We start from the raw sequence: 231,866 nt of genomic DNA, 5'->3' as shown, positions 1-231,866 counted from the left end.
TTGGGAGCACAAAGTTCATCCCACCTTCTGGCAATAGAAAAATTAAAATGATGAGTTGAGGGTATTTTCTGGAGCTGAAAGCCATCCCATGTCCTTGAGTCAATAAAAATTCAACCTTATACTGATTTGTATTTTTCTTGTGTTTAAGCATTTAACAATTCCTTTCACCTTGGTTTCTTCTTTGTGAAAGCAACAAGAAATAGGTGAAGGCAGGAGTCAGGTGAGACACTGAGGCCCCCCTAGGAGCACCAGCTCCATCTTCCCTCGGGCCACTCCAGTCTCCTCCAAGTTTTCTTGTAGAGCATAGGAGCTGCTGTGTTTGCCTAGTGGTATCTGAGCTCTTGAATGAACAGTAAGTATTTAAGGAATGACAGCTCTGGGAGTGATGGACACCGGTTTGCACTAATGAGAGATCTGGGAGCTTTTCCAAGGATGACTGCATCGCTTAATTGAACAGTTCTATATTTCATCTGCTACTTGCATCAGATGTGTGTTTAACCCCATACATTCTGAAAAGCTTGTCAAATCTTGTCCCAGGTTCATGCTGTCAAGTAATGTGTACGAATTGCCTGGGGTATGAGGTATTGCTGAATTATAAAGGAAGACCAAAGAGCTAAGAACATTCAGCATGGAGGAAAATGAGTGATAGGCACTGACCAGGCTGGTGTTGGTGGCAGTTCTAAAAAGTGATGTTGGAATTAAAAAATGATTCTGTTGAGCAGTTCTATCTTCCTCCTCCCATGGCTTATTTCAATCAAGTGATAGCATCAGACGTGGTGACAGGAAATGGAGCAATTACAGATAGACTTCAAGGAACAGCTTATCAGAATTGAAGGTTAAACTTTCATAAGCAAAAAGATCATTCTTGTTCTTTGAAGCTTGTCGCAGTTCCATATGCAAAGAGTGACTTAACCAGAAATACCAGATGGGAGCCAGGCAGTCTTTGGACCTCAGCTCTGATCCTGGTAAAAGTGAAAGTTCCTCACCAAGTTGTAGAGCTTAAATTAACAGGGCTAGCTTCTCATTCTCTACTAAAAACATAAATTAAAACTCTTGGGCCTGTTTTACAGTGTATCCTTCTCACCCTCAGATTCCAAATTATTCTGTCAGTTCTTTGCACTTCAACCAGCGTCATCAAAATAAAATTTGTGGTGCACACTGGATGGAAAATGTGCAGTTAAGGTTAGCAGTACAATTGCTAAAAACGTAAAAACCTTTCTGTCCTCGTGTTGGTTCTGAATAATTTAACTTATTAATATACTGTTTCTAATGCTTTACTGTTTACATTTGGAATGGCAATCACCAGCACTAGCAATAGGGAGTTTAGCTTTCTTGCAGCTATATTGCAGTAGCATAATGTTTGCAAAGAAGTCTCTTTATCTGAACCGTTTTCAGGATTTTTCTCTAAGAAATCAAGTAAGAAATCCCTTGCCAAACCTGCATATGCCCTTTTGAACTACTTTGTCAGCTTGATAATGCAATGCCTGCATACGTCTCCAGCTGAAAAGGCAAAATCCTCCCAGCAGATTTCATCACACTCCTGTGAGGAAAGAGTTTACTCCATTTTGTATACAGGGAGTCTGTGGCATGGAGATGCTTGTGATTTACCCTTGTCATGTAATGGCCGAGTTGGAACACAGATTGGCTCCCTGACCTGCAGTTCTGCGTTCAGCGAGAAGAGTATTCCTTTGCATTTGCTCTTCCTGTCTGACATCCGCTGGCTCAGGCTGATGAATCTTGGCAGTTGCCATCATTTTCCGCCATGCAGAATCACTCTAGTGAGCAGCAAAAGATGATGGCAGCAAGGATCAGGGTGGGATTAGCATGACATTCTCGTATTGTTGGAGGAAACGTCAACTGTAATACATTTGGGTGTAAGCCAGATAAAGCACAAATATTCTTAATTTTACAGTTTATTCTAGTAGAGAGAGATAATCTTAGGAGTTGTGTTTGGCTGAGTTCTTCACAGGACATCCTCTGCAATTATATCAAGGGGATTTATGAGCCTATTCCTCCTACTCAGATGATACCCCTGTTTTTCTTGGTATTGTTTGAGAGGCTTTAATGTTTTGCAGTATGGAAATTCAGCTCTGTGGAGGAAGACCAGACCATAAAATAATTGTCTGGGCTCTTTGAAAAGTTATATAACTGGGCAGCTGCATCACATCTGAAAGTTACTTGGATCTTTCCTTCCCCCCTCTGCCCCACCTTTTCCATGTCACAAAGCCAGCAGCTTTCATCACTAGCCCAGGGCTATTTAGGATCCATTGGTGAAACAGTCTGCAAGGAATTCTAATTTGCATCCTACCCTTTTCAGAATGGCTACCTGCACTATTGCTGACTGAAATCAAAAGACTGGTGATCCTGATGGAAAGCATGTGCATTAAGAACTAATTCATAGTAGTGCCATGCATTATTTAGGAGCTTTGTTTGCATTGAGTGGTCAGGTACAGATTCTTCAGCTGCTGGGAACTGAAGATTATGCCATATGTGAATATCAAATACCACTTTTCCTAGGCTTGTATGACATTTCGGGTCTGACTTCTGACCTTGTAGTCATAACTGTATAATTAACTATCATGTTAATTATATCTAAGTAGTTTGATTTCTGGTCACTTATGCTGAAATTTGAAATTCTGGTTTCAATGTGATGTTTGACAGAATGTGCATGAATTTCCTGATGTATTTTATGAAAGGAAACAAATATAAGACATGTAAGCGAACAAGACCCTAAAGTTCACTAGAAGCTTTTTAGCTATGAATTTTGATTTCTATTACTTTGTAGGCAGAACCCAGTACAATTAAATCTTGATCTCCCTGCAGCTTCACACTGCTAATGTAACTGCCAAAGTAGGGAGCATTTATACATGCTGCCTTGCCATAGGTCAAGGTTAGTGGGGGATATTTCTTAATTTTATGGACATGTATTAAAATAGAGCTGAAACTTAAACACTTATCTACAAAAAAGATTATGCTCTTGTGATTTAATATCATGTAATTGACCATGGCAGGAGAATGTATTTAAAATGTGCAGAAAGTAGCAGTTTGGATATGAGTAACACAGGGCTCTCAATTCTGCAAGTTTCTCGGTGAGGTGTAAGGTATTCCTGTAGAGAGCCACGCACTGGCACGCTTCTGTGCACACACAGAATACAGTAGGGCACGATCTTGCAAGCTGATAGAACTGACGTATTTGCCTCCATATGATATTTCGCAAGATATCGTCCCACGATGAGCATGAAAACCATGCTAAGCCCGCTGTGGCTGGGGTGCTGTACAATGGAACGGAATTTGGCTTTGCACTGAATCGAATGTGTCTGCTGGCCTGAAAGTACCAGGCTGCAGCTTCTGCTGCCACCTCGTGTCGATGCAAGAGTAAGGGTCTTTTTCAATGTCAAGGTGTGGCCTAAGGACAAATGAAGTACCAAAAGATAGGAATGGCAACTGCCCCTCACTTGCAATGGCTGGCTGCGCTGCTGTAGTTTGGGCATACCAGCTCTGGATGATTCTGGGGACCACAACGTGGTCTTCCTTGTTGCATTAACCCTGTGAGAACACTTGTCGTATCTTTTAATGATCTGTGAAGATAAATCTTCACAATGAGGTAAGCTCAGGAGTAGGAAATGTTTTACATGCCCTAGCCCTGCTGTGATGAACTCCTTGGAAATGCATCTAATACAGCACTGAAGAGATGCAGCGTAAGGTATCTGGGAATTTTTTTGTACCTGTTACGGTGGTTCATCCCTGGAGAAAGCCTAACTTTTTTCTCCTGCTCCACTTTACAGATTATAAGAACGTTGTTCCAAAGGGGGGGTATGATGCGTTCTCCTCAAAACCTATCCTTCAGACCTGTCAATCTGAGAGACGAAAGCTCAACAGGGTGAAGTTCTCTGAAACTTGGGGCATCTTCCATTCTCTCATCTACTTATCCAGTAGGGCAAAGCTTGTCTAGAGACCAGCTGTTAACTTCATAAGCCTTTCATGGACTCATTAATATTGTCTGAACCTCCTGCATTGCCCTTTCTTACTGTTCTAGCCTTGATCCGCTGTCCTTGTCAGCTTTTTTTCCTCTTATTTTTCCTGCTAGCGTCTGACTTACGTAGATCCATACCTCCCTGGAGAGAGGCGGACCCTCTTTTTCCACAACAGGCTCTTCCCACCAATTCTAAGGATCAGAGGGGCTGACAGCTTCCAAGAGGGTCACACAAAAACATTGCAAACATGACTGACTACTAACACACAGAAAGGTAAACAGACTTACTTTTAAGTTTAGTATGCTGTTAAGGGTCTTCATGTTGTCAAAGATCACCTGTATTTTTTGTGACATTAATGCAATGGGTCATATGATTATATTATGAGTAGAGAAATAAAACATGTAACAAAACCCTATGAAAAAAGTCTTAAATTGTGGGACAGATTTTTACTACAAAATTGGAGTGCCAGCAATTATACAAAACATACTAGGAATTTACTGGTTGCTAGTGACTTTATGGTGCGTGTAGAAGGTTCAAGCACATGGTAAGATCCCCCTTTTTATGAAAGATAGTAAGCAAACACTCTGGCCAGCATAATTCTTCCAAGATATGATTTATACCAGGAAATATGCCCCACTGCATGTTTCCAGAGACTCTTGTATTTCATAGTGGTTTGGGGATCTACAACTGCTATTGTTAGGGAATACTGTTACAGACAATACTCTTTTGTAAAACCTACAATAGAAACTCTTACTGCGTCCTTCTGTCTCTCTTAGATGCCATGGCAAAACATGCTGTTTTCCTGAACCTTCTGCATTCTTTATAGACATGAAGTATGATGAGGAGATACTATTTCTTCTGTACTCTCAATCTTTGCAGCCAGTTGTAAAAGAATAGCAAAGCCGACCTTTTGCGTGTTCCAGCCTGGGCTGACCTAAAATTTACTTGCAGGAAACTGTCTGGGAAAGACCCAGAAATGAGTTGCATCTGGCTGATGACCAGTCTGCTGTCACAGAGGTTGTGTAAGTAGCATTGCCGAGCTTAGTTAAAAAGTTCACCTTTTGTGCTTGAGCCCGTGAACGTTTTGAGCTTAATTAAAAGGTTCAATTAAGAACCTTGCACCCGCTCATAAGCGCTAGAGGGCACTGCTGCAATTGTCACAGCCGCTGTTCCCTGCTTTCCAGGATTCGGTGCTCCCTGCCCACCTTGCGCAGGTTTCGGAGCAGGGTGTAGTGGTGCGACAGGAGCCGCAGCAATTGCACCTTCTGCCACTACCTGTGTCACAGACTTGTGTGGGTACCCCTGCCCTGGACGCAGACACACACCTTCTCCTGTCCTGAAGTCACGGAGTCCCACATCCCAAAGAACAGTGCGTACCATTGCTTGAGCCTGCGAAGTATCGGACAAGCGCCGAGGGGTGATTGCAGACTGTAGGAATTCCAATACTAGAAGCCACAGGGAAACTCCAGAACAAGTAAAGAATGAGAACTGGTACCAAGCAAACGTGTGCAGGGTTACATATATGATCGTAGTGTTCTGCATTCATTCGCACACACGAGCTCAGCGTAAGGGGAAGCAGTTCCTGCCATATTAATAGGCTGATAGCGCTGCATTTACTCTGCCAACACGTCCGTGTTCTGCTGCGGGCACTGTAACTGACCCAGTCTGTGTACCAAAGAAAGTTCGATGTGATGAGTCAAACTGGCTGAAAACTGTTGCTCCAAGCGTTTGAAAAGGGAACTACTGACTTCAGAATTTCTCATGTATTTCAAATACTTTCACATTTTAAGTCTTCTAGCAAATAAATGTTTTTAAAAATCAGTTGCTTTAAAACTAAACTTGCAAAAGATGTGAGGAACACCTTTATCATTTACTCCGCTTTGAGTAGATAATGTGAGATTGAATGGGACTGTAAATGTGTTGGAGGACACTGAAATCTGTAATGATTAGGACAATTAGAGAAATAGTCCAGAAAAAATAGATGACAATCAGTAGGAAAAGGTACTGCCTCGCTTAGGAGAAATAATAAAATGCAAAAATACAAACAGGGGAAGACAAAGATAAGTAGCAGTGCTTCAAACAAGTATCACAGAATTAAAACAGATCCCCAGCTAAATAGGAGTCAACAACGCCATGCCACTGCAGTAATGGCTAACATCACACTAGGTTCTACAAATGGAATTACCCCTGCAAGCCTTGTAAAGTAATTTGGGTTTTCTGATGCAGTGGTAGTTCCTCAGACAGTGTAATGGTAATTTCAGGTGCTGTTCTGCAAGAAAACACAGATAAAGGAAAATGTCCAGAAGACAGCAATGAGAATATCAGAGATTGAGATATCATTGGCCCAGGTGGCCAAGAAGGCCAACAGCATCCTGGCTTGTATCAGGAATGCTGTGGCCAGCAGGAGCAGGGAGGTGATTGTCCCCCTGTACTCGGCGCTGGTGAGGCCGCACCTGGAATACTGTGTCCAGTTTTGGGCCCCTCACTACAAGAAAGACATTGAGGTGCTGGAGCGTGTTCAGAGGCGGGCAACGAAGCTGGTGAAGGGTCTGGAGAACAAGTCTTATGAGGAGCGGCTGAGGGAACTGGGGTTGTTTAGCCTGGAAAAGAGGAGGCTGAGGGGAGACCTTATCGCTCTCTACAACTACCTGAAAGGAGGTTGTAGTGAGGTGGGTGTTGGTCTCTTCTCCCAAGTAGCTAGCGATAGGACAAGAGGAAATGGGCTTAAGCTGCGCCAGGGGAGGTTTAGACTGGAAATTAGGAAGAATTTCTTTACGGAAAGGGTGGTCAGGCATTGGAACAGGCTGCCCAGAGAGGTGGTGGAGTCACCATCCCTGGAGGCGTTTAAAAAACGGGTAGATGTGGCACTTCGGAATATGGTTTAGTCTGGTCTACCCTTGATTAGTCTAGAGTGGGCTTGGTAGTGTAGGTTAATGGTTGGACTGGATGATCTTAAAGGTCTTTTCCAACCTAGATGATTCTATGATTCTACTATGTAAGCACTGTTTAAACAGTAGAGGTGTTTCAATCTAAAGAAAAGAAGACTGAGAAGAAACGTAACTTTCTGTGTAAAAGGCTGCTGGAATTAATAGAATATGGTGGTTTTTTTTTTTTTTCCTGTGTCCCTAGTGAATAGAGCAAAAAGTAATGGGAGTTCAGAATCTATCAAGGAAGTTTTGCACTAGAAAAAGCTTATTAATATAATAATTACAAGTAACACTGAATTAAATGGCCTTAAGTTGCTGTAGTGTTTCTACCATTTGCGAACCTTAAGAACACTTTTGGTAGATGTCTGCTAGACATGACATGGATAAAATTGATCCCGCCTTGGGGCAGAGGAACGCATGACCTCTTGAGGTATCACCAAGCCCTATTTTCCTATGATTAGGAGTTGTTCGGTAATAGACTTATAAACATTACTTTGCTGACCTGGTTACTGACATGTTTTCTGAATAACTACCCTGCTGTCTCACAACAGGTGAATACTTAGAGACAAAACAGGAAGCAAAAGCATGATTCAGGATCAGCCATGCTTACTGGAAATCTTTGAAGGTTAGTAGGGAACACTGCCAGAACTGGAAATGCTGGAAAGTTTGTTCTCCAGCAGTAGAGGAATAAATCAGCAAACACCGGAAATTAAAATCTGTTAGGTTTAAAAAGTCTTTTAAGGAAGAGAGAGTTATTTGGGGGAATGAGGTGGAGACATAGGTCAGGTGGGAGATGGCAATATGCATGGATGTTATTTTGGATGGTATTTTGATTTTTTTTTCTTTTTCTTTTTTTTTTAAATAGCTTCGTGACTGCTGGATTAGGAAAATCATCTGTGAATGAAGAGGGAAGGTAAATGGGTGCCTAAGTGTAGCTAGTTAGTAATCATGAGAACAAGTCAGGCCTACAAGAACAGACCAGTGCTGCTTTCTTGTACTTTTTCTAGTGGAAATGTCTTAGGGAAAGGATAGGTTTCACCAGGTCCACAGTCACTCTAAGTCTTCTGTCTGAGGCAGTAGGACCAGTAATTGTACCCAAGCTATTATAAATGCAGGTGCAGATCTCTTGAATGTGTCATTCTTTTATCTGAAAAATTACCTTGCTCTTTTCTATGAAGGAAAGCATCATTTAACTATAGAGCAGGCTGTTCTTTTAATATGGGGCATTTGGTAGGTGTATTTCCTTTTGTGCAAAGGAAAAGGATATCTTCATCACCTTTCTGTGGCTTTCTGAGAACTAGAACAAAGGTTTTGAATGGGAAGGTTTTCAAATGCATCTGTGATCTGAGCATCTGCAAAATACAAGGGAGTTGAATACATGAAAAGAAGAATGTTAATAATGCTGGGGTATAGAGAATTCTAATGCAAATGAACCAGTAGTTGGCAGAGACTAGTCTCTTTTCATTTCTGTTTTTGACAGTTAGAAGGGTGTGATGTAAGGCTTATATTCAGAATTAATCCTATCCTACATTGAAGCTTTTGGATTCCAAGCTGGTTTCCTCTGCATTTGCATTGTACTGATCACATCAACTGTTTTTATATGCTTCTGTTTTCAGAATTATATTTAAGTTTTCCCTTTGCATAGATTTTTTTCCAAGCATTAATTCCATCTCTTCAAGTCCATGTTGTGTGGGCATTGGCCTTAGTTTGGCTCACCTCTTGGTGAAAAGCAAGCTGGCTCCATATGACCCTCATCAGCAAATCAGGATCCAGACACTTACTTTTGAAGTTCTTCCATCAAGATTTTAGGTTTATAGGGAGGGAAAGAAAAAAAAAAAAAAAAGAACCAAAAACCCAAACCAACCAAACAAAAAACCCAACCAGTCCCTGGATCGAAAAAGTTACTCTTCCTCTGTTATTTTTTCTTGTAATTGAGGTTCTTTGTTCCTTTGACCTTTAGGTTTGTGCTGTCCTATGATTTATCTGATAGCACAAGAAAGAATTCTAACCAGTGACCTGGTATTACCGTGACAGGTTTTTTTGTTTGGTTGGGTTTTTTTAACAGTGTTTAATACAAGAGTTCACTCTGTAACTGTCTGATAAGCCAACCACTGCAAAGGAGCACTTACTTCCAATGACTTTAGAGCCATATAGTAAGAAGATAGCAATAACTTTGCTGATTGTGGACAACAAAGTTCTTGGACTTAGAACTGTAATGCCTTAGGGCTGCAAGGAAATTTTTGTTAATGACTAAGCTGCAGATTGGATCCCTACGGACTTTCAGAGCAGAAATGTAAGTGTTAACTCATAATGAGTTAACAAGCATCAGCTCCATTGCGGTAATGAATGTGCATGTTTGCAGGCCATTGTATGACTGCTTGGTACTTACTGTAGTCACCTAGTATGTGACAAGATTTTGTTGTGCTAACCTAGACGTGAGTCTTCTATCTACGTTCTCTTTGGAACAAGAACATAGTATTTCATACAGCAAGAAAAGCCTGCAGTGATAATTCTTCCACTTGCTAACCCTCGCTAGTGACAAGAACAAGGTTTGGCCATTTTACTTTTCGTGTCGCTCGTTGAACTTGTGCCTCTTGCTATTTAAAATCATTCCATGGCTGTATAATGGTCTCCAGATGTCAATGTGTCTGATAACACATGACAACAAAGAGGAATCGAATGTAAAGGAACCATCTTACTCTGTTCCTTTGCTGCTGTTTATCAGGCTGTTTTCAAAGTTTGGGCAGTTATGAAAGCTTGTGACCCAACTTCCTCCATTATTACAATAAGGTATTTATCTTACTCGTTTGACTTGGGTGGCTTCTGGCAAGTAAAGGACCCAGAACAACCAGCTCCCTCTGCTATCAAGAGCAACTAGAAGCTTTTGAATTTTCCAATTAGTCAAGCTGCTTTCCTAAAAAGAATCAAGGTCTCCTGTGAATCGAGATCTTTCCTAAAAAGAATTACTAGGTTTCCTGTGAACAGTAAAATGGTATAATAAGTAGACCTGTTTTTTAATTCTTATTTGTATTAGGGTAGCAACTGGAAATCTATAAAATATGGACTGCATGCTTCTCAGGTGCATGTAAAGAGGCATTTCCTGTATCAGTGAGATTACAGTCTTGACAAGATTGCTGAAGGGGGAAGTAATTGTTTTTATCTGTTTTGAAGGCAGAAAAACAGACTCCATTAGTCACGCAGGGAGAGACAGGAACACCTCCCAAAACACCCCAAGCTGTATCCCAAGCCATTCGTCGTAGGTCTGTCGCTTCTCTGTATCCTGCTGTGAGATAGCAGGTAAGTCCTGGGTGCCTATTTTGATACTACTCTTCACATGTTAGATTTCTCCAAAATCTCTCCACTCCCTATTACCTAAGTTTTCCTTACTGCTTGCCAACAGCTCTCAATCCTATCCTGACATTATCAAAGATGATCTGTATTGTCAAGTGGATTGAGTGTGGGGCTACACGCCAACATTCCTGATTGCTTCGCTGTGCCACAGATTCGTTAACCCTTGTGCAAGGCAATTAATCTAGTTCAGTCTTTAAAATTGGGATAATGACATTTACGTAACAATTGGAGGTGTTTGTAATCAGCCTGAATAATGAATGCAATGCTGCCACATACATTGCTCTATCTTTATGTCAGTGGCTTTGTAGTTTGGGACTATTGATAAATAGCTTTTGTCACTCATGTGCCACCATTTTCATTGGAATTTAAACTTTGTGGCACATTTTTGCTTCTTATGATTCCTCAGGAATTCTGAGTCATCAGAGACTGTTTGACATGAAGTTTGAGGGGTAAGAACTATGTTCTTCAACCCTGTTAGGCGTTAATAGAGACAATTTGTTAATTGTTTCCTGTTCAGTGGAAATACCTGCTGAAGGTAAGTTTGGGTTGTAGATGGAGACTGAACAGAGCCTCTCTGTACCTCAGGTACCCATCTTCTGTGCAATTAGCCAAACAAGCAACAGCATTTTTGTTAACTTTTTTGTTAATCTAAAGCCAGTCAAATCATATTTCATAGAACTGAGAGCCTTAGTGGAAAAAAGCAGTAGGCTTTTATGCTTATTTCTCAATGTTGCTGCCAATGTTTCTCTTTGTATTTTCACCAGCGTCTTCCCTGGGAGAAAGGAAGCACAACCTGGGTTACAGTGGTGTTAGGGAGGATGTGCTCAAAAGTCACGTAAGACTCTCCTATTTCTCATGGCACTTCAGTGTGTAGAGGAGGGGAGAGGCGTTACCAGTCTGTCTGTTCCATTCGTTCATCCAGACCAGCAAGCAGAGCTTCCAAGGTCGCTGCTGAACCTGGGCTGCTCAGAGCTGCTCTTTTATAAATAGGATAGGCTCAGCTGATTAGCAGTCTTATCTCCAGCAATTAATGAGGGTAAGTGTTCATCATGTCGCAGAGTTCATGCCTCTTGCAGGGTGTTGAGCAACTGCATGAAGTTACTGTGCATGGGGAAAAAAACCTGCCACTTCGAAATGTTTATTTTCTAACAGCCAATATATATTCTTGTGGAAAATGGTTCTAGTGGTGATTTATCTCTTTCATCTTAATGGATTTGGACAAATCCATCCCAAGAGCCAACTCAAATGAAAATTTACTTCTTGGTTAGCTTTCGTAGTCAGTAATTGGGTATGGACAGGCATGGTTAACAAAGGCACTGCGTCTGAGCATGGTTTGTTTCTGCTGGAATGTGTTGTTTTACTGCAGTTTTTAAGATGCATGCTTTGACTCTGCAAAACAGAGCTCTATTCCTTCCTAGTGTCATGCTCTGTTGTCCCTTTACAGTTTGAATAGCTCTTTCTGTACCTGAAAGACATTTGAGTCTCCAAGATACCATCAACTTCATAGAACTGTGTATTGTTTCCTTAATTCCTTCCAGACTGGTCTTTTAACATTGTCTGGAAGGAGGATTAAAGAGAAGTTGTGACTCAAAATACTGCACTTTCTAAAAAGTGGTGTAACATTGCCTATGGTATTTCCCTACATGTAGCAACTGCTTCCTCTTTTTCGGGTTTGTCTTGTCATTTATTGACTGTCACTTCTTTGCAGCTCCTCAGTTTCCCGAAAACATAAATTTCTGCATAAAAGAAGGGGAAAAAAAAAAATCCCAAATTGCCACATTCTCAAATGGTGTAACTTGTTCTCACTCTGTGGATGTATCCTGATACACAATCCAGTGAGCTACATATATGAGTCTGTGAGCTCTTTAAAGAAGTATTGGTTGAAAATGCAATTTAGAAATTAGAAAACCTGATTGGTTTTGGTAGCTGTGAAGAATTGTATTCTTGTTGGCATCTCTATAGGGGCCTGATCCTACCTCTGATGAAGTTTGTGACAAAGTTTGTGATGATTTCAAGATAGCATGCACACCGAAACCAAATGCCTTTTTGGTTTGTTTCACCCATGCTCAAAATTTGGTTTTGGATCAAGGACAGACTGGAAAATGGTTTCCTGTATTTCAGGAGCTTCTGTTTGTTATCGAGGTTAAGAGTGATTCCAGCGTAGTAAGGTGGCGTGTGTTCTCAAACAGGATTTTTATATCATAGGGAGTATTTAATCGATGATCTAAGGGAAGATGAAGGTAAAAGTTCATGGCGGTTATTGCAGGGTAGGTGGGTGCGAGTGTAGTGTGTCCAAACAACTACAGCCATAAGAACGGGATTAAAAGGTGTGGCCTGAGGTAAAGGGTAGAAAGCAGACGAAGCCAGTTCAACGTACAAATCTGTGCCTGTCCTGGCACCTTGTAAAATGTGCCGTAATTTAAGTGTCCAGTCCTGTACTTGCGACTGGCCACCTAAGAGGTGACTGCAGAAGTCATAGTATCACGAGCCGACCAAAACCACCGCCATGTAACACTTGGCCTTGAGAAGCCTGCAGCTCCTCTGGTTGGAGGAGGGTGCGACTGCTTCTCCTCAGCTGGACCATCACTTGGGCAAGGCTGTTACCACCGATTCTGCAGCGGTTGTGGAGGGCTGTGCCCCTTTCAAAACATTTGGTCTGTGCTTTTCTTTTTTTTTTTTCTTTTTCTTCTTTTTTCTTTTTCCTTTTTTCTTTCTTTTTCTTTCCTTTTTTCTTTTTTCTTCCCCTTTTCATTTTTCTTTTATTTTTCTTTCTTTTTTTCTTTTTTCTTTTTTTTCCTTTTTCTTTCTTTTCTTTCTTTCTTCTTTCCTTCTTTTCTTTCTTTCTTCTTTCCTTCCTTTCTTTCTTCTTTCTTTCCTTCCTTTCTTTCTTCTTTCTTTCCTTCCTTTCTTTCTTCTTTCTTTTCTTTCTTTCTCTTCTTTTCTTTCTTTTATTTAAAAACCCCTCTGCTGCACTCCCATTCCAGCTCCGGGTAATTTCCAACTGAAGCGAGAAAGCGACCGCAGCACCGCTCGCCCCGCCCCGCGCAGGCGCAAGGCCGCCCGCCGGCCCCACCGCGCATGCGCTGCCGGCGGTGTCCGCGCAGGCGCCCGGGCGGCGCAGGGCGGGGCGGCGGGCCCGGGGGTGGTGCTGTGGCGCATGCGCGCTCCCGCCCCGGGGCCGCGGCCGCTGGGGAGGCGGGGAGAGGACGATGGAGGCGCGCAGGGTCCGCCGGCCCCGCTCACTGCCCGGGAGCAGCCGCGGCCGCCGCCACCACCACCACCGCCGGGGCCGACGGGCCGGCCTCTGAAGGGGCAGGGGGCGGGACGCTCCGCCGGGCGCGGCGAGCGGCCGGGTGAGTCGGGGCGCTGGGGCGGGCGGGGGGCGGTTGCGCTGAGGGGAGCCCCCAGAGAAGCTCGGCCGGGCCGAGCGGCCTCCCGCAGCGGGGGGCGGTGCGTGTCCCTGCGGGGGTGCGCGGCGGCCCCGCCGGGGCCCCTTGGGCTCCCTTGGGTCCCGTGCCCTGGCGCCAGCGCGGGGCGGGCGGCAGCCGCAGCCCCTGCGGCCGGTCCCGCGGGCCGGCCCGGCCCGGAGGCGCTGCTTTCCCGCGGCGGCAGCCGCGTCGGGCGGCGCTCGGGAAGCCGCGGGCAAAGCCGGGCGGGCTGGTGAGCGGTGAGGAGCCCGGAGGTGCGATAGTTTCCCGAAGGGGTAACGAGTACAGCCGCTTCGTCTGGCCCGCGGTCCGCCGGTCGCACATCGAGGGTGTGCCATCCACCTCCGCCTCCCTGTGCTTCAACATCCACGCTTCCGACCGAAGGGACGGCGACGAGTTTTAGGTCGTTACTGTCCGCTCCTCGCTGTCGGGTGAGCGTGGTGGTGGTTCTGAAGCGGCGGGGTTAACGCACGGGCTTGTTCCCTGGCTCTTTCACGCCTGATGGGCAAACCGGCTGGCTTTTAGGAGAAACAGCCCTGGAGTGTGTGATCAAAAAACACGCTACTACATTTCAACTGCTGTGAGACCGCTAAATTCAATATAGAACATTACTTTGTTTGGTTTTTTTTTTTTCTTCAGGCTCGCTAGAATAAGAACTTCTAAACTAAACCAAAAAGGAAGTTTTGTCTACTCGATACAGTTGTTCCTGCTTTTTTGGCTGAGGGGAGGTTTAGTGGCTGAGGGGAGGTTTAGTGCCTTAAGGATGGAGTCACATGCATGTAACCTCTATTGGAGTGCTTTCTTCGGCAAAATATGATAATAAAATCCCTTCTCCACAGAAAGAAGCGATTAAGCAAACAGGGGTCTGTAGCAATGGGGCAAGTGGTACCGTTTTTGGATATAACGTTGTTCACTCATGCCCTAATGCCAGGCTGATAATAAGGTGCAAAATGAGTAGTTTTGAATGGCTGATGCGATTTCTAAGAAATTAGTGGGAATGCTGCAGTCTCGAAGGCACATTGAAAGTAGTGTGAGTATTTGGTCAGGGTGGGACCCTGCAGTAGTCCTCTAATGGTGACGATTTAGGGCAATGCATTTGACAGGAAAAGCTTGTTACCAAATAACAGCTTACAAGCACACTCGTTAAAAAAAGCTAAATCGCTTGATGATTTGCAGCCTTATGCTCCTTGCGGAACTGCTTGCATGGACAGATCGTGTTTCTCAGTGCTGTTCAGTGGGATCAAACAGCGGGGAAGGTGGCTTTTGAAGATGTGAGCACACATAACTCTCACCTGGCCGGCAGACTACATATATACAAAAGCTTAGTAAAATCGTTCCGGGCTTTCTTTGTAACTAGAACTCTTACGGTCGACCTGGAGCGTTCGTTAGTAATAGTCTGAACAGCGTAGTAAAGCTTTGGGGATTTTATGGTATTGTATCCTTCTGTGTGAAGATGGTTTGATGAAATCTCTGTGAAGTTCTGGTTCATGGGAGCGTTCATTTATAATGACAGAGAAGTTGAAGATGGGAAGCTACAGTGAAAGGTTGGATACATATGAGAGGTGACTCAGCTGGCTACTTTGTCTATCACTATCACAGAAATTTAATATTAAATGTTAACATTTTCTCAATTATCTTTCATTCTGTAGTGCTGAACATCTAAATACTTTTTTTGTTTTGTTTTATTTTTTAGTTTGGACATGACTTAGACCAGAGCAGCCTTTTCACTAGTTTGTTGACATGTACTTAAAGCTTTTGGATCTAATCCTGGAAGCTGTTCAGTGATAGTTTTGTCCTTATGTCAAGTCTGCTTATTTAATAAAGGTCTTGTGGGGGAATGTTAATTAAACAGTACATGGTGCAAGCTGTAGTTAAAACATCCTGAATTGGAAAGTATTACATTGAAGGAATATCAAGTTCTTAGGCTGTATTTAGTAGGTCTGTACACCGTCTTACTTCCAGTTTTGTGCTAATCTGATTTTCTTTACTGGGAGCATCTGTCAGATGAAGATACTTCAAACAAAGTCACTTGGAAACGCACCTATTTATTGCTTGCTATATAAGTTACTGTTCTCTGCACCTCTTAGTTAAGGGTCATGCTGTGGAATAGGATGCGTATGTATCAACTGTTAAGTTGCTGAGAAAACTAATTCTCCATAAACTACTTTCACAGGTGTTGCATTTCCATACACTTTAACTGTGTTGTAACTTCTATTTTCCTAGGCCCAGATCAAGCTCTCGGTGTCTGGATAAAAAGGAATAAGGGGTTGATAACCTATGTAATGGGAAAGCAAAGGAAAACTATGTACCGTTAACTACCTGGGCTTGCCAAATTTGTGTGTGTGCCCATTTTGCAGTGCAGATTTTTAAAGAAATAATTACTTAGAATTCTGACTTTTGAAACTGGGTGCATAGTGCAGATATGTGTGTGTGGATATATGAAAATCTTTGAGAAATATGCCGTTGGGGATGGGTAAGAGCCGAGGAGAGACTGCTCACTACTGATTTTCCCTCTTAATAACTTCTGAAATAGTTTAGCAGCAGTCCATATTGAGAACTAACTAATGATACAGATAAAACTAACTATTTTGTATAATTTCCTAGGGTAACTCTGTGAGGACAGGGTTTTTTGGAAATACCTGGTTTCTAAATTTGATAATAAATCACAGGTGCAGTGGTTGTTGGTATCTGCTTTTTTTCTACCAGTTCCAGTGTATTTTTTTCTTGTCTGGATTATTTTTGAGGAGCTGATCTCCTCCATTGATGAATAATCATCTCCAGCATTTTTATTGGCTAATTCTACATAATGGAATGTATTGGTGTATACTAAGCGTTAACTTTGACTCACTATAATAATTGTGGTTAATATTAGCTAAGAGCATAGTACTTCGTTAAAGATATAGTCAGATCTGTAATCCCTTAAAAATCAGAAAGATGCTAAAGTATGTGGAAGTCTGGGTATATAAAGATGCTGGAGAAGACTGTTTGGACCCTGTGAAATAGATATACCAAACACAAGAATGATTTCAGGTTATAGAGAATAATCCTTAGATTTAGAAGTAAAAATTAAGGTATTAGGTTTTTTGTTTGTTGGGGTTTTTTTGGTTTTTTTAAGATATGCTGATAAATAGGCCTTTAATAAGTGCATTACAAGTGTGAGTAGATACAAACAGATGGTAAATGAATGTCTAGTTTTCTAACTTCCTTTATGGCTTTTTTAAAAATTATTTTTAAATCTATTGGATAAAGCCCTCTGTTAAAATTCAAAACTTAAAATGTTGAGTTCTTTCTGTATTTGATGAGGAAGACTGTTAATTCAGAAACTAGTTTGCATGGGGAGGGCGGGGGTGAATCCATCAGAAATGCTTGTTCAAATCTATCTGGAATCTCTGAAGTAAAGACGGTGGGCTAGTTTAGATTCTGATTTAAAGAACAAGCAATGTAAGAACTTTCCTCATGCACACACAGTACTCAAAGACCCTTTCCAGTCAGAGATACTGAACGTCTTATTTTGAAGTCACTTCTTTTCTGAAACTCAGATATCTAAATGACTTGTTTTCTGTAGCTGGTTCAGAAACAACCAGCCAGAGATGTATTCCTGAAGCTTGATGAGGTTATGATAAAAGGTAATACAAATTAAAATCTATTGAAAATAATTTGTTGCTTGAGTCAGATTTTACAGTCTGTTTTACATATGTGCTTACATGATCAGAGTAATTATGTGCATAAATCAACTAACCAGCACAAAATTTATATTGAGCTTAAAGTTGTCTAAAAACAGTTACATTTTCTAATTTTAGCTGTAAAAAATTATAAATGTGTTGAAATGAGTATTTCCCAATTCATGGTCACAGGTGGTACTAAGCAATGAGTAACCAACAACTAAACATTGATATCTTTACCAGTGCAGGATCTTATAAATTATTAATGGATGACAGTAATGGTACTTCTTTGTAGGGGTGTTCTCTTGGGGTAAGTCTAATCTACAGGAGGAGCAAAAGTATTTTCTGATTTGGTTAGGTGGTGGTTTTGCCTAATTCAGTAATGAGCCAGTGCTCATTCTAAAATTACAACTTCATTTTATTGACGCTTTTGTTATCTAAAAGTTGGGATGCTGTGAAACGCAGTACTTGTAAAATTGTGGAGATTGTCATCCTCTGGTAACTTTACAGCCAAATACTGTTATTGTATGAGCATTTTCCAGGGCCATAGTCCATTTTAATGGTTACAGTAATGGTATGGTCCGTTCTCTAGAGGATACAGTGCGAAGCGCATCTGAAGTGATGAAACTTTTAAAAACACCTGCAAACTTTTAATGAACCAACTTTATCCCCAGGTTGAAATCAACTGACTTGAGGAATGTACTGTTCCTCTAGACTGCATTATCTTAGATACTATTTGTTTATAGTGTTTATTCCTACACTGAAAGTTGCTTTCTATTAATATTCTGATAAGGCTGCTTCTATGTGGTTCAAATAATGATGAGAACTTACATACAGGATTTCTAGTACTTTTGGGGAAGGATGGTTATTTAAAGTTTGGGGTTTGGTTTATTTTACTTCTGCAAAACTGCTGTCTAGCCAGTTGTTTGTCTTTTATTTGTGCTCATTATTTGTGGAAGTTGAATACTTCACGTTTGTCCTTATTTCATATTGTTTATTTTGGATCATCTCCCCAGTTTGTCACAAATGATTTAAGAACTTCAGTATCGTCCTCCAACTTGTTTTTGTCTCTTCTCAGCTTGGTATTAATCTCATTTTTGTGAAGAACTGAAGTTTATTAAGGTTATCTCTATTGCATTATGATTTTGCTTACTTTGACAGGGTTGGGTTTTTTTTTTTTTCCTATTATAGCTTAGAGTATTCTAGTTTTATTTGTTCAATATATGTATCACCTAATAGACTTTGTAGTTTTTCCCGCGTCTTGATTCTTTGGCAAATATTTAAAGCTTTTCTTCCTCTTCTGTATCTAAAACAAATTTATTTTATCCCATATATAAGTGGAGATGTGAATCTGTGCTGGTCTTGAAACAACTCTGTATTGAGCCTTTTCTAAATCTGGGAACACGTGTGGTTGAATTCTGGTTGTTTTTCTTTCCAGTGTCTTCTGATTACCTTGAAGAACTTCGCAGTTGCCCAGATCCCTTCAAGAAGTATTTATCGAAGTGTGTAAACTCAGTGTTTAATACTTTATTAGCTTTGCTAATACTGAGATTTTTCTTCTCTCTCCTCCCTATCCCCTTTTTCCTGGTGTTTTTCCACAGGAATTGAATTTCTGTCTCACTGAGGTTCCTTCACTTCCAGTATGGAGATGAATCAAGAAAAACTGTGTACCAGTAAGGCTGACGTGAGCTCAGATTCTGCGTATCATTGCTCAACATGTCATGATGATGAGGAGTGGAGCAATACTAGCCGGGGACGAGCTAAGTCACGAAGTTTGTCTGCTTCACCAGCCCTAGGAAGCACCAAAGAATTCCGGTATGGCTCTTGGTTCTTCCTACTGTTGCTGCCTTTAGGAAAAAAGACAAAAATATTAAAAAAAAAAAACCCTAAGTTGTCTGGATTTTAATTTTCACTCCTCTTCTTATATAACCATAGTCTTGCGGCTGTGACAAGTGACAATGAACAGAAAGAAAAATAGTGTTTTGTGGTAATAAATAGAGAGGGAGATGATTAGTGAACCACCCTGTTGTGGTCCGTGTTGTGACAAGAACTTGATTTTTCTGAAGTAGTCATCTCTAAACTGACATTCATGTAAATATGTTCTGGCTGGTTGTGAGGCCTGCCTTCTGTTTCAGTATTTCTTGGGAGATCTTAAACTGCTTTTTGTAGATAATTTCAGCAACACTTTATGTGCATATACAGCTTCAACAAGACAACACACTACTCATTTGCTTTGTATATGGCATTTAAATGCTGTCTGAAGTGAGTGTGTCAGAGTCTGGATTCAAAAAAGTGTTTGCATTTAGAAATGGCTGTGTGAAATGTAGTAGATTCTTTTTTTGAAGGCAAACTGCTCATAAAACTCCTATCTGTAGCATCATATATTGAAATGACTTCTTAGTAAGAAAGTTACTTAAGAAAGTATGGGTGTATTTCCAGCTAGGAGAAGTTCTTAAATTGTAAAAGCTTAGAAGGTTATTGTTTATAAGCAGATAAACACAAAATACTAATTTTAAAATTTGAGGAACCCGTTGTGTCTAAGTACTTCCAGGGTTTGGGGTAGATTTGAACTTTGAACACTATGATATTTGTCATATTTCAACCTAGCTTCAGAAGTTTTAAGTACCTTCCAGAAATAAAACACAAATGCATCTGTACTGAGCTGTGTTAATTCATAGCTTGATAGTCGCTAAGGTCACAAGAAAGGAACCGTTTTGTGGTTGGTTCCAGTTCTTTAGTTAGTAGGCAGAACTTTACCTCTTACTCAACAAGTTGCTTTTAAGGGATTCCTAAAATGCACTTCAAAAGGCTGTTAGTCGGAAATGAATGCAGGAAGTTAAAGGTGGGGGCTAGACTAAGAGCAGACCTGTAATCAAAATAGCATGGCTGTCAAAACAGGTATCTGCAGAGTTTGTAGTCTCAAAAAAGAATCGATCAACAGTAGAGACACTTCTGCAAATTTTCACAAATGCTCTGGCTAGGGGTCTAGTGCTGTGTATTAAAAAAACTGGATGAGTATTTAGGTTATATGGTAATGCGAGGCAGCACAAAGTAAGCTTGTGCTTGCAGATTGTTTCACAGCAGTGAGAAACGCCCATTTTTTTTCTTTGAGCCAAATTTCTAATCTAGTTGCAAGGCTCCTGTCATGTGGACAGCCTGGACAGAACTTCTGATTTTGCGATCTTTGGACCCATTGTAAATACTGAATAGCATGCTGTGGTAGCAGTGTGTCTTGAACTTGTGGGAAGCATAGCAGAACTTTACCTCACATTGTGACCCTCTATAAAAGCACGGACAGAATCACGGAGGAGTTTCTCAACAGCTGAAATTCTCGTCCAGAGTTACTGCTTTGCTGGTAGGAATGCTCTTGCAAGGTAGAGCGTATGTGGGTGAGGCTGAAGATCACAGGGGGAAGCTTTGTGGTGAAGGGAGGCATGATAAAAGCCTTTATCTGAAGAGGCTAAAACGTTAGGAAAATACTTGCTATGCATATGTAGTTCAGAAAGTCATGTACTTTAATGCTTTTGGAAAATGTTCACAAAGGACTGTGCTCTGTGTACTGTTCTAGCTGCTATGTTGTGTGTCATAGTCAATACGTAAGACTTTACAGTAAAAGCCTGCTGTAAAACTGGTATGTTTTCCCTTCTCTGCTTAAACCTTTTAAGAATGTAGACTTCAGTCAACCTGTGTAAAAGACCATACGGTCTAACTTTTTGCGTATTATTATCTTCTAGCTCAACAACTACTTTTTCTTTTTTAAACTAGAAGTGATCTTTGTAGACCCTAGCCATTGTGAATTTGAATTAGGGTTTATGAGAATCTATTGTTTATGAGAATTTTTTCATTAAGGTTCTCTGCATTCATTCACCATCTGTCTTCAATTTATTGCAAAATTGTCACAGGGCATTTTGCAGAATGTCAGAAAGTGATCTCAGGCTTGCTGTATGGTATTCAGATTGAAGTAGTTGCCTGTCTGCTTTGAACTGGCAAGTATATTTCCCTAAAAGATGTATAATTTCCAGTGCATTGCTTCTCATTCTTAGCAGAGACAGTCTTACTACAAACAACTTTACATTCCATTCACTCAAACATTTTACGTTCTGTTGATTGTATAGTGCATAGATTGAGTACTAATAAAACCAGGTAAAATCTCAACCAAAATGAATACCAATTATTAATTAGAGCTTGCAGAAAAAACTTTGTTTGAATGTCATGAAGGTCAGATGTGGATATTTAATGCCTCTTGTAGGAACAGAGTTTAGCCAATTATTGGGAGTGGCATGGAATAACGATGTGTGTGGAAAGAAGGAAAAAAGACAGTTATGTGGGAGAGGCTTGAGTGGAGCAAGAAGTGGGAGGTGATGTTGCCAGGGATTTAACTATCCCAATTTCAAGTGTAATCGTTCCCAAGTAGATAGAGACTTACCACTCCTTTACACACGTTGGTACACACATTAATCTCTATGTCAGTCAGTCCTTGCTCATTTTTCTGTTTTAATATAAATAAGGTAAATTTTAGAAAACATTTAGTAATAATCTTATCTGACTGGATTAGTCATCCCTGGACTTATAAATGGAAAAAAAATACTTGAAAAACAAATATAACTTCTGTGTGGTCAATGTAGGAAATTAAGTACTCATTTGGATTCCCAGTAATGAAAATCTTACACACGCATATCTTCTTAGACATGGAATAAATAAGATGCTGCTGTTATTCCTTAATTGTATCTTTTTAACCCATCATCTGGTTTTGATTTTTATTAGATGTCTGAGCGGTTTTTTTAGTATTAAGAGTGAATCATCAGGCTGGTCTGAGCTACTTTATATTATACACAATAGAAGGCAGTGCGGTAATGATTCGTTACTGCCAAGCAATAGATGAATTACCAGTTCCTGTGTTAATTCAATTAAGCACAGGAAAGGCATATTTCACGTTCTTTTTAATGGAATAATTCTAATAGCATTTACATAATGTTTGAAGAGTTACATGACTTGAGTAAGTTTTACTGCCATTTACAGATTTGCTGAAGGAGGTGGGAGGCAAGTAAGGCAGAACAGTTCCGACTTGGTCCAGATAATCTCATCCTAGAGCTAGGAGTGATCCTGTGTTCTAGGTGGGATTTAAGTTTGAAGATAAATTACATTTCAGAGCTCCTGTTTGTTTGAAGACAAAGATTATATTAGCTCTTATTAGATAAATAAATGGAAAAAAATAACTTCTTTTTCTACCTATTCAAATAGCATTTTTTTTCTACCTCTTGGTTGTCTTTACCTGCCTTAATCTCAGCCCAGGATGTCTTCTATGCTTCTTCCAAGAGATTCAATTAACCTAATAGGTGGTACTCAGCTTAAGTGACTGAATTATTACTCCCGTCTTTCTCAGCAGTAAAAACACAGAAATTTTAAGTCTTCAGTAGTTTCTGTCAATACAGATTGATCTCTTGTTTGTAAATTTCTGTATTACCTTAATACCTGGAAAAAATGTTTTTGGTTAGTAAAAGCTCTGCTTAAATAGTCTATTTTAGCAAAGTCAAAATCCTAGATTCTGTTTGTTTGTGTGCGATGGATAGAAAAGGGAACTGTTTTGAATGTAATCTGAAAAAGGCAAATGTGGGTAATGGGGGCGGGACAAAACAAAAAACTAAGGAGATCTAACCTAGGATGTAATAAAATGAACTAAGGCCTGGTACTGCAGATATGTATCTCCGTACGCCTTAGAGTTGCAGGATTTGCGTTTTATTAATATATTAAGTGCAAAGATTTAAAAACAAAAAAAAAGTGTTTAAATGATTGGGACACTATTACTGTGACTTGACCATGGCAAAAAAATCTGAAGGTATTGCCTTGGTGTTGGAGATTTCATTGTAAATGCTTGTTAAGACTTACACTGGGAAACCCAATTTTTATATGTTACTGTACCCTATTGAGATAAAGAGCAGTCATTAAGCTATTTTATGCGTTTGTACCAGATTTATTCATTCTGAATGTCCTGTTCTAAAATTGTGTACTCTTAGATAAGATGTAGTGCTTCAAGAAATACAGAAAAGAAAGTATTGTGGTTATTGTGTCTGCAGCAGTGAGGCTGATGTCACTTAGGAACTGATGCAGACTAATCCTTTACATGTGTTAATGACACAAAAATAACGATCATTGTAGGGTGTGTGGTTTTTTGTTTTGGGTTTTTTTTTTTTCCTGATAACATGGCCTGAAAACAAGAGTCTTGGGCTTATTTTTTTTGTCTGTATGCTTAGTTGTGTGCTTGCTCGTTGTCAACAGAAATTAATGTATGCCAAAATACGATGGAAGAGAAAGTGCTTACGCTATATAAACAAAAGTCTTGGTTTATGATTTGTATTTTAATGAATTGATAAGGCACGCTGGTTAAGTGAAGGTTGTGAGACTACTGAATTACCTAACAAAAACTGAACCTGCTGCTCTTTTGCTCAGCTAGTGTTATTACAGAGATATTTTGAGTTTCTTGAATGTTGCCACAAGTGTCTCATTTGATAATTTCTTGGTGTTATGTAGTAACATCCTACAAAATCTGAAATGTTCAGTCAACTACTACTCAAGTACCTGGTCAAGTACTCAGTGTTAAATACTTGTTTATGCTATCATGTTGGCTGTTACTTGGGATTACAACAAATTGAGGAGTTGAAAATGTGTCCTTTGATTATTTAAATTCCTTCTTATTCTAGCTAAAAAAAAATTAGTGTGTTTTTTAATATGTAAGAATTACATAGCTTATTCTGAAACAGGAATTATCTGTGCTTTGTTACTTAAACATAGGTTTTCTGCTTTTCACAGTAGTGAGACCTTGAAAATGGATTACATTTTTATAATTTGGGATTTATCTACACATTTTTTTTGGTGTCTCTGAGACACACATCTACTGTTCTGTATTGTAGTGTCCAGAAGAGTTGAGAATAAATAGAATCTTTGCAGGCTTGATGTGAATTCACAGAACAAACTTGAGAAAACATGACCATATCTTCTTTGAGGCTGTGATGCTTCCTTTGTGCAAAATGAAGATGAAATGAATACAAGAAGACTGTGTGGCTGGTACTAAAATTTAGGAAGTGATTACTCAGTATGTGGAGGGGATGAACTGTGAGCGAGGCTTCAATTAAATCGCTTTCAAGGAGTAGGTACAGGAGTTAAGTTTTAGATTTGAAATGTGAGAGTTAATACATGTAAAATTACATCGGCTGGTCAACCATGAATGTAGGTTTAAGAAATGTACTTTGTCCTGTGTTATGTAGTGCAAATTTTTCAAAGAACGGGTTTTGGTGGTTGGGGAGCTAATTATACCCAGTTTGTCATCACATTTCTTTTACTTATTGATTATTTTTCTATATATATTTAGGAGAACACGCTCCTTGCATGGACCATGCCCAGTGACCACATTTGGACCAAAGGCCTGCATGCTGCAAAATCCTAAAACGATTATGTAAGTACTTGTCAAACGAATGGTATTATTCTGTGTGAAAGAAGATAAGATTGCTTTTCCACTATTCACCCCCTAATCAGCATTGTTTGTATTTTACCTGATATTTAGAGATTTTCATGTTGCTAGATTGCCAGCTCGGGGTCTGCATTGCCAAAATTGGTCTGCCATTTTTATCACACATTGACCATTTAAAAAGTCAGTCTGAGAGAAGAATGGATAGTACTGCTCAACTGTACTCTCAAGGAAAACCCCATTAGATGTGCGTTAGCTTGATCTGCATGTTGAAGAGTATAATATAATATCTACTACCTAAACTAATGGGATTTTTCTCACAGCTCAGTATATCTGTTTTGGAAAAAAAAACCCTAATCATTTCACAGAAAGATATGGCAGGGCATGTCAGTCGTATTAAGTACTGAAGTTTTGTTTAGACATGCTTTGCATCATCTGCAGTCCATAGTTTGATGTCAACAGTGGCAACTAAATAAACACTTTCCAACATAATTGGCAGTAAACTCACCATTTGTATTAAACACCCTTAGAGCAATCTAATTATGATACGGAGAAGCTATTGGTAGCATTTTGTTTATTCTGTCAACTTGAGGTACGTAAAGAGCAGTGTTTCTGAATGATAGAGGAACAAAAATTTTTATGGACAGCACAAGGAAAGGAGGAGAAGTTGTTCTGTGTACCGTGAAATCTGAGGGAAGCCTTCTCCCTCTCTTGGTATTACGTGTTTGAGCTAGTGGTTTGAATTTTTGTATTTGACCTACGGCACTTTCAGTGTGTGAATATCACTAAGGCAAGTTGGCTTTTAGCCTCTGCTGATTAAATTTACGTGGAAAAAAAGGGTTGGTTTCTGCTTAGCAGGCATCTAAACATTTTAATTTTGTAGGTTGGGTGGTAGAGAAGTGTTGCTTTTTACAGCATGCGTTATATACTTACTAAGTGGTGGTTTGACTTGGTCAAATGAGGAATGTCAGGGTTCTACAGATTAACGAAGTTAGTGGTCCCTGTTTTTGTCCGTTTAAAAAGTTTTATTTCACTGTTCTTTCAGTTAAAGGTAAGGTATTTGAATTAAGTATTTACTTGCCTAAATCTTTATCTAAATAGTAGTAGTCTTCCTCAAAACAGGTTGGTGGCATCCTAACTTTTCCTACAAAGGTGTGGCGGAAATCGGGCAGTGTACCGTAACTCAGCTTCCTCGTGGTTTCTGTCTGTTGTAAAGTCGGTGGCTCGGAGCGCTGCCGTTCGTCTGAAAACCCGGCGTACTCACCTGACTGTGGTGAACGTGCTCCTCCCAATGGGCTGGGCCAGCGTGGTACAATATAATGACAGTGTCAAGATCAGTTGAGTACAGAGGCTGCAGGCAATACTAAATGCACACTCCTTGCCAGGGAAAAGACTGCTTACGCAGTGTTGAGAATAGCTGGGGAGAAAAAGGTGCTCTCCGGTGCTTGAAGGAAAGGACTATTTGAAGACCAAATTGTAAATTATTGTTCTTACTATACGTAAGGTTTTTGTTGTGGCTTCTAAAAAGAAGCAAAACCTTTTTGCTCAGGTTTTTCTTCTCTACAGACAGTAATATTGTTAAACTCTCTTCACTGGTGAGAATTTTTTAAAAGAAAATTTCAGTTTTTATGTACGGGCGTAAGTTAGTGAAGGTCTTGGTGTCTCTTTAAGTGCTAGTGTTGGTGATTGTATTGAAGAACCTGCTTTCTGAAGACTTGTGTAAGATGACCAGATGACTTGAGTGACTATCCAGTGAAAGAAGAATCAGGTGCTTGTGTTGTTGAGGAGAAGGGAGGTCAAATACCTGTTTTTAAACTTTCTTGAAATGGGATTTTTCTTATGAAATCTTGCCTCTGAAGATCTGTAATAAACATTTTATGCAGGATTTTTCTGTAAAGCCTCACAGCTTTTTATTGGGACTGATTGAAATACTTAACTGGGGAGAAAAATTTTCAGAGAAAAATGTTTTCTTTTGAGGTAGCAGTTTATAAATAAGCGATAAAAGCCTCAGCTTTTTTTTTTTTTTTTGGAGCTGTTGCATTTGTCTGACTCCTGGAAAGAAACATGAAGATCTTAAAGCATGTTATGAATAATTTTTCATTTAGTAGAACTACGTGGAATTGGTGAGTACAGTTGAAATAGGCAGTCTTTCATTTGAATGAAGTCCGTAATAGTTCTAGGTTTATTAATTGAAAAGCAGTGCCACAATCTTTAGTTCTTTGCCAGCTTTAGAAGATAGCCTCATCATCTTGAAATGATTTTGGGGGTGGTTTCTCTATGTGTATTTTTTACTTTTTAACAGTATTGAGATTTGAGGAATTTAATTTTATGAAATGAACTTTAGTGTAGAAAAGGCTTCCTTAGTCACCATTTGTATGGGAAATAGCATATAAAACTTCAGCTTCAGTTCCTTTGCTACTGTTCGGCAGCCATAAACACATTAATGCAACTCTTCCTGTTTTGTTTTATTTGACTTTATTTTACTTTGTTTTCAGTTTAGCTATTGGTTGGTTAGTCAAGTCAGAGGAAGCCTTCCAAGTTCGTAGTCATCTCAGATTCGTGGCGATATTTGAGACCGAGCATGGTATCTTCCAAACGCCCTTACACTGAGCCAGGGGATTGGACTAGACTATCTCCAGAGGTGCCTGCCACTATTCTATGATTCCGTGACTGTAAAATACAGTGAGGTGAAACATAATGTAATGTTGAAAGCCTGTATGTGATACTGAGTGTAACTGCAGATTTGTATTCTTCTGTGTTATGTAGTAATATTTAGAGAAAGAGAGATGGCACTGTTTCTTAGTAAAGGTTATTGGTATTAGACTAAATCATTAATCTATAGTTCCTGCTGTATTTATATGTAGAATATAGGCATTTGGGAAAGTAAAATGAGCAGGTTATTCCACTCCAGCATTATAATCTGTTTTATTTTAACCCTTGAAGCGCTAAATCCAAATCTCTTTGTAAATTTGGCTTGTTCAGCATTTATACTAATCTGCTTTGCTTTATGGATTATATCTGCACCATATGGAAAAGGATAGGATGCCTGTAATATGTGAAATACAACCATGAAATTATGTAGCTTAGACGTAGATATAAATGAAGAAGGAAAATACAGCTGGGTATTCCTAAATCAACTAAATGTATTATAGAGTAACATGAGAGTTCTGTTACTGAACCCTCTTGAAAGTCGCAAAATTGTTCGTATGCATATACTTAGTTCTTGAGGTTCTCAGGTCTTAGAGTGCTGTCCTGACAATAGGCAGACAGTAGTTTTAAAATAGTTTTTAAAGTTAATTTTTTTTTTTTTTTTTAAATTTAAAGTAGTGGTTGAGCTACTTCAAGCAGATAAACTTGTTTTGGGATCAACACTAAAATAAAATTAATATCTAGATTAGAGTTTTAAAGAAATTTTGTGCAAAAATTACGGATATCCGTAATGTTTGCCAGGAATAGAAGTATACAGGCATCTGTTCCTGTTTAAGCCCTTTATGATAGGCTTTGTGATAGGAAGTATAAGAGTTGCAAATGCAGACTTCCCAGAATACAGTTTATGTACTATAGTTTTTTCATAGTTGTTAAGGCTTATCTTGAGGATTTGGTACAGATGACCATGCGAATCTTGATTATTTGCCTTTCTCTTGTGATGGTGTTGTTTAGTATTAGTAAAAAAACTGTAGAATTTCTCTGCATCTACAGGCTTCAAACTGTATTGAGAAAACTGTGACTGTATACTGGTATCAGTAAGAAAGTGCTGAAGGAAACATTGCTAAAAAGAAAAAAAGAATATTTGGGTTGGAACTATTGTACTATTTTTTAAATTTACATTGACTTAAGCTGTTTGACTTACAGTATTGGATGGGAAAAAAGTTTATGCTGTAGCTTTTTCTGATTCTCTAATTGGATGTTTCTCCTTATTTTGAGTCAGCTTAAGAGGAGAGAGCACCAAGACAAGATAGAGGAAAGCATTATGGCTTGAAGCATCAGGGAAGATGTCAGTTAGTTCAACAACTTGATCCAAGAGCTTTTGTAGTGCTTTTGTTAAAGTAGCTGTTTGCACGTGTTAGTAGCATGGTAGCGGTTACAAGAATGGACACCTTAACACTGTGTTACCATCTTAATATAATAAAGCATTGATTGGTTTCATGGGGGAAAAAGCATCGTTACAATATGAACTATGGCATCCTTCTTGCTGTTGTTCAAGGACTGCGTGCAACTGTAATTGAGGATATATTCCTAACAGACCAGAATGTTGTCAAAGCAAGATGTATCAACATTCGCTTTTTTTCTATTCTCTAGGCACATTCAGGATCCAGCAAGCCAGCGGTTGACATGGAACAAACCTCCCAAGAGTGTCCTTGTTATTAAAAAGATACGTGATGCCAGTCTGCTGCAGCCTTTTAAAGAGCTTTGTGTGTATCTTACTGAGGTAATGAAATGTAAAGTCCATTTTTTACCATAATTAAAAATTTTACAACTAAACCATTTTCAATTACTGATTCTGTTGAATGTGGAATGTGCAGAATTGTGTAGTGCAAACAAATCGTTTTACCCATTGCCACTGGAAGTAGTAAAGCTTGTTTCAGAGCTTAAGATCAGTACTTAAGTACTTTAAGTACAGAGCTTAAAAAAAAAAAGTAAAGTCAAAACTTTCCTTCATTTTGTTTGCAATTCTAAGTTACAGGGAATGGTATATAAGAAGCTTTAATTGAGCCTTGAACAAACAGCAATGTTACTGTATCATGTAGTCTATATTCCAAAGTTTAGTTTAATTTATTAGATGGTCTGTGCATGCTGCAAAATTCTCATTAGAATTAGACCACAATTAAAAATAAACCCCACAACCAACAGATGCAGACCACTTCTGTAAAATATTATTTATATATTTAAAATTAATGCAAATTGTGGGGAGAGTCAAATGTTTTGTCATTTTAAAAGGTTATTAACAAGCTTATCTTACCTCTCTTAAGGAGAACAATATGATAGTGTATGTAGAAAAAAAAGTTTTGGAAGACCCCGCTATAGCCAATGATGATAATTTTGGACCAGTGAAGAAGAAATTTTGCACCTTCAGAGAAGGTATGGTAATAATTTCTTGAAAGTAAAGTTGAAGTATATTGCTTATTTGTCTTGGTGTTTCCTTAGTCATTTGGTCAAGTTTGTAACACTAACATGTCTTTTGCAAACAGCTGTTGTTACATCTTAGTTGTGGGTTTTTTATGTTTGTGGGTGAATGTTGGCATGCTGCACTTAATTTATGTTAGGAAATTAAGACTGTTGATAAAACTTAATTCAAAACTTCTGTTTCAATGTTGCTTCTAGATTATGATGATATCTCCAATCAGATAGACTTTATCATATGCCTGGGAGGAGATGGGACCTTACTTTATGCTTCTTCACTTTTCCAGGTTGGTCTTTATTGGAAATAGACTTAAAGACCTCTTTTCTTTTTGAAGTATTTGAAGGTCGTTTTTTTTTGTTTTTCCTTTGTTATTCAGGACAGCATCTGTCCTTTGCTGTCCATTCCTTTTTTTATCATGCCTGTTTTACCCTGTACCTTCTGAAAATAATGTATGTAATGTATTGGTTTTATTATGTATAGATGAAGTTACATCAATAGTCAAAATACTTACAGGCAATTAGTTGAAGTATGAATTGCTTTTATTCAGTAGCTTTTAAATTCTTTTCTTTATTGATAGGGTAGTGTACCTCCAGTTATGGCTTTTCATCTGGGATCCCTTGGATTTCTTACACCATTTAATTTTGAGAATTTTCAGTCCCAAGTCACTCAGGTTATAGAAGGTAAATTTAAGGGGACAAGGTGTGGTGTTTCTTTTTGTTACATTTTCTGTAGCTTTTTCCAGGACTAGTAAATTTTCTTAATGAACTAATTGACGTTGTCCCATAAGATTGAGTCACAAGTAATGTATACTAAGCTAACAAAAGTATTGCATTACATTGATGCGTTCAGTGCTACTTTCTGTAATATTCTGTAAAGGAAAATGGCAAAGACATAACTTGGTCCTGTGTGGCATAAACAAGTAAAAGATGATGCAGAATTTGTGTTAAATGACAGATAAACATACAGATAGAGTGTAGCGCTGTGGTAGTCTATTTCTCTAAGCAGTGCAGTGCTTAAATACGGAGAAGTCAGGCAAATAAATGTTTGAGGAAAGAAATACTTTGTTTCTTCAATATGAGGTTATTTAAGTTGCATCTGAAGTAGATTCCTGAAAAGATGTATAAAATCCTCACATTACTAGAATGTTGTCTTTTAATAGGTGTTTCTAATGCACTGATTTTCTTTAAGCTTAGCTTTTGTCATAGTGAAGATTACATGACCCTAACAGTGTTTTCTAGTCTTGTCCATATAAAATCATGTCCATATAAAACTTAAATTTTCTTTCTACATCATGAGGAAAGGAAGGAAGGACTGGGTTCAAATTTGACTTTAATTTTGCTCATTGCTACTAAAAATGAGGTTTTTGAGCTTTAACCAAACGTAGACAATTACCTTGTGAATGAAATTGGGAACGTTGAAAGCAGGGGCAGTAGACGGATGGCATTTCATACAGTTTGCTAGTCATTACAGGGGTTTATTTACTATACTAGCATATGATTTTTTGCATACTTTCTCGTATATTTCACTTCTAGGCAATGCGGCGCTTGTTCTACGAAGCAGGCTGAAAGTGAAAGTAGTAAAAGAGCACAGAGAGAAAATGGCAGTACAAAATGGTATAGAAGAAAATGGAGTAGTGTCTACAAATATAGAGAAAGAAGTGGGCAAGCAAATTATGCAATATCAGGTCAGAGGGCAAAATAAGCAAAGGAACTAATATGCTGTTTGTAAATTGCTTTGTGCTTGTTTTATTATAACTTTTATTCCCCTTATATATATAATAATTATAATTATTCCCCTTTTCATTAGTTTACTTATATTAGCCCAGTAGTGTGGGACAGATCTATATTGCTCTGATTCACAAAATGTGCACTAAATAACGAGGAGGTGGCGTACCTTGTTACTTTCTGCAATCATAACTGATAATATTGTACTTTCCTGTAGTAATGTTTTCCTTCTGTTTTGAAAACAAAGTAGTAGTTCTAAAATGGGATATCCCAAAGATTTTTATAAGTGAAAAGAAAACCCCTGCACATTGTTAGTAACCAGCTTCTGGAAATAATTGTTAACATCTAAAAACTTCAGCTGGTACTTGGTAAGACAGAAGTGTAAAGAGAGTCTAATTTGGCAGGCACTAAATCAGCATGAATTTTTCAAATATCTGGAAAGCATGTTTCGGTTGGTCATTTCATTGCCAAGTCAGCAATAGCAGACTTCGTGTAATATTTGATGTCATGGCAGGTCCTGAATGAAGTTGTAGTGGATCGTGGTCCTTCTTCTTACCTTTCCAATGTAGATGTCTTTCTAGATGGACACCTGATAACAACAGTGCAAGGAGATGGTGAGTCTGCTTCTTGAGTTAAATTGCTTATCAGTTCATGTGTAGACTGTTGCCATTTTACTGGAGGATTTTCTCACATGGAAGCAGAGTCTCAAGCTTCAGTTTGCTGGTGACAGAAAACATTTGTGTGCAAAGAATAGGTATGCTTATTCATTGGCGACTAATGCGTTCCACAACGAAGCATTAAAGTGTTGTAAGCTTTGTTTATGGACTTGTGAAGGCAGGTGGCTGTTTCTTTGCATGTGATGCGTTAGGACTAAGGGCAAGAAATAGCTCAGAAAACGTTTGCTTGGATATCTGGAATTTGCTGGATGCCTAAGATCTCAAGTCATGAAATACAGAAGTTCATCTTTAAAGCTCTTACCCTTAAAAAAATGCATGTCACTGTTAAAAAGTTGTGTAACCTGAGATCTAGAAGTTTATGCAACTTGCATGAAGCCATAGGACAAACGTGCTGTGCCAGGATTAGAACAGAGTTTCTGACTTTTTGTGTGTTAGACTGCAATTCTCCTGTGAAATACAAGTTGATACATTCTCTGCTTCATTTTGATAACAGAGCTATTTCTTAGTCGTCTTCCAGAATAATACATTGATTGTGATGCTAATGTAAGTGAAATTTTTGCTCCTTTCACAGGAGTCATTGTCTCCACGCCGACTGGTAGCACTGCATACGCAGCTGCAGCAGGAGCTTCTATGATTCATCCAAATGTTCCTGCAATAATGATCACCCCAATCTGCCCTCACTCATTGTCTTTCAGACCTATTGTTGTTCCTGCTGGAGTGGAACTCAAGGTTAGCTTCTGTTAACGTTATTTCTCTTTCTAAGTTAAAAACTTGTGTAATAACCATGTGAACCTGACCACAGCAGAAGATGCTAGGAAATGCTGTGCATCTCCTGCATTCTTTCATTTGTAGGAAATTTCATGTCAGTGGGTTTTACTGGCCAATGGTAGTGAATTGTTTTCCCTTAATAGAATTGTATGTTAAATATGAGCAAAACTTCCTAAATTTGACAGCTTTAGATTCATTGTGTATTAAAATCTATTTTTCTGGTTTAACTTTTTATTTTCTTGAAAGAGATGCTAAGTCAACTCATGTAACTGAATTAAAGCATGCACTGGCTGTAACTGAAAGGTCTTTCTGGTTTATGACCTTGTACTTAGAAAAGAGGGGGTTGACTGCATGTAGAAAAACATATGTGTATATATACCAAACATGAAATGAAGGTTTGGAACTTGTGCGGTATGTTACTGCACTGTTATTATGGACAGGTTATGAATTTCAGTGCAACTGTAAAGTTGCAAAGAGTCAATTCTGTACTCAGAGGGAGGATGGAGGAGGTGTTTCTTCCTTGCTCTTGAAAAATAGGTTTTGGACCTGAAGTTTAGTTCTTTTCTCTTTTTCAGATTATGCTCTCCCCGGATGCCAGGAATACAGCATGGGTTTCATTTGATGGAAGGAAGAGGCAGGAAATATGCCATGGAGACAGGTCAAGCCTTTTTTTTATTGTAGCATCTCTCTATAAGTATAGAAAATATTCATCCATGTACTTCTCTCATTCTCTAATATCTGTCAAAAGGGTTGCTGGCAGTGAAGAAACAAGCTTTTATAAACCCTAACACCTCTTACTTTTAGCGCAGTGTGTGCTGTATTTAATTTCTAACTTGAGTTTTTTAGATCTTCCTATGAAAGTAAGTGAAATGTTAAGACAAAAGCATGTAAACGTTGCATGCTTGGCAAGGAAGATGGGCATGTCTTTAGAAAATTCTGTAAATTTAACTTAAAGATATATCTTAGGAGTTTGAGAAGATGTAAACCAACAGGAGTTGCATGTAAGCAGCGACTCTGAATAATGCCATATGGTTTCAGCTGTGTTAACTTAGTGAATGATTGTGGTCACTTGCAATGCTGTTGCTTTGAGTGAGCAGAATGCAGTGTGTGAAGTTTCCTTGGTTTTTCTGTGCAAAATGTGGTGGCTTATGCTAATGGGAGGTGATTTAAGGCAACTGTGTGATACGTGACTGGTAGACTTGCTATTCAGGATGGCTTTTTTTTTTTTTTTTCCCTTGGTCCATACAAGTTGCTAGGAAGGAAAATGTGTGGCTGGCATGACACTCCATCTTGAACTGTTTGCATTTCCTCTGAGGTTGAAAGATCTATAGAATAGATCAGGAGACTAGTAAGGATTCAAACATGAGATTTGGGCCTTTGTTAGATGCTAGACTTAGTGCTGTGGCTTACAGTGAAAACTTGAAACTTAAAAGCCAAGGTGTGGTGACTTCTCCCTTGTCCCTGTGCTGTTGATGTGAAGACCAGCAAAAGACTGCAGGATGTCATGGAGTGGGTTCAATATTCTCACTGTGTCGAAGAACGCTGTCCACAGTGCATCTCTTAACAATTTTAAGCCCTGTGTTCACTCAGTTTAGATAAGCCTGCAGACTTGGTTATTGCTTGATTATGGAAACTTGTTCTTCTACCAGACTGGCTGAACATAGCACTATGTTAGCTAGTGACTAGAAGATTTTTTTTTTAATTGCTGTTCATTGCCCTTGACTGACTGGGGTATTCCTGTGTTGTTGCAGTATTAGCATCACTACCTCTTGCTATCCCCTTCCTTCGATCTGTTTCCGAGATCCTGTGAGCGACTGGTTTGAAAGCTTGGCTGAGTGTTTACACTGGAATGTTCGGAAGAAGCAAAATAACTTTGCTGTTGAAGAAGAAGAATTTTGAGTGTCTACATCTAACAAGACTCATGGGAATGGAAGTTGGCAGTATCCCTTCTGTGTGCTTGGATTTTTAAGTTTTTGGCTAACAAGTGCGGTCACCATCTCAGACATATATAGTGATTATAGTTTATATGTGTCTGGTCTGCTGATGGCTGGAAATTATTGTGCTACTTCCTGTCCACCAAGAGTATGAATGGAAGACATTTAGGCTCTGATTTGTAATCCAGTGTGAATTTCCTTCAAATGAGCAATCTGAAAATGGATTGTTTCTGATCTGTAGATTTTATTGTAACCTATAACTTACCAATAACATGGTAGGCTGCTGAATGTAGATACATAATAGAAAAGTGGCAGTAGAAAAGTGGCATTAAAATATTCTGTTTAATTTGGTATATTTGTAATTCCATTTAAGACTGCTATGCATATAAAGGCTCTAAGAAATTTTCTTTAAAAAAAAAAAAGCTCTTTTTTGTTAGCTTAAATATGTCTTGCCCAGAACAGCTCCCCATCAAGACTGCACTTAAAATACTTTCTCCTTACTCGTGAATGTGACACACTGTGAAGAAACACACATGAAGAATGTCTTCTATTAATAGATGGAACTAGTAAAAAAAGGGTTTATATATATATATATATATATATAAAAAAAAGTATATGTATCTTATGCCCATTTGAACAGTGGTTGACCCTTGGCTGTCATCACTGTGTAATCACTGTGTAATATCCACAAATAGCGTGGACGAGTATTAGCATGGACTTAGTTGGTTATTGCAGTGATCTCCGTTTTTGTAGCTGAGCTAGTTTATAGTTCTGCAGTTCCTGTTGGTGGAAATCATTAATGTTTTGGTTTTTCTTATTATTTTTGGTTGATTCTCTGGAATAAATGGTAGCATTAGAGACTATAAAGTTAGAAATTCTCCACATGTTCAAGAAGAATCTGGACTTCAATTACTACTATATTGTCTAGTTCCACTATTGTCTTGAAGAAAAACATATCATATACTAGGCCCTGAATGCCCTCAACTTCCATAGGTACCTTCCAGCTCTTGGTGCTGAGTAATAAAGCAAGGGATACTGCATTGGCAGGCTGATAAATGAGAGGACACATTCCCAGTAGAGTAGCAATGGTGCCTTCAGCACACTCAAGATATTCTAAGTCTCGTATTTACTTTTTTAAGATGCTTTCAAATGTTTCTAACTTCTCTATGTACATATTTTATTGTATGTGCTTTTATGAAAGAAAAAAAAACAAAACCCAACAAAAAACTAGTTGGGAAAAAAGGGTTTGTACTGTACTTTAACTGAGAAATATCAAGCCCAAGTATAATGTTTACATTTATGTTCTCTGTGGTGCAGTCTCATGATCATAACTATCCAAACTTTAGCATTTTCCAAGTTTTTGCTGCATTGGTCGTTAAAGGAATGGACATTATCTGTTAAATTTAAGCCTATGGCATAATACTGTGGAGGAATTAATTTACTGATTAAGATGGGATTTCCTTGAAAGTTGAGTGAGAAGCTCTGTTGAACTTTTCATGATTGTCTTATGTTGTTTATGTGGTCCAAAGTGGTAATGGGAAATATAATAATTTCTGAACTCTGCCTAACCTGCTGTCCTCTGATGGTTTAAATAATGCCTATTTTGGATGCTGCCCTAGTCTGTCTAATCTTATTAAATCCAGGTGAGAGCACTTTTCCATAAAAGAGAAGCAAACTCTTGGTTAATTATACAAATCACAATGAAAATGTGTTAATATAAATTAATACTCAGTTTGTAAATCTTGTAAAATAGAATATTGGTTTGATTTGGTCTAAATAGACACATTTTGTGATGGAGAATATCCAGATAACTTTTGGGATTATCTTTCACTTGAATCTGCAGTAATTGTTTTATCACTGTTTTGAAGCTGCTTACGGGTTTCCTAGGTGGAGTATTCAGTTATTTAATAGCTGTTTACTTTTTGAACTATAGAAGTGTCAGACTTTTTGCTTTGAAAATATTTTATTTAAACCTGCAATAATTGAGAAAAGGAACAGGGTATAGTGGCTACATAAATGTATTGTTAAGTAAGTGGAAAACAAGCAGAATACTAGGCACACTAGGAAGTGGAAATCATTTTGCGGAGGTGAGGTGAAATGATTTATGAGCCTTATCTAGTATTTTTTTAAAGATAAAACTATATTCAGCACTTTTTATTTATGCTTTTTATAATAGTAAAGCTATTATTGACTAAATTGCCGAACTTTAATTTTCAGAGTGCACAGTTCATGAAATCTGTAATCAAAACTTACCTAACTACTTTCTCTAGATTAGATCTAGATCTAGATTAGGAGTTGTCTTTAAATTTATCATGTACCACAGTTGCATTACTGGCTTTGAGGCTTCTGCAGTTTTGCTTGTACAACTATTTCTGCTTGATAACGATCTTATTTGGATCACTGATCAGCCAAGTAGAGAGCTACAGTCACTGACTAAAGGAGAGAAAGTCATATGATGACTTTAGTCTTTGCTTCAAAAAACTGCGTTCATTATATTTGTACTAGCTGCTTTATATCAACCCAAATTGTGTTAATACTTTACAAATTTATGTAACTGTACAAAGTCCCTTTTCAAGGCCTTTAATCCGCAAACCAGCAATTCACAAGCAGGCTAGTGAGGTTTAAATAGCATTCAAGTTTTGCATATTTAACTACTTAAAGTGTGGGTAACTTCTGTTCAAACCACAGCTACACCAGAAAAAAGCTGTAATGCAGACTTGGTTATATTGGCAATAAAAGCTCATTTTGCTGATGGAACTTACTCAACTGTACTAGTAAAATAAGTTTTTGCTGATTAAGAGCAGTGTTTCTAATACGAGGGTTTGTAAATGTCACTGTACCTACAAATCCTTTCCAGTCTACAAAGGGCCAAAATGGAAGCTTGGACATTAATTTGTTGTTTTTAAAGTTATTCTCTAGTAGAGAGTTTAAGAAGTTATTAACAGCTGATGTAGTATGGAATAAAGCAGTGTACTGAATTTTTAAAAGAGGAAACATTGTTAATGCTTTGAAAACTTGTTTTAAATATTGTTGAAAACAAATATTTTTCAATCCTTTCAATAAAATCTTTTTGTAAAGTTGAATTTGTAAAGCAGCATTTTGACTATCGAGAATATAAAATCAGGTACACACAATTACTTGTTTGGAAGGCAAATGTCCAGTGTGGGTTTTTGGTACATTGTCTCATGGGACAGTAGCATCTGTTTTCTAGAAATATACCTCAGGCTTTTTTGAATGTCTATGTCTGACACCAGTCTTTTCTCCAAAGTTTCAAAATAAAAGCTGGATTTGCTGTGCAAGTTGAAATAAATCTTCTGTACAACTAGTTGGGCTACATTAACTACTTTTTTTGAAGGCCCAAGAGTAGCAAAATGAGGAAAGAAATTGATAAGGGCCATGATCTGAGATAATCTTGGATAATTTGGATACCTAGTAAGTTTAAGATTGAAAATGTAGTTTAAATGCCCATTCTATCCTTGCCTTTGCACGTCGTGACCCAGTTCTAGACACTTCTTCCATGAAATTTGTGGCTAATGATTATGATTAAGAGTCTCTCTGTGATTTCATAATTAATCTGTAACCTATTCCAACAGTTCATGGATGTCAAATGATTGATAGATGTGAGGAAATACCTTATGCAGGTAATACAGCTGCTTTTAAATGGAGTTCATCTGCTTTACAAAGTACCTTGGAGTATTCCATCTTCTCACGCCTGGCTAGTGACAAACTCTTGCTGTCCATGGCCCAGACGATAACCCACCGTTTCTGCGACAGCAGCGCTCTATTGCCTATGCATCAGGCAGGGAAATAGCGCTGCCAAAGACTGGACCCTCATTTTGCAGATGATTCTTTTGAGATAGTTCATATGCGATTTGCTAGTCCTGTCTTGCCAGAATGAAGGCTTCTTACTGTTTTCAGTTTAAACAGTTAAAGTTCTAGCACTGAGAGCTGTAATCACCAGTTTGTTGAACCAGCAAAAAGTACTCTCCACCTTGCCACAGTCTTTCCAAGCTGAGGTATCAAAAATTTTGGCACGAAATCAATTCAGCTGGGCTGGTTAAAAAATGGCCGTATCGATTTACCCTGGATTTTTAAGCGTTAGGAGAACTTGAAGTAGCCCAAAATAGGAAGATTTGGCCATAAACCTGTGTGAAGCTTGAGGCCATCTTTTTCTAGCTTTACCCTGCCCTGCAGTGTGTCTGCGTGATAAACTGAAACGGATGTTGGTACCAACGTGTAGTTTAATCCAGAATGTTCACATAGGCATTGGGCGGCAGTATGGATTACAGCCATCTCGGGAAGTATCAAAAAAAATCTCTTGTACTGGATGTGAAGGTCAACACAGCTTGTACGTGTTACTGCTGTTCCCTGAAATACTAAATTGAATTTATTCTGGGTCTCCCTTTCTGTGCAGCAGTCCTACCTCTCGATGACAGTGTCGTGCTCCTTGTGCAACTGTGAGATGACTTACTGCCTTGCTAATGGAAGGAGTGGCAGAGAAGCATACAGCATTTACGGCAGTATTAGGGTTTGTTTCGTAACAACAGGATTATGTTCTAAAGGCAATTTGAACTAGCCGTACCAATTAATGACTTGTTACTGTGGGGCACAGGATTGCAAGGCCTAAGTGCTCTTCCTTACTTTGTCAAATTGTCTGTGTTGTGTTCTCCTAACTTCTCTGGAATCCAAGTTAGTATCAGCTGTTGCGCCTGTGCGCAGCAGCAGCTTGAAGCTTTTTTGAAGGGGAGTCATGAGCACAAAGGGGAAAAAGAGTTTGGTTTCATGTATTGTCCTCAAACAGAAAAGCAGGAAACTATACCCAGAGAAACACAGTTACAGCTACCGATACTTTATAGTGATGGGAAAGTAGCAAGTTGATTGATTTTTTTCAGTAATGCATGATGAAAAATAGAACTCAAAGGCTTGAACAAAGAACAGGTAGAAGATAATAATGCAAAAATGAAGCGTATGAGTGGTTTGGACTTTTTCTTCCCGTTGGGTGCACTTATTTTACTGCACATGAAAAAGCAGCCTCTCTACGTGCTGTTTTTCAGAGATATCTCATACAGCAAGGAAAAGAAGATTGATCAAAGAAGGGGAAATATTTGCATATTTATCAGGCATTGTGTAAAGAATTTGCGCAAATTACCTAGAACTGCAATCTCCTTTTACGTATCGTTCTGGGTAAAACTTGCTAAATGCTTTTGACAGGGGAAGTTCTTGATGACATGTAGGGCAGTAGCTTCCATTTGTTTGGTACGGTGTGAGTTGTTCCTCTTCTATTGGCAAATACCAATAAAAAATGTGATGAGTAACTTTGGATTTATGCAAAGTTACCTTTGGATTTAGCTGGATTAATCTCCTGCTTTAGTAATAGAAAATGTGATGTTGGTTGTCTGAACCAGTTGGTTTAATGATTGTCTACATCCAGGATTAGAATGGCTGGGCAAAAAATCAAGTGCTTCAGTTTGGAGTAGGCCAAAGATATTGTCTGCAGATTATGACAGGATTGTGTAGCAGGGAACTTTCGCAGATGCAGCCTAGTAGCTCTTATCTACACAAGTATTAACTTCAAGACCTTGTGAAAAAGAACAGGCAGATTTCCACAGGAACTTAGCAAGACCTTAGTCAGGAGTAAGAACGTTTTTCTGTGAAAATGTGAAGGTTATTTCCCCAAGGCATAACAATACATTTCTGCTTTGGGAGAGGTAAATGTTTGAATGTAATCACAGCCTTTTTCCTTCTAATGCTACAATTGTTTCTGCCATCTCCTTGGTATGAAGATAAAAGGAACATAGCACAAGCATACTTTCTTCAGGTAACTTTGACCAAATACAGGCCTCCTGCAAGATCGAAGTCTTCCCTAACTGGTCCTGCTCTGATTGCTTGTTCTAGAAAAGGATCGAATATGCTTAATTGTGTTCCTCCATTTCGGCAACAATTCATAGTCACATTTTGACTTGTGGGATGAAGTCAGAGTCATCAGCTGGTACTCTCGTGCTTTCTCTTGATATTGTCAGCTGTATGCAGTCTGACCATAGACATTTAACCTCTTCCTGCCTCCACTGTGCTGTCTACAAAGTAGATTTGTTTCAGGTCTAGAAGACTAGGATGAGATTGATTTTTTTTTTTAATAGAAATTTTGATATCATCCTCGTAAATTTCCCTAATAAGCTGCAATAAACTATTTTAACTACTTTTTGCAGTGTACAGGTACCTGCAAGTTAAAGATGTAGCTGAAGAGGAATGATACGGCAATGCTCACTGCACATGTGAACAGCCTCTTCCGTACTCAGTTTGTAAACGGGCTTCCCATGGAACTCATGCTGCTGATATGAGAAATAACAATCCGTGCGCAAACTGTGTTTATACTTTATTAAAAAATAGACGACCAGTAGCTAAAGGTTCTAATTGATAAAATACCAAACTTCTAAGTTACAATATTGAAGGCTGATTTTAACAGTCACCCTTGTGTATGAAATGGCACATCAGTTAGATATGCTATAGGAAAGTATGAGATTACATTGCGTAGTTTTCATATGTAGCTGGGATTTAAAAAAAAAAAAAAAAAACAAACCAAACAAAACTTGAAATACTCTGAAGTCAGAGGAGGAACAAGAGCCCTAGCTGTTCTGCTGGAGTTAAGCTATCACGCAGCTGTAGTGGAGATCAGGGGATACAGCTGTCATCAAAACAACTTTGGGGCTTGCCCTCTGTTTAGCAACAGATCTGAGTTGCAAAATGATGGTAGGGCAATCCACTTCTAGACTCAGTAATAAAAGACTGGTGTGCAAATTATTTTCATTATATTTGTGTATATCCAGAAAATTTATATTTTTAATATAATTAATAATAATAAATAACAGCATTTATATTAACAACATTCTCACATGCATGTTGTGAACCTCCTGCAGTTACAAAGCAACATCAGGAAAATAAGGAGTGAAAGGTGCATTGTTCTGCCAGCAAAACTCATTGAATTGAGAGGATTACTGTTAATTTCTCGAGCGCACTTTGCTTTTTAGCCTAAGTTACCAGCTGCACTGCTATAGTTCACTACCACAATACAAACCAAGAAATGTATAGACGTTTTTCTGAGCAACTTCCCCTGCCTCCGTGAAACTGGCCCATTATCTTGCACCCTGAATGCAAGTACTTGATCAGAACTTCCCCAGCTACGATTTGACTCTCTAAGAGCTGCAGGTAGAACACAAGGGGAGTCTCAGGAGTCGATCCTTCCATAGGAAGAAAACACTGTGGGGAGAAAGGAAGATCAGTCAACACCAATGCCTAGCAGCATTTATGTCCTTCATGTAAAAGGAGGTCTGGGCAGTTTAAGACTAGTGGCTCTCTAGTTCCCCTTATTCTGTCTCTCTTGGTTAATACAAGGCAGTTATACAGCATGATAAAGAAGAAAAATTACATGCGTCTTGTATAGAGGAGATTTTTCCACCCAGGTCTGTTTTTCTGGATAGCAGCAATTCTTGCATAGGTTGGAAGCAACTTTGACCAATGTCAGTTTTCTTCAGGCAGAGATCACATATGGTCCATCCAAGCTTCTGAGCTTTGTCAGGCCAGTAAATTCGGAGGCTGCGGTAGTGCTTGATGTCATTAGGGATCTGCTTTTTATTGTGACTCTCCCTAACTATTTTCCTGGCTCGACAAGCTCCCTACTTAATTGTGACTGGGATACAATAGGCTACAACCTTCATAGTTAAGTTAATCTTTTCAAGTACTTACTTCTTTCTCTCAGCCCCTGCCCAAAGCTGCGGTAGACATGAATCAGTGCCCAAAACAGAACAGATTTTATTGCAACAGAAATGCAAGAGCCGATAATGAAAGCAGCTTCCAGAGTGTAAGAATTCCCTTTGCCCCACTCCCTTATCACCTGCAGGAAAATAAAGACATACAACAATCAACACCTAGTGCCACAAAACCCTGCAGCCATAAAATGCAATCAACTGCTAAATTTCTGAACGAAGTCACTAGATAGTAATTTGGGGGAAAAAAACTGGTCACTTTTAAAGCGTCTTACCTTCCGGATTACATGATTCCCTGGCTGCACACTGACTCTAGTTCAATGCATTCTACATTCTGATCTCTGCATCATTAAAGGCGTATGAAAACAGTATTGTGCCCAGATTGAAGAAATAATTAAGCTGGAGATAAGGAAACCAGACTTCATCTTACATCTCAGTCTCTTCCCACTGTAAACTGTAGAAAGAAGTTATGTTGCCTGGCTGTCCCTCTACTGTGACTGTCTCACGTGTCTGGGGGCCGGCTTCATCCTCCCATTTTCATTCATGGCGAGCCCGATTACTGGGCTTATGACATTAGTAACTGCCTAACCTGTGCTTTTTTGAGGGTTCTGACACAGGGCAAATGGTAACTTTTAATTAAAAGCAACAATTTATAATCTGCAGCTATCTACTGCATTGAAGAAGGATCGCTGCTCCCACGAACAAAGTACAATCAGGCATGTTAATACTAAGATGAGAGACCTCTGCAAAGATCCAGTACTGGAGGAAAGACACGAAGATCTCGCAGTATTCTCTTCCCTGTTCCTGCAGGAGTGAGTCACTGCCCCAGCAGACCTAGCCATTGTCAGGATGAGATTAAAAAAAGCACAGTTCTGACTGCTTTGATTTGTTAGCAAACCCAATGGTGTGTATCTGAAACGAAGGCAGGTTATGGATGTCCTGGCCAATTTTGGTACAGTTAGTTTGTTTGTCTATTAAGTTCTATCAGTTTTCCTGTTTACACTGCAGAGGGTTGTTAAGCAGCTGCTATATAGAATCAATCTGGCAGCTTTTCAGAGCCAAAGTAATTAATGGTAAGTACAGTTTACTTTTCCTTTTTTTTTTTTTTTTTTTTTTTTTTTTTAATTTTGCTTTTCAGGTAGTCAGATAAAAGATGCTAAAAAGAATTTGTTTGGAGAAGTGACTATATTAGAGATCTGTCTAGCACAGAGGAGTATTGCATTGCATGTCCATGCCCTCATTTGCTGGGCACTCTTGTGTGCTTGTTGTTGCCAGGCCAAAATGTGAGGAGACCTACCTATTTTCAGGTTGTTATGTTACTCTTCTGTCAGAAGCCACCACCCATACTTGTCTTCCTAACTGCAATACAAGTAAAGTACAGCCACCAAAGACAGTGTGTGGTCCTTCTGTGCTTTGCCAGCAAATAACTGGAAGAGCCTGATTTGACTGCATACTTTAATAAATAGAACCCCAAGGACTGGAGTTTTATCATTATCTGGAGACTATTTATGTGAAGTATGAGAAACACTGGCTGCTATCGGCATCTGAGCCCTTCCCCCGACGAACAATCTGCTTTGCCCTTCTTCCTTACCTCCTTTCACACGTGTTGTGGGAGGTGCTGGGGTGCCCCGGTGGTAAGTGCTGTATCACTCTTATAGTGCCAAAAAAATGCCTAACGCTGGAGTTTGTTGGGCTTGTGCTGTCTCTTGTTTTGGCTACATCAGGATCGAAAGCTGGGGGTGCTGCCTAAGAAATTCTTTGAAATATAATGACTTGAGGCCCTGCAGATGGTCAAATACTCTGGCACCACTTGAGACTTCTTGTGAAGGAGGGGAGGCATTTTTGAGGAGCTGTGTATCTTGTACTGGAAGATTTTGCTGCATCTTTCCCTAATCATTCTGGACACTTTGCCAGTTGCAGAGACTTCCGGGGCCTCTCCCTCTAAGTAATCAGTTCAACAGCAATTTGACATGGTTCCTGTCTTGAAAAGTTGATCCTGGAGAGGCAGGACGTGCCTGCTGCTCTCATTGACTCTAACAGGAGCTGCACCAAAGCAGTATGCTCAGGAATGAGGCACCATGTTTTGGGCCCAAGGATCCAGTAATGAAGAGGAGGCCTCCAGCCTTGCTCCCCGTTATCGAGCAAGTAAGTTTGATGAATTACCGTGTAAAGCAGGTAGATGAGATAAGCTACTTCAGGTATGTTCTGACTCAGAAAAATCCACACTAGAGGTTTCAGTTCTTTTAAAATCTGTAAAATAAGATCAGATATATACAGCTTTGTAACTCGTCACTATGTACTCTATAAAGGCTATATATAGTTGATTTTTCAGTAGCATTTCAAGTGTTGGTCTAGCTGAGTTCTCAGTTTTAACTTTGCTCCCACTTGCCTTCTCTACCTATGTTTTTTCGGCAGGAAATACGGTCTCTGTTTTCCACTGAGCTGAGCCAGGAGTGATGTTGGTGGAATCAGCATTGGTTGTTTCATGGGCACATCCTGACCGCTGTGTGTGATTTGAGCCATCCTCTTGAGCTCTGCCTTCTAATACTTATGGTACAACTCCCAGCTAGCATAAATGGAGAAGCAGCTGATTCTGAGTTGCATCTAAGCTGATGTACTTTTTCTTTGGGTATGCTCAGATTTTTCTCTAACAAATCAAAGTTTTCATAGCTAACAGCTGAGAGCACTTTGTGACTTTTTTTCCCACCTTTGTTTCTCCTACAGAGAATTAATGTCACCGAGAATTAAAATGTGGGAGGAGCAAGAGGATTTAACTGTCAGAAGAACTTTGTTTCACAATTAACCTTGGGACTTGGGAAAGAAGAAAGGATGGACTGCTTTCCAGCAGGTAGCAACTTCCAGCAGTCCTGAACTGGAAAGGTAGGTCTGAGCAAACGAAAGAAAAACAGCTGAGTCTCTGGGAATGAAAGCAGTGACTGCGCCAATGCCATTATATGATTTGATGCATCTGAGCCACCAGATTCCACCCAAACCCAATACTGATCCTTCTGCAATGGTCAATATATGAACGTCCACAAAAGCATTCAGGGAACTGCCCTTCCCTTGAGGGAGTTTGCTTGTTCTCTGCCACAGCTACTATTGTCTCTGTTTTCAGTGGTACTGCATAGTGCTCCTCCTAGGGTAAGACCAAAAAGGAAAGGAAAGCAAAGGCTGAGAAACAAGAGGGGCAAAGAGAGAATTAGTAATTAACGGGAGAAAATAAATAATGGAGATAGGAAAAATAAATCCACTAAGTAGATGGGAGAGCACGTATTTAAATAGAAGAAAAATAACGAATAATCCCGTAGTGAAATGGCATGTGCATCAACCCAGAAATAAGGGAGCATGAGGTATAGCTGTGCTTTCAGGTACTGCAGCTACCAGAAAGGACTGTGTATGAGGGGTTTCCAAGTTTTCCCTTCTATTGTGCTTATACTTTCTGGTGGATTATGTATGTCTCCATACCATTCTTACGTAACAACCTCGCAGCAGGTGCAGTTTCCGAGAGCACCAAACAAGACAGTGATACGTGTTTCTCTACTGCTGCATCATCTGCCAGCAGCTGATTGTGAAAAACTTGTCTGAACAAGGTAAGGAAAAGGAGTTCCTATTGGGACCCCTCTGTCAAACTGTCTACATGCTCTAGCCTAAGACAGAATCATTTTTACCTTGGATGCAAAGCTGCCAGACTCTCATGATCATGAAATGTATCCACCTTTTGTAAGTTGCTGCTGCCCTGCAGTGCTGCCAGTTACTGAAATACAGCACTAAATGTTTTTTCATTAATTTTACATTTGCTATTTCTTAGTTAGAAAAGAAGCTGTTAACTTCTTCCAGTAGAGAAGTCGGTAATGTAGCCACCATACTCCAAAGTGCAGGAGAAAGATGATTCTATGCAACTGTTCACCTAAAGTTACTGAAGTAATTTAGAAGCACAGTGCTTGGTGCTAGCTCCATTTTTCACAAGGAAAGCAATCCAAACACTTGGGAAGCTGTATTTCAGCTGCCAGAAATTTGTCTGAATGGCTAAAGCAAACACCTAAGGAGCCTAAAAAACCAACAAACCCTAAATCCCCTGAACTCCTTCCTGGTAATAAAAGACTCACCTATCTGATGTACTTTGGCCCTGATTCTGCAATCATTCTTGGAATAGAGCTCTCAAGATTTCAGAGGAAGTTCCGTCTGACCGACATGAAAAACTACATTTCAAGTTCACAAAGCCTTATGTTAACCTGAAAACTGTCACTCACCTTTAAAGCAGCTGCCCAAATAAAGGACCACTTATCTTTTTGGTGTGGTTTCTTAAGGATATAAGGCCTATGCAGTCTCACTGTGGCTGTATATCCATCTTCGTAATAATCTGGAGGACTGTTGCCAGTTTTGCCTTTTTAACTTTGTCAGAGAGGTAGAAATATTGAAGATATTGTGATCCTATAGGTTTCATTAAAGTAGGTGATCGAGGACTGAGAATAAAACAATGTCCCTCGGAAAGGAATGATGATAGTGTGACATTGTTTCATCCTGTATGCTCAGTTGAGAGACACAGATTTACAAGAAACCTGACTTCATTATTGTTGGTGCTCTTGTTTTCTGCTGGGATCCATTCTGGCTCCCTTCCACTTAGCAGTATTACATAGAATGGGATGGCTGTGACTTCCCAGCCTGTGATAATTGCTCAGGGTGAGAACTTGTAGTCTCAGAAGTTGACTATTCTCGCTAGTGTCGCTGTTAGCTTAACACTTACTGCGATGATGCTAATGGTCACCTTCAGGCAGGCCCAAAGAATCCCTGTTGCTGAGATGATGTTATGTAGAAGGGTGATCTCATGCAGGCTTATCAGCAGAATACACAAGCAGAGCTGGGAAAGAAGAGGCAAAGATCTGATAAAATTATTAGTTTGACACCATACGGCCCACCAAAACAAACACAAACTCCCACCAACAGTAAGTTGGACACAGCTCTAGATGCTAAAATTTTTCCTCAGAACCTGACAGACAGTACGAAATGGGACACGAGGACAGACGTACTTCCCTGTATGCCATATTAGCAACAACAAAGAACAGGGAAGACAGTTAAGACGTGCTCCAGATAAAGCACAAGGTAATACAGGGTAATACAGTAGTAAAGAAAGAACGAAGGGCAGCATATGGACGTACAAACTCTTATCTGTAACTGCAGGTTGCTATCTCACCCCCAGTGCCCTGCCAGGTCAGGCTCCCCTCTCCCATCCCAGTATCATTTTCTCAAATGTAAGAGACAGCTAGGACGGCAGGAAAGCAAGAGACGGAAGGCTGAGATGTTGTGCAGTGATAATCTTTCTTATTTTAGGAGGCCACGTTGGGTTGGAACTTCTGGATGCAATTGTTTTTATGGACATACTTCCCAAAAATAAGATTTGGTTTTCCTTTTGGGCAGGACAATGGTAAAATACATGTCAAGTCTTCTTTTTTTTTTTTTTTTATGGATTCTAACTAAGCTTCCCTATAGCAAACACCTGGAGAGATGACCGTTATTAAGCTAATCTTATCTAAAAGGTAAGATACAGGCAGGATTGCTCTAGGAAGTTAATAGTTCAGCTCAGCTAGTCAAAATTAAGATATTGTCAATAGGAGGGAAAAAAGGGAACCCAGGGGGAGAGAGTTCTATACCTGTGCCTGAAGATCAAAGGTCAACATAGAAAAACATAGATTCAGCATGAAGTATTGTGACTGTAGGCTTTCTAGAGCACCACCCACTCGAAAGGCCATCATGCTTTGACTCTGAATGAGGATGATGGCACAGATCACATCAAAGGAGCCAACCAAGAGGATCAGAATGAAGCGGGCCTGATGGGAAAGAGAAATAAGGATGTGACCCACGCCACAACAGGGACATTCTTTAACCTTAAATCTTCTAACTGGTAATAAAAGAATAGAGGAGTAAGGAGAACCAGGCTGCCTGTTAATACCATTTTAAATAGACAACAATTAAAGATGACAGTTTGCCACAGTGTTAAGTGGCAAAGATCAGGCCACGATTTTTGCCATTTGTTGCAGCCACTTGGTAATAACTGTAAACTCACATTGACTATTTTGGTTTACATTACCCTCACTGTATTAGTTTTACAACTGGTAAGAGAAACATCACCTTTGCACTCTTTGTAATATCATGACGACTTTTAGCAAGGTTTTCCTTGAGGTTTTATCATAGAGTTTGAAGAAGCAGCTTGCTTTGACAGAGACTGGCTCTAAGCTTCCTGTATGGCATAAACCAACTGGTAAGAATCTTCCCCGCTGACTTCAGTGGGGACAGTGGGTTATTCCGAACGCTGTACTTATTAAATTTTGGTAAAACATTTGTTTTGTCTGGGTTGTATCCACAACTTTGCTGGCATTCACACTAAATGTCTGCTGCTTTAAAGATGGCTGAAGTGGCAAAATGTCCTTCAAAATTACATTGATAGGAGACTATTTATTCCAGTATGCCTTATTCTGGCTCAGAAATTTTGCTCAGGAAGTAGGAGTTACAGTAATCCAAGTTACTTTTATAGTAGTAAAAATAACTCCTTAATAGTACATCTTCTACAGCAGGCTTTACTTTGAGGTTCTTGTTTAATATATAAACTGACAAGTGGGATGCATATGTTAAAGTAATTTGCATCTCTTTGATGCCTGTTCCTTATTGACCCTAAGAACCCAGTTTGCTGTAGATAAGTATGTTTAACTGAATGTACAATTGATACGTAAATTGAATAGGCAAATTCTGCTTTGCTGTATCTTCCTAGCTTGGTCACCATCTCTTCTATCGAAGAATAATTTTTGGATGACTTTACAGCAAGGAACCTCCTTCTCACATTTGTGATAAACGTGTGACCACAAAAGGGAAGGACTTCTGACAAGCTTGACAAACAGAAGTTTAACTACAAATCTTAGTATCACATAGAATACAATCCTCATATTATATTTTATTGTTAGAAATGCAAACAAGATAATCTGGAATGGCAGTACCTCCCCTAGCACATTGTATCCTTTTGTTTCCTTGCAGCGGGTTACCGTAACTCTGTGAAAAACACATTGCCGCCTTTATGGAGCGGTGGGGCTAATGGCTATGTGCTTGCATATAGACTTGAGATTCCAGTTCCGTTTGTAGGCTAGATTTACCTAACTTTAGGCCAGTTGTTTTATAGATGGAAATCTGAAGCAGAGTAGGTGAAGTGAAAGGGTATCTTCTGTAGTAATCCTATGCGAGTAGAATACCTTGATATTTATGTTACTTTCAGATACAGCCATAAAGAAACCCATAAAATAGCTCAGAGAAACAGATTTGCAATTGTGGAGGTGCACATTTTGTTATTCAATGGCAGGAAAAACTCAGCCTGTGCCCTTATCACAGATATCCTGCCTTTCTAAGATTTTCAAATCCAAGATGTGGAGAAAAGCAAAGTTAATTAAAGCCAGGAGACTAACCAGGAGTTTCGGCTTTTGCTCAGCAGAGAGAACTGTGAAGTTGACAATGGAACGAAACATCACTAGCAAGATGGAAAGAACAAAGACGATGAGCTCCTGGCGATTCTCCTGCAGGATTCCTCTAGTCACATAGTATACACAGAACACTGGGAAGGAGAAGGAAAGGTCAGTTACCAGGTGAACACAGATTGCATGTAGGGCAATTTTTCAATATGTTTGATCCAGATGACAAAATGGAAGTATCAAGACCGTGTAGCTTAGGCTCCTCAGTAAAGAGCGTATCTTTATTCATACCAAGGAGCCTGAATCAGATACTTAAAGTGAGTACTCTCCCCTGTGTTTAGCATACAAGAAATGAAATAATTTGTTAGATTTTTAAATTACTTGTGAAGTAACTTTGAAAATGGCAACATATTAGCTATCCAAATGAACTGGCAGCTGTGGTATGTTATTCTATTAATACTACATTGAACACTACACTGAATAGCGTATTTGCATTAAATGAAGCAACACCATTTTTATTAAAGAACTGAAATGACATAATCTTCCCAGTGAGAGTAATTCAAGTGACTAACAAGGAATTTACTACTCTTACACATACCTCTGCAGTATTGTTTGTGTGGTTCTGACCACTGCAAATGACTCGTGTTGAACTGAACTTAGACAGACTGGATTCCTAATGGTTTATTTTTGTTGTGTAAATTTTGAAACGCTCCATCCCGCAAACTGTAGTCTAGAAAAGAACTGGTTCAGGAAATGTCCTGGTTTCGGCTGGGATAGAGTTAATTTTCTTCCTAGTAGCAGGCACAGTGCTGTGTTTTGGATTTAGGAGAAGAATGTTGATAACACACTGATGTTTTTAGTTGTTGCTGAGTACTGCTTATGCTAGTCAAGGACTTTTCAGCTTCCCATGCTCTGCCAGGTGCCCAAGAAACTGGGAGGGGGCACAGCCAGAATAGTTGATCCAAACTGGCCCAAGGGCTATTCCATACCATGTGACGTCATGGGCAGTATAGAAACTGGGGGGGTTGGCCAGGGAGCAGCGATTGCTGCTCGAGAGCTGTCTGGGTATCGGTCGGCGGGTGGTGAGCAATTGCGTTGGGCATCACTTGCTTTGTGTATCATTATTATTATTATCATTATTATACAGTTACTATTAGCATTACTATTTTACTTTATTTCAATTATTAAACTGTTCTTATCTCACCCCAGGAGTGTTTCTCACTCTTACTCCTCCGATTCTCTCCCCCATCCCATCGGGGTAGGGGGAGTGAGCGAGTGGCTGCGTGGTGCTGAGTTGCTGGCTGGGGCTGAACCACGACAGGAAAGTTCTGAGTTATGTTTTTATAAAATACGTCAAAACCCACCACCCCTAACACCACAGTTAGCTGTCACTGTTGAACTCTATGCATCTGTTTTGACAAAGCTTAAATAAGGAAAAAGCTTTCTTTTCATGAAAATAGGAATCGGTGCTTTGTTCTTATATAGGACGCTCCTGCAAACACTAGTTGATTCTTACCATAGACAAAGTAACAATAGATTGGTTTTTCCAGAGGGCTACTTCCTGATTCCGCACATCAAATAGTCTAGTTTTGCTAGGGTGGGACATGGGGACAAAGCGCAGCAGAAGTTTTCAATGTAACATAGTAACTTCAGTCTCTAAACAAACCTTGTAGCTCAGGAACTTCCTTTTTCACTTTTAGTAACAGTGATTGAGAAAACTGAAAATGACTGGCAAATTACAAAGTGAATCATGGGATTTTTTTGCATGCTTATGACCTCAGAAAGACCTGAAAGATTTAAGACAGCATTTCCTTGTTTTGCAAATTCTGCCGCTAAATCAGAAGTCTGTACAAATAATTTGAAAACAAACTTTTTTCTGAGCATTAGGATTTTTGCAGAGATAGCATATGCACGTTTCTGAAATAAAGGACACCCCCTTGGTTTTGGTGAGTTTTTCAACAAATTAAATCCCAAACCCTCTTTAATCTCTCTAGTGGTAAGTCCAAGAGATTGTTACACCTGGGGCATCTATTTATCTTTACAGAACTATTATCAGTTGTCAGTCTTTGTATACCCTATGGAAAACATATGGTTTTGGCAGGTTTATGGAGGTTAGCTTACACATCTTAAAATCTCAAGGTAAGCCAATAATGGTCTTAACATGTTCCTTCAATGATGTTATCTTTACTGACTAATACATTGAAACAACTTTTGTTTACATTGAAACTTTGAAATCTGAAGTAATGTGTTAAAAATACACTGTTTTTCCTGATTCAAACCAGAGGTTTGTGAGAGGCGTGCACTTCCCATGTGTGTGTTGCAGCACTGAATACTAATTAGTATCAACAGAAGGTAGGAGGGGGAAAAATAGATTAACAAGCATGCTTTCAACTTCCCCATTTATAACATCATGTGATTCATCTGGTTTATTATGAAGGTTCTTCATCTTTCTCTGAAGCACAAAACAGTGGTTGTAACAAAAACAGCGTGACAGATTGGAGGCACCAGTGGTCTGTTCTAACATTGCATTTTTTGTTGGTATGCTGAGTCTTGTGTGAAAAGCTGCTAATCAGACCGGAGTTATGTAATAAAAGTATTGTTTGTCTGTGTCTAATTATAGAATCTGGAACAAATCTATTGTCTTTGTTCCCTCTGGGTGAAAGCCCGAAAGCTGGAAACCAGTGACTGCTTATGATTAGCGTGTCCCTTGCGGACACAAGGTGTTACACCCACAGAGTCTGTTCTTTTCTACACTGTTTTGGCCAGCGAGCCAACAGCCAAAGCCTGCTAAAGCTGCTGAAGAGGACTTCCTAAAATACTCAAGAGTTGTATTTATTTTCATGTTAAGTTTCATTTCTATTTAATACAAATGGCCCCAGGAACATGAACATGGTTGTATTGAAGCTCTAATTGGAAATATCCGAGGAAGTTTGGATTTTGCTTCCAGTGGGACAAAAATTATTAGGAAAAAAAAAAAAGAGCGCTTTTAAAAAAAAAAGAGGTCCTTATTTTTTCTTTTCTTAAAATACTTCAGGTGAAGCAACATCCTTGCAGGAACTCAACACAGAGAGATGACTTTACATTGTCTTGTTTCAGATCAAACTGTATGTTTGGTTTCTTGCAATGTAAGGAGGCGCCTTGAAACCAACTACAGCTCAGGTGTAAGCACGGCTCGTGTCAGGAGACGTACATTCTCTGAGAAGCCTTGGAGTGTGGACACCTCTGAATTCTCCAGCGTATTACAGCACAGCCATTAAAACGGGCAATGGTAAGCTCTTTCTGGCATAGCTGAACACTCAGTATATCTCACATAAAGTGACAGCTGTCTGAAAGCAAAATGATTGCCACATCTGCCTACTAAAACACCAGTAAGAGAGCAAATTATAGCAAAACTGCCTAAAATCTGAATATTTTTTCATACTATTCACACATGAATGTATTCTGGATGACACTGTAGCTATTGCTGATCCTTTCCCTAAAATACTACTGGAAAAAGCAACAATGGCAAAAGCATCTAGCTTGTTAGTGCTAAACTAGCAGAAGATTCTATGTGTAACATATCAGGCCAAATGGAGTGAAATAAGAACCTTAAGTTGCTGCTTAATTGCCACCTTGGGGAAAAACCTGATTTGTTTTAAAATACAAACAGTACGTTTCTTACCAACTCCAACTAACTGAATAAGAGAAATGGTGAAATCTTCCTCAGTTTGTTGGACGAGTGTCTCTATGGTTAGCCCTATGACACTTAGTAGAGACAAAATAGTGACACAGAAGTAGATCTTCACAGGAAATGATAGCTCTGAACAAGGTTTTATCTGTAAAGGAAGAAAATTTTTAAACACGTAACGCCATATAAACTAGTCACTGTTCCTAAGAAACGCGTTAAAGCAAGCTGGCTAAATGGCACAAGTGCAGGGTTTTCCTTGGAAAAAGGAAGAGAAACTCATTACAGCTGAATTGAAACTCTGAAACTGCTAAGGAAGGGAGAACTCTTAACTGTATTTTGTAATTAATCTCAGTCTAGATTTTTCAGGTTTGTACCTACAGACTACATTCTACTTTTCTCAGTGCCTCCCAAGGGCCACGGTGTTACAATTTCATTCCCTGAAACTGAGATTGCCAATGCCTCCGTGTACGCCTACCCGAACACCGCGATGTTCAGCCAGTAACTTTCTCCCAGTTACCCCTACCAAGATTTTTCGTTGTGGAAAATCGTAAAGGAAGGTTCACACTTCTCACACTTTTTTTTTTTCAGGATTTGAGTTTTTCCCATTCGTCCCAGGCAGTCTACATCATGCAGAGAGATAAAGTGCAGCACGCTCGCACCAAGTCCCTTCCCTGTGCTTCACCCAGAGGCCGGTGGAACCGGGGAGTCACCTGCAGGCAGGGCCGAGCTCGGGCGCTGCTGCTGCGCTTTTCATGCATTTTGGCAACGTACACGCGGTTTCGCGAGGAATTACATCTGCGCTATTTGCAAACACAAGTTTTATTGAAGCGAAATCAGCTATGTGCAGCCAGCGGAGCGCGGGGGCGGCAGTGCTGTCCCCGGGAGGGGACAGGGTTTCCAAGGGGCACCGCGGGCCCCAACCCGCTTCGCTTTTGCCCCCGCCCGGCTTCTCTGGGAGCGGCGGCCCGGCGCTGAGCGGGGAAAGCAAACGCAGCCCCTCTGCCGGGGCAGCGGGGCGGGGGGGGCCGCGGGCGGTGTGTACTCACGGGGCCGCAGGGCGTGGGGATGAGCTGCCGGTGCCGGGGGACGAGGTTCGGCGGGGGGGGGGGCTGCGGCGCCGCTGGAGGGGAGAGAAGGGGGGGGGGGGGGGGGGGGGAGCGTCACCGCCACCGCCCGGCCCGCCGGGGGCGCGAGCGGAGCCGCGCGCGGCCGGCAGTGACGACTTCCTGCCCTCCCGCCTGGGCCGTACCAAGCCGTGGCGGGCGGGGGGGGGGGGGGGGGGGGGGCCGGCCAGGCCGCTCCACTCCCCGGCCCGCGCACCCCCCGGGGAACGAGGCGGGGGAGGGCGGAGAGCCTCCCCCGCTCAGCGCTTGGCTTCGCCCGGCCTCCCCTCCCTCCCCGGTGGCGCGAAGCGCGGCGGCTTCCCGCCGCTACCTGTCCTCGGCGCCCTCCATGGCCGCTCCGGCGCCGTCCCCCTCCGGTAACGGTACCTACATGGCTGCGGCGGCCCCGCGCGGCTTCCGGGCGGCGCCCGCACTTCCGGGGCAGGCCGTGACGTCACTTCCGCGTCGCGGGAAGCGCCGCCGGAGGGCGGTGGGGCCACGGCGCTGCCTCCCACCCGCCCCCCCGCACTTGCGGCCTGCGCCTTCCCCTTCCCCCCGGCGGCTCCCCCGCGCCCCGCCGAGCGGCCGCTCCTCTCCCCGGGCGCAGGGGCCGTGTCAGGCGCTGCGACAGAGGGGGGCGGCCCGGTGGTGGCGCCATGGCGGCGCCGGCCTCGAGCGAAACGCCTGGCGGGGCTTAGGCCGGCTGTTCCCCGGAGCTGCGTCCCCTGTAATCCCCTTTTCCCTTGTTTTTCTCCCCCTCCCCCTTTTTTTTTTTTGCTAAAGTGACCTCCCGTTGTCCGCCCGCGGTGACAGGGAAGCAAACGGCTGCTGTGACAAAGCGGCGCGGGCCCAGCCCCCTCTCCGCCGAGGCAGCTCCGGCCCCGGGGCAGGGCCGCCGCGGGCCAGGCCGCTCCGCCCGCCCCGGGGCTGTCGCCGGCTCCCGCGGGCGGAGGGAAGGCGCCCGGCCCCCACAGCCGCTCCGAGCAGCGGCCGCTCGGCCGGCGGGGGCGGTGCGCGGCGTGGTCCCGCCTCCCCCGGCCGAGGCGGCGGCGGCGGCCCCGGGCGGCTGATCCGCTCCGCTCCGCTGCGGGGGCGGGTACGGCCGCCGCCCTGAGGGCCGCAGCCCGGGGAGTCCCGGGAGCGCCTCGGCTTTGGCAGCTCGGGAGCCGCGGGTGCTGGCCGTGCTGCGCTGAGCGGCTCCCGGGAGGGAAGACCAGCGGCCGGGCGGTGCTGATGGAGAGGAAGGTCCGCAGCCCCGCTGCCTGAAGGCGCGTAGCGCCCGGGGCTGGCCCCGCCGCGGCGTGCCCCGGGGAGGGGGATGCCCTGGCCTCCTCCCGCCGCGCCTCGCCTCGCCGCGGCGGTGGTGCTCCCCGAAAAGTCCTTGAGCCGGAAAGCCGGGTCACAGAGGACGCGGTACCGCAGGGCTCCCGGGAAGGTCTCTGAGTCTCGCCGGGGAAGGCAGCGCTCCTGCCGCTCCTCTGTGCTTGGCACGCTCGCTCAGCTCCCAGATGCTGGGGGGCTGCGAAAACACCTGCGGGATTTGCCTGCGTGGTAGCTGGTTCCGAGGGAGAGGAGGGAAGACTTTAGGCGACTAGAAAAAGAGCTGAAGTGCAAGAAAGTACCAAGCTATTCCAGTCTTTTAGCATCTTCTCCGTCTGGGAGATGTTAATAGTTTTGTGATTGTATTTGCGGTCTGTGTTTATAAGCATCTTGGATGCTCTGATCGTTTAGTGAAGCAGCGTTAGTGTTTACAGCTTGCCTGGGATGCTGAGTTCTGCGCGTTCCTTGCATTGGAAGCGATGTTTGGGTCACCTGTGTTGCATGATAGTAGGCTAAGAGATACGCGCGCCAAGCCTCTGGTTTTTCACTGTCAGATTAGCCTTAGTTAACAGTTGCAACATTTTTGAGCTTTTATTTTTTTGTGCGAGGTGTAAAGCTGACTATATAGAGTTCTTTGTGGATGTCGCCAAAAGAAAGTATCTGCCTTTATATATAGGGACTAACAAGTGGTCAGAAAAGCTGTAGCGGTGGCTTTTTGCCTTCGCTGTTAGATGGCGGTCGTTCCAAAGTCCAGAGCACTTCAGTCTTAGACAAACGAATGCAATAATAAACTGTTGGTGCCATCCGCGTAGTGGTGATTGTCAGAATCTGCTTAGCTCTTTAAGAAATAATGTGAGCTTCTGACCAAAAGGTAGCAGTTTTGGGGTGAGCTGCATCACAGAAGAATTTTGTATTGAATTTGTTGGAGTGTACCTGATAAGATGCTTGCTAATGAATAGATTTCAATCATAAAAAATATTCAGTACGCTCTGTGGAAGAATCATGAAGGACTCTGTGCATAACCAAGGTTGCAATAGATAGTTAAAAAACACAGAATCTGTAGTGCTGGAAATGCTATGCTTTATTTTCAAGATAAATCGTGTCTTGGTATAACATATGTAATTTTTAAAAGACACTATATTTCCTCTTTCATGTGACTCCCTTGTCTCTTGTTGCTGTATGTGTTATCTTTAAATAATTTTATTCTTTCAGTTCTAGGGAAAGACTCTGGTTATACTGAACTCTGGCTGTATTGTTGGCTTTTTTTATTTTTGACAATTTCTTAAAAATTAGGGTTAAAACTGCAGTTTCTCATGAAAAGAAAGTTTAAGTGAATGCTGTTATGCGGATTGTTGACACGTGTCAGCGATAATCTCATCAACGATTTAATATCTGAGTTGGCTTTATCTCTTGCCATTTGGTTTGGTTTTTAATCAAATATGGCTCTGTAAGAACTCTTAATTTTCTCACTTTATGCTTACTTTTGAAGACGATGACTGGCTGGTGTTCGCGGTGGGTGAAGACAGCTCGGCCGGCTGCTCTTACCCAGTCTGCAGCCGAGAACCTCAGTGAGGGCCAGGTGTGGGGAATGTGTCAGGGCCCTGCTCCAACCTTGCTGCGCGCTTGCAACTGGATTTTCACTAGCTGCTTCACCCCTCGTATCCCCTGAAGGGAGGGGGGTGTGACACAGACCTCCCCTGCGCCAGAGAAGGAAACCTGATCCGTCTCGCTTTTAAATTGTGTTAGAAAATTGTGCTGCTGTAAAACTTTACATGAGGCCTATTTCTTGTTTCTTTTCCTCTCTTTTATTCACTTGACTTCAGTGTGGAACTTCAGTGTGGAACGTTATAGTTTCTTTGGAAAATATTTTTTATGAAAGAATATATTAGAGAAATATATTCATAATAACTTATGAAAGAACTAAAGCAAAGATGTGGGGTGTGTGTTCTTGTTAACTTGTGTTGCTTCTGCATTTTATTATTTGCAAAACTTAGTGTTTCTTGTCTTCTGACACCTGTAGAAAACAATCCATGTAGACATACCGCTTTTACAGCGATGAGGTTAAACCGTACTGGTGTGAATTAAGTGTAGATGACCTGTACGCATCATCTACTCTTAATCCATACTACTCCTGGTGTGGATTAAGAGTGACCTTTTCCCTGCAGCCTTAAATTCCAGGGGGGAACAGTTTCCCTGTTTTGATCTATCGCGTGTCCATAAAAGCATTTGTTGTAGTTGGAGTGAGCGAAGGGGGTGCTGGTTTTTTTCAGAAGCTGTGCGCTGGTGCTAATTCAAAATGTTTGTTAACTGTGACACCTTTTCCACAAAAGCACTGTACAGATAGCTGTCATTTCTATATATTCCTGCAAGCTGCCTGGCAGCAAAACGAGATTTATTCCCATGGAGGCCACTTGCACACAATAGAAAATAGTGTAAGCGATTTAGTAATCGAACCAAGTGTGACTACTCTGTTAAAAACTGAGGGCAGAGTAATATTTTTTTATTAAAACCAGATGCTTAACAGCAGAAGCAGATAATGTCTTCATTTATTTTCTTCAGTCTTAAAAGTCTTCTGAGAAAAGGTTTTTCTTTGCTCCTGTTTTAAGTTTGAAATGAAAGCATTTCTGCTTAAATTTGGAAGTGCTCTGAGTAGAAAGGGAAAAGGAGTTCGAATGCAGGTACTCTTACGATGTCTTAAAGCCTAAGAAATTGGGGAGTCGTTGAATTGGTAATTAGCTGCTTTTTCTAAGTCAGAATTTGTTTGAGACTCTCAAAGCTTATACTTCGTATTTTTTTCCACCTTTAATACAACATTTTTATTGCCAACGTAGTTCAAAGTTGGAGAAGATACGAGGAAGAGTGTAAAATGCGCTGCATGCTATTTATTCTTGTGAGCTGGAAGATTGAACGTTTGTGTGTAATCCAAGAGAAACAGGCTACCAACCACTGCCACGTTTTCATCTATTGGTAAACATTAGCTGTGGGTTGGCCTTAAGGGAGGAAGACTGAATTAGTTCCAGATGGAGAACTCTTTCAGCCCATTTAAGGCTTTCCAGTTGATTTAAGACAGCAGGTCAGTAATTTAGGGGAGATATTTTGTTCTTATTTGCTGTTCTGCTTCTTGCCATGTGTGGAATCAGTGATATCAAAGATGATACCGCGGTGCTGCTGAGGGTGGGAGTTTCGTTGTGCTTAATCGCTTTTGGTTTTAATGAATAGTAGAAGAAGTATTAACAAAGTTGTGATAACTAACTGTTTTGAATGTAGAAGGGTTGGGTTTTTTTTAAGACCTGAAAAAGGAGTCGTCTTAAGAATCCATTTTTCTTAACAGGTTCTCTTAAGGAATACATATCTTCCTTCAAATTGGCTAGTTTTGTCTTAAACGGGGTTAACACAAGTACGTGGTTTAACGCGAGTGTGTCGGAGGCTCTTGTACCCCAGTGTGCTGCTAGCATGATTTCCTGGTAAAATGGAAAGAGATAAGGGGATAGGGATGGAAACCTTCTCTGCGTGGCTGTAAGAACAGAAATAGAGAACAAGAGGAGTGGAAAATTTCAGTGTAAAGTAGCTGCTGCTTAGGATATGGGAACTGACAGGATATATTAACTCTTTAGTACCTCTTTAGGATTTATTTTGAGATGCCACACTGGACATGAGAAAGGCATAAAGAAAATAGTCTCCTATTCACCTGTTCACATGCTAACAAAATCGGGGCGGGTGCAGTAGCTCTTGTTACATCTCTTGTATTTTTGCTTGCCATTGATTATTTCTTGTGCTGCCATTGTTTGATGCACTGTAGTCTTACGATCTCATTTCAGACAGGTTTTCCAAAATGTCCAGTGATTGACTTCCCTGCGAAGAATTACTTTTTAACTGTGTAAGGTCCACCATCTTGTCTGTCTAGCACATGTCCTTCTGGAGAAAAGTATTTCCAATTTAATTTCCCCTGTTGTTTGTTTGTTGAGGAGCAAAGGAGGTCTCGTCCATTATCTCATTCTCATCTGTTTAATCCTTTTTTTTTTTCCACTTGTAAAACACAGACTGCAAAATAGATAGCAATAAATCAGATAGTGTGTTTTAACATTGCAGATAACCTGCTCAGGTGCAATTTCTTTCTTGATACAGACTTTGAATCTGTTAGCGTTGTGGTGCTAACATTACGTGGCATGAGAAGAATAAAGGTCACAGCGTGTTTTTGCTATTCTCTGTACTCCTCTACTGTAACTTGCCACATTTCATGTAACTTGTAAAAGGAGAAAGCTCTAGTTGCAAACAATTTAATGCCTTTTTCTGTCAGATCTTTTAAAAAGACTTTTAAGATTATTGCAAGTACTAATAGTGAATTGCAAGCTATAACAGTACTGCAGTGGCAAAATAAGTCATGTTGCATTATTTACAAGTAATTAAATAGAGAACAAGTCTGTTTGGAAAGCTCTTGGACATATTTTCCTACGTTGTTCACCTAGATCTCATAGTTACCAGGATAACTGTGTTTGTGATTACTGGAAGTCATAGTCCTTGATTATAGATTGCTCACTTTGACTCGAGATGATAACAGGTTAATTAGTACTAAGGCTACAGGCTCCTGCCCAGATTTTCTGGGTTGTGAAGATTTTTCTGGTGAGTGGTTATAAGGAGACCTCAGGCTGAGATCAAAGAAACTGTAGAATCTTGAAGAGGAGTTAATTATAATGGAAAAGGTTGTGTTGACGTGCTTTAGAAGAGAAAGAACTTAAAAATGCATGAAGTCTTTTGTGTGTGTGTGCGTGCTATTTTAGGATAATAAAAAAAAAATCTCCCTTCGATAAGTTCTTAGTGCTTAATCTTGGTATCATGATATTAGGAGTGCAAAATCCAGTTTGAAAGACAAACTGCAGAAGTCTTTTTATCTTTCATAAACTGCAGGTGAAATGTGGTATCTTTGCTGCGTTAGGGATTTAAAATGTCTTTGTGTTCAGAGCTACATGCTTTTTTCCTTCTTTTTCTTTTTTTTTTCCATTCTTAGGCAGAAAAACTGCAATAGACTACATGAAGAAGCATGTGAAGTTCATTTTTATGCAAGATGTTATTTGGAGGACCAAGTACGCTTTTTCAGGCCATGGGATATGAAAGACTAATCGCATGATATTTTTGTTCCGTCGAAGTGCTGTTCTGTGCTAAGTCAATGTTGGTTTGTATTAAGGACAAACATTAATTTCTTAATGTCAGCATGTCGACTGTGACAAGTGCTCAGACACCGGAGGAACCTAATACTCCCCCCCTTGAAGAAAAGCCAAAGGGAAAATCACTGTTTCATTTGGGTTTGCTCTTTGCTAACAGGAGTGAAAAATTTGTAATTGCTAGGAGTGATAGTGTACCAGAGGAGAACGTTCTGAAAATAACTATCACAGAGACTACAGTCATTGAGTCGGACTTGGGCATCTGGAATTCTCATGCTCTCATCTACCTCACTTTGTGGTTTTTCTTCAGCTTTTGCACTCTTTTTCTTAACAAATACATTCTTTCATTACTGGAAGGAGAGCCCAGCATGCTAGGTAACCCTACCTTTCTTTTACACTTTAATTCCAGTAGGATATTTGACAATACCAGATCCTCCTATATAAAGGTTGAGGGACAAAATGGTTCAACTGAAGTGACAAAGACCTAGTTAGGAGATGTGGGGGTGGATCATGGGGCTGGGACCTCACGAGTTGTGCTCTCGGCCTGTAAAGAGGCTTCTGACACTGTCCTTTCCTCCACGTGCTGAAGGATGGTACAAAACTTTGCTCACAGAGGAGCTGTAAGATGGTATTTGAGAACGAAGAGCTGGAAAGAAAAATGTAATTTTTTGTTCTCTGTGTTGGAGGGTAGTGTGGGTTTTTTTAAAAAAAAAAAAGTTGAGTCAGTTGTTGATAGTGTTCAGAGCTGTTAATCTTGTTTGTCTGTAGAAGTGCAAAAGTTGCCTTTGTGTGACCTCTATTATCTAATGGGCTGCTTGTTCCTTTTTTTTTTTTAAGGCAGAAACAAAGGGCATTTCATCTGTGAGCCAGATTTTATAGGTGTATGCCACCTTTGTTTTATTCTATTCTGCTGCCTTGCTGGTAGATGTAGATGTAAAGGGCTTTTGTGAGAATTCATAAAATCTAGACAGTAATTGCCATGTCTCTTAACTGCTAAAAGTACTACACATAAGTTTGTCTAAGAAATTTTCTTATGTTGCTTGGTTCGTCATGTTCCCATCATCTTCTGATTTTATTTTTTTCCTCTCATCTTTCTTTAGGTGCTGTTCAAATGCTTTCAACCACCTTCATTGGCTGTATAAAAATGTTTGTTCCATGTTGCTTGTATCAACACAAAACACGCATCTCTTATCCACCCAATTTCATCATGATAATGCTGTTTGTTGGATTAATGAGGTAAATGGTTAGATTAATGAGGTAAATGGTTAAATACTTCCTAGAGATCTATCTGGTTGCTTCGTTGCGTTCTTCTGAACGGAAGCTGGATTTTCATGGCTCTCTTCCTTTTCATTCTTGATTGCAAAGTGTTTGGAGTATTCACCTTTCCCCCAAAAAAAACCCACAGGATAATTTTATTTTTAGTTCCTATTGCTAAATGCTATGCTCCTTTTTCCAGATGTCAGTTTTTTGGCTAACTTGGCTTCCCATCACATTTAGCTTCTTTCAGGACATACTTCTCTCTCCATTTATACTTCCTGTTCTCTTTTGAGGCTGATGCTTGTTTAGTGTTCTAGTATTTATCATGTTGCTTTGTTCCCTCACCTTTGCCAGCAATTTGCCTCAAAAGTGATACAGGCTATTAACATTTATCTTTTAAAAAGTATTTGTTGTGTGCTGGATTAGTATCAGTTTGTGGTCAAGGAGAGAATAAGAATATATGATTTGGTTTCCCCTACGCTGCAGAAGTGATAAAGATAACAGGATTCAGATTAATTCAGAGTAGCTTTATTGTAATAACTCTGCCACCCTGTTGTTTAATTTCATGGTTTAAAGTATGGTAAATATGTAGTGTATCTAATTTACACTAAAGATGGATAACTGCAAATGATAACATTTCCTTGGTGAATTACTGTTTATCAGCGGGATTGTACTAACTTTGTCAACTGAGCCTATTAAAAACTTTAGCTTAAAACAGTCATCTGAAGCTTGGTTAGAGTGCATTAAGAAGTAAACTTTGATGTTTTTTGGAAGTCCACTGTACCTCCATAGAAATGGCACAGTTGCCCCAGGGTGCCTTCATTTGTGCTAAATAAATAACAATGTTTAAGCCAAAGCAGAAAGAAACAGATGTGACACAATGCACCTTGCAGGTGCTGTGGAGTAAAGGTGTGCAACCGATCAGTTACTGCAGTTCCATCACGCTACTGTGAATTGATAACTTCATTGCCACCTACACCTGTCCCTATTCTTAGTTACTGCAGCTCAAATTTATAAACCTAGAGAAATTATAATGCAATTCTTTTTTATGCTAGATGTCTAGGGGTAGCTTTTAAAGCATTATTTTATTTTCTGTTTAATTTCATGTGTTCTTCTATTACAGATTTGCAACAGTAGTCTTGGGTCTTGTCAGCTTGAAAAACGTGGCAGTTTCATTTGCAGAAACTGTTAAAAGCTCTGCACCTATTTTTACTGTTATCATGTCTCGGATGATATTAGGAGAATACACTGGTAAGTACTTCAGTGTTGAAATGTGATTTCTCCCCCCCCAATATATATTTTTTTTTTTTTTTAAATAGTACTGTCACTTAGTTGGCCATGGATGAGGTGATTCCACTGAAATACAGTAAAAGCAGCTGGAAGAATCATTCTGTTTGAATGCAATAAGTAGAGTATATATAAAGTAAAAAAGGATTTATTTTAATGCAGCTGTGTAAGGGCATTGTAGCTCTGAAGTTATTTTTCTGTCAAGAAAATATTATTGCAGCCTTAAGTAACTGAAGTTCAGTGTGTTCCTCCTTATAAGGACAGCTTGCTGCTCAGAATTTAAAATTCTTGAATTTCTTCACTGTGTTCACTCTGTGATTTTAAAAAAAACAACAAACCCAAAACAACAAAACCCCAAACAACTGGTTACAACAATAGAATTTCTTCCAGTCCACAATATAATTTCTTTGTGATTCCACTTGCAATTGCATGCTATTTGCTTGAAGGATTTTACTTGTTACCAGCTGTAAGTCATAGGAGTAATACAGAAGCCATGTGTAGATTGCTTTGTCATGCAAAATGGCAAAAGGCTGAAATAAGCCAGAGGAAGAAGAGTAATTCAATCTCAGAGTAAACGGGGAAGAGTGTCATTTTCTTCTGTCATTTGGTGAGAAAGATGAAACGAAGACAGTCGTCAGTCCATTTTCCTTCTCCAAGGGAGATACTTTTATCAATGAGTATATGTCTGTGGTGTTTTCAAGAGCACCCTGCTATTGGCTGAGATCTCGTACCTCAAAATCCATTCAAATAAGTTGCTCTTTCTTTCAACTAAAGAAGTGAAGGTGGAAGTTAAACTTTCAAAAACTGTATTATCTGATACATGTGATTGGAAGTACAGTAATTAAACTCAGATGTAAATTTTTCTTTTCATTTGCAGGATTGCTGGTTAATCTCTCTCTCATTCCTGTTATGGGTGGGCTAGCTCTGTGTACAGCTACTGAAATCAGTTTCAACATTCTGGGTTTCTCGGCAGCTTTATCTACTAATATCATGGACTGGTAAGGCATAACGGTAGTTGCATATGTGGAATAAAAGAATTTTATTTATTGGTACATTGAAGAAAATTGTTGCCTGTAGTTGTTTCTCTATCATATCTGCTAGCATTCATGAGATTAAAAAATAGTACAACTCTGTTAGTCTGAAGGAGTTAAACTAAACTCCTTTCTGTAGTTCCATAATGTGTAGAATGTGAAATGTTTAGAAAAGGTATCTACCCATCGAAGGGAAACAACTGTCTTTCTCATGGATTGATTTATTTGTCATAAGTAAAATACAGATAAATGGTGTTGTGGTTTGTTTTTTTTCTTTTTCCAGTTTGCAAAATGTCTTTTCCAAGAAACTACTCAGTGGAGATAAATACAGATTTTCGTAAGTATTAAAAATATTTCAGGTTTGATTATAGATGGACTTTGGGCTACATAAGGAAACTATGTGATTATATTGCACCAAGATATTTTGTTCTCTGATGGTTCACAGACAGCTCTAACCTAAATAATTTTATCAGGGAAAGAAAACTCCTGTGTGCTCAGATCCCACTGCAGTCGGTCAGAGTCTCATAATCGGCTAAAACTCTCAGCGTATGCAGAAATAAGTCCTTATTCTGCAATCGTAAAACATCCCTTAATGTTATTAGGCGTGCAGAACTCACTCGATGTTGTAACTGCAAAACACGAGCCAGGAGCAAAATCTTGTGGTAAAGTATACCTGTATATATATGTATAGCTATATGTATGTATTTTACCACAAGATAAAATGCTAGTTTTGGTCTTGAAAACTCGTACCTTTTATCTTCCGTCTATCTCGGACAACACAAAAAGCAAAACGCTATCTTTGCAGGAGATTGCTGAATTTGTTGTCCCCAGAGCTTGGTAGATGGCTTTTATTACTTTTTGATATCTGTAAATACAATAATGATGCAGCTTTCTTCAGCTCTAAGGAAGAGGAAGCTTTTAATCATTTTAATGATTGTTTTTTCTCCTTTGTAGAGCCCCAGAGCTTCAGTTCTATACAAGTGCTGCTGCAGTGGTTATGCTTATTCCAGCTTGGATATTTTTCATGGTAATTTGAATTCACTAACAGTGATTTACGTTTTCTTTTTGACTTGTGAGCAGAATGTGCAACTAAGGTTAATCTTTTCATTCTTCCCAGTTTTTTTTTAAATCACCCTGAAATGCATTTCATCTTATGTTTGGAAGAGACTGGGGGGAGGTAAAGAGAAATTTTTCAAAGAAATAATTTAATATAGACATGAGTTGACAAGTGACCCAGAAAGCCTGAGTTGATTTCAGGATTTTTGCGATCAAATCATGTTTTTGTCTAAATGCATTTAAAGTTTTAGATAAAGACTTGAAAACCAAATCTTAAATTTTTGTTGACTTTTTGCCAATACTCACATGGGATGCAGGAATATTAACTGTCTGAAAGCAAAATTGGGCTGAAGTAAGTGTGATGTATCAGGTTAAATATATATTCTTTATATTCTGGCATTTCATTGCCATGCATCAGTGTTCAGAAAAGAAAATATCTCGCAGGCTGAACACACTGGAAAGTTCAGTCAGATGAGAGCTGTTTTTCTAATACATTCTTTTGGGGGGAAAAATTGTAGGATCTAAATGTCCTGTATATTTTAGGTTTTGTTTTGCTGAAGTTTAAATGTGAAACTATATCTGCTTATAATAAGAATGAGTTGGGTGGCAAATCACTTTTAGATTTGCTTATACGCTCTTCAAGTCCTCTTTTTTTGTTGTTTAGGATGTGCCTGTGATTGGGAAAAGTGGGAGGAGCTTCAGCTACAACCAAGATGTCGTCATACTTCTCTTAATAGATGGAGTCTTGTTCCACCTACAAAGTGTTACAGCCTATGCCTTGATGGGAAAAATTTCTCCTGTGACTTTCAGGTAAAACTGTATTTTCATGTCAAGAACACTATTTTCTTTTTTTCTTGCTCAGCGTTTCTGCTTGAGAACTAGGTAGTAAAGGTATTGTGCAAAGACATAAATAATGTAGATGTGTAAATGCATCAAATTGAGAAGAAAACTTTTCACGTCTAGATCACCAAAACTTTGTGGTTTTCTCCCGCACTGTGTGAGGAGAGCAGCATTTGACCCATGCTGTTGAGCTTATAGAACAAGTGCTCACATTTACTAGGAGTGGTATTGTATTCAGGTTTAACAGCCATTCCTAATGCTGGTTAATGAGACTAAAGAGATTCACCAAAACCCTAGATCCACTGTTGAAGCTGCCATTTGCTTCAGCAGTAAGGCAATACCTACGTAATCTCGGTGCAGGACAGAGTATGAGCAGTCAGCTCTGTATTCCTTTTTTCTGAAGCGTGACACCAGCATGTCAAGCTGTATTTGTTGAATTATATGTGTTCTCTAAAGACAGCTTCCACCTACGTTGTCAGTTATCGTCAGCTTTGTTAGGCTGTTACGCAATTCTAATTCAATAATTGGTCATTTGTATGAATAGCCCCCGCGCCTGTGGGGTAATCCTGGTCCTAAACTCTTACAGCTTCTGCTGTCTTAGACTTTCAGGTGCCCGTGCTACAGTCTTGTGACAATTGACTCTTACACACATGCTTATTCTGAAGTTAGTCTTTTCTACATAACAGGATGTAAAAGCATATGTTCGTATTTACATGTATACAAAATTTCTTAACTACTTGTTATGAGGTATGATTTAGATATTGATTCTTTCCAGGTTATAACACTGTATTATTACCTGAACAGTAGCAGCGGACTCACAAATGATAGTTATGTTGCTAGTGGTCTGTTAGCATTTTCTAGATGTCTGTGTTAGCTAGAAATGAATTGCTAATGCTGTACTGCATACTTAAAAGCAATGAAAACAAAAACCTGAGGTCACTTACTCGTACTAGCTCTAAAATTAAGATGAGTATAAAGATACCGAGTGCTGATACGCAAGCAATTTGGTTATGGTATTAGCTTCAGGAGGAAAAGTGGAATCTGACTTGGTGTTTAAAAGCAAAACAAAGAGAGGTCCTGCTATGTTAAAGCATGGTTGTGTGTGTTTTTATATTCCTTTTCAGTGTTGCTAGTACTGTGAAGCATGCGCTGTCAATCTGGCTAAGTATTATTGTGTTTGGTAACAAAATCACAAGCCTCTCGGCCATTGGGACTGTTCTAGTGACAATTGGAGTTCTACTGTATAACAAGGCAAAGCAGCATCAGCAAGAGACTATACACAGCCTGGCAGCTGCAGCCCCGCAATCCGCACAAAGTACAGCTGAAGATACTGAGCCACTAATTTCCAAGGACTTGGAACCGTATGATTAATATGGCCATTTATTCTTCCAACCTAGTGTAACTCAAAGGAACTCTTCCTGAAAGTGGTTGTTTCTTCAACTGTTGATGCCGATTTGGTTCCTTTGAGTTCATGGCAGGTCAAGCCTGGGACTTGAAGCAGAGAGAAAAGAATCCAGTAAGCCTTGATTTACTGAGAAACTGATACACCAGAGGGCCTAGTATCATATAATGTGGTAAACGTGGGCTTTATTGTCTTTCCTTGACTGCAAATACCATACAAGCCTATATTAGAGAAGGGACTTCAGCGTCTGTGGGAAAACAGTTTCTTTTTCCCTACCCATCAAAATAATGTGAAAACATGGACCCATCACTGTATTCCACTTGCTTGCGGTGGAATGAAATTGGTGCATAACTGAAATTCCTAGTTGGTGTTACTCTACGCTGCCTGCATCTTCCATCATTTGTGTGCGCTGTAGAGCTGGAAGAAGGAACCCCCTCCTCTCCCAACAAATGACTTATTTTGGTATACGTTTAGTTGAAGTAAACTATGGAAATGAGCCCATGCCCCAAAGCAGTGATGAGCAGCTACTTCTGACTACAAAGCTAGCAATGAAAAGTGATTTTTCTACTGAAATGTATCATGGAAATATTGCATCCTGGTTGCGTATTGACAATATTGAAATGCAAGTATACACACATATACATACACTGTATAAATGGAGTGTTGAATTAAATATTTGCAGTTGCTTAGAGGCAAAAACCACTGAAAAATTTTGGTGATAAAGGAAGCAGGATCTCTATATTTCTATAAGAAACCATTTTAATATTTTAATTTCTTGCATTTTATTATATATTTCTGTTACGAGGAAATAAATTGATTTTTTTTTTAATTATTATTTCTAAGAGTGCAACAAAATACTGCCTTTTAGAAACTCAGGGTTATAATTCTGACCTGTGTGCAAAGTGTTTCTATCACTTCTGATTATGTAAAGAATCTCAGTGGTATCTGTGACAGAAATGGAAGAGCGGTCACTAAAGGGAGGAATATTAACCATAAGGTGAGGCTAATCTTTCTTTCTACTGCTTTTAAGAAGTTTTCTTTTTTAAGGAAATTGTTTTGTGGTAGATCAAAGATTAAAAGTTAACTTTCAAAAATGAAAAAAAAATCTTAAGTCTTAATAATTAGTTGTGGCAAAAAAGCACATGTAGCTACAAAAACATTCAAATGGACTTTTTGGTAACAAAATTAAATTAACAATTAAAATGAGCTGATTTTTAGTAATTGCCACTGTTCTGAAAGATTGTAGCGTGGCATTAGAAGAATGGATAAAGTGGTCTTTATGGTAAAATTTCTGACAGGACGTTACCAGTGGAGTTCCTGCAAAATTTAAGCTCATGCTTACGTTTCCTCTTGTATTCTTTTAGCTGTAGCAAACTCTTCCTGCAGAGAGCGGAAATGTGTTCCCAAGGCAGTCTCTCTGTAGGAGCCTGTCTTCTGTTTAAATAGTGTGTGCTTGCTTTGTCTAATGCTTACTTCAGGTGACATTCCTGTACATGACTGGTTGCCTGGGGCATATTCCCTGAAGATTTGAGTGGGAGGGAAATGTCAGGTTTTCTTCATCATTGTATATGTGATGTCTGTGGGTTTTTGTTTCTTTGTACTCCTATCACTTTTACAAAAAGCTGTGGACTATGTGGTGGAGCTCTGGGGTTTTTCTGTTGTTGGGGTTGTTTTCTGGTAGTCATGCTTTTAAAAATATCAGTATATTTGTCAGAAAACATTTCATTTCTTCTTGTCGGAAGACAGAAATATAAGTGGCTTTTTGGTTACCTAGCTCCATTCTAATGTAAACCCCTTCATCAACTAAAATTGAGCTTCATTTTTAAAGTTAGCAGGCTTTTAGCCTTTCCTATTGCTGGAAAAGTCTGTGAACAGCTGGGGGGATTTTGGAACTTGTAATTTCTAATGTGTCTAAGCTGATTAGTGGCTCGTTTAGCCCCACCTGTTCTGTGGCAGCATGATAATCCTGTTTTGGTAGGGGTTTGTTTTCACAGTGCTGATCTTATGTACTTTTTATGTGGTCTTCTTGGCCTTCATTTTTATTAGATTAAACAAACCAACTTCTTTACTGTCCACTTGTAAGACCTTTTCTTCCTCCAGTCACACCAGTAGTTCTCCTTTGCTGCTCTTCCTGTTGGAAACAAGGACCACATTGTTCTCTGTTCAGAATTCTCTACAGGATTACACCCCAGCTATCTGCCTTTTGATTGCTCTGTGTGACGGCGGCAGTACTGCCTGGTTTCTTCTGGAATCCGCTCTTGAAATGCTAGGGTTTCGCCGGCGTTTCCCACAGCCGCACCCAACACTCGTGCACTGATCAAGACAAGCTCTGTGAGCTACAGCTGGGCGAATTGGTTTACGCTTGTCAAGTACGTTCTCATATAAACAGCACGTCTTCCTTAAAATGCGAATTCCTGAAATAAGGCGAGGCCTTGCTGAAGAACGCAGGCTTGCAAACGTAAGGGGTTGCTTGCAGCGGGTCTCGTTCCTGAAGTGGCATTATTTCCCAGCTGCGACGACGGGCGGGCAATAAAGCCTGTGCACGATGATCTCTCCCGGCGTGTGCTGCGCTGTGACCTGCAGTCACTGCTTCACCCATGGCGCGTTAAGTTCTACCTGGGTAGTCTCAAGGAATTTTCCTTCTGAGGAATTGCCCTCCTCCCACGGAACTGATGTAAATTCTCCTTGGTCGTGCGTCAGTTCTCTTGCCGTTGTGTGACCTGTTTAAACGACCGTTAGAATCATGCCTTGTCCACACGAATACTAATAAAATTCCCCTGTTTTACCTAATTACGAGGACGGTGCTAAGGGCCGAGGCGCGGCGAGTTTCTCCTCGTTTGCTGTGGGCTGGGTTTGGAACTGAGCGGAGCCGGGGCGCCGGGCGCTTATCTTCCTGCCGGCAGCGTGGGAGCGGCCACTCTGGCGATAATTTGGCCGTTTTGGCGATAATTTGGCCGGTTCTGTCGCTTTCCCGGCCCCGGCAGGGCTCGGCCGCGGAGCTGCCGCCTTCTCGAGGCCGCGCGGCCCTGCTCGTGCCGGCCGCCTCCCGTGCGCCTGCGCCGCCGGGCGTGCGTGTCACGTCATCAGCCGGCTGCGGTGGGCGGAAGTAGCGCGTTTGTCCCGCGCTGCTCGTCCCAGTCTCCGGTAGCGGCGGCGGTGAGTGGGCCCGGCTCCCGCGGGGGGCGGCGGGCGGGAGCCCGGCCGGTCCGTGCGCCGCATCGGTGTCGTCCCGGCCGCGGCGCGGGGCCGAACGGGGCCGAGCCGCCAGCGCGGGCGGAGGTGGGGCCCCCGGCGAAACCGCTCTCTGAGGCGAAAACGGGCGTCGGGACCGCGCCGGCTGCGGGCCGCCCGGCTGCCTTACCCCCCCCGCGGCCGCGAGGTCCGGGCCAGCCCCAGGGGGTGCTGGTGGACGGGGCCGGGTTGGGTCTGTCCGGTGGGAGCGAGCGGCGGCGGGGCAGAGGCCGCGGTGGGCCGGTGCCTGCGGCCGCTGCGCCTTCCTCGGTGGTGAAACTCCAGACCTTGTTTGTAGACGGTGTTCCCGTTTTACTCGGGCGGGTCCCCAAGTGCGTAGCAAAGGCCGCGTGTGCTTCTCGGTTTGAAACGGGGTTTCCTGGTTTCAAGTCAAGCCCGACTTGACTTTACTCGAAGGTGATACTCGAAGCCTTTGCCTGCTTATAAAAAGTCAATGCCAAATAGACAGAACTGTGTTGGACCGTGTAGTTAACCTAGGTTTCATTAATGTCGTGGTCTTTTTCAGTTTTTTTTTTTTTTTAACTCAAATGGGTGATGAAAAGGATTCTTGGAAAGTGAAAACTTTAGATGAAATTCTTCAGGAAAAAAAGCGAAGGAAGGAGCAAGAAGAGAAGGCAGAGATAAAACGTATGAAAAATGTAAGCTACCCTTTGATACGCAAACATTTCTAATGAAACCTGAGGAGCTTCGGTGCCTGTATCCTCATTTTCTGATGAGAACAAGGCTTCTTGCCCTGTCAGTGGAATTCCTCTGTGCTTTTATGCATGTTTTGTGTGTGATCTCTAATTCTGAAGTTTGATAAAAATACAGTGCTTTGCTAAGACCTCATTGGCCTTACGTTGTATACTGTGCTTTGTTTCATAGTTGTTGGTTAGAAAAGGTAGAGAAATCAATATAATTAACTGGAAGTTGCAGTTCAAGTAAAAACCTTTCAAAGAGTTTATAGAAGAATGGGTTTAAATAATTGTTCTTGAATAACTCTTATGTTACTATTTGGCTTCATACAATTACATACAAAATTCTTTTGGAAAAAAAGTCACAATGGTTAATGCAATCCTCCTTAATCGTTGTTTAATTTTGTCTAATTATATTGAATTTGCAGAGGTACAGTATAATTGCAATCAAACCGCATTTGGCTGCTTACAACTGTGAAAACTCTGCTTCCTAAGTTAGCATACTTTACTGGTGCGACCAGTTGAGGATGGCTTTTGAGCCAGGAATGGAAGAGTTGAGTACTGTTTAATTTTTTTCATTTTGTGACACAAAAATTAATTGCATTTTGGTTTTGCCCTTTCTTGTGTTTCTACCACAGTCAGATGATAGGGATTCAAAGCGGGATTCTCTTGAAGAGGGGGAGTTGAGAGATCATCGCATGGAAATAACAATCAGAAATTCACCTTACAGGAGGGAAGACTCTATGGAAGACAGGTAAGAATAAGAGAATAACCTTGTTACCTTAGGAAGAGTTGCTGAAATTAACCTTTAGAAGTACTGAGAAGAGGGTTCAAAAATATCTGAAGGGGAAGAGTTTAACTTCTTTAGCACGCAGATGTGCCATCTTGCTTTCTGTTCGTAGAACATGCCAGGGTATCATTTTGAAGTACTGATTAAGGCTTAACAAAATTGTGGGCCAATTTTGGCCACTACCCAGTAATAAAATATTTCGCTCAAGATGCAGTTAAAGCAGGCCTGCTGAGTTCTCTTCAGTGCTTAATTCATCCTCAGTTTGCTTGTGTTTGAAAAGTGCACATCTAATAATAGCTTAACTTCTCATCCATGTGACTATGATTTTCTGTAAGGTACTGTTAATGCCTTGGTTCAGGGATATTATGGAAATGAACTTTAATATAAATAAAATAGGAAAAAATGCATTATTTTCAAAATGGAGAGAAGAGGAAATAACACACAGTCTGTTTGATAGTACATGTAACCTTCCTGAGTTTATTAATTTGTCTTGCATTTTAGAGGAGAAGAAGATGATTCCTTGGCTATAAAACCACCACAGCAGATGTCACGGAAAGAAAAAACCCATCATAGAAAAGATGAGAAGAGGAAAGAGAAACGTCGACATCGTAGTCATTCAGCAGAAGGTGGTTGTTACTGCATTTGGATAACATTTCTGGTAGCTTCCCAAGGGGAAGCCAAACAGGCACTATGTAGAAAGTAAATAACAATAACTAAACTAAAGAAGACACGTCAGGTGGATAAGACAAAGGAATTTATATTATTTCTTTGATTATATTTAATGCCCTTATGGGAATGACAGGAGTATATAAGTGTTTGAGAGGACAGTAGTCACTTTGGGACAGGGACATAGAGTCTACTTTTACTCTTTGAAGTCTGTTAAGCTTCTTTTTGGCTTCACTGAGTGAGTGCGCTGAGCTATGATCTTTGTACCTGACTGTAAAGGAAAAAATATCCTTTCTAGAAACTTTCATGTTGTATTCATATTACTAACAGCCTTTTTCTGGTTTTAATGCAAGTATTTGTGCAAGATCTTATAATCTTTTAATTTTCCAACACCCTTTCAGTCAGGATTTTTACATTAAGAAAATAACAGAGAACATGAAAATAGGTTACCGTAAGTATCATCCTTCCTAGTTTTGCGTTTTAAAAATAGGAACGCTAAATATTTTGAATAGTAACACTCCAAAATTCATTTTTGTTTGTTTAGGGAAACATGCCAGAGTGAAAGAGAAAGAACGGGAACATGAGCGTAGGAAGAGACACAGAGAAGAGCAGGATAAAGCCCGTCGTGAGTGGGAAAGACAGAAACGGAGAGAAATGGCAAGGGAGCATTCCAGGAGGGAGAGGTACACCCATCCCTCCCTCCCCTGTGAGAGATGAAGAGCTTCCTCCTCTAAATCTATCTCTAACTTTTTCATTGTTTCATTGACAAAAAAATTCAGAGCAAAAACTTGTAAGATCCGATGCCAGTGCCATGTTCCTGTGAATGTGTTGTCTGATGAAAATGTGTTCTTGACTTTAATTACCTTTGTAAGTGACTTAATTACAACAAATATTTCTAGGTGAATTCGTTGCCAATGTTTTGCTATAAAAAAAAAGCGCAAACTAGTTTTGCATAGTGTCAAGGGATTTATTAACTGAACTTGCTTAATTTCTGCTTAAATCCTGATAAGGGTGCAGAAGCTCACGTGTTTGGGAGCACATGGTCTTTGTCTTTGAAACAGTGTTTTTAAAGGATCAGCTGAAAAGCTACGTCTGTTTTTGACTGATGCACAATCAGTGGTATTGTTGCTTAGGACATTGAATGGCCCTGTAGTTTGTTATAGAAAAACAGTTTTCCTTTACTTCGTAAGCTGAATTTGTAGGGAACTGTAATGTAACAAAAAATTAATTCTTTTTTTAGAGATCGTCTGGAGCAACTTGAGCGAGAACGAGAGAGAAAAATCAGAGAGCAGCAAAAAGAACAAAGGGAGCAAAAAGAACGTGAAAGGCGAGCTGAAGAAAGACGTAAGGAGCGGGAAGCCAGAAGAGAAGGTAACTGTCTCTGTATAAATGTTGTTTGTGCTTACCATCTGCTGACACAATGGTGGAATGGAGGTATAGGAAGCATTTTTTACTCAGGTCAATGCCAGAATGTAAAAAAAAAAAAGAAGAAAAATTGGGGGGGAGGGTGGGGAGAGGCTCGTACATAGTCGGGGAGGGAATCTATTAAGTTCTACACGGGGAAATAAAACAATGTCATATGCCTTAGATATCACGGCGTATTGCTTAGTCAGTAAGTGTTCCTTTGCCTCTCTCTGTTAGCTTGGTTTCTTAGAAAAACAAAATCCATGTACTTCACATTGTCTGTGTGTGTGTACCTGTCATGATCCCAGTCACTTCTGAACTCTTTGGCTGAGTCTAACCCAATTGGATAGAGGTTGAAGTCTCAAAATTAAGTGTTTTAAGGATTTGGGGAAATAAATTGCAAAGGGAGGGAGAGGGATCATGTAAGTACTTCAGCCATGAAAAAGGCTGTAGTGGGAGTCAAGTGGGGAAGATCTGATAACTGAGCTATTGAAATTAACTGCTACGCATGAACCCTCACTTTGCATAGCGTATCAGATACTTGCAATCTAAGTTCAGATCACTTTTGGTTAAAGGATCTCCATTTGTCCCAGCTTTCAGAGGTAAAAATCAGAGCCCATTCCTGTGATCAAATGACAGATTGTTCAAGAGTAGCAGAAGCAGCCATATTTATTGCCATTCTTTCTCTTTTGGCTCATACCGAACAGCTCCTTTTTGTGCTTGGTATTTACACTGATATTGTTCAACCTATCTAGCCTTTCATTGTAGTTATTTTCATTGCTCTAAGTGTTCTGTCAGCTCCTTCTAACCCTTAGCTGTTTTTATTCTTCTATGTATCTTCCTGGTCTGTCCACTTCTATCTCTGGCATTAATGCCTTAGTTTCAGGGCGTTCACTGTGTAGTATATAGGGCATCTTGCTTCTGTTTCCCAAGTACGGCAGCACCTTTCTCTGCGTAGTACAAACCCATATTTTATTGTGCATGAGGTAAATCCTAGTCCTTTATTGTCCTAGATACCGTTAGGTTCCACTTCCACTCCTCCCCATTACCCTTCAGTTCATAAGGAAAAATGAAAAGTATGCAAAGCAGGTGGTTGTGGCAGGCAGAATTATTCTAATTAGGGCAGGGAGGTGTAACAATTTTTTCCGGTTTTGTTTTCCCTAGTTTCCGCACACCATAGAACAGTGAGGGAAGAATATGGAGACAAAGTAAAAATGAGACCCTGGAGTCGCAGCCCATTACGACAGCAAAGAGACAAGCTTGAGCAAGGAGATAGCAGGAAACCAGGTAGCATGTGCCACTTTATAACGTCTTTGCCTGGGGCTAGGAGGAGCTGTTCTGGGGTAGTGTTTAATTTTTAGTAGTAAATGTGTATCCCTGGTACTCTATTGAAAGTATTGTCCACTTCAGCCACGCCTGCGTAACTCTGGAATATTGATGAATGTGTACATACGTACTGTTTTCTAAAGCAACGCTGGGTTTGCAGGTAATTGAGCAAGTGACAAATTGGATGAATCTTTCCTTCTTAGTAGTAGGAGTATATATTTGTAGAATTGTAGTATGAAGTAAAATGACTTGATTCAATGATGAAAGAAGCAGCTGACTGAATTTTTAAAATTTTGTAGTTTAATTCCCTTGCAGATTAAAAAGGGACTGTTTACACTAGCTCCAGTTGGATTTGTTGTTAGGAACTCAGCTACCTTAAAAAGTTACTTTACAGGGATCAATATAGTTTAAACATCACTGATACTGTCATCTTGTAGAGGAAAATAAATGCTTAAGGCAGTATTCTGGTTAGATGGTGAAATTTGTTTTCTAAGCCAGAAAATGATCCTTCCCGTGCCTAGAAGGTCCTGACTGTGAGTGGAGAACTTGCGCAATTGCCATAAAAGTATCTTTGGTTAAAAAAGCTCAGCTCTGTGTCTGCTTTGCTAACGTGTGCAGCTGTAAAAATAAGCGTAACTATTTAAAGTAAGCCGATTGCAGAATGTAATCGGCTGAAATTCCAGGTGGAGGCAGGCAGTAAGTCCTTTGAAGCTACTGTCTGACTGATCAAAAGTTATTTGCATCTGCTATTTCATGATGGTCCAGAGGGGCTGCATTAGAACCACGAGTGCTGGTAGTGAGAGCTGTACGTACACACCTTAGCGAGACTGTGTTGTGCTGATACTTGTTACCATGTTACCTTTATTTTTTTTTTTAATTGCACCTAAAGGGATTTAGGCATATATCATGTTTAAAAAACCAAAAGGTGGATATTCCACATTTTTGGCTGTTGACCCTGCACCACTGCAATTCAGAAAAGCTGTTTGTCTTTTGAGCAGAGTGTGAATTTTCTTTTGTGTGTTCTGTATTTCCAATACAGAATGTTCAGCAAAAATGTAATGGCCAAAGTAAAGCAGTTATCTGGGTATTCAGAGTCTTACAAGTAGAAGTGACATTCAGTCAGTACCCTGTTTTTAATTTTTATGGTCTCAACAGTAAAAGAAGAGAAACCGGAAGAGAGAGATCCTCTTTCAGACTTGCAAGACATCAGTGACAGTGAGAGAAAAACCAGCTCAGCAGAGTCTTCATCAGGTGATAAGATGCAATTTAGTAGATGTAACTAATTGTACAGTTGTCTGTTGAGGAAACACTGCTCTTAGAGTGTGTGCCTACTTAAGTTATGTGTTTGATTATTCCTGAACAGAATCTGGATCAGGCTCGGAAGAAGAGGAAGAAGAGTCTAGCAGTGAAGGTTCTGAGGAAGAAGGAGAAGAGGAGGAGGAGGAGGAGGAGACAGGAAGCAATTCTGAGGAAGTATCTGAGCAGTCAGCTGGTGAGTAACATAAAGCAGGTCCTAGAATGGTGTGTTATGATTTTCTTTGTGTCTCATTCTGTATTGTTTTATTTGAACATTTTCCTTTTCTCTTAGTCTAGGATAGGCTGAGACCTCACAGGTCAAGATAACTAAAAAGAAAAAAAACAAGTACAAGTCATATTCTATCCTTTTATATAGAGGTAATACCAATTATTCGTCTAAGAAGCCAGATTAGAAAACTGAAAGCCGTTTTTGTCTTCCTAAGTGGTGTAAGGCTAACAGTTCGAGTAGTTTTGTAACATAACAAATATTCTGTAGAGAACAATTCTGCACTTATTTGGGGGGTGGTGAAATACAAATGTCTGTGTCATTTTGAATTATTTTCAGTTGCAAATTTCAGATTTTTTTTCATGCCAGTGCAAATAAATGAACATAATAAAAAAAGGTTTAGTACAAAAGTACTTACAGCCATTCTTGTCATTAATTAGTAAAGAAAAGGCACAAAAGCGTGCTCTGATGGCTGGGTGTTTTTCCTTAAACTCGATTACAGTTAATAAGCAAATATTCATAAGTTCCCTGACTTAATTTATTCACCTGCCCCCATCCCCTAATTCCCAGATAACTGGTAAGAATTGTGTTCCCTGTTGGAAGCTGAAAGGTGCAGTTCTTTTGAGTTAGGGGAAGCATTTGCTTTCCAAGTGAAACAGAAGTACAAGGTCACTAACCAGATGTGGTGAAGAAGGCCTGGCGAATCAGAAAAGCATTTCAATAGCGATCTGCCTTACGAGGAACTACACAAGTGTTGAGTTTATTCAGCTGCATTTGATTCTGTTTTGCAGAAGAGGTGAGCGAGGAAGAAATGAGTGAAGAGGAGGAACGGGAGAATGGAAACCACATCCCAGTTGGTACAATGCAAATACTGAATTTTTAAAGAAGTGTTTGGCTGAATTTTTGCAGCCAAATAAATCTATTTCTACAAATATTTTTAAATATTTTAAATGTATTTCTTATTGCAGTTTTGACATCATTCTAAAGCACCATATATTTGGCATTTTGGGGCCATTCTCATGTCAGAATCAGAAATTCCTTGAAATCAGTTCCAAGATCTGTGTTTAGAGGAAATCAGATCCTAGTCTGATGAGCTGATGTTTCCTTCTTTTTTCATTTTGGGTCTCTTGTCCTGTCCTATCATCAAAAAAGCTTTGTAGTCAGAATGAGATATACTGGGTCAGTTTTCTCTCATTCTGTTAGTGTAAAGATTTATTTTTCTGACATTGCTGTATTCAACGCTGGAAATTGTATGCACATGACTGTAAAGGAGTTCTTGAAAGCATCATCTCTGCAAAGAGGAGAAATCAGGCTTCTCGTTAATCTTTATTGTTGCAGTAACTTAAGCTGCATAAGTGGCACACTATCTCACGTATAGCGATCGGTGTTTCGCTACCCTTATTTGTCTAAAGCTGAACTTAATTGTTCCAAAGAGCTCCCTCTTTCCATGACTGATTCTGACTTTTAAAGTTACAGAGTCGAGGTTTGACCGAGATTCAGCAGGAAGTGATGTAGAAGAGGAGGAAGTAGGGGAGGGTACCCCTCATTCCAATGCAATGACAGAAGGAGACTATATTCCTGACTCACCGGCTTCCTCCCCCATTGAACTGAAACAAGAGCTTCCTAAGTATCTTCCTGCGCTTCAGGTAGAGGATCACTTAAAGGATGCTTGAGAATATCATAGGCAAATGGATTTCCCTAGCTGCTTTGTTAACAGCATAGACACGTATTTGTGCATGAGTTTATGGGCAGAATATGCCTTGCTGACTCAACATCACAAAATACACATTTCAGTGTGAAATATTGCTGTCTTTTTTTGACGAGGAAAACATGTGCATGGAGCAAAAATGAGATTACTCTTTTAGATATAGAAAAGAATGTAGTGATACATTTGATACTCTGATATCTTGGTATTGCTATCTGAAAATAGATACTTGTGAGAGAAGAGTTTCGTTAACGTAAATGGAAACTGATGGTGGTGGTTCTTTTTTTTGTAGCCAACAGCAAAGTGTAGAAATAGGAAGAGAAAGCATATTTTTATTAACTGAACTATGTGAAAGGTATCGGTCTAAGGTGCTGAGTTCTCGCCTTTGCCATTGTGGCAGAAATTTCAGTTTTTTCTGTGCAAAGGTGAATGAGAGATGAGCTAATGAAATAATTTAGTTAATCTACTAAAACACAGATTCCGTCCAGGATTCCTTCAGAGATCCAAGTAAAAATAAACCCCAAAGATACCTTTCTCACATGGCGAGCCATATCGTTGAATTCTCTTGGTAAATTTTAACTCTTCCTTAAAGTTGCTGAAGTTTACCTTATGTCTTCTTGAAAAACCAAGCAAAACCCTCCCCCAGATGGTGGAGGAGTAAGTGCTGTCCGTCTGGTTTTTTTCAGGGATGTCGTAGCGTGGAGGAATTTCAGTGTTTGAACAGGATTGAAGAAGGAACATATGGTGTAGTGTACAGAGCAAAAGACAAGAAGACTGGTTAGTACAAGTGGTCTCCAGTTATTATCTTCATGGTATTTAGGGCTGCAGTTGTATGCAAATTACGGTTCTGCATTTTTCACTGATGAACAAAATCTGTCTAAAATACTTTCTTCAGTATCAATAATAATCTGTGCTTTTTAATAGGATGTGGACTTTGATATAAGGGCTTCACTTGCAGCTCTTTGAGTTCAGAAGTAATCTCTGTATTAGCCGTGATGGTGTAGAACAAGTAACATTGCAGTTTCTGGCTCGAGAGGCAGTTATTTCTGGCTTGCGATCTGCTGTAGTTACCAGGTTGGAAGTTTGCAGAATTTTCTATAAATGTTCCACCAGGCGTCACTGTAAGCACAGCTACCAGTTAGAGAATTCATGAAGCAGCGGTTGGTGTGCAGTGAGTATATACTGCAGTATTTTGTTGTAGAAAGAAATGTCGCTCTTTTTAAGCTCCCTCTCAAAAAAACAGTTCTTGTGTATGCAAGTGGATGTATATTTTTAAACCTCAATCTCTTTGCTTATCTGGTTTGTAAGGGCAAGTGTCTTGAAGAAACTATTGCATTTCCTATGAATGGTACAAGAGCCAACCATCAAGTCATTTATATGTTCCTCTTCCATGGTGATTCTTCAAGTGAAAGAAATATTGGCTTTGATAGTTTAACAAAAATAGTGATACTAGTGCACCACTTACTTTTTCCTGGAAAAAGATAATGCATAGCAGGATGTGATCTGTTCTTTTGGCTCTGACCTCGGTTTCCCTGTAGGGTTGCCATCACCAGCGATACTTTACTTTCTAGCAAGCTGGTCATTTTCAAGGGCAACTGTAGCACCATAAATTCAATATCTGCAGTTTTAAATAGAGTTGGCCGATGGTGAAGAGCTTGTGAAAAGCACTATGTTCTGAAGCAGGCCTAGACAGAAATGAGGGTTATTCTCAGGTTCCAACTGACGAGCTGTGATTTTGGTGACAGATTCAAATTCTGGATGCCTTGGTTCCTCTGCTTATTTTAGAATAAGAAGACCATTTGGCCTCCTGTGAGGAGCAGTGGTATACAGCTGGCATCGTGGTTTCTCTGAGTTCACTTGTCTGCTGGACAACTACCATGAGCTTGTTTTTCTCTTCCTTCTCTGTCTTGAGGCCCCCTCTGAGACTGACATAACCATTATTCTCCACAATATCATGCAAAACCCACATGTATTTAATAGTTCGCCTCAGTAACATTTTGAGTAGCACCTTCGTTTCAAGTTGGGTCTTTAAACAGTGGTAAACTGCATTTGAGGCATTTCTGTTTGCTGTCTTATCTTTCTGACTATGGCGAGGAGTTCAGAGTTAGATACACTTTTTCTTTACTTTCTGGGTGAGTTATATTGGAATACACTAAAATCCATGATGCAGCTTTTGGATTGTTTTGGATTTTATTCTTTAAACTTGGGAATCTTCTGTGGTTGGTGGTGGGGTTTTTTGTTTTTACTTTGCTAATGTGAGACTGACTCTTCTTGGTTCAACAGTGTGTCTTGAGTAACGGTTTGCATTCAAATAAATTAAGTCAGTGACAGAACACTGGGGGACCTCTTAACGTGTATTTTATTAGCTATGTGGTGGGAAATGTGCAGTTAATTCCGTTTTCTTTGCAGATGAAATTGTGGCTCTGAAGCGACTGAAAATGGAAAAGGAAAAGGAAGGCTTTCCCATTACTTCTCTGAGAGAAATAAATACTATTCTGAAAGCTCAACATCTAAATATTGTCACTGTCAGAGTAAGGCCACAATCTTCTGTTTCAAAAGCGTTTTTGTTCTTGAAATATTGCCTCTTGGCTTTTAAAATGCCTTATAAAAATGTTAGCATTAGTTGCAGAGCTTGTTTCTGTAAACAGTGGTATACTACCCATAAAACTATATAGACATTACTTGTCTCTGCATAATCTGATATTTTGCAAAAGTGAGCTGGGTTGGTGTTTTTCCATAGAAAAATACATTTGCTGTGGATTTTAACCATGGCAGGCTCCATTTATCCTCTTGCCAGTAAATTTCTAAAGTTTGGTTTTGCATACTTTTTAAATACTATGTGCTTGTTTTGATAATTTGTTTCTGTGTTTTAGGAAATTGTTGTAGGTAGTAATATGGATAAAATCTATATTGTAATGAACTATGTAGAACACGATCTCAAGAGCCTGATGGAAACAATGAAGCAACCATTTCTACCAGGTACTGTTTGCCATAGTCTCCTACAGCTCTCAAAACTGGAAAACCAGCCAACACAAACCTCAGTGTCTTTGGGCTGTACTGACACCAGAGAGCTAGCTTTGTACGGCGACGTGTATTGCCTTGGAACGTCCCGTGAGTGTTCTTTGGAACAGAGGCTTCGTTGCCTTTTCCCTGTTCGGTCTGATTTTACTGATGCAAGTTAAGATAGGATCGTAGGCTGGGAGCACTGCTATTCAAGTGACATTTGGCTGATGAGTCCAGTTTGCATGCTTAGGGTGAAGTGGACGTTCAGATGTGAAATGGAGGGAGTTTCCCCTGTGCTAAACTGGAAAAGAACGCTGGGTTTTAATTTTGGCCGCTTCCCATGTTTTTGAGAGGCATTAATTTCTGAGTGTTATTTGGATGCGTTCCAGCTATCCAAATTAACTTTGCTTTATCGGCAGCTCTGTGGGTTTAACTGCTCTTGTTCTGTGACATGTTTTTTATGGTGCAGTCCATACTGTACTTTAAACTTGACATCCCTTTCTTCCCCCTGCCCCCTTTCCTGTTCTCCAAACAAAAAAAATTTAAAGATAGATTTCTCCTCTTAAATGTATTTGGCTATTTTTTATCATTTCAGGTGAAGTGAAAACCTTGATGATTCAGTTACTGCGAGGAGTCAAGCATCTTCACGACAACTGGATACTTCACCGAGACCTGAAAACTTCCAACCTCTTGCTCAGTCATTCAGGCATTTTAAAAGTAAGAATTACATGAAATACACCACACTTATGAAAAAGCTTGTATTGCAGAATTGCACGGCATTATAGCTATGTCACGAGCTGGACAGAATGTTTTGCGTTAATCTTTAAGAGGTATGAGGCGTGGCTTGTAAAACATACAGTTGTGAAAGAGTGAACCGGGGTTGCTCTTTCAACTTGAGAGACTGTGAGGCTTAATAAAGAATATAAATCCCTGTAGTAGTGCTGAACTGTGCAGTTACTGGTGGAGATGGAGATTTTCTTTACGAAGAAAAAGTCTAAAAAAAAGTTGCGCACTTTAAAAATCTATCTAACCCTTCACTGACTTCTTACAAAAATCTAAGAGAAAAGCAGTACTAATAAGATCAGGACATAACATTTAAATTTTTACTTCTAAATTTTAGACACACAGCACTATGCCTGCTGCTAGGAAGAAAATTAACTCTATCCCAGCCGAAACCAGGAAATTGTACTTATATTCTATTGTATTTACATTGCCATTATTTACATCTTACAGCTGTTACTGTTGTTAAGCCTTTCCCTTTCTCAGGAAAATTGGACTTTGAATTTTTTTCTTGCTTGCCAAGTTGAAGTCAGCATCTGTTGTTGTTGTTTGGCGGCGTTTTTCCCCCTGCCATATGAGCTTTCTGTCAAGGTGATCAATAACAGGAACTCTTACTTGGCCTGAGGAAGGGGAAGAATGTTTTTTCCCTTCAGTGGAAAAAGACAAGGCAGGCCCATGAGAAACAGTGTATTCTGTGTGGCTGGTTTTGAAGGCTGGAAGCCATGCAACAGCCAACATGGCCCACACGTATTGGCACTGTTAGTAAATGGTGTGGTCGATGCTGGAAATGCTGCTAATTACCAATTTTCATTTAGGTGGGAGATTTTGGACTAGCCCGAGAATACGGATCTCCACTGAAGCCTTACACACCAGTGGTTGTGACGCTTTGGTACCGGGCTCCAGAGTTGCTGCTTGGAGCCAAGGTATGGTTCTCCTTGTTCCTCTGGCTGCCAGAGGAATGACTCTTCAGACTAACTTTATTTTATAATTTATGAACAAAGTATGAGTGTGCTTGATTCTTTATATTGAGTTAGAGGTGGAAATTCTGACTGTTCGGTATTATTTTTCCTAATAACACAGCTAGAAAGGTTCCGTCTTCCACAGACAGAAGGTGGGTGGGTGACAGATTTGAGTTTTTCTCCTTTAGAATGCTGATGTGGTAGTGCTGCTGGACTTCTCCTGGATTGGTGCAAAAGGTCATTGGCATCTTAGGCAGCTGGATTTTTTTTTTTTTTTTTTAACTGAGTCTAAAATTTGTGACACCTGAGAGCAGAACAAGGTACTGGCAACATTCTGGCGATGTTCCCTACTGATGACCCGTTTCGTAAGTGAAATCTGGATGAAATCAGTAGGGTTCTGTAGGGCTTCAGTGGCAAGAGCCATGCCAGGAAAAAATACTGCACTACCACCCCCAAAAATGGGTGCAAAAGTGAAAGAAGCCCTATGCTACCTTTCAAAGATGTTCTTGTAATCAGAGAAATGGCTACACTCAAGAGAAGAGGCGGACAATGGAGGCCAGGGTTTGTCCCCGTAACCCGAGATTGCTGTTGTGGCAAAATAAGCGTTAAGGATCTCTGTGAAAGAGAGTGCAAGTTAGAATGCTTTGCTAGTTGTGATGCTCTGTTTGTGAGGGAAAAAGAAAGACAACACTGAAGATTTTTCACATTCATCCTGAAGTAGTGGTGTATATGGGTATGACTTGTAATTCACAGTAATTTTAACTTTTAAATACAGTTGAGACCCGTGCCTTGGGTATTGGAATGACTGTATGTGTTCTGTTCAGATCTTTGAGGGGAAAAAAAACCCCAAATCCCAAATAAAACCCCAAACCAAAACAACAACAAAACCCCAAACAAGTCAGTGAAAGTATCTTACTGATTTCAGAAGGTGTAATATATTCCTTCTTTTCAGGAATACTCGACGGCGATAGACATGTGGTCGGTAGGATGTATATTTGGAGAGCTGTTAACGCAGAAACCACTGTTTCCAGGGAAATCAGAAATTGACCAGATTAACAAAGTTTTTAAGGTAACATTTTTAACAACTTTGGATCCGGACTGGTTTTAGAGGCTGGTACATTAGAGTAGTAGGAAACTAAAAGTGCTTGTTGCTCTTTGATGGCGATTCAGCCTTAATAAAAGGCTCATTTCTCTGATTCTTGTTTTACAACGCTTACAGGAGGCTAAGATCATGATTTGTCTTTTGTCTGTTTTCCCTGGATACTTACCAACTCCTATAGCTGCATAATGAATAAGCAGAAGGGTTGCACTCTAGAATGAGTTTATTAAGGAGATATTTTAATTTACAGGATCTAGGTACTCCAAGCGAAAAAATCTGGCCTGGTTACAATGAGCTGCCAGCAGTAAAAAAGATGACATTCACAGAATATCCCTACAACAATCTACGCAAGAGATTTGGAGCACTCCTCTCTGATCAGGGGTTCGATCTGATGAACAAGTAAGTCCTAGCTTCTAGGGTATCCTTGGGAAAACGTGTTCAGGTGCTGTGCCAGTGGTGGAAGATGGCTTGTGGTGAAACATGGTGTTTCAGTGCGTTTAACCTTGTCAAAAAGTGCCGGTGTATTTGAAGTTTGTCTGTGACGTTCCTTGCAACAGCTTTATTCAGTGTACCGTGCTCTTAACACCTGCTGTTAAACCTCAGTCCAAGATTATTCTTGCACACCTATATCCTAGAAGAATAAAAACATGTTTTAGTAGTAGTTTTAGCTCATTCACGTCATGTTTAATTATGTGGCGAGTCACCTATCATGCAGTCTGCTGATGGGTCCTGTTAAAACAATTAAATTACAGTTGAGAAAAGGAAAAAAAGCAGTACGTTCTAGAGATCATATTAAAGAATTAGGAAAAGAGCAATCTTGGGGTTTTTTTTCCTAGATTTTCAATGTTTATGAGTTCTGTCACATCTGATGTTCTGGCAGTCCTTTTAGCTAACTCTGGTGGTGCATTCTGATTGCCTTCCAGTTCATTTTTCTTTAAAATGTTGACAGTGGCTTGAGAGAGTTTTGTTCCGTCCCCTAATATTCCCATTAACTTTCATGACATGAAGTAGTGGAAATGATTGCATTTCAGATCTAACTTAGAACTTGTCTCTATTTTAAAAAACTAAATTTAAAAAAAAATACTTTTAAAAAAAGGGGGGGAGGATTTCAGTCTTTTCCATTTTTAAGAATTATGCTGCTCCAGGTTTTTGAATGAGTTGTGAATAATTCATTGGACGTTAGATCACCTTTCAGAAGGTCCAAGCACAACTCGTCTTAATAAAGATGGATATCGCATCAGTGTCACCTACTTCTTAATTGATCTGGCTATGCCAGGGCTATGTCTTCATTATTTTGGATAAGAATGACAACGCTGTCGTATTCATGTGAGTCTGGAACTTAGAGAAACACATGAGTAAGTGCACATAAGTCAGTGGAACTCATTACATGTACAAATCGAGGGTATATAAGCGTTTACTTAGTCAGGGCCAAATACTGTTTGGTGAAATGAATAGTACAGTAAAACATGTTTCTGTATTGCAAAAAGTTTAAAATAATCAATCACAAGCTGTACAGTTAAGTTACACTATATTACAGTATTTTGTGGTGTATCAATATAATCTCAGTCATCTTCTGTAAAAAGCAAAGCAGCATTGTGAAATATTTTAACTGAACCATCCTGGATCCCTTTTGAGCTATATGTGACTACCCACAGGTTCTGAGGTGTCGGACGATTTATACCTCCGTACACAGATCCCTTCAAAAGCTGCTTTTGATATGCAGTTCCATTAATTGTAGGTTCATGTAGGAAGCATGCTTTTAGAATCAGCTAGCTATGGTAGATCACCCATATGTCAGCAATCGTACCCATTAATAGAATTCTTTGTTAAAAATCAGAAACCTCTAAACGGCGTTTCTGAAGGATTTATAATTTGGGGGCTAAATTTCTTCTTTTTTCTGTGCCTCTGTCTCTCTTCTTCCCTATTTCATTGTCTTCCTAAATACTTCTCAGCTTTTTGACGTACTACCCAGCCAGAAGAATTACTGCTGAAGACGGTTTGAAGCATGAGTATTTCCGAGAGACTCCCCTTCCCATCGACCCCTCCATGTTTCCCACCTGGCCGGCAAAGAGCGAACAGCAAAGGGTGAAACGCGGCACCAGCCCCCGGCCGCCGGAGGGAGGCCTGGGCTACAGTCAGTTGGTAAGCGCAGCGGGGCGAGGCAGCCGACAGAGACTTGGGATGTCCTCGGAGATGTGCAAAGCCTGGTTTTTGGAAAAGTTCATGTGGACTGCGTTTTGTTAGCTTTCTGGGGCTTGGGAGCCTGAGACTCACCTGTACGTGCACGAGAGGCACTACAGGAGTCCAGCTTTCCCTCTGTCCCTTTTCGAAGCGCAGGCCCAATTATTGTTGTATTCACAAATCGTAATTTCAGTACATAATCTGAGAAACAAATGATGCCTGGTTTTATCACAGTATTTCCTTTGAAAGCGTACCTCGTTTTACACTTTCAACTAAGCTTTCAAAGCTGCAAATTTATTTTGGAAAAAAGAATCCAAAGCCTGCTAAGTTATGCACATCTTGTGGATGGAAGCAGTCTCCTTTTTCCAATATTTGGAGTAGAATTCAAAAAAGGCAAGGCTGGTGTTCTGTCTGTGGGGATTGTGCTGCCATTTTGAAAAAAAGCTGGCTGAAGAAGATGCCCTTGTAAGTACAGCATGGTACGGCCCCAGGTGCCTATCATATCAACTCCTTATTACTATTTCCATGTCTCAGCAGAGATGAAATGGCACTGTACAGTTATTGTCCCCAATTTAACAGACGAAATAGCCTAAAAGTTTGTTTAGCCTTGATTTTTGAGGGTATAAAAATTGACATGGAGGGTATGCAGAGTGTGTTTCATCAGCTGCTGAATAAGTGTAGTTTACATTTTTTTTTTTTTTTTTGTACAGTGTGCTCACAAATTTTTTTCATCTTTCACATTTGCAGTCAAAATTAGGTATACGAACTAGGAATACACTTGAGATGCCTTTAGAAAAGGTAACTTTTGAAATACCAATGTTTAAAGATCATGAGTAACGCTCTGCATTGACCTTAGCTATGATGCCACTAAATGAAGCATTTGTTTTGCATCTCCTAAAGATACTTTTTTTTGTTGCTGTTTAGATTTTTGTGTTGGAGAGGTAAATACACCTGTCGAGACACTTACTGATAAAGGAATTGTGATTGGTTTTCGCAGGGTGATGATGATCTGAAAGACACAGGTTTTCATCTGACCACCACAAATCAAGGAGCATCTGCTGCAGGACCTGGTTTCAGCCTCAAGTTTTAAACTCAACATGAAAGGGGTAAAAAAAAAAAACCAACCAAAAAAAAAAAAAACCCAGAGAACTGTTCATGTGAGTGGATTTCTGAGTGCCCCAGTTCTGTTCTTCGTGTCAGGGAGACTAGATGTTTTTCACAGGGAAAAAAAGTCAAATGTCATCACAGATTCAAAGGCTCTTGCTGGGTGTGGAGTATAACTAACTGCTGCATTCCGTTAGAGGACTGGAATTAACCCCAGAAGCCAAGGATCATTACAGAATTTGACAAAGGAAAACTTGAAGTACAATCCTGGAACAGTTTCTGTTTTATTTTTAGGGTTTTTTTTTTTGTTGTTGTTGGGTTTGTTTTGGTTTGGTTTTTTTTCCTTGTAAATTTGTAGAATTAAAGTACATTTTAAATTGTTTAACAGTGTGAAGGATTTAATTTCTTCACATGCAGCAAACTTGGATGTTGGTGGCGTTGTCATGTTCTAGAGTGAGTGGAAAGTTATTCCCCCCCGCTGCCCCAAATCTGTGCTGACGCTATTACAGCATAGCGTCAGCCTGGGCAAACAACTTTTTTTTTATTTGAAGTAAATTGTATGTGTCTGAATATAGTTAGGGCAAAAAACCGTAACAGTTCTGCGATTTCTTTCCTGTTGGTGCCTTGGAGAGAGCCAGGCGGGCTTGGGCTTGGTGCTCACTGACTATTTTTGGGTGCACTCCTGAGCTGAACACGGGTGTGTTGTGTATATGTATTCACAATAGCACTGGTGCAAATGAAGTACTCCATTGGTTTATAAAGCAAAAAGATTTAATATGGAGACTTGAAACTTTATTTTCTATAGAAAGCTCTTTTAAATATGCCCTTTTTCCATTAAAAAAACCCACAAACTTAGCTTTACTGATTGTATAATGCTATAGTCCAGTCCTTTCTCATAAGATGAAGGACCAGAGGAATCATGTTGAAATATCACAGCCTCCTGCGTCTCTAATTTATAATGCTATCATTCTTTTCAGGGAACAGGAACATTTGGAAAATACTGGGGTATTCATGCAGTCAGAACTGGGCACCAGTCCAGTAAAACGATTAACTTTTAAATTATAAACACTCCATCAATTCTGGTGCGTTTTAAGAGTGTTTCTGGATAAAGGCCTTGGACCTGGAATTGGGATGTACTAACAGTGTGGTACATTTTGCAAACAGTAGGGTGTTGCTTTTTTTTTTTTTTTTTTTTCCTGTGGAGGAATGCAGAACTATTTTCTCTTTAGACCTGATTGATTGCCTAGGACTGAAGGAGTAACAGTTCTGTTACTCTTCTTGCAACTGAAGTACGCATGGCTTTAGCAAGATCCCTCATAGGTGGAGAACAATACCCCATTGTGAAGCAGGGGTTTTTGCTACATCCCACAGCGTACAGGAAAGGTCATTTTGCCATGGCCTGTGCTAAGCTCTAAAGGATTAGCCCATGACTGCACATTTTGTATTTCAAGCTGTGCTGTGCATCTTGCACTCCGTGAATTATTTCCTTCCGAGCTTCCTCAGCGTTGCTGCAGTCAGCGTGGGCATCACTGGAAGATCTGTGTTCCTGACAAAAAGGATTATTCATCTAAGCTGGGGTAGTTTTAGTAAAACAAAGAAAACCTAATACCAGATTGCAGTGGAAATTTAGTATGGTTATGAGAGATATGTGTAACTCCAGGGTTGTTTTTGTGGAAGGGAAAGAGCAGCGGCTCCCCAAATAGTGCAATGTTGTTCGGTTACTGCATCTCAGCTTTTATTTTTGTCTCAATTGTCTATTTTTGCATAGCATGCTTGCCTTTTATAATCCCGAGCCTAACTGTCCGTGCAAAGACATATTTTTACGTTTTATACAATGCTGTACTCTCAGCTGTGATAGTAAAACTGAATCCTAAGCTTGCTTATTCATGCAAAATAAATGTGAGAAGTGAAAGGGCACAGTAATACTGAATGCTAACTGTGCTTTACCAGCTAAGGTCATTGGTATTTAACTTTTAGACAGGTGCTTTGTGTACAGTTGGAAGGCAAAGTTGGGCTAACAAAGCTGGAGTTTTGGCACTGACAGGCAGTTGTTTGCTTTTAATTGTACATAAGCTTTGCAGAGGCAAGTAAGGAGAGGCGGGGGCGGGGGGGGGGAAAGGTTAAGGTCTCTTTCACCAGGAACAGTATCATATTATCATGTAGTTTGAAATTAGGTCTTTTTAAACAACTGATGCCAGCGTGGAAAATTTGCAGAAATAGATCATTGGAAACAAAACAGAAGTTCCAATGCATGAGTGTGTGGTGGAATCACAGGATTGTGGTAGTTTAGGTACTTATTGTGGTGTTGGTATATTTTTTTTTTTATAAATTCAAATTGTAATCTAAGAGAAAGTAAGTTTTGTTGCTTACCTTGAAGATATCACCAAATCTGTGCACTGTTTTCCATACCAGCAAATCTGCATTTCAGCAAGTGGAAGCTGTGTCAGGTAGTGTGCCTGGGCAGGGGGATGGAAGGAGCTTAATTTTTTTCTTGGCTTCTTTACAGAAACTCATTTTGTTGCCTGAGTTTCTTGACGGTTCTGTTGGGTGACCGGATAGCCTTGAAATGGCAGACAGACGGGATCTGCAGGCTGGAGTGCTGTGCCGTGCCGTTCGTGTCACTGGCCTACTGGACGAGTGGCAGAGCTGGGTGCTGGCCTGGTGTCTTGAGCTTGCAACTTGTTTCCTTGGTTTCTTTTTCCACTGGCCTTCAGGTCAACATCCACTTTCTGAGGGTGGCTCACTTCTCACAGGTAGCTGTGGCAAAGCAGATCCCTGGCTACCGGTGCTTACCCGGCCTCTGCCACCACTTTTGCCTGTGCATTCGCTTATTCCCCAGACTCCAGCGTGGACACTGCCTGCCGGAAGCATCAGACACTTGGATAGCGCCACAGAGATAGCGGTAGGTTACTTGGTTGTAAATAAATGGTATTCAGAGAAATTGTATGAAACTCGGTAATCATAAATGTTTAAATGTTTAAAAGACAGTGTTACACTGTAGCAATAAGTGAGATGAAGGGCTTTGGATCTACCCAAAGATTAAGCCTCCTTGCAGCTGAAGGGTTGACCTCCCCTTGCGACAGTTACTGAAGAGTAGGATGGTCAGCTTGTTCTGCTTTTTCTTCTCCAAATCCCAAAGACAGAGCTGCCTTGAGAAGCTGCTGAGATCTGCATGGTGCAGCTCTGGTCTGCTAAGCGAAGATGTGCAGAGTTCATGCTAAATGTCTGCCAGTAAAATCAGAGTCATTGCACTTGTACCAGACAAACAGTAATGAGTCATTTCTTTCTTTTCCCTTGCACTTTTGCTGTTCTAGAACAGAGGCGAATTGTGCTGATAGAGCCTTTCTGCTCTAATACAGAGGTCTTCCTAGAGTGTTGACCTGTACCGCAGTGCGTGAGATGCTTTGCAGTTTCGTTGGTGCTTTTAAGTAGGAAGAAAGTTCTTTCAAGAGGTTAAGAGGACAATTAAAAAAGGATGAACCTAAGCAAAGAGCAGTGCAGGATGCTTTAATACTGGATAAGGATCTTGCTAAATGTAGTGACTGTCAGGGATTCCTAACTGTGCAATGAATGCTCCGCCGCTGTAGGCATTTGAGTGCCCGAGGCGCTGCCTGCCCGTACGCGTGCTGTTGTCCCGTTGGATGGGGCACGTTTACCTCATCGCTTGGGCGACTGGGGGAGGACAGTGACGGGAATTACCTCATCTCTGCTGAAGGACTCGAGAGGCTTGCTGCTCGGACACCTAAAGGACGAGTTACGAGGAGCTGCTGATGGAGGTAAATAGTCTGCTGGGATACGATTACACGAGTAATACACACACCCCCCGCAGGAAAGCGGTTGGCGGGGAAAAAAGATGTTCTGCGCGTACACTTGAACTGAACATGTGGAATGGAGTAATTAGAAAGGGTTTGTTGTGACCCTACATCCTCCCGACAAGTAAAAGAAAAAGTAATATTAGGTCTTACACTCTTGTATAAGTTCTTCTAGCGCTGTGCACCTGGATCTAAAAAAATTACAGCAAAACACAGAGTATAACCGGTCATTTGCCTTCTACAGTACCTCTGCCTCCATTGCAACATAGCTGAGCCATCAACCTGTTCATCCGGCTGTTTGGTTGAAGTTATGGTTTTGTTTTTCAGCAGTCCGCAGTGATCCACATAGTGTAACTGCAAAATCTGACGCTTTGCTTTTTTTAAAAAAAGTTTTTTAATTCTCTGTACAGCACATACTAGATAAATTCATTAAAACTAATTTGGAAAAGTTTTATGTTCCAGTAATCAAGTCTCAGAGCCTCTTTTGCCCAAGGTGTGGAAGCAGCTGATTCAGAACTTCAGTTGCACTACTGGAGATTAAATATAAAATGCCAAAGAAACATCTTGAATTTGAAACAGAACTAGCAGTAATTGAAGTGCTTATTCCAGGGCCCTCGTTAGTGCTTCAGTCTGATTCTCCAGGAATAAGTAGTCAAGATTCTTTCTTTTTTCTTCACTATACAAGTGTAAGTTCCTTCATTAATTGCATTTGCAATGATGCTCATGTGATCTTCATTTAAGGATAAGTAACCTGGATAGGAGTATTCCAGAAGCTCCTTATCTTTATACCAGCTGTCATAAGAAAAATAATAGAAATTAAACTACAACATGTCCAGTACAATGCAATATGTATTAGTGGTTCTTCTTTCTCCTAGTAAGTTTTTCCTGAGTAAGTGTACAGCACAGATGGGGCTTTAACAAAAGAAGTGTAACTATGTATTTCAGGTAGATGATGGCAAATATAACGGGGCACTATCCTGAGTAATTTAGGAGCCTGAATCTTACTGAAAGTTGATGGGAATGTGGGTCCTCAGATATGCCCATGGACTTGGCCATCTCTCAATTTTAGATACATCCAGAAATAACATGCTCGGACCTTAGTGAGAGCCATCAAACTATTAATTGAAAGGGTAAATTTAAGACTGTAGGTTTTTGCAGAATATGGGCCAGAGAATTTGACTTGGTGGTAAGAATTATGTTTGTGCTACATCTGCAAATGGGATTTTATCCTTTTTCAACTCAGCTTGCTCATTTCTGATAGCTCTGCTTTCAGAGTAAGTGCTTTGCAATGTTATGACCAGTATTTGCACGCTCCCCTCTCCCAGTTAACCAGCCGCCCCTCTTTCTATCTGGGTGCCAGATGAGACAGTGACACGCTCCAGAAGATAAACTGCATTCTTATTTACGCTGTTTTGTCATGCGTCCTCATCCTTCTTGGTATGTAAGCTGCAACGTTGCCTAAAGGACTGGAATAAATGATAGAACACTTACTAAACTTTGCCTTTTTTATGAATTATCTTCTGTCCACAGCGGAAGGTGACATTCCTGCCTTCAGAAACAGTCTTGGTTTTTGTCCTTGGCGGGGGCAGAGTAGGGGGGACTGTTGGAAATGGGAATTCTGTGCACCAGAGGGGAGAGAAAGAAATGGCAAAAGTTAGCGTAGCTCATTGTCAAGCTTTAGTCATTCCAAAACACTTTCACGGAATTATGTTATCACCTAAGGAACCTTAAAAGTATTAATTTAAAAATGCCTCCTACTGAGCAATTCTTGGATGGACATGTAACATTATTCATATGCAAAGATAACAATTTTGTGGCATGTAGACTGACAGAGATGGATAAAATCACTGTGCCTGTTTCATATATATGGAAAAGTATACGTTCAGTATATGAACAGTCCCTTAGAACACATGGGTTTTTAGTTATCTGACTGCATCTTTGCATTAATCTGGTCAAAAAAACCCCCTCTGTACTGGAGAAAGAGGTACTAGTTACACGGTACATCTTCTTAAGGTCAGTAGGTATTATCTGAAGCTCAGTTCCCCAGCTGCAGTAACTGGACCTGATCCTGCATTAGTCCCTTATCTGGAGTCATAAACAGAGACCAGATTAAGGTGATGGATTAACATACTTTATCGCTTTTTCTGCAGAGCAGCTCAAGTCCAGCTGTGCTCGAGATGTCATTTGTCTTGTCATTTATGTCCCATCACTGCATCAGGAACTGTACTGCAGCTCTTATCTCTGAATTTAACACATCAGCATCTCACTTCCCCAGCTGGGCCCAAAAGGGAAGCAGTCTGAGGCACACGGAGCAGTCGTGTTTTCAGAAACTCCCTATCATTGGTGCAGTTAAACCAGAGAAGAATGGGACAGTTTAATGTTCTAGTCCACAAATGTTCAAACACAAAAAAGCTGCTTCCTATTTCCAAGCCTTGTGTAAGAGGCCGGCTCTGCTGCGCTGCTCACTAGAGCTGGGTGGAGCTAGGCACTTGCATCCACTGATCTTAGCATGGAGTTAAGATCCTGCCTATCCCTGCAGCAAACACCGCGTGACTTTCACCTCCTCCCTCTGGGAACCCCACCAAGAATCCCAGAAGAAAAGTTAGGTACCGTAGCAGAAGTCACAGGTAGACGGACAGTGCTTCTTCATCAGCTTCCTGCGTTTCTCGCAGAAACCTTTTTGTGCCCATGATGGGCACATAAATAATCTGTCTTTACATCCTGAAACAGAAGGAGACAAGGCATTAGAGGCACTGGGGTAGATAGTTCCTTCTGAGAAACAAAGTGACGCTTCACTTGGTAGTGTGGTAGGGTTAGGTTAATGGTTGGACTGGATGATCTTAAACATCTTTTCCAACCTAAATGATTCTATGATTCACCTAAATCAGATTGTTCAGGGCAAATGGTAGAGCCGAGACAGGAAGGAATCTAAACCAGGAGTAAAATAAATAGAGCAGGGTGCCATTATTATATGAGCCGTGGGCTAGATAGCAAGCTCCTTTCACGCCGTAGCATCAGTGATTCAAGAGAGCTGCTATTTCCAAGTCCTACACTAGGGAATGTTTGAAGAGCAGCAGGCAAACGTGTCAGAGCTCGAGAGAATCTCGCCGCAGCTTGTTTGGTTTGCGGTGGGTTTTGTCACGTTGTATTCCTACATCTGAGTCCAGCCGAGCGCAATTAATGACTGTTTGCCTTCCCCCTTCCTTTGCATGTGAGCTTTCCCTCCGAGCACCTGATGCTTGCAAATGTACAAATGCAAGCCAGGGCTCTCCGTGGCTAAAATGAGCCTTTTATTCTATCAGCCACAGCACGAAAGGCCTGAAGAGTCCATGCCCAGAGCTGGCTGCTGGGCCGGGGCGTAACGAGCCAGGCAGATGAGAACACGGACAGTGCCCACGCCTCTGCCACAGCAGCGCAGAGCCGTCCGAGGACGCGGAGCGGACTGACCCCTCTGAAACCTTTCTTCCGAGCTGCCGTCTGGGGAGGTGGAAGCGTGAAGTCTGTGAGACTTCCAGCCTCCTGGCTATCACAGTGGAAGCTAGCAGTGCTGGAAACGGACAATGCTACATCTCCTTTTAGCTGTACTGCGCATAAAAAGGAGGAAGATTCCTCCTGCCTGCTGCTCACTGGCTTACAGCCTAGTCCTGCCAAATGATGAGGGTCTAACACCACGAGAGCTCCGCAGGATCCAACTCTCACACTTCAGGCGAGTGTTCTTTATACAGGGGAGCCCAGAGCACACCCCTGCCTTCCTTACCGTAAAGTCTGTGAATTCCCCAGACTTCGTCTTGAGAGATGGTCTTTTTCCCAGTCAAAGTGGCGTTGATGTGCATGAGGGCATTGGGGTTCAGGGAGTGCATGAGTCCTAAGGCATGTCCGATTTCGTGAGCGGCTACGTGTACCAGATCTGTAAGCCAAACACCTGGAAGAGAAACAGAAAAACAGCTGGCATTGTGTGGAGAAATACATTTACTAATCCTGGTGTAAAACCAGAGGAAATATTTTAGCACTCGGACTGTATGGTCTTATCAAAGGTTGCCCCAGTTTCATCTTCTCTGTAGCTGCTTGGGTGCAAACAGACGAGCCAATTCTTTCCACAGGCTTCTAATTTCAAACAGCAGGACGCACAGCTGCTCTGCCAGACTACACGAAGACTGCTCTGAAAGAGCAACGTTGGAAGTGAAGGCCAGTGCCCTGTGTAATGCTTACTCACCCTCGTCAGCTTACTGCTAACTCTGTTCCCGCAGCCCAGAGCTGTAACTGGAAATGGCTGTTTGGGCACGAGATTGCTCGCTGGAATATTCCAGTCTGAAAGAGCCTCCGTTGACCTCTGCATCCCCCATAGCCTATAGGTCAAAGTCAAGTTTCTCGGTAGCATCCAAGCATCCAAGCCTGCTTCCAGCAGAGATGGATTTTAACTGAAGGATGACTCACAAGAGGTGTTACTACTGACACCTATCTTGATATCTTGCATAATAAATTAACACACGCTGACATTCTTGCTTTAAAAATCACCTCTCCTAGGTCTTTGTCCCTAGATCTTACCTGTTGCTGTGCTTTGGAAAGCAAGAAGGAGAGAAGTCCTTCTGTGTCACCTAAAATCTCCCCTCCTCCCTTTTTCTTTGGTGAAAAGCAAAATACCTTACTTTCATAAAAAGTACTGAGTCAGTCATATAATATGAACCAAATTTGCTAGTTAGTCAGGGACCGTCTGCTTTTAATTTAAAGTTAGTTTTGACACTGCTTAAAAAAATCAAGAAGAAAAAAAAAAAAACCGCCAAGCTATAACACAGACATTTTTAGGTGCCCACAAACCCAAGTGACTACAGACCCAGGAAAATGCAAGCAGCCATGCCTTGGCCAACCCCAGCAAGTTGAAGTAATGCGACGTGGCCCTTCTCGGAGAGGCACCTGCCTGGGCAGAAGCCAGAGGTAATTACTGAGCACGTGTCTGAACTATCGAGTAAGTCCGCTGAACTGTTCAGAAGGAAATGGCACTGCCACCAGCCAGGGTCCCTTACAGCAGTTCAGTCCCATGACAGCAGGACCACCAACGTCCAAAACTACAGAAAATCACAACCGTTTCTGTTGCCCCTTTCCCATGCTAGGTGCACCCCAGAACAAGGACTAAAATCCAACCCTATGGGCATTAAATGTGCTCCCCGAGACGCGTGTTACCTTTTTTCCAGCTGAACCGTGTATTTCCCAATATCCAATATTCATGGTCATCAAAATGGATTTCTCCGTTGGGTGGGAAGAAGGCGTGGGCAAGTTCCCCTGTTGTCCCATCAAAGCAGTGGTGAATGAGAGACTCCAGGCAGTCTGTGTGATTGATAGAGTAGAAGCCTGTGAAAAAAGCAGCAGACTCAATGCATCTAGCAGGGTGAGCCCAGTCAGGACACAGGCATCTGTAAACTTGTGGTTTACTAAAACAATCTCTTACGGCATCCCACATGTTTTCCAACCTTCAGAGCCACAAAAGGAAAAATAAATGCAAAGCGATTGTCAGGAATGATGGCTCTGTGATGCGAACTATAGTCAGCCCTGTGATGAACCTGGATTTACAGCTGTTTCCAATGGACACAAATGAGTCTACTTTTCAGAAAGGAATGCTGAGCTCTTTGCAACATCACATGGAAACTTTTTTTTTTGGGGGGTAGAGAAGTTGGACGGTGAGATGATAACGCCAGGATGTAACTGTTCCATTTTAAATGTCAATAAACAGATAGCTTTAGAGTCCTAGCTGCTTGCTGTCTTTTTGGTAGCATCACAGCAACATCGCAGCGCACCCTGCATCCGCTGGCGTTCGGCCACCCGGAGCTCCCGTGTGGCAGCAGGACAGGCCCCTGGGAAGGCATGTCGTGTGCTCGTAACACACGCCACGCAACACGAGAGCGAAGAGTGTGTTGCGAAACAATGGTAAATCTGCTGGTTATCTCAACATTGCTGCCATCTGCACAGGAAATAATTATTTCACGCAGAACATAAATCCCAGGAAGAATTTACATCTGGAGTTGAGACTGAGCAGATAACGCCTCAGCACTAACATTTTTCTAGGCTTGAGAAACCGAGGAAGTAACTACCGCCTAGTGATACAGGGGCAGAAGGAAGGGGAGGATAGAGAGGACAGGGAAAAGATGGTGCTCCAGCAGGATCAGCAGGAGGGACACTAAAACCACAAACAAGCTGGCACCTGCTCTTCGGCTCTGTGTGACCTTGGATATGTCACTTCACCTTTCAATGTTCAGTCTCCCCATCTGTGGAATAGATAATCCTGTCCCAGTGGCGGATTTTGAGGGTTAATTCTTGTCAAATACCTAAAGCTTCCTGACTGCAAGATTCAGAGGAAGCGTTAATTATATATATATTATATATATTAACATCTCCTTAGAGCAACTACTAGTAGTTTCTCTACCTGACTAAAGGCAAACGATGCCCCAGGGGCCCTGCTGAGTCCGCACAGCAACGGAGAGCTATCTCCTGCCTCCAGCTCCTGGTTTACGTACTGAAACTCTGCAAGTCCCTCGTGCAGTTAACATACACAAGAGCGTCCCGTCAGCACCGTTCCTGCAGTCTTACCTATTTTCAAGTCACTAGCTACGTGGCGCGGCACTTCTCTGAAGCTGAACGGCGAAACTTCACTCCACATTCGGAACGCAGCCGCTAGTCCCTTGCGCGTGTCCCTGGCGTTTATGAGGTTTCTTGGGAAGGACAGGATTCTGTAGGAACACAGAAAGACTTCAGGAAAATGCTGTTCCCTTCTCAAACATCAGCTGAAGGCTCTCAAGGCTGCAGCAGACAACAGAGTCTTTCCATTCACTCTCACAGGTTCAAAACAGGAGTAGCTCGAACTGGTTATTCAGAGTATTTAATAAAACCTCTGCAGGGACTAATATATTACTGATATTCTTTACAATCACATGTTCTGGACTACAGCTTTTGTGCCTCCTCGAGCACATCATTTTAGACAAGGTTCTTGTGGAAAACCATTTTTACCCTAACATCTCCCAGTCTGTTATGCAGTGTTGCTAAAAGAGAAAACAACTGCATTTCAGCAGCAGACCAGGTAACTCCTATTCATAACACTTAGGCTACAGGGTATGTGCACACGCTGAGTTATAATACTCTCAGGCAGAACTTTTGAAAGAGGGTTCCAAAGGATATCAGAGGTTTGACAGTAAAACAAATTATTTCCTTTGAAAAAAATCTCATTACTTGGGAGAGAGACTCGAGAGAGGTTTTTGCTTAGGCCACAGGTATAGATACAGCTGAACTGTAAGAAAACTACTGGTGCAGGATGGCAGAACCATGGAAATGTACAGATGGCTCCTAGAAACTTACCTTGTCCCAAAAGAAGATCTGCATTCAGGGAATTGCCTGAAGTGTAGCAATTGGGAAAAGTTGTGTATATTCTGCTATCCCCTCTGGTTGTATTTTAGCTATGCTGTTTATGTTCTCCCTTCGTCCCAGCACATCCTAAAGGGAGCAGAAGGTTTCGTATCAAGCCAGGCTGTTAATGAGTGTAAACCTGGACAATTAAGACTATCATGAGGCTTAGCCTGTTTGGGATGAGTATAAAGGGAGATACATGTTCTCTGCTCAGCGTGAAGGGGTCAGGCTCATGCCACCCTCTCATTCTTTGTCTGGGCTTACAGGCAGAACCAACCCCTGCTGTCCACCGGGAAGTCACCACGTACTGGCCAGAGCTGCTCCAAGGCTAAACACCAAACAGGATGGACGTTGCCTTCTGCCAGGAGTAGCAGCAGAGCCAGACAGCAATGAGAAACAGTTCAGTGTGAAAAATCCATAGGACTCCATCAACTTTGGCTCTGAACAGCCTGCTCGTTGGAAGCAGTACTAGCATTGCACGTTTACATAGCTCCGTCATATCAAAACCAGACGCTCTGTGGCTGTATGGTACTGCTGAAATGCTGCTGGTTCTGAGCAGCGGTAAACCCAGCTGGAAATCAGTAATCAGGACAGCCACTTTCCTTGGCACAAATGTCTGAAAATATTAGGGTTAACATTCACTCACCCTAGCATTGCCAAGGGCCTTTTATTGTTTACTTGTTAGTAATCTAAGAGCTGGCATCCTTTCCCAAAGACGACAGGGAGAAAGAGATTCCTAAATGCACTCAGCACTAAAACAGCTCTGTCGTCCTGAAATCAAGAACCTTTCAACAGCAGTTTCCCTCAGTGATGATTTAGGTTCATACAGAGCTCTTAAAAATACCAGCACGACAGAGTTAGTATTCAATTCACTGCCTTCTGAGGGAAGCCCCTAGCTCTGGGAAGCCTACCTGTCTGAAGCCTGGATCTGCCCCTGAACGGTTAGTTTTACTGTAAGTAGCCTCAGCGTGCAGCCGTATGTGCTACTAGCTTCTAGTGCAGCGACGATGCTTCACATGAGCCACAGCTGAGGGGAGAGGCTTAGCATTTGTAGAAATACTTCCTACTTTAGAGTGGCTTTAGCAGCTCTCCATTCACTAGCAAATGGATTAGCAGTAGTCGCATGTTAGTATCTATACCCATGGCAGGAAAAAACTCAGACCCCAGTGTGACTTAGAAAATGCTAACTCTTAGGGCTAACGCAAGTCCGTACTTGTATGTCAAGTTGAAGTGGTCCCATTTCAAGTGCCCTGGTGTGATCGTGTATCGTTTTCTCCGTGCTGGAGGCCGAGGTGGGAAAGCTGGACTGTGCAAAGCAGAGGCACTCACTCCGTGAAGACCAGGTGATGTGGCATCTTCCTTAAAAGACAAAACAGGAGGTTGAAAGAGATGGGAGAGACTGCAGGACTGAACAGCGTAAAAGAAAAACCACCAGGTACGGGGCATTTGGAGGCTGGGGAGCACAACTGCTACTCCCTTATGGGTGTCAAGGAGACAAGAGCAGTGCATCAGCTGGCCAGTGCTTTGCAAAGCACGTCTGTTCCGAGTGTGCTGAACAAAACCCAGACAAAGCAAAAGAGGGGCTATACTCTGAGGAGGTCTTAGATCAGACATGCAAGGAAAGGTAGGGAGCAGCACTCCTCAACCCAGGCTCGGCACTGTAGGCTCCCTTGAGCTGCTGCATAATTCCAGAACAGGGCACTGCAGCCACTCTGCTCTCCTCTTGGAGCACAGCAGATGGAGCAGAAATCAGGCCTCAGTAGGCTTCTGGCCACAGTGAGTCTGCAGCTCTTCCTGGAAAGTTTTCTGTTCCTTTTTACTTTGCTCTCCAGCCTCACCACAGAAGAAATGAAATACTGGACAAATGAGTAAAACAGGCAACCCTTTGCGCAGAGAGCCCTTTATAAAGCTGCACTGTGGATCTGAAATGCCTTCAAAGTAAATAGGAGCCCTGGAAACCCTGGAATGCATTTAAAGCCATCATACAGTAAAAGACATCAAATTTGGTGACAGGTCTGACTCAAACTATAAAAGCCTTTTAGTCCTGAGTAGTGGAGGTAAAAGAACGGGACCCAACACGGTTCTCTGGAAGTCTATCGGCTCTGCCTCCCCTTTTCAGGACTAAGACACTGAGTATCGCTGGGTCATCTTTGCTCCTGTGGCACCAAGGCACTTACTAAGCGATACATCTAGCGGCAATGTTACAAAAGCTGCACCAGTACGAGTTTGTTCAGCCTCACAGCACGTTCTACAGAAAGCAAGAGCTGTCTTCATTTTACTCAGGGAAGAGCTGAGGCTCTGAGAGTCAAAACAGCATATCCGTGGTCTCACAGCAAGGCAACGGCAAGAGAAGACGAAGCTCGAAGCAACAGCTGCCAGATACTGCCCAAATCACTAGCATCCCTCCATGACTACAGCTAGCCATGGCTGGTAAAAGGCTGAGGGACTCTATTCTACCAGGAAACCAGTCTCTTTTGTTCATGTCTGTGAGCCATACTAGCTTCTATCTTGTTCTAACCTCACTAGCCTTCCTTCCTAGAAGCACAGTCTTTTAGTCTTTCTTCCAGCTCAGCTGTGGGTCTGACTCACAATTTGAAATCAGCAGAGTCTTTGAACGTAAGGAATGCAAGGGCCATAGGACATCACCATAGAGACAGAGAGATGTTAACTAATACCTTGCCTTCTGAGCTGCAAGCTTTTGGCAGGGTATTTGATCACATTTCTGGGAGCCTTCAGATGCCAACTTGCTCCTGAAAGAACACGCAGGGTCACTTTTCCCTTTTATCCTTTGTCACTTCGTTTCCTGTGTTAAGGGATCTTGCTGAGGAGCCCATACTTTTTGGTTCGCACAGCTCAGGGCCTAGCCCCTTCTTCACCAAGGCACGTGTGATGTGAGTACACTGGATGCTGTCCCTCCCCCTTCACCTCCAGTGGCTTTTACTTCTGATTCTACTCTGAGAATGCCATCTTCCCTTGATATGAAAGGAAAATTCTGCATCTTTTGAGCAGCACAGAGAAGGTGGAGGATGAGCTAGCCTGCGGATCAATGATCTGTTGGAGCTGTAAGAGAAGCCTGGAGCAGCTCAGCTGGTAATTACAGCATAATAAGACATTTTCCCTTTTTTCGCAGTTCTTTCAAGTAGGGTAGAATTAGGCGAATCCTTTCTGCCTTTGCTGTTTTCTCTACGATCCCTTGCTAGTATTGGGGCTGATTACGCATTCATGCTGGCATCAGTCAGGAATAGCCCAGCATTGCTAGTACTGTAAATTCTGTCAGTCGATGGGCTCTGACTCAGGAGACCTGATAACTTATGATGGGATGAGGTAAGGTGTTAACACTCTTCAGTAGCTGTCTATCCTTGTGATAGATGTTCCTGCTCCTTAGCAAAGCCAGCCGAACACGCAGAGCATTTGCTTTCTAGCCTCTAGAATTCACAGCCCAGCTGGCACCATTTCCAGTTTATGAGACACACTGAGCTGTACGCTGCATAGGCTGAGTAATGGACACTGCCCACTCTGCCACTGGGCTATTAAATTACACCAGCACAGGGTGAAATCCTGAGGCTCTTCTTAAAGCCCCCTGGGTATCAGCAGAGGAAAATTAGATAGTCAGAAACAGCCTGCTGGCCTCTCCTTCTACAAGGAAAACTCCTGCAGCCCCAAGGAAGAAAAATCATTGTCTTTTCTACAGCCATTGAGCTTAAAACGCTAAGGCCATGAGTGCTGAACAAGCAAGGGAGGGGAGAAAAAAATACCCCACAAACACCAAAACCAAAAAAATCTGTGTCCCTAGTGAGCTTATCCTCAAAATACAAACCAAAGGTGACTCAGGCCCAACAGCGATCATGGAAACCTGTATCTGACCCAGTCACTAGATCAAGAAAGGAGCGGAGGGTTGAGTTCTCTCGCCCAAACATTCTGCTCAGTCTCTGTTCTACTCTAGTCTTTGTTCTACCTACCACTGGTGCAACAGGATGCTTTTAATTAAGAATATGTTGCAAAATGCATTGGGAAGGGTGGGGTACCACACATACGCTGTAGCTCAGATGTAGGATTCTGACAGAAATGGAGTGACTTAAAAATTTCACAGTATAATTGGGATCAAAGGATCTGTCTGGATGCAAAGGAACCAAGACTATGGGAATACTCGGAACTGGAGAAGAGGTCAGCTGCACCCAGGAAGAAACCCACTGGACTGTGGGTTAAGATCTCAAACATTCAAAAAGCTTGGGAGGCACTAGAAGGACAGGTGCTTCAGCTCTCTCCCAACAACCACCACAGACACCAACATACATAAAGGCAGAAACCGGGCAACATCTCTGCTCTACATTATTCACCCTGTGCAGTCAGACCTCCGTTAATTTACTTCACTGAGTTGTAACGAATGTAATTCATTCCCCTCTCTTTCTCCTCGTCATGCAGTTCCCGTTTCATAAACCAAACGGTAACAGAACTCTGTGACTTAGTATCAATTAATAAAAGCCCTGAGCATGTGATGCAAGCAAGGGGTGCTGCTATTGCCCGCATCTTCATCAACACAAACAGCAGGAGAGGATGCAAGCACTTAGAGAAGATTGCTTTTTTATAAAATTAAAAGCCAATATAAAGCTACAATCAAAAATTAAGATCAGCTTCTGAGAGTCCCAGAGCCTTGCTACAGTTCCCCTGACCAGTCTGTCCCAGCTTATCTTGCTAATGGACGAACCTTGAAAGAGAGTTAATATCAGCTAATAGTTTCTGTGAGTCCAGCATTAAGTCCCAATTTAGCTCTCTCACACCATGAGCCCTGCCTCTAGAGTTCCTAGGAAAGCTCAACTGCTATGGAAATCAGACTATATGCATGCCACATCATACTTAGGCTGGGGAAGCAGAGGTACTCGGAAGCATAGCCAAAGCTCTCAGGAAAAACAACCCAAATCTTTTGCGCGTTCACCGTTTCGCTGTCTGCAAGCTGCACACACACCTCTCGTAATCTGATTCTACTTGGATGCATAATTACCTTTTAGGATCCTCTGCAAAAAGGGACTCAAACAGCCATAAACAGATCTTGTTGCCTTAACAGTTATTTACATATCATTCAGATTGCTTCCTAAATTTATCTGTCTTGTGAAAAGAATACACATGCACATATATTTGGTGGCCCCACTCCCCTTTCAAGCATTTGAGAATTAGATCCTTTCCCCTACCTGACTTGTCTGAACTGCAGCTCCAGCTGGATCTCCCACAATAGCCAGCAAAGCCACCACAGGGAATATACATAAAAATCCCACAATGGTTCTACAGCCACTGCTCTTTTTCTTGTCAACCGAGAGGAAGCTCTTCCTTTTGTCTGCAGAAAGTTGTTCTGCTCGATCCATGTCGTTCTTTAACGCTTTTTAGAGGGAGATGCGACAGATACTAAGACATTCTCCTCACAGAATGCATTGGTAATCCTTTTGCTCACAGTTGCATTTGGAGCATTTGCGAGTAACCCTGCAGTTACTGCCAAAGTTGTGCAGAACCACTGGAGTTTCAAAAAGCTCTAAAAAAATAATAAAAAATAAAAAAAAAGCAGACTTTACATTAAGCCTCTTTTCAATGTGCCAAAGATTCTCTTAGCCTCTGCCAAGTGGTATCATATTACTGCAGCTGAAAGTTGGGCTGGCGGAGGAAAAGCAGCAAAGTGAAACAAGCTGGGGTGGACATGAACTCTCTTCTTTAACTGACTGTATAATCAACAGAGGACAGATCTGCAGTTGTCAGCTTTATGTAATGAAAAAATTGGGGGAAGGGGCAGAAAAGGAATCCAGAAGCCAGCATCATGCCCTTGGAATGTTTCATTAGGGATGCTGAACGCTAGAAGAGCTGTCATTTGTCAGGGGCTGTCTTCAGGAGCAGAATGAAAAATGAGATGCTGTGAGGGAGCAGGCAGGGCTTCTCTGCTTCGGAAATTCTGGTCAGGGAGTTTACAAACTCAGATAAAAGTAAACATCAGCTCCCTCTTGAATGAAACTTGGCAAGTGACCTGCAAATTTCTTGTGCACTTGGGAGCTACCAGGTAAGGGGTAATCATGCCGGGAAAGACAAGCGTTTTCAGAATCGTACCGATTTTGGGTACCTCAGCTTGAGCACATCAGAAAGACAGACCTGCAGAATTGGTCAGTTTGTCTTAAGCTGTTAGGTTCTTTAAGGCATCTCTAGGCTGCAGACATTAAGTCAATTCAGGACTTTGTAAAAAGGTCACTCAGAAATTCTCCGGTTTTCAGAAAGAGCTGCACTTTTCTGTCACTGAGTGCTGGATACTCAGCGCTCCTGATTTGGGGTGTCCTTAGGTCAACAGTTCTGACCAGAGGACAAGGACCTGTGCAATCTCCTAGTTTCACAAGCAAATGGCAGGGAGGGGGTAGTTCTGTTGCCAGCCAGTATAAAACATTCCTGAAGCATTTGAAAGGTTTCAGAAACTTCCTGCACTTTTAATAAGGAAAAATGGTTTCATTTGATTTTTTTTTTCCCTAGTTCATAATCAAGCTTGTGACATTTTGTGTCATATATTTTCAGACTAAAGCTGGCCTAGAGCTTTTAAACAACTCAGAATAAATACGACCAATAAGTCTGCGTACAATGTAATGAAAATTTTCTTTTTCGATTTTCACCAAGCTCCCCCCTAGACAAAAAACATGCTTTCTGCAGAGAAAGTGCAGCAGTTGTTCAGATACCAGGAGAAGGATAAAATAAGGAGTAACATGGAAGGAAGTTATGGATAGAATTGCAAAGGAAAGCTGGAACTAGGAGGAAGAGAAAGAGCAGAAAGCAAGGGTACAGGGCTCTAACTCCTGTGGACCAAAGCAGTCAACTGCAGCAGTCTGAGAGATTGGCTCACCTCAGCTGTTAGCTACAACTTTCTAGGGATAGTCACACCTCTTCCCCAGCAGCATAGTTGGCAGAATGAAACATCCTCGTGTGTGAGCACTCTGAAAAAGTGCTTTGTTCAGAGCTCCCAAGAGTGGTACAAACGCACCTCCATTTGTGGTTTAAGCTGTAGACCCAGTATGAAGTGAGAAACTGGTAACAACACCTTCCTAAACTTACCAGTGTCTCAAGTCCCCTGAACAAGTTTCTGTCAGTCTGTAGACAAGAACACATGTGCAGAAAGACCGATTGAGAAGGGAGCCTTGGAATGGGGCTCATCAACTTCAGCCAAGAGCTCTTCTCCAGTAAAGCAGTAATGGCTTGAAAGAAAAATACTGCTAGCAAACACAGTGCTGGAAGAACATTAAGTCTCAGTCATGGAACTGCATAACAGCATGAAGTGCATCCGCCTTTCATACAGCTAGGAAGAGTCAGCAGTGTTTGAAAAAGATTGTAACTTAGGCACTGTTACATATGCCCTCTCCTCTTGCCAGAGTATCTGAGCATCTCATAGTCACTCAGAGCGTTTAATCTCACATCAGTCTTGAAGGTAGGGCAGTGCTATTACCTGCACCTTACAGGTTAAGGCTGTACTGTGCCCAAGGAAAGAGTTGCCTGAGGTCAAGCATGGAACCTTGCAGAGCAGGAACCTGAAATCTTCCAAGCACCCAGTTAGTGCCTTCCTGTTCCTGAAGATGACTAAATGAACCCGAGTTTTAAGGCATAGATTGAGAACTCACACAACCATGTAGCCTGAGGAAACTAAGAATTTCCTTTGTCCCAATGTAAAGAAAGTAAAAGTTTTTGTAAAATACATCTCGGCTCAGACACACCCCCCCCCAATTACTAGAGCTTTAGTAAAAGTGCATTCTTGAGGACCTCATTGCTTCCAAATACTTATTCATGCAGCTACTAAAGGTTAGCACAGCCAAGGCTTTTTCCATGAGTTACTGAAGTATTCTGAATGGGGAAAGAGACCATACTGAATATTGGCCATTTACCTTCTTGCGCCGCATGTGGTGGGTGAATGGGAATCTTTGGCTGCAGACATGATTCATGAACTCTGTGACATTTAGGATCCTGTTTCCCTGTCAAGGTAGCAAGCAGGTTATACCTTGATGGATCAGAAGTGAGAGCAGGGTTTCTTGGAAAGCACATAATTCGCTCCCCGCCACGTTGGGAATGCGCTGTGCCCATCCACATAGAAATTCAGTGCCTGTGCGTCCAACTTTACCAAACCACTGACTGCAGAATGCTCTCAAAACTTATAAAAGCTAAGCCAAATATTTGCTCCGAAACCAGCTCAGCAGTAAGGCCAAGACAAACCTCAGTTATTACAGCAATGAGAGTCAGATGAGGAAAGCTCTTATGCTGAGGTCTTCAGAACTTAGAGATGCAACTTGTGGAGCTAAGGGAGACACAGCAACTTAATGCTGTGCACACTAACAATGCTTCTGATAAAGTCACTGTGCATCCTGATTCTTTGGTGCGCAAGCTCTGGCCAGAATCCTCAGTACCGCTGCTGGCAAAAAGTGACATTTCAGGTTTATACTTAGTTCATTAATAGTGTGGTGGTTAAATTTCAAGCACAGCTCTCTTCTGTAGATATTTTAAGGATTATTACGACCAGAGTGCACATCTGTTGACATTTCACCCGTATTCCCTGCCCTGGGTTAAGAATATCATGTCTTTGCCAAGAGATACTTGTGCTTAAGAGGACTCTCAAATGCAGCCGTCAGTGGCCTCAAATCTACAGCACTTGTCAAAATTTAAGCCTCTTTCAGATGCTTCAGACAACTCCCCAAACTCCCTTCTGGGAGGCAGTGTTGCCCTGTACCAAGGGCAAGAAGTTAGTCAGAACTCTATATTATCTCTGTCTTTTCCAATAGCTGAAAATATTCTCCATGCTTTATCAGGCAGCCTAAGCCCCTGAAAAGACTGCTTTTATACAAGCGCAGAGAACTGCTGCTGCGACTCCTGAGTTCCGATGAATTTTAGAGGTCTCAGGTTCTCAAGTACGGATATTTGGTTTGGACTACAGGCAAAAACTGTCATCCTGACTATATTTGGACAGAAAAACATTCCTGGCTTTGGTTTCTGCACAGTCTAAAAGCAATGGAACACATTACACTTTGAGGGAATCCATATGCTGTAATGGGGAATAGGAAAGGAAGGCAGAGGACAGAACTGACTTTGCTTTGTCTTCTTATCTTCAGCAGCAGTGACCAGGACCAGGATATCATTTGTATGGAGCTGTGGTTTTCCAAGCAAACAGTCAGGGATGTATATCCCAAGATCTCTGCATGCAATTAATGTCATATGAAAAAGCAGGCTCTAAACAGCTGTCAGAAGGGAATGAATGTTGCATAAGACCTACAATGGTCAACTAGAGACTATGGAGAACATAAAAGACTGGATCATGTGCACAATGCAATACCCTTTCCTTGTTAAATCACCTCAGCCTTGCTTTGCTCTTTTCAGCCTTAATTGCTGAAATGCTTCATTTAAAGCGGGGCCGCTGTATAACGCACAACATATGGCTACATTCCCAAGGGCAAGTTTCAGCTCAAAAATAAATACTTTCTCACTTCCATGGATCATTCTTATCATTTCTCTCCTCCCCTTTATTCAGCATTGTTAACATTAAATGTTACTTTCAGCACTATTTCTAATTGGTTCTCTCTGCTACATGTGCCACATTTCAGAGGAAAGTTAGCCCTGGTGCAGCAGGCCGGGAAGCACACTGGCACCGCTTCATCCATGCCGCTGAGATGACGCAAGAACAATCCATTACAGCCTATCTACACTCGTGCTAAGACACGCTACACAGAGAACAACTATTCGTGCTAGAACTGCAGCTGTCCAAGTATCCAAAATGAATCTCACTTCTCATGAAACCTCTTATTTATTCACGGATTAAGTGCGTTATTATTCAGCATTGGAACAAACTGCTCTCATTAGCTTCCCCCGTCATGAACTGGGAGTTCTACACGGAGGTGGGGAAGACAGGGAAAGAAGGAGGACCTAACATCTGATCGTGCCTGACAGCTCAAGGCATGAGCATCAGCATTTCATCTCTAGGGCACCAGTCCAAATCCAGGCCACAGGGGAGGGGGGTGCACGCAGCTGAATGTGATTTAGCACATATTGGCTCCTTGGTGGCCCACGTGAAAAGAATTAGCAAATCCTCATATAGCTCTTATTTTAAAATAAGTACTTACATATTTATCCCTTCATCTTCTCACAACTTGGGGGGAAAAAAAAAAACAACCCAACATTCTTGTATGGTTCCTGTGGGAACGGCAGTTAAAACTCGTACTTTTTCAGTGGGTCATGGACTAAAAAGGATTCTATCTGCTGTAGCAGGGAGCAACACTCCCCAGGGAGGAGGAGAATAAGAATGTTCTTTAGTCCCCAAGCATTCTCCCACTTTCTATCGTGCAACCCCTCGTGATCAGCATCTGCTGATGTTCCTAGAAAAATCCATGGTCTGCTGAATAGCAAATGAGCTGAAAACAAGGGCTTGCTCCAGCTGGCAAAGAAAACGGAATATTTTGCTTAACTGTCAATTTGGAGCTGCAGCTCACAGAAGTGCCTGTACTGGCCTGACCTTGCGTTACCAAAGAGACATGGTCTTGACCCTGCTCAGAAGCTCAGCAGTCCAGTCATGGCCACGTAGCGAGTAGAATTTCAGGAATGAAATGAGGGAGAAATTTTTCTCAATACACGGATAATAAAGTGTGTCCATAATGGAATAAGAATTGCTTCCCTGGGTGGGGATATTTTTGTTGTTGCTCTTTGGTGGGCTGTACTAATAATCTGTAATCCATCTGTGGATGGACCAATCTTCCTGAAATCCTAGGAGCAGCATGGACTAGTGGGAACATAATCAAAGGAGAGACGGGTTCTTCTCCTGACTCTGCCTTTTGACAAGCGATCTCCCTCTCTCTACTCCCTCAGTCTCCTGCTGTCTGTAAAATGCAGAGTTTTGGCCACACTTCCAAAGGAAATGCTTTGGAAACCCTGGTTCTGAGTATGAGATAAGCTGCTGCCTTGTATTTCAAGTTTTACACCAGAAAGACTCAGCAAGATCTTTCCCTTTCAAAACTATTGCTGTACATTGCTGCAAGGTACAGAGCTGCATTTCAGGAGACAGCAGAAGCCCCAGCGAAAACAAGGAGCTCCCCAGCTCATTTGCAGAAGACCTGTCAGTCTCATTTGTGGGAGGCCAACTGGTAATAAACATCAAGCAGAAAGTTACTATCCACACTGATTAACTAATGACAATATTTGTCTTTCATCTACTTTGCCTACTGCTCTGACATCTCCTTGCCTCTCTTCAGCCCCTTGCTGTTCCTCTAACCAGCAAGAATACCAACTGGTAGCAAAAGGAGAAAGGGGAGGAACATTCTCCCCCACCTTGCCCCCTCCTTTCCTATCTCATAATCTCCAGCTAAATTTAAGCAGCTCCTAATCTCCGTCTAGGCTCTTGGCTCTTTTCCTGCTTACTACAGGTATCATCTTCTTCTCATACTTCAGATTCAAGCCCGGATTGGAGCAGAGAAACTATTTTGCAGGCTGAGAGTACAGGCCAGAACACACGAACTAGACGAACTAGCAAGTACACAAAGCAAACCATTTCACCCAGCGCGGCACTCAATCGGCCACAAGTCACTGATCCTGGCTCGCCATGTAAGCAGGCTTATCAGGAAAAGTGAAACAGCGGAACCTCCTTCACTTCTCTAAAGCCTTAGAATCCCACGAAGCTGAGCCTGTCACAGTGGGCAAAGCTTGCCCCGAACGTACCTGGCACATGCGGGCATCTGCCTGCCTTCTGTTATCTCTTGTTCCTGTGGCTCCGCCAACCATCTTGTTTCTTCTCTCTTGCGGTGCAGCAATTCCCTTCTTCTTACTAGGAAAATGAAAGGGTCAAAAAGGTGCTTAACAGCTCAACTCTTGCTCCTCAGAAGCAATCACAGCAGGAACAGGGAAATGAAAGAATATACTCCCAAACTGAACGCTATGTTTACGAACCGTTTCTGTAGTTCTTAAGCAGGTATACTATGCTGTGCAAAATTCCATCTCTAATTTGGCCATACAATGAATTTCAGATATGAAAACAAGATCAGGAGATCTTGAAATGGAACTTGCATTTTAAAAAAATTAAAACATAAAATTGAGGGGAGCTCTTCTTCCCCTACACAATCTCTTTTCATTAGCCAGAAAAAAAACCAAACAACCCACCACATCTCCATTTTCTGCAACAGCTGCACAGCTTGGAAGTCGAAGGCTGCAGTCTTCCTACAATTGTTTTTCCTTTAGGGAGAATAATCACTTGGAAGCCTCTCTTCATTTAGTATCCAAAGAAATTATTAAAAAAATGAAGCAGATGCTCCCTATTGTTTTTCCCTGAATAAAGTGACACCTTAGGCGTAAGAGATGAGAATAACAGAACAGATATTGGATAATTTGCCACCTCTGTCCCTTCTTCCCCAAGTGCCAGCATACATATACATTTAACACGCATGATGAAGTATCGACCCGTTTTACCTTCAGTAAACTGGTTTTGGATTTATGTAGAGGCTTGTGAAAGAACTGTATTTCAAAAAACACTCAGCATGGGTTTGGGCTAATATATAGTGGTTAAAGCAGTTCTTTACATTATAAAGATGGCTCAGCCTTGTACTTTTTGAAAATAGCCTTTTCACAGTACTTTTCTATTGCTGCCCTACCACAACACAGCAAGTATCAGCTTTAGGTTATTCGGGTGTTAAATCTAACCCAAACTAATAATTTAGGGGTTAAATCTGATCCATCTTCATAGCTCAAGAAAAATCCACTGAAACTATAACAGCCTCAAGTGAATATTTTGACAAAGATTACCCATAGGAGTCAGAGGTTGTGACACAAGGCTTTCTCACAACACCAAGGGATTACAAAGAAGTAATAAATATTCCTGGAACTACCTTATATTCCACAAAGTTAAAAAGGTCTTTAAAAGATTTGCCACCTCTTTGCTAATGAACAAAGATAGTAGAGGAACACAATATTTTTGTTTGTTTTAAATATTGCTTGCAATATGTAACAAACAGTATGCTTGTGTATAATTGTGTCATTAAAGATATACACCACACACGCAAACACGTAGGTATACATACACACACGCACGGCACACTAGCCCTACAGGTTGCCATTTCCACCAACAGTTATTTTACAGGATGGACTCAGCAGATAATATTTCTTCAGTCAGACAGTTGGAAAACACAATACAGTTGAATCCATATTTCAGCTACTGTTTGTACATTCATTTTAATGCTCAGGAAAATATATATTTTATTTTATTAAGTTTTTCTGCAAAACAAAGAAACAAAAATGAAATCCCTTTTTTTCATATCTTAATTATTACTATTTATTTTCTTTACACTTTGATTGGCGTATTTAACACCTGCCTTTGGCATTATGGATAGAAAGCTCAGAAGTCTCTGAAACACACGGTTTGTGCCAAAAAAAAAAAAAAAAAAAAAAAAAAGGAAGAAGAGTGTCACTTAGAGGTTAGAAATATTTGTCATAACAACATGTTTTCTCCAATCAGTGTTCACTACTTTATCTCTAAGGCACACACTCTGTCTTTAGGATCTCATTACATCCAGATTTGCCTTTGTCAGTCCAAGTTCTTGTTGAACCCACAAGTACTTGTTCAGAGAGCATGCTGTCTTAGGACATCACCTCCCTACCACTGACAGGCATCTGGGAGAACTGACGCCATGACTGGTCTCCTCTGTTATCTCCTCACGTGAAGCGCAAGCATATGCTTTCCTATCGCCTGCCAAGGTATAAGGTATATCCTCCTACAGCATCTCCTTTCAGAGCAGTGCAAAGCCACAAATCCGACACTGCAGGGCACCAGACATGATGCAGTCGCTGGAGTTGGATGCCGTTGAAAACATCTGCACATGGAAGTCTATTCGCCTCTGGTCTGAAAGTCTCTTCTGCCTTCAGTAGACAGGTCAGTGTTCTTTACTTCAGGTTGTTTCTGATGGATCAGCAGCACAGGGTGAGGGGGCTGCCTGCCCTCCAGCACTGCTCCTTGGCCTTATGACATTGTAAGGAGAGGGGACTCCCCTCCACCTCCACCCAAGTCACATCACTTATTTGCTTCCCTCTCTTTCAGGATGGCTTTGCAGGTAGCCAAACACATCAGCCTGACTAGCGCTTCTCATCTAAAATGCAAACAAAAAGGAAGTAAAGGAGGGAGGTGGGAATGGGAAGGGAAGCAAGCATATCCTTAGACAAAGATCTGAATCCTCTCCCGGATAGCCTGCCGGCAGATGGGGCAGACAGTAAGGGCTGTGCTGCAGTCTGGGCAAGAGCCATGTCCACATTGGAAGACCAGTTTGATTTGGTCATCGATGCAAATAGGGCAGGTGATGCGCTCTTCCATCTGCCGGTAGCGGTTCTGCAGCTCCTCCATGAGCTTCCTCTGATCTGTGGATTCAGAGCTTGGGCTGCACTCCACCTCGGTGCTGTCTGCAGGGGTGGAGAGCAGGAAGAGAGTTAGTCACTAGTGTGCTCTGCCTCACGCAGTGTCTCTTTAATTAGACTCTGCCCCTCAAGAGTCGCAATTAGTTCAGACTAAACTCTCTTCACTGAGCCTTATCCAGGGATTCCTCAAATAAAAAGCCTGAGATGATGCTTTTTACAGACTGGCCAGTGTTGCCTTCCTCCATTTAGTTGCTCAGCTGGTTTGTGCGTGCGTGTGTTTTTGTTTGCGGTGGTTTGGTATTTTTTAAAGGAAACAAAACGTTGTCTAAAATATCCTGCCTTGGTGTTCTGCAATATGCTGCTGCTACCTTCAAGTAAACATTCAAAGCTGGTCGTGATGTTCTGCCATACTAGTCCAGGAGTCCTTACAGTGCTGTCAGTACTATGTTCTCTCAACCTCCTGTTCATATTTGGGATTCAAATTTCTGGTTAAGTCTTTCAGGACACGCATGGTAAAACAAGAATAAACCATTTGATGTCGCTTACGTCGACTTTTGCACACATGAAGCTAGACAAATAGAGTCATTTGGCCAACTCTAGGAAATCGAAAGAACCCCAAATCCTGGACAACTGCCAGCTTAGATAAATAGATGACTCCTGGTTTCAGCTTAATAGAGCCACTGTTCATCTTCTGCTCCTCAATCTTTGATTAGGTAGTGTTACACTTCAGTATAGATGTCCCTCTCCCCAACATTCTGGAATTAGTTGCACTTCAGTGGTGCAAGAAGTGATTTCAAATCCATAAAGGTGAAGCAAGTTTGGGGACGGGGAGCTTGCTAAAGACAAACACTGAAGACATCACTGATAGGGAAGGCCTGCTGATATTCTCAAGAGACCTTGGTTTTCTTTCTCCAGTGGAAATCTGCAAGCAAATGTCTCATTTGGAATTCTCATCACTATTTTGTTGCCAGTTTGTAGCAAAGACAAATGTGCCTGCCTACTGACAGGTAAGCTTGCTATTTTTTGCATTATGGAGTTCCAAAGAGGATTTCTGTCTTTGCCAGCTGTGTATGTCCAATGCCACGTGACAGATTCTTGGCTCCCCTATGCTTTTGTCCAGGCATCAAGTCACAAGACTATAGCCTGACTCCAACAAAGGAGTCCACAATGCTAAGCCATGAGCAGTAGGACATGGAATTCATTTTCATGTGCACTTGCCATAAGAGTTATCTCAGCTAGAAAGACATCAACTCTCACAACCGCTGTGGAAAAAGCTTCAGTGGGGAACCTGCATTAATTCTAGGGCATGTGCAAACCTGCTACTAGCTTGCTGATATGCGTAACGTTGCCCATTCTGGACGCTAACATGGACAGAAGACAATCTGTTTGAAACTGGGCTAAAGAGCTTTATCAAAAGAATCCAGCTCAGTGATTCCTGGATAGCTGGCTAATGCCAGCCCTGCATAGGCACTGTAATTTCAGCCAAGGGAGAAGCAAGGCTTTCACAACACGTAATTTTTCCTTTCTTGCAAATTTTCACTGTTAAATCACTGCCTATGAAAATGGTTAGACTGACACATGGAGAACCTGATACTTGCTTTTAATACACAAAATAAGCCAGGCACAGGACAAGCTTCCTCAAATGTCCTGTCTATGCAGCTTGAGCTTGGCCCATGACACCTGAGAGAATCTACCTTTTCCTCTCTAAAGGTGGTCAATGCAACAGGCAATCCTCCCCCCTCAAAAAAAACGCACCCCAACAACAACAACAAAAATCAACTCCCTTTCTTATGCTTATTTCACTGAAAATCATTGATGCTGCTCAAACTAATGCTGTGCAGGACCCTTCCCACAGCACTTAATGGTAGGAACAGCAAACATACCTTGTTTCAGTTTTTTGGTTATTGTCACTTGACATTTGATGCACTTCTTCATTCTCCTGGAGCATTCTACCATGAATGATACAAGAAGAGATTACAATTAAGCCCACTGATGCCAAAATCAAGAGGAAGACAACAGACTCAAAAACATCAGCTTTGAACAACCTGAGATCTGCCTGGATGATTAAGAGATTGTTTCTGCACGGAAATGAGGACACTACCTTCTCTTTGAGCTACGTCCTAGTCTCTTGGTTTAGTCTTTCCTACGCCAGTAGCAAATACAACACCTTTATGTTCTCAGTGCTCTGTGCTACTGGACCTGCTGCACTGTGGATCATAACAGCCCTTTGCTCTGAGGGGAAAGGATGTGGCTCAGGCACACATTCCTTACAAACTCCCAGCGGTCAGACTGTGAGTGCCTTGTGAGATAACAAACTTGCTGACATGGTTGAGCAGGCTGCCATTAAAACAATTGAAATGCAAGCCAGTAACAAAAGCCAGAGAAGAGGGAAATCCTTCTCAGGAGGTTTTCGACAGAAAAAGTGCTGCCAGCTAGAACTGAAACGTCTGGCTTTCCTTCTGAATTATCCAGGGCATCTACAAGCACAAGCAAAGCTGCCTGGGGTCCCAGTCAGCAGGTGGTCAGAACACTCTGTGCTTTTCGCAGATAGCTTTGGATATCTTATCTAAGATGGTGATGCTGAAATCACACTGGGATTGTTTTAGGACACAACCAGCACAATAGCTTTGTGTCTAAACAGAGCTTGATTTATGACAGTCCAGCTAGGGAAGCTATGTGGCAGAACAGGAAAGAAAGACTAAAAAAAAGGAAAAAAAACCCAGAATGGACTTACCTTCACACACAATACTGTGCTGGCATGGGAAGAAATGGATGAGCAAGGCCAGCTCCGAGCAGACCAGGCACTCTGTGGGGACCGCCACACTCGAGACACTAAGGTTGGTCATTGTGTTGGGGGTGGTGTGCACACGGCGAAGGCTGCAGGTGATGGCTGAGCTGTCTGAAGAAACCTGCTGTTCCCTGCAACCATGAACATGTAATAACATTTGAGCTGCATACTCCAGAGGTCCTCCTTCAGCAACCAGGTAACATTGGACTGATCCCTGGCAAACACTCCACATGGAGGCAGAGCCACAAATGCTCAGGCAGCATAAACCTGTGAACCCCCACTGCCCTAGCAGGACCAGCTCAGCCTCTGCTGGGATTCTGACTGGATCTATCTAAACAGAAAGGCAAAGAGCAGGGATGACTAATACTTACACAAGTTGAAACTGCTCTTTTGGAGGGCAACAGTAAGATACTGACAGTACAATCATCTGCTGGGAGGAGTCAGCTTTTAGGAGCTATTTAAAAAGTGCAGCCCTAAGGATCCTCCGTATTTCCAAGTTCCTGAAAAATGCTTGGGGTGGTTGTTTGTGAGTTTGCCTCTTACATAAGGACAAGAGGAAATAGGCTCAAGCTGCGCCAGGGGAGGTTTAGGTTGGATATTAGGAAAAATTTCTTCACGGAAAGGGTAGTCAAGCATTGGAACAGGCTGCCCAGAGAGGTGGTGGAGTCACCATCCCTGGAAGCGTTCAAAAAATGGGTAGATGTGGCACTTTGGGACATGGCTTAGTCTAGTCTACCCTTGATTGGTTTAGTGAGGACTTGGTAATGTTAGGTTAATGGTTGGACTGGATGATCTTAAAGGTCTTTTCCAACCTAAATGATTCTATGATAATACAGACTCAGATTCAGTCTTCTGTCCTGGCATCATGAGCCGCAAATCCAAAGCCCTCGGCATCACCCATCCATTACTTCTCCTGCCAGCTGGTCATCTGCTAGCTAGACCTACTACCTAAACTGCAAGAATGATTAATGAGTGAACAGAAGGGACAAGGGTGGTCGTTCACTAGCAAATGTCTTCAGTACTGCCAAGAAATCACTGGCCCACTGGGAGTATTGCAAAAGGGTGCTTTTTGGTCTTTTGATACAGTCAGTAAGTTTCTGGGAGGAAACTGCTCTCTAGCTTCCTACCGAAGTGGCAATAGCTTCATTATAAATGCATATAAACCCCAGATACTCTTCTTCTTCTAGACCTATTAACTTCAGTCAGACTAACCAAGCAGCTTAAGAAGGTATAAATAACTATCCTGTCCTGACAGCTCCTGCGTGCGATGCTGGGACACACCATGGTATGCTTAGGCCTGTGATCTAGCACGCAGCACTCGCGCTGCAGTGGTTGCCTTAACTCTGCAGACACCGCCCCAAATCCTCCAGCCAAACCTCAGCACAGGAGCTGAAACCAGTACACTGTTATGAGAAATGTCGGTCTGAAAGAACTGGCATTCTTTAAGAAAAAAAAAAAAACTTAATCCAACATATACTCCACTAACAAAATTCCTACGGAAGATGTTTAATGGGACACTTTTCACCTCTTCTTTACAGTGGACCAGCAGCATGGCCAATTACAGCGGCTGCTGCATGGTTCCTCCTCCAGCGGTAACGTGACTGTGGGTCTGTGCCCTCAGATCAAACAGAACTCTGCTTTCATGTTTGCAGAGTCAAAATCCAAACAAGTGCTTCTTAGAACCTGAGATAAAGCCATCTTTGACTTGCTACTCTCCCTTTGGTGTTTTCTCAGCTATTTCTCTTATCAGCTGAAAAACAAGCATTTACCTAGCTGCAGAATAAATTCTGCAGATTCTGATGCCCACTCTTTTGTTGCACTTCCTCTCTTTTCAGACTTTAAATATCTGTAACTGCAGAATCTAATGAAAGCAAAAACTACTCTCCGAGGAGTTGCTCTTGGCTTCAGTGTCCAGGCTTCTCAGACTACCTCAGGGCTCTCTGTAAGTCAAGAGGCCGAGTTTGCACTGAGCAGTATTAATCCGCTTTTCTCAACTCTGTCAAATGGCAGTATGCACCCTTAAATAACCCCTCCAGAAACACAGGGTCAGCAACCAGCTCCAGATGAAACAGGAGGTGCTCAGACTAACATCCAAAGTGTTTCAAAGATGCTTCAGCCCTCCTGGAACAAAAGCTGCATGCAGTTGACACTACAGTGCTGTGGGGAGCACTCTGCATTTTGCAAGGAAGTATACTATAGCTAGTTTCCAGAGGACATGGCTTACCTGAATTTCTGTGAGAAGTCTTTGATGATCTGGATGATCCTTCCATCTGTAATGAGGTCTAAAGGTGTCTTTCCCCGATGGTTTGCATAATTAATATCAGCTCCTTCTTGCGCTAAGTAACATGCAATAGCAGTTCCAACATTCAGCTCTACATTTCCAAGAAAGCCAGAAGCCTGCAGCTAAAAGATGTTGAGAAACACTCTCCGTTAATAGAAAAAGCTTCTGTAATGTGGCTTTGATCTGTATCAAGTTCTAAACAAACTCTTAATTCTGGTACTTATAATTTGAAAGTGTAGTTTGGCATTCTTTTTTGAAAACACAAAAAAGATTCTTCAGCATGTAAATAGTAGATTAAAATCTTGCATTCCAAGAACAAGAGTGCATAAGCCTGGTCCTAACTGGTGCTAATCATTACTAATCATAGTAACAGGCATTCATGTCTTCAGGCAGTGAAAAGGAAGCACACTGAAGACACCAGAGTATGTAGCAATTGATGAACAGCTGGTGCATGGAGCCGTAAGCGACAGCTATTTAAAAACCCAAGTTTTTGTGTACATTATCCAAACTAATTTGAAGTCAACAAACATTTTCCACTGACTTAAAATACAAGGGCATGTAGATCAGAGCAAGTAAAATTAGATGTGAAGGAGTCTACAGCATCTAGATATAATGTTACTGTAAATAGTATCAGGAATGACATGCACAGATCCCTCATGTTGCTTTAAGACTTTCTGCGTCCAGGACTAGCTATTGGCTGTCCCTAGCACAAGCAGCTAGCAAAGCTGTTCTGCAGACTTTCAGTAAGATGATAAAACCACCCTTGCTGCTGGCCCCTCTGCTTGACTTTGCAGGCAGAGAAATTCAGAAGAAAGAAGCGATTGCTGAGCTGGTGTGGAGTGTCTCTGTGGAATGTCAGTGGCTCGAAAAGCCTGAGGACCTGAGGCTACAGCATCTTTGGCCACGCACTTGAGCCATCAACTCATTCTATCCACACTGGCAGCTTCGTAACGAGCAGAACAGAAGAGCAGCAATGCACTAGGCTTTTTCAAGCACCAACAGGTAGAAAGGAGGAATGGGTGGTTTGGCACACAGCATGCAGCCTTTCAGAACGTCGGTTTAATTTATTCTGAACATTTCAAATTACAATAAAAAAACCTACGCCAGATTTTCCAGTGTATTAAGTTATCCCTACAATTGAATCATTCTCACTCCATCCATAAAGTATAACCAATGTTTGCACTCTTGGCTTGCACTGTAAATCTGGTGTGTGCACATGTTGGTATTTACACGGATGGCAGAACACTTTGAAGGGGTAATTTAGTATCTTTGCCAAAAAGCCAGACTAAGCTTCCAGTCCTTGGCATATCAGGCACTGATTTCTAGATCAAAGGCCTTTCCTGAAAGGTCTTAAATATCCATGAATATGGAGCAACACAGTGAAATCCAGCTCAGGCTTTGTAACAACATAGCCTTTATCCTTCAGCCTGATATGTCTCACCTCTCACGTTCTGCTCTACATCTGCAGATAACTGGGGTGTTTGCGGTTAGCTATCCTCATATTTTCCAGGCCATCAGACAGAAATGAATTGCTGTGGTTCTGGGGCATGAATTAAACCCAGGACTCTTGGCTCTGTGACTGGATTCATGACCTTTCCCATGTCAAGAAAGAAATGCACAATGCTAATAAAAATATCACGGGAGACAGTATGAATTGTTGTCTGACTATGTGAAGTTTCATGCTATAAATTCAAGCATACCCTCGGAGGCCTCAGAGGATCTATTCTTGCTTTCCCACAAGCAAGAAGGTTTGTTTCCACACTCCCCATCTGGACTGGCTTTATGCAGTTTCCCTCCTTTCCTTTGCACCCTTAGGTCCCACTATCTGCTGTCATTCTAACATCAAGCATTTTCCTGCCCTTGGTGCTGGAATTTCTCCTACTCCCAGCTCACCTTGGAAAGAAGGGACAATCCCATCTCCCCTTCGTGCTTCTCCATCATGAGGGACATTAGCTGCTGCCGTTCCAAGGCAATGTGCATGGCTGTGTCCCCATCCTCATCTTCAGCATTGACATCACTGCCTTCACTGACCAGCAGTTGCACCATCCCTACGTGTCCCTGGATGACAGCCAGGTGCAGTGGTGTCTGGTTACGGTTGTTCTTGAGGTTGACATCACAGCGACCCTTGAAGAGAAGAATTGCATCAGAGTGAGTTGTTACTGCTGAGTTTGGCTGAAGGAGAGTGCTGCAGCTGTGGTGCTTGTTGAGGCCCCAGGTCTCAAGTCCATCTTTGTCAGGACAGCAGTATAGAGGTCTCCAAGAGAGCTACGTGATCCAGCCCTCTGTATCTTAGCCATATGGCCCACACACCTCAAACATCACAAAAGGGAGGATCGGAAGCCAAGTGGCCAACTGACACACAGATAACATTTTTCTGGTGAAGACTTGGATATGACAATTTGTCACTTTCCTGACACAAACAAATCCTGGAATTACTCCAAGCAAACAGTCATGGACTAACTCCTCCAAAGCAGTATTGATTCCTTGCTGCCTGTTCTGTTTTGATTTCCCCTCTTCAGAGCAAAGAGGAGAAAAAACTGTTCCCATCTGATTCATTCTGCCCCTCTGCCAAACCTGCAGGGGAAGGCAGCAGCAAGGGTTAGAGACAGAGAGCCTTTAAAGATATGGCTGCGCTAATGCAGCGATTATGCCAGAAATAAAGCAATCATAGCACTAAGGAGTTGGTGCTCACAGATATCGCTCCTCTACAGCACTCATTTGGAAATCCATTAAAGCCTTGTTGTAGTGGTTTGGATCCACTTGTAAAGATGGAGAAACTCAGGCAACAAACCACTGAGAAGAAGAAACAAAACCCGGGAGTGCTGACATGTAGTTGTCACCCTCATTGCCACTATCACCTGAAAGCCGAGACAGAGGCTAGCTTTGACTCCACAAAAATCAACAGCAAAATGCCAGTTAGATTGCCATCCTTCAGTTTGTTATTTTCATGGCTAAAGGATGCTGCTCACCACGGGCAGGTCTAGTACTCACTCAAGACAGAAGAAAGATAAATAACCTGGAGTAAACATGTCAAAATATTTTGTTCGGCATTCAAATGAAATGCATGCCTTCAGATATTCTTTCATGAAAATGAAGAGTGAGAAACCCACCATAGAAAACCAGTAGCTGGGGAGCTTCAGTGTACACCCGGAGTGAGGGAAACTGAGCTCTGACCTATACCTAATGAGGCAGGCAAGGTTCTGAACACAGATCTACACGCTCCTTAATGAGCAGGTTACCAGCTATTCTGAAGTCTTTGCCCTTCATACCCATCACTTCACTGAACATTTCCCAGCAGGCTCCAGTTCCAACCCACTTTGTTCTAGCCTGCAAGATACCCTTCTCCTGCCAAAGGAAAATACTCCCAGGAATGCCGACCACTGTTCTTCAAAGTCTGGCAAACAATGCCAGCTCTTCAAAGAGACAGAGACATCCTTGTGAGTCCCAGCATTAACTCAATAGCGCTTAGGAAATGTAGGGGTTTGGGAGCGGGACAGATGGGAGTTTTTGTTGCTGGTGGTTTTGTTTTGTTTCTTACCTCTTTGATAAGAATTTCTGCCACTTCTTTGTGATTATTGAGAGCAGCGAGGTGCAGGGCAGTGAAGCCATCTTCCTTTTTGGAGTCAACCAGCTGCCGAGCTCTTGCTAGAATCTTCTTTATGGCTCTAGAGTGTTGGAGGTTAACAGAGAGAGAAGAGTTACTTTATCAGGAAGGAAAACAATGCAGAAGAGAGAGGCCTGCCTCTTCTGGTCAGTAGTTCATAGAATCATAGAATCGTTTAGGTTGGAAAAGACCTTTAAGATCATCCAGTCCAACTATTAAGTTGTTAGTTATGAATGTTCATGTTCTAATAGGCAGCACTAAGAGCTGGCACCTGTGATGCAGAGCACTCCCTCTATCTCACAGATTGAATTACAAGAATAAAACAAAAGCCCTCAGTTATCATTTAATGAAGTATAGTAAACTCACACTGCTATGAAAATAATGAGCAGATTTATCCTTGGAAGAATTCCAGAGGCTCTCAGTTAGACACAGTCTTTTCAAGTACTGTTTACTACAGACCTTCTCCTGTCCTTTCCTGTGCGAACCCAAACATCTAAGGAGACTATCCTTAGCAGACAGATTTCCTAGCCAAGCTAGGGAGGTATGAGAAAAATGGGATGGGGAAAGCAGGCAGCAGTTTCCTGTGAATGCATGAAGGAGGGAAGGAGGGCAACAGCTCTACCTAGCCATATCTAAACCCAAGGAATGTATAACCAACCACTTCCTTCCTAGCTAGAACTTCTCCTTCCTTCTAGAACTACCTCTGCTACCTTCTTACTGTTAAGACAGCAAGTACAAGTTAACATCTGTAAAAGCAGTAAAAATGAAAAAGGGTCACTTACAGCTCGTTGCCTTTTAGAGCAGAATAGTGGAGCAGGTTGAAGCCTTGACAATTCTGGACAGTGAAGTCTATGTTGGGTACTTCGGTGAGAATCTCAATAACGACTTTGTAATCTGCAGTGATAGCATAATGCAGAGGGGTGTCTCCCTGGGAATCCTATACAAGGATACCAAAGCAGAATACAGGTTACCTACCTCAGAGTGTCGAATGAAACAGCTCACCCTGAGGGCAAGGTTCAAGACAAGAAGATATATTGTGTCACCAGTCACATCAGCTCCAGGCCAAACATCCAAACATCACTGGCATCCACAGCAGTTTCGTAGCCTTTGTGAAATCATTTCCCCAGGACTTGAAACCAGCTCCTGAGTAGACAGGTGCTAACATTCCTAACTAGCTTTGAGAGACTGACCCAGCACAGTCCAGGCCCACCATCATACAAGCACACCCTAAAAATGGGCTGGGTCCAATTTACCAATTTACCTTGAAGTTCCTAAATGCCAGTCTTAAATATCTCACCACTCCTTATTGCTGGGAACAGGAGTGTTTCAACAACGCACATTAGCAGCAGGTCAGCTTTCACTGGAAGCCCGTGTCCAGCACAGCAGAGAGAGTGCCACTGCCTTGAGCTGAGCAAACCCACAATGAGGAAGGGGCAGACCCAAACCTGGAATTTTAGACTACTGAAATTAGAGGAATACTGCCTCGGTGCAATGCACAGTAGTGCATTTTAAGAGAATGACCTTAAAAACTTACAAAGCAACAAATGGTGTAATACATAAAGAAGCACCCCCCCGCCTCCAAAAAACAAAAACCAAAAATCTCAAACACCCTCCCCCACAAACCCACAACTTACTGGGAGGTTGACATCACAGTTGAGCTCACAGAGGGTCTGCACCACCTCTGTGAATCCTTGACTGACAGCAACATACAATGCTGTGCACTTTGCATTGTTTAACAGGTCTGCACTGGCTCCTTTAGCGATAAGCACACGGGCAACCTCAGCTTGGTTTCTGATTTAAAAGCAAGGAGTAAGACAGATTAGATTCAATCCTCTGCAGACAGTAAATTCCTCCTCCTTGCAAGGCAACAGAACTTCTCGTTTTGCATCCTCTCGACCTCACCCCACCTCCTCTTAGTATTAAAAAACCACAACAAAACCTTCCTAATTTGTAGTCTAGAATCTGCTCTCTCTTTGCTTTTAAATCAACAGGAATCTCCCACTCTTAATGATGAATTCTTCCCTGGCAACTGACACCACAACTCAACATTTCATCTTGCTCTGGAAAACATATGCACTTACAGAAACCAACCAACCAAACTAATCCCAACCAAACCACCCACCCCTCACCCTGAAAAAAATCTAATCACCAAAACCTCCTTACCACTTGTTCTGATTCCCCCCAAAAGGTCTGGCACGCAAACTGACCTAGCTGTGGAGGTTAAATTAGTGCACTAAGAAATACACCTGGGGCCCTGAAGCTCAAAGGCCCATTTCTAACATAAGGTAAAATCAGAGAAAAGCCTCCATCAGCCACACCCCCTTCACACAGACTGCCCATTTATTTCTAGAAACGTCCTTTTGCAGCCCTTTAGGTCCTGTATCAGCAATAGCATGAAGAAAGATATCGTACCCAAAAGCTGCGTAGTGCAGTGCTGTATCCCCCTCTTCATCCCTTAGGTTGACAGTGGCATGTGCCTGCAGCAAAATCTTCACAACATCCAGATGCCCCTGATAAGAGGCAATCTGCAGGGCAGTTCTGCCCTGGTTCTTTGCATCGACCTACAGGAAGGGCAGAGACACAGCAAACAGCTTGATTAGGAAAGACCTTGCCTTGTGTTCAGGCCTTAGCTCTGCTCTAGAGCAGGCCTAGCAGGATGGAAGTCATTAGCTGTGCAGCAGTTGCAGGCTCAGAAATGCTAATCAGAATCCGTGTCCCATTGGCTCCGCTTTACGTACATCAGCCACAAGGCTGACCTTGTCCCAGAATATTTCTAAAGGGGAAGGGGACAGCACATTTAGTCAAGAAGGGAGAAGCGAGTGAACAGAGCTGGAAGCCAGGGCTCTAATTGCAGCTCTGATGCCAAATCCCTGTATGCTTGCAAGCAGAACACTTCTTGACATCTCTGCCAACAATTCCTTTCCCAATAGGAAAATGTGTGAGGAGATCAAATTAGCCTTGCATAAGGCTTTGAAGGTGCCAAGTCCCCATTGTTCTATGTTACTCCAGGTACTTTGCTGGAGGGTATATCACAGTGTTGAAGTGCTGCAATGAGATTTTTTGAGAATTAGAAGGACTGAAGAACAAAGAGAGGCTGTATGAAAGGCAAGGGAAAAAAAAAAAAGGAAAAGAAGCTACTGAAATCAGTGGGAGGCTAAGGAGAAGAGATGAAGGAGCTAGCAAAACCTCAGCAGACTGGCAAGGAGAACAAAGGTTTTTTTCCCTGCAGTTGGTTCTATGCAGCAGTCAGGACAGCAGGACAGGCAAGACTTCCCTTGATTCACTCAAAACGATGGGCCAGTCAGTTAGGCAAGGAGGCATTAGAGGCCACTGTGTTATTCTTCCATTTACACGAGACAGACCATGCTGATAAGCTGGAAAGGCCTTGGCAAGCAATTCCAGCTTGCACTACTAAGTGAGCCTCAAATCCAGCCTCCTCTTGTATATAACGCTCTAATAGAAATAACTAATTTATTAATACAAATACTAGAATAGGAATAGAAATCTAATAAGGATGATAACTTAATGGATTCCTGACTCTTAGCACTTTCTTATCTGGGATAAATTAGACAATTGCAGGTATTTGTCTATTCCTCCCATCTCCAGAGGCCCCATTAAATTTGTACATAAAGAACTGTAATAAATACCAGACAACTAACCACTAAATCAGCTTCACCCATTTAGAATTGATCCTAGTTTTTCTGGTTCGTGCATCCAGCTGCTCCTGCCAGCCATGCAGACACAGCCTCAACAAAACTTATGTTTTGTTACCAATGGTTTCCAAGGACGCTGCTGAAATACTTTGTTCTGTGGTTCTCCTTTTTTAACCTGTTTATAAACCCTGCACCCCTCACTGAAGGAGCTTGAACCTTCAAACAGGCAGCTTGAAAGAGCAGTGATTTGAGTAGACGTGATCCTTCCTAACAGTTTAGCACTCTGCAAGCACATAAATTGTTCAGCAACAAGTCAGGCCCAGTTCCTTGCTCCAGTCAGACATGAGATAAGGCGCTGCACAGACATGCACAGCGTCAGGATCTGGGCACCCTTTCTCCTTTCTGATTCCAACAACACCATTTTGCAAGGTCATCTAAGGACAGACACATCCAGCCAGACACATCCTGTGGCCTTCTTTTCAAACAGGGGCTAGGTACTTGGACCTCTTGCTACTGTTTTCGTAGCGATAAATACCTCTCCCCCTACTTCTACAGGTGCAGTACCCATACAGGAAACCTGGGAAAAGCCAGCTTTGGGAAAGTGCTTTAAGTCCTTAACTCTAGTTCAGATTTAATGCCACAAACTGGAGCCATAAAATATGCACATTCAACATACAAATTTAATCCTAAATTGCAGCAAAATAATTTTCCAGCTGCTAGGAGCTAATACCACATCTGAAAAATCTATTCTTTTTCTCCCATCCTTTTCCCCACTTGACTACAAAATTTTATGACAGTATTTTAAAGAGGAGCAACAAAAAAATAACCATTCAGGATGTCTTCAAAACTTGCCTTGTCTGGGTACTTCTGAAGGAGCTCCCGAACTTTAGCTGCATTGTTCAGTGCTGCACAAATGACCAGGCAGCCTGCATGCTCTGCCTCTGTCTTCTGGGAGAGCAGTTTCTCCAGTACAGTAATCAAAGTACCTGGTAGGAATGAGAAACAGCCACAGGTTAAGAGGGCCTAAGAGCATGTGTATACATGCATACAGATGGCATAGTACAGCTGTATAACCACAGTATGGGCCTGCTGTACCTCTAATACTTAGCTCACACAGAGAGCTTTACAAATTTATGGCTTACACAGAACTTTTGCTTTACAAGTCTGAGGTTTTGAGAACCCAAAAGACATGAGACCATGCTACAGAAGACCAAAACAGAAAAATCGCTACTAAAAGGCAAATAATCTGAAGAGGAATGCATAGTTTTGGAAAAGATACTGTAGGGAAGAAATACAGGTCCTTTCAGATGGGCCCTCTAATTACAGACTTTTGAGTGCCTGAGAGGACAGAGGTGCTACAGCTCTCCAGACAGAGCAAAGTTAAAAAGCTTGGGCTCATATGCAAGTACCCCCTGAAGTCTAACTTGAACAAACAGTTTAGGACCCATCTACATAGCAAAACAAAAAAAAAAGGTGAGGTCTGTCCTCTCTCCCTCATGATCCTGACATCTAAAGGAAATAAGTATAGTGAGGCTACAAAAAAATTTATAAGCAGATGTGCAAAATGGACAAACTTCCCTCTACACATCATGTGATTCCAAATTCAATTTGCTCATTCCACCCCAAAAATAATCGTTGATTTGACAACACCTCCACACAAGGACCTGGGAATATTTCACAAGCACTCAAGAATTAGTATCCCCCTACAGGAAATGCAGCAGGACGGAACAGGAAATTGAGACAGATCAAGGCAGAAGCAAATACTGAACCTAGGGCAGTGCTATGGTTAGAATTCCCAAGTCCTAAATTCTGTATTTTCCTGTTAAGGCCAGCTTTGCTTCCCCAGCAAGGCCCAGCTTGGTTTTGGAGCTCTGTCCAAGGGAAGAACAGGCAGCTGGAGTTTAACACTGTCCAAAAAGTGTTGCTGTTGTTACACCAGAGCAACCATTTCACAATCCCTGACAGATCAGACCAGCTCTGTTCTCACTATCTCACTTTTTGATTCCTTTGCATTCTCCGTTGTCATGAGGTTTGCTTCCTCCTCTCTCTGATAGGCTGTCAGGCAAGCTGGGTTAAACGTCCAGGACTGCCCTTCAACCAACACTCGCAAATCTCCGTTCCCATAGACTTTGGTCACCTTGCCGATGTGCCCTAGGGCCTGCAATGGAAAGAGAGAAATGATTTTTAAAAGGTAAGATGCAGTATGCTTTGCATCTCAGAGCCAGTGCAATGCTTTTAAGAGTGGTTTCGCAGGCGGCACTCCTGCTGTGTGAAAAGAAGCACCGAACAGTGACACACTCGCAGACAGCTCCCACTTCAAGGACACCAGAGGGTTCTCAGCAGTTTCTCTATTACTGGTTTTACCTAAGAAGGGTTTCCCAGATGCATTACAAATGTCTGGAGAGGAAGGTGGTGAAAAAACAAAACACAGTCCAAAGAACCCTGAGAGAACTGATAAAATTGGGACTAGGAAAGGTTTCCTCTGTGCATTTAATTGCTCCTGGAGGACACCTGTATTCTGCTTTTTAGCCATACTGGTCTGACCAGACCATTTTTGTACTTGGACACTTTCCTGCCTCATTCCAGAGAATTAGGAAGGGAATAAGAGGACTTGTTTACTTTGGCTAGTGAAACCTCTTATCTGACTTACTGGTAGCCAAATCCTTTGTCAGATTCCCCATCTACCCACTTTGCTTTGGGTGCTGCAATAGGATTGTAATACCAATAGCACCAGGCACATTTATTTTGCAAGGCCTCAGCAGTCCCAGAAAGGTCTGTGCGCTCACTGACCAGCAGGAATACTGGAGGGCAATGCAAGCTCAGTCACTATTACTAATTGCTTGGGAAAACTCAGGAAGTTACTGGACTGTCCTGGAACTGGCGCGCACTCACAGGTGCCATTTCATCTGTCCACTCCCCATGACCAGGTTGGAATCGCTTCACTGTTTCCATATCATCTATCACCCGGACAACATCACCAACCCAAAAGGTGTTGAGCTACAAGAAAAAGAAAGTCATAAGCTTTTGGGGGATGAAGCCAGAAAAAAAAAAAAAAATAGCGATCAACCCCTCCATCCCACCCCCACCCTCTGAAAACCCAACCAAACAAGTCCATTGACTCAAAAACCCAGGCATTCCAAAACATAAGTACGACTACCAAGAAATCTGTAATGACTGCACTGCAAAAGAAACATAGTCCAAGGGCTGGGGTAATTCTGTTTTAAGCCAAGTGCACATTTAAGTAGTGAAATAATCTGCGACAGAACATTTTTCTTTTCTTTCTTTCTTCTTTAAACCATTTATAATTAATACCAGTATAAAGCACATATGGAACTTTCCTTGGTCCATCTCACTATACCTGACTTGGCACTGGAGATTGTAATTCACTTTAATAAGGAAGTAAAATCTGTTTGTATTTAAAACAGAAAAGGGAAAACAGAATTTATCTGTACTGGTAATTTGCCAGGTGCTCCCCTCTGCTCACTGAGCTGAGAAGGGAGCACTGTCAAAACACACTTTTCAAAGCAGACTAATTCTGTGCAAAACAGTCTGACACTGCATTTTTCATTCGTATTGGAGTTTTTAGCATTGTGACCTTGTTCAGGTCTTTCAGAATTGTGTAGTCTTTCAGCAGCTCCTTCTATACCTATTAGCCCTGTTTCTAATCATCCACACTTCAAGTCATCAAACCTCTGGGGAAGGCCAGAGCTATGAGCTTTAGAAATGCAGACACAAAATTAGAAGAGACAGATTAAAGACTCAGGTCATCCAGAAGAATCAGAGAAAGATGAGACAAAGAAAGATGCAAAAAGTAGAATAGCATGAAGACACACGAATAAGGAAGAAAGCAAAATCAAATGGAAATTATGTGGAAGAAGGTTCATCACAGATGAAAGGCAGCTGCAGAAGGATGAGCTACTGTAGGTCTACTGTTACCACTCTTATCAAAGAAGCTGAAATTAAGAAATGGAATTTACCTTAAGAACTTACAACATTTGAAATGCAAATGTTCATAAAACTGCACAGCCTAGTAGCCCAACTCCCACTGTCTGCAACTGTCTGTGTTAGTTCTGATGGCTTGCAGGAAATTCTGCCTAGAACTACTGCTTTTAGAATAGCAGTATATTTCTTCAGCACTTGCTTGAGACACATTGTGTCCTAACAGCAGGTTAAATTGACAGCCGTTCCCTGCAACGTTTCTAGTTCTGGCCAAGCTCACCTATCAGCACCTACCTTAGTCAGAGCTCCAGGATGGAAAGTCCAGCGGGTTTCACTGTTGAACTGGACCCTCACGTCCCCTCTGTCCGTGATTCTGTGCACAGTCCCTGTCTGGCCAATGAACTTTTGATAGGGGGAAAAAAAAAGTAGGGGAAACCCCCTAAATAAATCACATTGCTTAATAGTCTGGAAAGCAGGCATCCATGGCATAGACGGCTAAATTATGCACCTTTTCCAATTCATAGACTAACAGTGCTCCCAAACCTGCTTTAAATGAGATGCAATCATTGTTTTTCTGCAAAAGGAGGGGAAGGCTGCTTAAGAGGCTCCTCTAAAGTAGCAGCATATTGGGGGAGGAGGGTCATAGGAATAGTGAGTCTGAAAATCCTTGAAAATGCAGCACAAATTGTCCTCCTCTTTCCAAATTACAAAGGTGGGCAGAGATTACAACATTGTTCTGCAGTATAATACCAGCAAGGCATGCTCTGAGAGAAGGAAAAAAAAAAAAAAAAAAAAAAAAAAAAAGGGGGCACGGTAGAGGAGACTACACAAAACAAAGTATAGTTGAGTAGTGCAGTATTCTGATCTGTTGATTCTGGCAGGTCCTGAGCAGCTGATAGTTTTGAAGGAGACAAAAAGTACCAATTTCTGAGATGAGAGGAAGTTACTGTTTCTCTAATATCCCTCTCTACACCTGCATTCACCAACAACAGGAACTCAGAAGTGCAGAGGTTTAACAACCTAGCAGACTATGTTAGCTACACAGCAACATTCAAAAACTATAGCTTTGGGGATGAAGGCCTTAGCTGGAATAAAAAATTCATGGCTTCGCTGACAGCATTCTTAAAGTTCATGCCAGAAGACCGTAAGTCCCCCCTGCCAGGCTAAAAAGAGACCGATGCCCAGTTAATAGATTTCCACACTGAAACTGGGTTGGCATAGTTGTCTTGACATTTTAAAGCCTGATTTCAAAAAGACCACTCACCGACAGGACAGGTTGGGCTAGGATACATATATAACATATCTTTATAATTTTATAGCAGTGCTTCATATACCAAGGCTTCAGACAGCTGTCATAGAATCAGACCTGCAGGTTATTCAGTTTACTGACTCGAGCAGCAGGCATCTGCGTCACTTGTGGCTATACACTTCCCTCCCTCTCCAAAAAGCCACTTTTATACAAGTTACTAACACAGACTCAGAGGCAGGTCTTATTACTGTAATGGTGAGTATCAAAATGTGATTCTGTCTTGCAGTAAATCTACTGCACAATAGCAGTACTGCCTTCTTCAATATGTGAAGGTAATTTAATCTATTTTGGGCAATATCTGTAGACTATTAAAAGCCAAAAAAGTTGACCTGGAGGTCAACTAAGGAGACTAAGGAGAAACAAAAAGCACAGACCTTTTAATTTAAATGGCAAATTTCTTCATTTCACTGTTATCATTTCATCTGAATGTAAGCCCACACTGAATGTTCACAACCCCCCAGAGACTCACTTCCATGATGGCCCCCTGAGATGCCATACTGCATTAACAGGTGTCATTTCTATCTTTACTTCCTCTACTATCTGAGGGTTTTTTTAGACAACAGACTGATAGCTCTTCAAACTAAAGACAAGAACAACAGGCTGAGCTGCAAGAACATCATATGGGCCGAGAAATTTTAGCCCTGGCCAGGGATAGAGCCCACTGTTGACAAAACACATAACTTTCATTTGTAGTAATGCACAATACAAAAGAAGCCAAACGGGGAATGGATCCAGAACCCCAAGGAAAAGATCCATGGTTCATTTAAAAACAAACAAACCAGCCATTAGTTTTTTGCACTGGCTTCCAAGACTTTTGAGCAACTCTTTTGACCCATCGTAGGCTCTCAGAAATTATGCAGGGCTCTACAAGGCAATTCTCATACAACACAGATTTATCTGAGCCTAAAAATAAATCTGACTCCAGTGTCCTATCATTAAAGAATATGTATTTGTGATTCAGTCGACACAATATAAATATAGAAGATAACACCTTAAACAAAGATGTTCTGGTAACTTCTTACCCAGTGCCTACTTATATAGTCTGAGATAGTGACTGATACATTACTAAGAGAATAGGAGCAAGCAGAGCATACCTCAGCCATTTTAGGATTCCAGCCCCCATGGCCCTCCTGCATTTCCCGCAAGATGTCAATGTCCAGCAGGCATTTAACCTTGTCCCCATGCTGGAATGGATGCCTGTCCGTGCTTTCTTTCCTCTGCAGTTCAGCTGGTTTTCCTAAAGAGAAGAATGACACCACCCACATACATGCAAGATGCAATAATAGCCTTTGTGTCGCATTTGGCTTTGTAACAAGGGTTGCAAATTAACATAGGCTTAATTGGGGCAGAACAGTGTAAAACCCTTTTTCTAGTGGCATACGCCCTGCACACACTATGGGGCAGCACTATGTAGAGACATCAAGGGGATTTAGCTCTAACTGGATACTGATATGAGTTAAACATGAGGTAGTTCTAACAAGTCACAATTTCGTCCCTTCCCAGAGAGGGGAGAAGTGCCTTTGAACGATGCCTCTCATGTCATGTCAGACATCAGTAGCTGTTCTTAGCAATTCAGTCACCCACAACTGTTGTTCAGCAGACACACCCACACAGTACTCAAGCTCTCTTCCATAGGCAGCCACATAACTTGCTTTGTGGAGTGCTATACCCTCCCAGAGTTCCTGTGTAGTGAGAGGCTGTACCTCTGGAAATAAGCTCCCCATCCAACCCTTCCCTTCCCTCACGCTCTTGCCAAGCCGCTCAGGGAGACAAAAGAATGAGAAAGACCTGATTCTGCTGCTGCTGCAAACTCAAGAACAGACCTCTCTGTTTTCCTTCAGGGGAGCAAAAGATGGCCCCTGCACCTCATTAAAAAAATACAACTAAATTACACCTTAGTAAAAAATGCTGCAAGTCCAAAACCACAAGTAGTTTCCTTGGTTTCATCAAAGTTCAGAGGAAAGGTGGACTGCAGCAAGTTGCCAATATAGACATCACCTTTTCCCATGACTTTTTCTAATCTCCCTGCCGGGCAAGTATTTGGTAGCTCCATTCTCAGAAATGTCCCTTTTGTCACATTCCCCTTCAACACACTTTTGGGTTGACCAGAACAATAATATTTGCTCTCTAAAAGCACAGTGAACACCAGTTGAACCACTGCTTGCCTGAAGAATGAAAAACTTTGGATTAACAAAACTGACACTGGGTTGAATTCTCTGCTGACAGATGCAGGCACTCCCAAGGCAGTTTCATGCATTTGCAGCAGCAAGAAGTTGCCTTGGCAGAAGATCCCTCCTTGGGATACAGATATGGGCATCTGATGGTCTTACACAATCTTACCACTGAAAGGCCAAACTACTTTACTAGCCACTCTGAAATAAAGCGGTAAGTTCACACAATGACCACTTTTTTTAAAATGGTACATATTATGTGGGAACTTTATAAAACCACCTGCTGATTTTCTGTCTTCCAAGCAAAATGGCTTCAGTGTCAGGAAATGGCAGCACGAGTCAGGATTTCCCAGCAGAAGAGGTCTCTACGCACCTAATTTTGGGAGATGCTCTTTGTAGTAAAAGCCACCAGATGCCTCCACAGTACATTTCAGGTCCACTTTTCCCTTGTGACCAACTCTGTAGACATTTGTGGTACCATCAGACCACGTGACGCTGGCCACACTGCGTCCGGTCTCTACATCCCAGCCACGAATATCAACCACACGTCCAGTTTTACCTTCACCACCTGATGGAAAAAGAGGGGAAAAAAGTGTCCGGCTTGCGTTTTCACTGAGACCAACATACAGAAACTCACCTCACACTGGGATGTTTACCGAGATACAATTTAATGACATTTTTATCTTAACTAAGTAAAAAAACAAGGAATAAACTTGTCAGTTCTCCAACTATTCACCACAGAGGAGTAGGCACAGAGCTAAAAGACAGTAGTTGGGGCAGATGAAATTCTGACAGAGAAGTCACCACCAGGAAGGATTTCCGTGGGGCCTTATCATAGGCCAGCTTTACATGTTGAACAGAAGCACACAGGTCTCCTTCACTGCCAACATAGTTCTGCCTAAAGCAGTGCCCTCCAGTCAAGTGTTCTTCATATACATGAAAGAAGGAAATCACACACACAAAAAAATTATTTGGCAGCTCATACAACTTCCTCACAGCTTGTATGATTCATCTTGATCTGCAGAAGGCACAAGAGATCTCAGTCACCTTTTTAATTAGGGAAATTAAACCACGAGACAACTCAGTTTGACCAACTAGGAGAGAACCTTTGCATGAAACACACTGGAAGCCAGCCAGCCATTTATTTTGGAATACAGATACGGAAAAGCTGAATTGTGTGTAGAAGCATCCATTCCTCCTGGTGTACAGAAACACTGCCTAGCTAGGCAACACACGGCGTCACGGCACCACACTGTGGCAAGATGAAAACACAGCAGCGCTGTAAAATCTACCCAAGATCTTTAATCTCTCCCCAGAACATCAAGTAAAGTTTGTTCTGGTACTTCTCTTCACCTGCCCAAGCAAGGAGGAGTACTACTGAAACAAACCAGAACAGGAGGGTATACTTGTGAGAAGGTAAATCTGGCTGGGCAGATGGGACATACTTTCATCTAAGAGACAACAGTCTATCAACACCGAACCTAGTGACAGGCAGTCAGAATTTGCAGATTCCCTGCCTCACTCTGCTGCCAAGTGTGAACCTCGGCAAGTCCCAGCACTGGTCTAGCGCTTTCCCAAACGGGGACAGCAACATCTGTCTGTCTCACCAGGTGGACAGTGAGCTTCTAATTGCCTGCAAAATCTTGGAATTTAACAGCTGAAAGGAGTTAATGTCCTCATCTAACTGCATATCTATCTAAAAAGCATAATACAGATAAGCCAGTGGGCTTTATTGTCAGTTCTATCAAGAACACACCTTTAGAGGGCTGGTCTGAGAATCAGAAAGTCCCAGTATCTCTTGATTTTTACTGGAAGAAAAATATTTTTCTCTCCCTAGAAATGGCAGGTGGATCCCAATTCTGTACACAATTCACACTGCAGCCAGTTACCAGACCAGCACTCCAGATATCCACTCACATGAATGTTATCCATGAAAATACAATTTAAGTTACCAAAAGCATTTCTGTGATGTAACCTGCACAGCTATGCCTAAAAAAGCGTCCCAGGTTAGAACCCAGACCCTAGCAATAGGGCAGCTAACAGTAATTTTCATCTTCCTTTCTGCAGATAACCATAAACAACTGTCCAGTCTGAAATGAATCCGGATGACAGCTCTTAGAAAAGGCGGTTACATCCAATATGCAGTTACTGACCATGGGAAGGGAAAGGAGAGCCTCTGCATGGTCCCAATGTTCAAGTATGGGAAAACAGTGATCTTGCAGCAACACTGTGGTCCTTTGGCTGTATTATTAACGTGGACAGGTTGTAGCAGATCGCTGTCCTTTCCCTGTTCTTTCAGTCTGTAAGAAACCTGGTAGGTATCACTGGCCTCGAATTAGTGCCGACAGAAACTTAGCACCAGCAACAAAAGAACTTAATGTTTGTCTGTTGCAGCAGGGATTCACATTGAACAACAAAAAGTAATCTCCCCCCTCAGCCTGTTCAGATGCTTTTCTCTGAGGAGGGCACTAGCTTCCACTTCCATGGCGTTTGGACTCTAAGACATGGTAGTGAGGAAAAATATGCATTCAATGAAAAGATTGAAGTGACTGAGGAGCTGCCAGGGTCCACCCTGACCACAGCAGAGAAAAAAGTTTGGTCAATTGGCAAATTTTGCAGTCAATGCTAATTTCTGCAAAGGGCTCAGGCGGCAGGAATACTAAGAAGACACAGGCAAATAAAAGCAAGATCATTTGATCAGATTTCTCAACTAGCTGCTATTGCCCTTATTGCTATTGCCCACGCTGGACCACACAATCAATACATAAACTTAGCAGGACCCTGTTATAGAGTTTGCAATGTTATTTATTAGCACTACTTATATGTCACCTCCTTAAATGGAAACAGAGTTGATGTGTTAGTGCTAGCAGGAAGCTAAGTTCAGAAGAGCAAAAGGCTGTGGATGGCAAAAGGCGGTCCTCATTAAAGATCAGCTGAGTGTCTGCCCTTATGTTTCTTCTCACTTGTCTTGCACATATAACTGCCTTCAGGTCACAATCATCGTGTGACACAATGCAAGTCTCAGACATGTAAATGTTGATCTGATCTCAAAAGTATGGATAAGCTGTACTGAGCATAAGCTGCTTTTGCTCTCAGACCTTGCAAGTATCCATGTCCTCCACTGAACCCAGAGCCACAATAAATGGTGGATTCAACATTGGAAACCTTTAGACTTACAACTTAATTATTAAGGGAAAAAAGAAGCTGTAAACATTACAGTGTGTACAAGGGCTCTGGAATACAAACAGACAGTAAAGTTGCCTTAACTCTGTAGCACTACACAGAAATTGGTATCAGTGAATCAGACACAGTCATTATACCCCAAGAGCAGCTCTAGAAAAGGCATTTTTGTCTCTTTGCATTTTCAGCCTGAAGTTACAGTTCATACAGAAAGCAGAAACCATTCTCCAGCAACCACAGCAAACAGTTCTTCATTAATGCTCCATGTGAAACACTCCTTACAGATCATTTCTCTTCACTGTTCTTAAAAGCATCCAAATAATGATATTCCAAAGAACTCCAAAGGAAAAAGGAGTACTGTACACAAAGTCAGACAAACCTTATTCCCACTGTGAATGGATGCTTTTTCAGGAGAAGATAGGTCTCTACTTTCTTGTAACATGGTATACATTTATAGTTCTATACAAGATCTTTCAGGATGGTTCCCATGAGTTTTTCACATCTATGAAATAGGAGCAGCAAACCTTCCCTCCCACACCCTGAATGAATGCATACAGTTTATGTCACAGATATGTTTTTAAACAAATACAAGAAAACAAATAATATTTCATACTCTAAAGAACAGCAACCTGCAATATCTGAACAGCTCCCCTAGAAGCTACTACTCAGCACATGCCTTTTCAATTAGCAATTTGGTAAAAAGAAAAGAAAAAAAAAAGAAAGAGAAAATGGAATAGTGTTTTACAGGACATCTCAAAAGAAGCTTACCATCCTGGTTACCCCACTCCCAGTCGGGGCCACGGACTACTTTAGCCCCCTGGAAAGTCCCTTTTAATGTGATGCGAGTCAAATTCTGGCGAGGACTCACTAGGACTCTGGAAAAACAAAATAAGAGATAACAAATTAATTTATCGTTACTATTCACACTTTATAAAGCTCTGTTCCAACCGAGGTCTGTCAAATGAGGACCAAGTGTACCACACTTACACAGAAAAACATGGCTTGAGTTCTGAAGGGCATGTAAGAAGTGAGAGAAAACAATAAAATAGCTGATCGGGGTCTTTGATCCTAAAAGCTGGGCTCCCCAGGAAGGTCAGAATACTCATGCACTGTTCCACTGACGGCAGAAAGACAACTAGTGAATAATGCACTGGGCGAAAGAAGACCCAGGTTTATCTTCAAACATTAGCAAAAATTGTGAGATCTATGGTGAGCTGTAAAAAAGTTCTGTGTTTCTCTCAACTGTGGGATGCAGACAATTGGGAATAGAGGCTGCTAAGCAAGCATGAGGAACAGGCACACTTCAGTGACTGCCTGTGGAGACAAACACGTATCTACACACAAGCAGCAGGACTGGTGGGGTCTCTCTCTCATGTTGTTAGGTACCAGAATGGCATCTTGCTGACTCAGGAAGTTGAACATACCTAAACACAAAGATTCGAAATGATTACATTCACTCACTTGCACACAGCATGCTTAGCCATGAAGGAAAAGAAATCATCCTTCTTTCAGAACTTCAAGAGCCTTTGCTGTGCAGAGCAAAAATAAAATCTAGCAGCTCCAAAGAAGAAAAAATTCCCCACACACTCTCTGAGAAGCGCAATCCACAAATTCTATTAGGGCAAGGCAGCTCACTAAGGGCCAAGTACGATTACTGTGAATACATGCAAAGTAATATTTTTGTGAACTATTTACCAGCATTCTACAGCATAAGGTTCAACATCTGCAAACTAAAGTAATCAAAATCTGCATTTAGCAACTTCAGCCCATTGCCTACACAGAGCAGGGGAAGCCCTGCTACAAATATCATCAAGCAATCCTAAACATCACAGCAGGAGGGCATGTGAGTTTTCATTGCCATCTGTGCCAGTTATAATCCACACATGCTTCCCAAAGGAGAACACCCAAGTCAATTAATATAAGTCTCATACAATCAAAACATATCTTTAAAACAGAGCCTCTGAGAGGAGGGGGGGGGGGGGAAAAAAAAAAAGAGAGGAGTAAGGAGGAAGTTAGTAACTTCTCCAGAAAGTCTGACATCTCTTCAAAGGGAGAGTGAAGCTGACTTTCAGCTGCCCTTGTATCCCATCGCTAAGGTTAAGGCAATGCTTATGGGCATTACCAGGGTATATGCTGCATGAAAGCAGTAACAGCTCAGGCAGTCTCTTAGCTCCAAGTCATAAGGAGTTCAGCACACTTCGTAACGTAAGCTGCAGACCGCACCACCTAGTTCACTTGCTGAAAAGCAGAGCAGATTAGATCAGCAGTGTTGTGGACAGACTGTTTGCAGGATAACACAGATCTTTCTATCTGCCCTGCAATCCGCATCACAGGCATACACACTGATCCATCTTAAGAAAAAAGAAAAAAAAAATACCTACGTGATAGTAAATAGGGGATCTGATGTCCTGTTAAAGCAGCTTCCAATTCCCATAATGTTACAGCAGCTTCTCTGCTGTTTTTGTGCGTGCTGTTCCTAGTCTCTGTTCCCTAGCAGAAAGCTTTCTCATGAGATACCAAGCCACCAAAGTCCTTATGGACCTGTTTGTGTTGCTCACCCAGGGTACAATCCACTTTTCTAGGTGACTACAAAGGTGCCACAATCCATAGCCGTAACTGCTCACCTCCTCCTGACAGGCTCTATGGCAACTCCCAGACCAGACAGAGCAAAACCAAGCTCAGCAGCTGTTCCGCAGGGGAAGGGGAGAGGAAGCCTACCAGGGGTAGGGCTGACCTCAGAATGCTGTATTTATTTTCCATCTAATACCTAGAGAGAGAAGGTGGAGACTCAGAAGGATAAAAAGCTTACGCTTGAACTTACTGTTTACTTATCCATCAGAAGCCTAAGTCTTTTACCTTTCTTAACTTGTTAACAGATCTCCCACCTGTGCTTTGCAACCTAATGTGTTTAAAAAGAGGGAGAGATCATTTACACATGTTCTTATCATTGTTGAATGTTCATTATTCAGATTGTAGCTCAACAGGAGGAAGATGAAGACCATTTTTGGAATGATTGAGATTTTGGCCGTTTCAAACACCATCAAGGCTGGCAGTTGTTATGAAAGAAAAGATAATGAAAGATGGCTAGGAAAAAGCTCAGCTAAAAAGAAACACTGATCAGCATTCATTTTATTGCACTGTGTCATGCACTATAGACTGGCTTCAAAAACCAGCATGGATTTGTGTACTACATCTGAAACAGCTTAGTTACAACATGCTGTTTTCACTGTATTTTGCTGAATGCTTTTCTAACAATTTATCAAAGATGTCTTAGTCAAGCCCTGAGACAAAGTGATAAAAATATACTTCTCTCCTCCAAACTCTGCTCTCACAAGGGAGTGGTTTCAATGCAAAGATTCTCAGTGATAGTAAAAGTAAAGCACGATGCTAAGCTTAAGCAAGATGTTTAAACAGCAAAATAACCACCACTCGTTATATTCCTAGCATAATTTCCCTTTTTGTATAATCATATAACAGCAGCCATTTCCCATCTCAACAGCTCTCACGTTAACCTGTCACTTTCAGTGCCATTAGTGGCTAGAGACCAGGAAAACAAAGCTGACCAGTTCAGAACGCTGAGCTTCCTTAAAGAAGAAAGAAGGGTAAGAAACTCCATCTCCTATTCTACTTAAATGCTGGACACAACCCACCATAACTGCCTTCTTTCCCTGGCCTCACAAAAATTTTGACCTTGTCTTGAACCACACTGCTGACCAGCAACACTGAAGAATGATGCGAGAACCAGATGTCCTGAGCCAGTACATCTTAGGTTTTAATCTAATTCAACATGTTTTGCTCCAAATACTGGATAACAACCCAAGTTATTAGCGTGTTGCAAAAACACCCTAGGGATAAATTTAATCACTGCGATATTGCCTTTAATAACAACTTTAATTACGGCAGCCAAAGTCTGCAGCCATTTCTGCCCTACAAATTCCAATGATATTAAATTACTGTAGAGTCCAGAAAACACTTGGGAGCGTGTACTGTACAGGACGACGCTGTGTCTCTCTTCAGCATGCCTGGAGCCACCCCCCTGTGGATATTCTGCCTGTGCTCAAATTTCCCCAAGGTGCTTACATAGCCTTTCACATCACGGAGAGCTATGCTCCAGACAGCTAGAAAAATTGCATCATCCATGCTTTACAGATAGAGATTTGAGACCCAAAACAACTGACTTGGAGATGTTTAAATAGAGACTGCTTTTAATTTGCAGTAGCGATCCGAGGCCCTGCGGAACTCAGAACTCCTTCATACCCGGCACAGCTGACATATTTTGCAAGACAGAGACTTCTCCACTGCAGAAGATTCTTACTCGAAGAAACAAACACAATGCACGGGACTGGAAAGTAGAAGGGATGGTCACCCTGCAAGGTAGCAGGCCATAAATGTTGTGTTAATCTCTTCAGAAAGGCATGGCTGTAAACTAGAATCTCAGGTCATGGTGGGTACAAACCCACACTCCTAGGATGTAGAAAGATCTACACAGGCTACCTCAAGAAAAGCCAACACAAAGATCTTACAGAAACTACAGGTAAAACCGACCTCAACGATGCAAGAAATTCTAGATTCTCTAATCCTCCCTAGCAAAGCTTTTACTGAAGCACTTCCAGCAAAGGATAAAGGAAGGAAATTCTGACAGATGGCAGGCGGATGCTGACTGCTCAAGCATGAACCAGACTAAGACAAGGACGCTAGTAAGTGAGGGATCAGGATCACAGAAACCTATTTCAGGAACTGTCTTTACCAAGAATTTCCATTGTCAATCCTATCCTTCTTTGCCAAGGCACAGTTCTTCACAAAACCGGCTGCATGTTTATAACTCAGACCGCAAGGTCTGAGTCGGGCTAAATGTTTGCTGTCTTTTTTTGCTAACCTCCGCAGCTAACATATCAGACTCAGTTTTGGAAAGCCACAGCGGGCAAGATTTCAGACCAACGCTATCAAATGTGAACTAAAATGTGTGTGTGCACCTAAGACTTGACACTGTACTGCAGACAGAAGGTTTTCTCAACTGTGCTCTCAGAGACGTCTATACGCAGCCTTTAATGGCAGAATACTGTAGTGACAATGATACAGAAGCACTGGTGAGCATACAAAGTGAAATGTCTTGTTATCATCCTTTAATCATGACTATTAGTTCAAAACACAAGCTAAGGATGTTTTAGTGACGATTTTTCTTGCTTACCGTTTTGATCATGTAATTCCACAAAAGCTAAAGATAAAATACATCACTGAAATATAATCTCTATTCCACAAATCAAACAGAATATTCCAAACTAAATAAGGGAAGCCCCAGTGTGGGGATAGGCCCTGGCATTCTGCAATGTAAATATTTTTTAAGGAGGTACAGTTAGGTAGCTTACCTGGTAAATCATGAGGTTTTTTAAAAGTAAAATTACACTCAGTCATTAACAGAATAAATTAATAAATAAATTCATATTAATAAAATCATTAATACTTAATGAGCATTTTAAAAAGTTAGGAAACAAGCATCATCACACAAGACTCAGATTTGATTCAAAATGTTACTCACCAAAATTTCTTAAGTCTAGCAGCTTAAACTGACGTTGCATAAATAGCACATGTTGAAGAGGTTACTACAGTAAATAAACCTGTATCCCCTTTATTGCCTAATAATCAAACACCCAGCAGTTGTCACTCAGCTGCTATATTAGTTCAAGCTTACAGTATAAGCAGTCACAGACAGAAGGCTGGATTATTAAAGCCGCCTTGAATGGGTCTGCATTGCACATGCATACCTAAATGATAACATGCACTTGTTCTTGTAATCTATCTGGTTTAGAAATCCAACTGGTAGCTAGACCAGACAGAGCTGGTTTAAGAACTATGGCTGAAAATAACTGCAAAGTCTGTTTTGACTACAGTGTAAAACACAAGGTGAGAAAATATTTGTATTTCTTATGCTTGATTACACAAAACATTTCCCTGTGTAGTTTGCTGGCTCCTCCAACTCCACTGTTCTCCAGAAAAAAAATAGGACTTCTGAAAATTTGTTAAGGTTGTGATTTATTGGTGAGTGAAGTCTAGAAAATAGCCTGGGTAAAACGCACCACATCCCCTACTGAAATTCAACATAGCATCATCCCTGAGAAGGTGATGCATGCAAAATGCCATTGCTGCCTTTGCACTTGAATATAATAATACTAATATTTGTGTAAGAGGAAGATTATCTCGGACTTGATTATTTGCAGAACTCACCAGAGCTTGCCTGCCTATTCCAGCCCTAACATAAACCTGATGAGTTTTGCTTTGCTGTCCTGCTTACAGACACTGATTCATCTTCCAATTACTAAGCATATATCCAGCAAATGGATACGAGATTGCAAAAAAAGGTCTTCAGTGAAACTGAGCTGTCCATCCTTTTAAACTAAGGATGAGAGCCTCTCCCAAACAGCCATAAAATTCAAACCAAACAAAACCAATAAAAAAACACCAGTGATTGGCAGACGTCAGGAAGAGGTTACTTCAAATGGCAAAATGTAACAAAAATCAGTACTTCCTGCCACCAGAAGTTCAAACTCAGGTCATTTAAGACCTGAAGTAGCCTTCAGGTAAAGGTGTCTTCAAAGCCTCTTTAGAAAACCGATTGGGAACCCTCTACAGTGTCTGTCTGGGCTTAAGGCCTCTTAAATCCTAGGATTAGCGAGCTGCTACGAAGAGTTACGCATCAGCCTTGCCCAGGGTAGCTGCACAGGCGCCACGTGGTGGGTCCGGCAACAGCAGTGCAGGTGGTAGCAATTTGCTGTGCAAGGACATCACGCTGCCATCTCGCAAATTGTCCTACTAGGGGCCTTAGCTTCCTCTGTCAAAGGATCAGCAATGGTAGCAGTTGCAAGACTGGATGCGTGGCAATGTTCTCTCACAACAGACTAAGAATAGAGACCAGGGAGGGACTGGAAACTCCCAGCTCTTGATCTTTGGTTAAAAATCACAGTTGATGTGACAGCTCTGTAATACACATGCATTCCACTGTTCTACATATGATCTCACTGATGGCAAGCCAAGGACTACAGTCATATAAGTAGCCCCCCCCCACTTCATTATGCAAAACCAAGATTATGGGATTATGTCAAATTTGGTGGGCTGTCTCCCCATCCGCTCCCTTTATAAGCTTTCTGACTAATTAACACTCCACGGGGCTCATCACAGCACTTTGCCTGGGTCTTGAAAGCAACACACTGCTGTGCTGGAGGCTCATTGTAAAGAACCAAAAGATACCCATTCCCCACCAGAGAAAGGAAGTGAGAGAATCTTGATCTCTAAAGGAGACTCATCCTGTGTTTCACAGCCATTCAAACAACAGCAGATAGCAACAAAATCTCAAGAAAACCCAAACCCATACAGCAGTTACCATGTCTTTTTAAATACACAGCTTTTTTTGGTCCTTGTGGAACTGCCAAAGCTTTTCTCTTCTATTTTATTAAGCAAGAAAATTGAGATGAGTGATCTAAGTGATAGTCCTAGTGAGTCATAAGTATGCAATTTTTGTTCTTTGAAAAGGATGCTGCATTGCCTAAGGCAATGTGTCTTTACAGCTCAGACCTCAGTTATTCCAAAGAAATCCTCTCTGGGGAACCGTTCAAAGGTGATCTCCCTCTCTGCCCCTTGTTTCACTTTTTTTTTTTTTTAATCAGAACATTCCATTCTTAATGCAGAGCAATCTACAGAACACTAGACCAACAAATCATAGGATCACATCTGCATTAAAGCAAAGGCGTTCCTACTTCTTCCTGCTCCTGCACTACAAGACGTTTCTGAGTGAAACTGTTTCAGTTTGCCAGCTCCCTGTATGAAAGCTCTTGCATAAAACACATATGCATTGCAGTTATAGTACAGTATTCTACCATCCAAATCAGTCAAATGACTGAGACAAAAAGCATTTCTGACAGCCTGCTTTCTCCAGAAGCTTAGTGACTTCTAAGAATCACAATATGCACCTTTCATTCATCTTTAAAATTGCGGCTTTCCACAACTGGAAGCTTCTTCATTGCAGATTTCTAATTTCTCTCTTCATCCCTCGTCACAGCTACACTCAATACCTGCCACGTAGGAACAGCAGGAAAGATGTTACACAACTGGATATACAATATGCAATTACAACTACTGCTGCTTCTTCCTTTACCCCTTATTGAGGCTCCCAGAAACCATTGCCACATCTGACAGGCTCTTGCTGTGTCCCTGATGTCAGACACACAACCCCCGCCCCGTACCACCTTTTTTTTTTTTTTTTTTTAATTAGCTGCCTGGTATTAGGAAGATCATTGCTCCTGCTAACACATAGTAATGTAAATCAGAATACTGCTACTTTAACAAAAGACTTGGTATCATAGACTCTGGCCTACATCTAGACTTCTTTTTATCAACTCAAAAAAAGTTCAGTTATATCAGATCCTCTCTAACCACTGAATGAACCACACTGACAGCAAAAAGCAAAGGAGTTTAGGAAAAAAAAAATCAAATCAAACAAACCAAAAAGCCACCAAGAGGCAAGCATCATCAGACACCAAGTGCTGCGCTAGTGAACATCTACCTCCGAAGAGCCCTCCAGCGCCTCAGTGACGTTCCAGAGTGGTGCTGCAGCGTTTTGTGAAAGTCAAACAACGCGGACAGGACGGTGCTAGGTCTGGCAAGGTTACTGGCAGTCTTCCAAGCTCTCTTTTCACACTGACAGCAAGCACTCTACTGCCTAATTCAAATGGCAGCCTGGACACAGGTCAGATGCAAGCCTCGAAAGGGAAAACTGCTCTATTTACATCTTCCGCCATTCAGATTCCTCAGAAAAGGAAAGAAGTTCTGCAGAAGATGAGAGTCCTGGGGAGAAACTGCCTAGCAATCTGCCTTTTGATAAATGACAGCATTCTGGGATGTTCCTGGTGAGGGTCAGGAAAGGCAAGAGCTGGCCTGCTGCCCAAGACAACGCAGCGCTGTGCAGCACCCTGAAGAACCCATGCAAAGGCCAGAAAATTTGGACTGCTCTGCAACAGTGCAGCCTCTTACAGTAATTGTTGCCTACTTTTTTTTCTTTTTTCTTTAAATGTGAGGAAGATTATGTACCTTAACAGCAGAGCGTACCTAGAACTCAAATAAAAGACACAAGCAGGCACCTCTGAGTAACTACTTGGAGCTAACTATAATATTCATAGAAAGAGGGAGAGGAAAAAAAAAAGTCTATTTTTATATATACATATATTTATATATATATATGAAATCACAAAGCTCATTTCACAATAGGATCTGGCTGGCTTGTCATATTAACACAAGCCCAAGAAACATCCTAATCTGGTGGATAAACACAAGCCTCAAAGCTCAGAGGGGACATCTTTGGACAGCAATATCTAATCCCTTTGCTAGCACTCAGAGTTCTGGCTCAGCCACCGTGGCAAAACTATGGTAATCAACTCCAGAAAGAGCTTCCCATGGGGAAGGAAAAACAGCTGCAAATCCAACACTACTGTCTTTAGCAAAATAATTACACTTTTCATTCTACAGACAGATGCAATGCACAGTGACACTTTCAAAGGGAGAAAATAAAAAAAATTAAAAAAAAATCAATGACAGAGACAAGAGTTGATGTCCTATTACTTTTCCTAAAGGCAAGAGGATTACAAAATTCATCTTCATGCCCACCTTAGGAGGCACAAAAGAAACTATTGTTGAGACTATTTTTCAGTTCTTCCTCAGGACAGGAGAACAGACCTCCACGTTTTGGCACATCAGGAAGGAGCATAAAATTATGGATACTGTTCCACAGGCATCACTGTAGCAGTCACTTCCAATAATGCTAATGTGCAGAGGCACGAGCACAGAGTAAATGGGAAGGTGCTGTTCTTCAGTGAACAGTATAGACCCTGAGAAGGAATCAACAATTTGGGAGTGCAAGATTCCCGTCAGCCTCCCTGTGAGCACTCGGTTATCTGAGAACAGCAAATAGCAAAGCACATCTAAGAAATTATTGGGGGGGGGGGGGGGGGGGAACCAGGGCAGACAACCATTTTTCACCTTAATTTAATTTTTCAGAAAAATTCTGCAGATTTCTGTTTGCTGTCTTTTGCCAATCAGCTCCATAAAAGTGCCAGACCCAGCCTTACACTATTCTATACAACAGTGGTCCCCAAACACTTTTGGTAGCGCAACCCTATCAGTAAAAAAATTTTGAGCACCCCCCAATATATGTACATTTATTTCTTTATAAATTATACAGACTTGTACTACTGAAGTTCTATTATTTTATTCCTGCACCTCAATAGATCATCTTGCACACCTCCTGGGGCACAGAAACCCCATTTTGGAGACCGCTGCTATAGAATAGTGACCTATAAATCTCAACATGGTTCACCGGACTTCCCCTATAGCACCACTTACGGTTGCGAGTGCGCTGTCTCATAGCGCTCGAAGGAGTGAGACAGATCATGCTTGTTGTTCATGTAACACTGTGTGCACAAGTCGTAGTCAAAACACGTTTTGCATTTCCACCGCATTCCCCGTATACCATGCTTCTTGCAACAGTCACAGATGATGTTAGGGTGACGGACACCTAAGAGAACAAAAGCAAAGGAATATAAAATCCACACAGAAATCAGAGCAATCAGGCTGAACAAGCTCTTACAACTACATCAGCATGTTTTAAAGAGAAAAATCATGTACTGTGCGTGTATTGAAGATGATGCAATAATATAACACGAAGTGACGTGTAATACGAAGTATCCATTTCCCGGCTTAAGGGACTCTCATCCTAAAAGTCATGCCAGAATCCAGCCGAGTGACAAAGTCAGCAAAACTGCTAGACCCACAGATAAAAAAGAAAGAGGAAATAAAAGCCTTTGCATAGATGCAAACAGAAATTTCATTGCCATGAACTGGCTGAGCGCACACTGCTGCTCAGCATCAGTCCACAGGCAGTTGCAAAAGGCTTAACGTGCCAGCTAGCAGGTGAGGCAGGTGTTACATATACTAAAGAAGATGGGTTTCCAGCGCTAGTGTTTGTGCTTCTTGCTCATACTGTACTTACCTATTTGTGCGTTATCATACAGAAGAAGGTCGTAAGCTCCTTGGAATCCAGTCCGATAATTGGTTCTGTTGCCTTGATCCCACTGCACGACCACAGTCTTATCTGGAGTGGTTGGGCTGCCTGTACGACCAATCTCAACCACAGTCCCAACATTCCCTTCACCGTTGTCCTGGCTGCCCCACTTCCAGTCCACTCCACGAACGACTCGCATCCCAACCTGCATGCTGGCATAGGGGTCCACGTCCATTGACCTGCACAGCAACCCCTAAAATTCTTCCACGTAAGGGGTCTTGGAGACAGGCAGTATCATCAGCAACACGTTCGGCAGCAGCAGCAGCATGTTCAGCACACCTAATAAGACCACAGACAATTAAGTGATGCCACTTAACACGTCACAGCAATAACTTTCATAGCAAGCTGAGTGGATGCCATTTCAGCTCCTACCCTTGGTACACAAACTCACGCTCAATAAGCAGGGCCAGTAGGTTTTCTAGATTCCACTTCTGCAATGAAAAGAACTCAAACCCCAACTTGAAGTACTTACTCCACCCTGCTGTAAACACCATCATAAGACATTCTGTGCAAAGAGATATTACTGAGGAACATCCTGACTACCTTCTATTTAGCTTATATCTTAATTACAGTCCAGCTGGTGTTTTAAAAATGACAGCTGCCTTTAGCAAGCAAATTGGAAGCCCCTTTTCTTCATAGTATTTATTATAGGTAAATTTAACTCCAACCCCACTAAAAAAAGAAAAAAAGACAATTAGAAATAAAGGCAAGAAAGGTAATTTTTTTTCCCCAGAATGACCTGGCTACAGAAGAGCGCTGACCTGCTGAGTAGATAAATCTGTACTTTATTTAAAACAGGGATCCTCACAGCTTTAGCACAGATGGGAAGGACGCACAAACTAGCCAGACTTCCAAGGCACAGAAACATCTGCATAATATCCAAAAGACTTACTCCAGAGCACTGGGTACGAGGAAAGGGAACTGGGCAAGAAGTCTTTACAAAACTCCAGTACCAGCCCTTGATTTTCAAATTCAGGAGTATGTGCAACAGCTACCAGGGACACAATGGCAACAAAAACAAAAAAAAGCACAGAAAACAGAGTTGAAAGAAATGACCAGGAAAACACCAGCAGCATAATTTTAGCAACAAAAAAGTCAGTACCAGTCTATTTTTGAGGAAGACTCTTCATATCTATCTTAACCATATAATACCGCAGTGTTGCATTTCACTTGCCCAGAAAGTTAGTTTTGGTTTTGATTTTGGGATACAGGAAGTTTTAAAGATGCATATGAAAGAAATGTTTGCCTGTTTTCCAAAAGTAATAGCAGTTTTTAAAAAAGTGCCAACATCAGAGAAATGTCAATCTTTGCTGCTATTTCTCAATGCTAGCTACAGCAGGAACATGGAAGGGTTATTGCCTACCTGCAATAAGCACTGCAGATTTTGTACTGGCGTTAGTAAAAGCTTGGGGTAGCCTTTCCAGCTATTGCCATGACAATTGGTAAATGAGGTGAACGCCACATGGATGCAGCACATTCACAACTTTGAGTTAAATCAAACAGATTGTCAAAGCCTGGTTTGCCTCTTTACCAGAACAACAAGACAGAGGAGCGTGGCTTTCAACGTTTAGGGCCAAGATGCTGCCTCAACTCTGGAAAAACCTGCTGTAGCATCCTTTTATCTTTGGGCATCCCTGGGTCTCCCTCTTCCTCTCAAGCTATCCATAACATCCAAAATTTTATCAGAATTTTAAAAAAACCAAAACAACAGGATGTTAAGGGCCAGATTGTGCAGATTCCAAAAATACAGCAGATCTTACCAACTGCCATGACGCAGAGCCAGTTCAACCCAGGCTGACAAACTAGCTGAAAAGCTAATAGGACGTGTACTCAGACACGGCAATAGGAGCAGCTTTGCGCCACGTGACATGCTGTTAACACTGCTGTCTACCCATACAGTAACTGAAACCACCGAGGCCTAGAAACAAACTCTTCCTCCAGCCAAACATCCCCTTTTAAATGTACGGAGGAGTAGTTTGATGCAAAATCAAGTTTCAAGCATGCAGAAAGAGCCTGATTTCTGTTCAGCTGTAGCACCTCTCTCGCTTCAGCCTTCTCCTGCTAACGCATCACTGTGCCATGCAAACACCTGTCACATGGCAGCAACATCAAGAACAAATGTCCTTGTGAACTTCATGTCACCTTTCGTTCTATCATCACTAAAAGATGCCTTGGGCAACACTTTCATTCAGACTTCCTTTGTGGAAGTGGATGTAACATTGCCGAGTTTAAGGTGCACCAGTGTTCATTGCCTTTATGAAAACAGAAATTATCAAAAAGAAAGAATAGCTTTTTCAGAAAGCATTGCAGAGCCTAATGAGATTTGTATGATCCCCTCTTCCTCCCGATCAAAGATGAATAAAATGGACACTTTATTGCTTTAACTAAGAGGCAGAACTGCTTTTTTAAAAGGCTGCTATCAACCAGTCAAGACAGTCAAACCCACTGCAGAGAAAACAAATGGAAACATCCAACAACACAAAGGTACAAGAGAAGCACAGTTCAATTATGGCTACATGGCTTTTCCTTAACAACCACCACCCTTCCTGTCCGATCCAAGTGAACTGGTGGAAGGTGGGGGTAGGTAATAACAGTGGGAAAAGGAATTGCATGCTTAGAGAAGGAAACAACGAATACCATAGGGTTTTTTAGATGAGGATGGAGTGCCACTCCCCAACCTTAAGAGTTTTATGCTATTTCAGTGGACCTTTTCCTTCTCCGCAGGAACAAATGAAACATCACAGGCTTCAGAACTCTCAGCATTTCAAGGAAGGCAATGCCAGTTCCAAAAATTACTCATCATATAAGAACATTCCAGGCTGTGCCACAAACCCATAGAATTTAAGCCACTGCAGTGTAAAGGAGGATGATCCCTTGGTACCTGAAAACAGACAGCAGGCTAGCACACGACGTATTGTGACCCATGCTCAACAGAGCACTCAAACAGCAGAGTACCAGCCTCAGGTCAGAACTGCCTTGGGCCTAGAAATGCATGACCCACATACAGGCAGCGCCACGCTTTCTCTGTGCACCTTCCCACTACTTTTCTCACATGGATGCTAGAGAGCTCTTCTTCAAACTGCCAGTGAAATACACAAGCTACATGAAGACACTTTGTACAAAGAGTCCTGGAGAAACGCGTCATTTCACCGCACTGTGAATTTACTTATGGATGCGATATGACATGCCAGCATCAGGTGTCTTGTCACAGAACTGCCAACAGACAGCAATCTCTGTCAGCATCACAGGTACCGAGTTGCAAGGACAAAAATCCATCTAACCGGTAGGCCATAATAAGCTGGATCCAGATGGGAACAGACTTTTAGTGTTGCCACAGGCATCAAGCTTCCCTTGGCTCTGCAGGTCCCTACAACTCGCAAAGGAGCTGCACGTGTACTCACCCCACAGCTCTAGGAAGCTACCGTAGTGCAGCCATACGCTTGTGATGCTGAACACTAGTTAACGGAGTCGTCTGTGCTGCAATGACCTTCACGCAATCCCTTGCTCACTGCTCTGAAGGCTGCCGTCTTAACGTGAACACTCCATTTTCCACACAAGAAGGCACCAAATGCATTCCGCATTCCCATCTAATCCGCAGGGGTGATGCATAACAAGAGTAAAGAACAATTCAAAATCTTTACAAGATGAATTACAATGCTCATGCAGTCTGAACCTTGCCAGAGATCAGCATTATTTACTTCCTAAGTGGAAACACTTCACTCATTCAAGCAAGTAACTCCTCCCTTGATGCTGTCTGGGTCATAATTATTCCAGGGAAGGATAGGTGTAGCTGCCAGAAATGATTCACAGAGAAAACATCAGTTTCCCATGGGAGTTTAAAGTAACTATGAACAAACGTTGTAAGACCAAGCATATTTCTGAATCCTGACCTAAGATTCTGACTTCATGCACTGTGACATAGGAAAAACCAGCCCAGGTGTAATGTATGAGTCCATTCTTAGGAAATCTCAGTGATACTGAACTGGAACAAAGGGAAAATAATTTGGCGCCTTCAGTCTGCAACATTTTAGTTGCAGTAATTGTTACAACTTTCTGCCAATATTCAAATTCCACTGTTGGTAGAAGGTGCTCTAGAAGCAACCTAATATCCGTCTAGTAAGAGGCAAAGGTTGCTGCTGTACTGTATACGCTGTAAACAGAACCGAACAGATTCGGTTCCCCAGAGAGGATTTCTTTGGAATAACTGAGGTCTGAGCTGTAAAGACACATTGCCTTAGGCAATGCAGCATCCTTTTCAAAGAACGAAGCAGATTGACAAAATCAGCGCACGTAACTTGGTTATTAAGTTATTTGGACAGTATGGCAAACAGAGGAAGATGCAGGTGATTTTGTTTCCTTTTTTTTTTTTTAAAGCAGCTTTTTTTTTTTTCTTTACACATATTTTGTGGTTCGAATGGCCTTCTTGGGTGAATTACTCCACCTTACAGAGCTTTGTCTATCCTAAGGATGCCTCCTTAAGTGCTCTGGCTATGGCATATGCAAACCATACGCTTTTTCAAATGATCAGCACAAGGCTGTGAAGCCGAGACTTTGATATTCCTCTAGTTTCTGAACATCCTTTGTGAACTCACACGGAGATGGCTGCAGCGGAACTTTTAGTACGGGGTCTTTTCCACAGCAGCTCACTTGAGCCTGAAACGCCCAGCTTTCCCAACTGTTAAATCACAAGTCCCACAAGGAGTCATTATTACGCTAAGCACTTTGGAAAATAACATCATCCCCCAGCTCTTCCTGTTTTCATCCTCTTTGACTCTTCCTTCTCAGGTACAGCCTGTTACTTTGGATATTGCCTCGCCGGTAACTGGAGACCTGCAGCATCCAACACCTCCCGAAGAGCTCACGCCGCCCACCTGCTCTCATCCTCCTGCTCCTAGGGGATTCTCCAAGGAATACAAAGCGCACCTGGGCTAGAAACGCCTAAAACGGGCCCCACACGGCAACCGGCTGGACCCAGCGCGGCCGCGCTACAGCAGCGCTGCTCGCCCAGAGCCGCCGCTCGGGCGGGAGGAGCCCAAACGGGCCCGAGCTCCCTCCCGGCCCGAGCCCGAGCTCCCTCCCGGCCCCGCCGGCGACGCGCGGCCGCCGCGGTGAGTGAGGGGCGGCCCGGCCCGGCCCCCCGCCCCGCCTTACCTGAGGGCGGGGGCGGCTGCGGCTGCGGCCCGGCGCCGGGGGCTTCCTCGGGCCGGGGCCGGAGGCGAGGCAGGGGCCGCCGGGGCCGGAGGCGAGGCGCCGGCCGGCGATTTCGTTTCCCGGCAGGAACCCTCGGCCCGGCCCCCGCTCTGCGGCGCGGTCACGGCCACCACACGCGGGGCGGCTCCCGGGCGGAGCCAGCCGCTGGCCGCCCCGTCCCCGCTCCGGGCGGCCCCGTCCCCCGCCAGCCGCGGCCCAGAGACCCCCGGTGCCGTCGCGGGGGGGACGCTCAGGGCATCCCGAGGACTGACCCCTCCCCGGGGGAGCTGCCGCGCCCGAGCCCCACGGCTGCCGGCCTGCGAGGGCTGAGGCTGCGGGCGGGGGCGGAGCCGCCCCAGCTGAGGGCGAGCCTCCCCCTTCCCCACTCGGCCCCGCAGCGGCAGCTGGGGCTTGGCCCGGCCCTGAGGCGCCGGCCCGGCCTGCTTCCCCGGCCCTGAGCGGAGATAAAAGCCGTGTTTCCTTCCGAGGGCCCGGGCAGTCACCCAGGGCCAGAACCTGCCCTCTCGCAGCCAGCTGCGCCAGGCTGATAGCGAGCAGCCGCCTTGCTCCCTCCGGAGCCTCCGAGCTCTGCTCTCCAGCCAGCTGCAGACAGACACGGCTGTGGGTCAGGCTCCCTACGGACCGGCACAGCATCTCTCTTCTTATGCTTTAAAAGCCACAAATCCTGACCAAATCCACAGCACCCCATCACGTGTGATTCCCTCGCAGTGAAGTTTTGCATCCTCTTCGATTCGTGTACGTGCTCCGAGTGCCAGTGCCGGGCCTCCGGCACAAACGTGACTCTGCAACAGGGTACACGGCTGGAGCCTGGCAACCGAGGGCGAAACCTTCGCCTCCGGGAATCCTCAGCGGTCTGGGCAGCCCTCACAGGAGTCAAGGTCTCCTCCACAAATTCCCACTCGGGGACAGAAAATACATAATACTCCTAAGAGGAAAAAACACTCTGTCCTCTGCCTTACAAAAATGGGCAGATCAACAGTTCCTGAAACTCAGTATTTGTTTATTCAACATGTACTGTGTTCATGCTGCCCCCCTGACACTACTATGGAGCTATGAACCCGTTCTTCCACATGGCCTTTTGCACATGGTATACAATGCAGTGAGTAAGAGAATTAAGCTTTGGCATCCTCAGCACAACTGCTGAGAGGTGAGTAAAGCAGCTTATTTTAATTAGAAGAGGATCTAAGGAGTTTTACAGCCTGTCTTCCAAGATGTCGTCCATCCCCCCGTCCCCCCCCAGTAGTGAATAGGCAGCACAGGAAGAACTACACACAGGCTTGAGTTAATTTAATAAACTTGCAGCAGACTGGGAGTTAGCTTACATCTCAGCTACCTCTATAGTCTTTCATTCTCTGTGAAACAGCGAAGGCAGAAGCAGCAATAGCAGCATAGTAAATTAATGTTGATGAGATTCTTCCATTGAAAAGCAACAGAGAGCATTGAAAGGATTAGGAAAACAGAGTGTAACTAAGAGAGCCATAACAATGAATAGTGCAAGTGGCAGTAACCAGATGAAATGAATGCAAACATTTACAGGGATCACTGAAATGAACAATGATCCTTTTGGATAAGTGCTGATTAGATCAGCGCTCATAAGGACTTAACAAGCAGAAAAAAGGTATGCCAGGCACATTCCAGCTGTGAATTTTATTAGCAAACGAGTGGAATTATGCTTCGGTATTTGATCCTCAACTCATCTCTCAAGGAAGAGGTGAATATACCAAGCAGAGCCAGAGCACTGTGCATAAAGCCGCTATTAGCTTGACATCAGCAAAATAACTGCAAGCCAATGAGCTCTGTCAAGACAAACGTCACTTGCTTTATCCTTCCTTGATCCCAATGCAGACTGGGCAAACCTCATAAAATGTTTACAGACACCTAGCACAGACAGCCGGGAACAGAGCACGTCACCAACGCTGCCTGCAACAGCAGAAATACAGAACAGTTTCACTGCAGCACAAGCAAGCAGTCAGAATGATGCCGTTCCTTCTTCAGGAGATAGTTCAACAACAAGATGCCAAAAGGACACTGGTAGTGTTCCTGCTGGCCTCGTTGCTCATTGCAGTGGGATTTCCACACAAGAGCAAAGGTCTGCAGTTCAAATCAGAGGTCAAAAGGATCTGTTCCCCACTAAAACAGGCAGCAGAGACGCACCTGACGCAGTCAGGAGCAGTTTCTTCAACTATTCTGTATTATTAAGCTGCCAAAGTGGTTCCTAGTTACTCCAAATATTTTATTTTAAGCCCTCACCATGCACACACACCCCCCCATTTTAACTGCTTGCTTCCAAGGGAACTTCAGGGACACAGTTCTATTAAAAAAGTTATATCAAGCAATTAAAAATTTAGATTGATCAGCTACCACTACTGTAAAGTTTCAAGATTTACTTTTGTATATCCTCACACTAGGAACATGAACAGAGATCCAAACAAGCTAGGTGTAATGGCTAAATTAAGCCGGCTCACATTGGCTTAAGAACTCCTGTTGTGGCTATGCAGCTGGTTTTGGCAGGACTGCTTTCTACACCGCTCCTATGGGCATTCACCCTACAGAAATAAGGCTCGACAGGGTTTTCCAGCTTTCCTGACACAAGCAGTGTTTTTGTGAAACCAACACAAGTTGGATAGCTAAATGCCTGGCCGATGCTTATCTACACAATTAAGTATTGTTCCCTACCCCAGTTTCCCTACCTGCAAAACAGAAATAAATACTTCTGTATTCTTTAATAAGAGACAACAACTAAGATCAAATACCTCTGACCAAGGCTCAAAGCTGCTAAGTCAATAACCAAAGCTAGTATCCATGCCAATAAGCTCAAATTCAGACTTACCCTTCACTTCTCTGCAGCAAACAGTAAGACCCCGGGACAGCACAGTGGCAGACACATGTGTGTGCCCTCACTAACAGGATGCAGTGTGATTTCTCTCAAGGATACACACGATTCCCACAAATATATTCACTATTAAATGAAAGCAGACCAGAGAAGCAGCAAAACACACAGTAAATAATCCTTTTTGACTTACCACCATACAAGGAGCACCTTGTAGCTGTTGTCCCCTCCTGGCTCCCAGGTGAGGCTAGGAGCCATTAGCCCTCCATGCTGCCAGCTGTGGTGCCCAGCTGTGCTGCCTTGTGCAGCTTCAAACACAGAGGAGACCCTCCCTGGCTCCCTGCACACCTGAGCTCTGGGCACTCAAGCACCAGTTTCTAGCAGGGGCCCTGTCTGGAGACTTCTGCCAATCCCATGGCATTTTATTATCTGAATTCCAATTCACACCACTTCAATACCCAGGTCTACCACTTGCAAATCTCCCTCCTTGTCTGCTCTGAACTTTGGCTTTCCATTTGTATTGGGCCCAAAAGTCCTCCCATGGAAATACATATTCTAATTCTCTTCCATTTCCTCAGAAAAGAGTTTATCATTACTCCTCAACTCAGGCAGTCTCTTACTTTCAACTGGCTTCCCCACTGCTCAAGCAAAACCCTTGCCTTCTTAGCAGGCCTCTTCTAAGAAGCTCCTTAATTGTGCCTTCTATTACCTACACATAAAATCCTACTAAACAAGATAAATAACTCTAGTATAAGGGCTAATATTGAATTTCATCACATGATAAAGATTTTTTGCTTTCAGAATAGTTGTTTCAATAAATCATTCATTTACAAACACCAGGCTTTAATACTACCTCATAACACAGCACTAGTACAAGTCCCACTTTTTGATGTGGAAAACCATGCAGTCAGGCCCATTTAGTTGTTTATTGTTTTCCAGATCTCATTCCACAGCCCTTGCTCATACAAAGAGCAGCACTGTCAGATCAGGTCCTGTTTAGCCACTGAGACTAAAAGTCTAGTAAGGCCCCACTCTCCATTTCGGAGAAGGCGGTTTCCAGGGCTTGATCTTCTGTGGCTAACACAAAGATGGCTAGAGAGCCCAGCTGCATTGCAAATCCACAGTGCCTAATTACAGCACAGCAGATACAAACTCTTAGCTCCCAGCACTAGCAGATCTTCTAAGGCAGAAGAGTGACACTATCTCAGCCACTACCTGACAAACTTAACCAGTAGAAATTAGACTAAACCCATGAAATTCCTCCCCTCAGCCTGCCAACAGGATTTGCAGAATTGGCTGAAGTGAACAGTTCAATATTCCACTGCAAAGACACAAGGTCTCAATGACACTTTGCTTCACTTTTCCTTGTGCGGTCAGGATTTCTGTTTAGTCTAAATTTTGCAAAATGGCATCACTGGCACAGAGGGGGGAAAGAAGAACAGATGATGTTTCTGTGGCTTAAAGATCAATAGCAGATAAATGAAGCCATTCTACTGACAAATTACTCTCAGCAGAAAAAAAATTAGAAATGGGGCAGCTGCCACTACTAAAACCAATCAATCAAGAAAAAGCCTACATGAGGTTAAACCATTTGCATGCCCCATACCTCATCCACTCTCAAAGTATATTTAACTGTATTACATAAACAGAATAAAGCAGGTGATTAATATGCCTTTGCTCAGGGATTAATATCTTGTCATTCCAGCTTCACTGTATAACAGCAGGCACACATCCTCAAATACTGGGGTGAGGAATAGAGTGAGGAAATGCTAAAAATAACTAGCCAGGCGCTATGCCTAAAGACGGTCCCATTGAGTGCATTTTATCTCTACAATCAACACTTGTCCTTTACAAATGCCAGCCCATTGATCTGTTTTGCCTCAACTGAATTTTACATTCAGTTTACACTGATTGTATTCTAGCATCGAGTTGTTATGGTGAGAGGGGAACGCTGCCTTCCCGTTCAAGCTGTAGGAGTGATACTTTCCGTGGTTATCATGCTGACTTACTATCTATTCTTTCACCTTGTTAAAGGATGCAGGCCTAAAAGAAGCACCAGCAAATTTATTAATATTCAATAACAGTAGTTTTGTGCAAACCCTTCCGAGAAGCTTGACCCCAGCGTTCTGCTTTCCTAAAAAGTGGCAAACAATCTCAGAATAGATGCTAAAGATGGAAGAAGTTATAGAGAAGTTACACATCTTACATTTTCGGGTTCATTATGTGCAAGTGTGACAGTACCTAACAGCTTCAGTGGACACAAAAGCCAACTGAGCCAGCTGCTGCATGAAACGCAGTCAAAGGTGGGCTCTGCTTAGCTAGGGAAGAGCACAAGAGATAACTGGACAAAAGCCAAGATCCTCATTCAGAATTGCGGCAGAGGAACACTCAGTGATTCTTCTGAGACTGTCCATGGCAGAGCCAGAAGCACCAGATTGCAATAATCCCAGTGGAGTGACTCAGCCTCAAAGCCATGCTGTCTTCATACTGTAAAAGACTCCACCAGAAGAAGAAAATGCATCATAGCAAACAAGAAAATGAAATGCACAGGCACCACTTCTCCCTTAGGGGAAAAGGCAGTACCTCTATGTTTAACAGTTTGCATATACCGGCCTATCATCTGGACTGCAAGGAGGATGTACTAGGAAAAAACTAGCTCCACAGCCCAGAAAAGTCAGCATCCCATATGCTTCCAAAGGGTGAGACGGTATTTTAAAAACCCCACAGGGCTACCTTCTATTTTCCTTGTTACAAGATTTAAATTTCTTGGTTTTAAGTACAAACATTGTGGCCAAGAGTTCTTTGTTGTTATACCTGAATGCTGTGAAGTCCTCTGTACTTTTGAGGCTAAACAGACAAAAAGTACTGCCTACTTTCAGATCCAGGACCACCACAACTGAAGTCTCAGATAAAAGACACCTCTCCTTCATTTTGACCACAGATGGGATTCAAAAAAAACACAGCTTCAACATGGCTGAAGTCTCAAGAAATACACTAATCAAAGAACTGCTTCCAGTTGGGTGTGAAGGCATGCACAAAAAACTTGTAGTCTTCTAGAGCTATCAAATCAGAACTGAGCTGGCCTTGAACCTTCAGTTCTCACTTTACTTAAACTTCAACCCACTCTGTGATGACAACAGACACAGGAAAGTGAACCTGCTTCAAAAACCAAGCACTCATCTGCACAGCCTCAATTCACACTGGTTTTGTCACCAAGTTCTATGGACCAAAAAGGGATTCTTGTCAGCAACAAGTAACAAAATAAGTTAAACAGAAAGTGACAGTAGCAGCCTTACAATCTACCAGGAGCAAAGATATAGCACAGTATTTTTAATGAATCAGCTCCGTGCTAACTAATGGGCTAGACCCATGAAACAAACTGGATTGCACAGTAGGTCAGGTCAATATTTGCTTTAAACCATACAAATGCAAACACAACCTTTGGGAAACACCACCAGTAAGCCAAAAATACACAGCCGTCACGGGCTTCCAACAACAGAAGCTGTGGTATACCATAGTGTACTGGTTTTGGCTGGGACAGAGTTAATTTTCTTCACAGTGCCTTATACAGTGCTCTGTTTTGGATTTGTGACCAAAACAGTGTTGGTAACACACTGATGTTTTAGCTATTGCTGAACAGTGCTTAGAGAGTATCAAAGCCTTTTCTCTTTCTCACACTTCCCTGCCAGCGAGTAGGCTCGGGGTGCACAAGAATTTGGGAGGGAACACAGCCAAGACAGCTGACCCCAACTGACCAAAGGGATATCAGATATGGCATCATGCTCAGCAATAAAAGCTAGGGGCAAGGAATAGGAAAGGGGGATGTCTGCAGTAATGGTGTTTGCCTTCTGTTATACCTGACAAAGTCCTGCTTTCTCAATTTTACTCTTCCAGTTCTCTTCCCCATCCCACTGGGGTTAAAGTGAGCAAGCAGCTGTGTATAACCCACAACACACAGAAAGGTAGAATATCTTTTGCCAGGTCAGGGACGTTCAAAATTCAGATTTACAAGTCAACATCAGTCAAACCCTACAAAAGAAAGGACAAGTTCTCTCTACCAGCTTCTACACAAAAAGTTCAGGCTTTAAATTGGTGAGATCAGTGCTCATCTGCCCACTGGAGAATTAAGAGTGATTATAAGTAAAAGTTCACACTGGGCATCTAGTGGATCTCTCTTATTACATCCCACAAGATAATTGCTCATGAGCCCGATAAAATTTCCTTCTGGCTTTTGATGAACTGTGTTCTCTCCGGGAGGGAGAAAAACAGCTCCAGCCATTTGCTTTAATTGGACCTGACAGTTTGCAGATTGCTGCCTCAAGCCTTGAAAAGCTCAGTAGCTGGAGCTGATGAGAATACACTTTTTCCTCAATAGCAGATTTCAGAGTTAAATTTACATTGCATTACAGTAAAAACAACAAACACATACCACCCCTGCCCAAAACCACACACAACCAGGTGATGTTGTTTAAAAAAAAATAAAAAGCAATTATTTGCTAAGTTTGAATTAAGGTCTTTTTCACTTTACATAGAAAAAATGGGAGAACGGTATTTTAACTTTCCCATACCCTCCATGGAAGATCCCTGTGGTGCAAGTAAAACAAACAAAAATTCACAAGCATTGCATTGAGTGACTCCCCCTCCCCTCTCCGGCCAAGAATCACCATCACTTTTCTGGCCATTGGCATTAAGAGGTCAGTGGTCAGCCACCTGGCATCCCTTGCACTGGCTAGCAGGTCTTTTTGTGCCCATTCAGAACACTGACAAAAGTCACAATAAAAAAACCAACCCAAAATAGTTTAATGAAGCCAAATACAATCCATCCAGGGAAGCTAGAAAATCTCCATTACTTAAAGAACAAGCTCCACATATCTATCAGGAATGGTTGCGGTGTATTTTATCATGCCTTGTGGAAAAGGATGGACTAGGTGGCCTCATCAAAATCCCTTCCAGACCTATTTTCAATCACCTAAAAATGGAGGACCACACAGAAACAAAATCTGTCTTGGCAGCAGATTTCAACTGTGCTCTTACTTGGACATTGTTCTAATATATTTCTCAAAGGCAAGACCATCTGGCCCAGAGCTGATGGCATTCAGCCCTAGGTAAAGCTCTGGTCCTCATCTCTCACACCAGCTATCAACTCCTATTTACCATGAAAATCTGGGTTAAATCACTTAGAAGTTGATAATCCTCCAATCTATTTACACAATTGCCTTGTCTGACCAGAAAGGCAGTAATTTTCCCCACAAGTCATTCAAAATCGGAAGACTAACATTACTGCAGGAATGAAAAAATCAAGAGGAATTAACGCTGAAGTCCTTCTGGCAGACACGTGGTTGAATAGTGGGTTGGAGAAAACACAGCACTGTGGTTCTGCGATAAGGCTGTTCATAGGTATTTAGACTCTGGTACCCTCAGCAGCGGTGATACAATAGGATAACAGATCATCTGAGCTAGGAACGCAACTTCCCCCAACTTTTCAAAATGAAAAGTAGCTACTTCAGACTCTGGCATAGAGCAGGCTGGAGCATAAAACCTGCTGAATCTCTGATGAGCCTCAATAGCCCATGCTACCAAGTTTCAGATTCCCCTTCAGTCTTTCAGAACGGTCAACATTGCACTCCTGTCAGTTTTCAGCCTGGAACTTGCCCTTTCTGTGCTCTGAAAGCAGATCAAAAGGTGTAAGTCTAATCTTTCCTGACATGCCTTTGGCTAGAGAGGCATCAGCTGTGTGGGAGCAGAATGAATTGAGTTAGCTGTTGCTTTCCTCTCTGGTACTTAACGAGGGTTTGAGGGTCAGCACATACACGAGTTCACTGACAAGTTTGGTCATTTTAGAAGTACAGATGTTATCTTTCAGCTCTGGGTAGCTGAGTACTTTAAAGAATGCAAGAACACTTTACAGATGGGAAATGGAGCCATAGTTATATATGCAATTGATGGCAGAGCCAGGAACAAAGCTCACATATCCTAGCTCCAAGTTCTGTTCTCCACAGCCTGGCCCATACTAGTCACGGGGGGGGGGGGGGGGGGGGAAGAAAGCATCGCCCCTTGATCCAGCATGCATCCTTATATTCCTTGGGGTCACGTCAAGGAATGTGGGTTGAGGTCTAAGATCAGGCCATTTACTGTCCTGCTAGCATACACGTAACTTCACTGATGCCATTTTCCACATACAGACAGTCTAAATGCAGCAGACTTGTTTTGTATTTTTCGAAATTTCAAACACCACTACAGCTCTCATTACTGAGGGAGCAGAAATATTTAAATTCTGTAAGTCTCCCAAGAAACAAAAGACTCCACTTTCTCACTCTTTGCTTAAGGAGAGAAGCGTATCCAATGATCTCTCTCCAATCAGAGCTTCCAGGGAGAGTGTACTGAAAGTTGCACGGGTCTCCCTCCAAGCACACTATTACAACACCCTGGCCCCTCCATAAATGCCCTTGATAAGCCATGAATCAGAATCCTTGAAAGACAACTAGGACTTAGTCTGCTCACAGGACTTTGCATTCTATTCCTGGATCCCCGGAAAACAGCAGCTTGAAAGGGCATGATCAGTACTGTCGCAAGTGGTATGGTCACATTCAACATGACCCTGAACTCTGCCAGAGCCCAGGAGCAGTTCTGTATGAGAGATGACGAGCAAGGCAAACAGATTTGATGGGAACGGGCAGGCAGGCGCAACATGACCTAGGATAGCTTAATTATCAAGCTGGAGAAAGCCTTCAACTTCAGCAAAACCATAGGCAACCAAGACCCGTCTCTGCGAGCAACCTATACTAATGCTACATGTATGCAAGGCAAGAGATGAGCTTGTTTCGGAGAGAACTGCCACAGCTCTGAATGGCCCGTGGTGGTCATGTAGCCACAAACTTGTTGATCAAGGTAGCTTAGAAAACCATGAACATACCCATTTCCAAGTAAAAGTGGAAGGAGACAATTGCAACCACCATACTTGTAGTACTTCCACAGTTTTTGCAACTTGCAAGACATTTGTCAAAGTTTTAGCGCAAAGAGGCTATGCATGGACTCCCAATTCTTCCAAACCCATCAGTGGATTAGCAGCCATTACAGACCAAAACAGGAAAACAACAGATTCTTTATACACTAATTTGGCACAGGATTTTCACAGTCACAGAGCTTCAAACACGCATTCCAAATAAATGTCAAAACATATGAAGCTATACAGCAATATCATAAGGAGAAAATTAAGCCAACCCAAATATCATGCAATTAGGAAGATTATTCTCACATCAGTGACTCAGAGAGGTATGCAGTGCAAAGAGAAAGGGATGGGAAACATATTTACTTTTTTTTACCTAAAAAGAAAATAATTATTCAAGAAAACAGAACCGGTGGTGATGCTGTTAAATGACAACTAGGGAACTGTTTGTTAATGTGTTGCAGGCACACTTGCTAGTCCTAAATGAACTCGTGTCCTTCCACCACAGAAACAGACAAGATTAGTATGGAAAATAGGCGTCAGATACTGAAGATACATCAGTGCTAAAGCTGGGACTACAGTGTGAGTCACCTGACACCCAATCTACTGCCCTGTTAGTTGGCTGCCTTAAGGAAGAACTTCTTGAAGGGAACCATCATCCACCCAATGGAAGTTAGCTACTCCAGACACAAATACGGCAAGAACTTCTCCAGCTCTACCAAGGCTATTGAAGCTTTCTCCTTCTGATTTCTGTTATCAACATGACACACATCATCATTCCAATCATAACAACGTGGGTAATGTGGGTTATTTACAGTAACCACATCCCTTGACAATTCACTCATCTGTATCCTGAAACCATGGATGAAAAATTCAACAGGTAATCAAGTATGGAGGAAGGACCTTGAAGGATTAACAACGGCATTGTTCTTCATAGGAAGTAGTTTTAGGAAACCAAGGAGCTGTTAAACAGAGGAGAAATAAGAATGGTATCCCATTTGAGCCAAACAAACTCCTCCTATAGCAACAGAGAAGTGCAGAATATGTAATGAGGCTCTTAGCCAAAAAGAGAGAAGGTTGAATAGTAGAGCCAAGCTCAAGTGACCTCCATGAAGGTGAGCCAGAGCTCCCTTGTTTCTACGTGAGGTAAAAATTAGAATTTGTTACATTCAGAGAGTAAGTTCTGGAGTTGAGTGTCTGCAGGGAAATCGGAACAGACATATGTAGTGCTGCCAATGCAGCTGTACCATCTTCTCTAGGTTTAAGTTTGGTCCTTGTTTTCATGACTCCTTCTCAGTTCAAGAAGATTGCAAATATCATAGAAACACAGGAGAGAAAAAGCCACATGTGCTTCAGTTCTGAGTTATATTCAGCATACGGCACATGCTCCAGGGATACAAAATGCCCAGTAGGAATCACTGCCAGTGTTTCAGCACTCAGCTCTCACCTTAGCAAGGACTTACCTGCAATACCTGTTTCAGAACAGGAAAACAGGATGTATGTTTACATGCTCCAGGGCAGCCAGCATCCAGAAAAAGATTTAAAAAAATGGAGCAGGAGCAAGCAGACGCACCCCACTCACTACAGGCTCAACCCTGGCTAAACGTGGCAGAAGGAAAACTGGCCACTTTGAGCAGACCTATTCCCAGCTCAGCCCATGGAAGAAAAAGGGAAAAAAACAGGCACGTACCTGACGGAGCCGAGAGAGCACAAAATTCAGACAACCCTTCAGAAAGCCACTGTCCTTAGCCAAGGGCTGCGTTTGCTTCCTTCCCTCATTCATTGTCGGCGCAGGAGTCGGAGCGGCGGAGCTACCACAGCGGCCTAGGGAGAGAGGAGAAAACACGAGAAGCGGCTCAGGTGGGCGCCGTCGCTGCAGCCAGCGGCCGCCGGCTCCTTTCCCACCCGAGACCTGCGCCCTACGAGACACGAGGCCCGCACCGGCACAGGCGGGCTCAAGCCCGGCCGCAGACCCCCACCGCCGCCAGCACCAGCCGCCCCGTCCCGCCCCGCCCTCCCCCGGGGCCCCGCCGGGAACCGCCCGCCCCAGGCCCTGCTCGGCAGCAACACCCAGAGACCCCCCCCTCCGCCCGCGGGGCGCCCAGGCCGTGAGGCGGCCCTGAGGCGGCCCTGCCCGCTGAGGCGGCCCTGCCCGCTGCCCCGGCCCCGCTCACCCCCGGGGAAGCGGCCGAGGAGCCAGGCCGCGCCCGGCCGCCCCGCCGGTGCTGCTGCTGCTGCTGCAGCGGCGCCGCTCGACTCCGCTCCCCGCCGGGGCCGCCCGCACGCCCCGCCCAGGCCTCTCGCCGCCGGTGACAGCGGGCGGGGCACGCTGGGAGAGGTAGTTCGCTCCCCGCCCCCCGCTCCCCGCCCGCGGGGCGCCGACGACTACAACTCCCAGGAGGCCCCGCGGCCCGGCCCTCGCCCTGCGGCGGGGCCTGCGGGCCGGGCTGGTTCGCGTCGGCCGCCCCGGGCTGGCGGTGGGCTTCCCGGCGGTGGGCCCGGGGCAAGGCCCGGCTGGGCCGCGGCGCCTCGGCCGCGCGTTTCGGCCGGGCACGGCTCCCGCTGCCCCGGCGCGGCCCCGCCGCCTGGGCTGGCGAAGGCCCCGCCGCTGCTTGAGGCGGGACGGGGCGGCGGGTCCGAGCCGCCCGTGCTCCATGTGTGCGCTTCGCCTGACGCCTGTGTGGTGGCGAGGGTAATAAATATTTGGGATCGCTCCCTGTTTGCGCCGGCAGAACGGGCATTGAAACCCGCGGGAATGGCTGACCGGGAAAGGGTGCGGGGTCCACGCCAGGATGCTCTTTTTTAAGCATCTGAGTGTTCGATTTTGGGGGGTCATTTTAGGATAATTTTAGGATAATTCAGTCAACGGTAAGGGAGATTTGGGGATTCAGGCTCCGAAAGCCTCTACCGGCTGTCTGTCGGACAGCCTTCTGCCAGGGATGTCTTTTTGGCAAGATCGCAGCTCAGATATTGGCCGCGTGGGATCATCGGTGGCTTAAGTGCCACCACGCGTGAATCGGAATGCGTGAGTCTAAAAGCATATGGTATTACTACATTTATAATGACTTTCTTTTCAAAGAGGCAGGGGCAACGTGTGAGTTTGCATCGTCTCGCTGGTGATGCCCATGACGGTGTTCACGTGGATCTCGCGCCTCGGTAGGACACGCTCCGCTGACTTTACCCCTGCTGAGGGAGACAGGTAGGAGGAGTCGGTGTCCCTCGTCCTCTGTGTTGTGTAAAGGTGATGTTGGCCAGAGCACTTAAACACGCACGTTGGAGCGATTGTGAAAATGTGAAGGTGAAAATGAGCGAATTGAACCCGACTTGGTTCTGACCAGAACTGCAGTGCGTTTTACCCTTTGGCCAGAAGATGGAGAATGAGTACTGTGAAGTGCTTGGGAGCGTGGTAAGTGCATCTGAGCATGCACTGAGCCTCTCTCCCTCAGCTTGCTTTTTACCAGAGATTTATATGTTAGGATAAACAGATTTATATGTTAGTATAAACATAGAAACACATTAGAGACAAGTGAGTACACCCACATCAATTGTCTGAAAAGATCCATTCACATTTAGAGTAGCTTCTTTTGTGCTCAGTCGATAAATATCAAGATAACTTAGGCTTTACTTTTGCCAGTGCTTGTTGTAAACATGTGAACTTGCACTCCCAGACTCTAAGTTATGTCAGGCTTTTTCTTCCAGCTCATCTCTCTTTTCCAAAACTGGAAAACTGTTTTAGACTGTCTGTGAAGTTACCTTCTCAGGCAAACACGAAGTCGTACAGCATCAGCGGCTTAGTCCATGGCCAAGATAAAAACTTTACTGTGATTATTTTGATGAGATTTTGCCTTTGTTTGTATATAACCACTTTGGACAGCTGGTATTTTGGTTGTGCTTAACACCAAAGATACTGCAAATGGCAAACCTCTCTAGCGTGTAAAAAAGTGTGAGCTCCAATGAATCTTTTCTAGTGGGGCACCATTTGTGAAAAGCAGTGAGCCAGCCTGGCATGTATAACCCAGAGGCAGTCTGCAGGATATAAGGAGTTCTCCTTTTGAGGTTTACAACTGCAAGACAGACGTAGGAAGTGCTGTATCTAAGAGAAGGAAGGACTTGAGAGAACAAGGTAACTGTCCTCATGCACAAGGCTGATACTGAGAAGAAAGAAATAACCTGGTTTGTGTGCTTAGGGGGTAAGCCAAAAAGTAATGGGTCAAAATGCAGCAATGAAAACTCAGGTTGGATGTTAGGGAAAACTTTCTAAGGCTAATGAAATGCTGCAGAAGACTGGCAAGGGTCCATGAAATCTCTGCCTGAACAGGCATTAGGAACTGGTTAGGCAAACACTCCTGAAGTGACAGGGTAGAACTGATACTGTTTGGTACAGGGCATGGTTTAGAGGGCCTCTTGAGACCTTCTGATCTGTGTTGCTATGATTCTTTGATCCTACATTTCTACAACATGCGTCCTCTGGCATCTAGTAAACTGGAGTTCATCTCAGTTTCTTGCTTGGTGAGGACGTTATAATGCTTACTGCAATGGGCTGGAGTGGCACAGCTCTGGATATGGGAGAGAAACCTCTGCTCTTACATGGCCCTATGCTGGCTTTCCAAATACATTACTATTTCTTTGCCCACTGGATGCCGCTGTTACACAGAAATATTCACATACTATTTCTGTAGGCTTCTGCTCTAGGCACCTTCTCTATCAGACATGGAAGGCCACTTCAGGGTCAGCCAAGCTGTACAGATCTAGCCCTATTAACCAGCCTTTTTTTACAAAAGAAGTCACCTTAACATTTTGCAGCTTACTGACGTGGCACATGTGAACCCTGGGCCGCGAAGGTAGGTGCCTATGTGATGGCAACATCAGCAGCAGAAATCTAGTGATGTTCTTTCAAGGTGATTGAACTGTACATGGAAAAAAAAAAATATTGGCTGCTGAGGGGAAAACAGGTTGTTCAAAACGTGTCTTCAGGTCACATATAGAAGGCCACTTTCCCCAACAACTATGTCCTGCCGTGCCTATTTTGCATGCTCAATACAGGAATTTGTATGTGGAAAGACTGGTTCTGAGAATTCTCTCCTTAAAAGCAAAGCCTGGAAATGGCAGCTTTCCCTGGCTCACACATTGCAAATGTGCACTGATGTTACGATTACACCTTGTGGCACTGCCTTCAGAGGCAATGACCTGGATAAAACAGAAAGGATATGCATGGCTTCCACTTTTTAGAGAAAAATGAACAGTATTTCTAGCTCAGTTGAGTCTCAGAATGAGCCAGAAAGTGACCTACATCCAATACCCAGCTTTGGGAATTAACTTTGAGGAAGTTCAGTTCCACATCTGGGTCTCTCCTCTGAAACAAATGGAACTGCAGTCTAATAGAATCCAAACCCAAGGGGAATTCCTCTTTATTCCTTTCCAACAATCCTTAGCACTGAAAAACAACTATCCTGATTTTTTAATCCACATTTCTTACTGGAAAAAAAATATGACTCCAAGTTAATGCAAACCTTAGGGTTTGAATCCTTCAGATTCTAACAACTGAACTGTTTCCTGATGTCTTGAGCCATTGGCCTTTCCGGCGCTGGTCTAAACAACAGGATATTTAAAATAAGCCAGGAGTTGTGGCAAAGCTACTGCGACAATTATATAACAGAGGTATATGTTAAAGGCCTGTGTCTATCTGGGGACACCATCTGCATTCATAAACATAAAAGCAAATAAGATAACTGATAAATAATAGGCAAAGCGTGGTCCACCTTTGTGTAACCTACAGTGCTGTAAATTGGCTAACTTTTGAATTTGGTGGAGTTTTTCCTCTGAGCCATCTTATGTGTGTTTGCACAGTCTACTGAGTCACTTAGCTGACAATCCTTTGCTTTTTGCAGTCCAGTTGGTGTGGTAAGAAGTACTAGAGACTGCTTGGATCTTCATACATCAATTTGAAATCTCAGGGGGAACTTCAAAACACTTGCTAACAAATTTCTGCAAAGCGTATGCTGAATGGAGCCTGCCAACAATAAGGCAAATGGCAAATAAATACAATGGTGTCATGTATTCAGCCATAAATATAATGTATTCAGGCTGGGGGCTGCAGCTGCGTGATCGGGCTGCCAGTGGTGTCCGGAGAAGCACTGTTCTCTGCTTCTGAATTTCACCCAGTTCCCTGGAGTCCTATAAGAAGCAGCCTCTGTCTCAGTTTCATCTGTAAAATGAGATGAGGGGCATCTACCCTCTTACCCCATACACTTCACTGCACCAACTTTGCATCAGGATCTGATCCCACTACACCGCTATGAATGACTGTGTAAGCAGCGGTCCACTGGATCACTGCGTTCCCACTGGAAGCGTACCAGCAATGTCAGTAAACAAGCCAGAATGCTGCATAGCCCTCCCGAAATCCTGGATAGACGTGAAGCTTATTGTAGTAATGGTCAGATAAATTCTCAACATTTTTGTCATGTAATCCTGAGACCTGTTACCATATGGATTCATAAAGCGAGTGCATGGCAGCAATGACAAAGCGCACTGTCCTTGGAAGCTGCAGAAAATAGCAGCGCTGAGCTGTGCCAAACTGTAGGCTTCCTGCATTTGTGTCCTGAGTGCGGTGTTAATGGCCATAGACAAAGAGCAGCAACCAGCTAGTCACAGATGTGTATAAGGAAAACTGAGTTTGGTGTTGTAGAATAGCAGTCTAGTGACAAGGCTGAGGTTGACTTGTGCAAATCCAGCCTTGCTGTGTGGACAATCAGCTATTTTAGGGAAAGGTAAAGTCATTTTTACCCGGGTCACCTCCATCCATTCCTATCTAATGAAATATAGTGAAAGATGGATTCAGACTAGGATCTCGTTACTAGTTACTGCTCATTTGAGGTCTTTTAATCCACTGTGGCTTCCTAAGAGAAGCAGAGATGCCGCTACTACTTGCTGTCTTGGAAGTTCCTCAGCCTGCTTCACTGCTTTAGTTTAATCTGGTTTTGGTTCTAAGTTTGCAGCCTATTTCAGCTACTTGTTTGGCTACTCACAGATTCATAAAATTACTACAGATGGATGGCTAAATACGTCTTAGTTGTGAACTGAAACCTTCCCAACCCTTGCCAATCCAAGTACAGTCTGCATTTCTAGGTCTGGGATCTCCTTGATTCACGAATCTGTCTCCTGACGGAGTGACCTCTTGGTCCTACAGAAATCCTGGTAGGAGAGGGGTGTTGTGGAGGTACTGCGCATCTCACCCTGGGCTGCACGCTCTTGTTTCTTCTGAACATGCGTATCTGAGAAGCCCAGCTTCACTGGTGTGCTAGAGCATAGGGCAGCAGACTGGAAACTCCTTCAGTGTCGCTCCTTCCAAAAAGTAAACCAGCTGATCTGGTACATCTTGCACCAGCTGAACGTCTCTTGTTTGATGGTGTTATCACACATACAAATTCTTTCCTTTTTTCCTTCTTTTCTCCTTCAATGTAGTCTAGCCTTATTTCAATTCCCAACTATCACACACACCCATTTTAATGCAATGACTATTTGCACAGGCAACATTTGAACAAGTATTTTACTGCCCTGTGTGACTCAAATAGCTAATGGATCAGGAAAATATTAGCAACCATTTGCTTCTAATTTTTTTTCTGAGCAGCCAGAGCTGTGATCAGCAGAGATATATATGGCACTGCACAGCGTGGCGTTGGTTGAGCTTTAGGAACCACATCTGGAGGCTTGATGCCAAAGCACCCTGTAAAGGGTCTGCAAATGCCAGCGCTGACTAGAAACTGAGGCCAAGCAATTCTATCCGATGTGTAGTGCACGAGTTGAGAGTCTTACTGTTTGCAACAACTGGCTCGTATAGTCATGATTCATTGGGTGGTGGAGGCACTTATTAATCCTTGCATGGTTTATTATGGGAGGCTTTAGCAGGATTTAGTATATTGGAGGACCAGGGCAGACTAATCCCCAAAACTACATCAGGTCTCATGCTGCTACCTGCACTTGTTCTTTATTTAGAAATTAATGGAGCATTAGTTCTTGAACCTGAAGTAACACTGAGGCCTTACTGCAGCCGGTACTAACCAGACTTGGTACCCCAAGAAGCTCAGTGTGGAAAAAAAGAGAAGAGCATGAAAAGAGGGGAAGCGACTCTTTGAGAACCGCTGAGTACGTCGGCCACCAGAATGATGACGTCTTGACAAAGCACGTCCTCTCCGCTCCCCATGTTCAAGCAACAACGTTGTCTTGGCAACTTCAGAGTTAACGGTGGTGGTATTGCCTGACCAATTCAAGCAGCAGCAAAATAGGCTTGCTTGGTAACTGGGGACTAATTTCGCACCTTTCTAAAAAAGGTGATACATACCAAGCATAATTAATAGTAGTTGTACAGGCAGGTGACAGACCGGAGACATCTCCCTGTGTGAGAGGTGAGTATCAGCCCCTGTGGTGCCCTCATTGCAAAATTCCTCTACCTCTGGAGAGGACACAGGCTGGGTGGCCTGGTTGCTTTCATGGAAACAGCTGTAGTTAGTCTCAACAGTGCTCCGGCTTCTGGCTAGCCAACAAAAACCTGTCTGCCAGCTGGGTTGCAGTGACGCCATTTGGAGACGCATGACCTGAAGCTGGCCCTACAGAACTCGTGTGCAAGTGTTTGAGAGCAGCAGTGCTGCCTTCTTGGACACTCCCCACCCCTTTCTAGGTGGGGGTTCTCCAGAGCCCCTGGCAGCCGTGGATTCTGTAGTGCAGAGATACAAGCTCCCGTGACCTGGGTGCTGGATGCTCAGCCTCAGCAGTGGCCAGTTCCCTGCTCTTTAGGACTGATTCCTTATCTGCAAGTGTTCATTGCCTGTGCCAGCAATTCTGCTGTTTGAAGTCGATCTGAAGTCCCCTCTCCCTACCGTGGCTGCTCTAGACAATATCTAAGACAGGCTGCCTCTGATGCTGAGCATCACTGAAAAATAAGGAAGACTGGATCAATCTGTTTCATCTGGCCTTTGCTAAGTGTCCAAGGAGTGCCAGGTGGAAGACTGGTGGAGTTCTGGGATGGCTGTGCCTAAAGCCCAGGGTTGAGTGGAGGACTCTAATAGGGAAACTCTTAATGAATTTCCAAATAGTGAATTCTTCCCCTGCCCTCTTTCCCACCCACTTCCACAGAAGCACGTCTAGAGGTATGACGAAAAGCTGTACGAAACAAAAAAAAGGCAAATTGCCATTCAATTATTTCATCTATTTCTAACTTTACAATTAAAGTATTTCAAAATCAGGAATGTCTTCTCAGCCTTCCCTCTTTAATATGGTTTATTTATTGTGCCGGACGAATACAGCATATGGAATTCTGCAAGGGAAGTCTGTCTATGCTGCTGTAATTAGCTAGCAATGGTGACAGCAGGCATCTTTGCTTCTTTATTATTTTAAAATTCTCAGTGCTGTATTATGGGATGAATTTCTACCACATCAGAATGCTAATGCTTGGGAAAGCCTGTAAGGGCAGCATCCTCCTGCATTAATGTAGCCTTCAAAAATCTCAAAGTGATCCTAAGTGTGACTGCAGTGAAATCAGTGGGATTACACCAGTGATGAATCTGCTCCTAGCCACAGAGTAGACAAGGAAAATAATCTTTCTTTTTTCTGCTGCTGCAATTATTTAAGCAACTTACTCGTGTACCTGAGGTCAAGTTCGGTGTGGCTGTAAACGAATGTTTGGCATTGTACCTCCCTGCACCAAGGGGGAATTAGGTCCTTATGCCTCTCTGGCTGTACTTAGTATGCTGTATACACAATCTTTTTAGGAAATAGTTCTCTTGCTGTAAATGTTGCCAGATTCTTTCTTAAAACTGTGTTAATTTTTAGAAGTAAACACGCACAAAGCACTCCCACCCTTCTGGTCCTTAACGAAGGCTGGGAGCACCTTGCCAAGTCCAGTTTTAGAGATCTTTGGAAACATCGTCTCATGAAGCAGCTGAAAACCCAGGCCATGAAATCTTAGTGCCAGTGCAGACCCTGGGAGATGCATCAGAAGAGGCATTACATCTTTGCTGTAGGACCATCTGAGTTTTCTAGGCTGTTGAGGAAGGAGGCATTGTAATGCTGAACATTTGCCACTTCCCTCTTTCTCCTACCAGAAGAGTCCATTCTCCACTCCTGACTGTCCTTGTGGGGCAGCTGATGCCCAGGGAGATTCGGTGGGCTGCCCACTTACAGGTATCCCTCTTTCCTATCCATATGCCAGGTAGGAAGCCTGGTGGGAGCAAACTGCAACAAGGAGTGGGAGATATTCCAGCGTGCCTTTGTGCTGAATTGGAGGTAGGGAGGACGTGCCACGGGTAACTGCAGAGCAGGCAAATAAACAAGGAGCAGGGAAAGAGGGGAGTAACTGGCAGAGTTACAGAGAGAAACAGCTTGAGTATCAGCACAATTGTCCTGTGCTGTGTTCCCCAGGCTATTTGACAGTGCGCTGCAGCACTAAGTCCAACAGGCAGTGTACTAACCATCAACAGTCCCTCATCATCTGGAGAAAAGGGGCTTGAATTAGTTTGCCCTAAAGGGGTGTATTTCTTGTCTAAATCATATAAACAGGAACAGGAGAGTCACTTTCCATGAGGCTTGTTATTTAGTGTTATGTAAGAAACAGAGTTTATGTGACTATAACTGCTCCTTGAGGTTGAGTTTGCAGGCAGTGCTGGCTAGAACATGCATTTTTGTGCAAGAGCTGAGTGCCTGCGTGCCAAATTGGCTGTTTGTGTGTACAGCCAGAGGATCTATGAGAGTAACAGGCACTTCTGCGGATTTTATCTCCAAATACAGCCTCTGGTATTTGTGCAGGGAGGCAAATGAGCAATAATACTTTAAGACTTCTGGGCTGGTCAGACATGGAGAGCTGGAAATACAGGCAGGTAACAATTTTTTGTATTTAGAGGTCTTTCTGTAATTAGCTTAGTGTCAACTTGATAGTTGGCCATGGAGAGAATTTTTGACAGGTTAATACAGAACAGGAGCTGATTTCCATTTTTATAGCTGCATGTTGTTCTCCCTATTGAGTTCTTACTATTAAACATATCCATTCCATGCCAGCTGGAGATGTATACCTGGAAGGAGGCTGCTGAAGACAACCACCTTAGAGGGATTCCCAGGTAGTCAGTTTGAGTGGTAGATGAGATCCTCTTGTCACTGTTCTGCAAACAGATGTGAACCTCAGAATCAACAAAGCATCCTTCTGGCAAAAATATTTAGACTATGTTCCCATTATCTCTGTGCAGGAAAAGTGGGACACTGGATGAAATTTGAAAAAACAAATACGTGATTCAGAAAAGTCTATTCTATTTAAAATCAGTAATGATTAAGCAATTTAGAAAATCTCACCCTAAATGCGTACCCTATCTGCTGATGGCCACAGTTAAGAGACAACGGCAAAGCAGAGATGACTTAAACTCTTGGCTTATCAGGGTATTAAAAAAAGATTGAGATCTCTCTGGCTGACTTCCAACATGCAGGGATGCCAGCTTAAGTTGCTCATAAGTGATCTTTCCAGCTTGATGCTCAAAATGTATCATGGACATCTGGATGCCATAAACCCAAACTTAAAGTAAAATGAAAAAGCCCTGTGTCCAACTGATTAGGCTGGGTGATTCCAAGAGAATGCTTGTGCAGGCATGAAGCTTCCCCTGGAAAAACAGTGGACTGACATCATGAAGTAGAAGAATTCACATCTCTGTCATCCCAAGATGCTGCGTGATGCAGTGGAAAGTCCTGGAGGAGTAACTGGAGGTCTACATGTAGATCTGCTGCTGAGTGTGCTGTCCTAGCTCCACGCTGCTGGCTTCTCCTCTCACCGTTATCTGTTTATCTGAGGAGTGGACTGCCTCATTAGGCTCCCGTCTTGGCTAAGCCCAACCAGCCATATGGGAATACAATTTAAAAGTCTTCTCTATTTTTCCTAGCAGTTCCTCCACAAGAGTACAGTGACAAATGGCACATCACACACAGCAAAGAAGATGGCTGTACCTACAGAATCCTGCCTCCCAACAGTGTGACAAACTGTTGCACAATCCAGAATGGCGTGGCTGACGCAGACTTTATACTACAACGTTAAGTCCAGGGAGCAATGTTTTGTTGTAGTTTGTAGAATAGCGCCTTGCTGGGTTACTTTAAGAAAGGAAGAAATAAACCCCAGCATCACAAAGGTGCTGTAAAGAATTGCAAAATGCTTGCTATCTTGGGCATACTAATATCTAGCATCCTTCACCAGGCCGTGTTACAGCATGTGAATACGAACACAGTGAGACTGAAACTCTGCTCTACAGATGCTATTCAGCAATGGTTAACACTGGACTTCATAAAACTCAGTGGTCATGTAGGAAGAAAAATTGTTGTGGTAGTGCCAGTATTCTCTCTCCCTATGGCACGATTTCTCCCTAGCTAGGACAGAGCCCATGTGGAATAGAAGGAAACTGAAATCCTGGAGATAAATTCCTTCACTCTTAAGATGAGGAGGCTCGTATCTGTGGCTGAGCCCAGCAGGCTGTGATTAGTCCTGCCAAGCTCTTCTCCCTCTGCTCAACAAGAGTCCTCCCTCCTCTCCCCCCTGCCTCGCCTTCCCACTGCCTCATGGGTGGGCAGGGCTTCGCTCACTGGCGTTACTCCAGTTCAACCATCTTTTTCCACTAATGCTTCTTTGGAATGGACAGTGAAGGCTTTATCCATGTTAGCCACGTGCAAAGACTTCTGGCATCTCTGCTTGTAACCTGATACAGAGACAAAAGGATGCAGTGAAAGAAGAGGAGCCTCCACTACCACGGGCTTGGCCGCCTGATGCCCCGGGGCTGAGCAGAGCATGGAATCAGAATCCGCAGGTCCTTCAGTTTATGAGCGGAGGCTCACAAGCCCTGGGGGACAGGCGACAGGCTAGTTTCGCCCTCAGCTGAGTCCCAAAGGCATGAAGCTGTGGAGGCTTGGGCCAGGCGCAGCAGCCCTGGGAGAGTTTAGGAATACAAGGTGTCTTTGTCCAAAAGGGGAAAGGGGGGGTTGATGCTGGCACCCCGCTGAGAGAGGCAGTAGCAGCAAGTTTAGCAGCACCCAAACAAACCCAAACCCCCTTTGCTATTTTGCTATTGTTTTCTGGCAAACCGCCTTTTTATTACCTTTGGGAGCTGGAATGTTCCCTGGCTCTAATAAAAATGTCTGTACCTTGGTAAGACAGTAAAGGCTGCGCGTATTTAAAGGGCACTAGCTTCCTTTGAAACAGCTTCGTGCGTGTTGCAGACACTGAAAACAAACGGGCAATGGAGTCACAGGGCTCTAACTGTACTGTGATTCATTTCCTATGGAGAATATGCTCTTTGCCCCTTCTTGTTTTGTTTCGTCCCTTGGAAACCAATTCTCATTGCTTTTGATTAAAAAGGAACCCAAATGACAGACTGGTTCAGAACAGCTTCTTCTCACTCAAGGCAAGGTATCCTCTTTGCAGGAAGACTACCAGTCCAAACTGTGAAAGATGAGGTGGAATTAAAAAGTAGATATGCTTTCTTTTTCCAGAGGAATTAAGATGCAATACTTCACATTGCGGAGCTTTTTTGTCACTATAGGTGCTTGGAATATAGATTGTTTTTTGAAAGAATAATGAGTTTCTCTCGTAATGCTTTGACCCTGGGAGCTGAAGTTTTAAGGAAAGTACCAAGTAACGTGCCAAAATATCCAGACATCAACCCCTTTCTGCTGGAATTTGGATGGGTGCTTTTCAATAGGAATAGCTGAGTCTGGGTTGTGTTGGAGGGTCTTACATGAAGTTGTTGAGGGGTGCCTGCCATTATCAAATACAGTTAGACTTGCATATGTGCCATTGATTTGAGATCTCAGCTGCAGAGAGGACAGGTTCCTTCCAGCCTGGATCCTGTACTAAAGTCAAAATCATCAGTGTGGATTTCAATAAGACGGGTTCAAAATTATCTGAGCTCCCTGAATGCATTTTGGAGCATCTCTGACAGTGTTGGTGCAAGATGCTTCTCTGGCCTTTCTACTGGACAGCCATGCTCTCATGGAAGGACTGGGAACACTGCTGTACACTAAACTGGGGTAAGGTATGATTCTTCAGGGCCTCAAGGAGGTAGCTTATCTGCTCTGTACCTTGATTGCCCTATACTTAAAATATGTTCTGTGAACTTGAAGTTACCAGCGGTCTTTATAGATGGACAGTGGCTTTCTACTGGTGTCAGCCTGCAGGCTGTGTTGACACATCTTCTAGGAGTTGTGGATATAAGCACAGATCTCCTTGAGCTCCAGTTTCTATGGAACACTCTTCTAGATGATGAGTTTGACCCTACAACCTTGTACTTCAAAAAGTCGGAGTTTATGTTCATTATGTTCCGCCCATTCACATTCTCTTATATCATGGCCATGCCCACACTTTGCTCAGCGCTTGTCCCTAAGGTCTGACAGGGCTGTGAAAGCACCAAGATTTTGTGAGATCTCATATCCTTGCTTTTAGGTATGGCACAGCAGTGAGATGACTCAAAGTATGTATGTAGGCTTGGGGAAGATAACCGAGATAGCTGAGCCAACATGCCATTCTAAGACAAAAATAATTTCAACAATGCATTCTGAAAAATGGTCCCATCGGTTCCCTGGGGCACCCTCTAATGGATCCTAATTAGAAGCTGTCACTTCTTGTTATGGGAAGGAAGGAATGGTTCAGCTTTCACTTAACCTTGCGGAGACTGAGATGAGAGGTGCCCCTAGGAATTGTTTAATTTAGGGCACTTCCACTCCTGCAAGAAATTAATTGGGAATTTTTGTGTGTGGTAGGGCAGGCACCTCCAGGAGGTGCGCGACATGCAGACACTTCGAACACTGAAAATTCATGCACGTACATGCACAGATGCCTACTTGAGAAAACTTTATTCTTTAAACATTTGTGCCTGTCATTTCCCATACACTAGGCTCCTGCCTCAAGCTCCTCTCCCGCTCAGCCTATATCCTCCAACATTTATGGACTGGATTTCTAGAGTGAGTCTCCCTGGAAGGGACTTGCAAGACCCATAAAGCCTGTAGGGCTACAGCGTTCTGCTTAGCCAATTTCAATGGGTTGCGGATGTTGCCAATTCGATGAGTAGGTTTTTAAAAAACTGTTGTGAAACTGCAACCCCTAAACAATAAAGCCTCCCCTCTGTCTCCTACTAGCACATTCCTTACATGCATCTTCTTCAGACACTTGGTTTCTTGACAGCATTTACATAACCTGGCTGAAAACACTCCCACAGCCGATTAAATGCCTGCTATGAAATCCAAAGCTCTGATTAAAAGGACGGAGCTTTCCAGGACTGGAATATTTGCGCAGATGGTTAATACTCATGGCTTGCTCTGCAGGGGAAAAAGTGGCATTTTCTTCATAAGTACATACAGTCTGAGCTTTCCCATGGGAACTGCTTGTTTTGTTCAGATTATTATTTTAAAGCTATCATCAGATGTGATCACCCATTGGATTAGAGGAAGCAAAAAGAGATGATCAGATAATCCCTGAGGCACAAAGCATTTTGAGTTGGATTTGAAGAGAGCTGTCACCTATGGTCAGTTTGTTTAGCTCAGGGTGCTTCTCTCCTCCTCTGTATCTTCCTGAAAATACTCGTGCCTAGTGGCTGTAGACCTTTAGAGATGTGGGATGTTGTAGTAATTTGCTGCAGGAAGTACCCCCTGAGCTGGCTGATGTGACAACCCCTTTTCAGAAAAAATGCATGGTTAAAAGAGAAAAGTGTAAAAGTGACTAGCAGGTAAATATCCAAATGAGACCTTGCAAAGTCATCAAGATGTCCCCTTTTCATCTGGGGCATAGAAATCTTTGGCAAAGAGAACTTTTGATCTATCCCGGTAGATGAGCATAAGAATCTAGTGAGACTAAAATATTAAATACAAATTAGGCACAATAAAAATGAACTCGCTGAAGATGGGGGTTTGTACTGTGGGTCTTAGAAGAGAGACTTCAATTATGGGGGAACGTTCCCTAGAATAAGGCGGTCCAATCTCAGTGCTGTTATTTTCCCACCTTTGTGAACAAGCTTGCTCCGATTTTGGCTGTTTATTATGAGTGCTCTACTGAGACCCCCTGATCTCTTTGGAGTCCTGCACTTGCGTAGCTTTTCCTGAAAACTGGAAAACATAGAGTAGCTAAAGCCACGGGCCCTTATTTTTTTTTGATGGGGAAGAACCGGACCAAAGTGGAGGATTTTCTGACTGACTGCAGGGGAAGTGGGATCAGCTCTCAGCTTACTGGACTAGCAGGCCACATAACAAATACTGGCAAAGCACGAGCAAGAAGCAAAGCCTTTGGCTCTTTGCTGGGGCTGTACTATTCATCTGGCCCTAGATCTGGTGCAGAAATATGGAGCTAAATCTACAACTGAGTTTATTACAGTGTAGAAGAGTAAAGTGCTAGATTGCAGAAATGTTGTCAGTCAAATCTTTCTCAGGCATTCCCTAATTCAGGATTTTAACCTTTTCCAGAGTCCTCTCTGTCAAAACCTCAGAAATTCCCAGTGTTTCTTAGGCAGGAACCAGCACATGAGGAAGTAATTAATGAGAGCAGGAGGGAAAAAAAAAAAAAAAAAGAATGTGCTGAATAGGGGCAAAACTGAGACTCAAATCCCTCATCCCACAGGCTGCCTCCTCAGTCCTCAAGATGCAGACAAAAGACATTCCAGGTCCTGACAAACAGCCTGAAGAGATGCTGAAGCATGCAACACCCCCCCGGGACATTTATGTAAAGAAACAGTGGGACAGTAAGGCCGTCTGATGCATATGTCTGTGTCGTGTAGGTGGAGTTTCTCTTGAACTGAGGATATGTGAATCAGCAACAAGATTATCCCTGGTCCTACATGCAAATGATCCATGGCAGACATAGGCTGCATGAAGCATCACATTAATGCTGTTCTGGTTTTCAGAAAGAGCTAAGCAGTAAGTCTGGAATAATCAGTTAATTCATTAAGGAAAGTATAGAATTTTTTCTGGAAGCTGTACTCAGGGCCAGGACTGTTAGCCAAATCACCCGATTTCCAGTAGGCTGAGTCTTACCCTTGTTCTGGCAGACACCTCAAGCAACATACCAACAAATCCACTTAAAATGCTTGGAAAAAACCACTTCAGTTACTTTGGATAAATCATAACCTTACAGGGATGCTGTGCCTCAGTTTTCCCATCTGCAAATTAGGGAGACAAGAACGCCATTCAACTATTTCCCAGCAGTACTGTAAAACTCATTTGATTAACATTTATAAAACCACGCATGATTCTTGGAGGGGAATTGCTGCTGAAGAATTAATTGTTATGATTGTTGCTTATTCCCCAGATGCCTGAAATACAGAACTTGGCCGAATTCCGAAGGAAGTATCCTTGTGAGCTCAGATAAGGGATGAACCAACCTGACAGTCAGGCTGTTGGTGCAGGCAAGATCAGTTATAAACCTGGGGTGGGGTCTTAAATAGTAGATCCAAGCTCGGAACGTGGGCAAGGCTCCAGAACGCTTTGTCTGTCCCATGATTTATAGAATCATCTGCATAGATGTATAGAATCATCAAACCCAATAGTTTGGGTTTGAAGGGACCATTAAGAGTCATCTAGTCCAACCCGCCTGCAGCGAGCAGGGACATCTTCAAGATCAAGTTGCTCAGAGCCCGTCCAACCTCACCTTGAATATTTCCAGGGATAGGGAAGTACGCCCGTTCTCTCCTGTTCCTGCCTGTTGCCTGCTAACAACATGGCTGTGCATCACATAGCTGTGCATCACATACCTGGATGAAACAAGCTGGGCTCTGCCAGAAGGGAACAGCTCACATTATGTTATGATTGTTGCTTACTGTGTCCAGTTTTGGGCCCCTCAATACAAGAAAGACATTGAGGTGCTGGAGCGTGTTCAGAGAAGGGCAATAAGGCTGGTGAAGGGTCTGGGGCACAGGGCTGATGGGGAGCGGCTGAGGGAACTGGGGGTGTTCAGCCTGGAGAAGAGGAGGCTGAGGGGAGACCTGATCGCTCTCTACAACTCCCTGACAGGAGGGGGTAGTGAGGTGGGTGTTAGTCTCTTCTCCCACGTAGTTAGCGATAGGACGAGAGGAAATGGGCTCAAGCTGCACCAGGGGAGGTTTAGGTTGGAAATTAGGAAAAATTTCTTTACGGAAAGGGTGGTCAAGCATTGGAACAGGCTGCCCAGAGAGGTGGTGGAGTCCCCATCCCTGGAAGTGTTCAAAAAATGGGCAGAGGTGGCACTTGGGGACATGGTTCAGTCTAGTCTACCCTTGATTGGCTTACAGTAGACTTGGTAGTGTAGGTTAATGGTTGGACTGGATGATCTTAAAGGGCTTTTCCAACCTAAACGATTCTATGATTCTATGATTCTATGATTAAGGGCAGCTGCTTAGGAGAGGCTAAGCTGCCTCGAACACCTGGAAAAAGCCCAACTCATCTTACACCCTTGTACCATCCTCTTGCCTTTATCAGCTCACATTTTCCCCAAGGAAAAAGACACTGCTTTTAAAAACCGTAAGGTTTTAAAGAAATCATTTGAAGGTGTCCTCCTTGTTGATCCATGCAGGTGTCCCTCATCTGCCTCCTGTTAGCAACAGGTGCCAGCAGCAGAGGCTGTGCCTTCGTCCGCCACTTTGGAAAAGGGAGGGGAAAACAAACACGTGGGAGAGGTTGGTGGCTTAAGAGGGGGCGGGGGGGGGGTCGGACGGATGGTGATGCTGCCTCTGCCCGGCCCCAGCCAGCGCCCTGCGGGGGTCCGCAGGCAGCCCGGGAAGGTGGCGGGGCGAGGGGCACCCCCGGGCGATGCGGGCAGGGCTGGGTGCCCCGGGGGCGGGCATGCCGGTTCCCCGCGGAGCCCCCGGTCCCCCGGGGGCGGGCAGCCCGGTCCCCGCGGAGCCCCCGGTCCCCGGGGGGGGCTCCGGGTCGCTGCGGTTGCCCCGGGCCGGCCCTGCCCGCTGCCCCCCCGGCGCGGAGGGCGGACTCGCCGCCGCCGCAGCCCGGATGCCGCCGCCGGTTTCCTGGCCCGGCTCCCGGCCCCGCTGCCGCCGCTTCCTCCCGGAGCGCCGCGGGCTGCGGGCGGGGGAAGCCGCGGGGAGGGGGCAGAAGGGCTTCTCGTCCTCACCGGCTTATTTTTTCCGGTCGGTGCTTCCAGAGGGGGAGGTGGGAACCGCCAAACGCGGCGGTACCCCCTTCCCGCCCCCCACCCCCCTTCCACTGCAGCACATGGGAAGCAAAAGTTTTCCTCCTCCTCCTCTTCCTCCTCCTCCTCCTCTCTCCCGCCGCCGGTTCCCCTCGCCCTCCGCCCAGGCAGCCCCGGGCCGGTCCCCCGGAGCGGTTCGCAGCCGGAGGATGCTCCCGGCGCCTCGGCTGCAGCTCCCGGGCGCCGGGGTTGTGCTGCGCTCCTCTCCCACGGGCGATGAGGAATAAAACGTCGCCGGAGAGTCCTCCGCTCCTCTGAGGGCTGGGAAGGAGGGAAGGCGAGACTTCGATCGCGTCTTGCAGAGGGATCTGCGAATTTGCAGGGGAAAGGCGCCGTTGGGCACAAATCACCAGATGCTTTAGCAACGCCGGAGAGGCAGTGCTACATCGTTTTGCTTCGGCCCCATCATGGGCACTGGCATGTGTTCGAGGAGGCAGAAGGGGCTTCTGCAGACCGGCTTTTGCCTGGTGACCGTGGCGTGTTTGGGCTCGGGAGTTTTCATGTACAACCACTTGCAGCAAAAGGTGCGGAACGCTGAAGCCCTGGCCCAGAAATACAAACAGCAGCAGGAGGCTCTGTCTGCCCAGCTCCAAGGTGAGTGACCCCGCTCCGCCCGTGCTCGCATGCTGGCTGGACTCCTAACGGCAACCTGCTGGCGCTTTGCTGCGCAGCCCAGCGACAAGTGGGGTGCCTTTGAGGAGCAAGGCTCAGCTTTTGGCTTAAAGGAGCTCTAAGGAGACGTTGCTTCTTATTTCCTTCCCCCCTTTGCTGCCTAGAATTAGAATAGCCTCAGATCTGAATCGCTGCTCGCAGCAGCAAGGGGAACGGAGTGTGCTGGATTGGGGAGTTCAGCTGCATCGGCTCTATTCCATTTCTTCTCCCTCTAGTTCCCTTTGGCTGTAGAGACTAGTCCTGTGTCGTTCGCAACGTGAAGCAGTCACAGTGCCCACAGGACTTCCAGGGGCTGCTTAGGCAGGCTCCCAGGTGCGGCTCCACTCTGGCCTCCGCGAGCGTCTGTCCAGAAAGCGGCCAGGGAGGCAGGGGCTCCGTTACTGAAGTTGGTCGTCATGCTCTCCACTGCCCGTTGCCTTTGCAAGGAGGCAAACCTGTCTCCTCAAGAGACTGCTCTGTGCCTAGAAAGTCTTGCCAGCTTGTTTGGGGCTGGTAGGTGCTGCAGCACAGAGCTCCTTAAAAAGCAGGGAGGAGGAGGAGGAGGAAGAATTGGCTTTTCTGAGCCCGCTGACCAGCAGTTGGTTCCTCTGGCAAGAGCTGCCAGAAGATGGGAAGGCAAGCATCGTATGTGTACTCCCCCTCCCCTTCTCTCCCTCATTTGTCCTCCTTCCATAAATGTCGAACTGTGGGAGAATGACATTTTAGCCCCTGGAGAGATCGCAGTAAGGAAGGCTGAGGACACATGTTACTCCATTGCCGAACTCTTATCTTCTTTGTCCGGTCTGTCCTTCCAGCCTTACCGTGTCCGCCAAAGCTGTGTTTCCAGCACCTGTCGCTAGATCTGGAGTCTCTGGGGGGATTTGCTGAGCTCCCTGTAGAGAGGTTTGGTGAGGATCCACTCTTTGGTAGCCAGCAGTTGTGTGTCTGATGCTGGAGTTGGGCTTGGTTCTGGAGTGCCCGCAGAAAGAATTTTATTTGGACAAAATATTTTTTTTGCCTGTGGATCTAGTGACTCAAGGTCAAGAGATTCATTTTGCACTTTTTCTCCTAACAAGTGGGTTTAGATCATAGTGTTTAAATCCAGAGCTCTTCCTCAGGCTAAAATCAAATATGGGGTATGCGTTACGACCTCTGTTGACATAGCCAGCGACATCATTTCTATAGCCTGTATTGCTGGGGAATTCTGCGGATCTGTGACTCAACTTATGTACCTTTTAGGGTTAAATCTCTTCAATGGTTTTATGTGTAGCATTGGGATGCAAATGGAACGTTGTGTATGTGTGTCTTGTGCCCTGGGCTGTGTGTTTCTACCTGTAAACTGGGAAAGCGGAGCGTGGTGTGTTTTGTTTGTCCCAAGGAAAACATGCTTTAAAAAACCCAATCAATCTTGTGAATTGACCTAGTGTGTGTATAGGTTTAGTGCTATTATCTTATGTTTTGTTTCCACTTCTTACTCTAGCACAAGGCAGTCAAACAGCTACAGCTCCTAATGTGTTGCACAAACCCAGCCACAGCGATTTCCACCTGCATCCTGTGTTTTGGAAAGCAAACAGCAGCAGGGCAGAAGTTAGCCCACATTCCTTTCTGGTGTGTCAGCATCTCTTGCTTCTCTTGGAGAGAGGGGCTGGTTCTTCAGAGAATAAGATGACAGTGGTAACCTCAGGGAACCCCAGTTTTGGGAACAGCAGGCTCAAGCTGAGACAGGCTCATAATATTTTTTTTCCACCCAAATATGTTTGAATGGCAGAGCTGTAGCCTGTTGCTGGGGTTTCTAACCCTCTGTCAGTCCTGCTATTCCTAAATACAGTTGTTGCCATGGAGACCTTTTTTATTTTGAGAAGACACTTACTTGTCCAACAATTTTAACGCAGGCAAAGCTGCTTTTTGGATTTGGCTGGTGGGAGAAGCCTAGCAATTGGCAGATAGAAGCCGTGTTCATGGAAGTCTTAAAGCGCAGTGGCGTCTTGCGCGTACGTCCGTGGCTCTTGTGCCGTCGCCTTGCAGCGCTGCTCCCTGCGGTGCTTTGGTGCTGAACGCAGGAGCGTGGGCAGCCGGGGCTCTGGGCTCTGGGCTCTGTCCCTGCCCCTGTGCTGACTTGTTGCATGACTTCAATTGCCGTGTCTTCTGCATCCGATTTCTGTCTTTCCAGCTCTGCAAGAGGAGGATGTGTTGTTCTGAGTACTGGAATTCGGTACTGTTTAGTGCTTCAGGTGTCTCCTTTCAGCTATCGAGTGTTTCCTACCCTTCATGTATCCAAGTACAATATATGGTTAATGCTTCTGGTAGCCTCTGTAAATAAAGCTTGAATGTGTGGTGCTGGGCCAAGAGTTGAGTGAAAGGGAAAAGGAAAGCAAGCGGAGGAGGGAGCGAAGCTGTCGTGAAACCAGCACTGCCTGTCCTGTGTGCTGTCTTCTGGCTGCACGTAGGGCAATGGTTCTCATCTACTCTTCTAAAATAACAGCAAAGCAGCTGCTGACTTTGCTGTTGGGTAAAACACGTTGTGTGAGAAGAAAGGGAGGGATTGTTGTGTGTGTGGCCCTGCCCCCCGATTGTCTGGTGGTTGGTGCCCCTTGTCCTGGCCAGCTCTTGGCTGCGTGCAGAGGTAGCATTTGCTGTGACCCTGTACCCTCCTCTCGCATTGCGGTCCAGATGGTCCAGGAGGAAAATCTGCTTGGCTCTTCTGTCCCTCTGCATCTTCTGTTTCTGCTGGGTGGGGTTGGAGGGATGTCTGAAAGTGCATGGAGACACCTTGCCAAATGCTGGGCTCTCCCTCGTGGGCTGTGGTTCGGGGGGCTTTGGTGTTGTGTCACGGGGCTCAGAGGGGATTAGAGACACAGCCTGGCAAGCTGTGACCTGGTGCGCACTTCAGATGAATCTGTTCTGTCTCGGCCCCCACCCCAAACTCATGCCGCGCTGAGTTACGTAGCAGGTGGCTTTAAGTGAAGTGTTGCTTTGCCACCTCCCACTCTCCGTAGGTGTGCGCGCGTACGTATGAGCACACTGCTGGCTGGAGGTTCTGAGTGAAACCGGGGAGAGTTTATTTCAGTCAGTTCGCTAACAAATGGCACTCTTTGAGCAGATGGGGAGGAAGGGTGCATTTATAGTGCCATCCGCTTCTGTCTGACGTTCCTGATCTGGCCTGACAATGGCACATCAAACTGCTGTCTGGGGTGGAGGAATTTTCCCTCTCGCAGCAGGCTGCCGTTGCGCAGCGGCTGAGCATAAGGGTGCAGCGCTCCTGTCCTCACCGTTGGGTGTCTCTTGCCCAATCTGTCTTTCCTTTCCCACCCCCCTGGACCGGCGAGGGAGGCATGATAAGCCTGGCTGTTGTTCTGCTCCCCTTGTCCCTTGCTCCGGATGATTCCTGAGCCTGAGCGACTGGTGCCATGGGTGATTAGTTGTGATGTGACTGGATGAAGACTGGCAGGAGTCTCCGATGCCTCTAACAAGGAGAGCAGAAGAGAAGAAAGCTTTTTCTGGGTGATTAGCTATGAGGGGGGAAGGAGCACAGTGCAGTCTGGAAATTAGTGTTGATCTCTTGGAGCTGCGAGCCACGGGCAGGGTGACGACTCTTTCCACAGCACGTGCTGTTGGCACAGAGATGGCTTCATGAACTGTGCACCGTGCATGGCTTTAGCAGAACCAGAGCAGCAAATCTGCCTTGCTGCATGAAAGCAGGGAGCTAGCATGCCCTCCTGGCTTTCCCAGGCAGGGGGAAAATGAAAACACTTGAACAGAAGAGGAGTAAAACCTGGGGCTGTTGGCAAGACTGGAATCACTCTCCTCTTGTGGATCTCTTAAATTCTGCCTGCCAGATGTTTATCTTGGTACTCTGTGGTACATGAAGCAACCCCTTCACACAATTGCTGTGTTTTCTGTGGTCTTTTAAAATGAGAATGAGTCTGTGGAAGGCCTGACCTGTTCTTCGTTCCCAAAGGCAAGGCACTGCAAGGGATTTCATTGTTTCAGCAGTTCGAGTTCTGCATTTTAGCTCATTTGGCAGCAGGTGACAGTGTTTTAGTGCTGACTTCTGGCTGAATTCCAGCCTGGAGTTAGACACTGACCACCCTCCATTCTCTCCTGTAATTGCAAATTGTTAAAGACTTCCTGGCTTCCTGTCCACTGAAGCTGTACAGTGCCATTTTGGTCTGCTAAGTTGTTGCTGTATTCCACCACAAAGATGAGTAGAAAGACTACTTTATGCAGTACTTACTCGCTGCTTTGTGTAAAGCTGAACCCACCTTTTCTGGGCTCTGGAGACCTGAAGGAATGGCAGGAGAGATTATAACTTTTTTTTTTCTCTAAACACTGGAGGTTACTTCAGCTTATCTTACTTTTTAAAAAAAAAAAAAAAAAGTGTCAGGAGAGCCAGATTTTGTGTCCTAAACTTCTGAATAAACAGCCTACGATATAGAAATGTTCCTGAAGACTCATCTGCTTTGTGGTGCTTGCATTAGGATTTGTGGTTATGGGTGTTAGCACAAGCCTACTGCTATAGATGCTTTCCTGGGCTTTGGTTCCCCATTTACTAGGTGAGATCAATAGCACTTGGTAGCTTGGGGTCATCTAAGCAGACTTTTTCCGTACAAAATATTTATTTGCCTGCTCCTGTGCTGAGAGTGCATGGCTGTTTTGAGTGAGGCTGTAGCTGTTCAACTTGCCTTCTGTGGTACCCTGTGCACTTTGCCATTCTGGCTGGTGGAGCACAATTCCAGTTGTGTCAGAGGTTGGTCGCTGCCTCAGTAGCCCTGGGTCCTTCAGCTGCAGGGACCTGGCGAGGTGGGTACCCTTGGGGTGAGTTTCTGACCCTGGTCACAGGCTCTGTTTTCTTTCAGTATACTCAGGTTAGTAGAAAATGAAATGAACTGCCTGCAGGAGAAACTCCAACATGGGGTATTCCTCTAAAACCAGAACCCCTGAGGCAAATGCAGACTGGAAGCTCAGAGTATGTGAAAGGGCTTGGTAAAGCCTGTGAATTGCTGGGCATCCCTAACAGTCCCAGCAGCCACGACTTTTCATTGCTGGTGTGAGGTTCCCATCACATCAAAGGCTTGTCCTCAGGTGCTCTGCTACATAAGACTGCAAGAAAGTGAGATGCTTGTCACAGAAACATGAGTGCCCAGAGCTCACAAATCTTTGGGAAGTGGCTGACGTTCTTAAGATGACAATTTCTTTGAACAAGGCTTTTTAGCATGTAGTGACGAAGCACCCACGGTCTCTTGTGTGCTTGGTTGGGCTGGGGAAGCCCTCAGGGTGATGTCTGAGTAGTCTGTTGGGAAAAGTGTTTCTAAAAATAAAGCTGTCATGAAGTAGACACTTGGACAGCTGCAGTGATGGGCTTGCTGCTTAGTGATGTGCTCAGCAGGGAAAAAAATCCTTCCAGATTGAAACCAAATATTTCTGTGGTAGTGGTTTGGACAATCATCGAATCGTTTAGGTTGGAAAAGACCTTTAAGATCATCCAGTCCAACCATTAACCTAACATTACCAAGTCCACACTAAACCAATAATATGGTATTTTTCTCATTTCAGAGGAAAATATTAATGAAGTGGCCCAGCCCAGGGGAAGCATCTTCACCTTTGGGATGTCTGTCTTTGTTAACTAGGGAAGGTAACAAAGAGAAGGAGATAGCGTGGCTGGCGGCAATAGGAATTCCTGACCCAGGACACTGGCCCTTCCCGCTCCATGAGGGAGGTCAAAAGTGACAGTGGGAATTAGGGGGGTCAGGGGAGACGGCTGGGATGTGAATGTGGGAATGGGGAATGGCTCCTCAATCTGGGGTGGGACTGAGCTTGGCACATGGTGATCCCAGAGCTGGCAGAGCCTAAAACATAGTCCTTGTCCCTGCAGTGCCTAAAACCAGTGTAGTCCAAAAAAGCCAACTTGTCTGTCTTGTCCTGCTGAAGCCTTGATTTCAGTACAGGAAAAGTCACTGCCTGGAGGCAGTTGCTCCCCAGGGGACAACGGGATATGGAGACGTTTGGATCCAGTTTGTATCTTGAAGCTTGAGCCTGGGCTCCAGCTGCCCTCAGTATCTAGGCTGCTTGCCTACCTGGCTAGCTGGGGCAGTGCCCCCAGAAGGCTTAGGAAGCAGCTGTACTACAGTCGGCAAAATCCTTAGGATTCAACACTTTACCACGCCTGGCTTAATTTAGCCCTTCTTTTTCCCCCGATTTGCTCAGGTACTCAGCTGTTGCTGGAGATCACTGTAAATATTAACAGATCCACTGCTGGTAAAAGTATTACAAAAATCCCAAGCTTGGACCTAGCCAAAGTCACGAGCTTAGCTTAAAAATCATGGAGTTGAATCATGTGGAAGCTCTTTTTCTGTGCAGAAAAGGCATTTCCAAGTGGGGAAAAAAACCACCAGCCATTGTCAGGGTCCTGGTAAAGCCACCAGACTTGGATTTGTTGTGATCCAACAGAAGTATGCAATAGCGAACCAGGCTTTTAAAGAAGCTGGATAAAATAATTCAACTGTACTGTCAGGTCTGCCCTGCGTGAAGTTGCAGGGGGATGTGGCTCATAAAGGTGAGGAATGCTTCCCTTGAATGCCCAGCTTTGATTAAAAAGCTCTTGGAGAATGGTCATGGCAGCAGTGCTTTGCTGCCTGGTGAAATTAGTCTTCCATGCACTTAGTGTAATTAGGAGACCTGCTGCAAGGAAGACACAGTCTAAAAATGCAAGGAACAGTTGCCATTTTGCAATGCAGAAGGAAGAGGTGAGGCATAGGGAGGCTGTGAGTTCTGTGGGGTTCTGAAGAACCGGGTGGCTTGAATTCCCTGCCTGGGGAGAAGTGGGTGGGCCAGCAGAAAGTGGTTTTTTTGGGGTGGTTTTTTTGTTTGTTTTCCTTCAGGGGCTACAGAGGTGTCAGGCTTGGAGATGGTAGAAGGAAGGACTATTCTGGTCAGAAAGTCTGATTCTTTGTAGTCCCTACCTCAGCCTTGCAGTTCCTGGCTGATCTTTAGCATTGTTTAGAAAAGTGTCCTAGCCTGATTTTTAGGATGCTAGAACTGCCTAGAGCTCTTCTCTACGTATATATTGAGAGAGACACCTGCACTATCATAGGCTTGGTGCCACTGATGGTCAACACTGTAAAATACTAGATATGCATATGGATGTTTTGTGTCTCTTATTTCCCCAGATTGGAGTGCGCGCTCTCGGGCAGCAAACCACCTGTTAACGCAGGACATACACAGCCTTCGCTGCTCCCGTATGACCTGAGTGGAGCTGGTGGTCTCTGTAGATTCGCTTGCAGTGAGAGCCTGAATCACTCGAGGCTCTTGGCTTGGCAGGATTTCAACAAGGAATGGGTTAGCACTTGTTTTATGCGTGCAGATATCATCCCACTTTGTTCGTTTTCCTGGAGACTGCGCATCATGGCACGACTTGCCACCAAAGGTCTTGGCTCCAGCGGCAAATTTCTTGTATTGCCCCTGCCCTCTGAATTGCCGCCCGCTGCCATTCTGGCGTGGTGGCGGTCTCTGTGCAGGGGGGATGGAGGAGCCTAGTGCAGCCGAGTGCTGTGACTCGGGGGAAAGCTCTTGGTTAGCACTCAGACATCAGAGTGGATTAAAATCACCATGCATCAGGAAGCTTCTCTGGCACTTTCATCTGTCATGTGGCTGCAGTACGAAGCAGCCTCATCCCTCTCCCTTCTCGGCTCCTGTGCAGAGTACAGATGCTCTTTTGTGCGTAATGGGAGAGGGAGCTGCTTGGCTCACTTTTCCTTAGGTGCCTGAGGGCCAGTTAATGGTTGGGTTGTGCAAGGGGAGAAAATGTCTCCGCTGCGTGCTGCTGATGCCTTTACAGAACAGATGACCTGGGAGGCTCTGGCTATCTTGAGCCTGGGAGTGGATTTAGCCGGCAAATACACAGTTTAGCCACTGGCCACTAAAGCCAGATCTTGGGCTTTGCAGCTTGGACTCCAAAGCAAAACCCAAATGCAAATATTCACAGGATGTCAGACTGGTGTGTTATATCAGGAATATCCATTATCTGTAGTCCAACTGTCCCCACCCTGCTCCAGACCTTATCTGTTCATAGTTAGTAAAAAAAAATCATAGAATTGCTGAGGTTGGAAAAGACCTTTAAGATCATCAAGTCCAGCTGTTAACCTAGCACTGCCAAGTCCACTGCTAAACCATGTCCTGAAGCGCCACATCTATATGTCTTTTAAATACCTCCAGGGATAGGGACTCAACCACTTCCCCGGGCAGCCTGTTCTAATACTTGACTACCCTCTGGGTGAAGAAATTTTTCCTAATGTCCAATCTAAACCTCCCCTGGCGCAACTTGAGCCCATTTCCTCTCACCCTATCGCTTGTTACTTGGGAGAAGAGACCAACACCCACTTCACTGCAACCTCCTTTCAGGCAGTTGTAGGGAGTGATAAGGTCTCCCCTCAGGCTCCTTCTCAACTGCAAAAAAAAAAAAGTGAGTCTCCTTTTCAAGAAGTGCAAATAGCGTGTAGCTGGACCTGACCCTTTCACTGTTTAGGACATCGGGCATCTGCATGTATTTCAGGACTGTTGATTTGCTTGGTCTGGATTTTATGTGTGAACTACTGTGTGCTTGACAACAAGCTAACTTAGAAACCAAGTGATGCAGGCCATTCAAAATGGGAAAGGCTCTTTTGCACAAGTCATCTTTCTTGGGCATTTGCTGGCCCGGTCCACAGCAGCATTTGAGGTCCTCATATGCCCTGGTCACATGACCTGCAAGAGGCTTGTTTTGGGGAAAAGAATGCATGGGAAGAAATTTCGGGGTTTATCTCACGCTGTGCCTCTTTCTGCTTCCCTAGTTGTGTATGAGCACAGATCCCGGCTAGAACGATCCTTGCAGAAGGAGCGAGGGGAACACAAGAAGACGAAGGAAGGTGAGTCTCTTGCATGGGTGGCCAGCTAACCCTCCAGCTGCCCTGTGGGGAGACGTGTGTGTCGTACCCAAAGCGTTTTCTGCCTTCAGGGCCATGTGTGGATGTACTGAATGCCCCCGCAGCGAGATTCGTCCCTGGCTTGTACTTAGAGAATAGCTAACTGACTTGTCCATTGCCCATGAGCAAAAAGGTGCGGGGAGGTGGGTTCTGTTCTCTCATATTCCTACACATGTCCTCAGCCTAATCTGTGAGTAACAGCACCCACGTTGTGGTGTTTGAGCACTTCCAGTGACAGATAAACCTGGCACCAGAGCCTGCTTTTTTTTCTTGGAAATATGTAAACTTTCTTAAAGTGATCTGAAGATGCTGAGTTCTACAAGTGCTTAATAATATTAGCATCCTTGCGCTCCATAATACATGGGCAATACAGACTGTCAGAGCCTTTAAAGCTGACGTACAAAAGTAGACAGACACATGCAGGATATTTTAAGACCACGAAATACAACAGAAAGTAGAAAGCTAATAGATTAGCTCATGTAATTTTCAGTGGAGTAGTGTGCTTGGATGTCAGACCCCTTTGCACCTGATTGTTGGCAACTTAATAGCTTGGCTTTTGTCTTCAGAACTGGTGTGTGGAGTAACATCACTACTCCTTACTCCTACATGCGCTGTGTTTCTGGCAATGCTGACAGACAGTATCCAGGTTTGGCTGTAGCTATGTGGCTATATAGCTAAGGGAGAAGCTGCATTTCTGCCTCTTCTTTTGGTTATTTGGTGGGGACTGACTGAGAAAATGAAGCATCCTAACAAATATTATCTTGTCACGGGACCTTCCCATTTTAAGAAGGGGGTGCAGATGAGATCAGCAGATGAGTTCCTTTTGGTCTCACAGAAGCTTTGATTTCTAGTCATCTCCCATTTCAGAGCACCCTAAATCCTTACACAGCTTCAGTGACATCAAAATGTAGCCGTGGGTGCTGAAGTAGGAAGTCACCAATGCACTTGCCTATAGAATGGGAAAGGAAGGACATTTGGGCCAGACTAGATGGGTGGACAGCTCTCGTGGAAAACACTGCCGCCTTTCTGAGGGCATTGAGCGGAGTATCTTAGCAGCATCTGCATTCCAGCTTGTCGAGCTGCAGCCTTTTGCTCAGCAAGGGGCTGATTTCCTCCTTCCCTCCCTCCCCCCAACAGAATATAAACCAGATCCTTGTTAAATTCCAGCTCATTAAATTGTCTTCTCTTCTTCCATGTCTAGATTTTTTAGTGTATAAGTTAGAAGCTCAGGAAGCTCTCAACAAGGAGAAGGTAGGTATGGTTTATTCCTCAGAGTGCATGTGTGCAATAATGGTAAAGGTTTTTCTAGTACCACCACAGCCATGAGGCCGGTGCTGCTGTCTGGAAGGCGTGAAAGACTGAGTGTGTATGGTACAAGATGAACTTTGGCTGACTTCACCTTGCAAGGCTGTTGGTGTGTGAGGATTTACTTCATCTTAGGGAAAGACTAAGATGTGCTAGAGCTATTCTCCCATGTGCGATAGCAGAGTAGATGACTTGATTATCAGCTCCCGGTGTGGCAGCGAGTCCTGTGCTGCAGTCTGAGGAGAGAATTGCTGTTTCACGGTATAGAAGAGTCCTGGGGAAGTTGAATGCAAGGCACGCCACAGGGAACATGGAGAAGAAAGGCCATGGTGGTGTTGGGGAAAGCACATCCATTGTTTTCTGTCTCCAGGGATTGTCAAATGATTTCCAGTAGCCTGTGGACTTCTCATTTGGCAGGGAAAGGAAGGACTCTTCAGTGAAGGTTAGGAAGAAACGCATCCCTGGGTTACAGTCTGTCCCATTCACTTGAAGTTGTAAGGCTGGTGTTATTCCTTTCTCAGAGCATCTGTTGATGAGATGCTGGAGAGGAGGAATTGCTTTTAGCCTGCTCATCTGTGGGTGAATGTCATCCTGTTACAGAAAGAAACTCATGGATGAATATCTGAATACTCTAAATGTCTGGGCAGCTCCCTTGCAATCCGTGCTCATTTGCTGGTAATATTTAATACCGTATTGAGTATGTATCAGATAAGTTAAATTGTGGGTTGTAGTGGAACTCTCTGCATGGTGGTTAGTGTGCACTTCCGTGGTGCTGCTTAGTGTCTCAGCCATGTTGCTTTAAGCACCCCAAAGGTAGATCCCAGCAGATGTTTGGAAAACTGCATATAATGGGGAAAGCTGCAGCATGTCCCCTCTCACATGCCACTACTGCTGTTGGGACTCAGCCTTCGAGCGCAGATGGCTGAAGGCTTTCGCACCCGCTGCATTGAGATGCTGGTGCTACAGTGAAGAACGGTACCCTGGGGACAAAGAGGAAGAACGTGACCCTTAGCAAGGCATGAGCAGATCTGTTAAACTGGCACAGACCCCTCTGTGGGCACATGTAAATCCCTCTCCACTGCCGGTTTGTGTCATTTGAGCTTAGTTTGATAGCTGTACTTAGTTACAGGAGTTTGCTTTAGGCTTACTCACTTGCTTAGTGATCAATTTTTTTTGTTAAATGGTGCAATTTTTGTGTGTAGGCGAAAGCCTTAGCTCCGGTGCTGTCTGCCTCCCCCTCAGCTGCTGCGAAGAGCGCTCAGCCTGCTTTGGGGGGATTTTACTGTGCAAAGCTCTTTCAGCGCTGGGCCTGTCCTAGATAAAGAACTGAAGACTGGCGAAAATGACTCTGCGAATCAAAAGAGCGCAGTTAATTAGCTGGTAGCTAGGTTGTTTTAAAAGGGCTCTTCCCCAGCCGTGCTTGGGCTGCGTGCTCTGCCGGTCCCCGTGGCAGGCTGGTTCCCAGTCGCCGTGTGCGCGTGAAGGGGCGGCGAGAACTTGCTGGTGGTGCAGTGGCTGGGCGGGCGCTCGTGTGTGTTTCTCCCTGCCTTAGGTTTTTCTGGGATCTAACGGCACTGTTGAATCTCTTTCTTTCCAGCAAGATTCTATGAACAGATACGGGGCCCTCAGTTCCCAGCACAAGATACTGAAGGTAAGGGAGGAGTCTGGCTTCGCGTACTCACCATCTGCTGCGTGTTAAAGAATGCTCCCTGGAAGGAGAGTCAGTGCTTTCGCTTGCCAGAGATGCCTGGGAGAGACCAAGGGCTTCGTGCAGCCAGTGCCAGCACAGAGGGAGGAGAGCACATGGTGGTGTTGATCTGCATTCCTTCCTGACTATTCAGGTTTCCTATTTATTCTGTTGGGCTTTGTAGGAGACTGCAGCCTTCACCTATGCCTCGTTTCAACGGTAGCCTTTGTGCACTTTATCGCACAGGAGTTCTGTTGTTCAGTGTCGTCTTTTCTGGGTCTCTGAGTGTGAAAATGGGTCTGTTCATTGTAGCTTGCCCTTTGGGCTACTACGCTGTATTCCAGTCCAAGGAAGAGGCTCAGAGGGGTGCGGCTTATAGCGTTTTATAGCTCACTGCATGCTCTACCTGAAGCATATCTTGATGTTAAAGTTTGCTTTTGTTAGAGCAATCCAGCTGTGGCTGGTGATGGTGGGTTTTAAATGTTTTTAGTTAGAGCACTGGCAGTAAAATGGTAATTTAATTCTGGGATGTAGAAAGAGGGCTAGGTTCCAGCAACCCTTAGCACCGCTGGGTTGTATTTCCTGAGCGGACTTGGACCTCCAGCTGCCTGGCTTTTGGATTCAAACTTTGGGAAAAGGGAAGTACAGTTCTGTCTCTTGGGTATTATCCAGCACTGCGGATTCTGGGAACACTTCGCAATAGTAACGTTCCTCTTCATAGCAACTGCAGTCTGAGCAGAATGCTCTGGTTTGCTTGTCTCAAGGGGACAGTGAGAGCATTTCGTCCTGGCTCCCTTTCTCTTGCTTCCTTTTATTGGGAGGAAAAAAAAAATCTCTTTTTTTTTTTTTTTAAACTACATTTATAGCTGCTGAAAGACAGGCCAGCCCTGGGACTGCAGTGTGGTAGATTTCAGCTCCCCCACCCTGAAAAAGCAGTATTTGGCTCAACTTCTAGCTAGTTATGAGACTGAGCAACGCTTCTGTTACTGGAGCACAGGCAAAAAATGCGTCCCACTGGTACCAGCTTCCTCGGGAGGAAGGTGGCTGCCAGCAATACCATCGCCTAGGCAGTAGGCATGTAATGCTGACCAGAAGCACTAACTGTTAAGTTGGAGGTCCCAAATATGACCAAAGACTTCCATGAAGCCACGTCGGCATATCTGGCTTTGGTGTTTCTGGCCACTGCCGTCATTCTGATCTGTATTGAAGTCATCTATGTCTGATTAACATCTGCAGCTGGCACACCAGGCTCAAAGGGGCAAGGGGCTTGACTTTGTCCAAAAATAGCAGCTGCAGTAGTTGCCTGTGGATTGCCTGGATTCCCGCTGGGGCCAGACTTTGTCTTGCAATTCCTTTCATCCTCTTGAGTGGAGATTAAAATTTTTTATCATCATCATTCTGCAGGATGCATCCTAGCATCCACTGGAATAGGCAGGCAAGGAGGCAGGTGGCTTTAAACAAAAGATATTTTTGACACGGACTTCCTGAAACTGCTGGAACATGGAAACTTGCAAGGAGGTGTGCCCTTCCTTTGCTTGTGGACGAAGCATCCAGTTACTGATTCCATTTTCTACAATGCTGTCTGCAAAGCTGCTTTCTAAATCATGGCAGAAATACATGTTTCTGAGGTACTTTTATTTTCTTCTTTCCCTTTGCCAGCTCCCCCACCCAGCCATTTCCCCAGAGATCTCAGTGAGATAGAGCTACTGCATAGCTGATGCATCTTGGACATTACACGTTGTCTGAAGAGCAAAGGGAAGGTGGGATGAGAGGACTTGCTGGTCTGAATTAGTACAGCTGAGTTGAAGGACTCTGGATTTTTTGAAAGATTAGCTGACTTCTTGAATGATATGATTGCCCTGTGCTGGTTTTGGCTGGGATAGCGCTAATGTTTTCCATAGTAGCTAGTATGGCGCTATGTTTTGGATTTGTGCTGAAAACAGTGTCGATAGTGCAGAGATGTTTTAGTTACTGCTGAGCAGTGATTACGCAGAGTCAAGGCCTTTGGCTCTTTGAGTCTGGAATGCAGAAAGAGGGCTAGGTTCCAGCAACCCTTAGCACTGCTGGGTTGCGTTTCCTGAGCGGAGTGGGACCTCCAGCTGCCTGGCTCTGGATCCTCTCCCCCATCCCTCTTGGGGTAGTGAGCTGGCTGGGGTTAGACCGTGACACGCCATATTGCAGCGTTGGCGTGACGGGTAAGGGCACAGTGAAATGGCATGGCAGCATGGTCTCTCTGTGTTCTGTCACCTCCAGCCGCACTTGTACATGATTTGCACAACGCTCATGTCCTGGGTCTTGCAATTTCTGCTTGACTGAGTAAAACAGCGTATCTGTAAGGTAGAGAAGGGAATGACATTACAGTCAGGTGGGCAGCTCTGGCCATGAGAGGTTCCTGGCTTCCTCGGCGCTGTCAGCATACCTGGCTTTGGTAGAACTGACTGGGGCAAGAATGCTCTGCTTAGAGTTAAGTTGCTTCTCTGAAAAATAATCACACGTAGCATGTTCCAGACCTCCTGTCCTGCAACTACAGTAAAACAGCACCTTTAGGTTCTTCCTAAAGTTTGCATACATTGGTCACAGCCATCCTCAGAAACCAGCTGGGAATGAGGATGCTCTGTGTGCTTAATGGGCTGGGCCAGGCCTCAGGTGCTTTGTGTGACCTTGGTCAAGGCACTTATCTCTCTCCAGCCTCTTGCTGCTGTCAAAGGATGAACACTCCCTCCCTTCTTCCTGGCTGTGAGCAGGCTGGGGACAGGCATTATGCACATCACCTGCCAGACAGAATATGGGCTAGAAATGAATTGACCTGAGCTGATGAGGACTTAAAATTCCTTGAATTGCTTGAAGTTTCTTCTTAAAATCAATTCTTACTTGTTAATGTTAGTGGCTTCTGAGGTGTTTAGTATCAAAATGATTTTAGGGATGTGGTTCCTCTGCAGTGCTTTCTGCCGGTGGCTCTGATGAGAGCTGTAAGTACCTAATGTCTTTGAAAGCCAAAGCAGGAATCTTTTACTCTCTTTATTTTCCTTCCTGACCTTGTGATCTGATTAACCTGACATTCTTGTGTCTCCTCTTTGTTCTGTCCCTGGGACCCCTCCATACTGATAGCTTTTTTTCCTCTGCATTGCATGTGTTTTTGGAGCACAGTTATTTCTCTCCTTTTAGTGGAGGATAATTGCTTCAGGGGAGAATGCCTGGGCCATAGATGCTTTGTTTTACTAGGGATAAATGCAATCACTGATAGCACTTAGAAGTTCGGGTTTTTTTTTTTTTTAAAAAGAAGATTATTTTTTAACAGGAAGGCGGATTGAAATTGCTGCCTGAGTCCTGAGGAGCTAATTGTGTGGAAGGGCCAGGGTTCACCTGTGAGCCAATCAATCTGCATACGTAATTGGTGTTGACAAACTGAATGTGGAAGGACTCTCTAGGTTACCATGGGAACAAAAAAGGAGGTGAATTCTGGTTCAGTGGGTCTGAGCAAAAGGATGTCTCAGCATGTTTGTTCTTGGGCTCTACGAGAGGAGGGGAGAAGGGAACAGCTCTTCAACCCGCTTCTATCTGATGGATTCTTGGCCTGCTTGGAATAGTCTGTGGTCTTGTAGAGTCTTGTTATCCTGGCATTCTATGCCTGTGAGCTCATGTTAGTATGGGGAATGTGGGCTCTCTCTAGTCTCTCCATGTGAGGGGACGTGGTATCCTCGCAAAAGCTCTCCCTCCTGTTCTAGCAGCTTGGAGTGGGGGGTGGGAGAACTGCCAGGCTATTGGGAAGCGAACGAAGCAGAGAACAACCTGAGTGTTGAGGTGTCTGTGTGTCCGAAGTGACTAGCAATACCTGCACACAGAAGGGCAACGGGAATTAGACTTTAGCCCTATCTAAAGGTGAACCACGCCTGTAATGCAGCGTGCAGACTGATGCTACGTGCACCGTGGAGACTGTCCTTGTAGGTAATGTTGTCCTTCAGCATGTCTGGGACTCTGGAAAGGACCTTGCATTTGTGCGGTGTTGCACAGGCGTTTGGTTTGATATCAGCAAATATTATAGCCTGCAGTGCTCTCACAAAGCAGGGTGTGCAGGGGGAGTTGGGAAGGAATAGGAATAGTTCTTGGCTGTGTCCCAGAGTCTCCATCTCTTTCAGGCAGGAGTGGACTGGCCATCACATTCTTTCCAGTTTAGTGGCTTCCAAGGAGAGCTCCCAAACTGTGTCACAAAGCAGGGTTTAATTGGCATTTCACATCCCTCCTGAACCACTGAACACAAAGAATATTTTGTTGTATCTGGGATTTCTAGCTACCTTATTGGAGGAACGAACATCTCTTCTGCCTCCCCAAGCAACTTATTAAACAGAGGCACTCGAGTAGTACTTGGCAATAGCTAAATTACTCTTCTCCTTGTACTGACTTTGTCACTTCTCTTCACATTCAGAACCAGCATGAAGATGTCAAGAAGCAGCTGCTTGACCTGCAGCTGCAGCACAACAGCTTGAAACTGGAACATCGTAAGACACTGGAGGCCCATAGCCAGAAATATGCCCAGCTGCAGCAGGAGAAGGACAGTGAAGTCACAAACTTGCAGGGTAAGTGTCACGGAGAGCTGAGAAAACACCAGGCAGAGAAAGGACTGAAGAGCTGAGTTCGGGAGAGGACAGTGTTTCTTCTACAGGCCCCCAAGAGGTCTGCAAATACTGTAGGAACACTTCTGTATGACTGAGTGTGCAGTGCCTTAGCCCTTCTGTACCTCAGCTGGAGCATTGTCCTACCCGGGGGTGGTGGTGCAGGAACAACGGCAGTGTTTAAACTGGCCGGGTGTCCTGAGGTTGCATTGAGGGGAGGAGAGAGATGCAGAGCAGGCTGTCGAGCAGCTTCCCCGTGCGAGGGAAGCTACTGGGGTTCACAGCTGGTGTTTTTGTGTAGGAATACACACCACAAGCCTCTGGCTGCTTGGGCTGGCAAAGGCATTGATCAGGCTGCAATTGCACGGTCAGCGTAGGGTCACAGAGGAGAGGAGCTTCCTTTTTTTAGCCCCATGGGAGACTGCGTGACCTTGGGTTTAACCATACTTTGCGTTCTCTGGGGTTCAGAGACCCTTGCGCTGTTATACGGTGTGGGGCATCCCTGGCTTCTGTCAACACCAGCACTTTCATGGTGTTATTTTAAAAGCCTCGTTGACTTTTGCAGGCTGCTTTCTCTTACTGCAGCTGCTGCTCACCTTATTTGTGTAGAGCCAGGTAAGAGAACAAATTATTGTGCCAGATGCTGATCGCATTCAGATTGTGAAACAGTCCATGTCCCGAGGAGGTCACCACTCAAAACAGATAAGATAATCCAAAAGTAAAAGGCATGAGGCTACGGCAGAGGTACCTGCCTGTGGTTCCACAGTAGGCTGGGGCAGAAGCAACAGGTCCATCCATCAGATAATACTGCCTTACCCTAGCCTTTCTCCGGCAGTTGGGTGTAAATAAGTCAGCAGAGATGCTTTTTGTGGCAGAGATAAAACACTGTCGCGTTTAGGTATCCCATCTATTTCAATACGCGTTTTCCACTTCTCTGTACACTTTTGACAATGGAAACCAGTTTTTTATACTAGTAGAATCCTGTAAATTCTAACATTTAAGCTTGGGAGCAAATTAAATGTACTTTTTGTAATTAATGGTGTAGGTCTATAAAATGCATTTAATAGTGCAAGTATTGAAGAGAATGTTGATCCCTTTAATTCCCAAAGCGTAGTTTCTATTTAGTCTGCTGTTTAATTAGATTGTGGGGTTTTTAAGGTTCACATCTGTTCTTACTTAGATTAGGTCTGGGAGAGCGAAATCTGCTGATGTTTTGTTTGGGCTTTCTTCTCTGATTGACAAAGCTCTGGTACCTGATGTGCACTCCTGGGTTAGGAGGAGGGAATTGAGCACAAGCAAGCGAAACCTAAATATCTGATTGTCTCTTTTCTTGAAGTATGCAGCCCCCAATGAAGTAAGAATGCAAATTCTGCCAGAGGAAGAAGAGTAATGATCAAAAACAATTCAAAGAGGGAAGCTGGTCAGGAAGGTCAGCTTAAGGCTGAGATATCAATATTCTCTGTCCATCTTCCCAGGTTACTTGGTACCATCGCTCTCCTGTGCTTTAAGCTCAAAGCTGGCTCATAAATCTTCCCTTAAGTATTGGTAACCATGCCATACAAAAGAACAAGACAGTCTCATGAGAGGTGGCAAAGACAGAGAGCTAGTAGCATTGCTAATGCCTCATTTTCTTTCCTTATGTTCCGCCAGTAATTTCTATATATAATGTGCCCTCAGGAGACGTGTGTTGGAAGATGTGCCTCTGTCGGTGAGGATAACGGCAAACAGAAGAGGTATCTGAGCAATGCCCATTGCTCAGGGCTGTTAGAATGGAACTGAGGGATTTTTGCTAGATTCAATTGCAAAAATGAAACCCTCGCCCCAGGGATGCTGGGGGAAAGCAGAAGCCCACGGGGAAGTCTGAGGGGTTGCTTTCACAGGTGGAGCTGGGTTGGCTAGCTCCTCGTGGTGGTCCTGGTGGCTTTACAGCTGCGGGGCAGCTCTCAGGGTGCTGACATAGCTATCTACGTGCCGAAGGTGCTGGGATGTGGGGACGATGCAGCTGTGCTGCGTGACCCAGTGGCTGCAGTGTATCTGTGCCCTGTTCCTTGAAAGTCCCTGCTTCTGGAAGTGGTTTTTGAATGCCGGTTAATGGGCTATGAGTATATGCTCAGGTAGCTGAAGCCTCCTAGTCTTGTTAACCGGGGCCTGTTTAACCCTGTTTGCCTCCTCCCTCTACTCCAGGCCCTCTCCTGCTGCATTATGAACTATTTTCTCCTCTGCTTTACAGGAACTGCCGTCTATTTATGCTGCATTTCACACCCCCAGCACAGCCTGTCCTCTGCTGTGCTCCACCATGCTAATTCTGTGCTTTCCACTTTTTTTTTCCTCATCATACATTGGTACAGTCTGCTCTGAAGGCAGAGGGATAGTGTTGATCTTTGAGCTTCTGTTGGAGATAAGAACCCTGTAGTTATAGCTGAAATTTTCTTCCCGTTGACAGCAGTGGTAAAACTCCTGATGAGGTCGTTGGGACCAGGATTTCATGTCTGCCGTGCCGGTGGTAGAGGAAGGACGTACAATGGCATGAAGGTTTTCCAGAATATGCTTTGAAGACCTAGGTGTTACTGATGTATTGGCTCAGCGAAACTGCAGGATTCTTTTGGACCTCTCTCCCACACTTGAGGTGCCTTTGTGTCTCTTGAAGGCCTGGGAGAAAGTCTGTATTTTAGTCTGTGGTCTTAGCAGTAGCAGCCTTGTGTTAGCTGTCCTCTAGCCTGGACTAGCTGCCTAAAAACATATCCCTTATTCACTGCTCCAGGCCAACAGCCACAGCTGTGTGCGCTTTCAGCACTGTGTGTACACAAGGTAAGTCAGTTACAGCCGTTCTAGCTGTAGTCCCCTAGAACATATTTCCATATTCTGTCTGGCTGCAGGAAAGACAGAGCCTGCTTTTCTCAGTTTGATGTTAACCTTCACCGCAAGGCAAGAACACAGCACCCAACCTCAATGGCAAAATGTCCTGTCCTAGGGATGAATGTTATAAAGAAAGATACCACTGTAATCAGAAATGTCTATAATCTTGGGCTGAAATCTTGCATGCAATTCCACCTACAGCAAAGCGACCATCCTGTTACAGGAAAAATTCCCATCCTTGTCCTGGCAGGCGCAACTATGTTTGCAGAGAAATCCCAGTGCATACAGTTCTAGTGATATTTTAAGAGAGCTTGAGGATCCAAAATAAGGCTGACATTTTTTGACACAGTCTTCCTTTTTACTGGAGGATACACAATTATATTCAAGGCAGTGAAATGCAAATGCATTGTGTGTCTTGTCACTGAAGTACTTAGGAGTGTGCAAAGAGCTTGAAAGGAGCCCAGCCTGGGGGCTGCCAGGAACAAGCTTGCTGCTTAGCAGCATAGGAATAAATGTGCCTGAGGACCAGGTTGTCCTGTGATCGCTTTCTGTAAGTGGGTTGTGGGGTTTTGTTTGTACCATCCTTTCAAGAGGCAGTTTTTCTGTGCAGCAGGAGGGAACCTCTTTATTGGATCTGCTGTGGGTTCGGGAGACCTGACAGACCTCTTGTAGTTGTTCCTCAACCTTCCAGTTACCACAGGTAGGGGCAGTGACCACTGCTCGCTGCTCTCCCTGCTATTTGGCTGCAACGGGTAAGGGAAAGGAAACAAATACCCTGCTCCTGATAGGAAGCACAGCAAGAGCCTGATCCTGATAGCAATAGATGCTTTGAAGACTCTCTGGAGAGGAGGAAGGTCCTTGGAGGGGCAGGGCTCCTGAGTGCTGAGAGGAATGATGATTCAGGTTTGTCAGTGTGTTTGGCTGGTCCCTAGCGAGTGCTTCACTGTAATTCCTGGGCTTGGAGAGATCTATAAGGTCAAGAGGAATTTACGGTAAGGAAGAGAGATACTACACTTGTGAAAATAGCTCTCAAGCAAATTTCTTTTTCTCTTGCAGATACAGTCTTTAAACTCAGAGAAGAGAGCAAGCTTCTGCGGAAAGCCCACCAGGAAGTTCACTCCCAGCTCCTTAGCGCCCAGGTAATCAACAGGGGGGATGTTTGTGGCCACGTGGGACAATCTTTCGCTGGGGTCTGGGTGCACCATCAAGTAGTCTCTAAATAATAAATCTAGTTATCAACTGTATTCCAGTGTGGTGAGTTGCCTAAAACAGTGCTGGTAGGTGCTAGTAGTATAGATGCATTCTGTACAAGTAAAATTCTCCAGCCTGGAATCTGTCCCGGTAGCTGAAAATACAGGTATGCTACACAAGTCACTGTGGTTCAAGTAAGCATGAACCAGCATATTCCCAACCCTGGAATGTCTCCTGTCACTTACCCATGTCTCAAATACTTCCCCTCTAAATGATGATGAATTGCCTCTGTTTATGCCTACAAAATTAATTGCAGAGAGAAAAATAATGTAGAGGTGCCTTGCCTGGCTTGCTGAGACTACAAATAGATGCTCAACAACCCTGCAGAAAAGGTCCTCTTCTGCATCTCCCTGTGAAGCCTTAGTAGAGAGGGAGACCTATAAAAAAAATTGGAAAGAGCTATGTAAAAAAGAAGTTAGTGTTTGGTAATAAAAGTGTTGGAGCAATGCCTTTGGAGGCTGGGGCAGATATGCAAGTGGTGTTGGCGTAAGACCAGAGAGGTAGAAGAGCATTTTTCTGCAGGGAAAAAACCCAAAAGTTTTGTTGATATGGTGTTGTGCTCATGCTATGGAGATGGTGTGAGCCTCGTCAGCGCACTGGAAGTCCTGACCTCACAGAATTCTGCTCACCCAGCTGAAGCTGGGAGCTCCCAGATGACTTGGGAGAAGGGAGAAAGAAGGGTGTGCTGGGAGAAGTGGGAGGACTTAATGTCTCTACAGCGTCTGTCTGAGGCTCTTGTACTGAGCCAAGACACAAGCAGCTTTGTAAATACACTTTAAAAGTCACGTCGCAGTCTGAATTAGCCTTTTCTGTTGTTAATTAACAGCCTTCTGTCAAGCACTCTCTTGGATTATAGGATAAGCCCAGAAGCAAGGAGCTAGTTGTGGTTAGATGCTGTTGACAACTGATTCTTCCCCTGAACTGGATGCTGAACTTGAACTAGAGGTGTGTGGGGCAGTGGGTTTTGACTTCTACAAGATTGCTTTTGAGTTCTGGCCTGATCTGCCCTGCAAAATAGCAGGGAGTAAGTGGCTCTAGGGCATTGCAAACTTCACAGATAACCAATTGCTCCAGGCAGGAAGCCCAGGTTACTGACATTGCAGGCAGCTGTCATTCGATAGCTCTTTGGCTCATGTCAGATGTGGTTTGAGGGGTCTCAGGCGGACTGTCAGTGTATTTGACTTGCCTGCCTTCGTAATTGTGACTTACTACCGAATTGCCTTTTTACCATCCTCTTCCATGGGGCTAAGGCAGACTGAAAGGATCCTCTGCAGCGATACTGCCTGCAGTGTGCTTGTTGGAAACTAAGCAAAGACTTCTAGTCTCCATAGGGGTCACTCCAGCAAGCCCGTACCAGGAATTGAAACAGCATGTGATTACAAGCTTCTCCAGTGCTCCTGGCAAGTCTACATTCACACCACCTGCTATCAAAATGCATCTCAGCCGTCATTTTTAGGCCTCCTGACCAAACTTTCAAAGTAGCTGCTGATGTTACTGCTCTGGAGCTCGTTCTCAAGCAACATTGAGACCCAGTCAGCTCCCATCATACAGGCCCCTGCCGTTGACGCCTTGGGTCAGTATCCGTTGATCAAAGGCCCTCTGTTTGCCATTACGAATTTCTACTTTTGTCTTGCTGGGTCAATGCTAAGTGCATTTGCATCTGGCACACCGTGTAGGACCAGTCCTGAGTTACTCTTCAGCAGACTGCTCTTAAAATGCTGTTTGACTAACTGTGCTGCATTAGAGAAAGCGATCGTCACTTCGAGCGCACAAACGAGCACATACTCTGAACATCATTAAAAAACCTTGGCTCGAGATGGCTGAGGCTACAAAGTCAAGCGCTTGTATGCTGGAAAACATGGTGGCAGCTTTTGTGCTGCAAGTCTTAACTTTTGGCCCCTTCAGTGTTGTGACCAATGGGAAAACTAGTTTGCAAGAAATAGCTCACTGTCATTTCTCGCCAAAATTAAGAGTGAGCAAGAGTAAAAGGATTTGCCCTGGGTGTGGGAGACAGGGCTCGGCTCGCTGCTCTAAATGTACTAGACAGTCATGTAATAGAGTTGTGCTCCAACCATCTGTCTGACTGCTATTTCTGGCTCTTATGGGTTGGTCCCAGTGGTTTCAGAAAATACTTTGGATCTTTTTGACAATGAGCCTAATGTTAAAGTTTTCTGTTCAGTTTTCTGATGAGTCCTTTATAGCGTCTAATCAGAGTTTCATAACAAAGGTGAATGGAATTGCATTTGCTTACAGTGGGGCAAGATGCCATGTGTCAGAGCAGGCACCCGCAAAGACTCCCAGCTTCTTTCAGCACTGCAGTTCTTCATTGCAGTGTCGATTTGTGCCGAGTATCCTGTTGTTGATCTTGCTTCCTTCTGGCAGGTGAAAGTTTAGGGGAGTAATTTGCATTCTAGATGACACGTTCATTTTCCAAGGATTCAGACATGTTTCATCAGCCCTAGCCAGATCACTGAGCCTGCAGTAGCTGTCATACCAGTTGGTCTGCCAGGTAGAATGAGGCACGGAGGCGTCAAGTGATGTAGGCGCAGCCTGCTGTGACGGGGCACAAACAGCATGTGGGCGTCTGTGTGTTAAGGCTGGTCTAAAGCTCCTTTCCCTCTGGGCTGACCCCCTTAACAGGCTTGTGATGGATACAGGTTTTGCCTTCATCTAGCTTGTTCTGACTGGAAGCCGTCTCCTACTAGCTAGGGCTATATCCCATGAACTGTTCTTGGCTTCCTTTTCCTTTCCTCATTCCTTTTATGTTAGCTTTGCTGAGCTGTTTTGTTGGGCTTTGTTTTGGGTTTTTTTTTAAGGTTAATTTTAAGGTCAAATTTCAGGGGGAAGAAGTGAAATCAGCAGAGCCTGCTCAGGAATTAATTTCCTTCTAAACTTTCCTTGCTGCTTGGAAGCTTTCCTACTCTGTTTAGTCCCTAATACGGTCCATTTCCACGTACCCTGGCAAGCATATGAAAAGCTCTCTCCCCTCACTTTCCTATAAATAACTGGGTAAGAGTGGGGAGCTTTTCCTGAATAGCTTTTTCAAGCCTTACTTTTCAGGGTTGGAGTTTGAAGAAATAAGCAGCGGTAGAGAGAAAAGTGTTGCATTTGCTTAACAGTCCAGGAGAATCAATTTTCATTTGACTTGCAAAGTAAATTGAATTGTCGAGTAGGATTATGCCAATTATTGTCAGCCCCACTGAGATGAGCATATCCATGGAGAAATGCTTCCGCAGGAAGGAAAAAAGCTGACCTTGAAGGTACATATGTGTAAGCCTTGGAGAGGGAGCCCCACCTAACAAGAGCCAGTTTACAATTCATGTGCAAAGGCAGGAGTTATGTCAATGGCTCATGCACTAAATAGCGTTGGTCAAAGAATCGGCGTCATGGGTCAGCACTTCCAGGGTAAAAGTATGCAATAAAATAAGATGCAAGACTGGCAAAGGGGGAATGCAGAATATCCATGAAATCTGGAGGGAAAGCTGAAGGCTAGCTTGGGCTTGTCATTAATGGTTGTGGATTATCTCCAGCCTTTCATGTATATAAAATGTATATCTTCTCTAGCAGTGTATCTGTGCTGAACAACTGGCCATAAAAGAGTGGCTGTTCTCAGCAAGGAGTTGTTGAACCCTGTTACTGTGTGAGGTTTCTCTGTACCCTTCTCATCCCCTCAGGCCCAGATGGAAGAGTTCAGGCAGCTCAAGGAAGCTCTACAGAGGATGCCCAGCTTCAAAGGAGGAGGAGCTGGGAAGGGGCAGCAGCAGTTTCAGGTGCTGAAGGAGCAGCCCGTGGCACCAGCCAACAGCCAGTTGCAGCTCATGAGGCAGAAGGTGTGGTACTCCCAGGAGACCCCAGGGAGGAGAGTTCTGCAGGGCTTCTGTGGGTTTTCGGCATGGGGCTTTGGACTGGAGGGAACTGAGCTTGTTCCTCAAGTTTCCTCTTGTCCTTTCTTCCTTGCAGTCTCTTCCAGTCAATCAGGAGAATCGCCCCGTTGGGAACCCACTGGCATCGCAAGTCTCTGGGGTTCAGAAGCAGGCAGATGGTGGCCATCTGCTGCAGGGCCAGAACTTGCGCAGTAACGATGGCCCAAGGCCACAGGGTAATGTGGTCTTTACCCACCCAGCCCCGCCGCAAGATGCCAATTCGCTGCCAGGTGCTATGCCAGCCTGGCCAGCAAGACGTGGGGATGGCCACGTGATCCGATTCACCCGGACCATGAACAGTCTACCAAATGGGAATCCAGTAAGTTCTGCACGCTTGGTGCTTGCTTTGTGTAGCCCTTGCTTTTGAAGCTCAAAACTATGATATTTGTAACGACATGCGTATGTGCGTTCCGCTTCCCCAGTGTGGAAACTGCCCTGGCCTCAGGTTTGAGACTGCTCTGTACTCTTAGAGCTTGTGGTTTGGTGGCTGGGCTCAGATGAATGGGCTTAGGGCTCTTGTTCTGGGTCCTGCTGAATCTGCAAAGAGTAAATCATAAAAGCAGCTCCCTTGCCTCCGGGGGTGATTGAGAGTGAGCTTATAGAAAGCAAACCTCTAAAAAAAAAATGACAATAGTTGCGGTGTGGTTAGACTATAATTACAGTAGCTATTATAATGGCAACATGTGGGGTTGGTTTTTTTTTTTAGAGGTGGCTGTGGTGTTCCTCTTTTTTTTGGAGGTTCACCTACCCAAGACAAGCTTGGGCCACATAAGATACAAATTATTTCCTGTTGTCTGTGTGAAGGAGGAGGACTGATTTTACTGCAGGCTGGCTGGGCAGGACTGCAGATTTGTTCTGGAGCACTTCTGAATCTGTTGTTCTTTGACAAAGGATTTTTCTGGGCCATAAGCCTGCCCAAAGGCAAGGGAGATCTGCGGGTATCTAAGATTAGGAGCTTGTGTATATTTTCGCACATATTGAGCATGCATGTGTCTTTTCTGCAGGATCTGAAGATGGTGATGCGCATTCAGGTGAAAAGCAATGAGGAAAGCCAGGCTCCTGGATTGTCACTGTCTGATCTGAAACAACCCTCTGCAGCAGAAAAACCTCAGGTGCCAGACAGCCGCCACTCTACAGGGAGCAAACAGGTGCAAATGCAAAGGTTGGTGAAACAAAACTCCCTTCTGCTCTCAACGTTCAGGCTCAAAGGTACCACACAGGCCAGTCCCTGGTTTCTACTTGAAAGACGGTTGAAGAAAGTGAATTCCCTGCAACTTGGGGCTGCTCATGTCGGAATGCCATGAACCTACCCGTTTCATGCCGGTAACAGAATGGATAATTCCTACAGTATGTCACTTGTGTTGCTGTAGTACCTGGGACCAGGATCCTGTTGTACTGGATGCTGTACAGGCACAGGAGAAGCTGTTTGCTATCTCAGCAGCACTCACAGAAGACCGGTCTGTTTTGCAAAAAGAAGAAAACTTCTTTCGGAGGCTGCAATTTATCAAAGTCTGGCCATAATCCAAAAACTGACTCTGAAAATAGTGCTTCCTCATTTAACTTATTTATCCTCTGTGTGTGTCCAGGTCATATCTGCTCAGTTTACTGGAGCAAACAGGATTTAATTTGTTTTATCTGTAGAGGAGACTTCTGGATTTCATTCTAAATTCAGCCTGATCCTACCCGTTCGTCTCCGCCCTTTTTGTTTGTTCACTTAATCTGTAATCTTCCCAGGTCAGAGATTGTGCTTTGCGTATTTCTTTGAAGGGCAATGTCATCCCCACACCGCTTTAGATAACATCTGCATGGATGCACAGAGGATATTCTGCCTCTTTACAGGAAGGGACCTGTGTGGGTGTAACTGAAGGTGAGGGGTGAAGCTGTGATGGCGGAATGGCCTTTCCTCAGCTATGTACAGCCTAGAGAGGATACTGTCACTGCTCTGTGAAACAGAAAATGCAAATATTGGATTTGTTTGGCAAATGGTTTCTGCAAGGACAGAGATCATGGTATGTTTGGTGTGCTGTGCTTTTCCTGAATCTATCATCAAGAAATGACTGGGCAGCTGGAGGCTGTTATTTACACAGTGAGATTTGTGATAAGGAGTGTATAAACCAACTTTCTCCGGAAGGTGTCAATGCCAAGAACAACATCAAACTGCAGCAGAGTACAAAAGAGGCCATGCATCCAATGCCAAGAACTGTTGCGTTGGGTGGCTGAGACCAGCAGATTCCAGATGAGCTCTTGATGGCCAATTTGCATTTTGATGGTTTTATAATGGGGAAATCTGAGCTGAAGGCTGGGTTATGATTTTTCCTACTGAAAGTTTTGTGTGGTGGTGGTATGCTGGCTTTAAAAAGCTGCTAAAGCTAAGGCCACTTGTCCTTTCTCAGCAGTTAAAACCTTGAATGTCTTAAGTAGGCTTTTAAATCTCAGCTGGCTCACATAGCAGTAATCCTGCTTGAAACTGGTGGCAACTTACTCAGGTTAAACGTTTTTGTTTCGGTCACTTCTGAGAGTCCCTATTATCGGGATTTCATCCCTTCCTTTACCCTTCTTTGTTTCCGAAGGTGTCAAATTTGGATATTTGGGAAGAAAACATTCCTTGTGAGACAGCCGTGCCTTCTGGCTTTTCAGGGGTTCACTCTAATACGAAGATACTCTATTTCTTCTCTGACCTCCAGTTCATTTCCATGCAGTGGAACAGAGTTACGCTACTAAGTACTCTGCTGCTGAGCCTCTGCTTGGGTATCCACGTGAGCCGTGCTATTGCTGCAGGCAGAGAAGCATTAATGAAAAATGTGTTGCATTTGGCAACACGTTTTGATACCAACCTTGGCAACACCACTTGATATCAACCTGGATATCAAGTACTTGTCCCTCTGAGGCACTTCTGTTAAGAAGGAAGCAGACATAAATATTGATGTAGACATTAGAAGTGTATTTGAGGTGCAACCATTAACAGAGGAAGGAATCCCTGACGATGGCTGCCTGAAAGGGGTTGCCTGAACTCTCACAGATAGAGCTGTGTATGCATAATTGATTTTTTCACATCAGTAGATGGATGAAAACTTTTGGGGGGTGGTGGTAGGAAAAGCAGTAAATCATATTGGAACGTGGCTTCCTCATTGAGTGAGGGAATGAAACACTTTTTCCCATGTTCACCTAAAAAAGAATCAAAGCAGTATGTGAATGTTTCCTTTCAGCTAGTTCTGTTTTCACTGTTTGGGTTTGTACAGGGGACAGATGCATGCTGTGGAAGAGTTTTATAAACAGATGCTGGTTAAAGTATCCATCTCAGTTGCAAAGTTTTGTAAAGAGCTTGTAGCTTACAAAAAAAAAAATTGACAACAGAAACTGTCAATTTTGTATTATATATATAGAGGCCAAAATTCTACAGTTTTAGTAGCATCTTCATTCTTAAAATAAAGAGGACTTGAGTTTTTGGTATTTTTTTCAAAAACTTAGTTTTGTGTATTTGGGTATGTGTGAGGCAAGAGTAAGTATCTATTTAGACCTGGAGTTTGCTGTATGGATATGTTATTGTATCATATGAATAATATCAAAGCAGTTCTACAATAAATTGTGTTGATAAAGCATAACTTATTTTGTACTTACATGGCATATTAAATGTCCTATTTCAAGCAGATATCACAGTAACTAATGCAATCTGCTAGTTTTGCCAAAAAGTTAAATTAGGACAAACTTCTGCATGTGTTGGAGGCTTTTCCTCTGTTTGCTGTTATGAAATGGCATTATGAAATGTCTCTTGATATACTGAGGCAGGGGCTTCTTTTTTGTTTCGTACCCTTGTTGCAGCTGGAAAGACATAGTGGACAAAGTGAACGCCCGGATGGATGAAGAACAAGTGCCCAGTTACCCGAAGAGCCTTCATTTTGATGCCAAGCCTGCGCAAGAGATGCAGAAAGGCAGCCCACAGCCACCCAGTCCGAAGAGTGGGGAAGAGCATCAAAGAGCTCATCAGGAAGGCAAGAAGGACAGGACAGATGATGAGGAACTCGAAATGGGTATGGTTTCCCAATCCTGTGCTGTACCATACCAATTTATTGCTAATCAAGGTGGGGAGCGAGAAAAGCTTTCTGCTTGTGTTAAAGGAAAACCTGAAAACTCCTGAAAAATTCTTGTGCTTTTATTGTCCTTGGTCAAATGAAAAGCCTGGACAGTTTTTCCATTTTTGTTCCCTGTTGTCCTGCATCCTCACACATTCCCAAGGTCGCGGACTCAAAATCTGTGCAAGTTAAGTCAATTCTTCTTTCTTTCCTATGGGAGTGATGGGGGAAAATGTCACTGTTTTTTGCAAGACTTGCTCTCAGTCTCCCATAGGAATTGATCTAATTTTTTTAGAAGTGGGTTTTTTAACTTACTCAGGGCAGAAAATTTCCCAATTGTCCTTAAGAGGCTAAAAGCAAATAAATTCAAGGGCAGCTAGCTGTATTTGTCAGTCAGCCAACAAAGCATCTACAGCTATTTTAAAGTCTAGTAAGGAACTGCATTTGGACGATTGAGGGCCAGCTCTTAGACCAGCGTGCAGGAATTCCTCAGTCTTCTGATCCGGATCTGTTCAGACCCCCGTGCATTGACTCACTTGGCTAGTAACAGGCTGGGAGACACGTGTGATTTGGTGTAAAGTTCATCGTCACACCATGAAACCAACTAATGAATAATCCATTAGGTTATGCATGTGAGGGCAGAATCTTTGCCTCATTTTCCAGGTGAGGTTTATCAACTGGCCTGTAATGGTAGTCACATGTGAGTGGTAAAATGAGGGAACAATTAAATAACTATCTGTGGTGTGTGGAACAACAGAGACAGCTGTAAAATGACTGGCCTTTCAGAAAATGACAGTGACTGGGTGGGGGCTTGGACTCCTTCCACAGGTCCAGTAACAAAGGGAAGGTTGGCTTAATTGCACCTGTATGTCTACGAGTGTAAGAGGGAAGCTACAAACTTCCTTTGGAAGCAAATAAAGAAGAAATAAAAAATGTATTACAGTAGGCCAGTCAGGCAGTGGAGAGCTAAAATGGGCTTTGGAGCAGAGGTGTCCAGTCTGAGAATCTGTGCAGAGATGCTCTGCTGTGTTCAAGGGGCCAGGATGTACAGCGTGAACACTTTGTTTGCAGCAAAGAAATCTGTTTATCACCCATTTCTCTTGCACATGTGGAAATAACCTGTGAGATCTGGAAGTTAGCTACTTACCTTTGTCGAAAAGAGACGCTGAAACGTAGATATGACTAATGCTAATTCTGTGTGTCGCTAGACTGAGGTAGAATGACTAAGTAGGTGGTTTTTCATGCAGCTAATTTTTTTTCTGCGGTCTTGAATGCAGTAATGCAGGGAAGCTGGGAGCTGAGACCCCTGTGAGGATCTCATTTGAAATGCTGACCTGCATCCTATTAAACATTATAAAGGTGGTCTCAGCCTGCTTTCTTGACAGTAGATTTTGGCTCTGGATTTGGAACAGAGGAGGGATGTCATGGGGCAGAGAAGAAGGTCAGTGGTTCTAACCAAGTCGTGGATGGTGATTTCCTCCTAGGCTGTTGCTCAGTTCACTGTGCAGGTGAAGTCCTCCCTTCCAGGACAGCAGCAATTAGTAACAGCTAACGTGTATGCAGATGCCCGTTTGGAGAGGAGGTTTGGTATTCCTGCGCTTTCCCACAGCTATGTTTAGCTGCTATTTCACATTTTGCTGACCTGATTTTCATCAAGTCCCCTTAGAGGAACTGAACTAAGTGGTTCACATCAAAGTGAATAATTCCACTCTGAAAAGGCCTCTTGGCAGGTATAATGAAGTGTGAGGACCAATAGCCCTTGACCTCTGTGTCCTATTTGGAATTAACAACCAAAGTAATGACTTGACTGCCCTGGCTGTGCTGCTGTCCGGTTGGGAACGCTGCCGTCTCGCAGGCTCTTTTAATGTTTTGGGGAGAGGCACTCAGCCCTTGGTGATGGCAGGCAGGGTGGCGAGTGCCAGAGCCGAGATGCTCAGAGCCATACCCAATTCAGGGTGAGGGTTAGGCCTTTACTTAGTTGAAAGCAAAGGCTGTATTTTTCTCTCAGGACAGAAGAGTGCTAATGAATGCCCCTGCACCTGACACTGCAAGCCTGCCTCTTGTTGTGGTGTTGCCTTGTCAGCAGCTGCGTGCCAGGAAGGGGCGGGTGGCACCGACATGCTGACCTGCTGGGGTCTAGTTCTGCTCCCAGCGATGGTCTCGCTGGCTGGATTGCTGCTATAGGTACTGCCCAGACTCAGCAGCAGCGTCAGAGAAAGGTGCATCTTAATATAGATTAGGGGCTGAATTCAGAGCTGGTTTTTTGTCTTTGTATCGTATGCTTGTCGGGGTTCAGCCCCAGCCAGCAGCTCAGCACCACGCAGCCGCTCGCTTACTGCCCCTGCCCCGGTGGGATGGGGGAGAGAATCGGAGGAGTGAGAAACACTCCTGGGTTGAGATAGGAACAGTTGAATAATTGGAATATTTTAAAGTAAAATAGTAATAGTAATAACAATATAATAGTAATAATACTATACAAAGCAAGTGATGCACAATGCAGTTGCTCACCACCCGCCGACCAATACCCAGCCAGTTCCCAGCAGCGATCGCTGCTCCCCGGCCAACCCCCCCAGTTTCTATACTGCCCATGACGCCATATGGTATGGAATAGCCCTTGGGCCAGTTTGGGTCAACTATTCTGGCTGTGCCCCCTCCCAGTTTCTTGTGCCCCTGGCAGAGCAGGGGAAGCTGAAAACCCCTTGACTAGCATAAGCAGTACTGAGCAACAGCTAAAACATCGGTGTGTTATCAGCATTATTTTCATACTAAATCCCAAACAGAGCACTATGCCAGCTACTAGGAAGAAAATGAACTCTACCCCAGCTGAAACCAGGACAATGCTATTCAGTAAGTTAGGGGCGTGCTTCAACACATGCTTATGCCCCAGCCTTGGGGCCAAGGAAGCAGTTTTGGCAGCTGTAGGAGCATAGTGCTGCTGTGCCCTGAACTCCTGCAAATGGCATCAAAGAAGCATTCCTCCAAAACCATACGCAGAGCATTGTCTGCCCCAACCTGCAGGCGGGTCAAGACAAATCCCTGCTTGGCATAGAGTTAATACAGCTGCTCCCCAACAATGGGAATTTTCACTGGTGACACTGACTTTTGAGAGAGAACACTGGTAACTGTCCCTTTTCCGTGCAGATGCAGGAGTGATTGAGAGAGAGGAGAACTCGCACTCTCAGAAGGAGACTGTCGTCCAGGAGCCAATGGTAAGTAATGCTGTCATCCGGATGCAACCCTAGCTCCGAATATCAGCTGTCCCACTTAAGTTGGTGCTTTCCCAGAAGTAACACAATGCAACATGATAATAACGACACGCAACTCCAAACTCCTTGGTTCTGGAGGGATTCAGGGGGATAACGAAGACCGGGGCTTTTGTTTTTCAAACTGTTAACATGCTTGGAGAGAGGTGCGACCGAAGCGCTACAAGCCAGCACTTCCCGCTTGCTGGTGAAGGCAGGCTCACCTTGGCCTCTGTCTCCCAAGGGGATATCCTGCCTGGTATTCACAATGGGCTTTTCTTGTCCAGATGCCAGACGATGCCGCAGATCCTGCCCAGGATCCCAATAACCAAGGTGAGGATGAGTTTGAGGAAGCTGAGCTGGAGAGACCTGACTTTGAAGAGAAGGCGGGAGCTTTGGAGAAGTTCAAGGAGCCCAGCATGAAAGAAGAGTCTAAGGAGAAGCCACTGAAGGTGACCGACGTGAGGGCAACCAGCAGGGGCCAGGGAGAGATCCCTAGCTGTGAATGGGGGGAGGCAGAGAGCTTAAGGACCCAAAGGCAAATACGTTCCCAAATGGATCTGTAATCCCACTGCGGGGATGTGGCAGGCAGGAGAAACCCCTTTCTGAGAATCAGTGGGTTGGTCAGTACCAGAACTTGTTCTGGCCCTGTTCTCTCTGCTTGTTGAAGTCAACCCTAGCATTTGCAGCACCTGTGTGGCTGGAGAGACATCGAATGGGGGATGGCTCACTCCACAGCTGTTGCCGCAGAGGTGCTGTATCTTCTCAAGGGCTTGAGAGACCAGAGGCAGAGACAATAATATGGGCCTGTGCTCCAGGTCTGGTCAGAGCAGCCACTGCTGTTCCTGGATGGGTATACAGCAGGCTCATGGCAGCAGTGAGAACATGTGAGAAGTCTGCCTCCTCGTTTGCCTGCTCGCAGATGGAATCAATTTATTTTGCAAAGTGCTTTTTGCTGTCTAAAGCCAGACTCTGCATCAGGGAAATGTTAGCTTGTTTTGACAAGCAGATGAGTGTTGCTTGTTTTAAAAAGGAGTGTTTTATCTGTCAGGCTCTAAAATCATGATTAGTGAGGCTTTAAAAAAAAAAAAAGAAATCTAGGCCAATGAAATCAAACAAGAAAGAGATGCTGGCACCAACAGCGCAACACCTCCTTAAGATTAGTGAAAATGTGGAAAGAATTAGTGACATAAATACCTGACTGAGAGGGCTGTGCTGTGCTCCCTAAAGCTCTACCCTAAATAACTTCTAGATTCCCTGCAGCCCTGGGACTTGATGCAACAGCAGCGTGTGCAAGGGCCCTGGGACCTTCCTGCTGCAGGAGAGGCCTCTGTCCCCACAGTGGAAGGAGCTGGGCAGTTGCCAGCAGGTGGGAAGAGAGATGGGGTGGAGAAAGTACAAAATGGAGTGTGGGCTGCCTCGTTGTCTCTCTGCTGCCCCCCGATTCCCAATCTGTAGCCCAGTCTTCCAGAGCTGGGGCTCTAATGGAAGAGAGCTGTATCCCTGGCAGGGAATGGAAGCAGGTCGGGCCACTGTCAGCTGTGACTTTCTGTATTTTTCAGGATGCTGGCAGACCTGCCAAGCCCAGGGAAGACCCAATGGATGACTATCAAGAAGATCAGGACCAAGAAATTGTATGACACCAAGGTTCTTCCTCTTTCCCTCTCTGTTGTGATTGCTACAGGGGTGTGTTGGTAGCCAGGAGCTGAGTATAACTCAGCTTTTAGGAAACCAGATGTGGGCACTGGCTTCAGTTTTGTCTCTGCCTGCTCAGTGAGGTGGGTCTCTGGAACAAACCTGGAGCCCCCTTACCTCTGCTCCTGTTTCTTTTTCAGGTGTTCAGAGTACCCTTTATGCTCTGTCTCCCCTCCTCATTTCTTTCTGCATCAATCTGCAGCTGTTGAGCTGTGAGATGCTTACCAAACAGCAGCTGGGGTGAATTACAAGCTGTGCGGTTGCAGCTAGGCAAGATCAATAGGTGTTTCTCCAAGCATCACCCTGGGTTTATTCCTGTGGTGAGAAATTCACTGGGAGCCCTGTAGTCTGCTGCTGCACAGGTCCTACTGGGTCTATCCTGTGTCTGTGGAAGAGCTGGGGAGAACTACAGCTGTGCTTTGAGAAGGGTCATTGGGTTACAGCCAGCAAGTCGAATAAAAGTATGGGTGGCAGAAGAATGTGACATCTCATCCTGAGGCAGGTGTGGGAGGTGGTGTGTTGGTTGGGCCACAGTTGCCAGGAAGCAACTGCTCCTCTGTTTGGCTGAAAATGGGTATTATTGCTGTGTCTCAGAGCCCCAGGACTACTGTAGTCACTGCCAAGTTGGAGAAAGATTGGAGGCCACCAAGGATTGGGAGCATGAGTACTAGAGAGGATCACCCTGATGCCTTCTGGCTCGTGTAGATAGAAATGAAAGATCCTCTTCCAGTCTTGTTCATCCTCTCCTTGCCCTTTGTGAGTGGCTGCTGCTGGCTTTTTCTGCAGTTTCAACATGATTGCTGAGGAACTGAGGGGTTTGGGCTGCCTGCTGGGAATGAAGTGGGTGGGGAAGTAAGGGGTGGGCAGAGCAAAGCCGGTGTCGGGAGCTATCCTTGGAACCTGGCTCGTACACTGGATAGTTGGACCTCAAAGTGCGAATGGAGGCTGTGCTGGCTGCTGCACATCATGGGTGGGATTTGTTACACAGTTTTAAATGTGGTGGCTGTAGGATATCTTCTACTTGTGTAGCAGTGGCAACAGGCTGAGATGTTAAAATTGCATTGTAATGCCAGGATATTAAATGTGCTTAAAATGAACAGGCTGATCATAGCAACACAGGCTTCTTACCTCTGTGTCTTGGCTAAGTGGCTTGCCAATGACACCTACAGGTCCCTGGCAGAGACGGATTCTTCCCTGTTTTCCTGAGTTTCCCAAGCTGGGCTGGTATGGTAGAAGAGCTATACTCAGAAGCAGCATGGTGCGCTGCTAGTTAGGGTCTCCTGTTCCAGGTCTTGCTGATTTTTTTTCCTTCCTGGCTGTTCCCTCTGCACCCAGGAGGATCATGGAGGTGAGGTGGATGACAATGATGACCTGGAACTTGTCCAAGACCAGAAGGACCATGCAGGCATACAGGGAGCTGATGGCAAGAAGGATGACTACTACTGAAAGATGTTGAAGGAAAATGGAATACGCTAGGAATGAGGGGATGGGAACTCCTCCTTGGAACTGGCTCCTGTATTAAACACTGCCCAGAACAGACAAAGGCAGGAGGAGATAACTGTCTTTGCAGGCACTGAGCAGGGTGCTTGCAGATGTGCATTACATCTACGTGTGCAGGGCCATTGCTGCCTCTCTGGTCGATAGCATGGAAGTGCTCTCAGACTGTAGGAATGATTTTATCCTGCTGCTTCTCTTAGAAGCACTTTTTGATTTATTGTGTTCTTCACCCTCTTATTTTCCCTATCCCCTCCTAAGCTGGGGAGTTTTTCTTTTTTTTTCTTTTTTTTTTTTTACCCCCCTGGGCAGCAGAGGGGTGCCTGAACTGGTCCCTGGACTTACATGACTGATTGCTAATACAAAGGAATCTGTCTTCATAAAATATTTTGCTCAGTAGTGTTTCTTTAAATCAACCTGTGCTCCCATCAGGGTAAGGTGGAGAGGACGTTAGCCAGCTTTTTGTCTGGACTAATGCAAGGGTGATAGCTAACCATGAGCACCAACAGAAATGTGCCAGCCAGTGTAAGTGTGTGTATGTGTGTATGAATGACTGGATCCTCTTCCTGGTGCAGAGACCCTTCCCGGTGCTCGGAGTAGAACCCTGCAGAGTTCTCCTTTCCTTGGCTTTGAGCTGTGACTGTCCCGCTGGGCTTGGAGCCTCCCTATCTAATACTGTGCATCTTGTCTTGACGTTGCTGCTGCACCCTGGGTTGCTGGAGATGTGGGCTGGCCTGAGCTAAGACGGGCTCTTCTGGGATGGCGCAAAGAAACAACCGCAGCCCTGCAGTAACCTCTGCAGGTCACCAGCTGCAGCGAATGAAGCACTTCATGGCACAGCTGCCAGTCCCTCTGATGGGATATTCTTTTTACTTTGTGTAGCATTTTGATGGTGTGGATGCCCCCAGTGGGACGTGAACAGAGTCTGGGAAGGGCAAAACTATCCGCTGATTGAAGTTTTCAAATGCAAGCAGCAGGATGGGAGCAGACATCCATTTCTGTTATGGGTGTGTTTGCTCAAACCTTACTGCTATTCCTGATGCAGCTGGAGCATCCCAGCAGGGCTGTCCCTACTCTGCCCTCCTCAGGCTATCGGCAGGATGTATCGCAGCATATCTGCCTCTCAGACCCATAACCTCCTCCCTCCCTCAGATTTTGGCACCTCCCTAGGTTGTTCAGGATTCCTAAGCAAGCCTGAAAGGCTTGCTAAGGATGAAATTTGGTGCACGGGAGGGAAAAAAGAAGAGTAAGGGTAAGGAAGAGTATTCATGATGGTAGATACGAAGAAATATTTGGAGCCCCACTAATGCAGGTTCCATCCTGTTCAGCTTCTTTCCAGTCTCCCAGCGTTTGGCAGGGAGCTAAGATAAATTTTGTTCCTTCTAGACAGGTCTGGTTTTTAATTGGCAAATTGGGTATGTCTAGTGTTCTTTTGATTCGGTAGATTGAAATCTGTGGTGCTTAGTCTCCAAAACACATCTTGCCTGACCTCGGATAGAAAGAAGGAAAGAGTCGACTGGAGTCCCTGGAATCTAAAATGGAGGCAGCTGAAAGGAGAATGGGCTTCATCATGATATCTCAAAGCCTGGCACCTTATCTCAGCTAAGTTAAAAGTCAAAGCGTCACCGTAGAGCTGTTGTCAGCAGCAGTTCAGCTGCAACCCACCGCTTCAGATGAGAAGAGCTTTCTCGGGCCTGGAAAGGAGCATTCAATCTTGCAGAGCTTCTCTCTATACTGCTTTTCTTTTTCTCCCAGCTTTCCCCTGGATTCGGGAGTGGTCCAGCTCCTATTTAAATTAAGCTATTTCATTTGAGAGCTTCAGCAAAACCCCAATTTATAAATACTTGTCTGATTTTTTCATTTTGTGTCACTCCCTAGAATAGCCTGCTTTAAGTGTAGAGGTACCCAGGTCTCAGCATGCACGCAGATCTCCAGAGAAGACAAATGCTGTTCTAGGGGCTTGATACGCATTGTACTGCTCGCTGCCTTTGTGGGCAGAATAAGCAAAGGTGCCAGAGGCAGAACAGCAGCCAGAGGCTGTTCCAGGGAGCCTAGGAAAAGGTCTATTAGCCAAGTGCCGTAGCTGCTCATGTAGCCCACTGAGGAGCTCGCTGCAAAACTATAAAGGGGTATAAGATACCCAAAATGACTTGAAATGGTTCATGCTGCCTTAGTGCTTTATATTACCAACCTTGCTGTATGATGCAATACGCCTCAGCCTGTGCTGTCTGCTATAAATAGCACATTCAGAATAGATCAGCTGGAGTTGCAGTTACAGGTCCAGCTGCATCCTGATCAAAAATGCCTCCAGTCCTCAGCCGGGCTAGTAAGATGTCACTGTTTCACAGATCAATGCAGGATCAATGAGCAACACAGCCCGTGGCACGAGCTTCAAACCTGCGTGCCCAAGCTGCCCCAGTGAGAGAGAGAGCACAGTTACCTGCTGAATTTCATTCACTTCTCTTCCGTGCTTCTCTTAGCCTGTGGCTGTCAGAGCACGTAGGTTCAGACCTTACTGGAAGTGAATCAAGTGCTGGAAATAGAACCCCAGTCGGGGTGAGGCTGCAGGAGCTATCTAAATTAGGAGGCAAATTCTCTGCTTTTGCATGTCTAGGATGAGTAATCCTCAAAGTTATGACTTGGAGGGAACTGTAGCAACTCAGCCCTAAATGTAAAGCTCCCTGCTAGGAGAATGCTTTAGCAACCATATGTGGCATGCTGCCCTTAGCTGAGAGCTAAGCATCTCTGCTCTCGGGATCGTCTGCCCCGGCTGTATCCAAGCCTAAAATTAGCCCAGTGTTGCACAAATTGTTAGCTGTGGGTGGTTAGTGCTTCCTTCTCTGGCCTATAGCAAGTTGCCCCCGTTTTAATACTAGTTCTCAGTTTCCTCTAACAGGAGATGAAACAGGAGACAGTAAACCCAGTGGAGAACGAGAAAAGCAGAAAACGTGGGGTGTTGGGTGGGTCTGAAGGCCTATAAAGCAATTCTGGGATGTTACTGATTTTTGATATGCTGCCTGGGGGCTCGCTGCTTAAAGCAAATAATAGTTTTTTGCCCGAGTGGCAAACTGTTGAAGCAATATACACGAGAAGTGCAGGCTGAGTTTTACTGCAGATTGGGGCGCAGAAGGAGGTCTTAAACAGCTGGATTACTAAGAGAGCAAACAATGAGACAAAGCATTCGTAACAAGCCAGTGCTGGCAGACTGACCAAGCCAAAGCATGTGTTTCTGCTTGTCTCTTGCATAAATAATTGTCTTTTGCTTTGAGACATAGTGCAAGGCAAAAGGTTGCAGTGCAAGATAAGGTGTAGTTAACCTGTAAGTGGTGTTACAAATTTTTTTGATGGGTTGTTCTTTATTTTCCTTTGGACTCCAGCAAGATGATGTAGATTAGATTTCTGTAAACAAATCTATTTCCAGGGTTCACATGATGATGAAGTATTAAGTGGTCTGGCCACATCTTTAGCCAGATTGTGAGAATTAATAGTACATTCTGTGCCCTTACAAATAAAGGCATGGATGAGGAGAACATAGGCCTATCTTAGTTAAATGAAATCTCTGTTTAATGAAGCCTACTTCTCCATAGCCCACTTCTTAGCTGGAAACCTGTTTAGGATTATTAGGCTCACTCATTTACATGGCATTTTTTTAGGGGTTAAAATGTGACAATCTAATAGGTGTTTAATGAGATGTTTTCTCTAAGACATCTGAAATAGTTGGAGAAAATGCCCTAAACCCTTGCATACTGCAGGTGTGAGCTGCCTGCATGTCCCCAAACCAAGAATGTCCCCTCATTCCTAATTATATGTATGACTTAAAAGTAAGAGTTGTTTCCAAGGATGACTATTGTTCATATTCTATATAGTTTGAGACTGGTTGTTGTAAAGCTTCAGGATTAATGTGAATCTAACCTAGACTGCCTATGCCTGCCAGGGAATGAACATTCTTCAGTGCTCATTCCTCCTTTGCACCTTGCAATAATGTACGTCTTTTCACCCCAACCCACATCTCTCAGTGCCATTTTACACTTGACCACCTCTGGAGCCAATTCTGCTGAACTCTGTGCTGCTTTAGTGTTAGAGAATATCAGTATACATGGAAAGGATGAGGTAGGTGTAAGTATCACTGCCAGAGGTCAGGGCGTTCTGTATGCTTACATTCATGTGCCTGAAGAAGATCTGGAAATCAAAGGAATAGGTGTTTATCCAGATGTCTTGTTACAAAGATGACTGTGGGTCTCCAGTACAAGGGTACACCTATAAGCCAAAAGGTCTGCGGATGACAGCAATGGCACAAGGATACTCAACAGCTTTCATGATTGTTTATGTCAGTTCACTGTTCTGTTCAACAACAAACCTGTTCCAGCCTGCCATCACAGAACCAGTAGTTCTGATCACATGTAAATGGCTAAATGGAAGTCAGTGCGCAGGTATACTACTGCCTTGCACGAGTCGGAGGCTCAGGACTTGAACCCAAAGAGACAAATATGGTTATCTATTCCAATTCCTGGTAATTTTGGCAGTTATTCTGGGAAAGACATTTGAGGAGGCTTCCACAGCTTTCCATGCAATGAAGTATCGCTTGTTTTTTTTCCCTCTTCTACAACTTCAAGTATGGAATTAAGGCCAGAAGAGCTAAGTGATGCGGCACATGCAATCAGATGTCTTCACTGCTGTGCCAACCATTTTCCTTTCCTGTACCAAATGCCAGACCCTTCTCTTGGATCTCTCAACAGAAGAACCCTGTGTGTGTTGCAAATCATAAGCAACATCAGGGGCTGGTGCCAAATCTCTTCCCTGATCACGGAGATAATGACAACTCTGGAGTGCAATCTGCTCTTAATAGTAGCTAGGAGAACTGCACAAAGTTTAAGGAGGCAAAACTTGCCTAGTTTGGCTCCAACCGTCTCCTGAACACCCCCACGTTTCTCAGGAAGGGCGCTGAGATCTTCAGGTTTGCATCCTAGCTGGAACTTCCACAGGTAAGTTTGCCTCAGCCACCAAGAAGTGCCTTCAGCAGCACAGCACCTCCTTTTGCTCTGTAATAACCAAGTGTTTTCTGAGGAGAGCAGCCGTTACTACAACTTTAGTGTCCTTTTCTGTGCTGATCCTACTTTTTTCATTGATTCCTGTTGATACCTCGTGGTATCAAAAGAGATTTCTAGCAACTTTCTATAGGCTAGCAGACACCCCCACCCCAACATTAAATTTGGTTAAAAACTAGATGTGGAAATAACTTATGAGATAACACTTGGTATTGTTAAATTATGTTTAAAGATTTCCTGAAGAAACCATATACTTTTTAAAAAGGCAAGTCCTTCAAACAGGAAAAGATGTCCTGATAATAAGACCATTTGGTCATGTTGATGGTCAATGCATCTCGGAAAACAAAACTATTTAAACAAGTTCCCCATTGCTGCAAATTACACTTTGTATATATTCAAGTAACACCTTCAATGGAGTCTAAGATGTATGATTTGGCTTTGGTTTTTGTTCAGGCTATGAAATAAAAACAGGCTTCAATCTTATTTTTGTTATATTTTAAACTTATATAAGACAATAAAAACTTTTAAAGAAAACTGACATAGTAATCTGTAGATCTTGTATTTCCAAGTAGGTAACACAGTGAAGAAAAACGACACCAATGTGTTTAGGTACATTTCTGGGGTGTTTTAACCTTGTAAGATGGTAATTGTTCTACTCTAAAACTTAAATATAGACAAGTGCTTCTGTTCTGTACAAAAACTGGGCCAGGCAGGACACTATGTAAAACCTGATCAAAACACAAACCAAAAAAAAAACCACCCCACACTTTCTTGTGTGGAATGAAATTTGCAACTCAGAAAAGACAGGACTTAGAGCAGTTTTTACCAATTAACTGTTCAGAGAATCTTCAAGCATTGCTTAGTTTAAGATGTATTTTTACGATTGTTTCATGAGCGATCTTTTGTTCCCACATTTAGACAAGTCTATAGTGCAGATCTTTCAAGGTCGCTCGGAAAGCGTTGTGGTGCGATGCTGGGATGGAGCACAGCTCGGTCTCCCTCGGCCCGGCGCTGCGACAGCAGCTGGCTCCAGAGCAAATGGACGGATTGGGGACTGGTCCTGCTCCAGAGAGGGAAAGATGACTTTTGTTGGAAGACAGGAGTAAGAGGAATATCTTTTTTTTCCTTTGGTCTCGAAGACTAGTGCGCACTGGAGCCCTACGGCTTTATCACTGCTTTTGCTGACCTCCTGGGGGCCTCATGTCTTTCTCCCTGAATTACATCCTTGCCAAGTTTCTCATTATTTCCAGTCCTAAGGGGTTAAAGCAGCCTAGGTCTGCAGCTATAACCATTTAAAAAAAAAAAATCCACGTAACCCCCCGACGTCTCTGGGGAAGGTCTGCCTCGGCTGAAGAGCAGCTCTGTAACTTTCCTGGACCAAATCCTCTGCCGGTTGTGAGACCCCCGGGGGCAGCGGCTCCCTCCCGGCCACCGGCGAGCGCTGCCCGGGCCCGCGTCCGGCTGCTCCCGGGGGCCCTGCGCGGAGCTCCGGGGGGTCCTGCGCGGAGCTCCGGGGGGTCCTGCGCGGAGCTCCCGGGGGGCGCGGCGCGGAGCTCCGGGGGGTCCTGCGCGGAGCTCCGGGGGTCCTGCGCGGAGCTCCGGGGGGTCCTGCGCGGAGCTCCCGGGGGCCCTGCGCGGAGCTCCCGGGGGCCCTGCGCGGAGCTCCGGGGGGTCCTGCGCGGAGCTCCGGGGGTCCTGCGCGGAGCTCCGGGGGGTCCTGCGCGGAGCTCCCGGGGGGCGCGGCGCGGAGCTCCGGGGGGTCCTGCGCGGAGCTCCGGGGGGTCCTGCGCGGAGCTCCCGGGGGCCCTGCGCGGAGCTCTGGGGGGTCCTGCGCGGAGCTCCGGGGGGTCCTGCGCGGAGCTCCCGGGGGGCGCGGCGCGGAGCTCCCGGGGGCCCTGCGCGGAGCTCCGGGGGTCCTGCGCGGAGCTCCGGGGGGTCCTGCGCGGAGCTCCCGGGGGCCCTGCGCGGAGCTCTGGGGGGTCCTGCGCGGAGCTCCCGGGGGCCCTGCGCGGAGCTCCGGGGGTCCTGCGCGGAGCTCCCGGGGGCCGGGCGCGGAGCTCCCGGGGCGGGGGGGCCGAGCCAGCCCCGTGCCGGCCCTCGCAGGGGCCGCGGCGCCCGGGGCCCCCCGGGACCGTGCCCCGTCCCCCGCCCAGGCCAGGCGCGGCGGGGCCGGCGCGGCGGGTGCTCCGCAGCCCGGCGAGAGTTAACGGCGGAGCCGCCTCTCCATTGGCGGCCGGCGGAGCGGCTGCGGGGCCCGCGTTTATAACCGGCGCGACGAGGCGCCGCAGCCCTGCGCCGGCAGCGCGGGCGGGCTCCATGCGGCGGCCGGCATGCCCAGCCTGCTGCCGCCCCTCCTCGCCCTGCTCTGCTTCGGGCCGCCGGCGCCCGCCCTGAGGGCAGCCCCGGGGCCGGCGCCGCCCGCCTCGCCGCGGCGAGCCGAGGCCGGGCCGGAGGAGCCGTGGTGCCCCTACAAGGTGGGGGGCGAGGGCGCGGGGGGCGAGGGGGCGGCGGGCGGGCGGCTCTGCTTCCGCACGCCGGCCCGCGGCTTCCAGTGCGCGGCGCGGGCCTGCCGCGCGCACCGCTCGCCCGGCGGCGCGCTGGTGGCCAACGTGCTGCGCAACGGCAGCGTGCTGCTGCAGTGGGGGCCGCCGCGCCCCGCCGCCGGCCTGCGCGGCTTCGCCCTCAACTGCTCCTGGGACGGCACCTACACGCGCTTCCCCTGCGACAGCGTGCAGCTGGGCGCCGCCTGTCGCGACTACCTGCTGCCCGAGGCGCACGGCAGCGTGCGCTACCGCCTCTGCCTGCAGCCGCGCTACGCCCCGCCGCGCCCCGCGCCGCCCGCCCAGTGCGTGGAGTTCCGCGTGGAGCCGGCCGCCATGCGGGACATCGTCGTCGCCATGACGGCCGTGGGGGGCTCCATCTGCGTCATGCTGGTCTTCATCTGCCTCCTGGTCGCCTACATCACCGAGAACCTCATGAGCCCGGCCCTCGCCGCGCCCGCCGCCGCCCCGCGCCGCGCCTGAGCCCGGGGGGCCGCGGGCGGGGGCCGCGGGCGGGGAGGGGGCTCCGAGCCCCGGCCCCGGGCTGCCGTGGCGATCCGCTTCCCGCCGCGCTCGCCGCCCTTCCAGCTCCGGCAGGGCAGGAGGAGGACTTCTCCAGACTGCTCCCGCGGCGGCTCTTGCCCTGGGCCTCGCTTGAAGCGTTGGGCGTCTTGGGGTCGCCTTCCCCAGACTTTTTTGGGGGCCCTTTCCTCGGCAGTTGCATTTGGGACTTTGCTCAGCGGTTGGAGCGCTTCTTCCTCCGTGAGGGCGGCTTCCCGGCCTGAGCCACGCGTGCTTACCGGACTCACGGGATCTCAGCGGATTGAAAGTGAATAATGGCAGAGGTCCGCAAGTGCCAGAAAATAATGTCTGCTTTCAAAGCGAGTGACAGATCTTACGGAGGGCCTGTTGAGAAGACTCTCCGGAACGCCCTTACTTTAAGCCCATGCCTAAATCCCCTTGCTCTCGGCGTGCGCTTGAGTTTTTCTCCCCGCGGGGGAGCGTTGTGTAAAGATAGCGGGAGAACAGACCGGTGGAACCACAAAACCCAGGCTAAGCGTGTCTTTGATCCAAAGCCCACCTAAATCCCGTGACTTAAGTGGGTTTTGTATCGTGCCTTATGCTGTTCGCAAGTTCTGGGACCTAGGCTGGCCGCTGTCCAAAACAACGGGGTGGGTTCTGGTCAGCTCCGGGGACCATCAGCATCCCACGCCGGCTAAACCCGCTTTCCTCCCTTTAGAACTGTCACATCCGTAGTTCCCACAAAGAGCGATGCTAAAGGGACGAATTTAGTAGGAAAACGCCATTTTGTTGCGCAAGTATGAACCGATCCGCAATTATAAGTACAACGTACATGAGCACCATCACTGCCCTCTGAAATCCCGTCTTTTAGGAACGCTGTGTGCGGCTGTGCTAAGGTAAAAGCGTCTTAAACACAGAACTCACTCGTGTTGTAGCCGAGTGTTTTGAGCATAGGAACCCCCCCTGTTAACGGCTCACTCAATGCTGTAGTAAGTAAGGTTTTAGCCATATTCTGGTATTAATTCTATTGTGCCTTAGTGCTGAGAATTGGTCCCATTTATACTGGTGTTATCTGTTCGTGTGGTCTTCGCAGACAACTGTATCTCCCCGAGTGTTTTTGTCTCTGAAACTAGTGGTTGTTGGTTTGTTTGTTCAGTTGTTTGGTTTTTTTTTTAAAAAAAAAACAAACTTAGGCTGATCATTACTTGAACCTTAATAGACACACAAAATAGAGTCAGTTACCATCTGAGAGGTATTTATTTCGTGAGCTAGTTTTTATTTAGTGTTGTTTGTATGTAGTTGGCCGCTGTAACAGAAAAATGACTTTGTATCGCTAAAACTGAGCACCTAAAGCAAAAGTAGGCGAACAGCTCTTCTGTAAAGGGGTATTGCTATTAAAATACTTCAGTTTCACGCGTGATCTGTTTGTGTAAATGTTTATCACTAGTGAATGACCCGTAGGCTTTTCTTTGTGAAAGTAGTTTGTGCAGTAGAAACTTGCTAGTAGAGGGTAAATACAGAACATATATGGAATCCTTAATAAAATGCAGTATTCGTACTAATCATAATCCCTTCAATAATTTGAGAGTGGCTGAGAAACTGGAGGTCTATAGTTCATCAGGCAGAAATACCTTTTATTTGCCTTGCTTTTTCTTCCTTCTCACATGCAGCTGACTAAATTTAAGTGTTCTCTTTTTATTAACTTGCCTACGTACTTGATTTAAGCAGCCTGACAATATCTAGCATCGCAGTAACAGAAAGATGGTGTCATTCATTGGTATTGAGGGACGATGTAATACATTTTCTTCTTTTATCCCTGAGGAGATTGACTGCTCAAAGAAAAGGCAATCAGTTTTTAAGAACGTTAAGACAAATTGCATCTAGTAGTTTAGTTCCGTGATTTTAAACACAGAGTAAATTTGGGTCACAGGTCTTTTAAAGATTTCAAATCGGTCTTTCCGGTAGCCAGCTCTGCACTGGACTATTAGGGTGGCACTGATTCTGTGTATCTCTGTCAGCTTCTGTCAACCAGTGTTACTGTTTTGTTCCTCATCTTGTCATGAATTGCCAGATGTGAAAATTAAATGTATAAATAATGAGCCTTGTACCATCTTGGTGTTGACCTTAATAAATTAAGAGAATAATGAAAAGAAATGAAAACATCACAAATATTTAACGGTTCAAGATCTCGTTTGACTCAGAGTGAGCAAATCTGCCCAAAGCCTGGTCATAATGACGTTCCGTTGCCTACTGTAAAATTATGACAACATTAATGGGAAAATGAAAAGAGATTTATTCCCCGAATACTTGAGTTTGGTTTACTAGAGGTGTAGACTATAGGATCACAGGGTAATTCAGGTTGGAAGGGACCTCTGGATGTCGTCTAGTTCAGCCTCCTGCTCAAAGCAGGGTCAGCTGTGGGCTCACACCGGGTTACTCAGGGCTGTATCCAGTGTTGCCTTGAAAACCTCTGTGGACAGAGACTGTGCAACCTCTCTGGGCCAGCCATTCTGCTGAACTCGATCACGGTACTGCTCCTAATTGTAGAAAAAGGCTTGGGCTAGACAGGTCGTCTGGTCCAGCCTAAAATATTCTTATCGAGCAGGAGGTCACAGCACCTAGTAGAGGAAGCTCATGATCTACATGTCCAACAGCTGGGGGAAAATAGGCACAATACCCAAGATGATCATTTCAGTCTTTCAGATATAGGAAGCCAGGTGTGAAATTTTGTATGAAAACTCACTGACCCAAACCCATTAATTATGGTTGCCAGGTGTCTTTGGTTTTGAATATAAATGATCCCTATTTGGCCTTTGAATGAGCTGCCCTTAGCTCCTAAATCCATCTTTGTTTACCAGTTGAAGCTACTTGATTTTGTGTGCAGCCATCACTGTTCCTTGTAACACTGAGGTAAGTCTGAGGAAACTGAGCGCCAAATTTAATTTACAGTTTTGTATGTGACTGTCTCCAGTAAGGCACCTCTGCAGGCATTGACAGAATACAGTCACCTGCTAAAACAGCACCTAGCAGATACTATCGAGACATTATTTGTAGTCATCGCACATCCTCATGCATCTGTCTCCGTGGATTGCATTGAAACAGCGTGCTGGGCAGAGGATAGACAAGCAAGAGCAAAATATGTAGAACAAGAATGTAAGTCCTGATGGAGGGAATTCTGTAATTCTCTAAAGGATTATTTTTATCAGTTTTTTTCCTTTCCATGCATTATAAATAGGATGTGGGAAACAGTATCTCATAGTTTCTCATTCATTTATCAGTAGATTAAGTTTTAATTGGACGTATCTTGGTGTCTGGAAAAGAGAATCAGGGTATTCTCTATTTCATTTTATGTGACGTGAAGCAAAACATCTGCCAAGACATTGATAACTGTGGTTTTTCTCTTCCATCACGAGTATAGAAATTTCCTCCGTCATGAGTATAGACATTTCTTTCTGGCAATAATGGGGAAAATTACATGTACATAGACTTGATATTAAGTTGACTCCCACAAGCCTTTGTGAGGCTGCACAGTCAAAGAAAGCTTTATCCAGTGTTTGCAGCAATTCCCAAAACATGCAGAGTACCTTGTAGAGTTATAGTCAATCCTGGCCTGTCCAGGGAGCAGTAAAGAAGTGGCAGTATGCTGATTTATCACTGCCAAGAAGCTGGCTGTTACGTTTCTCATGCTTTGGCAAAAAGTGGAAATAACTTCCAAGGCAACTACATGTTCTCTGTATTACTATACAAGTACCTGGGTATTAAAAAATCCATATGGTACACTCTTAGGTGGTATATGGTCCTGCGTTCATCTAGTAATTTCCAGTACAAATATCAAGCCATATCCATTTCTGCAGGAGTTAAAATGGAGAGTGATATGCTCATTCACAAGCTTTTTTCCCATTGCCCTCTGCTAAATGTGAGGAAAACAACTGCTTAAATGTAAACAGCTCAAGCTCAGCCTGACCCCAGCTTTGAATCTTCTGGAGGAAACAGCCTGTGCCTCAGGCAAAGAATCTCTCTTAATTCCATTACGATATTTTTTTGTGGTACATAAAAGGAAAGGCTGCTTGGCTTTATTTGGAGGTGCAAGTGAAAGCTGGTATTTTGCTTCCATGGAGACCTGGAGTTGTAGTCTTACAAGGCTGCAAACTGCTGCTCTATTTCACCAGTATGTTCCAAAAGAAAGGCTAGGAAGAGCGGGCCGAAAGGAGAAGAAGTGGTAGATAGCAGTTAACTGTGTCACATTCCTGTTAAAGGCTTAGGAATTATGGCAGTGACGCTTGGGCAGGGTCTTTTGCAGTTTTAGCCGGAGCAAGTGCACGCTGACTGGTATTGCTTCATCATAGATGTGGTCACTGCATCTCCCGTCTTTACACATCGTCTGATCCCATCTGGGAAAAAATTTGCCCAAACCCCTTGTCCTGTTTTCACCTAATTTTTTGATGTGGAAATTTTCATATCGCAACGTTTGGCTCGTCATTTAGAAGTCCCTGGCAGTATTTTCAGCCTGCTTTGCCAAGACGTAAACAATGGCACAGCGCAGTACAGTATTTATGCAGTCTGCCAAGAAAACCCCTTCAGAAGTGACTTTGGTGGCAGACTTTTCCAGAGCAGATCTCTGGGCACTGACCCGTAGACCCTTTGCAAAAGCAGACATACGCAGTCAAATAATTAATTCACTAGCCAGATATCCCAGAAGTAGCGGGTGATTTGCAGAGAGCCTTTGCAGAATAAGAAGTAACCGAAGAGCGGGCATTGCGGCCAGGGGGGCAGATTTAGCCAGAATGGCTGGGGGGAGACCCGGGGCAAGAGGTTTTTGCAGAAAGGGCTGAGCAGAAAGATAGACGGGTTGCAGCGGGGAGCGCAGAGGGGAGAAGCATGGGCAGGCTGTGCTGAAAAGCAGGGAAGAAAAAGAAGGAAAGAACATGTTGTCGTGAGGAGGCAGGCGCTAAGGAAAGCGGGGGGAGAGGCTTTTCTGGGGAAGCGCTGAGGAGAGCGGGGACGCGTTTGGGTGGGAAATGCCGGGCGGCAGAAGGGCCTCATCTACGCGCGCCGGGGCGAGCGGGAGGATGTGAGGAGAGGGGAGCGGTTTGCCGTCACGGCTGAGGGGAGGGAGAAGGAAAGATTTTGTCAGGAAGTCGAGGGAATAGTGAGGAAAGGGGTATTTTTATGGGAAATGCAAGAAAAAAGGGGGAGAGGCTTTACCACGATGCGCTAAAGCTTTTGTGAAAGGTGCTGAGAGGAGAACGAGGGGTTGTGTGAGAAAGTGCCGACGGTGCTGAAAGACGGGAAAAGGCTCCACTGGAAGTGCCGAGGGGAGGGAGAGAGAAACGATTTGTCAGGAAGCGCTGGATGGATGAGGGAGCAGGCGTTTTGTAGGGAAATGTCAAGGGGGTAGTGGGGAAAGGCTTTCTGTGGAAAGCACTGCAG

General features: G+C 43.7%; 8 protein-coding genes across 18 annotated transcripts; 5 read left to right on the top strand and 3 right to left on the bottom strand.

Annotated features, from left to right (window-relative positions):
* The first annotated feature begins 13,572 nt into the window (after positions 1-13,572).
* NADK (NAD kinase) lies at positions 13,573-35,695 on the top strand. Its single transcript, XM_075721596.1, has 12 exons — positions 13,573-13,605; positions 18,944-19,157; positions 24,709-24,792; positions 29,104-29,233; positions 29,775-29,883; positions 30,127-30,212; positions 30,504-30,606; positions 31,459-31,610; positions 32,165-32,264; positions 32,899-33,056; positions 33,671-33,753; positions 34,847-35,695. The coding sequence occupies exons 2-12, from the start codon at positions 18,985-18,987 to the stop codon at positions 34,992-34,994; spliced, it is 1,326 nt and encodes a 441-aa protein (XP_075577711.1). The 5' UTR covers positions 13,573-13,605; positions 18,944-18,984; the 3' UTR covers positions 34,995-35,695.
* Positions 35,696-41,389: 5,694 nt separating this feature from the next.
* LOC104034835 (uncharacterized) lies at positions 41,390-54,994 on the bottom strand. The gene is made up of 8 exons (XM_075721535.1): positions 54,951-54,994; positions 53,899-54,052; positions 50,235-50,380; positions 48,438-48,614; positions 47,534-47,647; positions 44,953-45,039; positions 42,770-42,917; positions 41,390-42,283 (listed from the first exon to the last, which is right to left on the bottom strand). The coding sequence occupies exons 3-8, from the start codon at positions 50,292-50,294 to the stop codon at positions 42,252-42,254; spliced, it is 618 nt and encodes a 205-aa protein (XP_075577650.1). The 5' UTR covers positions 50,295-50,380; positions 53,899-54,052; positions 54,951-54,994; the 3' UTR covers positions 41,390-42,251.
* Positions 54,995-55,709: 715 nt separating this feature from the next.
* SLC35E2B (solute carrier family 35 member E2B) lies at positions 55,710-70,720 on the top strand. 3 transcript variants are annotated; one of them, XM_075721765.1, is made up of 9 exons: positions 55,710-55,734; positions 61,333-61,861; positions 62,587-62,722; positions 63,867-63,994; positions 64,908-65,028; positions 65,345-65,398; positions 66,016-66,088; positions 66,782-66,927; positions 68,082-70,720. In XM_075721765.1, exons 2-9 carry the CDS (start codon positions 61,537-61,539, stop codon positions 68,326-68,328), a joined length of 1,230 nt encoding a protein of 409 aa, XP_075577880.1. In that variant the 5' UTR covers positions 55,710-55,734; positions 61,333-61,536; the 3' UTR covers positions 68,329-70,720. The 3 variants fall into 3 exon arrangements, with proteins under 3 accessions (XP_075577880.1, XP_075577878.1, XP_009483937.1); XM_075721763.1 differs by lacking the exon at positions 55,710-55,734 and adding an exon at positions 56,610-56,625; XM_009485662.2 differs by lacking the exon at positions 55,710-55,734 and adding an exon at positions 58,726-59,400.
* Positions 70,721-71,984: 1,264 nt separating this feature from the next.
* LOC104034812 (cyclin-dependent kinase 11B) lies at positions 71,985-93,242 on the top strand. 5 transcript variants are annotated; one of them, XM_009487909.2, is made up of 21 exons: positions 71,985-72,249; positions 72,924-73,039; positions 73,577-73,701; positions 74,286-74,424; positions 74,982-75,112; positions 76,310-76,432; positions 77,627-77,722; positions 77,835-77,963; positions 78,785-78,850; positions 79,464-79,639; positions 80,385-80,475; positions 82,108-82,229; positions 82,572-82,677; positions 83,297-83,418; positions 84,297-84,404; positions 85,393-85,509; positions 85,790-85,938; positions 87,492-87,681; positions 88,718-88,826; positions 91,578-91,726; positions 92,412-93,242. In XM_009487909.2, the coding sequence occupies exons 1-19, from the start codon at positions 72,139-72,141 to the stop codon at positions 88,808-88,810; spliced, it is 2,310 nt and encodes a 769-aa protein (XP_009486184.1). In that variant the 5' UTR covers positions 71,985-72,138; the 3' UTR covers positions 88,811-88,826; positions 91,578-91,726; positions 92,412-93,242. The 5 variants fall into 5 exon arrangements, with proteins under 5 accessions (XP_009486184.1, XP_075577874.1, XP_075577876.1 ...); XM_075721759.1 differs by lacking the exon at positions 92,412-93,242 and having other exon boundaries at positions 79,470-79,639; positions 91,578-91,606; XM_075721761.1 differs by lacking the exons at positions 76,310-76,432; positions 92,412-93,242 and having other exon boundaries at positions 79,470-79,639; positions 91,578-91,606.
* An 8-nt stretch (positions 93,243-93,250) lies between these two features.
* MMP23B (matrix metallopeptidase 23B) lies at positions 93,251-112,895 on the bottom strand. 2 transcript variants are annotated; one of them, XM_075721766.1, is made up of 9 exons: positions 112,158-112,895; positions 111,720-111,825; positions 101,239-101,384; positions 99,216-99,355; positions 97,815-97,982; positions 96,394-96,558; positions 95,247-95,357; positions 94,128-94,254; positions 93,251-93,428 (listed from the first exon to the last, which is right to left on the bottom strand). In XM_075721766.1, the coding sequence occupies exons 1-9, from the start codon at positions 112,166-112,168 to the stop codon at positions 93,254-93,256; spliced, it is 1,149 nt and encodes a 382-aa protein (XP_075577881.1). In that variant the 5' UTR covers positions 112,169-112,895; the 3' UTR covers positions 93,251-93,253. The 2 variants fall into 2 exon arrangements, with proteins under 2 accessions (XP_075577881.1, XP_009486181.1); XM_009487906.2 differs by lacking the exons at positions 111,720-111,825; positions 112,158-112,895 and adding an exon at positions 105,212-105,404.
* Positions 112,896-112,977: 82 nt separating this feature from the next.
* On the bottom strand, positions 112,978-165,227 carry MIB2 (MIB E3 ubiquitin protein ligase 2). 4 transcript variants are annotated; one of them, XM_075721754.1, is made up of 19 exons: positions 165,102-165,227; positions 148,353-148,703; positions 147,707-147,878; positions 138,089-138,195; positions 134,514-134,708; positions 133,064-133,206; positions 130,955-131,062; positions 129,614-129,718; positions 128,717-128,879; positions 127,574-127,707; positions 125,481-125,629; positions 124,703-124,859; positions 123,851-124,005; positions 123,003-123,129; positions 121,358-121,588; positions 119,408-119,586; positions 117,130-117,314; positions 116,279-116,344; positions 112,978-114,440 (listed from the first exon to the last, which is right to left on the bottom strand). In XM_075721754.1, exons 2-19 carry the CDS (start codon positions 148,597-148,599, stop codon positions 114,199-114,201), a joined length of 2,865 nt encoding a protein of 954 aa, XP_075577869.1. In that variant the 5' UTR covers positions 148,600-148,703; positions 165,102-165,227; the 3' UTR covers positions 112,978-114,198. The 4 variants fall into 4 exon arrangements, with proteins under 4 accessions (XP_075577869.1, XP_075577873.1, XP_075577870.1 ...); XM_075721757.1 differs by lacking the exon at positions 112,978-114,440 and adding an exon at positions 115,245-115,317; XM_075721755.1 differs by lacking the exon at positions 129,614-129,718 and having other exon boundaries at positions 112,979-114,440.
* Positions 165,228-182,995: 17,768 nt separating this feature from the next.
* Positions 182,996-218,281, top strand: LOC104037848 (uncharacterized). Its single transcript, XM_075721701.1, has 14 exons — positions 182,996-183,182; positions 192,065-192,139; positions 193,398-193,447; positions 195,099-195,152; positions 199,612-199,762; positions 203,711-203,793; positions 207,580-207,735; positions 207,866-208,147; positions 208,833-208,990; positions 211,648-211,856; positions 215,040-215,107; positions 215,428-215,592; positions 216,703-216,774; positions 218,171-218,281. The coding sequence occupies exons 1-14, from the start codon at positions 182,996-182,998 to the stop codon at positions 218,279-218,281; spliced, it is 1,821 nt and encodes a 606-aa protein (XP_075577816.1).
* A 7,423-nt stretch (positions 218,282-225,704) lies between these two features.
* On the top strand, positions 225,705-226,397 carry FNDC10 (fibronectin type III domain containing 10). The gene has a single exon (XM_075721712.1). It carries the CDS (start codon positions 225,705-225,707, stop codon positions 226,395-226,397), a length of 693 nt encoding a protein of 230 aa, XP_075577827.1.
* Positions 226,398-231,866: the final 5,469 nt, after the last annotated feature.

Source organism: Pelecanus crispus, chromosome 15 (genome assembly GCF_030463565.1).
Source record: "Pelecanus crispus isolate bPelCri1 chromosome 15, bPelCri1.pri, whole genome shotgun sequence".
Classification (NCBI taxonomy): Eukaryota; Metazoa; Chordata; class Aves; order Pelecaniformes; family Pelecanidae; genus Pelecanus; species Pelecanus crispus.
The sequence above is the reverse complement of the archived record's forward strand: the minus strand, read 5'-3'. Positions and strand labels throughout refer to the sequence as shown.

Bases quoted from the DNA above. Each gene is read 5' to 3' on its own strand.
- NADK (XM_075721596.1), top strand. From the start codon at position 18,985: ATGGAGATGAATCAAGAAAAACTGTGTACCAGTAAGGCTGACGTGAGC. The intron at 24,793-29,103 runs GTAAGTACTTGT...TCTATTCTCTAG, and splicing joins CAAAATCCTAAAACGATTAT to GCACATTCAGGATCCAGCAA. The intron at 29,234-29,774 runs GTAATGAAATGT...ACCTCTCTTAAG, and splicing joins TTTGTGTGTATCTTACTGAG to GAGAACAATATGATAGTGTA.
- LOC104034835 (XM_075721535.1), bottom strand. From the start codon at position 50,294: ATGTTTCGTTCCATTGTCAACTTCACAGTTCTCTCTGCTGAGCAAAAG. The intron at 48,615-50,234 runs GTTAGTCTCCTG...CTTTCCCATCAG, and splicing joins AGCAAAAGCCGAAACTCCTG to GCCCGCTTCATTCTGATCCT. The intron at 47,648-48,437 runs GTATAGAACTCT...CTTCTTTCCCAG, and splicing joins CCTTTGATCTTCAGGCACAG to CTCTGCTTGTGTATTCTGCT.
- SLC35E2B (XM_075721765.1), top strand. From the start codon at position 61,537: ATGTCGACTGTGACAAGTGCTCAGACACCGGAGGAACCTAATACTCCC. The intron at 66,089-66,781 runs GTAATTTGAATT...TTTGTTGTTTAG, and splicing joins CAGCTTGGATATTTTTCATG to GATGTGCCTGTGATTGGGAA. The intron at 66,928-68,081 runs GTAAAACTGTAT...ATTCCTTTTCAG, and splicing joins ATTTCTCCTGTGACTTTCAG to TGTTGCTAGTACTGTGAAGC.
- LOC104034812 (XM_009487909.2), top strand. From the start codon at position 72,139: ATGGGTGATGAAAAGGATTCTTGGAAAGTGAAAACTTTAGATGAAATT. The intron at 73,040-73,576 runs GTAAGAATAAGA...CTTGCATTTTAG, and splicing joins GAAGACTCTATGGAAGACAG to AGGAGAAGAAGATGATTCCT. The intron at 84,405-85,392 runs GTATGGTTCTCC...CCTTCTTTTCAG, and splicing joins AGTTGCTGCTTGGAGCCAAG to GAATACTCGACGGCGATAGA.
- MMP23B (XM_009487906.2), bottom strand. From the start codon at position 105,382: ATGGATCGAGCAGAACAACTTTCTGCAGACAAAAGGAAGAGCTTCCTC. The intron at 101,385-105,211 runs GTAGGGGAAAGG...TTGTCTTTTAAG, and splicing joins CTGCAGTTCAGACAAGTCAG to GAAGATGCCACATCACCTGG. The intron at 94,255-95,246 runs GTACCTAACTTT...TCTGGTGCACAG, and splicing joins TACCTGTGACTTCTGCTACG to AATTCCCATTTCCAACAGTC.
- MIB2 (XM_075721754.1), bottom strand. From the start codon at position 148,599: ATGGACGTGGACCCCTATGCCAGCATGCAGGTTGGGATGCGAGTCGTT. The intron at 133,207-134,513 runs GTGCGTAGAGAC...TCTTCTCTTTAG, and splicing joins AGAGCATCTCCCAAAATTAG to GAAAACCAGCTGAACTGCAG. The intron at 117,315-119,407 runs GTAAGCCATGTC...TCATGGTTGCAG, and splicing joins GACTTCTCACAGAAATTCAG to GGAACAGCAGGTTTCTTCAG.
- LOC104037848 (XM_075721701.1), top strand. From the start codon at position 182,996: ATGGGCACTGGCATGTGTTCGAGGAGGCAGAAGGGGCTTCTGCAGACC. The intron at 195,153-199,611 runs GTAAGGGAGGAG...CTTCACATTCAG, and splicing joins CCCAGCACAAGATACTGAAG to AACCAGCATGAAGATGTCAA. The intron at 208,991-211,647 runs GTTGGTGAAACA...CCCTTGTTGCAG, and splicing joins AAACAGGTGCAAATGCAAAG to CTGGAAAGACATAGTGGACA.
- FNDC10 (XM_075721712.1), top strand. From the start codon at position 225,705: ATGCCCAGCCTGCTGCCGCCCCTCCTCGCCCTGCTCTGCTTCGGGCCG.